The sequence below is a fragment of the Aphis gossypii genome, chromosome 2 (genome assembly GCF_020184175.1).
Source record: "Aphis gossypii isolate Hap1 chromosome 2, ASM2018417v2, whole genome shotgun sequence".
Classification (NCBI taxonomy): Eukaryota; Metazoa; Arthropoda; class Insecta; order Hemiptera; family Aphididae; genus Aphis; species Aphis gossypii.
The window spans coordinates 66,738,067-67,026,424 of record NC_065531.1 but is presented as its reverse complement, the minus strand read 5'-3'; the positions used below and the strand labels follow the sequence as shown (position 1 = coordinate 67,026,424).

Sequence of the window (288,358 nt, the reverse complement as noted above, 5' to 3'; positions counted from 1 at the left end):
ATGCACTTCAGGCTTGTATTGAAGTAGGTACCGCGTAAACAACGAAAACGGTAAATCGTGTTCGTCCACTATATTGTGTGATATATATTATTATATTTGCCTTCGACGTTCCACATAATAATAAAATAATAAACTGGTGTAAAATTATAATGTATACATAATATTATACATCACACTTGCACAACGTGTGTATTATAAAATAATTTTAAAGAATATCCATAACATTGCCTTACGACATAGTGCATGGCCATCAGCAAAACCGTATCATTTCACGCGTTGTATAAAAACTTTTACATTTTGATCAAAATTCTGATTTTTAATTGAAATAGTTGTCGAATAAACTTGTAAGTACTAAAAAAATATTCAGATTTATTATACATTAACAAATGTCTGTGGACTGTGATAATAAATCATTAACAATAGTATTAGGCGCTTACTCTACAATTTATGCGTATAGTTAACTACTATGCTAAATAGCTAGTTCTACTAGTTCTGCTAGTATTTATAATTAATATTTAATATTATTATTAGTTTATACAAGTTTATAGTAGTGTTAACTAAAATTCAATCCAAATATAAACATTTTAAGTTTTATTTTTAAAATTACCCACCAATTTTCTCTTGTCTGCTAATGATAATGTTTTTATCATTAAAATTAAGTTTTTAGTACTACATACAAATTAAACGTATTATTATAAGTTATTTAAATTAAAGTATTTAAGAATTAAGCAGTTCACATTAACAGTTCTAAGAATATATCACGAAAACTTATGAAATGTGAAATAAAAATATAAAATAATAATTAATAGATGTGTAAAATATTGACAGATTTAAAAAGTTAGTTTAAAAACGTTTAATTAATTTGGAAAATAAAATGAAAAATATACTTAAAGAATTAAATGGTTACAATGCTATATCTTTTTCTACTGTACGGTATTTTATAATTTTATTTTAGCGCAGTTATTTTTTTTTATCAACTATCGTGAAACTGACAATGAGCACGGGCAACGACATGGAAAAAATAATATAAATTCATTGTCAAATAAAAATCGCAATGCAATTTTTTTATGTTCGATCAATGAACTTATTATTTTTTACAATTATAATATTATACGTCGTACCTATAGGGTTGAAACACGAGAGTTGGAAATATATTTTTAAAATATTTTACATTTTTTTAGTAAATTATATATTTTTCAATTATACAATCTATTATTCATAAAAGTCATACTATATTCTTATTAGTATAAATAATAACTGGTTATAAATGTAAGAATTATCAGCCCATTGAATAATGAATAACTCGGTTAAATACTATTTATATTTTACATAATTTTGAATTATTGTCAAAAAGAATTGAATAATTTAATTAAAAATATAGGTACACAGTATTTCATAAAAATTAAAAACATCCGATTCAAAACTTGATGTTAGAGTATTATTAATTTAATCAGATTTTCATTTTAGTTTTCTTCATATATGACTGTAGAGTCTATACACATTATTTCAGAGAAATCACTTTGATTGCCTACACTTAACTCCTTGTTTAATATCACTTTCCAGTGACCTTAATGTGAAATGAAGTAGGTATATGTATTAAAAAGTGTGGGTATGTACAATTAATATGAACTCATTGTGATGGGAGAGAGAAATCAACAAAATTTAGTTTTGTTGTCATTTAGAAAAATAAACACGAGGCACGATGTTCAAAATTTCTGAGAAAATCTTTGGTACCTAAACCATAAGCATTTAACTTAAAAATATATTTGTAATTTTTGCAAGCTATTTTGTATTGATAACAAACAACATTGCATGTAATAATATTGATTTAATATTTCCGATTAAAAAACTTGAATAGAATTAGATTTTTTGTATACATGAATTATAGCATTATAAACTTATAGAGACAATTTAATATTATACATTAAACTAATTTTATTTTATTTTTTAAAAAAATATCTTAGTCTTAAATAAGCAGAATAGTTATTGTTATATATTTGTTTAATCCTATCATAATATATTATTATAGTTTGTCAATATTTTCGATGTATAAACATATTTTGTACTTAAGCAGGTATAGTAAGTATTGATTAGTGACTAGTGTACCTATGTATTATGTTTTTAAATTATAGTATTATAGTTCGTAAACATATTTATTTTTTATTTCATAAATATTTAATTATATGGGTGAAAAAACCACATATTGACTGCAATCGTTAAATTGCTAAAAATATTTGCTTAAAATAATTGAAACATTTTTGCACTGTCCAATAAAAACCAAAAAAATAACGTAATTAAAAAGAAACTGATAGTTGTTTATACAAATAAATATTATGTTTTAATTTTCAAATAAAACATTTATAAACATATTTATATCTTAACACCATCTTAATCATCATTCGATTTTTTTAATAATTAATATCTCAACGCAAACACACCTTATGACATTGATGAATGATGGCGTACTAATGAAAATACTGTATTTTACATAAAAATAATACCATTCAACATTGTGTAAACCAACTATGCGCCTTATTTTAACGTTATTATTACATACACAAACATGTAAGTAAAGTTGCAATACTGTCAGTTGAAGGCGCAAACCACATTTTTTTTATAAATAATAATAACATGAACTTAGGTTTTATACATTTTAATCTATAGCGTGTTAATTGTAATTATTTGGTTGATATATGATAACAATAAATTGATTATAAAGGCGTCTCGAATTTCTTAAGGGAGGGACAATTAAATAATTTTAATCGTAAATTTTTACTTATCCATACTATTTTAATATTATGATTTTTTAGATAAATGCATTTTCATACTAATAAACTAACAAAAAACAATTAAAATAACTCGAAATTCACTTAGCTCATTTATTACTCAATTATGCGTATTTCCCATTATTGTATAGAATTGTAACTTACAATACTAACTAAGAACTAACGAACTTACTCGAACTTTAAAAGTTAATGAAATTAAGACGTATTATTATTTATTAAATATTAATACCTATTACAAACTACAAATATAATTTCCTTATTAATTGTAAATTAATATTAAAATAAAAAAAATTCTTTAATGACTAATTGACTGTTCCATTTTATGTAGTAGCAGTCTAAATTCGATTATATTTTTTTCAATCAGTTCGGAACATCAATATTTATTTTATGAAGAAATATTATACATTTATGCCATAAACTATTTAGGTGACTATCATCAATAATATTTCTCTTCCACATTTTTACTTTACGCAGAATACTAAAAGTTTTTCCTTTAAATTAAATTACTGGAAGAGCTAAAGTAATAATTTAGTTTCATCTTTCATCTAGTATAATATATTTTATTTATTCAGTTAGACTGATGTTTTGAAAAACTGCGAGAGGGGAACTGCCTCGATTTGACTCTTTCATCCTTTATTTGGATGACACGGTCGATAAATTATTATCTCTGATAATTACTTGATAGGTATAGTTAGAATACTAAGGCCGAACACGTGCGATTCCCTACACTCGGAAATTATCTTTATTATTGCAATTTGCAAATAATAGTAAGTACTCATGGTTTAACCACTTTAACCTATGTAGAAATACATTTTTGAATCACATTTTTTCTATCTGACTATCTCTATAAAAATAATCATTTGTATTGAAACTAGATTAGCTGGGTGCAATGAATAGCATAATAGTATTTAGTAACTACGAAAACAATAAATAACAATGACCTTAACGAGAAGTAACCGCCCAAGAAGTATTAAAATCACATTTAACAAAATCTCCTCGGGTAATAGTAATTTTAGGACTCAATTATATAACATAAAAGCTGTATTTTAACGTTGATAATGGTGTTTCAATTGATTACATATGTCACGTCACATTGAAATCTATACCGAGCTAAAAAATGTATTAATTTAAAATTCTACGATTTGTGTAGAATTATTAAGTATACCTTTTTAAACAGATAACATTGTATTTATAACTCGTTAAAGCTTATTGACATGTGTTTTCTTATTAAACAATATTAAAATAGCTTCATTGATAAAATTCAAAATTGTCTATTCTTTAATCAAACTTATTATTACACCAATTTACATAATTTTTATAATATACTTTAGCATATATGTTATTTCTTTCCTTCTCTTCGTACATTTACTCTATTGTTATACAGTATGATTAACATGATCTATTGTTATCATTGTTTATTAATATTAGGTAATTATTTTCCGTGCTTCATGCGCAAGTCCCATAATTAATACACCTACATTTTACATTAATTAAATTTTACATACCTACGACTACAATTTTTTCAAAGCATTTTAGTTTACAATTTGTATCGATACAGTTTTCCATATAAGGTACCATCATGGTGTAGTTTCGTATGACGGTGAGTGTTAGTAATATATATAATATTTTAAAATAGCTTTTGTAAACTTGTGTGATTAAAAGTTCTTTAAACCAGCTAGTTTCAATGACCCTATAGATGGTACGCATATATATTTATTTGAAAAATATATTATATATTATATACCGCATGAAACGATGTATTCGATAATGAATCAAAATTCTTTATACTGTTTGCTATCATCGGTTGAACGCACGCGATGCGATCCAAATCGTCAATGATTTATTTAGGTTCGGTTGTTTCAGTGTTAAGTAGCTATTAACGGTAGGTGTATTAATTTGAAATATGATGGCACAACACACACAAATGATATGAAAAAAATATCGTTAAAAACGGACATAAAATAAATATTTAAAAATAATGAAAAATAATTTTTTAATACGATTTTATACCTTTTACATAAACATTCTACAATTAAAATCGCTTTTATATTTCACATTTCAAAAAAAAACATATAATTTTAAACATTATTGTTTTCCTTTATAGATTATATCATATAATATACAATTTATAAATTATTAAACATTTAAAAACAATTTAGACGATAAAATGTTGGTATTATTTTGTTTATATTAAATAAAATATGAGTATATCGGCGTTTGTAGATTGTAAGTACATCGTGTATATAATAGTATAATATTATAAATGTGGAAAAACTAAATTAAAAACAGATTGAGTTTTAATACATTTTTTAAATAATCAAGTAAAAATAAAATATTATATTATATAATCGTGCAAAAACACAATATATCTATATAGGTACCTCTACTTATACATTTGATGAGTAAAAATATAAACCTAAACTTCCTGGTTGCCATACGTTTATTCACAACTCTAAAATTAAATATGATTAGTAATTAATATTTAATGTTATAATATGTTGCCTAATCATAATTCATAATGTTTTAATGTCTGCGCATAGGAATTCTTCAAGAACGGCAAACATACGCATCTGAATGATACATGATAAATACCGGTTCTATATGTAATATCAGTAACGTATATCTCGATAATATTACGGCGTAAATCTTGAAGTACGAAATAATTAAAATATCACAGAAGATGGCAAAATAATATTATAATAATTAATGTCATAATTATGGTATGGGTGGAGGGGTGTTGGAAAATGCCCCCGTCCTTTTATATGCCAACAGTAGAAATCTTTAAATAAATTACGTATAAATAATTTTTTTAAAGAACACTTAAGTAGGTATACTTAACATTATTAAACGATATATAGGTTTCAATTTTGGTGAATAACTTATTTTGCCCTTCCAAGTTTTTTTTACTTAGTTACATCATTGTAATTATAATTTAATTATTGTATTAGTACATAGTAACTGCTTTAGCTTATATAGGGATAACGTCATAACGTTAAACACTGCTGAACAGTGTATGGTATTCGTGTCTGTCGGTGTTACTATAATTTGCTATTTACCAGAAAATATGACATACTTGTCATATTCTTATATATATGTTATATTTTTATTTAATAATTCTATAAATGGAAGTTACCTGAATAAATAATATAATACTATAAAACCCTTTTAATACCTGCATTATGATAACTGTTAAATATTCACTAAGCCGACGATAACTTGCTTTTTTTGGGATTTATTCTTATAGTCTACCTGAACATCAATCAACGATGATAAATATTATAATCAGTGGCGAGTGATATTTTTTATTTCGGTCACAAAGCAAAGTGATCATTTTAGTTTATCAATGATCGAACCGTATTCACCAAAATTATTGTAACTACAACTAATTTTAATAAGTGCATATACCAACACAATTATTGATATAATACGGACATATCACCGATCGTCTTCCGCTCAATTTTTTTTTTTAAAGTTGTCGATAATTAGTGTTCATTCGGATCTTATAATCTTATATTCTCATGTTCAACACGTCACTGATGATTATATTATTATTGTACGGTGTGTCGTAAGCGTTGCGACACAGACCAAGAAGGACCTACGAAGTGATGGTATCCCCTGCGATTATAGGTGCATATACCAGCTATACCTGTATAGTGTATATATATATAGTATACGTACATTTATATGCGTCGTTTAAATACCGTTCCGACTGACGGTAAGAAAAAAAATTGTGTGTTTTTTCGAAACGCTCGTATAATAAATGTATGTTTTTATTGATCGCTTGTAATTTATGACGACCGCGGAAATAGGTCGTGTTTATAATGTTTCATTAACTCTACAAACACAGTTTTACTATCTTAAACGATACTCGTGTATAATACGTAAATTTATACGCGTTATCTACGTTGGAAATCTATAACGTGAGACTGTTATTTTTAATTGAACGTTTATGCGCCGCACCATAGAGTCGATATTTTATTATTGTGTATCGGCGGCGATGTTTAATATTATTATATGTATTTCGAGCGTGTCATCGGGACGACGCGTAGGTAGGCAACAGTATAGGTAGGCACTCTTATAATACAATTGTACACGACTTACGAATAAGACTTATAAATAAAATCAAACGGTTTATAAGTTTATAACAGTCGAATTAAAAGCGCGCGCGTATCTCGGTTACACATCTCTGCCGCGGCCGTCGTATTATAATATTATCATACGACTGGTTTCCACTCGGACAAGAGCGTATAATGTACACACTACAACACACATGTACTGACCTAACTATATACGACCGATGTTACATTTTTTTTAAATTTTTTTTTTTTTTTTATTTACAATAAGACATTCCCCGCTTCCGTTATCTGTGTATCTAGGGATGATAAATATGTGTATACGTTTCGTCTTACGCTATACCAGCGATAAATAAAATTAATTGATTGTAGGAACAGTGACCAAGTGATTGGTATAGATATATTAATAAAGTTTAAATATAGGTGATTAAGTCATGAGGACGTCCTCGTTTTAAGCAGCGTTGGGGTGGTGTTCCTATATATAGTGCATTGAACTTGTTGACTATTTGTAAACGGATTTGGAGAAACTTTCAGCCAAAACGTTAACGGATCTCGAAGTTTTGGAATAATCTTAATGCGTACTTATGTTAAGTTTCTCGCACGGACCGTGGTGTATTTGTTTTCACGTGTTTTTAAGGTTTCGTTTTGAAATATTTGTAATATTTTTTTTAATGGACTTGCGCACATTTGTTCCAATAAATACTTTACGACATACGTAATATATAATATATCTAATATAATGATATTTCATTTATACACGCACAGTATACCTCTGTAGTCTGTATTTCATGTGTAGTGTATTAAACAGTGTCTATACTTAAAGTATAATAATAAATAATAATATAATATAAATACAATGTAGCTATTTCAACTCGAACAGTCGTCCGACGGTTTCGTTTATTACGCTACATGCAGCGCCACCGGACCCAGCAGCATGTCATTTGTCTGTTTTATTTATTTACTGTTTTCATTTCCCCGACCAGTTTCTACACCAGTAATAATAATAAGTATGATCTACCTAATGGGACGCGTTAATCGCCTCGGCGTGACGTAACGTGTATATTGAAACGGACAATAATATAATGACAATTTACCTATGGGTACGCGTGTTGTACACCAATAGGTACATAAAAATAATAATAATGGTATATATTATATCATTGAGTTTAGTCCGAGTCGCCATGTCCTTAAACGGTCGGCTACACGTCGTTTTCGCCGATAAATGTTGCCTTTTTACTCTATCGCATTGTCGTCGCACAAGTACAATATAATGCGCGAACACACACTCATTTATACTCTTATTATAATAGCTATCGGCGCATAAATAGAGTCCGGGATGGAGACGTTATGTACCGTTAAACGTAAAACCGATTGTTCGCGGACCGGAGGAGAGTTAGTGGGTATATATATATAGAGTACGCCTACTACACTACACGAATATTGACAGTTACTTCCGATTCGGTTGTTTCGTATGCAATATATTATAAGAGCGATTGTTTTAATACAGCCATCACTCATCAAGTATTAAAAAAAATTTTTTTCACACATAATTTCAAATCTTTACAAAATAAATTTTTTGAAAAAATCAATTTAATTTTTTACGATTTTTTTATTGTAGCAGCTTTTGTATATATTTTTACTTTTTTAACTAAAATTTAAAGATGAATTTTATACTCATAAGTAAAATATTGGTTTCTATAAATATAGAATTTTAAGCGAGTATCTAATAATTATTGTTGTAACTAATTATATAAACTTTAAATTATGGACGAACAGCCGAAGTGACGATTAATTTACTCATTTAAAATTTTTTTTATAATAAAATAGTAAAATAACTATTCGTTAAAAATTATATATTTGTTAATAAAAATTCTTAGAAAAAAATTGAAAAATAGTGTAAAAGAAATATTTTTAAAAAAGTCAATACTTTTTGAGATAATGATAGTGTTTACCCACTATTAAAATAATCACCCTGTTTAATAATACCTGCATGATCAGTAGCGAATCAAAAGTAGGTAAAATATATATAAAAATTATTTTTTTTTTTGTCTTTAATTGTTTTGTTTTATAAAATATTATCAGCATTCTGTTGTATTTTGTATAATTCTTAATTTTTGATAAACACTATATGCACAGTACAATATTCATAGGAAATAGCATCTGATGTGTGATTGTAAAGGAGAATAATATTATAGTAGGTTATAAGCTTAAGACTATAAAAAAGAGTTATAATTACTTTGATAACAATGGATTCATTCATGTTGGCATACATATTTTTAGATATGCTATGAAAAAATATTTATAGGTAACAGTAGAAAAAAATATGATTTTTTGAATGTTTTTTGCCCCCTACTCTTTCAAGAGTCCTGACTACACTACTGCCGTATACGTAATATTATTTATAGGTTCCATTATAGGCATGCCTTATAATATAGATATCATATATACTCGCAATCATGTTCGGACCTAGGTGATTAAATGATAATCATTATTCGGTCAACCAATATCGCGCGCTCGTTGTAATAATAATAATATATAGGTAATATGGAGCACTCACGTACGACAACAAATGGAAAAGTGCACATCGTTTCTTATTCGTCGCACAATAACAATGATCCACGACACACACACACAGGAGCACGTGTACATGCACATATTTTGTTTTGGAATTTAATAATAATATGCGAAAAAAAATAGCGTGTAATGCATATAATATATATTATTATATGCGTTCCTATTGAACCTATACATATTATTAAGATATATAATAATATATATATCAAACCCACAGGCGCCGTCACCGCCACCAAACCTAACTCTAAGTATTCAAACGGAAATATCATTCCTGTAAGTACCTCTATGTACCGCAAACCGCAATTCGTAGCTATAGTGTCGATATTGTAAGTATTATTATTATGCAAGTAGATATGTATATAGTGACAAATTAATGCATTTTTTTTTTTTGACCTAACCTGTCTTATGTCTATATAATATTATTATAATATTTATATTATAAACATATTTTTAGTGGTCGTCGACGAGTCTAATTTTGTTTGTACCGACGGGTTACCATATTATAAGCGTTGATATGTGATTTTTACGGGGTTTCTTAAATAGATATGCACCTATGGTTGCTTTAAGAAAAGATGATATAAAGTAAATGATTTTTGTTTTTCAACATTTTCTGCTGATATAACTGTTATATTATTTTTTATTTTTAACAGATGTTTATTACTAAGAACTCTACGATATCGTCATATCAAACACCACATATATTACAGTATATAAGTAAATTACATACAATTGGTGTACACATAAGACCTAAAGAGATGAAAATTTAGCTGATTATATGTGTATATATATATTTACACGATACATGATTTAATAATAGAGTCATTACGAGATTATAAAGTAGGATTAAACAGGCGTGGCAACGGGCGGATTTGTTTGAAGTGGTACAATGAGTTCGTTTATTTTTCTGAATTAAATAATTAAAATGATTAAATTAAATATGAATTAAGGCAATGACGGAATTAGCGCTACCTACCAAAAACGTTAATTTATTTTTTACTTATATTTTAAATATACAGCCTTTGCATGCAGTAAGTAAGTACTTAAATTTAAAACACAATTACAAAAAAAAAAAATAAAAAATAATTTAAAAGCATTTTAAAAATACGGCTTAAAATATTATTTTATAGTACATTCTTGCGTGAATTTTTTTTCGTTTATACATACACACTTACAGTACAATATATTAATAAATAATAATACTGCAATTCTTTTAACAATAGATATACTACTTAACGTAACTTATTAAAAACAACATAATTTAGTATCGTGGTAGAAAAAAAAAGGTTTTATACTCGTGAACAGAAAGCTCTAACAACTTTTCTTTTCTTAAATAAGCATATTTATGAAAATAAATAAATCATAAAATTTAATTTCTAGAAAAATGCTTTTATTCCAACAATAAAATTCTAGTTATAATCCGTGAGAGTACACTTTAATCATATCCACATATAATTATATATATACATATACAATTTAGCGTAACTTATGGAAGGAGTTGCATCAATGATGATGATATACATATATATTTAAAGTCACTCACTGTGTATAATTTTCTCACTTTTATTAATGGTGTAGTAATAATAATGCTTAGGATTAACGTAATTACATGTGTTTTTCGAACACGCTCGATTGTTCGTCTGCTTTCTTACATTAAAATACTCATGATGCGTACTGACGCATGCTGCTCGTAAATTATAACATATAGGTACATATAATGATAAATAATAGAAAATATGCACTTTTATCGATAAAGTTATTATCCGCGGTCAGGTTCGATTTCTATATACTTACGCCTATATAATATTACATCAAAAATGATGTATAAAATATTAGATTATGGTTGTAAATTCGATTTCAGGATGTGTGTCAGAGTCTTAAGAATCGTCGTTAAAAGGTTCTACGCATCGGCGGCGCAATGCTATATAAACCTAACGTTTTGCGGTGAATACGATGCACAGTGAAATGGGACCTGAACATTTACACACTTTATGTATACTACATAATGCACTACGTATGTCCGTATTTTATATTATACATGTGTTATATATAGTTTAATCGAATAAACTAGGAGAAAAAAATCTATCGCCACACTCGAAAACGCGTTCGGTATTCAGGCTCGTCTTATATAGATTACTCGTAGATGTATATAGGTACACGTTTTGTTGAACACGGTATTACACGTGTACTGTACAATATGGACGTAGGTAGGTACATATCTATAATTATACATATATATATATTATATATATATATCATTATTGAATAGCGGCGTATATAGGGCGTATTGCACTGCAGTTCGATACGTCCGACGAAAGTAAAATACACACGACGTAGGTACTATGTACTATATTAAGACGTTTACCCGTGTACTATATTATATTATTATAATGAGAGTATGATGTCGAGACCGTATGAATGCGCTCCTTGAAAAAAAAAGAAGCGCCACCGGAATGAATACGACGAAAAGTGCGTTACGGTATTACACTCTCGGTTTTGCGGCGCACAATGATCGCTTAGGTATCTATACTATATTATACACGATAATGTTAAAAACCGACCGTTTATAATTTTAATTGGATACGCGTTTTAAAATAATAATTCTCTTCTCGTTAACCAAAATATAATAATGATAAGCAGTTTGAACGACTTTAAACTGTGTACATTTTATAATATATATCATTACAATATAAAACGGTCCGTATTATGTCGGACGCATAGAATAACAATCCGTTACGAATATATTTGTATATTCATATAATATATTATTAGGTACGAGTTTTAATTGTTGACACGCGAGTAGGTACCACGGGCACTCATATGTTAAAATAATAAAAAACAATATCTTTATTTATTTTTACGGTTAATAAAATATTCCAAATGGTCACCCCAAGGGTATAACTGTGAACGTTTTCGATTATTTGAATACATAGTTATTTGATTTCCAATATATATATTATTATAATTAACTATGTTTAATGATGATTTATATATCGTTAATCGTTTCGATCATAAATCGTTGGTACGTATCACAAGTCGAACTTGACCAGTGACCACGAATACTTACCATCGAATATAATAAACCTACCAAAGATGAATAAATTGATGTGTACATTTTGATTTCATAGTTGTGAAAAATAATAGTATAATATATGATCGATTACATAAAAGTATACAAATATACATAATATATTTAATTTAATTCGAAAAGTGTTTAAAAAAAATATTATTTATTTTTTAAAATATAATATTATGTTAATTGACTAGTTATAATATATTAGTAAATATTACATCATCATAATAGGTAAATTAGTATATGTTTAAGTAAATGACTAAATGCAAAATATATAAGTTAAATGAATCGTATATTTGTTGTGATTAAATATGTACGAAATTACGTCATTGTGTCAATTATTTACGAGGCAGTTGCAAAAAAATAATCTATGGTTCTATGGACAAATTAAATCAAAAAATATTTGTTTGGTAAATTATATAAAAAAATACAATTTTTTCAATTTAATTTTGATTATTTTTCTTCCGGTTTCTTGTTTTCTCGAATATTTTTCCTAGATTCATTATTTATTCATTTTTCCTAAAACCTACTATAAATATAATTAATTCTCTGTCAATTAATATTGTATGTTTTCATCATGCACTCCATTAGGTTAAATTAAATATTATGTTGTAGGAGCTAAACGAAATATTGTATTTTATTTTTCAAGATTCTATATTTCCATAGTAACAAAACATTTATGGTAGCAATTTAATTTATTTCATTATGGCGCAAGACTTATCAACTATAAAAATTATTCACAAAATATAAATAAGTGATAAATGAATAATATCTGAGGTTTTTTTTAGTCTCTCAATAATAACTATTGAAATAAAAACGATTGTTCTTATTGTTTCTTATTTTAAATTGATTTTTTTTAAGATTGGTTTTACAATATATTTATGAATATTATAAAGTAACTGGATCTGTTTTTATGACATATTCACCGTAACCATTGTTGTCTCCAACAATTTGATTTTTAAAAGTATATCATTTTTATACATTTTTTTTTTTATATGCACCAATCGCCACAACTTGATTTATGAGACATGGGACAGTTGTTTTTCATAAGAAAACTGTTATAATAGGAACTTTTATGTGCTTTGTACTTCATATATATATATTTTTATGTGTATGTGCGTATCAAACAACTGTTAATATATATGTGTGTTTTTTTAAACACATTATACAATTTATATGTATAATATACTAATTTTGCACATTTATTATATTATACTACTGCTATTTCAGTGTGACTACTTTATAACGGAATATTAATTAATTTATGCAGTGTGTACAACTATGTCCGATCGATGACTATAGAGGATTTCACTTTCTCGAAAAAATCCGAGACATCAACGTATTAATTGAACAAATGAACGGTGGTCCACCGCGGTGAGTAACAAAATAATGATTCATAAATTATAAATAAAACCAAGTATATTAGCGAACGTATTGAGAATTTTATTAAAGCCGTAATGCGATGAATCATAATACATATATCGATTTACGAAATTCCATATAATTATTAAACACACATGAGAGTTTGAGGATAAAACGACTGTTGGGCGAAAATGATCATTAACATTTTATGAAAATATCACTGAGATACAACTGGCGAAGGAGAGAAAAAACCATCTTCCCGGATGCTGCTGATACGATATACGTTCATCTGCACATACCTATATGCATACTATTATAGATATATATCGGTGCGGCGTATAATCGTATTACAGTCGGGAGTAACCTTGTTTCCGACGTGGTAGGATTTTATGACATGAATTCTTATGACTTGTCGTGTATAATGTAATAATACCAGTAAATATTAAATTATATTGTAGTTTAATATATATATCGTTAACGTCTAGGTATATAGATGGCTGCTGATTATCATTCGTACAAAAAGCGAAGGGTCCCTGCCGCCTGTGAAACAGTCCGCTGCAATTGAACAGAAAGTGCGCGCGTTTTTAATTATCACGTGGAAAAATGTTCTACAGACTTGGCCGGACCTAAAAACGTATTATCCTTTGTTTACGTATTTTATTATTATTATTATTTCCATTTTTCTCCTCCGTCTCTCGGTACGCGTTTTATAGTGCATAATAATATACGCATAAATACATTACAATAATAATAACAAAAAATAATGCGTGTGCTTTCACTGCAGTATTATACTATTCAATTAAGTCAGCCGCCGCCGCCGCACTGCCGTACTTGTGGGAAACGCGACGGAAATGCTACCGTTGCGGCCTCCGAATATCTACATAGCGAGCAAGACGTTTAAGTATACATTCTTGGATTATTTACGTTTTTTCGGGAGCGCAAGAGGCAATATAATAATACGTTATATCTGCGTATAAATCATAATATTTAATGTTGTACACTGCACATCGTTTGAGACGGAAAATATCGCGTATGACATACGAAATTATACGACCACACTCGGGGCGGGAAATATTAATAATTATACACGCAATGTATAATATACGCGAGCATGATGAATGTGCTTAAAAACCATGAAATATGCACGTACCTACATTTCTTAAGAGGTATGATTAATAACCATTAATAACATAAGAAATTACAATTACCTAATTTAAGTGTATTTCATACTATTCCTAAATAGTTAAATTAAAAAAAGGAAAGTTATTTGGATGAAACTAACTTTTATTTTTATTAGTCAACTCAATTGATTTTGTAATTTATTTCTTCTTTCTTCGTTTTTTTTACGCGATATGCGGGTGCTTTTGAATTATACAATAACGGATTTTCGTTATCGTTTTTTTTTTATATATATAATAAACGATATTAAAAAAAAAAACATAAACTCAAATATGTCTCAAAAATAAAAAACATTTAGATATGCAAAAATATGCAGCATGAAAATATAGATTTTGTTTTGTGGTAACATGATACACATATGTATATCTAGATGCCTTTCTTTAATATCGCGCAAAACAAATATTGAAATATGCAAATGTTAGAAGTCCTTTGCCCTACTAATAACTATGTGTAGGCGATTAATATGAACTCGCCATCGTTGTCATTGTTAAAATATGGACCGATCGAGTAAAAAATTTATAAGGTATCTCTGTGCGGCTGTCGTCCGTCTCTTGTGATCTTTCCCCTAGAAAGCAGCGAAATCCAACGGGTCGGAAAAACGCGTGTGCATCATATGTATGCATGCATGTATAACATTACTATGACATTATATGTACCTATACTATACAATATTATGTGCACTTTCGATTGACAAAAATTATGTGTACCATTATAATATATTTTGCACGCAGCACGGGGAATAAGTGTAAAAGAGAAAAAATAAGCAAACCGACAACTACTATATATAGCGTACACATATTATTATATATATTTTATGTATGAACAGCTGAATGGGTTTATTAAAAACCCCGTGGTGACTCTGGAAACGTGACTGGGAGTGTTTCGTATCGGTTGACCGACCATCAGGTTTATAATATCTCCTATTTATAAGTGTATTATCGGCTTCGCGTAATGTTTTTGAAAGTGTATTTAAAATAAAGTACCTAATAATATACCGATCGAACGACGGCGACGGCGACGGAGACGTCGACAACGACGTCCAGATAGAGCGAACATAATATTTTATAGGAAAAAAAATACGTATAAATCGTATACGCTCGACGGCGGCGAGAAGGATAATATAATATTATAATAATATCGTTGTTATTGTTATTAAATTATTATTAATATAATCCGTGTAAGATCCTGTTCGGAATGCGACCGCTGTTGTTGTATATACCTACCCTCTCGCATACGCCGCGCACTATAATGTGTTATGAGCTATGGGTTCTGCAGGCTGCGGAGAGCGATAAACATCGCATCTCATCGGAGTGCTGTCGCCCCATCGCCGCCGTTATTTACGCGGATTTTTTTTTCTTTTTGTTTTATTGTTCCGTCTTTACTAGGTCATTGCGGTTGTACAGTGCAGTTGCGTGTGTAAGACGCGACGGACACGAATGCGGCAGAGCGGTGCGATCTGAAGATAGTAATAAATAAATAAATGAAAAAGAAAAAAAATAGATAATCGTTTAATTGTGTTTAATTGACTGAAAAGCTCTGCCGGATACTGGTTTTGCCGTGAAATCTCATAATTTTATTTTATACATTTTTATATGTATACTTACACACATGCGACCTCGACCTTTATAATTAAACGTTATATTTTATTGTGTGTCTTTGCGGCATTGCCACCGCCGCCACTATATCACGCGGGATAGGATGCGGAACATAATTTAGTTCGACTATTATAGAAAGCGATGTGTAGAAACAATACGTACATACAATACGAACAGCCGTTTTGGAAATCGTTCAAAGGAGCAAACAGTGCGACGTCGTGTGAAAGGGACGTTTTGCGGATTTCTCTGCTTCTCGTGTTAACACGGTCGACAATAGTTTTTATTGATTAATTTATGGATTGAAATATTTATAAATCTACAAAAATGGACTCAAATTGTGCAGGTCGGAACGTTGCATGATCGTAATATATACACATAAAAAATGTCTTCGTTGTAATTGGCGCGTCTTAGCTCAAAAAAAAAATAATAATTTATGCACGCGTATGATTAATAACGTTAAACGATGTCCAATATATCGTTGTCATTAATGTGATATATCACCGTAAAGGCCACTAATTAAGACCAAATGTAAGCAACACCCGTGTTGCTGTGCAGTAAACTACTACGCGTGGGAGGTCGGCCCTGGTCGATTGTTTCAAAGCGACGGAACGCAACGCGATTAATTGTAACTATACATTGAAATGTAGTGTTGTATAACCCGACTTCAACAGCTAAAAAATAAACGAATATAAATTACAGTGTTTATATAAGTGCACTTAGGTTTTGGCGTACTTTAGTTCGCGGGAAAATCGGCTCCTATGTATCTTTCGGTTTATGAATAAATTCGATCGAGATTAGGATATAGCACTCGGTATATTTTCAAATGTGACTTTAACTATTCTATTTAAACTTTCTTGATATCTTAAAGACCAGTATGAAAAAATTGTCTTCAAAATCAGTTTAGTAGTTTTTGAGTGTACAAACATATAATCATTTAGATAATACGACTAATACTACTCGTCGAGAGTAGGTATACAACTTTTTTTTTGCAACTATTCAAAAAAATTTTTCGATTTTCATGAGACAAAATGTAATTTTTTGTTTGAGTCACACTATATGAGTTTAAAAACAAGGCTATAAAAACACTTTCGTGTCAAGGAATATGTTTGAAAAATGTCAATTGGCTCAATAGTTTCTAAGTATCTATAAGCGTTGTCTAAACGTACATTCATTTTTATGTATATTTATGTACATAGAAATGGAGTATATATATTATATTGGCATGTAAATTATCGATATTTGTTCGAATATATTTATTAAGATAATAATAAATCACATTGACAGGAGTAGGTGATTCATATTATAAATTATAATTATGACAACAGCGTCAGATGAGTTTAAATGCATACATAAGTCGGTTATATAACAATTACAAGGACGGACAAAAATTGAAATACTATTTGAGTGAATATAACGTATTAACGTCTCGTTTTGTGTGCATATAGGTATATTGTACAATATAATAATTGTTTTTAGTTTTGAATTTAAAAAGCTTGCACTGACAAACACTCAAAAATTAAATACACTTTTAATGATAATTTATAGAAATAATACCAAGTGTTCATTTTGATTATCCATCGTCATATTTGTATTTTATGCCTTAGCGATACCATGGCTGAATGTTTACAATCATCATCCAATGACTTCAATTTACAATATTGTTTTTAACATCTTTGCAATCAATATATTATAAATTATGAACAATTAAATTTGTTACATAAATTGTTGATAAAATACTTTCATAGTTTCATATCGTAATAATTAATTATGCACATTATAATAACAAATATCAAATACATAATGAAAATTAAAAATTAGAAAATATAATACGTTTTTCTTTCAAACTTTCATCAAACCACCCAAATGTAATACATGTACGCCACCTTTAACTTTTAGCTTAAAACAAAATATATTCCTCAAGGCTCAAATACAACCAATGTTTCCACTTGTGGGTTAATACATGACTTGCATATATTAAATTCGCAGTAGTTAAATTAAACGTTTTACATAAAAATCCCGTAAAGATCAAACATAGATAAAATAAATAGTTAATTTCACTTTTATATAGATAGTTGGAAACGCGTGTGCCTTTCAAAATATATTTTGAACTGATATAGGTATTAATATTTTTTTTATTCGATACGGATAAACATATTTCTGCGAATAGTTCGAACAAACGTGTTACATATCTACGTGACATTACTTTGTGAAATCGAACCAATGGTGTTTTTTTTATAATATTATATGTATTATCATTGTATCGTATTATATTTTGAAAGTTTCGAAAAAAAAATATTGTTGGCGTCTACTCTCGGAAATTGTAGAAGATACGTTTATTATCAAATCGTTGTCAGAATTGGATACACACGCGTGTAAACCATATAACAACTTTAACCTCCTACACCATACGGTAGAAAAAAAAACATGTACTAGAAAATCTACAGTTTGAAGTGTCAATTATGTCGAAAATTTTGCACTCAAATAGAATCAGTTATTCATTTAAAATTTAACACTGTCAATGATGTCTCGTCTGTGACGTTTTATTTATGTCTCTTGTACAATGGGTTTTGACGCATCTTATTATATAGGTAACAGCAGTTGCGTTATCAACATGTTCGCAGAGTATATAATTTGTCATACGTTAACCTGTATGTCTTTGTAGTGTATGTGTTAATGTTTTATTAATGAATAAACATATTATTCGAAACTCGAGTCATATTTATTTAGGTAAATTCAATCTTATAAGTATTTATGTAATAATATGCAAGTAAACACAAATATTTTCTACATTCGTAATTCCTAAGATAATATTATTATGATTTTTTTAATGTTCCTTTGTAAAAACGACCGTTTATTAATATAATTTGATTTTTCGTTGTTTGTATAATATACATTATACAATATACATGTGTATATAATAATGCGACAGTAACGGTTAATTGTACACGACGACTACGGCGGTGCACTGCCGACTGTATAATGACAGTTTATCCAAATCCAAAAACTAACAAATTATATACTTCATCCGAAGAGCAAACCGACTTTTGTGGAAAAAAAAAATGTGGTATGTTTTTTTTTTTTTTACATCTTATTATAATGTTAGCACCGTTATACGCAGAGATTCCGAGGTTAAGGAAATTATATGAAAAATATGACGATTTAACGGGAATACAGTATAATATAATATTATAGTATTTTTTCCGAACCCGTTCGCGTTTTAACGTTCACTAGGTACCTATCAAAAATGATTATATTATGTATTATTACTGATTTAAACGGGCTCGTCGTCGATGAATCGATATAGATCGTTTCGATAATGATCGATTAACGAGCGGCGGCGGATCGACCGTGCGGGGGAATAATAAACAACACGATATCCGGGAAGTCTGCGGGGTGAGTCGGTCGGTTAATTATACGATACAACAAAAAATAATATTATGGTGTTTACTGTTTATCATATACACGTTCTGTACAAATAACTATATATAGAATATTATAATATTGTTATATTGCTCGTGTGTACCATTGAGATAGAGACGGCGTATACGACTCGCATCCGACGGAGATAAAACGTCGTTATATGTACAATAATATAACCGTTGACAAATATATCGCGCCTTCCACTCGATCCGCGCGTCAAGGGCGTCCTAACCACACATCAGTCAAATCGTTTACGCCGCCGACACGTCGGGTTGTCACACGCGTATACCTACATATAGGTATATACCATCATATGGGTATATGCATATACATATATTGCAGTGTGTGCACGCGAAGAAGGCGTGGCGTAGATATTTTCTATACACGCATATATTATGATATATATATGTAATAATATGTATGTGTACGCGCGTCATATTATTCAATTTTTATTATTATTATTATTATTATTATTATTATATTATATTATATACCGGGTGATCCGTTTGACGTAAGACGGTAACATACTATTATACTCATATTATTTTTTAAATATATTCTAGTATTTTTTATCCTATTATTATTATTATTATTATTATTTACAAGTAAACGAGTGTTTAAAGTTTAGACGATCAGTACAACAGTGGATAGTATATAGTATACCACAAAATGTTGGTCCGTAGTTAGGTACGCTCGTCTAAACTCGAAATACTCATACAAACAATAATGAACTATATTTGGCCGAAATTTGATTTTGTTTGATCGAAACACTTTGAATAGTAATCTGCTTGAAATAAAAAATGTACAAGCGTATAATTTAAAAACAGAAGTAATAAAATATATTTTTTTCAAAAACGATAGTGTTTTCTGAAATAATGAACGTCTCGCGTTAAACGGATCACCCCGTATATCCTCACACGCGGCTTTTTCATATTAATATGAAGTTATATATTCGGACGTATGTGCACGACTCGTCATTGATGGTCAACAACCCCGGTACACGACGAGCAGGACGGAGTGTCACCCAATGTCGCCGCCGCCCGTTATAGTTATATTATAAAATATATATATATATACGCGTGTTTGACGAAGTACAATACTCGACGTCGCGTGGAAATTATATTATATCTTATACATAATATATTACATGTAGTATTTGTGTAATGTGTATTAAGGATTCCTGCGGCGGATTTTGCACACACGCACATCGATATGATACGCATAAATTATCGTCTCGTTATTACTATTATTATTATTATCATCATCGCTATCGTTTTATGCGCGCGTACTGTTAAATTATAATACACGCACAAGTATTATTACAGTACATACGGTGTAGATATAATATTATACTACGTCTACCGAGTTAAAATTTATAATATAATATATGACAGTCGATACTGCTACAGTGGCCAGTCGGCGACGTTAACGAATGTGTATAATATTTATTAGAACGCAACTGCAGTGTATATACGGGAAATTGGGATCGTTTCGATACAACCTCCGATGATGTCTGATATATTTCAATATAAAACTGAATTAAATTCAATGAGATCATTAATTTAAATTTTTTTATTATAATTGTATGCAAGGAAAACACGGTTGTAATCTATATATATATATATTGAACCGGGTAAATTAATGGGGAATATGTTTGAAAGTAATTTATATTGTTATTGTTAAAATATTTATTTTGTTAGGTAGTGATTTAAAACGAACGCATTTATGTGACTCACTATGACAGTATATTATTATAAATACTAATTGATTATGGGACACTGTTTCGAATCACCGACTTCGTCTTAGTCTAAGTATTCTTAGTCGATGGTGTGAAGTGACGTAAAAAATAATTTAAACTTATTTTGTAGAATAAACGTATTGTCTGTGTACACCACCCACAGAATTCAGGCATTAAAATAATATGTTGGTTCAATAAATTCTACGAACGCATATTTTATATCACGACCGGAAAACGTAGACGACCGCATTGTAATACGGTATTCAAACCAATAATTTTTAAAGCAATATTTGTCTAACTATACAGTATAAGTTCTATTTATTCATAATCCGGAAAAATGGGAGACCGCATTGTACGGTATATTTGAACCGACGCTCGCGTGTGCATATACATACGCTCTTCGGATACACGTCGTCCGATAAATCGTTATCGTCGTCGTCGTATGCATATTATAATATATTGGCACTACCCTTTAAACTTCCACGCGCGTGTACATATATAGCCATTAACGAGCCGTGTTACGGGAAAATCGTTGAACTCTTTCGTCCGGATGCCGTGGTAGACTTTAAAACGTACAATTATTATATTTTAAATGTTCAGCGTGTACCACCTATAGGTACCTATATACTCTACAGTAGATTGTAATCGTTGCAAAATCGCGCGGCGAATATATTTCGCATGCATCTCCCTTTTGTGCGCGTCTGGTCGTCGATTTGGGTCAGAGGCTATTCGTTTTCCCACAACATATATATACGCATAGGAAACAAAACGTGAAAACCGGCGAAAAGGTTTACAGAACACGATTACGATACAGATAGTTTTGTACGTAGGTATATACCGTGTACGTGTATGCCTCGAGTGTGCAGGTATGCGCGTTGGGTGGTTCCAAATATAGGTATTATATTATTGCAATCTACTCGGTGACACGGAGAACGCCGAAAATACATACTTTCCGACAGGCGGAAATATGCCGTCATCGCCATCATACCGCGCAAGCCGAAAAAAAAACAATTTACCTCCAGATGCACGCGTATATTAGCCATGCATTATATATAATATACGTAAATACATAATATATACTTACATGGCGAGCGTATATATGTAGAAAGCGATCGCGTCTGCCAGTTAAGGGCAGGCGACCGGTTAAGTGAAAAGTGAAATTATTACGAGGGAAACAATATCAAATCTTATACATAGGTACGCGTACTCATACGCATATGCGCATACGCATACATACCGGATAACATATACGTATGGAAAATTTGTTTGAGTTATAATGCAATTAGAGAGTGTAAATGGATATATTCATGGGTGTTCGGATACATGATACACAATTGTATACATACGGTTAATATAATAATGACAATATGCGTGTACGGGATAAGCAGCAGAATGCACTATTATACTTTCACTCGAAAATCGAGTGATTTGAAAAAAAATAAAACTAGATCTGACCGCATTATTATTATATTTTGTTGTGTCCGTTTGTGCCTACAGATGTAATTTTTTATATTTTTATTTCATTAGGCACAAGTAATAAATGTTATATATATGTATGTATAATATTGTATATGTGCGTACAGATAATATGCCTACTCGAATAGCTGGAAACGATTGAAATCTCGGGAATAGGATAAAGCGCCTGTGAACCTGCTAAACCTTAATTATTAAATAAATCGAGTAAGATTTTTTGTTAGATTATAGTTTTGTCGAATCCTAACCTGTCCTCCGTGTTTAGATAGTGGAACGAGTCAAGAACAAGGTTACTATATAGCATATTGTGCGCGTAGGAATATAAAGAAGGTAGGTACCTCTAACAATAATATGTGTATAGAAGTTGTTATCCACGGCGGCGGCGCTGTGATTGTACAGTGGCGTCTATGAGGACTTTACCGATAATCGATTTGTTATTCGACGTCGTCGTTATAATAGACGGCAATAGTTGTCGCGTTACAATAAACTTTACTCGTATATTCACGTAAGCGAGTCGTTGACGATTAAGATTATCTAATTACGGACGATCGCAGCACCGTGTCAATGTGTCGGAGACTATTCTGATTTCAAACTTATTATCAAGTATAGCCGAATTAATTCACTACTTTTAGATAGCCTGCATTGTTCGATATTAATTAAATTTTTGCTACACTCGTGTTCAGTTACACATTGGGAAAAAAGAAAATTGTTATGGCGTTTAAACGGTTATGCGAGTGTAGGGTTTCAAAGCGAAAATAAGTGCAATACTTTCACATTTGGGTAATTGATGCGAAAAGTCAAAATTACTATTATATTGTTATAAGTGCTTCGGCGTTACGTTCACGTTATATTTGCATGCGACATCTGGGTGTCGTTTTACGGTTCTCTTTTATTTTTACATTCGTGTGCGGTAGATATGTAATGTATATTATACATTGTAATTTTTAAAATGAAACTATAAATCAAATTAAATACTTTTAATAATATTTTGGATACATTATGATATGGGTACACCGTGTACACTAAGCATGAAATGAAATTATTTGATCAGAACGACTTATGGTGCTCTATTATACATTTTATAGGTACTGTTACGCGAGTACATCAGACTGTATGTAGGCGAAAACGCTCACGCGCGTTTAGTACTCGAACCCGATGAATAGTTTACATTTGGATCAGTACATGATCACGAATATCTCTGAAACAGAAGACACCTTAATGCGATTTATCTGAGTGGAATGATATACTGGACTATTAAACATATAGAATCAATACACAGAATGGACGTTTGGACACGCTATAAAAATGTATTACAATAAAAAGAAAAAAAACATACATCGTCATAACAAATTGAGAATCATGTATAAATAATACGAAACATGCATATATTATTACATATCATGTAGAAGTGGAAAAAAACACTAATGGTACGATTCATTTCAAAATTGACAGATACAAAAAAACGGAATATAGAATTAAAAATTTTCCCGTATACGGACAATCCGAAATAAGGCAACGTGTTTTTTTCCTAAAATAATTTTATTTTACAATTTATTATTTTTGTGTTAGGTGAAATTTAGATATTATAGAAAACATTCATATATCTGTACAACATGTATTAATTTTAATATTTTAAATTTGATTTTTATTCCACTATAAATTATATTAAATAATTGACTACAATATTACTATCAAACTTAAACAGTTTTTTAATATTTATTAGGGGCTCAAAAGTATAATTAACAATTTTATTTATGGACTTAAAGTTATGTACATAATTTATCTATTACAGTTTTGTGCTATATAAATACTTGTTTTTGTTGAACTTAGTAACTTCTTAATATAATAATACATTATAATGTATAATGCTGAATAAAGGAAATGACAAAAATCATGAAATTACGTAATGTTATTTCAAAACAATAGATCGTTTGAGAAAAGTATTTAGTAAAGCACAAAAATCGTTGTAAACAATTTTTCGTAAACTCAATCAGTGGTCATTAAATGTATTATTTGTGTACGATATATCTATAATCTACCTACGTGATACTAGCATAATATTATATTATCTACGAGAGTATAAAAAGAAGGACGATTGAGGAAGACTAATGACTGTTAAGATTTCAACGATTTCGTATATATATTCTGGTCATAAACTTGCAGATAATGTATGTTTTTTCCATACACGACTCAAATATATAATAGACATCGACGCCTGTGGATGAAATGCGTATAATAATACTACGTTTGTGCCTACATGACATTACCATTCGTCGAAAACAAACACTATACCACCATATCGGTCGAAGTCACCACGAGTAAATAAATTTTTTAAAACAATGAACCATAAAACGTACATATTTATTATTGGCGTGGGGTTTAATTTAATGCTCACGAATAATTTTGAATCCTGTAATTGTTAGAATGTCGGCAAAATTAAGTGCACAGGTATATACGCATGCATAATAATTTTATCTACAATTCAGTAAAATTTTCTGTTTATCAAGTACCACGGCCACTAAACGCGTCATAATATTATAATATCCGCGCGTTAAGTAAACACATAACGTCTTATAATTATAGCCCTGACCGAAATATTTCAATTTTACTATATTATATTATTATGTCAGAAATTTGAACGCACGGTCATTTTGACTGTACCTATCTGTATAACTATTACTATCATCGCTACGTATATTGATTGCTCACGTACATTCGATGTAACACGCATAGGTACGTCAATAATATAAATTAGTTGTGGGAGATCGGTACACTGGTTTATACGAATCATATTTACCTATGATGTGTACACATAGATCCCACGTAAACGGGATGGTTATTATGAGTATTGAACTCTGCGGGAACCGGTGAATAATTCGTACATTGAGATATGAAGACGTATATGGCTAGAAGATCTCTTAACGCGCGAGTCGTATAAACGAAAACAGACTTTAAAACTAACATCCGACCAGAGACGAAGTATATAGATGAAAATCCTAAGCGTTCCAAAGTAAACGTAATATTTGCCTTAGATGATACCTACACCGTCATATTTCGATACTATATTATAATCATATATCGAATTTGTAAATAATATATAATAGTATTGGGCGCCCCGTGGTTGCACTTACCTGTTGCGGATGAGGATGCCGGTAAGGGTTCCGGGGTCGTACCACTGTTACAGGGGGTTCGCTGAGACGTCAGTCGTCGGCGGTCGGCGTTCGGTCGTGGGTCGTGCGCGATATCATTCGGATGTAAAGATTTTTTTTTTTTTTATAATAGTGCTGTACGGATGATGAAAACAACGATACTATGTCGTACGAAGAGCGACGTATAACAGAAATAATTACTCGTATGATTATATTATATTAAAATATAGTATAGGTTACAGAGGCGACGCGGATATTATTCGGCGGCGTATTCGACGACCGTCGGTCGTTCGCGGACGAGTGATACCCGGCCGGGCGCGCCATCCTGGTTTTTACCCGTGTCCGCGAGACGACCGCGCCTCCCACCCCGACAGCGACAGGTAAACGGCGGCGGCAGGACGCGCGCGTATATTATAATATTATCATGCGTTCCGTCAGACTTGTGAACGCGCTTTTTTTCCTCTTCTTCTGCAACTATAATACTACACTATGAGACACATCAAACCATTGTAGTACCACCGCGATTTTCCCTTCCTTCCGGCCAATGTTTTTTCCATACGGACCGCACGCTACGAATAAATATAATATTATCACGATACATTATCTCCGTTTCCCCGACACTTTCCCCTTCGTCGCCGGCACGCGCGGCTTGTGTATACCTACTACACGTATATAGGTACTTGGTATAATATATTCTATCGTTCCAATTATACCAGGATACCGTCTACAACTCGAAATTTTTCGTGTAATTTTTTTTCCACCTATAGTTCGGCGCCGCCACCGTCGTCGTGACTCTTGGGCGTGACGACCCGACGTCGAGGCGTCGAGTCCCTTCGAGAAATTATTCGTTTCGACCTTGAGCGATTCGTTCAAGCTGATTCTGTAACACACACTTACCGTATGTATCGTTTAAATGCCTAGGTATATAGGAATCGCGAAAGTCGTCATCCGAATTTTAATTACCAGATAATTTAATTTAGCGAAATGTGTTATTAAAACCATAATAATATAATATATAAGAGGAATAGGAAGGTGTTTCATCGAAACGTGCGTCTAATCATCTTCTCTCCGTACTTGGAATATTATTTGACTCCTATATCTGTACACGCATCGATTACTCGTTTTCGGTTAGGTTTTTTCCTTTATTGTATACGTTTATACGTTACTTTCGCGAATGTGTTTTGCGCTGTTTGTATTTTATACTGCGAGTTCTTGCCACAGAAGCGATACATTTATTAAAGTATATTTATAGGTTTTTTTTTAATAAAATCATTATTGTTGCAAATAAAAAAATGCTGCGGTAAAATATAAACAATTTTTAAGTCTGGACAGTGTACCATACGTATGTAAAAAAAAAAAAGGGAAAACTATAATTTTTTGAAATATTGTAATGTATTGTGTGTTTAAATGCAGTTTAGGATATCTGTAATACAAAAATACCTACATTACACGCCATTTTTAAAACATTAATATGTTCACATCCGTGAGTGTTTAAAAATATGTCTTTCACGACAAGAAGTATCTCATTGTGTGTAAATCCTATCAAACATTTCATTTCTATAACATTAATGCATTAACGATGCATCAGCATTCAACGTCTACGTCTTGTTCATAATTTTAGCTTTCTTAATTATCACTCATAACTTGAGAATAATTTGAATAAAATTAAATTCATTCATACAAATCTTAACTATATATTGTTAAAATCATGTTAATATTTTCATGCTATACAGTAAGTTATACAAAAATACATAAATACTTATTAAATATTGTGCGAAAATTAAAAGCATAGAAAGTTATTTATCCAAAATAAACGAGATGTTTTAATAATTGTCGGTCGGTAATTCATTTTATTACGAGATATAGGTATATTATTTTCTTTGCAGTAATGACAAAGAATGAAATAATACAAATTTAAATTTAAATATCAATATTATACTTAAAAAAAATAACAATAACACAATTATTTTGTATTTATTTGAATTCGATTTCCTCTGGCTGGAATTTTAAATATATAGTCAATATATTCACACTTATCAAAAATTGAGATTGGGCAAATTAGTTGAATATACCTATTAAGTTATAGTAAATATAATTTATTATTATGATTTAATAATGTACCTAATACGTAATACAATAATTGGAGTATGATTTTCTACACTATATTAAACAACTTTGACTCTCAGCATGGGTCATTAAAATTCGACAAGTCTTAATGAGTCTTATAGTGTACAACTATGTTTACATAAAACTGGTATTTTTGTTACTATGTATGTTATTTTTATAGTGTAAATTAATTTAGAAAAGAGAAAAGTAATTTGCTGTCATAGTTTACTTAATTTAAATTATTTAAAAACTGAAAATTTTCTCTCAAACGTCTTATAATTTTTTTATGAAATTCCCACAATCCTTTTTCAAGTAATAAATTTAGAAATTATATTACCTAGTTATACATTTTTTATAGTTTCAACAATTTATTTCAGTGTTTAACGTCATATAAACAATCTTTAAAAGTATATATACTTTTAATTACATTACAATTATTATGTCAAGCTTTTTATAATTATAGTTTTAATAATACATATATAACAAGTTTGTGAAAATAGTGATTGAAATTGAAAATACCATTGACATTTTAAGATAGTGTATAGTAAAAACTAACAACTGTATAAGTGATATTTTATATAGACCAAGGATAATAATGTGAATAATTCTTTTTGTTAACTCAATTTTTATGATCTGGTTCGACATCTGATAACACCAAAACCAAAGACAAAAAGTCACTACGTAAAGTGATTTTTTAGTTAACCTAGATATTCTTCACATTAAGAGAAAACAATTAGGCAAGAATAAAGTGACATTGTGTCAAATTGAATGCAAAGTGAATAAAACGCAACCGTGAGACGTCCTTAATGACTTTACGAGATGTTATTATTTACGACAACAGTATTAAAGATTGTAAGTACAAAATTAAATTCTTAGAATAATATTTTTTTTTTAACCGAAATATTCTTGTTATGAGGTGTTCAGCGACGGGATTTGTTGTAAGGTTTTTTGAACACAATTTAAAATGTATATAAAAATAGTAATGATAATAATTAACAGTTATTCTTAGAACCTAATTTTAATCAAAGGCAAAATATTAATGTAAAAAATATACTGATTTAATGAAAACTTAAAAAAAGATTTTTTCTTGAATTCAGCAGCTTGTACATTTTTATCTGTTATTTTTTCTCAGAAAATATCTTTCATTATCATAATTAGTTTGACAATTATTATTTTAATGTTTAGTATAGTCTATCACATCAACAGTTTTTGATTTCACAAAGTTACTTATTTTTTAAATTTTAAGTGCCGCTACACTAGGTGTTTCAGTGTTTGGAAAGTTTATAGTTAAAATATATTATTTAGTTAACATATTATAGACTAAAATGAAAATATTAAATTTAGAGGGGCTTTTACATTTATCAAAGATTTGTGAGGACTACTCGGAATCTCTCTCAATTATTACGTATGTTACCGGAAATGTTGATATATAAGAAATGATGACAATTAGGTACTAATAAGGAAAATAAATGATATAATTGCGTAGTACCTGTTATCATTTTCTACCGATAGCAGTCAATTATACACATTGCATTGCAATAAGTATAAGACGTCTTACTTAAATCGATTTGTATTAAGTGCATTAAACGAATAAGTACCAAACGTACTATACGAGAAGTATACATTGGGTTGGGTTATTTTATAGTAATATAATAATGGACTGTGTTGTCGATAAGGATTTTTTTTTATTTATGTAAATTTTAATTAAAAGTAGAAAAGCGAGGCGTGATAACATTGCACCTAATAAACTAAGGACATGATGACAATTCCTAATGAATGATATCATTCCTTTACCATATTTGGAACTGTCATCATTTCCTAAACTATCATTATTTCAGATAATATATTGATATGTATATTATACTAGCCATATATTATAATATGTATTGTTTTAAAATAATGTATAGGTAAATTTCATAAAGAACTTTGTCGTAACTTTTCTTATTATTATAAATAAAATACATTCATCGATCATTATTAAAACACATAAAATGATAAGAATTAGTTGTAAGATATTTAAATTTTATTGTCATTAATGTGCTTATAAAATTATAAATGAACGATGTCACTCGACACTCGTTGTTTCAATTTGTAAAAAGACAAAAAGTATTTTGATTTTCTTTTATTTATTTTTCATATATTTATAAAATATGTGAAACTAAAGATTATAATTGTAGCAAATTGTAAAGGCATTAAGTTAGATTTAAAAATTAATTTAAGTGAATACCTGTACCTAGTTACTAGCCACCTATTTTTTTTAGATAGGGCTGGTGTTTTAATTCTCTAAACAATTACATAAACTTAAAAAAAAAAAATGGAAAAATATCTACAAATTTAATGAAAAAATGTTGTAAGAGATGAATTTCTTTTAAAATACAGTTTAATATATTAGCACTAAAATATAACTACCTTTACATATTTTTATCGTCTTTTTTAAAACTATTTGTCGATGTATGTAAGTGATGGTCAGCCTATTTTATTACCTTCCTACTATTCATTCAACACGATATCTGACCACAATGTATCTCATATTTACCAACATGTTGGGTTTTTTAACAATACATTTGTTGTAAAAATTTAAGTTCAGTAAAAAAGTATATGTGACTGAAGAATTGTCTCTATCATCATGAAGTTTATCATTTAAATCATTTAAAAATGATGCACCACATCAGTTGTTGAACAACCTATAATCTCAACAAATATATACGCTGTTTACACAAAACTGGTATTAATTAAAAATAAATACAACATCACAAATTATAATTTCTCTGTTTATAAGTTATAACTGAACACCGGAACATGAAAAAATTGTTTTTGCTGTAAGTTTTGATCTTTAGAAACCTTTTAATAATATTGTTGTAATCTATTTATAATAAATCTCACGTTGCATTAACATACATTCAGTATTCACTATACCTATAATATTATGCAGTATATTATATAGGTAGTATTTAGTATTTAATATGCATATTATATTAAATGCATTTACTTTCAATGTTTAAAAACTAATTTTCATAAGTTATATACATCTAATACTTAGATATATACTTTAATTAACTTTAAGCCATTTATTGTTTAACAAATGTATCAATAAATATCAAAACATTTAAATGGTTTCAAAAACTGTTTATTTTAAATTAAAAAAAAATCATGTCAATTTTTAATACATTTTATATTGTATAAAATTCTAGGAAAGTCATATTCAATTATTTAAACCGGAACTGTATGTACTCCCGCTATTACTCGTTTCACTTGTTCGCTCACTTTAGCGAACAGTTTGTACATCTTAAACTTATGATAAATAATTTCGTAATCAAAACATTATTTTAAATGAAGTCGGTTAACGTTATTACAGTTTTATATAGTTCATAGGGTTTTTTAAACGTTCGTTTAAAATTATAAAAACTATTTTCTTTTTAAATATTATTCGAGTAGTTAGATATTTAGATAAAACTAATATGTAGTCTGTAAAAACAAGAAACTTGTTTTAAAGTTTCTGATGCTTGAAATTAAAATTTCAATTTTAACGAGTTAAAAATAGAAAGAAAGAAAGTTAATGCTCGTTTCAAGTAGGTATTCTATATAAATTGTATAGAATAAAAATGTTCAATTATTATATTATAATGTAAGTAATAATTGATAAATAATAAGTTTTTTTGTAAATAAATATTCATATATATATATTTACAGGAATTTCCTCAAAAAACCACAAAAACATATTTTAAAGTAAAAAAAAAAAATAAAATAAAAAATGTAATACCAGTCAATTATAGCCTTACTAAACTTTAAAACTATTCAGATTATTAATACCAAACTTTATTACAATTTATAAATTATATTAGTTCATAAAGACCATCTCACTATAAATATCTCTATTAATACATTTTGGTCTGATACGAATTTTTTAAAGTTATTTTTGTAATAAGTTATAAGAGACATATTTAAGATAGTTTTAAATGCATTTTCAGTATAGTTATATAAACTATAAATGAAACGTTTGTTTTCGTTTTGCACACACAATTCTAAACGACCATCGCTTTATGTAAATATTCCAAAAGTTTATTTATTAATTTTCATTAATTGCTCACATAGCCATTTAGGCTTTGAAACTCAGAATAAAGCGATAGCATACATATAGCTATAAATTAATAAACTGCACTTTATAGTGTGTAGGATGATTAGTTGTGGGTGTGCGTCATGAGGATAAACTTGATGAGACAGATTGCATTAGAGTACTTACTCAATGAAATCCGTAGGAGTTTTATAATCTCGACAGATAGATAACTTAGAATTTGAATCGAGTGATAATCTATTGCGCTCTACAATAATATTAATATATTTTTCATATTGTAACATTCGTGGTTCTCTATTTATTTTGTTTTTTCCTGATTCTAATCATTTACGAATTTTAATAAGTAATTATTTTCATAAATAAGTTATTACTTATTTGTATATTTATAACGCATATCGTTATTTTAATTCGTGTTTATCATTGTGGTAACTTCAGATCAACTCGCTCTAATAACGTTTAAAAAGCGAAACGTATGCCTGTCATATATGATCACGTGAAACGATATATTATTGCACGTGAAATTTAAAATGTGTGCGTTTTTTCAATTGTTCGTATCTCAAACGGTAATATAAGTCTAGATTAATTTAATTTATAACTAATTTATATACATATAAACATTATAAACAGCTAATTGCAAATACGACCTACCATAAACGCATGCCTACTTGCGTATTTCTATTATTAGTGTTTATGTTTTTATTGTGTATTGTCCGATGTACACAGATTATTTTCTAAGCCCTATAGGTATATTATATATGTATACGTAAATAGGTCTTGGTAATTAAAATGGAAAAATGTAACGCTTTCTTGGAAAATTATTTATACAAAAATATAACTGTTATCCGCTTTGTGTGTACAATACTATTATATTATTTTACTCGTATTATATTTTATATCTTAACAAATCAGTGTTAGATATGTAATTTATAATTATTATGAATAATCTGTATACCTACCATTATTTTATAATAATACGACACCACAGTGTTTTGAATACTTCGGATGAATGATGCGCACCGGTTTGTAAATATTTAGATATCTATATTTCGTGTATAGAATGTTAGATGATACCTATGACTGACTGCTAAAAAACGTAAAATCATTGCGAAAATCGTGTTTAATACTGTGAACTGTTTTGCATCAATGTAAAATTTAAGGGGAATGCCCCCGGATTAACCATAATGAGATTGGTCAACCATGTTAAACATCTGGAAGTGAATAATATTAATTATTGTGTTGAACAAAACTAAGACAATAAGAAATGCCTGTATACAACACACACACACATTGCCACAATGGCTTGTCAGTGTTGTATCCTGTGCAATGTTTATCATATTATTATGTTTTGTTTAGTCTGACCCGTTTCGACCGTAAATGGATAAATTTTCCCGTGAAAACACATGATCAAAATATTCAAAAGCAATAGCTGAATATTAAATATTAAAGTAAATATAATATTATTTCTCTTTATATAGGTGTTTATACGTTAAATTTATCATTAATCTCGGAGTATTTGTCATTAATAGGGCTAGGATTTTAAGCATAATATGCTTCTTTTTTTCATGTATGATTGAAATCTAATTTTTATACACAAATAAAATTTGTTTCACATCATTCTGATTTCAAATAAATCAATTTATCTTTGATTTTTTTTATGTAAATGATTTTTTTTTCAATTATTTCAGCTGTGCATTTTTTATATGTTTATTTTGCTATTGTAATAATAATAAAAAAAAAAATTAATAATAAATATAAAAACCCAGAATACGAATATTGGATTATTATTGTTTTCGTTATCGGTTTGTTTATTAAATGTATTATACGTAAAGATTATCGATCTACATATAGCTTGCAGTACCTATACAGTCAGTATGCCTATCACATCGATATCGACTATTTCAAAATTTAAGATTTAGTGTTGTCATATTTTGAAATCTCTTGTATGAAGTATGCACCGATCACTTCAGTGGATGTAGAGAATTAGTTTTCTTCGTATAAAAATTTTCTGTTGGACGATAGAGCCAGTTTCACTACTGGAAATCTAGGGAAATATATGGTAGTTAATTCTTTTTTTAATTTAAAATTTAAATTAATATTTCATTTTTATAACTAGCTGTTCGTGTTGTTTTTTTGCTTTTTTAAAAAATAAATATGCTTCTTTTTTGCTTTCTTAAAACAATTATGTGCTTTTTTATTTGCTTATTATGCTTTAAAGTCTGAGCCCTAGTCATCAATTATTGTGTATATTTTTAAAATATTACTCCTCGTCTGGTCATTAATATATACCTAAAATCATACACTAAACTAATTTTGATATTTTTCAAATTGAAACGCAATTAGAATTGCTTTAAAATATTTAATTTTGAAAATGTTAAAAAGTATGGATGATTATAATATTCATTGAACACTACATTCTACATAGAAATAGAAGCATTGCTAGTAGTTAAAATGAGCGTTCTCTCAAATTCTAAAAGATTACTATTCAAACGCATCTATATTATAGATTGCCAATTTCTTATCTAATATAGTAATATACTACGAATATAAATTGTATAAATTGTACTTTACATAATCAGTAATCACATGTTTATATTTATTATGATGCATTGATATTGCAGTGAGCAATATCTATGATAATATGTTTTTACGTTTTCATTGTTTTTTTATTGAGAATACTTTCTTTCTATAATATTATTATATGTTATAGCTATCGCTTTATCATACGCTTCGTTAAAGTTACTGCCAAAGTTGAGGGTGAAAAAAAGAACGATCATGAAAGAAAAATAAATCATACAACATTGCCAATTAACATCGTGCGAAAGATACGGAAGACCTGACAAGCGAAAGGAAAGGTAACTTGCGTTTCTTTACGGGTACCATTTTTTTATTATTATTATTATTTTAATTTAACGAAGTTAAGAGAAGGGAATATGAATGTGTTTTATTTGTTGGATTTTAATCTAACATAGGAATGGTCGAATAGAAAACAGGTTTCGATAACATAAAATATGTTAAGTTTGATAATAATTAAAAGTGTATCGAAATTACACATATATTTCAATCATGAATAATATACTCGTAGATACGTCAGATAAGTGTTTAACCAACAAAAAATTACTTCTTGGATCAAGATGATTTAAAAAAAATTGTATTTAACCACACTTAAGAAAAACTAAAAATATACTACATCTTTTATATTAATTATTATTATGAAAATGTGGGATTTAAATACATTTTTCGTTTTAATATTATTACGTATACTAGTTTTACTTTGTCTAGTATAAAATACTTGGATGTAAATACATGTTTTTATTTTCAACTATAATCGTATTTAAAAATAAAATCTTAAAAAATAGTATTCTTTATCCAGAGAAAAATTATTGTATTGTTGATTATTTTTAAATATTAAAAAAAAAAGTTATAATAAAACGAAAAAACATTTTGTTTGAATGACAGAAATAGAAATAAAACCTACATGACAAACGGGCTAAAACCTTACGCGTATATGTATAGGAATCTTAAATATCTAGTAAATAATAGGTAACAAACCTGTAAGAAGGCTGCAGTACATCACTAAGTAGTATTATAGTAGGTACACAGGATACGTATTACACGTTAGTTTAGAAAAATATAATACGTGGTTAGGAAAATGTTCATATGTTACTTAACCTTAATCCGTCAATGGTCACGTAGGGTAAATAATCTCCCTATAATATGTTTATAAACAACGGTTTTTACATGGTGATCGGTTTAACAGGTTCAAGATTGTCATTAGCTTATAAAAATATTGTTATAATGCAATGACCATCATTTTAAAACTATTTTAGTTTGTGCTGTAAACGCACAAAAATAAAAGTACCACACAAGAAAAATATTTACCCTGCGACCTGCGTACATTATTTAAAATATGTATATATACATTTATATTTTAAGTATATATTATGCAATAATATAAAAATCATAAAATTTAATAATAATATTGATATATAATATTTTTAAATTGAAATCAGAAAAAACTAATATTGAAAAACGAAGTAAAAATTAAAAATTTTTATTTCGATTTCAAGTTCTGAACAAAACAGAAATTAAAAAATAATTTCATTATTCATTAAAAATAATAATATGTGCACAAATACTTATTTACATAAATAAAAGGTATTTGTTTCTTGTATTTCGAAGAAATATCATTATAGTTATTTTATATCAGATTGTGACATGTAAAGAGTATATATTTTGTATAATTTTATTTTTCGACTCACGACACAACAGCATAATATTAATTAATACACTACCTATATGGCTATATATTATACAGTCATCACGTATGGAGAGGTATTATTCTAATAACGATTCCATTTTAAAAGCACAATACCGACAATAATAATAATAATGATAATAATTAATACTTATTAACAAGTGTTCTTGTTTAAAAAGTTTATAATAAATGTGTGTATTTTTTCACTGTTTGATATTAATCGTGACCAGTGTAGCAGTGTATAATATTATTTCATCACGGTTGTATTACTATTTCATTTAATAATGAATTTATTCAAATTCTGATTTTTGACATTTTTAATTATACGTAGGTATAAAGACTATAATATATTTTAAATTTTTAAATTTAAAATATTATTTAAAAAAATACATATAGCAATAAAACTTCTGTTTTCTAAGTGAGAACCTTTCTGTTTTTTTTTTTTTTTTATAATAATTATTTAGTGGATATTTGTTTTTGATATTTTTGATTTAAACTTTGAACGAATAGTTTATCAGGTATTACAATTTTTATTCTAAGAATAATGTTCCTTAAAAAATGATTTTTATAAATAAAATTTATAATAACATATTACATAGGTATTATATAATTTTTAATAGCATATTTTAAAATGTTAATAGATAATCATAAATAAATAAATAAATTATTACTGTACATTTCTCAAATCACCATAGTCTCCATATCTTACACACCCATTAAATAATAATAATAAATTGTCCTTAGTACGCGGAGTTAATAATAACATTAAAACTACTCATTCGAGTTTCAATTTCGATACATTAATGTTTTCAGTAAATAATTCTCATTAGATAAATTAACAGTAAAAACGGGGTTTCCTACAGAGTTTTATATCAGAACACTTATAATAAAAAAATCTCAAAAATTTTAAAATTTGCTCTTTAAAAATAAAAAAAATTAAAAAAAAAATTTTTAAAACTGCATTATTAAACGAAAAAAAATAGGGTGAGCATACTTGGGACGCATCACTCTGTACACCTTCATAGATATACTATATGTATACAGTACGGTGTCGTCTCGGTTTACTTAAAGACACCGCGATGTTGTAGGTATATAATATTATGTATTTATGCTTTCGACGTATATGCACTACACAAAAGTAGCAATATAATATATATATATATATATATGCGATTATATTATTAAGTACACCAGTATCGGCGTCAGTGTTGCGTGCGATGGTGGTTCTTGGTATGTACTCGATACGATTTTCTACGGCCTACAGTGAGCGGATTTACATTGAAATGATTAATGCGCGTGTATATTATTATTTACCTATTTATTTTTTTCCGTCGAGATATATATCTGCAGGCGGCTGCCTAATATAAATGTGGCGTACCTGTGCCTACCTATGACAGGTCAAACCGAAATAATCCGTTTCGTGATTAATACAATAAACCGATTGTGTTTATAATAATAACATTGTTTTGTCTGTATAATGTCATTTTACAGTAATGCGAATGATTAATATTTTCTAATCAAATAATTGCCGCAGAGTGGTATACGATACTGGAGTAGATATTTTTTACGATTATACGATACGCGAATACTATATAGTACACTCGTATGATATTGTGACCATTATAATACACGTCTTGTATTATTACCTACTACATATAATGTACTATCCAAATACGTTCGGCCTTTGCATTACTATTGTGTACATCGAATGAAATATATATTTTATTATATCCACTATAATAATACTATAATAGTTTTAATTATTATTGAGAAAAGAAAGTGAGAAATTAATAGTCGACTATACTGTCAATCACTGGAATTCGTTGAAAACTTTCTTGACGATCTATATTTGCGCTCTTCACACTTATACTATACATACATATATATATATATAGAAGTATGTCTACAGAATTATGTTATAATTATGAATTATTCTTGGATTTCATCTATTATATAACCAAATGCACGCAATAAGTTTTTACGGTTTTTTTTTCATACATTTCTTCGTCTTCACTATTATTATAAAATACTATTAATACACGTCTATATAAATCTTCATCTCACATTTTTCTGATAAAATCTAATTGGTTTCTTAGACTTCCGTCTTGACTTTTTATTTTATATTTATTATGTGACTTATTCATTGAAAACATCATACACGTGTGTCGTATACGTAAATCTCGCATTTCTGAACATTATATACAATTTATTTTTAAATAAAAATTTAACATAATTTTCTCAATTATTCATAAGTAAATATATTAAAATACCTACATATTATTTAAAAAATAATAATTTAGTAACTACTATCACTATAATATTTTAATATTAATAAACTTTCAATGGTTAATGTTATTTCATATGTAACTACGTCTTATTTTCCTCTATATTTTAATATGATTGCTTAAGTCAATACATATATGTATAACGAAAAATAGATAAATAATATTTAAACATATTATAAGATAAACTTAGTTTAAATAACCTTACATCTTTATTATAACTGTTAAATTTAAGCTTTTTTATTACTTGGATATGTATAGAGATATAAAAAATGTATATGTATGTAAAGTGTAAGGTAAGTCCTATTATTATTATATTTATTGAAGTCAACTATTATGTATATACGATTTATATTTTAACGAAATATTTACTATACTGGATTATTTTATTATAAAATTGTGTTACATAATGATAAATTATTTTATATTTAAATAAATATATTATACTTTTGTTAATAAAATTAAAAAATAGGCGAGACGGATTTACCTTTTTTATCTACATATTTATTTATTAAAGTATTTTAAGTTTTATTTTTATTTTCTATAGTAAAGTTAAAAAAATCGTTAGTTAATGTGACCGATATGACAATATTATTTTGGTTCTTCTAAATCTAGAATTTAAAGTTTTTATCATTTAAAGTTCATTTTAATGTCTTAGCAGCATTTAATAGCATTTAATTGTATAACAAATACATTGGTTTTATTTTAAACATAATTAAAATTAAATTCTATAACGAACAAAGTTAATAATATGAGTTGGATTATATATTTTATAAATAACTAATTACTATTTTAAATATTGCAGTATTTATTTTTATTATTAATCATATAACATTAATACAGATATAAAATAATAGCCTAATACAATAAGCAAGTAAAATAAGAATACAAATATTGTATCTTTCTGGTTATATTTATTAAAATGTATATATTTAATATAGTATATAAATTATAAGTGTATAATGATTAAAATTAAAACTTTAAATTCAAAAATAGATAAATCAAAACTCTTAACATAGATTCTGAAAGATCTCAAATTATAATAAATGTTTATATTAATATTTAATGTTTGACATAATTTCAAACCTTTTTATAAAACACTTTTTTAGCCAAAAACTTTACTGCGACATGGTAATTATATATTAATATTATATTTAAATTTTGTTTCATGTTTATGGGCAGGAAGGGAACTACATATTTATGTCTATAAAGTTCAAATAAAGTAGATAAATAAAAAATAAATTTAAAATCATTTACCCTAAACTTCTTATAAAATATAAAATCGATGTTGGTTCAATAAATATTTAATAATACACTTTAAAGGAACTATTAATATAAATTAATAATTTTTATATTGCTTATTAAATATATATATTTCACTTCTTTGAATAGGTACAAAGACTAAAGAGTAATTTAGAATAAGATTGTTAATTTAATTAATATGAGTATATGACTATCATATTTAAGTCATTAATTCGACAAAGGTAACTCTTTCACATTTTCAAGTTCAATATATAATTGTTGCCCACATTCATTACTCAAAATTGAATTACATTTTAGAGAATGGACTTTTAATTTGCTTTTATTTAGATATTAGACTCTTGTGTATCAAAACGAATATATTTTGATTTCAATAAATTCAGCTTTAGTTTGTTCTTATTAAACCAAATGTAAATATTCCTTAAAGTTTTATTTGATTCATAAATACAAAGTATCCACAGTTCACCCTTATAATACAATAACGGTGTAGTATGAATAAATAAAAGTTTATATTTCATTTTATTGTACTAAAATTATCTTTTATTATTTCCAATCTATTGTTCATATAGTATATATCTCGATTTCTGATCAACAATTTTAGTGATTTAACTGTTTAATATAATCCTACTATCCAGTAGTAGGATCTGTTTTGCTTTGAAAAATCGTTTTAATAGCATACAGTTGTAAAGTATGACCCTTTAGATAATTTTATTTCATCTAATGTTATCTATAACTATTTACCATTCGATATTTATGGCTTGAATTCCGATTATATAATTGAGGGTATTACATAGCACAACTATTTAGATGATAAGTTTTTCTGCAAGTCAATATTTTATTATACGTCTTGAGTAAGCTTATTAGTATTAATTGTACCTTTTCTGTAAATTAGTAACTATTTCTTTTAAAAAATTAAAATTGCTTGTATTGTAATGTATGGCCTACATATATTTCCATATTATGTACTTGTGTGTAAAAAATTTAGTTAATCATTTTTTTTTACATATTAAATAATTAATAATAATAAATTCAAAATTCAAATATTATTTATTTATATTTTTTAAACAACTTAATTCTTGGTTTTTACAGAAATCAAATATCCAAATAATGTTTAACTCTGCCTGTTTTTTTTTTTTAACTAGAATTGATTTTATTTTTATGTTGACATGATGATTTAAATAAATAATTTTATTTATATATTATACAATAAGATATGTAAACAATGTTTAACAATGCTTGTTTTTTAATAATTGTATTTATACATTTTTTTCTTAAGGTATCTCAAGTTTAAGGCAGGGATATATTTACCGTATTATTATATCAGATGTCCCCAAACTTTTTATTGCACAACCCATTTTGGGAATTTTTTAAAACTTGGCGATCCACAATATCAATGAATGACCTTTTTTTAGAGAATCAGTTACTTACAACAAAAAATACATATTTATTTTTAATATAAAAATAAAGCGGTGACCCACCAAAAATATAATCTCGACCCAATTTTGGGTCGCAACCCACAGTTTGGGAACCTCTGTATTATATAGTAAGAGATATTTCTTTAGTAATACCTAAATAATTATTTTTTACATTTTATTTGATAATTTATTTAGTTTTAAAAATATATACTTAATATTTATATTATAATTTAAAATTAATTATCATACAACAATTACATATACATTATATATGTGTAATATTCAATTAATATAGGTACTACTCGATCAGCAATTAGTGAAGATGAATAAATTATAGGTAATACCTATTAATTTATTTGTATTTGCTACCATAATGATGTTGTGAAGTGAAAGTGTTTATATATTTTACCTTGGTCTTTTGATTTATTTTTAAAAGGTCACGAATATAATAGGTTTTTTTTACGGTCAATACCAATTAGACAATAAATATTATTATTGCAAGTTTACTAAAGAATATTAACAATAGTTAAAATATTGTGTTTAATATTAGTTTTATATTTAAAATGTTAATAGAGGTAGAGACAAAGGTACTTTAATACTATACTAAAATATTAACGCATATTAAACAGGAGAATACTAAATAACAAAGTCATAGTAAATAGCATAAACAAATGTTTGCTTCATGTAAGTGTTTTAATTATTAAAAACATTACGTTATAAAAAATGTCCTGTTTATTTGTCAGCTTATCACTCAAAATAAAATAAAATATCTATATCGATTATGATTTCAGTTTTCGTACACAATCAAATATCGCGTGAGTAGCTTTTTTTTTTTACTATTTTGATTTATTTGTTTATTAGTGATAATATTGAAAAAGAAGCTTCATTAACCGTTACCGTATTGTATATTTTTTTCTGATACCATCGATAACGGATCTCGTAGGTGTGACTGTGTGTATTAAGTTAACATAATATGCATATTAATATATTATGTTAATCAAGTATGGTCGTTTGTTATTTTAAAAATGTATAAACTATGTTTATTCGTACTTTTTACATATCATGTTTATTTGATGTAAATGAAAAAATATTTTCTTACTAACGCCTTATAACTTTCAATTTATAACTACTTTATAGGTGTTTATGATGGTTACACACAATCTACTTTGCATGCGTTTGACTTGTATTCTATTATACGATGCATTAACTATTTTATTACTGTAATAGGTACAAATTTATGAATATTTATTAATTTCATATTATTATGATATTTGATACTTTTAAATCACAATAAATACAGTTTATTAAAAACGGATTATATTTTCAAATTTTATTTATGACCAAAAATATTGTTTTTCGTAAATAAAAAAAAAAAAGTAAAAATGTAAAAAAAAAAATATTATAGTCTATAAAATATGCCGATAATATTATTATTGTTGGTCAAAGCAGATATAATATAATTTCAAGAACAATAAAAAAAATATTATAATGCAGCTGTAGATTTTTACTGTTGTTAAAATATTGTTTACTATTTTTCAAAGAATAAAAAAGTGGAAAAAAAGTGTCTGGTAGGTTAAAATATTATAAATATCATAATATCATAAATCTTTAACCTAATAATTATTTATTACTATTACAGTACAATATTATAATACTAAGTCAAAAATATCAAATATCTATTTATAAATAGTTCACACACAACACAAATATTTTGAAAATAATTTCATGTCTAGAAAATGCTATAATAGTATTTAGTATCAGTATAGCTATTGAGCAAAGTAAGTGTTTCGATTAAAACTAAAAATAGGTATACATTTTGTTATGTTATTATATTATATTATTATTAAATGCTTGGAATTAATACTAAAATAAATTATTAAGTGCACATTTTTTACAAAATATTAGTAACACATATAACTTTATTTATTAATTAATAAATATTAATTTTTCACTAAAACGTAATATAGAACTTAAAAAGCTTTTAGTTTGCATCTAAACAAAGTCGTTTTGTTTTGAAAAATTTATTTAAAAAAAAAAAATAGTTCTTAGTTGTGTTTATAAATTGTTAATTAGCTATAAATAAATTGTTATATCATATAATATTATAGGGCAATTAATGTCTACTATATTCCCAACAGGAAGTTAAATTTTAAAACTATATTTTAATAGTTACTAAAATCCCCTGTTAAACATGCACATTTTATTCAATGACCCTAAATTGCCTACTTGTTGCGCCGTCTTAACTTAATTTTATGTTTTAATAAAAAATATTAACATACAAGGATAAAACAGAAAATCTAGATTTTACAAAATACCGAAAAATCCTGTAAAATGTTTTCTTTTTGAACTATATCTTAGCAAGTAGCATGAATAGAATCATTAAAAACTGATATCGTGGAATGATATTGTCGATATTGATCACATTCTGCTTTGATTAATTTCATTTTCAAAATCTGTTGTTTTTCATAAAAGTTTTTTTTTTAAATGTTATTTATAAATTACGCAATCGGATCTGCATTGGGTGCAGTCGTCCGTTCTTTAACATCATAACGAAAATTACCAGAAGTAGTTGATATTTATCCAACGCCGTTGTGTCTGTGGCATTTCTAGCATATCTTCAACGGTTGAAAATAATACAACAATAGAATAAAATAACTTTTTCGTGGTCGCAGCTTGATTCCAATTCTATATGAGTCCATACAATACAACCTAACCTTTCCACAAAGATAATGGCTTTATCGTCGTAAACAATTCGACAATGACGTTTAACAATTAACTGACATTTTTCTTAATATGTTTTCTTAATTCATTATTATTTTTTTTTTCTTGACACATATTTTGGGTCCAAATTTTTGTTAGGTGCGTTATTTTTCATAACCCTCATTATTGCATTATTTTAGTAATTTAATTTTAAAAAAAAAACTTTACTCCTCCCTTTTTTGATTTTTCAAAGTGATATATAGCGTGTTTTATATTATAGTAGGTATATAAAAGACTATTAGACGATGAAAAACTAATTTTCATCGTTTTTTTTTTTACAAAAAATATATAGATAAATAAATTCGAAGTAGGTTTTAGTTTGAAAATGTTTGAATTTAATTTAAAAATATATGTATAACTATTTTATAACTGTAAAATTGTTATAATTAGTTTCTACTATTAAATTGCGGTTAAAACTTAAAAGTTTATTAGAATACTCGTATCTGAGGTTACCAATTTTCAAGAATAATAATTTATGTAAATATTTAAATTATTAACTTCTATGTAAACTAATTTATTCATATATTTAAATAGTTTAAAGTTTAGGTAGTTAGGAAAGATATGTATAGTGGAATATATATGTATATATATAATAATAATGTACAAGGACAAACCTTTAACCTAATGAGTTATTGATTTAAAGTAAATGTATTTTCAATAGTTAATATTATCTAACTGTATTTCTTATATTTTTACATAATATCATACCATAAATTTATTAAATATTCATATAATTTAATAATAAAATTATAGGCTTAATATATTTTACAAGGAGTTATGAAAAGATTTAAACATTTAAAACGTCACGAACTTTGATTCAAAAGCTTATGAAAATCGTCATATACGTCTGTATGTTATAATTTAAAAACTCATTTCGAGACATTAATTTAAATTAAAAAACATAATATTAATAAATAGTTTATTTAATAAATGTAATTAATTAATTATTAGAGGGTTCCATTGCTACATGACTTCATTCATCTTGTGCTTCATCTTTATGTATTATTTCATATTGCTATGTACAATGTACATGAACAATTATATATAATTTTATTATATAAAAATATAAATTGTAAATTTTTCGAATAAAAAAAAAATATGTAGTTGAGACATAATTTTTCCATATTTTTGCTAATTATCTGCCGTATCCGCAGAATGCAAATACATTGCGCCTAAAGAAATACACAATATTTTTTGTTTCGTTTTACCTATAAATAATCACCGGAGCAAGTAATTCGCAACACTATGCACATCTATGTGTATCTAGTTATCTTTTCGAATTTAATACAAACATAATAATTATATTATTATATTTACACTTTGTATTTGTATTCTGTATTAGTCATATAAAATTTAAAAAAAAAGTACGGTAGTTATCGAGTGCATCTCACACCTTGAGTAGGTTACTATAATGGATATGTTAAATTTGAAATGCAATAATAGGTATTATTGTATACGAGAAACGATTCTGAACGGAGATGATTTGTCAGCCTAGAATATATTTTCCACTGGGTGGTGAAGAAGGTTGTTTATGTTTTAATGACCTGAAAATTAAAAAAAATTAAATCATGTACATAAAATTGTGTTTATGTATTTTTATGATTTTTAAATCGCTATAAGACTAACTCATGAAAAACTTTGTATTAAATTTTCGAATATTTTGACTTAGTCAAAATTTTTTTTATTGAAATAAAAAAAAAAAAGGAATGATTCAAATTATACTGTAAATAGCCTTAAAATAAGTCAAATATTTTGAAAATTAAATTATGTAAAGAGAATTCCAATCTAAATAACTGGTGAAAGTTTCAAGTATCTACCATTTATACTTTTTTAATAATAATAAATATTTAAAATTGTTTGAGGATAAATCGTTATCGTTACGCGATTTAAAAATAATTTTAAATTTAGGTGTTAACATTTTTCCTATAACTTATGGAAAACTATTCATTGAGTTCTTTAACCTTAGATATAAATACTAAAATTTTTACGAATTTTCAACTACAAAATTTTTTTTTACAAATTTTCACGATTTTGACATATTTCGTAAACATTTTAACATTGAACAATTATAAAAAAATTGTTACTAACGATTTTTGATTTTTTTTTTTTTTTTACTGCAATAATAAAAAATTATAAGAAACCTTGTATTAAATTTTCAAGTTTTTTTAGCATCCAACATTTTTTTTGTCTACACATTTCAAAAAAAAAAATACTTTGAAAATCGAATGTTTCAGTCGTCTAAAAATAGCTCGAAAAAAGCTAGAATATTTTACACACTACATGAACTCAAAAAAAAAAAAACACATACACACACGTCACACATACATCATTGCTTAATCAATATATTCTATATACTCACTTTAGAATCTAATATTTTACACACGTGTATAAGCACGAGATACCGAATTCGATGAATGTTTATTAAAATGCAATAATAAACCCAAAAATCAATCATCGCGATCTTGAATTAAAATTAACAATACAACAATAAGCATAATATAAAAAGAAAGTATTGAGTTAAAGTTTTTTTTTTAGAAGTAGTTACTTGTATCGAGTATGTACAATTATATGTTATAAATATTGTAAAACCCATATACGTAACAGGTTCGGTAGACACTGTACGTGACACAAAGAAATTGGTATGCATATATACTGTATTTAACAAAGTGTGACTAGTGAAATGAGTAAGAATGAAAAAAAAAATTTAAAGAACTGTCCGACTAGAGTGGTGCGTACATCCAATACGCGCAGTGAATGCATAGCGTAGTGGAAAGGTGGTGGTGGTGGTGTTAGATTTCTATGGTTAGTGGTCCGTGACACCCTCCGCGGGAGCGATGGTTATACGTAAATCAAAGCGATTTTTCGTATTAAGTTATTAAGCAATAATCGTACCGAAGTCCGGCAAATGCGTATTGCGGCGAGTCGCATAGAACTCCAACAGTCGTCACGTCAACATGGCGCGTCTCGAGACTGTGCAATTTTTGGCTGTCGTAAGTTTGAGTATAAGGTTTATATTTCGAAGAATTCTTTTTATTGCATACATACAAAAGTAGACAACACATTTGGGCAGCTGCATATATTATTATGACTGTGTTTTTTTATGTTGACAGATCGTGATCATCGTACAACATTTGACACATTTGGTCGACTGTGAAGACAAAAGGTAAGCCATTAAAAGAGCTAATAGTTCCAAATTTAATTATAATAAATTCTTCCAATAATCGGATGACGTGTAATTTATAGGAAGATAATATTATGAAGTTCATAGTTTTGATCTCTAATGGTCGATTACATTATTTATCTAAGATGTAGATAAACAATTACATAATTATATATAATAATTTCATTACTTAACTTATTTGGAAAACATACGTAAAAATCATAATTAAAAACGATTACATTAATAAATAATCCATAATTAAATATTATAGATAAATACCTATTGAATGCATATTAAACATAATATTAAGTTCAAATAAGAAACGCAACAATTGCTTTAATATATTTGTACTTATAATATATGTAAAAACTTTTTTATTGCAAATTATCTACGTTTAAACAGAATGTACGAAACTTCAATAACAATTGGTTAAAACTTTTAAATAATTTATTAATTGTTAATTAAACTTTGTTGATAGATGGATACCGGTAGACCGGGATACAATTTTATACAAAATTAATAATTATTTAATATTTTAGAAAATATATAACTCAATTACATATTTAAACACCAATATTATCCATATAATATTCTTTTTCATTAAAGTTACATATTAGAATATATAGATACTCATTTTTAATTTTGTTTCGTGATTTATAAATTCATATTCAGAATTTAAATATTTTTTATTATAAGTACTAATATTAATGATAATAATAAATATTATATTGTTTATACAATTTCGTTTGGTACTTAGGTATTTTTCAACTAGATGATTACAATGTTAATTATCATATTACATGACGTACATAATTTAATTAGTATGATCAATGATGCTTTTATGAATTACATTTAATTATTTAATTCATAATCGTATCATTATTAAGTGATCTAAGTAATATTGATCAAAATAAAGAAGATTAATAAATTATTAAAATAATATTATACACTCAGATATGTAAATGGATAAGATATGTATATATTTTATTTTGTATCTACTGTTATGGTTCCAACAAATGTCATTAGTCGTTACTAAAAATAACAAAATAATTTAAATTTAGTTTTACAAACTATTGAAAGAAATTGTTAAAGAAATAAACGAATATAAATAATCTACTCAAGTATTGTCAAAAAGTAATTTAAATTTATTTGCGTCGATGTGATTTTGATTGTAGGCCTCTTCGCTAACCCACAATCAAATAGGCATTGCATAAGTTGTGTAATAAAAAAATATGCTAAATTATGTAAACCATTCTTCAAATCATTAATATTATTTTCAAAATTATTTAAAAACATATGATGATAAATGTTCATTAACTCATACATTTTCTTTTGTAATGTCAAAGAAGCTATTAAGTTATGTTAACTTCTAGTGCGTTATAATATGAATAGGTATGCAAAATATATTTTGTATATTTTAACGTTTTGAGCATACAATTACATAATATGTTTTTTAAACGTTTTGAACATAGTTTTATAATACGATTGATATTATTTTTTTGTTTGTTTTTTGAATAATCTGGAAATCGTGAGATCAATCTCCGTGTATTTTTTTTTTGAAAATGACGATTCCAATAATATATTAAAGACAAAATAACTTTTAAATTATTATTGTAAATAAATAAAACTAACCATAAATGTATAACGTATGTATCTACTTGATTTTATTTATTACCTTTAAACGATTAACCACAGAATATTTTTAATTTACAAATAGAATAATCACAATAAATATGTACATAATCTTAACTAAATTTAATTATTATAAAATAATTTTTGTTTTTGTTTATCGCTATATTTTGGGTGCAGAAAAATGCTTCTGAGGACTGAGACTCTAGTCTCAGTACTTTTCAAAATAACTGAGAAACAAAATAACATAAATTAAGAAAATGGTGAATATTTTACGTAATACCAAAAGTTAATAACGAATAATTGTAGAAACTTGAAATATTTACCAAGTACTTAAATTATAATTTTATATACATAAAATAATATTTTATTCGTAGGGACTCTACTTTTTCGTTGAGAAGCTTCTATTTATTCTGTGATACATTTTTTTTTTCATCAAATTTACTCATTGCTCTATTTATGCAAACAGATGGTATAATAAAAAATATTTAAAATTAAAAAAAAAAAAACGAGGGAACTTAAATCTTTTACAGCATTTTTAAAATATTGTACATAACATGAATCTATTCACATTGTTTTACGATAAGGTGATATTAACTTATTGATTAATAACAATAATATATTAATTTAGTACCTATAAGTATGTATTATTAAATAAATAAATTATAAAAATATTATAATAATGAAATAAATTATTTTTTTTACTAATAATATAATAAATGCAATGTTTTCGAAAATAAAATAAAGCAAAATACTTTAATACTGGTGGTAAAATAAATTACTTGAATGTCTTTAACACAATACATATAATTAAATATGTGGTATTTTTTAGTGATAAAAGCTGATAAACTGTTTCTTCTCAGAATCGTTTTTCGTATATAATCATTGAATTAAAATTTGACCACATTCATCACAGTGAACCTCTTGATATCTAATGTACAGTAGAGCAGTAACCACTAGCCTTACTTTTTTTTATTCCATTTATTAATATTTTTTATTTAATTTATATACTTTTATTGCATTTTAAAACATATTTATTTATTATATTATTTATTCACAAATCATTATGAATTTGTATTCAAATTGTTATTTGGAGCGTTTAAATGAAAGTACCGATAAAGAAAAATAATCAATGTATGATTAAGTTTAAAAAAATATACTTATAAATATAAATGTTATTAATTTACTTTACAGTATACATTTATCTATGTATTTTGTATACTGCAGCGAAGGCTGAATACTAAATTGTAAAAATAATAAGAGATGATTTCTTTTAAACAAATATTAATCAAATAATATTGACCACTCATTTGTAAATTTAATTCTATATGCGAGAAATAAAGTCATTTTTTGATGTTTGCATAGTATGCTATATTCTAAGTTCTTGAAAATTTAATAAATATTTTATAATATTTTAAAAAAACCGATTACACTAAATTAAAACTTAAAAATATTTTTATATATTTTATTGTTTATATATCGCATCAATAGTTTCAAAGTGTAATTTGTTATGCTATTTTATGTAACGGTCTGTTTATACAAATCTTAACGCTAGTTAAATCATAACACTATTTTAGAAATTAAAGACAGATAATTAAATGAATCAGGATACCAATCGAATAATGGACATTATTATGTAATGCAAAAATAACATGATATAGATATCGATGTTGTAATCAGTAACTTATAATACATGAAAAGGAGTCACCCTTGTAAGATTAACAAACCTATTACTTTATAAGTTTATTTATACTACACGTTATGTTTAAATAAAATATTTTTATTTTAAATTCTGCAATTAAAAAAAAAAAAAAAAATGAAATATTCCATTACAATGTAGTCATATAGATGAAGTTATTACATTATTACTTTACTCATTTCCAATTAAAAGTTTCAACCTTATGAATAATAAAGTAGAATTACTAAAAATATTTTTTGAAAGCCTTCTATATTAAAAAAAGTATTGAAAATCATAATATTAATTAACATGAAAAATACATCATTAATCTTCTGTTAATATATGGATATTTAGTTCAGATTTTTAAAAATGACAGATATTGAAACACAACTTACAAAACTTACAACTTTCACCTACAATTAAGTTATGTACTTTTTACTCCTATTTATTATTTTTGTTAAAATTTAATTTTAATTATTATTTATCTATTCAACATAAAAAATTTAAGGATTGATAATATTAATAATTTTATTTGTGGCTATTATACTTATTATAATAGTATAGTATACTATATAAGTGTTTAATGTACAAATTTTCAGCATTATAAAAGAACGTTTAGTTGAATAACTTTGGTTAGTGTGTTTATTATTATTATTATTTTTTTTATCCATTAATATCTATTATATGTTCAGGAATCCGACACAAGTTCTGAAATAAAAACGAATTATTTACTCTTGTGTGACGAGTTCTGGTATAGTAGACAATCAATCGAGAATCGCTTGATTGCATTTTAATGACACGTGACCACGTTACGTTAGAAGTTTAATAAACATTTTGTTATATAATACTTTGTCGGTCAGGTGTGCCAAATATATACAGATAAGTTCTCTATTGATATAATATGTAATTCATGTAACATAAATGGCGAGACACTATAGTTGTTGTGAATTTAAATATAAATTACAAAAATTATATTATTAGTGTATATCTACCTAGAAATTATATTGAGGTTAAAAATAATGGTTTTAACTTTTTACGTAAAACTTTAATTTAATATTTAATACTAAAATATTGGGAGTATACTGAGCATAGGACACTCTTGATTGTCAATCGTAGTTAGTATATTATGTTTATGTATGTAGCGTACACATGAATAAAAAATAGGTATAATAAGGTGAAAATAAATTTAATAATAATTTGTTAATACATTTTTATTACATACTATGACTTCATGATTCATAAAAAGGTGGTCAAGTGGGTATCGATTTGCTGTACAGTAAGATTTGAGTAGGCTACTTCGATAAAGGTATTAAAATTAAATTAAGTGGTATACCATTGTATATTAAAAACAATTTTGAACGAAGATGATTTATCAGAATATATTACTAAGTATATTTTATATTTTTTAATAAATTTAAACTAGCGAATAATTTTTTATTAACATGAATAAATTGTTCAAAAAAGTTAAAATAGTTTATAAATTAAATTATGTATAGAAAATGATTACATGAATATTTAATGAAAATTTCATGTAGGTATCTATGATTATTCTTTATTGAGTTATATAGTAGGTATAGAAAAGTTTTTATAACTTATTACACTTCAGGTAATATATTAAATAAGAATTAAGAACTAATGTAATCTTATGTTTGGTAACTATTTCCAAACTGATCCTTAAATGAAGAATTGCAGATATGTACCTTCTATTTAGTTGTTGTTAAACAGTTTTAAATTCTGTAGTGAACAATAAAATGTATCGTTGAACAAAAATTACTAAAAATCTAAATTTGGAGATCGTCTATTCACTGGAGCATATCATACTAAGTATGGACAGTGTTAACCTATTGGACACTTCGCGCGAAGTACTCTAGGTTAGTGTTGAGATTTAAGACACGGGCAGGACAATCATCAAATAGTGCCTTAATACTATAACAGTTAAAGGTGATTTTCACGCCCGACTTGTTGTTCTCAGGATCGTAATTGTCATGCCCCGGCGGATCAAGACAATACATCACCACCATCACCACGTGGTGCTGATGGATCCAAAAACGAAAACTATGACGCACACAAAACCCTACTCGGATAAATTATCGTCGTCGTCTGTCTCGTCCTCGTCGGCCGAGGTAGACTATCAGCAGCAACGAGATCGGCATCGTCAATATCAACGCCAACGGCAACTGCAACAGCAGCAGCAGCAGCAATCTGAGACAGCCGAAAGTCATCCACAGTCGTACTTAGATCAGCGGACGACCATTAGAACCAGTGATTCACACACGGCGTATCCAGTCTCACAATTGCAGCCGTTACAGACGTACTACTCTTGGCCGGGCAGGCAGAAGAGGTCCAAAGTCATAGCTAGACTGGTGCACACCCGTGATTGAACCCACTATCGTTTTTTTTTTCTTAATTTTTTATTTATTTTCCACTTTTGTCGTCCATTTTTTTCTCTGCTATAATATTCCTGTACCTCTATAGGTAAGACAAGGCTGGCGTTTTCATCAATTTATACGAATATTATAATGTTTTGATTATATTTATATAATTATTTTATATAGATTATATTTATATTTTTATATTTTTATATTTTAACAATTTCGTACTCAATACTCGATAACGATAAGTAATGATATTCATTTTTAAATAGTTTCTTCGGAAACCCTGTAATGTTTTTATACAACATTATTTTTTTTAAAACACGGCAACCAATAATCCACTGATTATTTTACTTGACGTGCATTTAGTACGAAGATCGATTTCTAACTGTCAAATATCTGCAATAGACTGAGTATGCTCAATAGAAACATTTTTAATTATTCTCAACATCTCAACTACCACCATTTTGTTTTTTTAATAATAAATTCATAGAAAACATAAAATTTGACAAAAAATAAGGTTTGTATCATACTGTTTTTATGCGAATAAGTGATAGGTACCATTGCATATATTAATACTTGGCACCTATAGATATACAAATATATTATTATGCTGTAGTAGTAATAATATAAGTATGTACTATAATATTATATAGCTAATATAGATAACAATATTGTTTTTTTCATTTAATTTTAATTCTCCGTGTACATCATTTATTAAATCTATTAATTTTTATTAGCGGATAAATATTTAAGCAATGTACATTTAATAATTACCATGTAGTATTTTATTGTGCTAACTAATCATACACGGTACACTTAATAGTTAAAATATAAATAGATAATAAGAAATTATTTTAAAAATATGTTAATAATAGGTAATTAATTATACGATGTTTATGATTGTTGTTTTTTTTATTTTAAAGTTTAGCTACGTCATTTCAGATGAAAAGTTTAGTGTAGCTTGCTATAAATCTACAAGAGAAGAAAAATCACAGATAAAATTAAAAATTATATTTATTAAATATAAAACATTTATTTAAAAGTAAATTAAAATAATATTTATGGTTAGGATAGTTTTTTCGTCAATAGGTATTTATATATTATTCTAGAATACAAATTTTATGATTTTATAATATTTATTTAATAGTAATTAAAGTTAAATTTAAAATAAAAATAATTAATTCAATGAAATGAGATATTATGTATCTATATAAATTATATTGTATAAAACATTAAAACTGTACCAATTCGTATTTGAGTTTGAATTTTGAAATAATTAATTGCAAATATAATAAAAAGTCGAATTAATTTTATATATTTATAACAATATAGTTTAACACTAAAATAAAGAATGTATATTATAAATAAAAAAAATACTTTATTGTTTAATCAATAGTTTATTACATAAATAATTTATTAGCAGTATTTTATTAGTTTAGAAAACTGCCCTTCGCATCTAATTCTAAGTATTTTTTTCTTGTAAGAACTTTTAATGTTTATATAAATAATTTATTTAATTTAATAATAAATTAAGTAATTTTCAAAACTTAATTTTCTATTTTTTTATGATTGTTATAAATTGAAAAATCTAGACGACGGTCAGTCGGTTATGGTTGCTTGCACAGTTGTCATTAGAAGTTTTTATTCGACATTCTTCAATGTCTCGATAGCAGAATTGTTTCTTTTAAGGTAAATTTAAATTAACCATAATCATATTCATACTATATAATATAAAATAGTAATTTATTATATAAACGAATACCTATTCATGGTTGGTCATGACTTACAAATGAATTGAATACACTAAAACGTTTTTACTTACCTTTCGTCAGTCAAAAGTTCTAATATTATTGTTTTACAACAATCATTTTAACTCTTAATTATTATTGAAATAACGCATTTCAAAATAAACTAATACCTATAAATAAAATAATAAAACAATTAAATTTATTTGGCGCATTAAAATTTAGGAAATAATTTCAAAAATTAAATTGAAACTTCCTCAGAACTAATTTTTAACTAAAAAAAAAAAAAAAAAAAAAAAAAAAAAATACAAATTAACGATTTAAACCACAGGTATTGTCGTACGTGAATAAAAAAAATAATTTCCAAACCCTTCAACGTAGACCGTATTCGCGATATCTAAATTTTCGTCTATAGACGTACGTCGTCTTAGGCTTAACAGGAACTGTATTACTCATAAAAATCACGCAGTTACCATCGTCGTTCATTAGTGTTGAGAATAATTAATAAAAATATAATCTAAACAAGATAAAGGCAATTTTATATATAACTAAATTTATCTGAATAGATATAGAATCATATATTTACATGATACATATATTATGTAATATAATAGATAAATAATTAAATGCGTGTATTTAACGTTTACTAAAGTATATTATGTTTAGGAACTACTTTCATATTTAAAAAAAACTAAATTAAATGTTTATAGGGTACATTGTTGTAGTATTCAACATAATATGTAAATTCATAACTCAAGTTTTATTAATTAATCAAACACAGAATTTCAACTACTTAAAAAAAAATCGTAATCGCATATTGTGATGTAATAACACTGTCTATAATATCTTTTTATATAATTTGCCTTAATATTCACTCTTATTCGATTGAGTGTTTAAGATATATTTAAGTAAATAGGATATATTTTCTATCGATAAAACCCATTAGATAATGATTACATCATATAAGTCGCATAATAATTATTATTTACAATATAACACATAAGATAAAATATGAACAGTTCATTTCAGTGTTATAATATTAGTTTTCCATTTTACTTTCATTAAAATATAGGTATAATAAAAACACAATTATAAATATTAATCTTAAGATCTTCCACTTCTTATAATTTGGAAATATTTATAAAAACATATATATATAAGTATATTATAGTCAACTAGTACTTAAAAGCCGACATATCCAATATCGCAATAACGATTTGTATTCACCTTTGTATATTTACATAAAAAATATGTTTACAATTAAGAAAACAAATCGTGAATGAAAAACATAATAGTACCTAATAATAAATATTAATACCTAATCATTGTTGTTCGGTAAAATTGTGTTCATAAATATTTGTAGTTTTAAGATTTATTTTTATTTAAATAGATTTGTGAAAACTCTCATTGATCATAATTCTTCTATACTAATTCAGGTAAAATATATTATAGGTATTATAATCTACAATAAAAAAGTGATTTTTTGAACAAAAACGTATTCAATTTTTGCGAAAGGAGTCGTACACATAATGGTATAAATCTAACCCATGCCGAGTTTAATATTATCGACGATATATTATTCGTTGTGCATCCATACGTCGTACATAACACACCGAAATTTGATGAGAATAATACTTGTCCAGTATAATAGTTATAATATATAGTTGTATAATAAGTTATGAAATATAAGCCGCCTCAAAATTGTGTATACGTATTATACGTTCGTTTAAATCATAGACCTTATACTTTTACCTTGAGGTCTTTAGGTCTATTGTTTAAGTATCAATAATAAGGATAATAAATAATAATTAACATAATATATAGTGGCGCAGTCGTCCGCTGCCATGGCTCATTCGCCGTCGACCACCGTAGTGGACGTGTCGCTGTTCAAGACCATCGGACTGCACCAGCTGCTGTGCCCGGTCAACCGCGGCGGTTACAGCGTCCGGTCCAGGCGAGCGCTGATGACCGCGCTCGGACTGTCGTTCGCCCTGCACGCGTTCCAGGTGCCCTGGCTGTACTGCGCGCTCAACGACCTGCAGCGGTTCGCGTACATGGCCGCCGTCATCATATACGGAATGATGTGCGCGTTCAAGGGCTACGTGCTGGTGACCAACTCGGACCGGCTGTGGTGGGTGCTGGACGCGGCCGGTTACGGGTACACCGGTTGCGGCGGCCGCGACCCGTCCGCGCTCCGCCGGTGCCGGGTCACGCTGTCCGCGCTGCTCCGGTCGTTCGTCGCCCTCAGCTACGCCACGCTGATCGTGTGGATCGTGCTGCCGTTTTTCGTCGACGAGTACACGCCCATCACCAACCTGGACGGCACCGTCACCCGGTACCGCACCACCATCCACAACATGCAGTTCCCCGTCCCGTTGTCCGTGTACAACTCCCGTCCCGTCTGGACGCTCATCTACGTCACCGAGGTGTCCGTGTGCATCGTCAACGTGTTCATATGGTCGATTTTCGACTGTTACCTGGTCACCATGTGTTTCGTGCTCAACGCCCAGTTCCGCACCATGTCCACCGGTTACGTGACGCTTGGCCGTCGTCGCGTCAAACCGTTGCCACAGGACACGCCCGTCAAGGGTGACGTATTATAATATTATTATCTAGTTTGGTGGCGTATCCAAAGCTCGGCCATAAGGGTAGCACGTGGCGTTATGAGAAGGTCGTGTTAGGCTATTTTTTAAATGCAGCCCTCTTTTAAAACACGAAAACAAATTATTTCGATTAAAAAAAAAAAGAAAAATTTTGCATTTCCATAAACTATACTGTAAGTTGCTTATAATAATTTGGCAATGAATCATAAAGAATACCTAATCACTGTCAATAATTTTGACTATACCAATACTGTATAGTGCGTTTTATACATTTATGAAAAATCCAAAGTAATTTATTGGGAATATTATGTTTTGTGACTTTGTTTTTCAATCACTGAGAAAAATTGTTTTCATTGCGCGATAAAAATATTTTAAAATATGGCTCCCTAATAATAATTGTATTGCCGATTTTCACCCATATGACATGATTTTTCTCTACACAACATATTAATTAATTTCTTGAATTGTTTTATAACTATTTTTGTTCATTTTTTATTCAATTCAATTAAAAAAATCATAATATTCTAACTAAGAAAGAGATAACTACATTATATCATGTAAAATATAAGTAACCTATAGGGATATTTGGAACCTAATAGAAATCTGTACTCAATCTCAACGTCTATAACCTTTACATCATAATTTGTATATTATTAATCGTATGCGTCTTCAAATTTTAAAATCAAAAATTTTGTGCAGGTGTTCGAATCAAATTTAATGACGTGAAATCGAATCATTACGATGATTTAATTGGCCACATCGAGGACAATCGAAAATTAATCAAGTAAGCATTCGATTAAAAGTACATATTTTTATCATGGGCGTGTCATCTGATTATTATGACTTATTGATACTTAAGTCAAATAACCAGTATTTTTCTTATTAATGAAATTGGAAAAAACTAAAAGAAAAAAAAATGGAAAAATGTACGCGATGCCTGTTATATTAATTTATTTTAGTTTTTTTTATAACTGGATAAAAATGTTATTAAAAAAAAAAATTTTTTTTTAATACAAGATTATTTTTATTAGTTATTCTTAAAATATTTTTTATTATAAAGTTCCTCATAAGTAGTTATACTTACAGTAATTTAAAAATGTAAAAAATATATGAGCTCAATTTATTTTTATAAGCATTCAAAAGTTTAGATGTTGATCACCTAGTACTTGCACCTGTATATTAATATATACATACACAAATATGTATTGATAATATTTGATAAACAATTTTAATGTTTACAATGTTTATGACAGTAATTAGTTGAACCTGTCGTATTCATAGTAGACATATAAATTGCCAATATTAATAATATTTTTAAAAATAAAGACACGCCATCTCCGCTCAAAATCTTTTTATGTATACATTAATATATAATGGTTTATTTTTCATTGGATGCAAATTAAACACAACCTTATAGTTTATACATTTATAATATATAATAACTTTATTTAATAAGAAGGTACCTACTACCTACTTACTATCTATTTACCAGAGGTACTTCCCTGAATTATTTACTTATATTAATCTGCATTTTTATATTTTTAGAGCGTTTGACGTATTTTTCGATGTTGTTCGACCCGTTGTCCTAGTCCAGATCGGTAACGGTTCATATTCAGTAATATCATTGATATTTCTCACCTCTCTAGTAAGTGTTTTTTTATACAAAATAATGGAAACCTCTAGTCCTATACTTGAATATTAATTACTAAATACATTGTGCATATAATACGAGTATATATAGGTATTATATTCTATTTAATAAGTCTCTACTTAAATATAGGCTTAACAGTTATTTTGCCTCAATTGACTAATAATGAAAACAGTTAAAACTATGCTGCTTCTGTTTTGTTACAGGACGGGATAAATAAGTAAAGATCAAATTATTATTTAAAATTAATTTTACTTGTAACTTATTCAATTTTTATGATTAATATATTTCATAAATTATTATGTACTACCTGATACCTATATTTTATATGAAAAAGTTTTATGTGCACAATATCGTATTATTTATTAAGTTATTTTGCGTTACTTACTTAAGATTTGTTTTTTTTTTAATTAAATTGAACTATATTTAATTTTTATTATTCAGATGTATCTCATGGGTGTACCTGTTTTATCAGCTCCGTTTTTAAAGTTTATCTGCGGAGTAATATCGCTTACTCTTGAGCTTTTTATTTTTTGTTACGGATTCAACCACATTGAAACTGCGGTAATCATTTAATTTAATCCTACCAATTATTATGATGATGTTTGTATAAAACTACTAAATTTTATGATTTACATAGAAATCTAATATAAATTTCGGATTATACAGTAGCAATTGGACTGAAATGGATTTGAAATTTAAAAAAACTTTGCTATTGGCCATGAAGATGAATTCCTCCCATAAACGAGTGATGAAAGTTTCACCTAAATCCTCCGTAGGCCTAGAAATGTTTGCTAGGGTTAGTATTTTAATATTATTAATTATTAAATGCTATTTATTTGATTTAAAATAAAATAGTATGCAAAATCGCACATATTATTATTTATTATACATATTTCATATGCTATAATTCCATATTTTTGTGCTATTAATGCTACATAAATACACTACACAACATTTTATAGGAAATTAAAAATAAGATTTTAATATTTTACATATATTATATTGTTTTTATACTTTTCAGGTGATGAATATGTCATACTCAATAGTATCTGTATTACTAAATTCAAGATCTTAAAAACATAGAGCAGAACACAAATTATTAAATAATGAGTTGAATACTATGTTTTTTTTTTTTATGTTTTAATATTTTTTAATCATTTTCGCTTGAACACAATGTATACAATTAATAATAATCAAAATATTTATTTAAACTTTTTAATTTTATCTATTGTCTTCATATTATTCAAAATTGTATTAGTATTAACATTAGAATTTGTGATTTATCATACATTTATTTCAGCTGAACAAAAATGCAATATGTTGCACGTGAGTTACAGAGTAAAATTAAACAGTACGTAAAAATCCTCTTAATAATTAATAAAAAAGTAATAAAAAATTCAAATTACTAACAAAAAAAAAACGAAAACATTCTCGTGAAATCAATTTTTGACAACATTTATTTTGCTATTCAGTTAAATAAACTAACTAATAAACTAACTAAAGAAACTTGATTTTATTAACAAATATTTATTTAAGCATTTTTAAACGTTATTTCTACACATATTTTTACTTATTTTGAACTATTTAGTATTTAAAAATATTTTGAAATTTTACACTTAAAATTATTATACGGTCGAAATAAACAATCATTAATTATAATTACTTAAATAACAGTTAATAATTGTAATGTGTCGAATAAAAAATAAAAATAATATAGTCGTATTTTATAAAATAAAAATCGCGTGTTGAAAATACTATTAAGTATTAATATTGTCCCAGGAATCAAAAATAAAATGCGTATATCTAGGTATATAATATTAATAACTGTATCGTGTACTACTAATTTATTTGATTCCACAGTAAAATGGTTTAGAATTAAATAAATAAATTCTTACATATATAATCATGATATATAAGGTGGTTCATGAATCATACTCACCCATATTTTAGATTATGAGTGAAACAATAAATGTATTTATTTTACAATGATGATGATGATTGATTCTATTCTAAGATTTTACTTTTAAATACAAAAGAAAATGATTTTTCGTGAATATGTTTTGTCTGTGTAAAGTGCGCTAATATCCTATTAATTACTACAGTTTTATAATCATCATAGATCTTCATATCTTTCAATCACATTATTATGAACATATAAACGTTAGTACACTTAGTTAAATAGGTAACTCAAAACTACTCTTTTATTTTAACTCGTCTACATTTTCAGAACAATTGTCAAGTAAATAATTTACAGTAGAAAAATCGGGTTCTAATTTGAAAAACAGAAGTTTGCATGTCCAGAAAATAGTCAATAATTATTAGAAAATATTCTCAATAATTTGAGATATAGTGTTAAGGTAAATACGAGTATATGTACTTAAAAATTCCAAAACTTGGACTTTTAATAACGATGACATTATTGAAGAAAAACAAGATAATGAAACTGAGAATGGTTGGTAAGTCACCCTGTATATTAGTTTTAAGACTATTTTATACGTACATAGTATTATACTCTATACTTTATGTTTTTTATATTTATTTTTAAAACATGAATTACCTGAGTGTGTTATATTATGTACACCCTACAGTACAATACAATAATTCCATAGGTGACACAAGGTAACAAAAGGACAAAAAAAAGGTTATGTTTGCAGTCAATAGTAATTTGTTATTTTCCGTATTGTGCCCACAACACACATTCTCCAAGAAAACATTTTCATTCTCCTAGAATTCTTTCAACAGATATAAATACGTAGCTGAAACTTTAAGCCCGAGCAAAAAAGCAAGTATACGTACAAAATACGTATAAGTGTAAAATGTAAGTTTTGTTTTTCGCTTTGATTATCTTAATAAACAATTTACAATTCCATTTGAAAACATACAGAATAAAATTAGATATAAAGACATTAATTAACGAGTTGCCCTAATCGATTTTCTGTTTTTGTTATGTAATCAAAAAATATTATTCATAGAGACTTGTAACTCATCATCATTATGTTTATTATTATTTTCTTTACACAATTCAATTTTAAATTTTTTTGAACTAATTCTATTTAATTATACAACGAATCTATACTTAGGTTCCATCGATATTGATTCATACATTTTAATTTGTCATCAATGTTATATTACGAGTATACAATGATATTGTGAAAAATAAAAATAAAATTAGTTAATTTTCAACCTATCGTTTTACTTTTAGAAATGTAAATTACTTACTTATTAAATGTTGTGGTTTAAAATTTATACTATAAGAAATCATCAATGCAATAACCGTCAATAGAGGCTAATCTACATTCAGAATCGTTTTTTTTGTATTCGTATATAACAAAAAATTATCATTGAATTTAAATTTATTTTAACACATTCAGTACAATACCTACTCAATAGTTAGGAAAGCTCGAAATCGACTGTACAGCATACAAAGTTATCAAGGTAATAATCATATTTTACACAAACCAATATATTATATGAAGATGTTTAGGAGCTTAATTCGCAATACCACGAAGAATGAATGGTTCTGACATTTTTTCAGATTTATTTATGTTATATAAGGCTATTTCTTCTCGATCACTGTTGATCGTAGAGTTAAGAGTTTTCAAATAAAATATTAAATTGGAATGCCCATAATATGATATCGTCAATATGGGGGGGGGGGGAAGTATCTCGACAATTTTCTTGGCTTAAGAAAACTATAGAAACAAAAATTTGTAATGATCACGACACGGTTGGATTAAGTCAAAACGCTGACGCTTTCGTTATCCCAAATACGTTATCGACTTGGTGCTATGGGTATACCTAAGTTATAACAGTGCATTTTTAATCAGAGAGATTCTTATTTTTATTTTCACCCATCGCCGTTCGGGATGGATTGTCGTTGCGTATTTATTACAACCGACGAAATCCGTCTGCCGACAGGAACGACCGTTTGAAAAAAGCATCGTCGACGGCTTCGGACCACTACGAGACGGTCGATGCGAGTCGGGAGGCAGACGATGGACGATGGGCCCGCGAAGACGGCGGCACGGCCGTGGACGTGGGACTGTTCAAGGCCATCGGCATGTACCAGTTGCTGTACCCGGCCGAGTGCGGCCTGAACGACGGCGGCCACGGGTACCGGACCGCCGTGCTGGCGGCCATGGGCCTGGTGCTCGGGCTGCAGTCGATGCAGGTGTGCCGGCTGTACCTGGCCCGTCACGACATCCAGATGTTCGCCAACATGGGCATGTTGGTCGTGTACGGGTTCATGTGCCTGCTCAAGGGCCACACGACGGCGACCAACGCTAGTCGGATATGCGTGACGCTGGACGCGGCCCGGTACGCGTTCACCGGTTGCGGTGGCCGCGACCCGTCCGTGATGCGCCGGTGCCGGGCCACGCTGTCCACCATCCTCCGCACGTTCGTCGCCCTCAGCTTCGGCACGCTGGTCGTGTGGGTCATCATACCGTGGTTCGTGGCGTCCGAGTACGACGACATGCCCACCGTCTGGGCGGTGGTGTACGTCGTCGAGTCCATCATATTCACCGTCAACGTGTTCCTGTGGACGTCGTTCGACTGTTACCTGGTCACCATGTGCTTCGTGTTCGACGCCCTGTTCCGCACCATGAGCGCCGGTTACGAGAAGCTCGGCCACGCGAGTCGACCGCACTCGCACGGCCGCCAACCGCTCCGCAGCCATCGAGGTCAGGATACCGGTGAGTAGTATTTTTTCACTTCGTCGTCTGTAAGGTAGGTTATCGAAGACTATTACATAATTGCTGTATAAGCGACGTTTTTTTTATACTTTTCGAGAGAGCTAAAAAATATTTCGTCTTTTTTTTTTTATTTCGTAAACGGTATGACTTTTGTAGTTTTATATATAGCTATTCGATTTTTTTTTTCGCATTGTATATTAAAGTAATCTTTAAGAGAAATGCAATTATATATCTTTAATTTTTTAGTAAATATTTAGAACTAATCGCTGGAGTCACTACATATCAGTTTGGTTATCTGTATTTTTGTCGTTTACGTTAATTACAAATAAAAATCTCCGCTAACAAAATATTATGTATTAAACGCAAATCGCATACAATTTAATCGAGATTTTTTCTTAAATTTAATAACGCTTTTATATTTTATAAACAAAATGTAAATGTTTTAGATTCTGAGCGGAGCGAAAGTTTATTTCTTTTTTTATTCTGTAAACACTTTTTCTTCCCCTAAACTTGCTCAAAAGTATAAGTGTAGCATATTTTCTGAAAGTTAATGTTCTTGAGCTGGTACTTTAAAGAGGTCATTTTTCGATTTTCGAAATGATACTCGAAATAAAAACGGTTAAAAGAGAAAAAATGTTCAACTTCACGATTATGCAGGTATAATATAAAATAATTATATATTATATTAAATACGTAATAATCACGAAAGAAACGAATACAATTAAATAAAAAAGATCCCCTCGTTCGCTCAGAATCGTTTTTTATCGAATACCTACAGTAAAATTACAGTATCCTGTACAAGAACCGAAAGGATGATGGACAAATATCCACCACCGAAATGCGCTGACCTACTTTTTTAAATTTCTTGGTATTTAAGTACAAATAATTGTTTACATAGTAATTATGCTATAAGTGACGAATTGGTATACAATTGACTGTAACACAAAGCAATAATTATTACTGTTCACTCCTATAATAATTATGACACTTTATCCAATTTTAGCACTTATAATGTATTTTTTTGTATCTGAAGCTTACAAAACAAAGTTTGGTCATTGAAAGCGTGTTATAAAATAATGGTTATTACTTATACTACGTATTGGTAAATAAAAATTATATATATGGTATCGTTAGAGCATGATCTATAAAATTTACTAGTTATAATTTATTTAATATTTACATAATATTTATAAAACATTTACCTTCGAATTTGGTAAACGACAAACCGCTTTTTTGCCATTCCATTTTCCAAGTGATAGATATTTATCTTATATATAAATTATGCTAATTATATATACACTTTATCTATATTGCAGACGTTAAAAGAAACTTATTGAAATTCTCAAACGATTATGATGATTTGGTTAGCCACATTAAGGACAATCAAAAAATAATCGAGTGAGTATACAACTTAATAATTAATTTCAGTATTATGTAAATTTAAGAACAAGAACTATAATATACTTAGATTTTTTATATTATATATATTATAAGCCCCAGTGTATAATGTTTTATATTGTTACTAGCTGTGTCACCAGCGTGCTCCACCCCGTAGATATAGTTGTTTGCAAAGTGTGGGACTGTTTTTTTGTGTTATAGTTATTTCGATTATAAAATGCTATAAAGTGTATATACTTACGTGAAATAATAATAATTTAAGGTGTTTATAAATTCTCATAAATATACTTATAGATAATAAAAAAAAAATTGTTTTCACATTAATACCATTATTCTTACACCAGGGAAATATATTATATAATAATATTTTAACGTCGTTAAATGAATAACAATAATAATATGATTATTAAACAACAACAGTGGTCATGGCATTCTGTGGGTCTTCGCATCATACAGCCAATCAGCGCGTTATTGACTTACTATACTACTTTTTTATTGGCTATTATTATTATTGAATGCGTTTAACCTATCTTAACTACTCGAGTCTCAAGATTAAGCACGTCAGTCGTAATTAGAACGCAGTGATCTATACTTCAAACCCCACAGGACCGTTCAAAGCACCGAGCTGTTGTCATATTTCACTACGTCGACAATAATAATTGATTCATCGTCGATTCTATATACACATACTGAGGTAGGTCGTGGGCGATTGCTTAACTATACGCTTTAAACAATTATTTTAATATATTATAATATTATTTTATAATACTTGACGTCAAAATTCAAATTTTACAGGAGAGACACAAAACATATAATGTGTAGCTCATTATGTTCCCTTTTCGAAATAAATTAAATAAAGATACACGTACTGTTATTATAGGAACACGTTTTTTTTCGTTTTCAAAACAAATAGTGTGTTTAGATACAAAAATATTAATATAAATATATTTATTTTATATATAATATATTAGATATGTTCCCTAACAAAAGTGGTACTAAAATCTTCAGCAAACTATCAGGTGTAACACTGAACATTTGGTGACGGTACGTTGAACGGTGTGGATTTGTATGCGTGACAACAAATCGGAACTTTCTTTTATAGTATAGGTTTATTAGTTTATTACACATAACCAGGTAAAATGAACGCTAGGTTTATTAAGGATTGGTTTAAAGTGTTTTGATAATTCAAGAAAACTTTCAAACTCATAATATTATTCAAATTTCATAATTTAAAAGATTTCCTTTGCACCGTACTTTTACGTAAAATTATGTATTTATTATAATTCGTTTCTCTTTTCTTATTATACTTATAGAAAGTACGAACTGTTTTTCCGAATCGTTCGACCTGTAGTTCTACTTCAAATCGCTAATGGCTCGTACTCGATAATCACGTTGATATTTCTTACCTCAATAGTAAGTGTTTATTATTATTTATAAACAACGACAGCAATGATATAAATTCTGTGTCTAAAACTTATTGCGATTTATTTTTCATCTATAGGCATATCTCAATGGTGATTCGATTGTGTCTCCAGCAATTTTTAAATTAGTCTGCGCACTGATTTCGCTCACCATTGAACTGTACATTTATTGTTATGGGTTTAATCACATAGAAGATGGGGTAAAACAAAAATCTCAATTTCATTAATTAAACTTATAGCGAGATTTTTTTGACATTCGTTTATCGGACATAATATATTGTTTAGAGATCAACAGTGAATTTCGGATTGTACAGTAGCAATTGGACAGACAAGGATTTACAATTTAAAAAGACTTTGTTGTTGGCTATGACCATAAATTCTGCTCATAAACTTAAGATGAAGGTGTCACCAAATTCCATAGTAAATCTAGAAATGTTCACTCGGGTATAAATAAATATTTAAGTTGATTATTTTTTGTATTTTTTATAATATGCACATGTATACGACAAAATTAGAATGTATTTTGTTTGTTCGATTTATAATAATAACGCACGTGCATGCATGAATACTTCTTCGATAATTAAAACTAAAAATGCCAATATGCCGTGATTTATTGGCTTAAATTTATCTAAATTGAACCATTCAATATAATAAGTATAAACTTATACTACACCGTTTAAACGTAATGAGGATATATATTCAAGTATTCGATATTTTCTAGTTACTATTTATAATAATATTATTTTTTTACGTCTTTAATATTTAGATACATTGGTGTAAATTAACAAAAAATTGATCAATCCATAACATTTGTTTTCTAGTTATTAATCACTTATTTTGGACTTTAAGCTAACTTTTTTTATATACTTAAAAATATAGGATGAATGCATATATTTGTGTCAAATAGCTATGATCAATTTGTATTGGTGAAAAGAAAGTGTTTCTATTATAAACTACCTATAATTTCTTATTGTGATTACTATCTTATATTATTGCTTTGAGCCATTTATTTTATTTTAATTAGAAATAATTATGAATTTTTAATTAATAATTATGCAATTAACATGCACATTATTAATATGCTTTCAGCTTCATATCTCTATACTGTACTATTAAACTAGGTATACATAATATTATAATAAATTGTAGTTATTATAACTTATTGTATCAAAAAATTACAGGTGATGAACATGTCGTATACAATAGTGTCTACATTACTGAGTTAAAGTAATAAAAAGCATATGATGAATGGATCTATAAGTTTGTAAAATAGCAGACTGTTGTTTTAATCAATAAGAGCAGTTGGAAAACGTTTTAAAAATTTAACTAATCTATTTGTGTTTTATTTTTATTTAATAATATACGGATCATAATGTATAGATAATATTAGATACTTTTAGATTATGTATTGTGAATATAATACTATGATACAATTAATCATTTAAATATACCTATGAATCTTCATGATTCATAGGTATATTTAATTTTTAAACGTTTAAACACTTCCATAGTATAAATTCTTGACGATGATTAGATTTTAGATTCTGAGTGAAGTGATGATTTTATTTTGTATGTGTCTGAAAACGCTCATTATTATTTAAAAAAATCTTATAATTATTATTGTGATACTATGATTTCTAATAGAAAATTGTATACTTAAAATATCAATAATAAAACTTACCTAAAAAATAATTTGAAAAATCAAGAATATGTTTTATGCAAATCAATTTTTTAATGTTATCAATTTTGTTTTGAGATAATTTAAAAATTAATAACTGTAGGTTTTTAAATTTTCGACAACATTTTTAAATAAACTTTTTTTAGTCATAGCGTATCATTGTTAAAATATTTTTACTGTATTCAAGTCTAAAAGCCTAACAATTTATTACAAAGTTTCTCGTAAATTTAGTTGTTTTTTATAGCTATTAAAAATATTAAAATACATAATTCATACTTGTTTTTAAAAATTAAATAATTAACCGAAACTAAAGATTTAACCTCGTACGGTTGTTATTTGATTGTAATTTAAAAAAATATTAATTGCGTAAACTTGAAATATTGCACAATTAATAAGCTTTAAACAAATTTAAGTTTCAAATTATAATTTTTTTTACAGAATGACATGTTTAAAAAAAAATATCGATCTCTAATTTAATATTTAATTTTATTAAAATCAAAACTTTTAATAAACAAATAACAATAAAAAATGAGCATAATTTATATTGAATATTTTTGATGTTTGTAGATTAATGTAAGAAAAATACATGAGAAACATTGTTTTGCAATTGTAGGTACATTATAAGTAGGATATTAGTTATAAGTTAATTATTTAATTGTAATTAAAAAAAAAAACTATTTATAAACACTTTCGTCATTAATTATATTATTATGTTCATTACACAACACAATTTTCAAAATATTTAGACATATTTTAACCTATTAATTATTCTACTAGTGTACAAAAGTTATAGAGATTATTTTATAATATAATATCCACTATTTTTGTCAAAAAATAGTTTAAACAATCTTATTAGTTATTACTAACTGTATAATAAATAAATTATAAAATACCCTTAGAAATAAGAAAAACAAGTCCGTTTTTTATATGCAATAATTTATCGTAAGTTTTAAATTCAATACATTTATTACTGTGTGACCTACTCTAGGAGTCCAAGGTTTTACTGTCTAAAGTACCTACAGTAAAACCTACTATACAAAACAATGGTTTACCTGTTTTTTTAAATCTAGATTAGATAAAATTTGAAAGCATTTTGATTTTATCACTCGGGATTATTTTAATTACCTGGTAATACTGAATAGATTTACAACAAGAGAATGATAAAAACTAGAATTGATATCGCCGAGCGTTGAAATCTCCACACAAAAATTAAGTAATGTAACTATACTACTATAATACTAAATTATTTTAATTGGATGTGATATGATTGCGAAGTTGATAGTTAAACCAAATATTATTAAATTATTAACCAAGTGATGTTTTAGTAAAATAAAATTAAATATTGAAAATACTCTATACACAGTACATAATATAATATAAAATTTGTGAGTATTTCTTTTTTTTAATCAAATTCTGTAAGGTACTCGTGTATTGATTTGTCTTATACATTAATCAATATGAATAATTTGAATAATGTATTTATTTGTCTCCAAATCAACTAATTATAAAAACTTAACTCTATATTTATTATACAATTTAAAAATCATTTTATTTTTCAACAAGTAATGATATAAGTGTACTTATTAAGTAAATAAAAGGTGTATGTTATTTAATATTACTAATGATATATTGAATTTACAATAAATTATAAAATAATAATTTATTATAAAAATTAAGCAATAGCATAATAAGATTAAACGTTATTTAAATATATAAGTAACTATATATAAAAGATAATAAATCAAAAAATAATATATAGATATACTCGTATAAATGATTTATTAAAACATAATTTTTATGTAATGTATTGAGATAATAACATATCTATGTATATTATTTTTCAATTTATAAGTATTTTTATAGTATATAAATTATTAACCTAACTGTCCTTATAGATAGTAATTATCTATCTACCTGGCTGTGTACATACTACATAAATGAAAAAAAAATTTTTATCAATTTAAAAAAAAAAATTAAAAATTAATTCATATTAATTAAGATTTCAAAACCTATACCTATATTTATTACATAAATAGATAAAAATTAATAAACATTTGTTATCTTAATTTATAGATTTCCCAATTCTAACTGAAGCGCTATAAGCGCAGCTCAGACACGAATTCCATCGATCGATAACAGAGCTCTATGCCCACTCTATTATTGATGTTTTTAAGGTTCATGTTATGTTTACTCAAACATTCAGTCTTCAATACACAGTCCCAGAGTCAGTCCACTTAGATGCTTATTCCAATCATGCATGCGGTAAAAGTATTTTTTTTTTTTTAATTTCCATTTAATATTTTTTTTTTCTTCATTTAGATTAATAGTATTTCAATATTTTTTTTTATAAAACATCATAAGGCGATATTTATTATTCTATGTTCATTATACAACAGAACTTAACTGAGTTTATTAATATTTTAAATTTTAATAAGTAAGACATTTACACTAATATATGGATAATAATATTATAATACTAAAAATATATGAATAATATGATCAATTTACTCAACTCAATATTTTTTACAATAATTAATAATTTTATACGATTATATTTTGTACAAAATATTGCGTTGTGATTGTTGTTATTTATTTTTATTCTTTTTAATAAAACTAGTTACAAGTAAAACAATTTAATAAACTGAAGTACTATATATTATTATATCAATTACTATAATATTCGTATGTAAATTTAATCTACCTATATTCAGGTCGAATTTATTTATTTAAATTAAAGTAGGTAAATATTGTTTTTTAAGAAATAATAGCACAGTATCTTCTAGGATTCAAAAACGTTGTAGAAGGCAAGAGCTAATTTTAGTACAAACTCACACCATATCATTCTGTGCATGCGAAGTTTACGTTTTTTACTAAAAGCAAGGTAGTCGTCCGCTTCTTTTCAGAATAATTCGATTTTTATCTACAATTATTATACGTCATATGAATAAATTATGATTTATTGAGATGCATATTTATTTTATTACAATATTATATAATATATTTATTATTTTATATAAACTGTATTATTAATATGAAAATGTCTGAAAAAATAGCTAACAAAATAAAATGTATTCTATATTATAGCGCACTTCCTTTTCTAAAATAAGACATTTTATTAGATAGCGCAAAAATTTTCGCAGTTTAAAAAAGAAGACAAAAAATTCGTAAAAAGTACATTTTTTTACTTATTTTAAATTATCATAAAATAAAATATAGTTATATTAACTTATGAATAATTAAAATATATATTACTTAAATATTATACAATATTTAAGTAGGTATCAATATTTGAATAATTATAAGTAAAAATAATGTTGTATCAGCTTAATTTAAAGTTTTGATCAAAAATCTTTACACAAATATGTTAAAGATATTCATGGTAAAATATTTCATGACAAATGTGGCATAATACAATTAAAAGTAAATAGATGTTTGTCAATAAAATACAATTTTGGAAATTAAAGATATTTATCAGTTTCAGAATAATTTTTTGGAGTGTTTGTGAGTTGTATCAAGATGATGATGAAACAAAAGATTTCAGTATTAATTTTGAAAACATTAATCTACAAATAATAGTATGGACATTTGTAATTTTGTATACAATCGATCTACACCTTAAAATAAGTATAGGTATATATATAAAGCAAACAAAATAGAATAGTGTCAACAATTGTATATTATGTTTGCTTATACGTTTTGTAATATATTTAATGTCTGAAAAGGCTATACGATTAATGAAAAACATATTTATCTTACAGATGTAACAAATTACGCACAGCCACCTTCTAGATATTGGCATTTAAGATGGTAAAATAATAAATTAACACAAGAGTACAAGACCCGTAAATACATTTTAAGTAATCATCAATACACTGTTTTAATTAATATTTCAGAAAATTCTATACGATGTCCTTTATTGTATACCCTAATTATTATGTTGATATCATAAATTTACATGCACGTATGTATCTACATTATAAGATTAAAGGAAACTTTTTTAAAAATGTGCTAATAAGAATTTCTTATATAATTTTACTTTATTTAAAATAGTGGCATAAAGGTGGAAATTCTACGTTGAAACCAAAAAAAAATTAATGCTGGTGACACGAAACTGCATTATCAAAAACTCAAAAACTATAGATTTGGTTTGGGTATCGTAATAAGTTATTCATTTTTCAAGTGACATAATCATATTTTATTTTATTTTACTGGCTTAGTAGTTAGTACTTTGATAAAAGTAAACATATATATGATATTTAATATAATAATATTATTAAAAATTTAAGTTCTTATTTTATAATATTGTCAAAATATCATTTTAAATAATGTTAGTTTAAATTATACGGAGGAACAATTTAAATCATAAATTATATTTTAAACCTGTAAGTTACAATACAATTTAGAGTAACTTCTAAATATATTTGTTTCTTAAATGAAATATACTTTTATCTAAAATATACATATATGATATATATATATATATTATATATAGCGTAAAAATAAACTGAAGTGTTTTTCCTTAATTTAAAAAAATGGATTTTTAAGATTAACTGATAATATTTTATTTTATTGTAAAAGCATTAAATAATAGCTTAAATAAGTAAATAGTAGTTTAACAGGTAGTCATAACTATATATATTAATTGTGAATAACTATTATTTCTAGTCTATTTTTTAATTTATTTTTATTAAGACTGTACCTATATATATATTATATAATGCATATTGCATATATTCATACCTAAAATTATCTTATAATTATAATCAATAAAAATTTAATTATAGTAAAACTGAAAGTGACTCTAGATGTATTTATTTATGAATACACATAAGTATATCATGAATACATGTAACACGCAAAATTGCTCAATATTATTATCATGAAAAAAAAAAAAACCCAGTAAATTGCAGATTGCTGTTCAATAGGTGTTCAGTGCACCTCTTTATTAAAAAGTAAGTCACAGTAATCATAATATAATATGTCTTAGCTTTAAATGCAATAATAAATAATTACAAACGAAAAATTATTATGAGCGAAGATGATATTATATCGCTTTTTATACTAAGTATGAAAAAGTCATAAATATTTTAACCTCAAAAATTAATATTATATCTATTAAGTAATAAGTATTAAGTATATTATTTATTGTTTAATTTCACATTGATGATTAACATATAAATATAATACTTCAATGTATATTCTAACACCCTTTAATTTCGAAGTATACGTAAAATATTATGGTAATAGTTATCTAAAAGATAAAATACTATTATTTTAAAACCATTAAATTACATATAAACCTCATTTAGTATGAGTACTATAATAATTAGAAATTAAATATCTAGGTAAATAGGTAATATAAAACAGTCATGATAAAATGGATACGACTAATACAAAATATATTTTATTAAAACTACTTATATTATATTGTTCAACTTATTATTATTTTTTTTTTAACATTTATATAGACAAAACTAATTGAAAATTTAAATTTAGCATCAATAGAAAAGGTTTGCAAAATAATAATTTAAATAACAATACTATTATTATTATTTACCATATTCTTATATTTTATTTATGATTTTTAGTTTAAATAGAGTATTTACTTACTAAAAATCAAACAATTAATCATGTAGGCACCTATTTATATAGTTTTATTTATGACGTTGGTATTGACTCAAAAGCTAATAACAATAATATGTGGTATTAATTTACATAAAGGTTTTTTTTATAATAATTAATAATATAGTAGATTATATTTTTTTCCAGAGTTAATTCAAATTATTTTATTACTAATAATACTAAAACAACTTACTATTAACTTAATTTTAGTTTTATAGTTTTTAATATAAGCAATTAAGAGGTACCACTTACCGTAATAATAATAATAATAATAACAATATCACCCTTTTCTGATTAGACTAGAAACTGAACATGCGATAATAGTAAACATTGAATAAAATATACAGACGATGAAAATATGACAACAATAAATTAATGTTCAACTGTTGAGTACTATTGCTATTTATTTAATCTTATTTGACGTCCGAACGCTATCATAAAAAAACAATTATAATCTTACCCTATGGCAAATCCACCTAACAATAATTTAAGTTTATTTCTTATAAGAGTTTTTATTTGTAAATTATTAAGCCTACGTGTAACGGCTAACGAGCATTCGTTTAATTATTAAAATTGTTAATGCTCAGCTTTATTTGAAATTTGAATACAAGACAATAAAAGTTTCACATCACGCCACTATGCTGGCTGCATGGAATCATAAATATTAAGTATTGTTATGTATACTGTATATATTTATAACATAAGTCTGAATTGTATTTCCAAAAGAAATATAAAAGCATATTTCATACTTATATAAATATCATAAAAAGATAAATAATAAAGCCCACACAAAATTCCTTTAAAAATCTAGGTTAGGTTAGGTAGGACCAATTGTCTATTTTTTGCCATACACACTAAATTACATGTAAGAAAAAACGGGTGTAGCCCATTTGCGCCCAAGAGCAGCCCATTTGCGCCCCGAGGGTTATGGACATTTGCGCCCAAAATAAAAAACTTAACACCCCGATTTATAGCCCAAATGCGCCCATTTTGCATGCAATGTTGCCTTTGTTGCTTAAAAATATAAAATCCTACGTAAAATCAAAATTAATAAAAAATAATAATTTTAAATACTACACAGCTAGTATGCATATTATATAGGTATATTAATATTATTTATATTGCACTTAATAATAAATTTCAAATAGAAATATTTTTACGTAAAATCAAAATAATTAATAAATACAAAAAATAATTAAATTACAATAATATTAAAATAAATAATACTAATTAGTTGTCAGTTATCGTTTAAGATTGTTTAAAAATATTAAATTTTACGTCAAAAATAATCAAAATTAATAATATACATTGGTCAATAATAAGAATGTTAATAATACAAAAAATAATTAAATTACAATAATATTAAAATAAATAATACTTATTAGTTGTCAGTTATCGTTTGAGATTGTTTAAAAATATTAAATTTTACGTCAAAAATAATCAAAATTAATAATATACATTGGTCAATAATAAGAATGTTAATAATACAAAAAATAATTAAATTAAAATAATAATACAATTATAAATCGATTCCCCTAAATTTATAAGAAATTTTTTTTAAGTATTCTATTTTATTTAAGTGTTCTCCTCTGTACTCATTCCACGCTTTATAAGTAAATTCTATTTTTTCTTTTTCCTCTTTACGTCGTGGTTTTATTTTACCCTTCTTGATTTCATTTATTTTTAGATATGATTCTACTTGTATTAATTTTAAATTTTCAATTACACTAGTTAATGGAGGATGAGGTGAATAAAATTGGGAGTTAAAGTGCTTGTGAAATGATTCAGCGCAATTTGTAGTGCGAGGTGCGTCTGTTGGAGGTTCAGCCCAAATTGATGGCGGAAATGGACATCCTTCAATGATATAGTTATTAAACACATAATCAGAAAATTCAGATAAATTTGTCAGGCTGAAATCTGGAGTTAAGTTTTGTAAATCAAAATAAGCATCTTCCACTTCATTTGACGGTAAAAATGGTAACCCAAAAAATAAAGTTAACCATTTAGCGATATCACATGACTGATTCTTGTACAATTTTTTAAGGTCTGACAAAGAATTTATTTTTCGGTACCAAGATTGACCTAAATGAAATCTACAGCCTTTTATTTTGCTGTATGGAAATACATTTAGAAATGCTTTGTGTGCTGCGATTTCAAAATCTAAATGGATTGATTTTGGTGTAAAATTTTTTTGTAATTTATTTGTACATAAATGACAAATAAAGTTCCACATAGCTCGATAACATTCAAATGATTTTGATGGCAAAAATGCAATAACAAGTGGTATATAAAATCCATTTACATATATATGAATACCATACATTTGATAAAAATGTGACGGTCTATAAGTAAAAGTACCATCACCAAAAATATCAGAATTATTGAAATCGCATAAAAAATTTAAATTCGTTTTGCATGTAATCAAAATAATATTATTTACGTTATCAACATATGTAAATTCTTCGTTTTTATTTGTTAAAATTACTAAATTAGAAACCTGTTCAATTGCTTCGTCTAGTGATTTAGGAACTGGAGGTAATATTTTTCGACGTTCTCGGTATATAGACTTTCTGATATTGTTAATATCAGAATGCTTAGCGGTGCTACACGTGGAAAGCTCTGTACGTATTATTTTATTAGGTCGTAAAGTTAAATCTTCACACGCTTTTCTTTTACACCTACCTTGAACGTCCAGTAAGTTTAAACTTTCTTCAGTTTCCGGATCATGGGTATGACTGTCTTTAATTTCGGTTAACTTCGTTTTCGAACTATTGGTTTTGACATACGCACTACAAGTTGTTTTTACACAACGCCAACTTATATCTCCAGAAACAAGGGTTCTACTCACGCGATATTTAAAATAACGAAAAATTAAACAAAGTTTTTGTTTACTTGAAACAGTTATATAAAATTCCATTTTATTATAGTAGTACTCACTATTGATGTACTGATGCAACTGACACATAAAATACAACTGATAAATGCATTTTTATATAATATAATCTTTATCGATTGGGATTTTACAATTTCAATTAGCAAAACTAACGACAAAATATTATTATCTTTATCGATTTAGATCGAGCTTGGAAAACGATCAAATATTATTTTAGATTTTATAGTTACACGCCAATATACTCAATAAATGGCAACGTTGCACGATTTTTACCTGATCTGAATCGGGCGCATGTGGGCTATGATTTGGGGCGCAAATGGGCTACGATAAATGGGTTCGGGCGCAAATAGGTTGCGCCGGAAAAAACATTTCTGTATAAGATAAAAACTAAAAATTATTTATCGATAATTTTTCAGTTTTATTTTTGTGTTTTCCTCATTTTAAACATAGGAACAATAATTAAGTAATAAAGATTTAATATTTAATATTTACTATTTTAATTTTTTTTCATACCTACTTAATATATACATATTTTTACATTTTACATAACATAGTAATTACAATATTTTACAAGTACTACATTAATCAATACAAGAAGATTTTCTTTAAACTTGTCGAAATCATAACGCAATTACTGATCAGACATTAAGACTTAAGTTAAAGAGCTCATTTTATCTAATTTATTAGTTACGAACGTCATCACTTTTTTTATATAGCACAGAATCGACAAAGTATGCTTTTTGTCATAGTTCGGATTGTACATAACGAAATATTATACTAAAACAATATAATCCAAAACATAATTGCATAATCGTACCTAATACATAATCTTCAAACATGTCGAAGAAAAAAAACTGTCATCGTGCATTTTATTAAATAGCTATAATAGAATATTGCTTTATTGATACATAGCGTGTGATGTTTGTACTTATATGCATTCATTTTTGTTGCAACCTAACCATTGTTGAATAATTAGAATATAAAAAAAATATGATAAAATTGCTGTGACCGTTATTATTAAAAAATATATATTTTAATTTTATAATATGATAAGCGTTTACTATTCATCCGATCGCCATTTAATATTTATAGTTACCGACCAATATTATTAATCGCATAGGTCAGTGTAAATTAAACAATTAATCGTATTAAATTGTACCAATAACCCGACTTATTCAATTAAATTGTGCCAGAATTAATAAAAAAAAGTATTGTTAAAACTATTCAATAACCAGTAATCACATATACCTACACGAATTATTACAAACACATTTGTTATTAGTATATTATAATATAATACTATTCAGGTTGATCTATAAATCATGCTCGCCCCTAATTTTTGTTTAATAATGCAGTTATTGAATTTTTTATTTTTACTTTGAGATTTTTGTATTTTTAAATTCTTAAATTTTTTTGTACTACATTCTAAGATATTTTCAATAGAAATACAAACTTTATTATGTTATTAAAGTGATACTTTCCCTATCTTAAATTATTTAGTGAATAATTTTTCTGAAAATTTTCACGTATCAAATTCCAAACTTAAACAATAGATTTTGAGTTATTTAACTTTTTGTACTAAGTATAATAGATAATAGATCCATGATAACGAGTTTAAAAGTTATGGCGTAAATGGTTACGTAACAATTGTATTAATTAATATTTTAATCTCTCGACATATTTTATGGTTCTGAAAAATATTCCAAGAATAATAATCACTAAAATCCAATGTTAGGCACCAACATCTCTTTATATTTTTGTTAAGCCATTTTTAAGAATTTTTAATATAAAATATTTCAAGAACTTGAAAGTATGATTTTTAAGTATACATAAACATTTAAAAAATTAAAACTTTGAATAAATGTATTATTAAATAAAAAAGAAAGTGAGCTATTTGATGAATCATTCTGTATAATGTGCAAATACCAATATTTAAGCTGGATATTAATTAATTTTTCTTTTAATTCAATAAAGCATTAAAAATACTATACATATGTTATGTATATAAGAACGCATGCATTCGTGGTGTTGAATAAGTACTTGAGGTGATGCATTTGATTATCTATACTTCAATAAATTATAGGTACGTAAGTGGAAACAATTAATTTATACAAATATTTTTCTATGTCACTTATAAATAGTTCATACCCAAATTAGCTATTCATTGTACCAATAATTTGACGAATAGATAGACTAAAGTAATAATGTAGACTCATATTCATAACACTCTTAAAACAATTATAGTAACACTAAGTATTAAATATTAGGTAATTTTCTAGTAAATATCATGAACAATTATTTTACGATTCATTATACCTAGGTATTGCACTATTGGACTATTGCAGTATAATATTGTACGTTCCAGAATAATATTTTAATATAAAACATTAATAGGTATTATAGTCTAATATAATAATTCTATCTTATAATTGCATTATCATTCATAGTTGATAGCGAACGTAGTTACAGTTAATATTATTAAAATTACTTTACAAAATTGTTCTGTATTTATATTATATACGTAATAATCACTATAACTATGGAACTCTATCACTTTTCTTTTCGCCAATCACCAAATCACCTAATCATGGGGAATTCCCCATGAATAGATTTATCGTTTGATAATGTAATATGAAAAGAAACGTTTTTTCACTTATTATCTATATTATTGATGTATATATAATTAGAAAAATTGTTAAAACATGAAAAAATAGAAAAAATAGAAATTAATTAATTAAATAAAAAATTTCTAAGATAAAACAGTAGAAAAATACTAAATAGGTATTAAAACAATTTATGGATAAATAATTTTAACGTAAAAAATAAAACTCATGACTGTACAATTTTAATAATATAGCTGAAAAAATATAAAACGCACTTTTAATGAAACATACCTATTGTGTGCTATATCCACTACAGTTTTATAAATAATATTTTTTTATGATTTTTAATTAGTACTTCAATAATATTATGTTGGTTAAGTTTACGTAGATTATTAAAATAATAATGACTAATTACTAATTACTTTAAAACTTATAACATTATTATATTAGCTATTGTTAATATTTCCATAATAATAATAATAATAATAATTATAATAAATTTTATTATTAAGTACCATTAATTTATATCAATAAATTTTTTATTGCTTATACATAATATTATTATCATTATTTATACTACTCATATTATATTACTACTATTGTGTGAGTTCGAAACTCTAATATAAATTATACAAATAAATAAACAACAGGTATAACACTAAATACTAGTACTTAGATTAACTTTAGAGTAGGTACGATATTATTTCTGATATAATATTATATTAATAATTTTTATGACATTTATATATTATACATCAAATACGTACCTATACGAGAGATCAGTGTTAAAAAACTACTATCAGCTATCTAAAATTCTAAACAATAATGCACAAAATCGAATTATTAGGTATATCGCGTGCGGTTGTCTGACGTAAATCACGTTGTAAAAGTTAAGTATAGAGTATCATCATAAATAGATACCAATAACCTACAACTACCTGGTTATAATACCTACATAATATAATTATTATACCGAACGCATATTGCGTGTTTATGAATATTATATTTTTTTTGTGCAGGTAGCTAAGAACTGTATGCATTTTACATAAATACACAACGGGTAATTATTGTGCACTCGTCCGTGGGTATTCCTAAGTTAAATGTATAATATAATATTAATATGAAGTGCATACTATCGAAGTTGCTTATACGTTATAACCGTCGGCTATAGGTATAAATATACTTATATAATATATGGGTACCTATTTAAGATAGATATTATCATGGTTAAATATATTATTTAGCCATGGGTATTATAACCGTGTATAATATCATTTATTCGTATGTCATCTGTACAATAATATTATAATACCTATACTTACTGCAATGTGTGCAAAAGTTACGATCGTTTTGCCTGCGCGCTAAATCCGAATCTATATACATGCGCAATTTAGTTTTTAAATTTGAGGGGGGCTATTAAAAATACACAATTTCCATGTATATCTACTGTCTATGCCCCAGGGAAACTACTTACCATTTTGGGAGCTTAACCCCCTCCAAGACCCCCAAATTTCGTTTATGCCCGAACCGCCAACGTCGCTGCAACTGCAATGCGCCTGTTCAAAATCGAATATAAGTACAAAAATACAGGTGAATATGATTTCCAACACGAGATATAGCAAATAAAAATTACCCCTAGGTACACATACGTAAATTCCTACACTAAAAAATGCATCTTCAATAAATAATATGTTAATTCTTACACAAATAAAAATTATGAATACAAAAATTTCCTTTCCACTTTTTTCAGACTTAGGACCGACAAGTTAGTTGGTGTGGTTAAAATTTATTTGTTTTTATATTTTGTAAAAATAGTTTAATCCAATTTTTAGTCGAATCCAATATATATATATTATATATATATTATGATTTATAAAATACTTAATACTAAATACTAATTATAATAATAATTCAAATTAAATTTGACGAATTTAGCATTTGTGTTGAATCCGGAGTGGAAACTTTTACAAACATTTGCAGTAAGACTTTTCTATCAAAACTAGTGTAGCGGCCTAATAAATTATTAAATTAGGTCATTTAATTATTATTCATCAGCCAGCCGTTTATTACGTATTTACGTATCGTCGATGTGCTACGACCACGATAAGCGTCTATCTTATGTCCTCCTTCCAAATTCATATCAGTAATCGTTTATTATTATTATTAGTTAATCAATATTTTACGTGCCTACGGGTTTTTGTTGTTGTTCGGCCGTTATTGTGAGGAGACGTGACCTAGCTCAATCTAAAAGCAGAAAATTTTGTCATCGTGTTTTTTTATGTAATATTATTTCGCACACACGCATAAGTGCATCAATTGTATTAGTTATAACTCACAGTTACCACACATGTTTTTTATCTTTATTATATATTATTTACACCAATTATAACATTTACACATTTTTACATTTATTGTATTATTTGCACACACCTTGTACCTCACACATTATTTTAGTCAATTATACAACGTATCGACATACTATTATTATCATTGTTTGATTGTCATTATTATTGTTATTGCTATTATATCATAAAATTAGTGGTTTTCGACCTACAACTGTAGTATACATACTTCATAATTTAATATAAGTTTTCATTATTATCTTTTGTCATCATGTATAAATTGTTCTCCACTTTCTTGTTATTATACCATACTTAATTCCAGTCAAGCGTAGGCGATCCCTCCCTCGTCTGGGGTAATTAACGAATAGGGAAATTTCAATTTCCGGTATTCCAATAAAAATACAGTCCACCTTACAACTTTAGGTGCCGAGGTAAGTGGCATATTACTTTCCAAACTCGCACGTACAACTAGCGTTAGCCTGTCGGCCCTGTCGGTGTATTTTTGTTTGTGTAGTAACTTACGTACTAGTATATATTTTTTTCATGTAAGAATTTAATATATAATATTATAATAATACGTAACTGCTTACCTGCCATGTTTCGTGTGAGAACATACCAAGCCCCAAAAATACCAACCCATAATATATATTATGTAGGAATGAATAAACGAACGCGTGCAATTTTCATAATATACCCGACGACGGTTTCCATTCAAAATAGGATAGAATTCCATGAATTAGACCTGCATTTTTATCCTGATCGGGAGCGAAAAGGTTTGAGTTTACGATAAATAATTAATCGTCGCGTTTAAACTCGTCGGTAGGATTTACTTACAACGCATTGTAAATACTTAGACCAATACTTAAAAAAAAGTATATAAAGTGTTGCTTACACGTTGTACACTATTTTCTTTAAGTCTTTCCGACGAATATTATTGTTTTTAGTACCTATAAACTATAATTTCAGTATAATATTATATGTACAATATACATATTACATATACTATAATATATAGATCAACCGTGGCGAACATCTTAATACTCGTATAGTATTGCAATAATATGTAAGTTCAATTTTTCAATCTTGCTTTACAAAAATAATTATTTCTTTTTGATGAAATGCATGATATTATATAAAAATCTGAGAACTCTTTTTGCCATACGGTAGGATTTTTTGCAAATCAATTTTTAACATGATAAACATAATATATATTGGTTAAATGTTGGTCTTCGACGAATCTACCGTGCTTAATACAAAATAAATGTTTAAATTATTATTGAGAAATATTTATACAATTATTTGAAAGATTCCTATATTATATCGATATAATAATGTATGAAGACGGCAAATCCTCATGCGTTATCATTTATCATGCATAATAATTTTGTCTTTGTTACACACAGAAAACATTCCAAAATTGTATTTAACAGTTCCAATATATTGTGTTATTAGATTTAAAATAATAACTAACCTATTATTAAACAACTTAAAGGTATGATGAACATTATGTGTTGGTGTTTGTAACAATATTCGATTTTTAAGTCGATGTAAAAATATTATAATTTTAACGTTTGAACGTAAAATTTGAACTTATTTGCCTAACTCAATGACACACCACAGATAAAGTTCTTACCGGTAGGTAAGTTTATTGGCTGTAGGTTAAATATTAATTCTACTCTAATATTTAAACCGACAACACGCACGATTTATCGTACTAAATAACGGAAGTTTTCGTAGATTAGATAACACGGCAGGCGGATAATAATATACCTAAACACTCGCGACCGACGACTGCAGCGCATAACGATGGCAAATCCCAGGAGGACATCTGACGGCGACAGGACGGTGGCGCGAAATCCTGCGGAGAAGGACGACGCCGACGGCGGTACGGTCTTGGACGTGGAGCTGTTCAAGTCGATCGGAATGTACCAGCTGTTGCGGCCGGTCGAGTGCGGCCTGGACGTCGGCCGGTGCCGGTCGGCCGCTCTGGCGGTGGTGTTCATGACACTCGGGCTGCAGTCGATGCAGGTGGCCCGGCTGTACCTGGCCCGTCACGACTTTCAGATGTTCGCCAACATGGGCGTGTTGGTCGTCAACGGGCTCATGTGCCTGCTCAAGGGCTACATGGTGGTGGCCAACGCGGACCGGATGTGCTCCACGCTGGACGCGACCCGGTACGCGTTCACCGGTTGCGGTGGCCGCGACCCGTCCGAGCTGCGCCGGTGCCGGGCCACGCTGTCCACCATCCTCCGCACGTTCGTCGCCCTCAGCTTCGGCACGCTGGTCGTGTGGGTCATCATGCCGTGGTTCATGGCGTCCGAGTACGACGACATGCCCACCGTCTGGGCGGTGGTGTACGTCGTCGAGTCCACCATACTCACCGTCAACGTGTTCTGTTGGACGTCGTTCGACTGTTACCTGGTCACCATGTGCTTCGTGTTCGACGCCCTGTTCCGCACCATGTCCACCGGTTACGAGACGCTCGGCCGCAGTCGGTCGGGTGATGCGAAGTTATCGGCGCGTCAACAGTTCGACACCGTGGCCGCGGGTGGTGAGTATAAATGCTAAACGCAAAATTATTATTTTACCGAAATTCTTGCCCATCTAGCGGTTATTAAAAAAAAAATTTAATAACCACAAATAATGTGTTTTTTAATTTTTTTTTACTAATGGTGTGAAATTTATTATGCCGATGTGAATTATTTTTATGTTATATAATAGGTACATAATATGGTTAATCATGTGTGTGTATTATTATATGCATTCAATCAACATTTTTTTCATCACACAACTAAATCCGCTGTACGTCAGGGGTAGTGAATATTTTTTGGTCCGTGTCATGATATTTTAAAAAAAAGATGCATTCAAATTATTTTATTGCCGGCAATTGTGTATTTTGTGAACCTTAGACGTCTGTACCATAACACAAGTAACATTTAATTTAGTTTCATACTACAACGTATTATTCCTTTGTTTTGATTTAAATTTAAAATAATTCATTGTGTAAAATTAACTTACAAATTGTATAGGTGAATATTCAGTTTATTTGGAATGAGCTACTTATTTGCAAAGTAGGTAAAAAATATTATTTCACCGAGCAATGAATTCTAAACTTTTATAATTAATGCATTTATTTTTTTATAAGTATTAAATAAGTATTCCAACTTCTTTATTTTAATTTGTTTAACTAAACGTGAGAATAAACATTAAAGTATAATATTTAAGTACCGCCGTGAAAACTTGGCTAGTAGGTTTATTACTTTTGACGCACATGCCGTATAAATTCACCACTTCAGCTATATATTGTAGGTATAGCGTACTTATACCTTTACGAAAATGCGTTTTGAGTATTCAAGGATTTGAGCACAATGTTATAACTGCGTACTTTACATATTTCAGTTATTTATTATTATTAGGACGTTCTAAAAATCAGCCGATTAATTTAATTTTTTTAATTAAGTATTACTTACGTATTAAAATATCTGCATTGACCGAGAATTGAATAGACAATACCAAAAAATTGCATATTATGTTTCATCAGCTTGATTACCCTTCAGTTTTACACTTTTTAAAATAATATAAATACTATAAATATAAATATTATAATTTATAATATTATAACTTATAACTTATAAGCATAGGTATTATTATATTTTAAAATGTGTTTAAAAAAGTTGTAATAATTAATAATTAATTTTTAATATTGTCTTGTAGGTACTAAAGTAAACCCAAAAGAATTATCATGTTACACATAACACATAAGTAGTTCTACTTATTTAGTATAATATTGAGTATTAAAAGATAAATTATTATACAAGCTATATAATTTATCATAATATATAAAGTAGGTATTATTGGTTAGGTTATACACTACAAAATCAAAATAGAAAAAAGAGTCTTCGTCAAAATCGTTTTTTGTATACTAAAATAGTAAAATATATTATAATAATATAATATGTATAGGTATTAACGAGTTCAAATTTTACACACCCATAATAGTGACCCTCTAGAGTCTAGACACCCGATGTACAACAGCTGTACCCACTTTCCTATATTTTTTTAAATAATAATTGTATCATAAGAAAAGTAATCATTTTTAGAATTTTAAAATTCGTACTAATATATATTATTATCCTGAAAATGATTGATTCAAAAGTGCATAATATCCATACTAAAGTCGTTCTTAACCGTTGTTCTGCAGAACATGGGTGTTCTATGGATGTAGAATAGCTATTCTGCCAAAATTAAAAAACTTTCAATGACTAATGTGTTATAAACTGTTTTGTGCTATAAATGTATTGTTTAAAATACTAAGAAATTAAAAAAATGCTTGATATAAATACCGTTTTATACTTTTATTTTAGAGTTGTATTCCACAAAAATCTTATAAAATGTTAAGTGCTCCATCGTTTAAAAAAGGTTAAGAACCACTGCTATATAAAATGTTTTTTTTTTATAAATCCATTCACATTTCTGAATAAATAATATAGTAAATACTTGAATAATTATCAATGGTTAATACAATTATGCATACATATAAATATCTACGTACTATGATATCAATAAGTATATTATTAGGTCATAATTTGAAAACAATTTAGAAACGTCGGAAGAAATAATTAGCATATTATCTTAATATTAACCACAAAACTACCTCTCGTTATAAGTACATATATTCCTGATGGTTCAGGTATATATTTACTGAATAACAGTAAATGGTCAAGTATCTATATATTGATATTACACACTTTTTTACTGTTGCAGCCGCGATAAGCAAGACGTCGATAACCGATGACAACTTGGACGATTTGAAAAGTCACATTATTGACAATAAAAATATAATTGAGTAAGTACTAATTATATTTAATAGGTATATAGGTACAATATTATAGTATATACGAATTCACTGCAGAAATGTATTAATTCAATTAGGTACTCCGTAAAGTAGGTACCTAGGTAATTACTTATTTATATACCTTGTGGAAATAAGAGTACCCATTGTACATACTGTTGTTACACGCCTATTGCCCTTATTCTACCTAAAACGAATTATGACGAGTAAAAATCACAGCCATGATTAATATAATAGGTAAACTATAAAACTTACTTACAACCCGTAGGTAAATTGTTTTTATCGAATTATGGTTATACCCTTTGTGTAGTAAATTATTATGGTTAATACACGGTTTCTGAGGGTTAAAATATCGCATGCCATAAATGCTGCACTCAGCTTGTTTTATAGGTATAGTATGTCATCTACCGAAAACCGTGGTGAATTTGTAAAAAGTTTAAGGGTATGAGAATGCAATAACACCACGATGCACTCGAAAAATAAATCGGAGTTTCACTGACCTACAAAATTTCAAATAAAACGGCATAATAATGAAACGCTCATACAATAATATAAGTACTTAGGTACTATAGGTATATAGTAATATTGTAGGTACTTAATTAATAAAAATGAAATACATTTTTGAATTTTATGTGTGGTAAGCATCGTCAAGGCTCTATAATTTCTATATTTTTTTGTACCGACTTGAGTAGGTACCTACCGATATTTTTATTATAATAATAATAATATTAACAAACAGTATCAAATGTCACGATAACTACTTAAAGTTGGTTAGTTACCTGTGTATAATACCATCAATTATATTTTCAAACTTTACTTGTATAGACAGTACGATGCGTTTTTCGATGTCGTTAGACCAATGGTTCTGATCCAAATAGCTGATGGATCATACTCAATAATCACGCTGATATTTCTCACATCGTTGGTGAGTGACACGAATATCTGCTTTTGGTTAGGTTATAGGCACGAATGCACGATTTACAATGAAACACAATAGGTTCCTAACAAAGACAATATAATAATTATATTATAATAATTTTTTAAACTTATTTCGATTTTACTTTTCATCCAGGTGTATCTCAAAGGTTATTCGATCGTGTCAGCGCCAATTTTGAAATTTGTCTGCGGACTGGCTTCGCTCACCATTGAACTGTACATTTATTGTTACGGGTTCAACCACATAGAAGATGGGGTAAATTTCATGTCATCGATCAAAAATTTTGTGAGATTTATCTATCGAGTTTATTTATTTTATGAACTGTTTAGAAATCCACGGTGAATTTTGGACTTTACAGCAGCAATTGGACAGAGATGGATTTGAAATTTAAAAAAACTTTGCTGTTGGCTATGACTATGAACTCTGCTCACAAACGAGTGATGAAAGTATCACCAAATTCCATCGTAAATCTGGAAATGTTCTCTAGGGTAATAAAATTGAACGTATTTCACACTCGTGGACAGAATTTTAACTTTTAAGGATTAATAATAATAATACTATACATATTTACTATAGAATTAGGGCCATGATTTAAGCAACACTAAGACTAAATACTTCAACTGAATATTCTTTAATTTTAATTTGGTTGTTTTTACAAGCTGCGCATAATAAAATAACGATATTAAAACTTTTAATTTGTTTTGCTCATGACATACAGTAAAATGTAAAAAAAAAACAAAAATTTAAATTGCATACCTACCTACCCGTTTTTACGAAAATTACAATATTTTTACAAACAACTTTGATTTATAAAGTTTTTTTCTATTTTAATGTTTATAAAATTAAAAATATATTAACTGACCAAAATATTTAGTGTATGAAGTACTTTAAAATTTGATCACATAGTAGGTATATCCCCAACTTTTAGTAGATTTAGTCGAACATTCTATGCTTGCATCATATTTTGTAATAATAATTATGAATAATAGTCGCAATTTAATTAACATTGTAATTTACTATTGTTTTTATAATTTACAGGTGATGAACATGTCATATTCGATAGTGTCCGTATTACTAAATTATTAAGAGCCTGTCAAACATGTACCTATAGCTGGCGAATTTATTTTGCAATAAATCGGTGGAAAATTATTTATTTCACTGTACCTTTACTAATACTTAAACTTTGTGATAATGTAGTACCTACCATAAACATAAATATTGGAGTGTATGTTTCATTGATTTTGATAATTTTTGCACTACAATATCATTATTAGTAGGTATCTACCTACCTATTTACTTAGTAAAGTTATATATTTAAAAAAAAAAAAATGTTCTTAATGTCACTTATATGATTTAATTATGTACTACATAGTTCATATTACTAAACAGTATACATTTTAATATGAAGATCATAATTTTTACATATTATTATCTCAATATACTACATTTTGCACTATAAATAAATTATTCATTAGGTAAAGATATCATTAGTTATGTATATATATGATATATATATATATAGATATTTAAGTTAATTTTGAAATAAAATTATATACTTTCTTTAAATTTCAAATATAATCCCTGAAAAATGCATAGTGTATTTCACGCATTTATGTGTTAAGCCATCAAATTATTATATCATAAGTTATTTTAATCATAGTCCCTCCCCCCCCCCAAAAAAAATGGTTAAAAGTAATTGCTATATGCTATAGTTAGAAATCGTAGGTATATTTTATTTTCTTACACAATAATCATTATTAAAAATACTTCATAAAATATCAATGTTTTTATTTTTTTTTGATTACATAAAAAACATAAATATTAAAACTTTGTTCTTAGACAGTCTTATACAAAATATAAATTAAATCAAACATTTTACAAATATCTAAGACAAATATATTTTAGAAAACAATACAGTCTTAGATTATTTTTATTAGATAATTAATTATTAAATATAAAAAAACAAATTAACTTTAAATACATAACTACTGAAATATAGTACACATAACATGTGTAAGTTTTTTTTTAATATTTTAAAATTATGCCACAAAAATCTGAACTAATTATAAAAACTAAGCTCAATTTACTGCATACTTATATCCTTTTTAAGCAATAAATGAGATTAATGTATGTAAGCATTTAATGCTAAAATTGTTAACACATAGTACTTCACATGGTTCATTAAAAATAAAATAAGTAGTAAATAATAATATTGTATACAATATATAATTTTGTACTTTTTAAAACATAACACATACAAGATAATCAGAAATGTATGTATTTTATATCAAAATAATAAAAAAAAAGTATTAATTGTATAAGATAATAAATTGAATAATTTGAATATACAATTATTGTTTGGCTGAAGGACCTTCTTGAGTATTATAACTTGGCGAATATGGTGGTGGGTTACAATACTCCTGGATGCTTTGTTGGCTTGGTATAGGCATAGCCACATGAGACTGAGAAGGAGTTTGCTGTTGTGGCTGATACTGGTACGTTTGCTGAGGATAAGGAGTTTGTGTAATAGGTTGATGTACTTGTTGAATAACGTAAGGTCCAGCTTGCACGGGATAAACTGGGTTCTGCAAAGTCTGACTGGTTATGGTCACATACGGTGTGGCATGCAATGTAGGTGGAGGTATGAAATTTATTTCATCATCGTAAAAACATTTCACCACATAAATCTGGTACACTACAACAACTAATAACAAATAACAATGTTAAATAATAGGACATTAATAATCATTAATTAATGAATCTTAATATTATGTAAGTAGACATTTGATACATACTGCTTACAGGGACTCCAATAGGAATTATATCTGGTGATGCATTTTTGATTGCAGTAAAACCAATAAAGAGAGCAAAGAATACAAAAAATATTAAGTTTATCACCAACCACTGATTAATACTTTGAGCATTACGCTGAAAAAAAATATACAATTAAACATGAGTAATTTTTTTATTAAAAATATGGTTTATACTCTATTTAATAAAAAAATTGTACTCGGCAGTCAACTTTAGTGTAGGGGCATAACTACATAACAGGCATAGAGAAGGTTAACTCTGTATGGGTGACAAACAGGTGTTAATCAAATGTGTTATCTGACAAAAGTATAATTACTGCTGAGTATGATTCTTAATTTTAATAGAGTATGACTTAATAATAAAATAAAATTGTTATAAAACCGAGTAGTTATTAATTAACAATTTAATTATGAAAGTATCCATTATAAATATTAATCAAAAATATTCTTAATAATGATTTTATGATAATATATTTTAAAACATGAACAAAGTGATATATCAGTTTAAAAGATTTATGCTTATTTTTAATAAGAACTTTACTGAAACTTTTAGGGAATTAAAAAAGCTGTTCAATGACAATTACTTTAAATTTTAATAAATAATTGAAGTCGCAAGTTAGAAACCGTTCTGAGATCATTTATAAGTAGAAATAGATGTAAGGCAGAGGACAATATTTTTAAATATCCTTAGAAAGTTATATTTGTAGTTACGAGTTTTGATTTTCCATATAAATATGTAAAACATAAGACATAATATGTAATCTATAATCTTATGTTCTTAAATAGAATAGTTAGTAGAATGAGATTAATAGCTAATTTTGTAAATGCCATATTGAACTTAACATTTTTTTAGCATAATCATATTCATATATTATGTGGCTACCTACACTTTATTATGCTTTATCTGTTAGGTTAGGTTACTAACCTAACGTGAGATTCAATATTCCTTTTACACAATATAGAAAAAAAATTAACATACAATTTTTTGATTGTAAATAGTTACATTAGAAATAATTCAAGTTGAACTTACTATAAAAGTTGCTTTCTTTAGATTCAAGTTCACATAAAAAAATAAAAAAATAATAAATAATTGGCTAAATAGGTTGAAATCTTTTTCCAATAGTTGAGAACGGTGATCATAGGAAATTGAGTCATCTATAATAAAAAGAACATAATATAATACATTATTATTTAAAGACAGTAATAAATTTAAGTATCATGTAACTAATTATATATACTTATATTATTTAGTTTTCTAAGCATTATATAAATTTAAACCATTATTTTGGACCATGATTTATTATTAACAATGGTATTTAGATTCTGAGTGTATTGTAATATAGTAAATTATTGACAATGATGTATACATTTATTGTTGAATGTATGAAGATCTTTTTTTTAATAGAAAAATAAAATCCTCCAATCATCAACGTTGAGGGGCTAAATTGGGATCTAGTTTATATTTTGGTGGCTAAAAGTAAAAATGTCTTAAGGTACATTTTCTCTGCAGCATCGCATCCAAACGTAGTATCAGATGCTGTTACTAGATACATGCATATTATATATGACCGTTTTTCTACTTTCATATAACGCAATGCTTTGGTAAATATTGCAGTGCGTCAGGATGTACAGCTAGTCTAGACTATGGCTGTGTTTAGATGCTGCTGGAAAAACATACCTTTAGTATTAAAAAATAAGTAAATTTTATTACTTCTATTAAAATTATTGTTAAGCAACCATTGTTAATAAAAGATTGATAATCTACACTCAGCATTTTTTTTCATTAAATACAAAGATTTATCACTGAATTCAGTTTTAATACAACCATTACAGTAATCTAACTTAATGAAGAAGTATACTTGACACCTAATGTACAGCTGTATAGCAGAGTGGTTATATCTACTTGATGGCTTTTTTTTTGTTTAAATAAAATTCATGATTTATTTAATACAATAATATTAATTTATATAAAGTAGGTGCCTAATTATTATATAAATATTTAACATAATTATAAACTATTGCTATTTACTAGCAAATGAATAATGATTATACCACTTAAAAGTATTCAAATTTAGAATAACAGTGTATTTGTTTATATAGTATTTTTTCTCTTTTTAAACATTAATAAAGTCATAAGTTTACAATTAGGTAATATTTTGTTATAAAATACCTAAAGGTTGCTAAGTTGTACCTAAAAATTAATTGAAGTTTTAAATTAATAATTATTGAAATGTTTATAAGATAATGTCACTTTTAAAGAAATACAATGTATAGCCTATTTGTGGAATATTTGAGTTGAACTAACAGCAGTTGAAAGGTGGGAAGGAGTATGATAAAAAACTAGAACTAAGTAAATTAATATTTTAAAAGTACTTAGGTAATAAATACTTGTATTAATAGTAAATTATGCAATATTTTAATAATAAATTAGTAGAACCTATTTTAAAAATGTAATATTTTGCTATCTGCATAACATTATTTATAATAATAGTAATATATAATAAGTAATAAATAAATGGTATTATGGTAATAATATTGTTAATTATTATGTATTAAAAAAGTTTAATCGAAGACCATTATTTAGTTAACAACATGAAAATTATAAAGCTTGTAAAAACATCACAATTACATTAAAAATCCTTCACATGTGTGAATGTTATACATTATGATACACATAAAACGATAAAAAAGGAAACGAAAATGTATTACATAGAGGTCGATTTATTTTAAATGTACAATTTCCGGTTAAGGAAAACATAATATCTTATTATTATTATAATATCTAACATTTTAATGGTAAATATGTTGTGACATGTACATAATATAGTATGTTTATTACGTACGCATTTTTAAATAATTGTGATATATCCATAATCATATCTTGCTTTAAAATGATTAAAACATCGAAAAAAATCTACGTAAAAACACAGATAATGTTCTTACCTTTAAGTTTGATTAATTCTGATAAATTAAAGGTAATTCACTCTAGTATTAAAACTAACAACACAAAATTGAAACTGTTGTACTTAATTTGCAATGTTTTGTGTTTAAGACGAAAACAAAATATTATGGAGATTAACACATTTACGATTTACCATTACAACATTAGATATTTTGATTGAAAATAAACTAATAATGCACACTTACCATACTGAGAATTCGATTTTACTTTGAATGAATGCGAATATGGTGTGATGCTTAGCGTAGAAATAGCTCGTATCGTGAGTATTATACAAATTAACTAAACAAACAAAACACACACATTAGTCATAGACAAGCTTCATACAAAGGCACATACTTTTATATCTATCTAATGCGATATAAATATATACATTATAAGTGGTTAGAATAAATGGTATTATAAAATGAGTTGTTTTACCGTAGATTTATACTTGTTTAAATATTAGCTAAACGTGACACATGATATCATTTTTATGATATTGTAGTGTACAATAAAAAAACACTCGGAGAAACTGTTAATTCGCCTTAATGCAATTAAAATAATATTCAATCGATTTCTTTTTAAATAAAATTAAAGCAATTACTTAGTGCCTATATACACCAACTACAAAGCTTGTAAGATAACAAAGTATAATGATGGACAAAAATGTATTATTAAAATATTATTACACAATTAAAATGTATAAACATAATACTACTTAAAAAAAATTTTGGATAACGATTTCGCAAAAACGTTTTATTTCTTATGTGTTATGTATAACAAGAAAAGAGATTAAAATTGTATTAATTTAAAATTAAATAAATACGTTTCTTGTTAAAATCTTAAAGTACCAGATACATATTTTGTACAATATAAAATATTTATCTAATAGTTAATGAATTCATTTTTTTTGCCTTTCGTTATTTTTACCTTGAAGAATATATTATGTAATTTAAATTTTAAACTATCTTCTTCAATAAAATATTTCACTACTAATCTAAACCAAGGGTTTTTGAACGGTCCCGAACGATAGAATTACATTTTATAAAACGTGGTTAAATGAAGACAAATGATGGAACAACAAATTGGTACTGGTGTATGGTTATATATAAATAGTAATTTTGAGAACATATTTAAATATTTAATACTTTTGCGGTTAACTTTCTGACGTTATTTAAAAATGGCTTAATTTACTAACTACACAAATCCATAAAATCGTAGATAGCTAGGTAATTATACAAATTATTTTATATCTAGTATCAATTAAGTAGTTGGGTAGGTACATATACTACACTCGACATATTGTGAGAGTACAATATTAACGAAATCGAATTTTATATCAAAAGTGTACATACAGTATTCGATAAAAAAAAATAACATACATGTAAAGTGGCATACACAGTACACGCGACTTGTGATATACCTAATTATACGTTGTTCACGTGCGTGATATTTAATATCGAGTGGTGCAATGTAATATTAAACCGGACCTATCTATTGATTAGGTCTCACCAAGCAAAGAATACTAATGATTAATGAATAAACATTTTTTTCTATTGTGTATGTGTAATAAGACGAGTCCATTTGAAAACCGAATTGCTTATTAGGAAGTTTTATTAAAAAAATAATTTGGTTTGACAATACGGAGAAAGACAGAGTAATGCAAAAAAAAAACAGTATTTGAATGGTTATATTATTATAGAATATACTGTCAAGTGTGTAATAATGTACTGGAAATAAATGTACACTTAATTAATAAATTATTCACAATGTATTTTGTGTATTTGAATATACCTACGTTGGATGCACACAATTATTTAACGACAAATCTGTTGATAAATCGTTAAGCTGAGTAAGAAAAATTATCAGATAAAATAAAGCTTAAATTTTAAAAGAAAAAAGTTTGAACAATAGTTATTAATGTAGAAACTACAAACTCGCTATTAAAATAAGTTGTACGTATAGGTACTGAATAACCAGTAAAAAAATTGACCAACGCGGGTGGTGTCTACATTTAATTTGTAGCCAAAAACAAAACGAAATATCTTCTTCTAATCGTCGTGCACAACCTAAATAATATAACGTCGTGTCGCAAACACTTATTTTATTTCGAATTTATGATTGGACTAGTTTGAATAATTAGGCGTCAAATACGACGTAAATATTGGCGTAGTTTGGTTTTAATTTAAGACGAAAAAAATCATTGGTTGTAACTATAATCTGTAAGATTTTAAATTTAAATAAACCAAAAATCATCCATCTTCACAACCAGTTGCTTTTATACTCAATTATTTATTCATACATTCTTTTACCAAGATTAATGGGACCAAAATTTTAATAATTTTACAAAATATATGCACTTAAATTAATTTAAAATGACGAATCGAAATTCGTGCTAGAAAAATGTACTGAACTATTCCAGGCTTTAGATTTTGAAAAAAAAAATGTTTTTTGTACGAGAGTGGTAATACGCTAATGATTAATAAGATAAATTAAGAAGTATATACGCGAATAATTTTGTAAATAATAATTTTTGTAACTCACCATGTCAAAAATTGATATCACCCACGCTCCCTTGCGCACGTTCGAACACCCGAAACAGCATCTTGAGTCCGCCATTGGTCTGAAACAACAACGGCGTAACGATGATTGACGTGTAGGTACAATATTGTTATTATCGTTGTTCGGGTTTTTGTTCCCAATACGGTTATTCAATAATAATTAAATGTATTTATTTTAATTATTATAAAATTTTAGATAACACGGTAACACAACAACGACGGTGTTGACGAGGCGGAAGACCGTACTCAAATGAAACCGTCGCACGCGGTGCTTCACTGCACGCGGTGTTTAGCGGTATGACGGCGGCCGTCGTCGTCCACACGTACAACACGTCTTGTTACGGACGTGTTTGGTCTACCGTCATATCAGTGGTGATGTTCAGGCGCCAAGTCGTTTTAAAAATGCGGTCGTCTTCGGAGTTTAAATCCAAAGAAACTTTTTTAAGGCCGTCAATTATTATTTATTATTTATTATCGTATAAAAGCAATGACGCAACGTATAAAATATGTCTTATTAATTATTATATTATGTATTATACATTTTAATAAAGCATTATATTTTATCGTATTATTATTATTGTGCTAGCAAATTTCGTCCCGCTATCGATTTGCACAAAGCTGCTGCTAGTGTTATCACAGAATAATTAATGTAATTATTTACATTTAATTTATTCTTCGATATTAGATTTGTGGTTAAAACTGAAAATAATATTTATCGATTTATCGCATAGGTAATAAATAATAATAGTAATAATAGCTAATACCTAATTAATAAAGCCGTTGAAGTTATTTCGATGAAATTTTCGAAACTTCGCCTTACACAAATCTTAATAATAACATTAAATATATCGTTTGCTGTATTATAATAAAACCCGTTTGTGCATATTTGTTTTATTATTAAAAAATAAATGAATAAATTGATAATATTATTTTACAATATCAACTTACTAATATTAATGTGACATTAATGTTGTTATGTGTTTTATTACTAAACACATTACTCAACATATTACTTAATATAATAATATGCTATACAAACAGTATAATATTATCTTCCCGATGACCCAATTACCTCATTATGTACAATACAATACGCGTTATATTACCTATTTACATATGTACTAATTTCCAGAGTAAATCAATAAAATATACCTGCATATTAAACCCGTTGAATTAAAATCAACAGATTACTCGTTAAGTATAAAGATATTTTTGCACACCAATAAAATTACCTATGCTAAAATTGTTTAGGGAAATTGTCTTAAGAAACAACGTTCGCGATGCCACTGGACACTGGTTATATTATAATAATGGAATAGTTTAACGTTTATAGTGTATTAGTGTCCGTGTAGCTGATTTTTCGCACCACACGCATAAACAAATCAAAATGTTAATATTACATACACATATATGAGCCAGTTTGGGAACCATTATGTCGACACAAAGCAATCGTCTTGTAGTGTACGTACAGTAAATGCTTAAACGCAAACACACGGCCGTATTTTTATTAAGGTATGCCAGACGACCGTCCTTACAATCAGTATACACTGTAATATTGTTCCAGTCGGCGCCACCAAGACAGCGTTGTATTATGTTATAAAAAAAAATCACATTAATAATCTCAAATTTTACCCCAGAAAGAGAAAAGCACGTCCGTACGCAGTTGATTAGAGACTATATAGAAGGTTTTTTTAATCTAATTTTTTGAAAAACGCAGTCGATCGTCGATCGATTTTTAAAACCAAACACACCTGTTACACGAACGCGTTTTCAAAAATGTCAAACCTCAAACCAGTGGTTTGCAGGTGGTGTATCGTGTAGGCGTTAACATTTATGTAAGACGTAAGTGCGAAACAATGATTTTCATTATTTTTTTCCCGGTCAAAACCACATAATAGTTAAATCATTTAAAAAAAATACATACAACAATGTTGGTTTTATTATAAACTATATTCTATCGATAATACATTTTAGTATTTTACATGCATATTATAATCGTTGTTTTTTTTGCGGGGGTAGACGTCGCTTGTTGATAATGCATTTAATATTAAAAAGAATTATATTGAGTTAGTAAAACAATTATATTCATAATTTATTATGATTTATACAACGTTTTATTATTAACACATGCGTGTTATAAATAATTTACTCTGTGATACCAGGAATAAAAGAGATATGACTCCTATTTTGTCGAATACACATAGATTTGTTTTTGTTATACTCGTATAATTATGGTAAACATAAACTTAGAATAATTATATTTTAATAAGCGCATCTTACCATTTCATAGTTATAAAAAGGAAACATAAAATAATATAATGGTGGAGTAATTCCGCAACATTGAAGAAACTATTGGTAGAAATGAAGTGAAATTCTGACCTGAGATGAGCTGAAAGATGTAGGCACGGTCTTAAAAGATCTTCTAAGACCGTGATGTTAGTATAATCGATATCAACAATATGAAAATAAACACCCCTATCACACGTAAAAAAAACACTATTTATACAAAACTATAAACTATGAATAATGTGGAAGTTTGAATAATAAATTTAATTATACCTATTTCATAGCGGGTTATATAATCAAGGAAAAAAACACTCGAGATGTCGGCTAGAAATTTACAATAAGAGGTGACAAAAATAACATGCGAGGCGAGTACTTAAAAAATATCTGGGAATATCAAACTGAAACAACATATTCTTCGTTATGCTTACACAAAATGTTTTTTTTTTGATGGCAGTCAAAGCATTGGAAAATGGCCTGTTTCTATAATTTAAAATATGCTTTTGACTGCGTCGAAAAAATATTGTCCAAATCAATTATATACATGAACATATTATATTGATATGTTTTGACAATAATAATATATCAAATTCAAATACCAGTTAATAGGTAGGTTACTCTACTTACTCTCATGTCGTTCTGTGAAACAAATTGATGAATCTAAATACCGAGATCGACAAGTACATCGTGGATTACTTTATTGTCAATAAATTCAGTTTCAAAGGGGGGCAGATAAGTGACAAAAAATATTGAATGCAGATCGCGAATGAAGACAATTTCAGATAGGGGACAAAACTCGGTCCTTGACAGCAATTGAAATAGCTCACTTCTCTCCATTGTCATGCAAAAATACAATGCTATTAAAATACAAAATATTTCATGTTTTCGGTAAAACGTGATTATCGTTTTTAATATTGTTTATTTTATTTCAATAACACTCTTAGAGTATGGGATATAATATTATGTCATATGCTAGTCTCACAACTGTCATAACTGCGTCAGACACGTAATAAAAAAAAATCGATTGAAAGACACAGTCTGAAATCTGAATGCGATAACAATATAACATTAATTAATTCTGTCATAAAGATTTAAGTGTATCCGTGTTTGATTCGTTCGTTATCAGCAAACGAATAATTCACATGTCACTATTATACCATATTATATTATTATCACAACCATAGCCATTGAGTCATAAAAGTATATAACACGAGACAAGAATAATACAAGCGATAAACTATAGTTAGGTATACATTATTATTAAAAGTAGATTAACATTAGCGAGTATAGAGCGTCCCAGGAGTGCCAGGGCACCACACATTTTTCTAAGTGGTTCGAGTTTTCCACTTTCGTTACTATTCGTACTTGGTATAATATAATCACTCGAGAACATCATGACTTAAGACTTGAACATTAAATTGTTTCTTAAGTATCTATATTCTCAATACTACTGCAATTATTAAGCACATTAATTTGTTAATATAAAAGTATTATTAAAACATTATTTATAGTATAGGTATTTTTTGTATTTTTTGTACTTAGTAGATAATTTTTCTTAAATTTTTAATTTCAAAGTAAATTTTTACATTTTTAAAAATAATTGTATTATTATTTAAAAAAAAACATGCGTTTAACAAATACAGTTACTATATAGTATATTTAGTAGGTATAGTACACAAAACTCACTCAAATGACATGTATGGTAACTCAAATCTTAATAGATTTTATCTGATTTCATTTTATTAACTACTTAAAATACACGTCTATACATGTGTAATTATTTTAAAACTAAATTTTTTTTGAAGGATTTTCGGGCAATTTTAGGACATTAAAATCCTATTTCTATTAATAATAATAATATTAATGGTTATAATAAAATCACCAACACAGCAATATTATAATCATGTTACCGATAAAAAATAAAATATTAATATAATAATTATTTTTATTAAAAAGAGTATTGACAATGTGATTTATATTTTATAGTAATAAGAAGTGAGATACTATTGTTCCAAAATAATTATTTTGCAATCAATATTAATTTTTTTTTTTTGTATTTACAAAATATTAACATAACATTGAGAATGAGTATTAAGTATACATTTGTAATTGATAACTGATAAGTATAAAGGTTTAGTTAATTATGTTTCTAGATTAAATGGGAAATCGGTAATTTTATTGTTAATAATATACATATATTTTTAGATGAAAATGAAAATGATAGAAAATATGTTTAACTATTTGTTAATTTTATTTAAATAAATAAGAAATTTAATTTAACTATTTTTATTTTTCCTTTATCCTTTAAAACCAAGAAAGAAGGTTTTATTTAGCAAAACTAAACAGTTATTTTCAAAAACTTACATTTTAATTTTGTGCTTCAATCGTACACTTCTAATCAGTGAAGTATTTAAATATCTATATGAGTTGTCTAGAGGCAAATTTTTGAAAATACAATGGGGTAGACCAGTGTTTCTCAACCTAGGGGTCGCGATCACCTTAACTAGGGATCACATAGGCTAAAATCATAAAACAATAATTTACAAAAATAAACATTTTTATTTAAAATTTTTTATTGGATAAAAAAAATACTTATACCTGTAACAAATTTAAATTATGTACTACACATGGCGACACATGGTATTTATAAATGGTATGTTTTCTTTGGCTAATTGGTTTATATGATATTTTTATTGTTTAAATTTGTACTTAGTATACATAGGAGGGTCGCGACTCGGGAAGTAATTTACCATATTCTATACCTATTTTGGGGGTTACAACACTAAAAAGATTGAGAAACACTGGGGTGGACACTTTTTTTTTATAAAAAATTCAAATTAATTAACATTTTTATTTTTTCTTAAACTCATTGAAATATTAATAGGTACAAGAATTTAAATTGTTAATAGTTTTATTTTGTGAAAAATAATGTAATTATTTTTTTGATGTCTCTAAACAGTGAATTCTAAAAATACTTATGATCTTAATGATCTATTCAACTAGATTTTTGGTTCTTCCATTTAAATGAGAGATATTATACTTCTGAAGTATGACATAAGACAGTAATGTACCATCTATTTTATTTTCCTACACAATACATTGTTTTAGAAAGTTTATTTTTTCGCTATTTTATTAATATCATCAACTTTCATAAATTCAATACCTCATCTGATATTTTCATTTTTTCAATTTATTGTTAACTCAAATTAAGCAGAAAAAAATCAGTTACATATTATGTACAAATAAATTAAATATTTTTTCATACTACTTACTCAGTACTTAGTTTAAATATTAAGATATTTATGTTCAAAGTATTCTTACAAAAATGCTAGTTTGATTTTTTTTATTTTAAGTAAAAATGTTAAACCTATGTAGAATGTAGATACTGTATAGATACATATTAAAGTCTAAATATTAAAATTAAGTAGTGAGCAATCAAATAATATGATATTTATAGTTAACTCACTATTTATACTTTATGTATTAAAAGGTTATGATGCCTATAATATGCTATTGATCATTTTAATATTGTATGCATTGTCTGATATACACTATAGTATATCACACTACAAACATACATCACATACTACATTGATAGTTATGTCAGAAAATAAAATAATCCAATAGTTAAATTATCATGATTCAGGGTTAAGGCACTTAAACATAAATGATTAATTAGAATGCTAGTTTGGAGCATAAGGTTTACTTAATAAATAAGATTAGCATGATTAATAAGCTTTGGTCAAAATATATTATTATAATTAATTAATAATTTTGAATCAAATAATGTTATATTTTATTTATATTGTTAAATTCCTTTTTTTTTAATACACATATCCTACATAGGTATAGGAGTTTAAAAATTATATGTAGGTATTTTATTACTTATAAAGTACAAACTTACATGAATTTATTCATAAACATTAAACAATTGATAAAAAAAGAGTGACTCTTCTACATTTAAAATTAATATATAACTTACAAATGTAATACGTATATATTATTAATACCAAGATTAATACTAATTTAGTACTATACATTTATAATATTATGCTTGATATTGAGCAGTTTGAAACTAAAAAGATAAAACACTATCTTCCGAGATATGTTTATCTATATTATGTGTTTATGTATATAATATATTTAGCTGGTTGTTTAAGTAAATATCCAATAATATTAATTAAAAACAAAATTTACTAAATTTGTAAAGGTACATTGAACTTAATTTATTTATCATTAAAGTACATATTTTAAGGTAGCCACTGGTTTAGCCAGTTTAGGGATTGAGAGTTTTTATTTTTTAAATAAATTATAATACGTAATGTATGTATATTAGGTATACAGGCAGGGCCGAATTTAGAACAAGTAAAAATATGCCGCCCCTATCCCAAGAAAAAAAAATGATGTTATTATTTCCAATAAATTTGCCGCCCTAGGCCCGGGCCTAGGCGTAAATACGGCCCTGTATACAGGTATATATTTAAGAAATCTGTCATTCGATAAATACATTTTAAAGGCTTCAGATTATAAAATGTTAAGGGGAAACATAAAAGAAAATTCTTATCTTATATAATATATTTCACCATTTAAGTACCCAGTTCGTAGAATAGTGTTCAATTCAAATTTTCTTAAAACTGAATGCAATATATTCGAGATAAACAATATCAGTAGCAATTACACCAGAGTTAATTGCTAGACATAATATAATTTTAGATGGTTATCAATTAATATTTAGTACCTACTTCCATTTTATAACTGATTTTATTCACTAAACATAAGTTCAGCACCCACTTCCCCACTTATAAGTAATATCAATAAAATTACAAAATGTTTTACCTATCCCAAGAAAAATTTTACTCAGAATTTTTTTCTAAGTTTTATTAAATAAATAATATCAGTATAAAATATTCCTTACTTACCAAGCAATTTGATATCACGGTTATGACACTTTATTTGAAAATGTGTATTCTGTATACTATATCCAATACTTGTATGTAGAAGGAGTATTCAAAGAGTTACTGAATTGTCGATTGAATAATTTTTAAACCACATTTACTGAAAAATTTAAAATTCAAAGTTATCGTGTTAATCGGTTGAAAAACACCATGATTATGATTAGGTATGTGTTAATTGTTTTTACAAATTACCTGAGACGAAATTAAAACCAAAACTGGCCACACTCTTATTATATTATTACAAATAGAACAATGAGAAAAGATTATGAATAACTAAGACATCCAATTTTCGAAAACTACAATATTTGATACAAAGTAAGAGGATGCCTCCGGTCGATTATAATTAACCTTACAACGTTTAACAATACCTATACAATTAACTGCTAAGTACAAGTAAATAGCAAGCAGTAACTACTAGCAAGCCTGTTCTGTTGTGACTACTAAACTATAGTTACTACTTACTAGATTAGTATAATATAATATTCGTAGGTCTCAAAACTCAATGATGGTATCACATTATGATAGCGCATGACCGTGTTGCATTTCGAGATTAGACTTTAGACGATAACAGTATTATTAATAAATAATAAGGCATAACCCATAAATAAAAATTACCTTATTGCGTTTTGCCTACAATATTAAAATATTTCTATAGTTATATTAATTTTAAAATAATCGAATCACTACAAAACTCGAACTAGTAAACTACTAAACTAGTTATTATTTATTAAACATCTACGTCTTACATGATAGAAGGTTCATACAAATAACACTTAATCTAAACATTTATTGATATTTCTCTGTGTAAAAAATACTAACTGTTTAAAATTATTTCCTATATTTTAGAGAAGTTATTCCAAATGTATCCAAAAATAACTTCAAGTAAAGACAATTTTGATAGTCTAATAAATATCAGCCATTGCTATAAATAAAATGAGAAAACATAATCATGAAGTGTAACTACTTTACAAGTAACTAGTGAAAATGATTAAATTTTTTTATGGTCTTAAATTCTAATGTCAATATTATAGTTTTTAGAAATAATTTTTATTGGTAAGTAGGTACAATTGTCCAAACACATATACATAGGTGATAAATATCTATTGAATAAAATACCATAGTTAAAATTAAAAAACATCAAAATGTAGGTATTAATGCAAACAAAATATAAATATTCTGAACAACTTTCTGTTACACAAAATACAATAAAGACATAAAGAGATATTTAATAGTGCTCACTGCTCAGCCTATGAGAGAAATATTTGTTCATAAAAATGATGTTTAATCTAAATGTGATTATACATAAACATATTTTGGAAAAATTGTTCTAAATGTAATAAGAACTTCAAAGAAAGATTTTGAATAGTCAATTATTACTACTAATGTAATCAAGTTTTTAAATTTCACTTACAATTATAGTATATTTAGGTCATGCAGAGTAATTATAAACAAGATTGTAAGAAATTGATAATTATTATAGTAGTCATCACTTAAAATTACTTACTTGTAATATTATTTAATGTAGTTATAGTTCAAAAAGAGCAAGACACTACTGCCAAGTGAAAAAAATATTGTCATCTATTTTAAATTAACTTTGAAGTCAGTATAGAACAAAACAAAAGAATTTTTATCTGAATATAAAAATTCCATGTTGTTAAACTTAGTGAGTAACAACTGGTCATTGCCAATTTAACAGCTATTGCTAAAGTTGTACCTGGAAATTAGCCATTAGATAAACAGGGACAAAAAAATACTTGAAGCAGTATAATTTGTTTTAATTTTATAACGTAAATTTTTGTTCATTGTATCGATTACAAATAATAATTTGCAAACTAAATAATAACACATTGTGTTAAATTCTTTTAGCACAAAAAATACTACCTATATAAAAAAAGGTTGAAAGTTAGATGTATACAACAAAACAGATGTAGGTATACCTTATTTTTTGTTCCATAGTTTTTTTTTTATTAGTGGCTTCTTTGTATATGACTTTTTTGTCCTAGTTTCACAGTGATTACAGTGATTATTGTTGTACTACTATCTTAATTCGTGAATCGAAATACCAAATCATTCATCAATTATATTGGTACTCATACTTAAAAATTGCAAAATAAGAAGATAATAGGTATCTTTGAAACACATCAAATAGATTTAAGATCTCTAAAATGTAATGCAAATTATTAAAGGTACAGTTAATTTTTACAACAATATAAGTTTGAAGTTTGCATTTTATATTTTATACAAATTAGGTTTATTAAAAAATGACAAATATAATAATTAGTGAACCTTCCTTTAAAATACCTAGTTGAGTTTTATACTTAAGTATAAGATCTATGATTAAATCTGAATGAACAACTTAGATATTTTATTTTTATTCAGTTAACACTGACAAACACATTGGGCATATTAATTGTGTTGTATTATGTATTAAACTAAAATATCCCAATAAAAAAAAAAACAAAAACAAAAACATATTACTAAGCATGAATTCCTTAAACTAATAAATTTTGATGTAAACATAGTCTTTGCCCTTTGGTTAATGCCAAATGATGCTTAATGATTTATCTTTATACTTTCTACCATTAAGTATTTAATGTAAAATAATAAATTCAGGAATTTAATATTTTTCATTAGAAGATATGAAACTAAAATATTAGAATAATTTAATAATTAATATTTGTTGAACATAAAAATTAATTTAACTTATCAAATCAAAGGTTCTTAGTACTATTATTATATTTTTGTGGTGCTATATATAATATATAGTTTGATAATAAATTAGGCATATTATAACAACTGTAATTTATTATATCATAAATTTGTTACAGATTCCATATAAAATTAAAAATAATTCAATTTGAGTTTATTATTTTTAATAGTTTGTCTGCAGTTTTTTTAAGACGGCACTTAACCTTTTGACAACATCTTCTAGTAGACTGGAAGCACCAATACGGAATAAACTTGCTTTCAACCAATCAGTTCCCAATTGGTTCTTCACTAATACGAGCCAACTGAGTGCTTGTTCATTAAATTTGATTCCTCCAGCTGGTTTAATACCAACCTATACACACAATTTACTTAGTTTTAAACTTTAAAAAATTGCCTATAATTTGTTACAGAAAATCTGATAATAAAACATATATTATATACCTGGTAGCCTGTAATATCGTGATATTTTTTAATTGCTTGACACATGATTACACCATGAGACAATGTGGCATTCTCAGCTTCTTTTCCTGTCCAAAATAACACCATCATTATTTTAACATCAGACATAAAGTATTGACAAAAATAACCAATAACCATAAATAGTGTTTAAGTAAATACCAAAAATCAATAAGAACCATTTTGTCATTATGAAACATACTGTATATAGTACATGATAAAATAAAAAAATATTTGTTTAAGCTTTATTTACTAATTAATAATATTATCAGTTGTTTCTAGTGCCAGACCAAAAGTAAATAAGAAAAAAATATATAAAGAGAATGTGTATTCATGTTCACTGTTTATTTTTTCACTCTAACACATGCACTACATATACAAAACCAACTTTGTATTCTCAGCTTTAAAATTATAATGAATTGATCTATGTCCTATGATTAAACTTAAAGTAAATAATATTATCTTAAATCATTTAATAGAACTTTATAATATTTTTGTTTTAAAGTAAATTATAACTGTAAAATATTGCAATTTTAAATTGTTCATAATTTATTAATTAATAATTACTAATAAACTTATTTGAGATGTGCAAAATAATATCCAAATTGTATACCTTTAAATTTTAATTTTGATAATAGGTGAATTTACCATAATATTAAAGCTAACAACATATGCAAACTTTCAATTTGTAAGGTTATGTACGAATCAGGGACAAGGCCACATGCCTCTCCTGGCAGGCACCCTTGATCAGGGATGAAAAACCGATAATGTGGACTTTCTCTTAAAAGGAAGTCACACCCGCAAGTTAGGTTTTCTCCGTCTTACAAATGTACAATATGGTAAATTTTTATTTAGTATAATCAATTTTAAGCGTTTAGTTTAAACGTAGAATGAAATAACTTACTATCTGACTTAAAGATAAAAACATTATCTTTATTTTCTTGTTGGTTTTTTACAGTATTTTAATTTTCAAGTAAGTTATGAGTATGTAATATATTAATATTTAAAAATGTCCATAAGTCATTTAATAATTAGAGTACTGTAAAAAACCAATGAGAGAACATAGATAATGTTCTTACTTTTAAGATGAATAATAACAGGATAATATATTATTTCATTCTAACATCCATGCTGAATGTTTTGAAGACACATGTAGGTATGGCGTGCACTTCATAGCTAATAATTTTAGTCATAAACATGCATACAGGGGTAGAATAGACAACTTATGCTGCCACTAAACTGAACTTTTTTCAGGTTACCGTAGCTATTCTTATGCTGCCTTTGAAACTGGGGTTTACGCACATCTATGATTTTAATTCAATATTATGTATGGCTAATTTATGTAATTTTACATTTATAATTCATACCAGTAGATGTTTTAATAAAGTCTGATCCAGCCATCATAGCTGTCATAGCTACTTTATACACGGTATGATAACAGTCCAATTCAGTAACAGACAGAATTGTTTTCAATGTAACATCACCATTAACACACACACTTTTGATGGAACGCAAATCATGATATAACCTTTTAAAATCACCAATGTTTGCTAGACCACGATCGATTACAATATCAATTTCTGCTGCTCCTTGTGAAATTGCATATTCCACTTCAGTTATTCGACAACTCAATGGCACTTGGCCCATAGGAAATCCTCCTGCAACTAAATTTGCTTGTAATTAACAATCACAAAGTAAAATTATTAAATTTCTTGTATGCTCACCAGAAGCAATATCTATGTGATCGTTTTGACTATTTATTCTTTGTATAGCATCAGCTACACGCACAGAGGATACACAAACCGTTTGAGGGGTCAATGTACTTGTAGTGAAGTAGTTGTAAATTTCACAAGAATGATTGGATGCCATACTTTCAATGTCTGGTTTTAACGTTTCTTTGGTAAAATTTAATGCCTAAAAATGTGTTAAGCCATATTTTTAGTATAACCTTAAAATAGTCAAATCAAATGTTTAAGAATCGTTTTTTGAATTATAGAAAAATCAATTCAGTGATCTGGTACACATTATATTATATATAAATACATATATAATATACATATATATGTATAGATTTATGTATATTGAATTGGAGAATCACTTATAATTAGAAGGTACTTAAAGTTTGATAGTACTTTATAGGTGTAAAATAAAAAATTTTATTTTTAAAATTATTTCTCCGTATTATTTAAATCAAGGTTATTTAAAATTATGTTTAGACAATACATTGTGTAAATTTTATTTTAACTAGTTTTTATAATCGATGAAAAAGGATATTATAAGTTATAACTTAATACCTTATCTACAAGAGCTTCAATAGTTTTCCGATTGTCTGTAGAATTGAGTGAAGTAAGATCCATAACATGAATTAAGAGACCCAAATAAGAAGCTTCTACTTCGGGTAAAAATCCAACTTTGGTACATCTATCACACTCGTCAACAATTGGCACAATATCCTTATCTTGAAAATCGATTATGTTCAGCAAGGATTCATCTGAAAATAAATTAGATACATTAATGATATCAATACTTATTCATCATAAACTAATATGTAGTTAAAAACGTTGGTTGTTCCAAAAATAAGATCTTTAGCATTGTAAACACCAAATGGGTAATGTAGGTAATTTAGTAAGCTAAATGTGATACAATCAAAATAAGTTTGACCTCTATTTGTTATAATATTTTGTACAATTCATAAAAACTGAGTATATAATAATATACTAGTAAGATTACAGATGTATAATTTATATTAAATCTTAACAGACGCTGTTTTTATAGCTTCATTCACTGTTAACCAACGAAAAAAAAAGAGTAAAATCTAGATTTAACAGTGGGATATAGATATTATTTTATTAGATATCAACATTTTATTTTTAAAATCAATATTTCTTGTAAAATAATAGATTTATGCTCACCGAAAAGTATTCCTGGATTCGACATCTTTGTATAGATTTGATAGTATTAATTAAATTGAGGACTAGTTCCCACAGTGATTTGATAATAATCTGTAAGAATAGTACAAAGTACAACTAATGATTTGTATAATACATATAGTAACGAGGTGTATATAGTATTACAATTTTAATAACATACTGTTGGTGGATTTAGATACCCATAATAATTGTGTTATTATTATTATATTATTTATATATATTTTAATATATAATTTATTACTTTTACCTTCAAAAGATAAAACTTGAAATAGCTGTTTGAATACACAAGTTTCTATGAAGTATTGAAGTATAGAAGGAAAACTGAACAGTCTGAAGTCTGAACATGAAATATGAATGTTGAATCTATTCTGTGGTTGAATGTCGAATATGAATAATAATGTTTTGATATACGGTGATAATAAAATAAATTATCAACGTGATAATAAATTTATAGATAACGAAATATAACAATGATAATATTATGGCAATGAGGTATTTTTTTTTTTTTTTGCTTGTAGCCTGTAGAGTGTAGAGTGTAGGACGTAGGTACACAGTACAATATTATGACAATGTAGGTACCATTTGCACGATATATTTATTTTTTTCTAATGCTACTTTTGAAAGTTTATTTTTCAAAATATTATGAACAAAAAATGAAGGATAAATAGAATTTTTATACAAAACCCAGTTTTCGATAAGTTGGTTTTTCTTATTTTGTTTCTTATTTAAAAATGAATAATCGTATATTATACCTACCGAATATTTACATACATAATAATTTTTTATACACGATGAATAATTTTTAAAATGTTTTAATCTTTTGGAACTATTTTTAAACATGTTTTTACTTAATTTTTTTTTCAATAATGATCGATAAAATAATTTTGTTCAGTCAAAACGTCTAAACAATAATAGGTATACAAGTATTGAGTAAAATTTTTTATAGATATCTGAAATTCAATTTTGGACAAAATTAAATATTTAAATGAAGAACAGAAATTTTAATAATATTATTAGTTTTAATTCAAAATTATTATTCCTGTGAATTTAAAACTTTTACATAGGTGGTAGGTTATAGGTAGGTATATACGATAAATGATACCTAATATAATATTTTAAATATATAATGACATGTTTAGAACATTTAGATTAATTTTAAGATACCTATTGCTTATAAGTTATATAAATTACTCACCTACTGTAGTATAGCAATATAAAATATAATATATAGTACCCACTATTACCCAATACCTACTAGTCACTATAGATATGCTTATTAATATAGTTTAACAAACCATCATATTAGGCTCATTGCTCTCAAAATCGTTTTTATCAGTCATACAATGATTTATATAAATAAATAATTCGTTTGAACTTATAAGACCGAGCTTTATCAAATACGTATAACCCTCCAAAAATGTATTCTACACAAATCCAGGTTCACGGCTACGTGGCTTTTCGTGTCGTGTCTAAAAGTTGAGCTCGGCTCAACTTAATATGTTACTAGATCATGATTAGTGAATGATACCACGGGGCTTTGAGAAGATAAACAGGACGAAATTCTAATGTCGACAAATACAAATATACAATGATGCTCGCTGGCTAGCAATAATTATAGAGTATACTTAATAATTAGTTATTACTTATTACTAATCATAGTTAGAATAGTAATAAACTAATAACTAATAAATGTCAATGTAACTGCCGTTTGGGAGATTTTCGAATTTATCGGTCTCGATGTCGGACGATACTCGAATTAACTTAAAGTTCAGTCAGTTTGTGAACTTTATAATAATATACAAACAAAGTAGGTAATGATGTCAGAAATTGAAAATAATGAACTAGGTAATAACTATTTCGCGAGATCATCAAAAATATTATTAACGACAAACATAACTTTCCGGTTAAGGGCATTAAGGTAAGGAACAGTTTTGAAAAACTCTTTGGATGGCTTATGATCCGACATCCGTGTATAACACTCGGACAATCCACACTAAACAACGATGATGTTTTCAATGGTGTAGAAGTACGTTAAACGTATATGAACGTCAAGGTTTTTAGATTATAATCTAAAAAAGTAAAAACCTTGTATGAACGTAACACATTTCCAAGATAACTCGTTTGACATAGATATTGAAAAACCTCACCGTCAGTGTAGTGTGGATTTTCGGAGTATTGCGCCCGGTTCAAGCCAGCTAACGAGCCCTCCAAAGGTACTTATTACTTAAACATCATTAGCTGGTAAGTCATTTTCATTATTCACTATATAATTTGATGCTTTGTGTCAACGTGCTCAAAACCTTACCTTTTTATAGTCTTATCTGAAGACTTCGGACGGTACAATGGTGACGCAAGGACCAAGGATATATGAGAAAGTTTAAGAACGGTGATCGACGGTATATTGCACGCTGACATTCTCTGGCCACCTATGGCGGTATGGGTTCTCGGGCATCTCACGTTGTAATGTCGATGCGGCGATGCGCTCAACCTTTCTTAAAACCCAATTTATTTTATTAATACCTTTTGTTTAAGTCTTTTTTTAAATGTATCATTTTTAATAATATATTTTTTTTTACTTATATAATTCTTATAAAATAACTATACAATATTTGGTGAAGCCATGTTTTATATTTTAATAAAATATTTAATTTATTATAAAAAATAACTGGTTTTTTTTTTATTGTAGAGTATACAAATAAATTGTTACAGAAGTAACGTACTTAGGTATAATAAAATCATTAAAATATATATTTCCAATATAAGATTCGTTTAAATAGAGTATAATGATTACAGATTAATGAGTATATTTAAACGCTATAGGTACATTGTACAGGAATATAATATATTATAATATTATTTTCAAGATACAATTTTTTTTTAATTATTATTAAAATAAAACTACAATCTATAAAATGTTTGTACAATTAGTATGTTTGGCAAGTTACATAGAAAATAATTAGCATGAATTTTAAGATTAGAGAGGTTACCCAGTGGTAATATCCTAGAAGTGACAATAATAACAGCGACATTTTTATTTTTTATTTTTTTTTTTTGAAAGGTGTTACCTAATATAGTGACACCCAGCACTATTATTCTACTCATTTTCTTTTCAGTGTACGGGGTGGATTATTTGGAAGTGTGTTAGTTGGTTTAGTGATTAGTGGGTTTGTGTAAAATTGTATTTTACATAGCTAAATACGATATTTTTCAAAATACCTATACGTATACCTACTTGTACAGTTGTAAGTAGGTACCTACTGATACTATATTTTATAAAACTGATTCCAGTTATATAAAAAGTTATGTTTTATATTTTTAATCTAAACAAATCTTGTAACAAGTATACTGTAGTATTTGTGATTAATGTTTTGCCTGTATGCTAGTTTTAAAAACTTAAATTATAAGCATACCCGCTCAATATAAGTAAGTACGCACCTGTACCAAATGGAAAATGTAATCAATTTATAAAGCGTATAATATATGAATAGTGTTTATGTTCCGTGTCAAGAATATAATTGTGTATTTATAACCATAATATAATTTTTGATAAACATTGCGAAAATGAGTAAGTAATATACTTGAAAATATTTTATTACGCGTATTTGCATTTAAAGTACGCTATTCATCCGCCATCTAGTGCAGCCGCTGGAAAGTGGGAATTGCGACTGTATACGCGTTAATCGTTCGAGGAGAACTCGTTTTGCTACAATATATATATATAAATAGAACAATGTCGAATTTTCAACGTTTAATAAATAGTTTAAATAATTTAATCAATGGCATTAATATTAATTCTACGTGGAAACTTTTTTAATATCCTTTTCTTTTGTCTTGCTGGTTGTTTCCGTCTTGCGAGCCGGCAGAGTTTATTTTGTTCGCGGACAAGTTTTCATCCCAATCGTCGCAATTCTGCAAGGACAAAAAAATGAAGTAAGCATATATATAATATATACCACTCGCTGGTGGGACTTTATTTAAAGTTTAAAGTATATAAATCGTAATCGTTTAAAATATTTACCCTTTGAGCTTTATTCTCCATGCACACTGCGAAGTTTTTTGAAAATTCGCATTTGTTATTATGAGAGTCTGTTTAAATGAAATCAGTGGCGACGATAAATTATAAAAAAAAAAAAATAAAATATAAATAATTATATTCTGCAATACGATTTGAAAGTAATACCAGACTCACCAAGCTCGAGGGCGTCGAAGCATTCGTCGATGGAGTCCTGTATGAATTCCTTCAGTTCGACATCTTTTATTTGATTGGTCATAATATTCGCTATTGAATGTTTGTCCGGACGAGAGTTTGAGTTCAGCTATCCGACAAATATAAATAATTTCTAAAATACTATATTGTATAATAAATAATATAGATAGTACTTATAGCAGATTGTAATCGTTCGAGTGTTAAAAACAATAAACTTTCTTTTATAACACGCTTTGATGGCCAGAAATAAAATGAATAGTTTGTCATAAAATAAATCATAATAGATATTTTAGTATTAATTTTGATCAATTAAAATAAAATTATAACAAATTTGATGTTTTTGATAAACGAATTGATTTGCAAGTAAAAATAACTTACCATTTCCAACTGATTGAAAACGCAATGTATTGTACACTGTAAATAAAAATATTATAATTTTAAATTTTTAAATATGTGGAAAAAATTATTAGGCCTTAATCAATAACAATCGCTAAAAACCCAGTTTGTAATTGTAATCAGGATTAAATTATATTTCACTTTATCTGGAGAAAATAATAAATTGTTCTACTTCTATACGCTATACGACTATACTATATTTACATATATAAATATATCATATGACAGAATAAAGGTTGTAATGTATCGGCTCGCTATTAATATGTCAAATGCTTGAATAAGAAACGTATAAATATTGTGCTGAGTAGGGTGAGCATTAAAAAAAAGACATTTTTGACAAACAGAAAGAAACCGAAGTGATGCATAACATTGGGCGTATATTATATTATATAATAGGTATATATAGATATATAGATATATATTTAATAGTCTACAGATATACCCACACATTCCAAATGCACTCCTCTATTTGGATCGATAGGGTAAAAACGATCTCACATCACCCACACAAGATTCATATTTTTTTTTCATTCAGTTCGTATTATAGGTATTATATTCAACGAACGCACTCATAAAACTTAAGTTGGAAAATCTTTGAAATACTATCTTATATAAATTATATTATTAGTTATTATGTATAATATGTGTATAGGTATATATGATATAAAATATTCTGATGCAATTAATATTTCTGTGCCTAGAAATAATTTATTATTACGGTTATGATGTTTCGTTAGAATACAGTTGGTCGAATGTACGGCGTTCTAGAATAATAATATTTATTATTTAAGGACGTTTGATTTAAAACATATTTTATTGACAACTTCGAATACTTTGTGTCAACTAGTCATCCTTCATACTACATTTGGACACAACGATTCAGAGGTATTGATGATAATGATAATTGTATTATGCTAAATACTCTTACGGCGTCCATTTTATCGAGAAACGTCCCTTTGCCCGACTGATTTCCTCCGATTTTCGTCAAGTTTCTGAAACGATTGTTTCCCAACAGTCTGCTATTACTGCCTGTCATCGCCGTCGTCTGACGTTTATTCTTATCATTGCTGTCATCCCTGCGGTACCGTCTCGTTGATTGTGATTGTCTGTAGTTGGAATTGGATTGTCCTGCGTCGTAATCGACACTTGGATAGCTTCCTTGCCGGTGGTTTTTTGGCCGGTTACCCGTGTTCCCCTGTATAATTCCCACGCAAGAGGAAACACAACAAAAATATTAATTATATTACTCGATGTGTATATTTTTCGATTTCGAGTCGCAATTTTATGATACAATGCAGAAATAAAACAGTAATATTGTTTAAAGAACATTATAAGTGTATTGTGAATTTACGTTTCACGACAACTGACGTTATTACGAATTTATAATTGTTCAGAGGTAAATCAAATATTCCATCCACCAAAAACTCGACTAACGAACATACAATACTAAACACTGTTGTTATTGTTAAAAGTTTGAAACTAACGATCGTGATGTTTCATATTAATCGTTGTAAATAACTAGATAAGCTTTTGAATATTTTTATCCATTTCATTTAACGACAATTTAAGACCATTTTGGAGGCTTATATTTTTTATAATTTAATATTATATCGAGTCATTTATTACTTTTTGATAAGGTATGCGGTCGTTTGGAGTAGTGTTTCGTGCATGCTAAGCGGTATAGCAAATTATAAATAATATATGAGGTTACAGTACGATTGAGAAAGTTAAACCTTTTTTGTGGTATGATTGTCGATTGAGTACGCTCAAAATGAAACAATTAAATGACCGCCAGCCTAAAAACTAGAACTATTAAACATAAATTCTGTGCAACCAGTGACGTATTTAGGGGGTCCAGGGGGAGGGGATTTGGGCCCCGGGTGGTAAATTTTGGAGAGCATTTTGATATAATACGGTACCTAGGTCATTTGGGTGATAAAAAAAATAATGACACTCAGATAACCTGGGGCGCAAAATTCATAAATACGTCTCTTTGTGCAACGTTGCCATAATTATAAGTGGCATGTATGATGTATGTATTTTATGTTTTGATATTCAAATTTAAAATTTTACTTTAAAACTCATACATAAATTATTATACAAACTTTTACCAGGTATGTCATTGTAATTTATATAAATTATCATTATATTGTTGGATTCAGTAATATTTCATCTTAAACAACAATAGGTAATCATTAAACTCAAAGTTTGGATTATTATAATATGTTACATTTTTTTGATAACTATTTACTTGGATTTTTAGTCAGTAGTCTACTATATATTTGGTAACATTGCATAGAATAATAAAAACTAAGTGTTCTCAATCGTATTTCTACTATATTATTTTATAAAAATATAAATTTACTAAAATATAATTACTTATTTACTCAATTTTTTTGAAAAGGTTCATTATGGCTTATTAATTCATGGGCACCTATAACTTTGGGCATCTATAAAATGTTTTCTCATAACATTTGAATAACTATAGTATAAATACAGTTTTGCATTTTCGGTAAATATAATAATTCGATTTTTTACGTTTTATGTCGAGTAGAAAATTATAATCACACAAAAATATACTAACGAAATTAAAGTTTTTGTTTAATGTTATTAGGTATGTATAATGTATATCTGAAGTTTGAACCTTACACGAAATTATATTTTATAGATGAGTAGATTAGTTGTGTATGACATTATTTATAGGCCAAAATTAATGATAGGTGCTTTAAGTTTGTTTGACAAATATATCGCGATACACCCGCATTTGTTTTCACCATCTTAAAAGTGTAAACATAGCAAACTTATACTTTTATAAGTTCACGTTTAGTTTCATTATAATGAAATTTAACTATAGTTAAAATTTAGTTTTAATATTAGTTTGAATTGATCTATAATCACTTAAAATGTCTTAAAAAAAATTAAACAACATTGTCTCTGCTCGTGCGTCAGTTTTTTCAGTTTTTTCTCGATATTTTGTTTTTGAGTAAGTCATGGGCATTTTAAAGGTATTTTTAAGTAGCAATATATAACTATTTTTTACTTAAAAATATGGAGTATATTATAATATAGCCAAAAGTGAACTGCTCATTGTAAATTTTTTATACTACCGTAGGTACTTTTAAGACAGATACTACAGTTGTAGGTGTTGCTTCCTCCTAATTTGAATAAAAAAAAATATGGTAAAATATATGGCTCATTCAATTTATAGGTCAAAGTAAAACGGTCAAAAAAGTTAAAACTTATGATTGATTATTATTGGATTTTACGATAGGCATTTAAAATGGTCACGAGTTATTTTATTTCGATTGTAATTATTTACATATAAAATACCTCATGTAGGTACTTGTAGTCGAAGAGCATTCTTGGGATAAACAAAGCATTATAACTTTAATTCAAAATGTATAGGTAGAACTTAAAAAGTTTAGGGTTACATATGATTTTTATTTTTTTTTTTGCCAAATGGTGCAAAATCAAGAGTTTTAAAAATTTTATTTCGAAATATAAAACCACAAACCACAGATATGTCGTCGCCATATATTATGCGATGTGTACCTACACATGTTACTACTTTAATATTATAAGTCGTAAAGTCGCCTGTTGGTAAAAAAATTAAAAAAAAAAAAACCAGTACTCGATTCGTAATAAATTATATACCGCGGACCACAACACCATTCTCGGCAAGAAATAGCAAATGAACGTCGTTCCGTCACATTAATTTTTTGGACGTGTGAAAAACGCGCACACCTGCTATTCCAAAAAGCTACTGGTATAGTAACTGTTTATATATTGTATAGTTAAAACGCCTTTCGGTTCTATAGACATAACATCGCGAAAAAAAGAAAATATGAAGAAAAAAATAAATACATTACTACGCTCACCGAATATTGTTGCGGTCGGACTTCGCCGCAAGACGACTGGTCGCGGTCGTAACCGCCGTTGCCGCCCCCGCGGTTACTGCCAAAGTCCTGTCGGTTTACGCTGAACTCGCGATTATTGTTGTTCCGCCGTCCGTCTCCGTTCCGCCGTCCGTCACCGTTCCACCGGCCATCGTTGTCGCTGCTTGACGCGTAAGTAGAATAATCGCCATCAACCGTCGACGTCCGGTCGCCCGAAGTCGTGTTGCTGCACTGTTCGGCTATGTCGACAAACTCCCCATGACGCCTAGAATGGTCCGCCGTCCTGCACTTAAGGTTCTGCGAGATATTTTAAAAATATTATTATGGTCGACGTTGAATGCGGGGACTCAATACCCGTTAATATTAGTACATGTATATCTATATGGTACACCAAGCATGCTCGATATTCATTTTTTATCTTTAATATTACAGTTCTTCAAAATATCGGTATCATCATTTTTTTTGTACTACTTAAAGAGTTGGTATCCAATAATGGAGATGTAAACTTCTATTTTTAAAATAATAATACCTACCTATTTGATTGTAAATTATTTAGTGAATATTTTTTTTTGAAAATTTTGATTTAACTAATTCAAAATTTAAACAAATAGTTTTCAGTTATTAAAATGTCTATAATAAAGGACATTAATCCTTAAAAATTGTTTTACAAAAACATAAAATAGATTTATTATTGGATGTAGTATATATTATACTTAATCATAACTATTTAATTTTTAATTTAATTACTTAACATAATACTTAACATTTTAATAAACAGGGTATTTAAATCTATAAAAACAAATTTACTCTACAAGTTCTTACTTCTATTCCAACAAAATATTTTATTTACACCAACTAAATTAGAAATTAAGAAACTTTCAGAAATTAATTTTCAATCTAACTTAATAAGTTTTTAGTTACTTAACTTGAAATATATGATTAACTTCACATCTTATTACAAATAATATGTACATATTATAATATGCCATATTCAATTAATGAAATCATTCTTTTTGTAAAGTAAATATCCACTTCATGAAAATTATCCACATTGTGAATAATTAATTTTTATACAATAAAGATGATAATTTTTGTTTGTTCATTTTGTCATACACATAGTAGCAATTTGTGCATTTTACAAAAAAAAATTTTTTTTTATGTAGTTTGGATGTTTATTTGTCCATAAAATAGTTGAATAAATTGTGTACATCTAAACTTATCACTATTAATTATAATAGCATAATAACTATATACTATTATTCATAATTTATTCAATATACATAATTATATTATTAAATTACTAAACCTAATTGGTATTTAATTTATAAGTGTATCAAAAACGGATAGGTGACCAGTGGTTGCTACAAAAATAATATGTTTTGTATTAAATTATATACATTTTGTATAGGTAGTAATCATTATAGTTGATAATTGATATTATATTGCGGTGATTGTTTTAAATAAGTGGATAATAATTTAATAAAAATTGAAGATGCAGTCATATCAAAAAAATGTTTATTTTTATAAATGGTAATTGTTATTTTAGGCAGATTAGGATTTTTAACTCGCACATAAAAATTAAATAAATACTTGTCAAACAAGCTAATGTGCATGATTTAAAAATACTGTCATGTACTAACGTCTAGCATGTTATGTACAGCAGCTGCAAAACTCGGGTAATTGCAGTAATAAATAAAATTATATTGGATATTATTATTGTTATAATTCATTTATGATTGTACTAAAGCAATTAATTAAATTACGTATAAGAAATATATACATATAATGTTTAAAAATAGTGTAATTTTTAAAGTAACATTTTAAGTGCCTCGAAATGGAAATTTATCTTTAGATAAGAATATAAATTAATTAGTTGTAATTATATTAAAATCTTTACTATAAAAGTAAGTTCCGATTTTTTGTCACGCATACAAATCCACACCGTTTTACGTATTGTCACCAAATTTTTTAGTGTCATACCTAACAGTTTGCTGGAGGTTTTAATACCACTTTTATTAGGAAAAATTTCCAATATTTTGAAATTTTTAGATTTTTATAGAAATATATTATTTTTATCTGAACACACCATTTGGTGTGAAAACAAAATATATCTACGTGTTCCTATAGTTTCTAGTAACTGTATGTGTATCTTTATTCATTTATTACAAAAAAGTAACAAGATAAGTTTTAAAAATTGAAATTTGATGTATATACATCGGAATATATTAAAAAAAATGTTTAAAGCGTACCTATAGAAAAGCAATCACCCACGACCTACCTCAGTATGTGTATATAGAATCGACGATGAATCAATTATTATTGTCGACGTATGTGAAATATGACAACGGCTCGGTGCTTTGAACGGTCCTGTGGGGTTTGAAGTATAGATCACTGCGTTCTAATTGCGACTGACGTGCTTAATCTTGAGACTCGAGTAGTTAAGATAGGTTAAACGCATTCAATAATAATAATAGCCAATAAAAAAGTAGTATAGTAAGTCAATAGCGAGCTGATTGGCTGTATGATGCGAAGACCCACAGAACGCCATGCCCACTGTTGTTGTTTAATAATCATATTATTATTGTTATTCATTTAACGACGTTAAAATATTATTATATAATATATTTCCCGGGTGTAAGAATAATGGTATTAATGTGAAAACATTTTTTTTTTTATTATCTATAAGTATATTTATGAGAATTTAAAAACACCATAAATTTTTATTATTTTGCGTATCTATGAGGTATGCACAATTTACAGGATTTTATGATCGAAATAAATATAAGACAAAGAAACAGTCCTACAATTCGCAAACAATTATCCACGGGGGTAGAGCACGCGGGTGACTGCTAGTAATAAATAAAATAAATAATTATTTTTATAGAATATAGATAAATAATATGCTGTTTTCTTGATATTTTAAAATTGATTAATAATTTACAAAATTTGGGAATGTATGTACGTTTATTGTATATTATGAGAAAACATTTTCATGATATCGACTAATATTTACAAATTGTACGTCCACATTGTTTAAAAAAATGTTTTTTTTTTTCATAATAATGTGCACACAATATTTAACCGTTACGCTTAATAATTAACAAAATAATCCTCTACATAGTGAACAAATTGTGTTAGGTATTAATTATATGTATATTTTTTATGAAGTGTAGGTACATCTAAATCACAAAAAAAAAAAACGATTTTATTAAGTAAATGAGACAATTATATACCAATACACCTGTTGAATACTAAAAATACCTTTCATATTTTATTTTTTAGACCTTAGACCTACTCGTCGTATAAGTGTAGAAGTATATTAATTTTCTGACATATTTATACAAGTAATCGGTATTTATATAACTTGGAAAAGATTTGAAAAATAAGAAAATTGATAATTCTTGAAAATGAATAGGAACCTATAAATTTACTTTCAAATATTATAATATTTTTTGTAATTTATAATTATTGAGTTATTGAAAATACGTATAAGTTACACGCATTTAATTGCAAGTCTCATAATACATACGTGATTCCATCCCATGCAATGCTATATAAACGATTTAATGTAAATCTATAACATTTTATGAACATATAAATACAATTTTTCATATTTATATTTTTATTGGGGAAAAAAGTTTATTTTTTTTATTTGCTAGAATTTGCAGACTAACCATATATAATAACCACGTTGGCAAGAGACGCGTAGTATGCAATTTTCGACGTTCGGGTTAAAGTATGAAAAATTATACGGAAACAATATTGTTGTCGTAGTATAGGTATAGGATATAGGTACTGCCTCGGAACGTGGAGCAATTTACATAACATGCGCGTTATTCGTCGTGAAAAATGTCAATCGGTAAAAAAAATAAAAGGTTCAAAGGACGAGGTGAAAAAAGAATATCCCTCGTCAACACTCAACATATTATTATGTATACACATAATATTATATTATGTCAGTATGACTATGTGTCGTGAGAACATATAGATACGAATATAACACCTATAATCTGTATATATACTCGTACACGGGGAAATAATGAAAAACGTAAACTCCCGATTGTTCCTAGTCATAAATTGGAGATCGTGTAACGATATTATAATAATTATATTTTTAAACATTATAAAATGCATTTTATCAATACGTTTAATATGCTATACTATGATACAATGATAAAAATCCAGCTAAACGAGGTTCAAAATTAGAGTTTTATTAGACTTATTAGAGTTTTAAATTAAGTTTAAATGTTGTCATCAAAGCTAAAAACTATTTTATTGCCATAACATTATGAGATATCGAGAAAAATGGATTCGTTATTCGTGACAGATATGTAGCTAAATAGCCTATATAAGGTTCCGTGTTATCGTTACAATTTATACATTATTTGAAATTAAAATATTATTTTTTATTATAAGAAAAAATTATAACATACGCTTCTTATATTCTAGTGAAATATCAGAAAATTTGATCACACTATCCTAAGAGTGCTATTAATTTAATATAATTTGTAACATCACGTTATATTATATACGTGTTAGTTGATTGTCATAATCTTACTTCATTGTTTTATTTTGTACAACAATTAATTTTAACTACATTGATTTTATTGACTTATATTATAAATAATCTTAAATATTAATATACAATTTTACAATACTGTCTCACAAGGTTGTAAAATTTTGAATATATATGTATATTATTATAATATATAATATATTATAAAGATAAATTACAATACCTATAATGAAAACATAACAAACACGTTTTTAAACTTGTAAAGCGTGTAGATAAGTTATACTTATGAATAAAAATTCATTTTTTTCTCAATTATTATAAAGTTTCATGGAAAATTACATAAAAATCTGTATAAAAATTATCAGGTAGATAGTATAAGGAGTAAGTAAAACATATCACGGACAATATCTCGATCTTCGTTTTTCCTTTCAGTATGTACGCGATACAGGAATTATTATTATTTTATTTTAATGTACTCGATTTATACTGCAGTATACACAATTATATGCTTATAATATTAGAATATAATAAATTAGGGCTCAAAAGGTGATAAATTTTGCAATTTTGAACTTTTTAGACAATGCTTTCTTAATTGTAAATATGTTTCAATAGCAAGCGAATCTAAATAACTAATTTCTAATTTCTATTTTCTATTTTTTTTATGTTTTTGGACTTTTTTACATTATTGTTATTTCACGACATTTTTCACATTTTTACATATTTCTTACTAATTTAAAAGAAAATTCGAGGAAATTGAATACTCACTATTAAATCCAGATGAGATACATGGCTAAAATCTGGTAGTTATTTTTGTGAATATTGTATAAATTATAAAAAATATATATATATTTTTTTTTATTGATTTTAAACCATTATTTGTAATTTTTTAAGGCCATTTTTTGTTATTTTTATTTCATATATGCATTTTTTTATGTCATTTTTTAATTGTTTTATGGTCATCAATTTCTGAGCCCTGCTATTAATAATAATAAATTTTACTCACGTGGACTTGCCCGACGGTCAGCAGAACGGCGACCGACAGCGTCACGACCGTCGTAGTACTATGGCAGCGTCCTGCGTTGTTTAGCAATAATAACATGGTGATGACGACGATGTGTCGTGAATATAATATTATCGTACAGCGAGTCTTTCGTTTTTATACACGTTGTCGGAAATTGCCATCGTGGACCGTAGCACGGACAATAATATAATAATTGTTATTGTGTTGTGCCAGTGATTTATTAAAAAAAAAATCCCCAATTCCGGTCATACGCGTGTATCTATATATATAGGTATATATATACAATATACATATAGATAATATGTACACGAATACCGTCGCCGATTGTACGTTCGTAATATTTCTTCCGGTCGGAAGTAAGTATTATAGTCGTCGTGCCATTGGCGGTGGGTGATCGACACGCACATGGTGCATATATAGTTTATAGGTGCCTATAATTTTATAATATGCAGATGTAAGTACAATGAATTTTCATATGATATCGTATCGCGTGTAAAGAGGGTGTCTCATATGGCGTTCGTCTTGCAGTTTGCCATTTTTTTACAATTAATAACAAATAACGTACACATTGCAAGGACAAATAAGTCACGCACATGTCATGTACATTGATATGATTTTTGTCAACATGTCTGTAATCGGGAGGATATTCAGCTAGCTCTCTAAATTACACATGGGTGTATGTAAAAGCCGTTATGAATAAAGCGATTTTTAATTTAGCTCATTGAGTAATATTTTTTGCACGGAGTTCTCACCAAATTAAATTTTGTCTAATTAGAAGTGTTGTTAAATTGAATAATAATACAAAAAAAAATGTTAACTTAATTAGAAATAAGTTCTTACCTGGTATTCATCGAAACGTTGATAGATACTCTTCCAACCAAAAATATTCTCGCAGGGGTGAATTTGTTTTAGAGTTCGGGATAATCCGTAATAAGACTAAAAACAGAATTCGAAGCTCATCTTGAAAATCCCACAACTTCCGGTTTCAGGATCAGTTTCGACGTCGGAACGATCCAAATACACGATGATGGATGGTTAAATATTAAACGTAACGAGTCACTGTTATTATTACAGTTGCAAAGGCAGCTGATGAAACCGCAAGAAATTTGCTGTTGTTGAGTACCGTTTAACATTAAAATCAAGATAGTAAGGGAAATCAGCGTTTCGATTAATCGCCTTTTTATGCCACATTTTACAATTTAATTCGTTTGTTTTTAACTAATTATGTATACCTATAAGTTAGCTATAAATAAATGATTATCTATATTGTAGTACATAATATACAAACATTTATTTTATTATTTATGAACATTTTTGTTGTTATCATCTAAATGAATTCAATATTCAATACAATAAATTTTTTTTAGTGCGTTGAATAGAAAAATTGTAAAAAAAAAAAAAAAATGAAGAAGTAAAACGTATATTAGAAGTTTGTTTCTAAAACAATTTTGAACTTAAATTTCGTTACTAAAAATTATAAGTGGGTACGCTAAAATTATTTAAAAAAAAAGAATAGGCACTGTTTACCTCATAAATCACGTATTACACATAATAACATAAATCATTCTGATACATATGGATAAAAGATAAATATGTGTTAGAAAAATTGGTTTATTGCATACCGCAATATATTATGTGTAGCGTGTTAATATTTATTATTTTAACACAACACATCTCTACCAACGGTCAAATATGACTTAAAAGTTTAAGGTAGAATTTTTAACATTAAATATTATTATGATAGCTGTACCTATTGTTTATTATATTTTAAAAATTTTTTTTTTATGCATTTATAATAAAGACAATTTATTTATTTGTTTATTTGTTTTTCTCTTGATTCAGAATAAATGTTATTCTTTCAAAAACCAACAGGTGTTGTCTGTTTGTGTGTGTGTATCTCTCTCTCTATGTTACGTTTAGGTACAATAATATATTATCCACAACAAATCCGTTATGTAAACGGTCGACGACCGGGGACTTAAAATTCTAAGAATGTACAGTTTTTGTCTGCAACCACGACGAAAACGACAGAGTAAAAAACTAAATAGCCGGAAATTTAGACGCGCTCGGCGAGTCGCGCTCGCGAAAACGCATAGCGCGATCGAGAACGGTGGCGTCTGTCGTCTCACGAATACATCTTTAATCGAGCATCGATGCAAAACGTTCTGACGTAACTCACCGTGACTACAAAAACCCCGGTGTACTATACCTACCAGCTAGATATTTGTATGTAGATTTACGTAAAAATTAACGCCTATTGCCGTAGATAGATGACGCGTTCGCACGAGCTGCTTAAATCGATTTCCGCGTTTTCAGTCGGTGAACTGGAATACACGTAACGATGATATATGCGTGTTAGGTCAGGTCACGTATCGCGATGACTGCAGTAGTCGCTAGTGCACAAGTGCATACTAAAATAATATAATATTTCGCCTAATAAATTCTAAATAAATATTTTTCTAAAATTACGTAGATAAAAATGTGCATACCGTGTGCACGTTACACGCGCATGCATTATTTCTTATTATATAATATAATTGTCACGCGTTTCAAAACGAATCGTTTATTGACAGGCACACATATTACAACGGCGATATCGGTCTGTAATATTTTATTAATTCGTATATGCACTATATGATACTTACAATAAAGTTAATTTATAAACAATTTATTAACAAATATAATATTATGTTATGATAATCACATCTCATCACGGTCAACTGCTTTCACACCTCGAGGGTTTCAGCCTTTTGCGCGCGATATCCGAGTTCTGGATGTGAACTGTAGTTGTACACTTGCATCTTTCCGTCGTTATCAAGGTATCCATAATGGCCGTGGACGTTTCCTCCGTTGTCCCTTTCCTCGTATCTGAACTGTCTGTTGGACCTGTTATAATTAATATTATTACTTCTACTGTACAATAACGTAATAATTATTCTTGAAGACATAATATTATTATAAATCTATTTTATCACTACATATCATTAAAAATTTGTCACTGCAGCTTCATGTATAAAGAAAAAATTGATACATGCGAGATAATAATAATCGATGGTATCAAGCCGATTGCGACACGATTGCGATGAACAAATATGCTTGCTGTTATAGTGTGTGTGTTTTAGGGGAGCGGGGTTCGTCGTCAAACTAGCAAACTCGTTATAGATATTATTATAGACTGAGTAGATTATATATTAACATACAATGTGTCGATATGTCAATATGTCATAATCGGTGAGGGTTAATCTAAATATGCGTCACTTATTTTCAAAATACTTTCAACAGTGTTTTAACAATACGTTTATAAAGTTTTTGGAAGCAATAGTTTTAACGAAAGATTTACAACATGATAACTAGTATCGGAAGTCATCTATCTCACATATATATATATGTATGTGTAATATTGATTTACAACATTTTATACGAGTCGTATGAGTGATTGACGATGAGACGATGGACATTAAAATTTAATCATAACTCCATTCTCTTCATAAAACGATCAAAAGAAATGCGAATAACGGTTGTTTTGTCTCGTGAAAATTTAAGTTTAAACCCAAATTCTACACGGGAGACACGTGGCAGACAGGACATACAAGACAATTTTAGATTATAAAAAATATAATATTTTGTATACGTCATTTGCTGACATATTATAATGTCAATGTGAGAGTGTTTTAAAATAGCTACTGTGACATGAATGTTGATTAAATGCAATTCTTAAATAATAAAAAATATACAATGTAAAATACCCTTTGCCGGTGTCAAATCCAAATTTGTACGACTCAGGACCGCCGATGCCGTGAAGCTGGAACTCTACTCGTTCGCCGCCACCGTCTTCGAATGTTAAATCACCACCAAACTGTTCGCTGAGTTGAGACTGCACCATCGTATAACAAGTCATAATAGAATATGAAATTAAATTTAAAAAATAAATAAATATTTCATGACAATTATCGTGGGTATGTGATTATAGTATTAGTTATAATGTGATATATGATTATAATAAAACGTATTTGGAATATTGCGTAGGTATGTAACAATTAAGTTAGTCCGTTCAAAAGATAGATTATTGTATTAATAATAAGCTTTAGATAAAATAATTCTAATTATATATTACATTATATAATATATTTAGAACATTTTCTATTTCCATAGACATGCTTTGTTTTTTAATTTTTTATCAAACAATAAGGTATACTTATTACATATTTTTATTTTTAAACCTATAAGAAAAAAATATGTATATATCTATTATTTTTATCAATCACCTTCTCCCAACATGATTACACCTCTGCTGTACTCGGTAAATGGTCACTAAAATACCTAATATATATTATGAAATTTAACGAGTAAAAATAAATATAGAACGAAAGTTTTCACATACACTGTGTTATTATTATATATGTGTATTCTGTATTCTATACTTATTATATAATTTAAAAATATTAAAAAAGTCAACAATTTATACAGCTATTTTTATTATACACCTAATTATATTATTTTATTCTATTATTAGAAAAAAAAATGATTTTTACCTTTTAGAAAAAACTATGTAAGTAATGATAGATAGGGTGGTGAAATATATTTGGTAATAGTGGTAATACCTTATATGAGTTATACTATACACGCTAATGAAGTTTTTAGTTTACGTTATATATTATATACCATTTGAAAAGTAAAAAAGCTTTAATTTTTAATTTTGAGAATGTTTCCTAGCAGAAAATTGTATTTGGTTTGTTAGTAGATCAAAAGTAAACAATTACACTTAAAATCTTTTATAAAGCAGACTTCTCTGTTTTTTTTTTTAAATATTATTATATTCTGAGAATTGTTAACTAGAGTTTATATACTCGTAAAAGTATTTAAAGTTTCTATGAACTCCGAGTAGTAAGCCAACATAGTAGTATGGTACCTATCTCTCTTATTTGTTCCATTTGTATAATTATAAAAACTTTAAATAGGTACTTATAACTAATTAAATAATAAATTGAAAATTTATTTTAATATGTTTAAATTCTCAGAGAAATATTACGGAATATAAAATTTAACTATATATTTTTGATTAAAAAATGTATGGACTTAAATATTATTATAATATGTAAGTATACAATCATAGTTAGAAGTATAATATTTTCCAAAAACGTTTTTTTTTATAATAACTTCGTATTACTTAAAATAATTATTTTCCAAAACGTTAATACTCAATAGCACAATATTGCGATTTAGTTGGATTTGAAATTTTACTTAAATTTCGGTTTACAGAATCATATTATATTCAAAATACGCCGTTACATCGTATTTGTAGTGAATGAAATATATTATTTTATTATATTGTATTATAGTAGAAATGTTCATTGTTAGTTTAGATGATGCATTTAATTTCTGATGCAGCAGAATGAACTTCAGACGTTTTAGCTGGGTATCGCATAAGAGTATCAACGCCTATTTAGTGTTATATCATATATGCATTATACATTTATACATTATATATTATACTATACAATCAGAATCCTATAGTGTAACAAGGGTAAAAATCCGATATATCGGTTAAAAATGTATAACCTTTAGGGTTCTGCGAAACGCAGTACAAGTTTCGTTTAAAAATGTAACGGACTTCCGTGGATACTGTTATGCATATTGTATACGATGCACTGCACGGATCGTTCGTAAAAGAAATATTTACATAGGTAGCATATTATAACATAATATGTATCGCGTATGAATAATTGTTAAAAATATACAAATTCTTATTAAATATTAAACAACTAGGCACCAATGAAATATACGAATATACATATAGTACCGTCCTTTACATATTTATAATGATGTATGTGTGTGTGCATCTGTTTATAGCTGAAGTAAAATGAATTAAAATATTTTTTTATAGAGTTTTTGACTACATTTTTTATTACTTAATAGCTTATACAGATGTATAATATTATAATGTAGACAAAAATCATATTTTAATGAACTGATATCATATTATACTTTTTTTTTTTTTTAGGATTTTTGCAGTTCGCGGGATTAAAAAATAATTCGTTTTAGGATGAACAACTTAAAATTTCATTTCGAAAATGACTTCTCCTAAAACCGTCGACAATGAGCAGCCTGATTTAGCTGTAGACCATTTGAGAAGATTTGCATTGGGCGGTTAGATATAATCCTGCGACCCCTGAAAGAATCTGAATACCAACATTTAACAAACAAATTATACGAGTATATAATGTATAAAATATATTGTTTTAAATTCCATAATAATATTGTAATAAACAAAAAAATCAACCTGGTTAATTCTTAAATTGATTCCAAAAACGATACTTGCGTAAATTGGAACAACTAGAAAATTATTTAAAATTATAATTTATACGTATCATTATTATCCAGCATATGTGAATTATTATGTTTTATTATATACACTGCAGTTATTTAAGTTCCGTATCAATTTCTACGAATAAATCAGTTTACATGGCTGTACTCCTACTTTTGGTTATGCGTTGTGTGGAGTGGTAAATAATTTTTTGAGTTTAAAATTTTGTTCATTTGTACTTATTAATATTAAATACCTAATAATAATTGGCTACTGTAAAATAATAGTATAATATATTAATAATTCATCTTATTTTTCTTATTTCCCTTGGCCATTCGCATTCGACTTCATTACTATTTTCAAACTCTGCTTGAAATAGAATGTTTATAGAAACTTGTGTCTTTGATGCGTACGTTTTAGAAATAAGTCACGCAAATCGTGCGTTAGATATTTAGTCATGATTTTTTTTCTAAAATTCTTAATGCGGTGGTGACTTAGGAAACGTACGTGTTATCTGGAAGATCGTGCCGAATCAATATTTTTATACGAGTATACTGCAGTTATTCATGTATTCATAATATTTCTAGGTATCATCACTTTTTAGAAATGTTAACTACACCATTAATGCGATGATGAATTACTTTATTACTGCGTCTCTCGCCTGCACAAACGGTAAATAGCGTAAAGAAAAGAAAGAATGAATAAAATAAATATAGTCTATATACCACGATCACCCCGTCGTCGTCGATCAGTCCGTAAACTCCCTCACCAACCGATCCTTCCCATTATTGACAATTAATATTTGAAGGAAAAAACTGTATCGTCTGCCAAAAGTGTTATTTTACGGCGATAATACACGTACTGCTGCGATTTACGCGTTAACATTTTGCGCATAATGTCCATGTACCGTAATAACGCTTAATGCAGGTTCATGCGTGTACGTAATAAAATATAATATATAATAGTTAAGCCAGGATTTTGGCATAGAATTCGTAGGAGTAAATTTCCAATAAATGTGTTCATAGGTGATAGCTGATAGGTACATATTATTATAGCTATAGTGAATATTTAATAATATTATATTATTTTAACACATATTTTTGACATCATATATCTATACATTGTCTACTATCAGTACTATCATATAAAAATCTGTTACAATGATTATTTTATAATTATAAATATTAAAAACACATGAACAATAATGTTTTAAAAAAAAATAATAATAACAACTCGACCGAACCTTTTTTTGTATGTCGTTATAATAAACAATATGATCCATTGTTTTAAAATATATATGACAAAAAATCCTATCAATGTTTTTTATGTTTTTGTTTTTTTAGTGTCTGGGAGATTTTCAGATTTTTCCCGACCATGAAATACTTGATAAATAATAATATAGGTCAATATATTTCGTGTCTCCATGAAATTATTACAGTTTCTAATGTCAGCAATATTGATATAGAAAATGCATTGACAGAAGAAATATACACGATCATTGTAAGACCAATATCGTCTTCGCTTCATTGGCGTAATTCAAAACTTAAAAGATTTTCTATTTTCTTTATTTATAAATATACAATTATATTTTGTGGTTCTTTAGCAAAATATACAAACGTTTATAATCCGTTTGAAACATAATCCTATACATAATACAAAGACGATAATAAATACAAAAATATGTTTCGTTTATGTACAATGTTTCTGAATGGAGAATAGAAAAGTAATAGGTTTCACAAAATGTTTTTTTCCAGTTTACACTTTTTGATAGATACAAAGTTAACGCCTCGAAATAAATTGACATTTTAACACTGCAGATTGTGTAACGGTTTTAGAAGTGCCATTTTTCGAATTTTTCAATGGGTTTCAAAAGAGAATTGCGCGTGTAAACGGGGAGAAAAAAACTGTTGAAGAATGCAATCAAAAATCTGGAAAATACATTCTCAATCGTTTCCCGTTGGCTATCTTACGATTTGTTATTGATTTAAAGACACCATCTCCTCTTCTCTCACGAAAAAAAAAACCTAATCAAACCCTATTGTGAATCACATTTTTATATTATCGATTCAGTTATAATAATATATATATATATATATATATATATTATGTCCAAATTACACACACATCACATACCTATACCTAACTTACATAGTTATATATATTATATATACTATAATGTTGCTCGTATATAATTTATATATCTAGAAACCGTGAGCTAAAAACGTGTAACGTTGACCAGAATAGTGTGGTTAAGAGAGACTACACCACAATCAAATGTATATTATAATAATATTAAAATAAAAAAACTGTATTATAATGTAATATTATTACAATAATAATAAAAAAATCTCACCGGTTCATCTAACGTGTGTTGCAGTTCGTCTTCGGTTTCCTGAACGATCGTGCCTTCAGGCAGCTGAAACAATAAAGGTAAAATAAACGCATATAACAATAATATGTAGTTTATATACACACTGTATGCTTGGATAGCAGTTATTGATATAATATTGTCATACCGCGAGCGATATCACTTGACCATGGTCAAGGGATCGTGGTTTTTTATTAATTTTATATTATAACTTATAAGTATATATATGTACGTACCGTATATTTTTCAAAAACGTAAAAAAGAAGAACCGCGTTTAAGAGGAACAAAATTGGTTTTATATAACCATCCTGACACTAGTAATAACGTTTTTCCAAAGTCGAAGGATAACAGTAAATAATAAATATAATTATCGTGTGCAACAACAGCTGATTTTATAATAAGTGTGAATTTTTAGAATTAATATAAAATTGAATTCTTACGGTAATACGGTAAACGGTGGAGAGAGAAGTACCGCTATTATGCATGCGTTTAAAAATATGTATTATTTCAGAAACCAATTGCAAGTTTCGATCATGATAGCGACATAGTTGTTTCGAGAAATTTAATAACTATTATTTTTTAATTTACGAATGAAGATGGAAAAACGAAAGAAGCTTGCCAAAAAATATTTACCTAACTATATATACAGATATGAATACAGAATTTAACTACGCATGTGATTAAACGTAGTGATGCGTACCTGTTCGCTAGTGTGCACGTTTTGCGATTCCTGTTCCTCGGAGTTGGCCTGTTCGTCGTCGGCCCGTTCGTCGTCCTGCTGCGAAGATGGCTTGTACCGTCGCGACGACGGCAGTCGTCCGTCGCTTTCCTCTTCGTCGATCTCTTCTTCGACCGGAGCCGGCGGCACGGGGGTGGTGGACGCTTTGGGTCTCTTCTTCTTCTTCTTTTTCTTGGACTTTTTCGGCTTGACCGCCGGTCGGGTGGCCGTCTCCTCTTCCTCGCCGTCTTCGTTATTGTCGCTGCCAACGCTGACGTCACTGCTAACGCCGCCACTGTCTTCGGGCCGCCGACGTCGGGCCGACGATTCCTGGGCGTGGCGCCGATCGTCATGTTCGCGCTGCTTGATCAGTCTGTTGAACCGAGACACCAGATCGTACTCGGCCGGCGCCAACAGGTGTCGATGCGCGGTCGGCGGCGCCGGCAGGTTGTACAGGAACGGCACTTGGGTGAACCGGGTGGCCGGTTGCGCGGCGCCGTAAGGGGCGTACCGGTGCTGCACGTGTCCGGGATGCAGTTGCAGCAGCCTCTGATGGTTGCGATGCAGTTGCGGGTACGGCGCCGGCTGCGAGTAGACCTGGTGCACGGCGGGCTGCGTCTGTTTGACCGGATGGTGACGGAGGTGGTGATGGTGGAGGTTGGGCGGTTGCTGGAGAGCCGCGTACTGCTGGTGTCCGGAAGTCGAGACCAACGGCGGCGGCGGCGGCGGCGTCTTTCCGGTGGCGTGCTGGAGCGCGAACTGGAGTGCCGGCAGGTTGTTCAGCAGCGTCCGGTCGTCGGCCTCGGCCGCCAGGTACGGGAGCTGGAACGCCACGGCCGCCGCTGCCGGTTCCGCGTACTTGACGAGTCTGGCCACGGGCTGGGGGGCCCTGTGCGGTTTGGGAGGCGGCGCGTACCGGGCCGTAGACTGGCGGTCGTCGTAGACCGGTTGCAGGTGCAACGGGTTCATCAGTATCGGTCCGCCGTCGGCGTGCACCACGGCGGCCGTCTGTTCCCACGGGCCGCGGTCACCGTCGCGTTGATGGTACGCCGCGGCCGGTACGGTGGCCGGTTGCAGCGGGTGGCGCTGGTTGTGGTGCTGCTGCTGCTGCTGCATTTGTTGCAGTTGGCGACCGAAAGCGTCGACGACGGCGGTGTCGTGCACGACGGGCGGTGCGTAATACTGCACGCCGTAATAGCGGTTGTTCCTCGTAGACATGCTTTTGCTGCTGTCCGCGTACCGGTGGCCGGTGGACGCTAAGGTGGCCAGCGCCGCCGTCGTCGTGTTCGCGGAGGTCGTCTCGTCGTCGTCCGACGCGGCCGTCTGCACCGTCATTTCGGTGTCGTTGCGCGGCGGTCTGGAGTACACGATTTTCGGTTGGGCGCCGCGTGCGCACATCAATAACACCTGCGCATACTACAAACGAAAGTCTGTCGTGAGATGACGATATCGATAAGATGTAACGAGCATTAATGGGCTGAATGAGAACTTGGGTCTTGACTAACGTGACCGCATACGTCCCGCTTTCGAGCTAAGTGTCCCGCTGTCCCCAAAGAACCTAAACATGTCCCGCTTTAAAAAAAAACTCGTGGTAGGTATGTGGTAGGTTATTGATCACAAATCATAATCAAAAAAATCATGTCAAGTGTCATTCATATACATAAAAACCAAACAGGGTATTTTAAAGCAGATTATGTGGATCCAAAAAATATAGAAATATATTATACGTATATTATACAAATATGTTATTTTACTCAAAATTATATTTTTTTTTTTATTAAAATGTAACAGGTGTCCCGCTTTGAAAAAAAAAAATTATGGTCACGTTAGTCTTGACTCGAAATTCGTTGTCAATGGAAATATTTTGGTTTCAGGTTTTACATTAACTTACAACGACGAGCTAAAATAATATATATTGTCTTCGTATAGGTAGGTTATCTACGGGTTGATTCGCCAAGCGTTTTTATCCCCATTTCCATTTAATTGTTAATTTGTGCGAATTGTAATTTTTAAATTTACTATCAACATTATTGAGGTATTTTGTACCATTTAATGAGTGCTCTGTATCGATTTAACCTAAACCACATGTTCGGCCAAGTGACCGATGAGCTACGTAACCACGATTTGTTTGTCGTAAAAGGTACTTAAAAAAAAATCCTTCACCGCCTCTAATGAAATTACTATTGCATACTTCGGAATAGTAGGTATGCAAAACGTAGTTGAACGGTACGTGGCTGATCTAGATGATATTATAATATATGTTACACATACACACACATTGCAACACTATAAAACGACGTCATGTTATTAATAATTCCTAATATTGCGATATCACAGTCTGCACGAATAATACTGTATATGACGTAGCCATGTATACCGCGGTATCGGTATAATTTAATAATACCATCAGAAGTAGAACCACTGTCGCAGGAAACCGACTGAACTGCGATTGAATGGATTTCGCTGGAAATTTGTGTGTAACGATAAATTAGAACATTATACCTACTAATATATCACATGGCTTATAAACATTGTGTATTTGCAGCGCCAGACCAATAATAATATATTATGATCTACGGAGGTAATAATGTATAAACGCATATTATATTATATTTATATTGATATAATATAATTTTAATTATCGTATTCGTTTGTCTTACCGTCGTATATTGATATATTATAACCGAATATAATTAAAATATCAATAACTATTTTGTTTGATAAAATCGACCGAAGTACCAACGCGCCGTCGACTCAGTAAAATGTAAAATAATTAAATCAGTAGGTAGACATGTTATGTTTAAGTAAAATCAAAATCATAAGTAATAATATAAGTGATGAAATGGACCAAAGAATATAATATGATAAGACGTTATATTTTATTACAGTGAAGGCAAATATAAAATAAATACATTTATGGGTTTTATATTTTGATAAATAAATATATATATATATATTCGTATACCTATAAAAGCACTAAAAATGTGTATCATCATTGGATTATAATAATCAACTGGACTACGTTATACAACTCCGATACATTCCAAATAATATTATGGTCTCCTCGAGCAGAGAATACGGAGTCGACCAATTTATAATAACATTCTACTCGTGATGACGGGCGTTCAGCAGTTATACAGTCATCATCGTATATTTAATAGGTATATATAGGATTATTAATCATTGTATAATCCAAAATATATTACGGTTCGATGAAGAAAAAAAAGTTTTATGAAAATAGCAAAACATCTGAAAAGCGTCGACTATAGTCCGATTAATGATGTTCGTATAATTTATCAAAAACTTAGTAATAATATATTATGTACATTGTATAAAAATCGTCCAAATCCAAAATATTGATTATTTACAACGGTATGTCATGATATGTTTTAATACAAAATTAATTATTATAATGTTATGAGCACCTTCTGCTGGTGTGTGTTTAAGTGCGTTTTGATGAGTTGGACGCGCATTTAAAAACACTCTTGCAATGCAATTTTTATTTGCGTATTTCCAACGGTAATACTATTATGTAGATATATTAAACAACGCATTTTGGTAGGTAGATTAATTTTTAATATAGTTTGCTCATTATATGCGGGGTTCAATGAAATTGCGCGATTTAAAACAATTTGCATGTCATACGAATAATTTCCAAATAAATACTCAGTACTTATATAAAATATTCGACTTTGACCTGTCTAGCTTCATCAACCGGATGGTAAGTTCCGGTCACGGATCTGCAGGGTTTGAACTCTATGCATTCATATAGTGTATTTATTTATTTGAAGCCACCTATACGTTAACCATTACAGGTTAATGGTTATTATACAAATATATTTTCCTAATCTACAGTGCGGTAGGCCCTTAAGCATATTAAAATTAATTAAATATTCTCATTGTCCGGTATTTTTGACCTTGTATATAAGAAGAATGTATTATGTATTAAACTATTGAGTTACTCAATAATTTCTGAGAGGAAAGAAAAATTGTTAATATTATTTATTTATTAACCGTACAAAATTATTATAATTTTTTAAAATTTTTTAATTAGGTATCACGAAAAAGTAAAATAACTAAATATTTCAATGGGGAATTGTGATTGTTGTATTTTGTCAATATTAGTTGTTGAATTTGATAATTGGTAAATGTAAAAACTTGTATTTAGTATCAATTAATATTTTTTTACTTGGCTTTTAAATTAATATAATACCGCAAAAATGTTTAATTGTAAAGAATAAAAACTGTTAAACTACAGTCTATTAAAATGAAAATTGAATGGACTGCTTTTGTATGAATGACAAAAGTGACAGGCACGGGCGCCCATAAGTAACATTTTAGGGGGGGGGATCAAAAAAAAAAAAAATTCTCTAATGTAAGATAATAAAGATAATAATAATATTATGGTAATATTTATTAAGCTACAAGTTCATAATATTTTTTGTCCAGGGGGAGGGGGGCAAGTGCTCTATCTTGCCCTCCCCAATAGGCGCCCATGGTGACAAGACATATAATTTACAACTGTATAACCATACTTTAAAAACATCAGTAACTAAATATTCAGTTCATTTTTTTTTTTGTTGAATATTGTCAAAACCCTTGTTTGGCCTTACCCTTTTATACACTCGCGAGTATACAAGTACACGGTAATTTGCGTATAATAATGGAATGTCACAAAAATATTATTACAAATTACAATAATATGTAATAAAATTACTATGGATTTTTATTACAGTCCTTCTAAGCCCCAGTCATACACAATTATTTAAAAAAATAGTAAAAAATTATTATAGTATTATGTTATAAATTACCACGGATGACTGTAAAAAATCTATATAAAAGATGTTTGCATATGTAAATACAAATTGTATTGAAATTTATACAGCGCAGCGATTATTCTAATATTTGCCATACCTAGCCAATAGGAACAATATTATAATAGTTTCGTGATATACTATTTTACATCAAACTTTCGAAAATTGCATTGTTATTTGTTTCACGGACAAGAAATCAATTAATAATGTAAACTGTTTAATGGGGGAGGTCGAGATGATTCATGTGTTATTCTTTTTATTCAGATATTCTTATTAACAAATTACTCAGTACTCGGAGAAATTTCGAGGACAAGCAAAAAACAACAACAAAACGATCGTCATCAGTTTTGGTGGCGCTAAGCAAATGTAGATTAATATACAGCATAAGTAATAGAGCAGAAATCGGAAGGGAAACGAAAAAAAATTGTCAGTGAAAGTCATCATCATCATCATCATCATTACGACTACCGTCGTCCTCCAATATTTCTACTATATAATAATATACTGTCACACTTGAATGAATATACACAAATGACGAGACCCGTACAAACATCACGAGAATAATACTTACTTTGATATTATATATTGTATGTTATTAAATTGTTTATTAGTATTGTAATAACATGGATAATTCTGTTATTACTTACAATTTATTTTAGCTCAATTCTACAGGGATTCTTAAAAAATAAATACTTTTGAAATAAAGAGTGGTTGTTTTATAAAAAAAATACTTTGTGTATATTATATTGTAAGTATTTGTACTTACTCATGCATATTATTATCAAAAAATTGAAAAAAAAAAACCAAGTATTACCAAAAATATGCCGAGTATCGAGTTGTTATTATAATTATTTTTTTTGGTAATTTTTTTAGAAATCAAAGATGAGAAAATTATGAAACTAAACAAAATAAGTTTTTAGTTCTTGGAACAATTGCTTTTTTTTACTATATTTTTTTTTTTAACCTTTGATTATAGCATTTATAAACACGCGGTTGGTTCTATAAAAATGAGGGTTCTCAATACTCTTCTGTTATATGCTCTATAGGCTTCAATTATTAAAATGGAAATTTATTTTCATACAAATCTAGTATATCATTATACATAGCTAAACAAAAAAAATTATGATTAAGTAAATTTAAACATTTTAAAAAAGCAATAATAATAATAATAATAACATAGAATAATAGTATTTAATAACAGAACTTAAACTATTTATAATTTGCATAATAATATTTTACTACTATTTTATACGAAAACACGTGCATGTCAACGACCAATCGCGCATAAAACCGAATTTAATAGTAACTTCACGCCGGAACTCGTCCTATTTTTTATTTTTATGTAATACGCGCGCGCGTGCACATGTGGTTATAATAATATTATAGTCTAGTGTTTTTGTTTGTGTAACGACGTTTTAGCCATGGTCCGAGCGATTTTATTAGTACTGTGATTCGAATGCTATACAATAGACTTCATAATATTATAATATTAGATAATATTTAAAACTACCTATAGGTATAATACATAAATTATGGTATACAGAGTAATAATTTCTTTTATTGTAAACCATGCCAAACCTAATAGAATATACGATTAATTTTTAAATATAATAGTCACCACTTATTGGACTCCAACAGGTATACTAATAAATAAGAAAAAAATTTATCTTTTAGACTCATTATACTGATTAAGGTTAGGTTAAAAAGGATTAAAAGGATTAATATTTTTGTTAAGTGTAAAGTTCCACAACTTTTAGTCCATTTTCCCGATTTTATAGAATATATTTTGACGATTAATACTATTTCATATCCTAATCACATAGAAGAGTCATAATGATTATTTTTATCATTATCATACTTTTAGTTTTTTTAATCATTATGAATGACAACATTTATTTGAGTACATAATTAAAAACATAATAATGAATATTAAATAAACTAATGTAAGTATATGTTAAAGATAAGTTAAATAATTATATATATATATATTCATTTGCATTACATAATGATAGGTTATGATAGGTAAGTATATTTAAACTTAAGTACCTAGCTTAAAAGACTAGATTAAAATCATAATATTGCACACCTAATTTAAATATCTTAAATTCAGTGGTTTTGTAATTGATGTAAAACATGTAGAAATCTAATAAAAATAAGACTAATAAAATGACTTGAATTACATAAAAAATGACTTAATTTCATTTGTTTTAAAAATATTATAAGATATTTCCTTTTTACTTAACAATATTTACCGAACTATTATAGTTTGGTAATTAATTTATTGTTATTTTATACATTTTTAATGCATAGCTTAATAAAACTATAATTTACTATTTTATTTTGCTTATTCCAAATCCTAATGATACTTAATTTGTTTTTGAAATTAAAAAGAAAAATAACCTAATACCTATATCTTGTACTTGTCTCATAAGATAAAGGAGATCAAGGAGTCACCACGTATATTGAGGGCTGCGTCGTCGTTTTACGAAATACGAATGCATATTATAATATATTATAATATATCGTAGGTTGTAGGTTGGTTTAGCAGGTGTATCGAAATGGTTCAGTGCACACGTGTATGATATAAGGATGCCAAGTTGTCACGATAATAATATATTTTAGTATATTTTCCAGTAGACATTGAAAAAAAATACCTTAAAATAATGACCAAACACACTCTCGCACGCGTAACTAATTTTTTTTATTGTTTTTTACAGCATAATACCGTACATAATATTATAAGAACATCGAATTATTGTGATATATGTATATGTATTATTTATATATAAAATATGCACATGCGTTTTATAATACGTGTATAATATTATGTTACACGCAGATTCGGTTCGATTGGCGATTGCCTGTTGAGTAATCGATTTTTGTTCACGATAAATCAAATAAATTGTCTAGCATACGTGAAACAGAATAATAACTCAGATATACTAATACACATTTTGTTAGTATTTTTACGAAAAAAATTTATCTGCTAAATAATTAGCGTATAAAATATATGAAAAACTTCCCATAGGCACCCTCAGAAATTTTTTTAGGGAGGCAATGTTAGGATTTGAAGAGAAATATTATAATTTTACTATTTTAAAATTACAACCTTTTTTATTATATTCAAATATACATATATATATTTTATTATGTCACAACTATTTTGGAAAAGTCAAAAGGGGGGAATGCCCCAGCTAGGCCCCTTCCGGGTGTCTATGTAACTTCCATTATAAAATATGGTAAACAATTTAAAAGTGTTGAAAATATTTTGGTCATTATAAGAAATAACGCTCTCAAAAATTTAAAAATAAAAGTAATAAATAAATAAATAAAAAACGATTTTGAATACTCACGCATAAATTCAAACATAAAAAGGGGGTGGTAAGTTTGCTAATAACTTATCCCGTATTACCATAATATAACAATATTACAATAATATACGATGTACGAGCATTTTTTTTTTACAAAACGTGAAGAGCGATGTTATTGATGGTGGGTTTATATTATTATAATTGGATGAGTGTTTAAAAATATATATTATATGTTATACATATGAACGAAGGGTATAGGTATACTGGCACCGTCATTTATTGTGGAGCTTAACGTTTTCGAGAACGAGGCGAGCAAGGAAAAAGACCATTCAGTGAGCTAAACGTATTTTTCCCCATTAATATTAAATTGTTTTAAATTGCGTTTAAATAAACGATAACCTAGAACAGCCTCCAAGTTACAAAAAAATAATAGACAATTACTTCGAGTGCTTAAGATACGATGTTTTGATAGGAACATAGAAAGAACAAAAAAAATCTCGTATAACAATACTATAATATTCTTGGGTTTTGATTTTGTATTATACCAATGATATTGTTATGCATATTAGCATAATACTTATAAAGACGTATTATAATGTTGTAGGTATAATATAGCTGGAACACACGCGGACTTAATAAAATACAAAATTATATGTAATCGTTGAACGGCTCATCGAGAGTGATGGTTGGGTATGTGTATAATCTGAAATTATTATTAAAATCGAATTAATCACCCGACGGAAAGAGTTGTTTATTCTGTCGTTGTTGTTATTACATTAAATCGGGAATTTCAGTAGTATATTAGTCGATTGTTATAGCAACTCACTTAGAATCTATCTACCTTATACCAGCTACTTAGGATAATGTTTTATTACATCCGCAGAATGCTTATACGATAATTAAAAACAAGATCATTGATCTATTATTAAACACGTAATTTTTTTGAGAGTTTATAATAAAAATGTAATTGTTTTTTTTTTTGGAAAACGTAACCTCTGCACCATTTTTTTATCAAAAAAATGATCTAATTCCCTGGGCTATAATAAGTACGACTTTTTAGACCCTTTTTTCTTACACATACATATTAAATATTGGCGTAAAAAAATAAACTATAATATCTCATTAATTAATCCTCAATGCTACGAATAAAAATATTTCAATTTTGAAACTTGTGAATCGCGATACTTCTACATTTAAGCCATCACATTTTTTTTTTTTAATTTCATTATATAGGGAATTTTCAAAAATTTGTTTCTAGGACCTCAAATCCTTATACGACCTTGTCTTATACACCCAAAAACGATATATACACGTTTTATAATTATTATATAGGTAATACCGGAATATAAATTAATGTGTTTGTAATGCCCATCAAACGACGAAACTATACGGCGGTAGACGTGACTATATTATATTGTATTATTAAAACACGACCTAATTTATCCAAAGCGGTAATAATTTCACGGCGTTTTAACGCGCACGCGTAATACCTTACGACGACAGATCACACGTATATATATATATAAATGAACACGCCTTGTGTATTACACGGTAGATAATACAGTATACAGTCAAACATTAACCGTTTAATACGAAAATAATGTGTCAAGGAAATGTATTTCCTATAAAAAAAATGTATAAATTTAAATTATTTATACATATAATATTATTATGGGTAATTTTTGACGATAAAATCGGTTACAAAAAAATCCTCTAATCGTTAAGACTTGAAAATGGATGATTTTCGTACGAAAAAAGTTATTGCTAGGTATGCCACTACGCGTAAATGTTAGAACATTATTTCGTGTAAACAAATATAATAATAACAAACTAGTACCTATACATAATACAAGCAAATATCGCATGTACTATATTTACGCGTCATTGACAGGGTTGTGTTGTACAACTATGCAATAATAACACGAGTTCATAAAGCAACAGCGCGTAATTATTATTATAAACTATAACTATTAAAATATAGTTTTCAAATTATTCTAATAGGGTTCTCGCCACAAAGGGGAATATGTGAGTTAAATTCCGTTCGGTGGATTACCCATCTTCCCTCCCGTCACATTGGATTGCAATATAATATGTACAGAATTTCGAATAATTGTACGCTAAATGGGTAAATAGTTGATCGTATAATCAATATATATTATTGAATTCGTCCCTTTTCGTTCGATATAATAATATATCCGTAGACTGTCGATTTGCATAAATAGCACTCTATATTAATGCTGATAACGCGTTATGTTTATAGTGCATATAATAATGAATAATAATATTTATTGCTGCAAATTAAAATATAATATACATTTAAATTATAATATCATAATTATAAAAAGATTTACACCTCCCCTATGTATAAGATTAATGTTTATATTATAACGAAAAGTATCCAATCAAATTACCATTACTGATTTGCATTTATTGTGATCGAATTATGACAATACCTATAGGATTGTTGTGTTTTTTTTTTTTTGTTCAATCGTTAACAGAAATTTTTTATTGTTGTTAAGTTTATCCAATTCCTGAAAAATGTAAGTTTCCTACTGCATGTAAGAGATAATATACCTATACCTAAAGGTTTGTATTATTTAAGTTCTGACCATTAATTATTAATACTTATTATATATCTATAATATAATACTATATATTATGTGAGTTCTTTGAAATTTCCGGAAACTGTACTGAATTATACAATGTAAATGAAAAGAGAAAAAGTACTGATTATAGAGTTGTTGTGAGGGAGAGGGGACAAAAGTAGAAATCGAAAAAATATAACAAAAACCAATTTTTCACGGGAGTTTACTGTATCCCGTGGCAGTCATGTTCAAGTTCACATATACCTATATGTATAGTGCATAGGATACACTGTATTCTCCACATTATATTCCATTATAATGTATAACAATAAGAGTCAGCAGCCTTCTATGATGGGGACATTAACAACAAAAGGTTCATCAGACTCGGATGCACTGTCAAGGTCGTACTTAACGAGTATTGATTCGTTTAGTGAAAATATTTTCTATAATTTTCATATAAATGTATAAATATACAAATGAATAATAAATATATAATATGCAATATACAATATCGAGTAATGTTCACTTCATTTTTTCTAAACTCTGCAGTTACTGACTTTCAGAATTTTTAAATTTATTTATAAAAAATATTTAAATATTAAAATTCAAAGTCAAACAACCAGTTTTCTAGTTGGTTAACTTTGTGTAAATAAAATAAAAGGAAGACTTTTGATCTATGATTAATTTTGGTAATTAATCTGCAAGTATTTTTAATTTACAAAAATGTTCCAAGACGAATACTAGATCAGATTTGTTTTATATTTTTGTAAAACCATATTTAAGGATCATTATTCTAAATATAAATATTTTAATAGCTAAAGAATTCTTAGTTCAAATTTTAAGTTAGGTACATTACCATTTAAAAAAAATATATTCACTTATTAATTTCTAATAAAAAATTATGGTTCTTATTTGAAAAAACGAAGTTAGTATCGACTATCGTTACAAAGCACTCCTTAAGTAGTAAAAAAATCTCAAGAATTTAAGAATATAGTGTTTAAGTAGATATGTTTATAAATTCAATAAATTAGAATTTGAATAAAAATGTATTACTAAATGAAAAATGGGGGTGAGTATGCTTAGTTGAATCACACTTTAATCTGTATAATGTTCTAGATTAACTTAAACCCAATTCATAATAATATAGTGAACAGATCTTTTTGACTTGAAAATTTATGGCTGGTTAGAGATGTATTACAATTTGCAAAAACGTCTATTTTGACGTATACATAAGTACATACATGTCATACAGATATAACTTATTGGTATTTGGTAAGCTGTCGCTTTTAGTCACATGTAATTATATATGTATGACTAATTTATTCACAGGTTGTGAACCACAGCACATGCTCCATCGGGACAGACCTAAATTTAGGTGAGATCTTCTATCAGCTGGATAATCACGTGTACAAATAAACCTCCCTTAACTCTTTCGTTATCGATTTAGGCGATACCTTTTATAAAACGTCATCATATAATCTCGCGGACATAAGGTCGTTAAAACTACAGAGTATCTATAGGTACCTATATTATTATATAATTACTTATTACATTTTAACGATTTTCCGTATCGTTTTGTGATATCCTCTCGTTTTGAGATGTAGGTTGTGGACTACCGGACATTTTAATAACGATCACCAAAAACCAAACTTAATAATAACTGACGGAAGGCAAGAGTAATTTTTACTAATAACTTTTTGCGGGTCAATGTAATCAGACATACTACCGTGGTATTAGTTATGTTTATGTTTAATATACAATATTATAAATACAACTATGTATTTATGCACCGAATAGGTACGTCATAATGTTTGGTTCCCGAATGAACAGTGGTCAACAAATACTATTAATAATAATATTGTAATATTGAGTGTTCAGTATACACTACTTAATGATTAACGTAGGTAATATTGGTACTAAGCAGGAAAGTCGATGAATCTGTGGTAAATATTAAACACTTGAGTAAAATATAATATATTATACTATAAATTAGAATTGCCTTTATTCTAAAATATTTGGCATTTTCAGGTCAAACTGTCTTCAATTTAGTTTATATACTTATAAAATGAAAATATTTTCAATTTTAAAATACCTATCTACTATTATATATCTACTTAAATAGTTAAATTACGTAAATGTCCTACAGAGTTCCTAATTATATTATATAGTATATACTAATACTAATATCATTATGATGTACATGAATGTAGTGTGGAGCCTATAAATTGAGCCCGCTTTATTCTTAGCATACACAATATACATAATACATGCGCTGATTTATTGACTTAATAATAAGACGCTGCAACACAGTTTTGTTACCTATTGAAATGAAGAGCTTTTTTAAATTCTTAAATATTTTTTTCAAACATAACTATAAGAAATAAAACATTTTATTTTGTAATGAGATTGTTACTTTAACAAATGTTATTGTAAAAAAATGTTTTATGTATTTTTACTTTAACGAAATCAACGATGATTTAAATGTTCTAAAAATAATGTTCTTATGATTACAATGATAAGTTCTAATAATATAATATTGAGTACCATGTGATTTATATTTTAACAATTATTATACAAGTAAGTATACTTATAATATATTATTAAAGCCTGAGAACTAACTAAAATTTTATTTTATATTTAATGTGACTTATTTTAGTTAAAATAGTATTTAAATATTAATTGTTATAAAAATATATAATGTATAATACTATGTTTAATTATATTCTATTGAACAATTAAAATGTAGATTTAATATACAATATAATATATGTTATAAATCATTCATTCATTTTATTGTTATTATCATCATCGTTTTTCAAAACTCTCAGTAGGTACATAGCATACATAACATACAAGTCAATTACAATCTGATTCTTTTAACATCATTAAGTACACATAATACTCATTATACCGAAAAATATAACGTTTTGAAATTTTTTATTTTTTTTTTTTTTTTGTATAATTTTGTAGTCATTATAAAATAATTTTATGTTTAATATTTTACATAATGATATTATTCTGAGAAAATGTTCCATATTCTGCTCTGGGATATAAAATTGAAAATATACCTAATAGTAAAGTTATATTTGTTTCAAAAATATTGTTTTATAATGACTTCAAATTATATGAAAAAATATTTTCGAAAAGTAATTAGTTTTTGTGTTAATGACAGTGTTTGTTGTTAAAAGAATCACACTGTGTGATGCTGAAGGTTCAATAATATCGTTTTAGTCATACCATTTACACGAGTTTACAATATCACACTATATATACTTACTATAATAATTAGCACCATGTTCGTGCGACCGGCGGTTACATGTTGAACGCGATAAATCCGTTTGTGCAACGGTAAATACGGTGGCGAGCTACCTGACCGGGCGGGTTGACTGTGCGGAGCTGACTGGCAGCGGGCGATTTCCCAATACAACATCTGTCTGTTTGCTCACGACAATCGATTTATCGATATCCGATTTATAAATAATATATACATATATACACGCGATAATCGCGGCGGGGCACCGACGGGTTCCGCATCAATTACCCGTGTCAATATGTTCACAATATTATTATTCACCGAGCACGCTCACCCCAATTATTAATAAAAATGTATTCAAATTCTGATTTTCGAAATTTTTGAATAAAAGTTATAACTTTAAGACGATGTTTTTAAATTCTTTAATTTGTATTTGTACTATTTAAGGAGTTGCTAAATAAATCACTCCTTTTAAAACGAACCCTCATTTTTTTACTGTAAATTGATAAGTTTTTTTAAAAGTTTTTATGAAAGCACCTACCTAATAAGAATTTGAACGAGGTAATTTTTCAGTTACGAAAATATTTATATTATGAATAAAAGTCTTTAAAAATATTGAATAGATCTAATATTGGTTATAGTATTTATTAGTATTCTTAGATAATTAAAAGAAATTATAAATATAAATATCTAATACAATATATTTAATGTGATTTTCAAACTATTATATTCTCTATAATAATCTATATCTTCCAAATTCACTTGTTCAAATTTTGATTTTATAAGTTCGTGTTTCCACAAAACACTTCTTAAGTGATATAATTAAATCTGAAAAATTTAAAAATATAGTCTTTAAGTATATTTTAAAATTTCAAAAGTCAAATGTTGGATAAATATACTACTAAATAAGAAAAAAAAGATTGAATATGCTTAGTAATTTACCGGTATTCGGCGGTATATTGATTATAATTTATTATGTATAAATTGTATAGGTATATTCATCATTATTATTTGGCCTAGATTGAATAGATTCTAGATAACTGTAACGACGTAACGTATAAAATATATTTATTTGAATAAAATATTCGATTCTAGTAGTACGTGTTTGGGGGTTTTTATTCCATTTTTACAAAGAGGTGAAAAAGTTTAAGCAATCATTACTACCTTACGCGCTCAACGAATACCGTAGTACCGTGTACAGTGTACACATTATGTATTAAGTGTTCTTTATAAACTAAATATATTTGTATGAGAGCAAAAAAAAAAAAATACATTTAACACATGATGTATAAGTAGATATATATGGTAATCGTTGATTGCGTAAAATACTAAAGTCACTTTAAGTTTTTTTCAACTTCATGTAAAAGTAAAACCAGAATCAGTAAGTAGTGTGTATTTATATACTATAACTGGTATTTATTTTAGGAACATTAATTTTTCATTGTGTAAAATAGTATTAAATTAATCATTTTAATATGCTTAATTAAGATTAAATTTGAAATGTTTAAATCGCATATAATAATTTATTATACTAGATACTACTAAAAATAATATTGGTAGTTACATTGTTATAAAATGTATGAAAAGCTGAGCTCTTAACGCTTACTTACCTCTTCTCGAGCTGCTTATAATTTTATAATTTGAGGATATTGACAAACAATGTGACTCGTACAAACAAGATATTCATGGTCTTAAAAGTTTTCTTATTCCACTATCCCTGTACATAGGACTACGCCGCAGAGAGTAAATTATATTCATAATAAATATTATATTATGTTGAGAGTTAAAAACCAGCCGTCACAGATTATCAGCTGTCAACATAATATTAAATATAAGAATCATTTAACTGTAAATTAAATAGTGAAAATAGTTCATTCTTAACTAGATGATATCCGTAAAATGTTAGACAGTGTCCCTAAGACTTGAATTAGTGTCATGTATTCTTAAAAGATATACCTAGAGATTCGTGAGTACCTTTCTGGTGTATATATTATATTATATTATACGGGCTGATTTATTGATCAAATCAAGTGCTACATACTATATAGACATCGTAAGGAAGTATTTCATATATTATATTTTTAGATACTTACATTTTTATGCTATTTAAAAGTTCTAAATGAAAATACAAACTTCTAATATTTGCAAATGAGAACTTTCCTATGTTTCATTTTTGTACCTACCTATATTGTTAAGCAGATGATTTTTTTTTTTTTAAAAATTGTATCGTGCCTACATTGAAATTCAAACTAGTAGTTTATGTGATTAATTTTTATATGTAATATTTAGTAAAAGCTAATTAAATTTTTAAATCTTTTAAAACCATTAAATGTTAGTACATTAATATTAACTAGTATAATTATTGCTGAACAATCGCAACTTTTTTTTTTCCATTCCTGTTAAAATTGGCCGCGAGTTTGAAGGCGACCGACCGACTCTCTAATAATTATAATAATAAGGATTTCGTTTATAATAGTATTAGGTTTTACTGTTTTAGAACATTTATAATCGTTTTTCAAACGACCCGAGGGACGAAGAAACTATACGTTGCCATTTCTTCTACAAATTTAATGAGATTCGATTACACGAGCCAGGCGTCGTTTTGACGTTTTTATCACACAATCATCAAATCCAGGCTCTCTTTTCGACCGCTTTTATACGTTAGCACTGTAATAATAGTAATAATAATAATCATATTGTGGAAATGAAAACAATATTGTTTTAAACACAAGTACTTATACGTACACATGAAATAATAATTATACATAACATAACATTAATTAATACCACTAAGCACAATGTTACATACTCAATTATGATAGATTGCTATACAGTGTATACTGTATACTCTTTGTTCTTACAATTTTACTTAGTTATTATTCATTTTTTGGATACTCAAAAGATGAGAAAATCGTTATACTTGATAACGTTAAATACACATAACTCTATGACAATGTGAGTTTGAACTTTTATAAAATTACCTTAATATGCATTAACTGTACATTCATAATTTCATCTTTATAATATCGTTATCTTACACCACGACAAACGTTAAAAGGTACAATAATTAAGCGAAACTTGTTTCAAAATGTTTGATCATTTAAAATGAATTAGTACAAATGGTTTTTTGAAATTTTGTATGTACATATATAATATATATATACTTACCTAGTTTTCTAGTAAATATACATACAATTCATAATTTTAATATAGCTAATGTTAAACTATTAGGTATTTTATTAAAATGTTAAGTAAAATAAAAAATTGACGAACATTTAATGTTGATGAGAAATAAGAAAATATTATCTGAGTTAGAACTTTCCTATAAAAGTTTGATAAATTAAACTCGCCATATTTAACAAATATCGCTGTCGAATCCACACAAACAACATAAAGTTTGTTGGAGCTTCTATCGTGTTATTTGTTTGAACCAAAGTTTTTAACACATTCAACGTTTGCCGCTGTCTACCATGGAAAAGTATGATGAAAACATATCATAAAAATGAAATTGTTTGAAAAACGTGTCGTCGAAAAGCATAAATCGCGTAGGCGCCTATGGGTAGCAAAATATTATTGTTTACATCGATCTCATATGATACTATTGTAACCGATAAAAACAAACCAGGTTATGATAACTAAAATAATATTACATGAAAATAAATTTAAAAAAAATTGATTTCAATGGAATTTTTTTTTTTAAACATTTCGATAAAAAATATAAAATTTAATAAAACATTAAGAGTATTATAATTTATAATAGGTAATAATCATAAGCTGATATCTCATTTGTATGCATACTGAATGTAGAACCGCAATGCTTTAAGAGAAACACTAAATTCTGTGTACATGGTCATATTATATTTGTGTTTTACCGACGACATTAGTCCAACGAGCTGTGCTGCGATATTTATCGTTATAATTATACGTATTTAAACTAACGCCATAAATTATTACAAAGACTGCAGTGCAGTGTACAGAGTGTACCTAACCTAACCTGCAACCATTTTTTCCCTTAGTAATGAATTTTTTTAACTTAAGTTTTTATTTTATTTGGATTCTATTTCAAAATTTCAAATTATTTAGGTTTTTTATGCCATTAAAGGTTTATCCTGTATTGAGTGTATTGATACAGACTTCAAAATTTAGTATTATACATAATAAAGTAGATAGTATTTGAAATAAAATTTTAAATCTAAATTTTTTATGAGTTGGCATATAGTGTCTGATTTATTAAAATTGATATAGGTAAAAAGGGTAATAGTCTTTACTCTTTAATAACAGGTTTAAAGATATAAGGGCTATGAATTATGATGATTTGAAAACTTTTGTAATTATTATTAATATAAATACTACTGTACGAGTAGGTATTAGCATTTTGTAATTTTAGATTAGGTATTATTATCTTTAATATGTTTATAAAGTACCTAGCTAATAAACTGCTGTTCTGAATTGTTATTAAAATATAACAATAATTTCAAAAAAATCATCTGCCTAAAAAAAGGGTGATTCTCACATGGAAAAAAAGTTTTTATTGCCACAGAACACTCATATAAAAATATAAAATATTAAAAAATATCTACGTATTTTAAACACGATTTTTAACTTTTTACGTAAACTGAAAAATTATAAATATCATAATTTAAATATATTTTGAAAACGGAGTAACCATGGTTGGTAGAACATCCAGTTTATATTATAATAATAATATAATAGCTAGGTACTAACAATAGAGGCGATCGTCTTTATAATATAATATTCACGAGATTTTAATAAACACGCGTGTAATAATGTTATGGGGATTAAAAATTTTTCTCCAACTAATAATAGTAATAATACTTAAATTATTATGTACATAATATTATACCCATATACGTATTACATAATATGTAATAATATGATTTATAACCTAATCAGTAAAGGGTTTAAATTTTTAACAATTATTATGTTAATAAAATAATACTCGTCGGTGTATGGCTTTGTAGTTATATAGTTTATATAGGTAAACAATATAATAGAAATAACAATTATTGAAATTAAAACATTTCCTGACCTTAAAATATTACTAATGTTATATTATACTATATAGTTTCAAAGCGGTACACGATTCAATTAAATAATAAATTACAATTGAAGACCGTCCCGACTTCCGAACCTCGTAGTATGGTAAAATCGATGGTCCCGCGGCTGACTTTATATAATATATATTATTATGATTATTATTAATATTTTTCAGCGAAATTTAAGATTACATTATTGTTATTCATTGTAGAGATTGAACGTTTTATGAATTTGTTCTAGACGTAATACAAGCGCTAGACACGAAAAACTGTTATCAAAACTAACGCATGTCGCTAATATTGCTCATATATTATACAGGATTTTTTTTTATCGGTTATCGTTACTTCAAGCAATTACAACGGATATTTAACGTAATATGTGAACAGAATTTTGATCGGGAATAATAAATGTCTATCAGCTATAACAGATATTTTTTTTGTATAGTGAAAAAATCTGATAAAAATTAATTTATTTTTCACGGAAACCTTACGTACGTAAATTCGAACATATTATTACCTATATATTACTTCATAGTTCATTCTACGTAAAAAAAAAATATGAATAATGATAATATTATTTTTAAGAGTTTCTGTAAAAACAATGGTTAATTTGACGTTTATAGATCGATCAGAAGAGTAAATTTCTAAGAACGTCTAAAATGGAATAACATGGGAAAAATGTCCTCGGGGGTACATCAATCAATATAAAGAGTGTGCGTAGGAAAAAAAAGTCACACTTTGTAGTAAGAATTACAGGGGTAAGCGGATAACTCGAGAGTCACTCTAACTTTTGATTAAGTGAATTCCGTCATCGTCCCAAAGTATATCTTTCAGAATGATGTATCATGTGACCCACATCATCCGCACTACTCTCAGGATTTACCAAAGCTGAAAACAAGCATATAATATAATTGAAAATCTCAAAGCTGTGAATTGTCGTTGATATGAAGAAAAAATAGTGGGCAGACGGTGTGTCACTTAAAAACGATGCTTGAAAAAATAATGCTTTCAAATATTAAATTAAAATATGAAAAACGATGTTCACATTGCTGTCGTGCTGCTTGCAGAATTCATTGCAGGCATTGAACCAAAGGTATATATAGGTATAACTATCAAAAATATATAGCTGGGATAAAAATACTAGACAGAATGAGATATTAAAAATATTACCTACCCAAGAAATGAATCAACATTAAATATTGAGTCTTTTAGAGACTTAAAAAGACAAAGACTCATTTTTGGATCATTGTGATGAACAAACAGATGCGTTAAATAATAAATATAATAGTGTACTGGATCAATCTTATGAAAATGACAAACAGAATACGTCATATCATGTATGTATATAAACAATAAAATAAGGATGCTATTCATATTCATTTACAACTATATTTAATATTAAGTATAGTGTTAGTTTTTATAAAAATATTGCGATTTTTTTTTTTATTAAAATGTATTCAATAGCTTTAAAGTAAAATAATGTATTTTTAATGTGTCTACTCCCAAGAAAAAAATCATATCAATGGATTTAATAAATATAATAAATTAATCTATTTCTAGCTCTCTCTAAGTTTTATAATGTATACTATAAAAGCAAGTCCCAGATTTTTTGTCACGCATAAAAATCAACACCGTTCAATGTATCGTCACCAAATTTTTTCCGTTACACCTAACAGTTTGCTGGAGGTTTTAGTTCAACTTTTCTTAGGGAACATGTCCAATATTATGATATTTTCATATTTTTACAAAAATATGTTATTTGTATCTAAACACATTATTTGGTGTGAAAATAAAACATATCTTTATTTCATTTATTACGAAAAGGGAACAAGATAAGTTTTAAAAATTGAAATTCGATGTATATATATATCATAATATATTAAAAAAATTATTTAAAGCGTACTGATAGATAAGCAATCGTCCACGACCTACCTCAGTATGTGTATACAGAATCGACGATGAATCAATTATTATTGTCGACGTATATGAAATGTGACAACGGTTCGGTACTTTGAACTGTCTTGCGTGGTTTGAAGTATAGACCACTGTGTTCCAACTACGACTGACGTACTTAATTTTGAGATTCGAGTAGTTAAGATAGGTTAAACGCATCCAATATTATAATAATAACCAATAGAAAAGACAAAAGTAGTATATTAAGTCAATAGCGCGCTGATTGGCTGTATGATGCGAAGACCCACAGAATGTCATGCCCAATGTTGTTGTTTAATAATCATTGTTATTCTTATCCATTTAACGACATTATAATATTATTATATAATATATTTTTCAGGTGTAAGAATTATGATATTAATGAGAGAAAAAAATTGTTTTCATTATCTATAAGTATATTTATGAGAATTTATACAAGCATTCTTAAATTATTATTATTTTGCGTAGGTATAAGGTATGTATCTACACTCTATAGCATTTTATGATCGAAATAACTATAAGATAAAGAAACAGCTCCACGATTTGCAAACAACTATCTACGGGGGTATAACACGCAGGTGTCAGCTAGTATTATATAAAAGCATTTATCTACACCTGTATTTTCATTTGTGTTTTCACTATAATCATCTAAAATAATTTTATTTTATAAGATCTTTTTTTTAATTTATAGGATAAATAAAAATAAACTATTTAAAATAAAAAATATTAAAAATAATATATAAAAGACCTAGTATATTTGTGTTTTATAAATACTACTGTTAAGTTATGAATACAAAATAAAATGCATTAATGCAATCGACTATCTTTTTATTATTTGATAATAATATCGAATAAGATTTATCGTAGTTTGTTGTATAATTTTAGGTTCTGACATTATTTATACAATAATGTGTGTGTTTAAAAAAAAATGTATTTTCGTTTATCACTATTTTTCAAAACAGCAAAAATTATGCAGTTAAAAATGAATGTATATTGAAACCTCTATTAATGAATACCTCTCGACAGTGAACACTTTCCAACAGTGAAAACTTTTAAATTCTCCAGAAAAATGTATGTAAATAATAGAGGTTATAAAATAGTAGACACTGGGCACTCCTAGTAGTGGACTCGAACAATAAAAATATAGTCTTGTATTGGTTCCATTTTCCTCCAAAAAACGAGATACTTTTTTCTTCCACTGTCCATTTCTTTCTACATTATATTCGACTAAAATTATGTCTATTTTCCCCCAATATTTGTGGAAGTGTGTTGTAATGTTGAGTTCTGTATTTTATTGAGATAGAGTAAGACTAGGATCACATTTTACGCTCATCAGTTGATCATAGCATTCTGGTCGCGTTCTTATCGGATACCAAAAAACGCTCGTCCGAGTGTCACGATAGCACTCATCACTGTTGAAATCACAACAGTTGAATGTTGATAATTTAATATTGGAACTTTGATTAAGTCTAATAAAGATACGTACATATAACATACGGCCATATACGTATATACCCACTTATATATTATTTACCTACTATTTTATTATTTTATTTATTAGAGGAAAATGGTCAATAATTATTTTTTATTTGGAGGAAAACGATATCTCGTGTTTGGAGGAAAATGGTTATGGATAATACATCTGTATATGTTTTTAACAAATATCTTGTTTTTAGATCAAATACACGAGATTTTTAATTTTTACTATTTAATACATTAAGTTATATAAAGTCATATTGTTGTTAAATAGATAGGCCGTACGGTAATCAATAATCAAATATCGAAATTGATGTGTCTGATTATATTTTTTTTCTGGAATTAAATGTTTGTATTATTTGAAAAATTAAAATAAATTATCTAGATTCTAAAGATTTTTCTGGAGAATCGCTTATTAAAAATGTTCGATAAATGATTAGATGAAATTTCTAAAGAACTTGTTGATTTTGTTGTATTATTTTATTTGATGATTTTTTTTCAACACAGCTACATAGTAAGTGATTTCCGCAATAAAACATTAATCGCAAAATAAACATACTTACAAAGCCATGGAACATTTTTTTTTTCAATTGTGAAGTGTAAAATACTATTTATTTATTATACAGGCAGAATTTATGTTGCGATATGAATTTATTAAAAAAAAAATATATATATAATAAATATAAAAATTCTCAAGAGCAGTGTTTCTCAACTTTTGTATCATGGCAATACACTTTTAAAATATTTCATAATTTTTAACACAATAAGAAATAAAAATAACGGGTAATATTTAACATAAATTTGTAGTATAAAATTAAATTATTTTAAGACAAAATTTAGACAAATCGATATTTCGTATCCTCAAAATATTATTTTCTATTAGTTTATGATAAGTGATTATACTCAAAAACCACAAAAACATAAAAATATTAATAATTTTGCGTTAACGCATTTTATGTATATTGCACGTGGGCAGGAGAGAGTAAACAAATAGTGCGTTGACATCTACTTAACAATTCATGATCTTTAGATTTTTATTACTGTACCTATTGAGTTTACCAGGTAAAATAATTTATTATTTGATTTAAGTATACATATTTTTTTCAAAAATGAATCTAACAACTTTTAAGATTTTTTAAGTACGATGTTTTCAAACCCTTAATGTTTTCTGAAATAATGAGTGTTTCATGTTAAATAGATCACCCTGTATACCTATAAAAGAGACATATTATTATTATATATAGGTACTTCTGTTCTTCACAATCTTTGCCCACTCATCGCCCTCGTTCCCCGTGGACAGATATCATAGTTTGAACATAAACATCCCTAAGGCCCTAACAAGAGATGGCGATGCTGTAGGTGACTGCAAGCGGCGGTGGACTCTTAAAGCATTTCAGTGCTTCTTCTTCCATTTATCAAAATCCGGTCCATCTGTCGCCAGCGTTTTTTTCCAACAGTCTACTACACTTTTATTTTATTTTTTATGCGAACATTTTTTTATTATTATTATTATTATTTTCCTTCAAAACTCGCGTATAAAAAACATAGAATATATATATATATACAATCGATGTGGCCTCCTGCAGCAGACCTGCAGTGACGACAATCGATTTACACTCAATCCCGCTATACATAATAATATAATAATAACAACGCCGGCTAAAGGCATTAGAACAAAATCAATCGAATGCAAGCCGTGAGATAACGACTGTATTATTATTATTATTATTATTATTTATTCGATTACGAGAATGCGTGAAATTTGTAGCTTTCCGAAGAATTTAATGCCTTTCGATGTGTGTATGCTCTGAGACTTGGAAAAACCGGAAAATAAATACAAATTGTGTTTACCTTCAATATTTTATCTAGACATTATAAACGATACGTCATGTTTGTTTTGACATTGAATTATTGTACATTTTCAGTATTTTAATACTTACTCACGAAAATTGCATGGTACTTTTATCGAGACAATCTTTGTTATAAATATTGTTTAAAAATACAGTGTATTTGATACATGCATAAGATCAAATGTACAATTGTAATACTGCTTGATAACAATAATAATGTAACGCGTAGGTACGTACTTACATATCTCACTTTTTTAAAATGTATGATTGAATCAGTTCTCTGAATATGGATGTGTATGATTTATAAATGAGGTATAAGATGACTTTTAAAAATCTTAAAGATGAAAAATGTATAATAATTTTGGTTTAAAATTTAAAAACAAAAATTTGATCTAATACGGATTTTCTTTGTTATACAGGATATAATATAATATTATATATATTATACGAAATAAAACTAGGTATGTTTAAATAATAATTCAAAGTTGTATACCTTATAACAAATACAACAAAATTTAATCAACTTTTTATAAAAGGCTATATGTATGTACTTTGTATGGATAATATACGATTCAACTATGATAAAATATATCATTGATACATACCTATAAAATTTTTTAAATTAAAGAAATGCAACGTGTAAGTATATACAGTATAGGCATAAGTAGTCTCGATAAACTGTCTACGTAATAATCTAGGTTTTTTTCAAATAGTAATGATTACATTTTAAGCAGTACTTTTTTTTAACTAGAAACAAACAATAATAATAATAAAAAAAATACTTTATAAATTAAATAAATACAAAAAGCAACCTGATAAATGAATTAGATATTTTATCTATAAGTAAATTTCAGGAAAATGTATTATATATTTATAGGTCCCCAGAAAAAAAATAAAAACAATAAATGTAGGTATGATTTAATACAATGAATAATTATTAAAGTATATATATTTTATAATAATATATAAGACAACAATATTATGCATGATTTTTATTCGTTGTTTATAAATTAAAATAATCCGACTATACTTCGGTTCCATATACTCATGTCAGATTACCGAGACAATAAATATGAAATATATTACAATTTATGACTAGAAAATTTGATATTTTTATATTGTTTGTATGGAAGAGAAATAAAAAAGTAATTTTATGATTAAAATGTTTAGAATTTGTTTCTTTGAAAGAGGAAATAATATAAAAATAATAATGTTTTATGTTCTGTCATAAAAAGTTAGAACCACTAAGTCAAGTTGGTACACAACATTTGTTTCAAAGTAATTCAAAATTAGGTACTTTCCTACTTTAATATAAGGAAAATAATTCGAACTTTATATACTATTTGCAAATACGACGTTTGTATGGTGTTCAGAGTTCATGTACTTAATAAAGTTGTCGAATGTGAAATTACAATGCGATAGTACAATGATACAACATTTATATAAATCACGAATTAAATTATTCGTTAAAATCGAAATTACCACACTCAGGTTTAATCAGTTTTGAGAACATAACATCTTTTCTTTTGATCAATTTTTAAATTTGATTGCCAATTTTAGTTTTGAAAGACGATATAAAAAACTATATTTTCAACATGAACTTTATTTAATCTAACTTATAAATTAAATTTATATAATAAATGAAACTTTTTGATTAACATATGAGTATATGACTATAATATAATAATAGTTGAATAATATTATAAGCATTCAAAGTTTTTGGATATCATCGGTTTGAACTTTGATAAATTGCAATTAGTATACATTAAATAAGCCGATATACTAAATGCATAGGAGGAAATTGTGGTTATAGAAAAAAATGTTTGTGAAATTAATTACCTATAACAGTATAACTACTTCATAATAATTAAAATCGCTATCATATAATTCACGGTTAATATTTTTTAGTTTTGTTTGTATTGATAAAATGTATTTTACATTATTAGGTACTGTATTGGACGTAATATTACTATGAATCTGTTTATAATTATCATCAATTACATAAATCGGAGATGTTTTTCTTCACCTATAGCAATGCATACATATAACTTATAAGTTATAAGTAATACGAACAGGGAAATGCATCGGTAATAACCTATATTACACAAAATCGTATAATATCGTTGCGACGTAAATCGAGGAAATTATAAATGTTCGACTAACCCGAAGAAAAAAAATAAACGAACGACATTTTTCCGACCGACATGTTACACAATATAATAGAATTAGCACGAACAACATAGGAATTATTTTGATTAACTCTTGTACACATACCTTAACCATTGTGATCGAGCAGAAGCAGCAGCAGCAAATCGTTTGGTTCCTTGCGAAGCGTTGATTGTGATTTCCGCAAACGTCGTTTACACACAGACATAATATATTATAAACCTATACGTTCATTACCTTCGTTATGCAAATCGATTGTCACGACGGGTTTTTTTTCTATCGCTGAGTCTGCATAACAGCGTGAATCGTGTAACACTCATGTTGTACTATAAACTATTATAATCAGATGCTAGCAGAGCTCGTCGATATGTTGGTATTTTCCTTGTTTATCGTTTTTCGGGGATTTTCAAAAGCAGAACCTTTCAAAAGTTTGTCGAAAACCGCGTAGCAAGTATAACGCCGTATTATACAGGGTGATTTATAAAAAGGAAAATCCACCCATATTTTTAACTTTTATATTCAAATTTTGATTTCTGAAATAAATTAATATACTCAAAGATCATATTTTAAAATTCTTGAAATATTCGAAATTTTTTACACTACTAGGTATGTGTAGTGTTTTGTGGCTTTATAAATTTCTATTTCAAATGAGATCTGAGATATTTCTTTTTTTATGTAAATTATTTAATAGTTTATTGTTATTTTTTTTAAATTTTTGATTTAAGTACCTAATTTAAAATTCAAACTAGTAGTTTTTCAGTTATTTAATTTTTTCCATAGATTCATATAGTTCTATGTTTAGAAGGTATGTGTAATTTTAAAAATTTATAAATTTATAAACATTAATAATTTATTAAAAAAAAAAAACTGTCCAAGTATTATAAATTCAAGGTCTAATATTATATTTATTTATTTTTAACTATTTTTACTTTTTAGGACTATTATTATTAGTATAAAGTTTATACTATAAACATTAATGTACCTATAACAAAATGTTCACAAAAACTATTCACAAAACGATTTAGAGTAAAAAAAAGTGGTTTTTATTTATAGACAGAAACGCAAATAGAAGTTTGTATCACCATAAAACACTCCTTAAGTATTAAAAATAAATTCAAGAATTTCAAAATATTAAAAATTAGATGTTTGAGTGTATACAAAAATTCCAAAAAATAAAATTCTAATGATTTCATTATTAAGAAAGAAAATAGGCCTGCTACTTATTAGTTATTCTGTTACTGCAAATAATAAATGGCATATACGTTTATACATTTTAATACATAATTGAAATAAAATAATATTTTAAATCTGGAATGTCTAGTATAATTTAAATTAGCGGTTCTTAAACTGTGGTATGCGTACCACTAGTGGTACACGAAAGACTACATGGTGGTACGCGTAAGGCCAAATGGTGGTAGAACAGAAAATTAAAAATAAATATTCGATTCTGATCTCATTGAAAATTTGTTATTTAATTTATATTTTATTTTAAAAAACTAATGAATAAAAATAGTTATGTTGTAATATTTTACTGCCATATTATTTAAAATAAATGTATTTAACTAAAAAGTAAAGTATTTAACTGTACAATTTGGATCGTTCTATTTTTAGTCATTAGTGGTACGTGACTGATTAATAATACACCTAAATGGTACACAAAAAAAAAAAATTGAGAACCACTGATTTAAACAATATAAAATCATGACTTATGCTCTTGAATATTATAATTAATAATGCATTTTAATATAGGCATGAATAACTACGCAGTATCTATCACCCTGTAAACATAAGTTGTACGAATAGGGTTCTATTTATATAGGTATAAGATCTTTAATTCTCAACATCGGCTGTGTCAAAAGCTTCGGAAAAGCTCCGGAAAACTTTCAACCAACGTCGAGACTAGTGTATATATATATTCATTGTGTAAAGGATTCAAGTAAGTGTTTTCATGGCGGGTTTTGACGTTCGACAACTTTCATAGGTATAGGAAGTAATTACATAAGTAGGTACTTACACTAACATATCGATCTTTGTCGAAAATCAAAAACAAAATAAGCGTATAGATTAGATTCAAGTGTATATAGATATAGATGTTTTACTTTGTTGTTTTACAAAACGTAAATCATGGATACAATATAGACATACAATAATAATAATGGTAATGGTATCTTTTATATAATATAGTAAAAAATAATGATGAGAACGTGCTAGCACAAAAACGTATATAATATTAGAAAACGGGCTGAACGCCCGGTGTGTGAGCGGTATTTTCGGGGACGACGGCGACGGTTGTCGAAAAGTAGGCCAAAATGGTTGAAAGTGATACGCGGGGGGTAACGGTGTGATGGAAGATCCGGGGCGGTGGTGAGGCGTATGATATAAATTCGAAAAATTGACGAATGGAACGAAACGCGAAAAATGATATATAACTATAACTAGCTACTTGTGAATTGGTCATAGTCGGTATTATAAATACGCGGAAACAATGAGACGTAAAGACGGTATAATTACGATAATGTATGTGTCTGCGTCGTTTTGCAAACGGATTTTTGGTTCGCTACCGGTCGGTCGGTATGTTCGATATTCGACGCCGAACCGTGGGCGGTCGGATGAGAGGGCGAACGAGATCCCCTCGTAGTCAGGCCCACTATATGACTGACCCACTTGCCCACCCACGCCGAACTGCCACCGCCACCGACACCACAGCCGCTTCCTAAGTCCTAGACGCTCACGCGCGGAAGAATGATTTCGGAAGATTTTTTTTTTATGGATTTTATTTTTACGATTTATTCGGGTAACGACGGCTCGGCGGCCGCGAAACAGGAACGACGAACACGCGGGAAAGACGACGACGACGACGATGATGACGACGCGAAATAAAATTATTCGGGTGACGAGCACGGAGGCGTTTCCCTGTGATGGTAGTAATGGTTGTATCGGAGGTAATCGTTCGGCAGGTACTCGTGACTGTTGTACAACCGGCCCATATTGATGCCCGACATGTCGTGCAGATTGGGATGCGATGAATGGTAGTCGTAGTGTGGGTTTCGATGGTGGACCGCCGGGAAACGGTTCATAGACCGAGTCTGTAAAACACATTAGAACAAAAAAATAAAATACACAAATAATAATTTGAACCAAATAGTCCTATTACGATGTCATGATAATATTCTCTGAAATAAATTAACAGGACTATACACTTGTTTTTTTTCAGTCTTACTTACGCATAACATAATATTGAATAATAGGTATATTATGGCGTATATAGGTGCTATATTATATATACGCAATATACACTGTATTATTATATTATATATGCCCAGTTTTGCGTGGTTAGCTTTAATATTAGTGAATCAGAAGATTGATTTAGTAAGTCATGAATTATTACTCAGCTATAAACAAACTTTAATAGTGTTATATAGGCATTTTTAATTCTTTACGCATATACTTTTAAATTGTTTGCAATAAAATATCATACCAAATATAATGAGACAACTAGAAGAAAAGGTAAAGATAAGTTTGTTTATAATTTAAACTGGCCACACAAAATTGGTACTGCTAAACTTACATATTGGTATGTTATACATACATAAGTAAGAAGAGGGTAATATATGCGGGTATGGAGTCCGCTTATAGTATAGTAAAATTTTTCTTTATGGACATCTCTAAATATCTGAAATCTCCAATTAGTATATTTTTGTTTTGGAACAAACGACAAAGTTTTCACTAACTTAAAAGATTGTGAATTGCGAGAGATTGTTATTTTTTACACAAAAATGTTTGAACCCGTCTTGAAACCTAACATAAGTTGGTACACTCAGAATTTTATATAACAAATGTTATATGGTACATTATATTTTATCATTATAGATAATATTATCTGATTGTTTAGCTATTTAGTATTTTTGATAAGGCTAGAATGTTAAAAATCCAACACAAATTTTTAAGGAGGAACATAAACAAAAATACATTTTATACGATTTTCTATATTAAAGAAAAATCAAAAGCAACAAGTAGGTGTATATATATATTATATATATATATATATATATATATATATATTTATGTATATTCATAAAATGCGATGAGTATAATAAGTAGTAAAGCAATTTTAAATAATAATACCTACATTTCGCAAAAATAAAGATTTATATAAAAGATAAAAAAATGAGTGGCAAAGGTTATTGGTTAGGTGTATAAAGGTAGTTTTCTTTTAGAGCTAACAAATATATTACAAACAAATTTTTTTTTTATTTATTTGATATTTTTGTTTTTTTCTCATTATATATATATGTATATATTGCTTTGTAGTATATTTTCACAAAAATGAACAATTTTAAAGAAATACAATGTTTACTTCCATCAAAAATTGGTTAACTATGCATTTTTTTTTGCCTTGAATTATCATATTTCAATACAGAATTCTTTTCAGCACCTGTTTTATTTGATTTCAATGATATTTTTTCAGTCATTTTACTCAAGCTCGTTTAAAATTTAAGGTTTTTTTTTTTTTTTTTTTAAGTAACCAAAATATTATGATTATGAAAATTATCTTTTGCACAGTAAATTGAATGGTAGGATATTACTTTTATACAAAATATAAATGCTAATTTATGAAAAACAGTGGACATAATAAAATTAGGTCATACGTGGGTGGATTAGCAGGTCAGTTCTGGTTAATTAAAAAATTAATTTTTGTTTTGTTTAAAATATATGTATTTTTGTACAAAAAACATCACGAATTTTATAAACATTGCGGGGCAACAGTCGTTTGATTATAGTCAGTTGTTAATTAATATAGGGGGTATACATAGATATTATATTGTGTTTGTTCGAGTTGAAATTCCAGGAATTTATTCGTAACCACAACGTGAAGATGACGACGACACTGGATAAATTACATAGGATTGGCGTTATATATATATATATATTTATATCAATTTATCACATTTATGCATATCATGGATAGTACGTATATTATTTAATAATACACATAAACGTACATTTGGGGGCGTATTTATGGTTGGTGATATGCATACTCATCGACATCCCCCTCATTTTTAGTATCAATATTACTTAAAACAACATATTATTAATACAATACAGAATTTTATTTTATTATTTATTAAATTTATGATAAGTGCGATATTAGTGATATTACAGTTTTTATTCAATCGAATAATTTAAAAAATAATGATTAAAATATCAGATGGTGTAATATTATTATATAGTTAATTTTGTACACAATAATGAGATAAAATCATCGTGATCAATCGGTATCGTAAGGCTATGTGTTGCATATCATAAAGAAGAAGAAAAAGAACAATTTATCGACAAATTTTCCTTAAAAGAAGACAATTATGTTTTATATTATTGTAAAATTATAGGTACATTTTTAAAAATGTATTTTTTTATGTTTGTAAATTCATTTTTATCATTATTATTCAGTAACACGAATAATCAAAAATTTAATTTCTCATCCTCTCAAGAAAATGTTAAGTATACTTTTGAGAATATATATGCGTTAGTATACTTACATAATATATCGTTTATGAAAGATGTTTTAAATTTAGTGATTAGGTATGTTTGAAATATTCGAAAATATGCGTATTATAATTTAAAAAATTTAAATTTCACATAAAGCTGGTACTTTTTGATTGGAGGTAATTAGAAAATTTAATTATTGTGTTAACATAAATGATTATTATGAAAGCAAGAAGTCTTTCTTTAATCTTAAGTAAGATGTTATTTTGTATAGATATTATTTGAGTTAACTAAAAATACATTTTTTTTAAGGAGACAATAAAAAAAATTATATATGAACAAATAATGTGTGGGCCCCGTATTATTTTTTTATAGTCAAGTAAAATTAAAATTATACTTAGAAGGTTTCAGACTCTGAAATTGTATTAACATAATATATTATGCAGAATTTAGTACGAAAATATAATATACATTATATAGTGTTAAACATAGTTTCTGCTATTGGCTTTTTTGGTGGTTACATGGTTTCACAGTTCGCGGTATACCATACACGACTGTGTATATTGTATACATATAATGAGGGGGGAGAGGAGAAAAACTGAGGAGGTGGGCAAGACAAAAAAGTGAAAATTTCGCCGAAAATAATAATATAATATTATAACAACATGTATATATAACCAAGTAGATACATAATAATATTATACGTGACGGCCGGATCTCTAGCCGCGCTTCACTGGATTCATTTCCGAGTCTATCCACCGCACAGTGATCGTACATGATGGTGTATACTTTAGAGCAAAACTATGTTATTTACATTATAATAATTATATTTGCATGAGATATGTGATTATATTTAATATTATTTATATGTAATATGTATATTATATAAGTTTATCAGGAATGAATCGTCTGGTCTTTCGAGATAAGTGAGTATCGACCAGCTGAGACCATCGAACGTCTTTATAAACGGACCAACGTGATTCCGATAATTTCAGCGTTCGGCCGCACACCGCAGCGCGTTTTTACTGTACAGGTAATATTATAATATATAAGTGTATGTTGTTGGCTATTAGTTCATAGATCATTATATCTCTCTCTTTGCGACCACCGACCACCATTGCCGATAAATGCATAATTATATTATGATTTTATTATAAAAATCGAACCAACTGAAATAGTAATATGCAAAGCATATATCTATAGAAGATTATCGTTGTTTGGCGAAACTCTTTGATCGGTCTTTGAGAATAGTGCCATTTTAATACGCTATAATTGGTAGTTTTAAAAATGTATAAATTCCGACGGATCGTCACTACAGTAGACGTTGAACGATTGAAACTCTTCTCACTGTCTTACGATCTATTATAAATCATAAAATATAGAAGCGGCCTTAAAAATATTTCTAATAGTATTCACCGAGAAATTTTTTTTTTGAATTCCATAATCCTCCCCTCCGTCTTGAAAAACCAATTACACGCTACCTATAAATAAGGTCAATGTGCAGTCAAAGTACAACAAGTGTAAACTGAATAATTTATCGTCTTAAATGTTTTCCTCGATCTCTTCGACATTTTGAATCCCGTTTTTTATTCCTCAAACGACCTTCCTTCCCATGCAAAACATTTGTAATAAGTAACAAAAATAATGTATTTGGATGATTATAAAATCGGTCCCGATATCACTAAGATAAAAACTATTCATAAACTATTGAAATGAAGGGCCTATTGTTCTTTACTTTTCTATGGCCTTGTTGATTAAGACCTGCAGTCCTATAGTTGTGATATTTTTCGAAAGCTATATTTTATCCATTTAGAATTATTTAGAAAATAGAGGGAACAACGAGTAGAAGAATCGCATTATCTCCGGAAAGTTATTCATGAAAAACATAGTTTTAAAATAGTTCTAACACAGAGATCAATATTGATTTTTCTCGTGCGTTAAATTACAATTCGACAACAAATCGCTCGTCTACTATATTATAAAGCAGTTGTCGATTTTATTATATTTTACCGGCAAAAGTTATCGGATGGAGTTTGCAATCGATCTTTCGTCGTTACCACGCCTACCGTAGTATTTGTGGGACGAATTTAAATAATAATATTATTATCATATTATACGACTCACTCGCATCGAAGTGTGCCGAATAGTGTACGCCGGCAGACTGGATGGCGGCGGTGGCGGTGGAGCGGCCAACACGGGCTCGGGCGACATGCCCGGCAACGACGCGTCCAACGTGTACGGTTCCGGCGACCATCCGGCCGTCAGCCACCTGCCCACCATGGACATGCTGGTGCAGCAAGCGTCGGCGGCCGCCTGCCGGAGTCCTCGGTGCAGCACCAGGAACAGCATGGCGTTGACGAACGAATGGCCATTGGCCACGTGCAGTGTCACCTGCAGCAACAACAGTACGGCGACGGTATCGTATTAACTATTGTCGATGATACTGTTATTTTAATTAATATTATGATATTACGATTGCCCAATATAGCTGTATAATTATCTAAATTAATAAAAAACAACGTGTGCGTGTCATATACTCGTGGTTGTGGGTTCTGAGACTTGGTACACACAATTCTGTACCCACGATAATGAGCATATATAATATCGAAGCGACATTTTTCAAAGTTTGCCTTTTAAACAGGAGCTAGCGGCGCAGAGACTGGTCGGATAACGAACAACTAATATTTTCTAATTGGATAGGGTCGCCATTGGTTAGGTACATAACAGAAATTGGTTATTGTAATTATTGTAAGACGTAATTTTAAAATTTTATACTTCTATATTTGGTCAAATAAGCACAAATTACTGTGTAAAAATACGTCTTTAAAATTTAACTGAGCGAACCTATTGGCATTATAGTGCATTACTTAATTTTTCACGGGCAACACCGTATAAAATCAGCTAGTTGTATTTTTTTATTTTAATATAATAGTAATAATTGTTATTTTAAAATCTGTTTTTCTTTGTTATTTTATCTATCATGTTGTTTTTTTTTTTATAATAAAATTTACTGTCATACAACAGATTAAATAAAATGATAATATTAAAAATAATTTAATCTGTGATTAAACGATTAAAAAAGCATATTATACAACGGTACAACTATTTTAATTTTTGCGAACTATTTAATAATAATTAATATTTTAATATTTTTATTAATATTTTATTTAACTATTTAACTATTTATTTTTACTAATTATATTCTGCATATTATTATTCTCGAGGATTTCACGTTATATTATCTTAAATATTATACTATTATTTGTGCATATTTTTTAATGAATGTCATAGTTTTTTTTTTAGACAATCAACAGATGCTAACTGTATTTATAATGTTGGCCAGTAGTCAACGAGGATTTTTTTTTTAAGTTTTGATTCCAATAATTGTATTTACATTTGTGTTGTGATAAAAAATGTCTTGAGTTGGTTGTTATCACTTATAAATATTTAGATGTAATAACACTTTTCGATGAATAAAAATAAATTGCGATAAAAAAATTACATATTATTATGTGATATAATGGTGATTTTTATTGTTTATGATAAAATCAATATTAATGCGATTAATTATAAATACCATCAATGCAAATTAGTTTGTCTTGTTACTATTAGGTATAATGACGACCTTTGTTAAAAAAATGTATTTTTATATTTTTTAATTTTGCCAAAACTTAAAAATTTAGCATAATATTCAGCAATTTTTATCGCATTAAATCTACAGCCTTGAATAGTTTCTATTATTGTTGTTGTAATTATAATTACATAAGAATAGAAACAGAGAGATATTTTCAATTCTATAGCCTTATATAGACTTTTACTAAAATGATTCTAAGTAGTTGGTTTTATTTGTTATCACATAGATATGGAGAATTTAGTGTTATTAAGGATATTCGAGTAGGTAACAGAACGCCGACTGCATGGATTACACATGTTTGTAAGCGATTGGACATATAATTATTACGAGAAGGCGATATTTTAGGGAGTAAAGTAAATATTATACGTTCATAAAAATATAAAATTCAAAATGGCCAGTGAAATAAATATTTTAGCGATTTTCCGATTTTCATAATATTTGTTGAACACCTATAGAATTATTATTATTAATCTATTATCATTAAATATTTATCAAACCATGATATGTGTGGTGATATTTATTAAAGTTAATTCGAAATGATTGATTTTCCACTTCTTGGAAACAATGAGTTATCCATAGTTTTATAAACATATTATAAGTAAGTATACTGCAGTACAGTGTACATGATGTGAATCACTCTCTTGAGATTTTATAACCTCTGATATTCTTGGGGGAAATTTAGTTTAGTTTCAGTACATCAATAGCGCATTTCGAATTTATAACATGGTTCTATACATAGGTAATAATAATAATAAATTGAACGTAAATAATGGCGTATCGATATATCGTGCATTACACTTGAAAACTTGTCTTGGACAGAATTTGATTTTATACGCGTGTTGTGTTTTAAATATATAATACACTAATATATACTATATACATTTTTATCTTACCGCTAACCGGGGAATCATAATCTATTAAATTATGTAGTACAAATGGCTCAGTCATTAAAGCCGAATTTCATTCATAATTAATAATAACAACAAAAAAAATCCAATACACTCAAACGTTTCATTTTGGAAATAATGAATTATTTTTCACAATATATAACTATAATACGTATACGTAGTGTGACAATATTAATATATTACAGTATTTAAAACCAAAATACTAGTATTATTATTAAAAATAAAATGTTATTTATGAAAATTATATGAATTCATTTATTTTAATAAAGTATTTTTTTTTTTTTTTTTTTTTAATTAATCGTTATTTGGAAGTTTGGGTTCATCATTTATCTTTGTCAAAAATGTTTTTAGGTTATTAATCTATAATATCGTATTACAATTGTATACAGATTTATAATCTTAGAAAGAACTTTAAGTATTTTCAATTTTCGTATATATAGATAGTATATATATATATAGATATATATATATATATATATATATGTATATATAGATATAGTTTTAGTTTCATATTATTTCAGTAAATTTCATAGGTTATTTAATGTATGAGACTACCAATGTATGTATATTATGTATCATGTATTATAAATATATATTAAACTAGCTGACCCAATGTACTTCATTGTCCGTTAAAACTGCCAATTATATAATATGATTCAAACTTTTTTTAATTTGGTATTTATTATTCGGTGTTCAAAACTTAAACATTTTCATTGACCATTTTGAAATCTCAAAAAACTTGTGCAACCACCACTTTTAAATGCCAATTTTGTAAAATATTTCCTTATTGTACTCTACATTTGTGGCACAAACGTACCGTGTAAATTGCAAGTCTTGATTTATCAATGTTCAGGCTCTATGTTTATCAGTTGGTGAGTTAGTCGGGTTATAATAATATAGCCATTTCGCTTGACGTTGACCATGGGGTTAGGTCCACTTGTGGCGGATTGCGGACGCCGCGAGATGTGTACGTAAGTTTATAATTTCTTACCCTAAGTTTCAAAGTTATATCAATTTTGTTTTACTATGGTGGATTAGATACGATAAAGAGGCGTTTCGTGTTTTTTTTATATAGTTGGTATAACAATCTGACTTATGTGTTGACACGTTTACCACTTTATTATTACAATTATTTTTTAATAAAAACCAATAGAATCGTTTATAAACAAAAATATCCATTATAAAATTCATCAAAATTCCTGTTTAAGGCTTTAGCGCCTATACAAAGTGGGGTTTTCCAAAATTTTCTTTCTTAAAAATCTTCTCCTGTAGGCAATTATAGACAAATGTGAAAAAAAATTGAGCCAAATCGGCCTACCCGTTTTTAATCGATGAATTACTTTACATTTCTTCACCATTTTTATATAAAATATTATAAGACTGTAGGCCTCAATTATTTAAATCTTCTAACTTTGTGATTGTATGAGTGTATATAGTAGCCACCGACATCGAATCTGTCGACGATGGTGCGTAACAGGCAAATGCTATTTACGAATATTCGGTATACATATTTTTGGTGCACGCGTGATGTCCGAGATTATTTTTATCGATCAACTTCTCGGAAGAATTCATATCTACACGCGGATATCAAAATCAAACTCATAATTTGACGGACAAAAAGGTTAAGTTGCAGGTAGCTAGAACCCACGGGCGTACAATACGTATATAGGTATACAATGTACACGGTTTTTTAATTAATAGATAACTCAATTGTTTATCAACTTTGACAAATGCTATTGTGGTAGGAACCTTCTCCGTAATATAATCTTCCATTTTATATTTTAAAATGATTGAGATAATCCGTTGAGTAGTTTCCGAGAACATTGGCGTCAAGCCGTCAAGGGTTTCAATTTTTGATTTTATTTATTAAGATTTGTATAAATTATTATATATAACTAAACAATATTATTTTACGGCATGTGACGTGCGGTCTGGAAATGAATCTTTCAAACGAACGATTCAAGAATGATATACATGATGATAATTATAATATAGTAATTAGTAATAACAATACGGCAGTAAGTCTAGCACTGATCTTGTTTAAACTCTAGAGAAGGGTAGTCCGGATTTAAGGATGGTTTTTTTGTAGGTTGAGAGAAAGCGTTGCCCATGTACGAAATATTATTGATTATGTATATATAAAATAATAATAAATTCATAAAAAATGAATTTTAATTTTTAAGAAAGAATATCATATTTATTATTGTTTAATAATGATAAAGCAAATTTAAAGCAAGAAAAAAGTCGTCAAAATGCACGTCGGCCGTAAAAAGGGTCGCAATCCATAAAATATTTAAAAAGGGTCTGTTAGAGTGGTATGCCATAATATACATATAAATAAAAACCTATTAGAACTATTATCAATAACTATAACCGTTTCCTTTTCATTTATTCATGCTTAGAATGAATGATACAGACAGTAACAACACTTATTATTGTATTATTATAGGTAAAACGACGTGGTCAATAAAATCACAACAGTTTTATAAGTAAACTATGTGTTATCATTTATTAATAGATAATAATGTTAAGATTTAAAAAAAATTCCCAACAATCATTGTTCTAATACTATTCTCATGAAATATGTAATACTGTTTGATTTCTATATAATATATTATTTCGATATTATAGCAATTGATTTAACGCACTTAAATAATATATTAATTTCATTATTTTACTTAAGTGACAGTACCCATGTGCAAGTAGCTGATGACTGAAATTCATTTTTAATTCATTTTTAATGATTAAGTGCGATTCGTATAAAATATTTAATATAATATGTCTGATTGTCGTGCAGCATAGCTTATACAAGTATCAGAATCACTGGTTCAATGTCTATATTTTAGTTATCTCATAAAATTTACGAGCACAGCAACAGTATTAAAAAATATATTTATATCAGCTTACCTCGTAGTCGGAACGATTGCCGTATAGCGGATGTTGTACCAATGTGACGAAAAATAGCGGTCCCCAGAAGATCACATACGCCGCAGTGATGACTACGAACATTTTAACCTTTTGGACTCCTTCCCTCTCGATGCGCAACAGGTAGTTGCGCATCCTTTGATGCTCTTCCACCGCACCCAAACTTCTCTGCGAGCAAACCGAAAAATAGATTGTCAATATTTTTGAGATATTATTATAAGATATATTAGGATAGGTTTCAGATGTTTAAAAATCAAATAGTATTATAGTAGTATTGACCAAATATTAAAAAAAAAATATATATAATATATATGTATATATATTATACACTAATACAATTTTAAACTTGTGTAAAAATCTATATTTCACCATTAAAGTAGTAACTAATACGAAAACGTTGTTTTGCCATTGTTTTATCCTTTCACACTATTATATTTATATAAGAATCTACGATAAATACAATGAAAAAAAAAAAATATTTTATAAATTGATTTATTAGAACAAATCAATCGGCTTAAATAGTCTAATTCGCTTTAAAATTGAAATAAACTATACATTGTTTTTATTGTGAAAAAACTAAAAACGTATAAAAAAAATAATCAATTTGATTTCGTTTATAAACTATTCTACTATTTTCAGAAATCTGACGTTTTGTAATTATTGATTGAATATTTGATAATTATAATAGTTTATATATAATTTAAGTTTTACCTTTAGATAAAGTTTAAGGTAAATGTTTCTATCCATTCTTTGACTTTCGTAATACAGATACTCTCGATAAATGTAATTGGCAGCACAAAACTCCAAACTACAAATTTCAAATGACCATTTGGTGACAGATTAACAAAGTTAAAGCCACACATCTTAAAAGGTTTTTAGAGTGTGTATTTTATTTATTTGTACTGAACTTACGTAAAGAATTTAAAACAAAGTTTTAGTGAAACGTTGACTTACTTATACTCTCGTAAGACTAGGTATTTATTGATGTATTACATTTAGTTCAATAACTATAATTAATAGCAAAAAATATTTGTTAATAAATAATGGCACTATTACACATCTTCATCGATTAATTTGTGTTAAAAAAATTCTTTATAAAAGCATAAAACTATATCGTTATTCGCGGGCTTAAACTAATTTTTGGTTGATAATGATTAAATGTACCTCAGTAATTTTGGCAATTTGACACCCTTTCAGTTTTTTCTTCAAAAACTGTAGAAAACTTTTAGTTGTATAATTATTACTAACAATAAATTTACTAAGTACAGTACACATAGTTTTAAGAAATATATAAATTTAACAACTATATATTATACTTTACAATCAAGTATCGTTTATTTTATCTCATATTGTTTTATTTATACTTTCCGAATATAAATTTAAGGCTTAAAAAATATTTTTTGTTAATTAAATGTACGATGTATTACAGTATGAATAAATTTTTAAAATCTCTTACTAAAATTATTGCTTTGAATTTATTGAATCTATGCCAGAATAAATTTAATAATTAGCATCATTATACAATGTATAAAACACTTTTTAATAAAAGTATTGAGATTAAAAATCAATATAATCTTATTTAAGAAATTTAATGTAATATTTTTAGGCTATTATTCATCAATATTTTATTTTATATAGAACTTAAAAAAAAAGTTAATTGGTTAAATTTAAAAAAATTTAAAGTTTAAAAATAAGTAGCAATGAGAATAATACATCAAGTGTACCTGTATAATATTATATTCTATATTTATTTATTTTTTAATATAGTTGAATGTCCGTTCAAAAACTTTTTTAATAAGTTGATTATTAATTTGTTAGATTTTTGTCTCCTGAATATACATCTGCATGAAAATACATGGCCTGGAAACTTGTAATTGGAAAAGTAAACTCGTTATTAGATTTTTTCGTTTCAGTTCGTTATAAGAGAAAAAATGTAAAAAAAAAGTGTTGCTTAAGTAAATTTATTAATAAAAACTTTAAATAAAAGTCTTTAAATTATCCACTCAAATTATTTTGCAGTAAAATATATTTTGAGAATAATGTAGTTAAATGTCAGAAGATTACAGAACGGACCAATTAATTTTTAATTACCAATTATCATAGTTGTTGTGATATATTTAAACATGAACATGATATATTTTAATGGTCTATAAAAATTGACAATGCAATCAGAAACTTGTGAATAAGTGAAACTTTTAATAATATACGTCAATAATTTGTCTAATATAACAATGTGTCTGTATCATGTTAAACAGTGAAATAACAGTAACTTCCATAATGAACTAAAATAATAATAAAAATAATAATTTAAAACTTATCTGAGAATAAATAGCATAATATAATATCCAAGTACTTATAGTTGACGAGTAAATTAATTTTTCGTTCTTCTCAACATCGGGTATATTATTAGAACGGTTATAAAAATGATGAATACATATTATAATTAAAGCACTAATTTTAATAAAAATTATAGCAGGTACTTAAAAAAAAAATCATTGAATTTCGCGATTGAGTAATATCATTTACTACAGTCCATAAATTACGAGTATTACATAAAAATTAAAAGTACGTGTATTTTACACCACTATTAAACTAAGTTTTATTATTAAGCATTCTATACATAGATAATAGTATATAAATTATTTTACTACAACTAAATAGTAGGTGTTATTTAGTATCGCTATTAAATATCTATAATATAATATGTATTTTATTTTTATCGAGTCACCCAAAGGCTTTTGATTAAAACAAATAAAGATCCTTAACAATACAAAAATTCTAAAAATTATTTGAGTGTATACTGTTTTAGATTTACTTGTGATATTTAAATTATATTTTATCAGGATTTAGTTATAGATTACTGTTAATAATTACAATGTCTGGTACACAGTTAAATATTTTGAGATGTAAAAATAGGTTATAATTTCATCGATTCACCCAAAAATAAAATTGCGGAAACAATAGTGACGAAACAAATACTCTGATTGATCTGTCTATATTTTCTCACGACAGGATAAAAGATGAAACAATATAATCGTAACAATTCGATAATAATATAATAGGCTCATTTATAAATTATCATTTATCACACACTGACACCAATTTTCAACGTTATTGTTTTACTTAATTTTTATTCAGCGTATCTGTCTTAACCGAATTATATAATAAATTATATTGACAATATTATGTTTTGACAAATTAATTTTCTATAACAATATTCCCATACTAATACTACATATTATATACTATGTAGGTATATAATAGCTTTTGTGACGTGCAATTTTCTTTTTGTTCTATAATTATTATTTTGCATAAGATCAATACAACAATACATCTATAATAATAATGATTTATGGTATACATTCTATATATTATATACAATGTTATTATGGTAAATCTCACTAACAGTGTACGGTATGCTAGTGACGCTGAGCTGAGTGTTATACTAGTAATGGTTTTTATTGTAGGAAAGTAAAACACTCTTATTCATAAAAAATTCAAAATACTGAATTCGTAAGTCGTAACAACAATATTACTACTATACTGGTATGATGGACCAACGATCGAAGTGTAGCTAAATTGCCTAACCAGGACGCCGTGTTAACGTTATTGTATTACTACAATACTAATACGGTATACAGATGATATATACAATATACATATATATAACTATATGAATCATTTCCAAATAAGATGTTTCAATTGCAGCCAATAATTATATCAAAGGTATATTGTTAAAAGACCTTACAAGTATCTACATGTACTATTTCATATTCTTTTTTTATCAAAATATTGTGATATAATTCTTAAATTTGTATTATCATCTGCTCCCTCTCCATTGATAATATTATGTTACTATATTATAAATATATACATATAAAAAATACTACTTAATTAGTTAGTTTATTACTCGTACTTGTTGCCCACGATCTTTATACTTTTTTGATTATAGTTAGTAATAATTTTAGATGAAATCATTTAGTAAATTATTAACATTAAAATATTAATATTTACTCGTATTATAAATAGTAAACGGTGTTTGAAAATCTGTAGAAAATATCAACTCATACACTTTGTCAAAACTACCAAGTGGAATATTAGTAACTATGGTAAATATATTAATAACATACCATATATAATATTATATTATATTATATTATATGGTTTGTATGTATTAATAACATGGATGTTTGTGTGTATATGCTGATTGAATATGTTTTTAGAATTGGTTTTCCACATTTTCTTACGAAATAACTACACATATACCTATTATATGCATATACTATATATAGATTATAAACATTCACTATACGTGAGTAGAATACGTGGTCGTTTATATGCTACAGCACTATTGGAAATCACAAAATTTCTAAGAATATTATATAATATATTTTTAATTCAAAACTACGCGTGATGGAACAAAGTACTACAAAGTTTATAACCACATACACTATGGTGCTGATAGTACTTATACAGAATGATTCATCAATTCTGCTCTCCCATTTTATATCCTTTAATAATAATGTATTATTATTCAAATTATGAAAGTGTACTTAAAGAGTATATATTAAAATATTTAAATTGTTCTGAATCATAATATGGCAATACAAATTTGTTTTTTCTTTGTCAAATAATAACCACACTTTTTAATATACTTTATAAGCAGATATATATATATATATATTTTTTTTTTGAAAATGTTGATGTATCTTAATCAAAGTTTGAATGAGTAGTTTTTAAGTAATTAAACTTTATCACGAACTTAAGATAAGACAATAAGTTTAAAGATATAGAGGCTATGATAAATTGTTTGAAATTAAAATCATCAATATTAATCAACTACAAAAACATTTTGGTGTATAATAATAAAGTATCAAAATAAATAAGTAGGTATTACTTATATCTTATATTATTTAAAAAATCATTATTCCGAACTATTAATGTGAGTACATAAAGCGTATAAACTCATAAATTAACCATTTAAATTTCGATTCAGATAGGTTTACAAATATTATCATAAAAAAATACCAATTGAAAAAAACGAGTTATTATCCTTATATGATACTTGTAGATATTTTTTAATCACGTTTATAATTAATGTTAAAATAAAGCCAAATTTTATTCAATTTTTCAGGTCGAAATTACGATAATTATTAAATAACTCTATACGCCAAGTTCTGGCTGAGTTTGGTCCTATTTTTGGTCTTCGTAATTATTACCGATCAAACTAAATCACATCCGTACTGCAAGTATAATCTCCAAATTATCTATTATGGAATCGAGTTGAATTTTGCACATATCATCTGCTCAATTTAAGATATCTGATATAATATTATTACATAGGTAGGTGCGTCTTGAAATTAGAAAGTTAAACGTAAAATAAAACTTCTCTCATTGACGTTAAAGATTACCTACATATTATGTATTAGTGAATCACTCTCACTATAATTGAATACATTACTGTCAGTTACAATAATATTTCCTAGTTTTTTTACTCAAAATAATTTTTTTAATACTATTTTGAATAAAATGACATTTATATGCACGAATTTGTAAATATTAATTACAATCTTTAATGCTGATTAAATTCAGTAAGTACGATTATGCACGTAAATATGAGATGGATATTATAATTATTTTATTTGACAATTAGCAATTTAATATTAATATCTTATGTATTTTTCAAACAATATATATTTTAAATACACTCTAGAGAAATTTTCGTATATCAAATCAATTTAATTTATATCGTAAATGAAATTAAGTGAGTTAAGTTTTGATGTAATTAAATTGTTTATTTATTCACTATGTGTTATTTTGTTATATGATATAATATTATGTAGGTATACGTGAACAGAATTAAATTTGATCAAAATAAAATATTAATTAAGTTAAATTACTTTGATCGTATATTATTCATTCATCGAAATATAAACGGATTTATTTTAATTAACATGTATTAAAACTAATAACAAACAAACTAAAATTTATTGAAAGAAATAATAACTATATTATAATGTACAAATCATGAAATAATTTGAAAACCAAATATTAACTCCTACTTAAAAAATGTAGTTATGATTTAGGAATTATGCATAATATGTATCTTTGTTAGCTAGTTTCGTCATCCTGTATTAAATGATTTTATTGATAATTAAAAATATCAGTAGAAAAACTCTGAAAACAGAAAATTAATGGAAATGATGATAATTGAGAGGAGTATAGAAAAAGTCTACTATACAATAATTATTGTTTCATAGAAAAATAAGTATTTAATTATAAATGTGTAGTGTATTTTAATAATATGTGGTGTATTATTGCGAAATGTAATATAAAACTTTCATTTTCATATACTAATAAATAATAACACTGCGTCGTTTAAACATTAAACGCATGGTATGTACAGCTATTAAAATCGTACTAGAAATTATTATTTACCAGAATAATTGATTCAGTATTATACAATATAATATTATAGAAGCTATCAAGTTTTCATAGGTTAAGTAATTAAACTTTAATTCGTAACATGCGATATTTACGCTCGTTGGATATGCATAAGCCCTTGTGAAACTGAACGGTAGTTATCCCGACGTATGTGTCTTATACAGTCGTCATACCTTCAGGCTCAAGTGTACGAATGAAATACGCATAATATATTATGCATTATATAGATGTACGTTTATAAAGAACTCCTATCACAAAATATCTTTACCCATATAGGTATATTGTCGAAAATGAACCAATACGCGTTTGTGTTAAATAAATCATTTGAACAACGATCCCTTAGCTTTTGTATATTCTATATAGACGATATGAGGGTTGTTATTTGGTTCATTATAATATAATATCGTGTTCTTCTATGAATCTGAAACGTATTATAGTAGGTACTATTATAGTGGTATATAAAAAATGTATATATATACATTTATTTGAAGTCGTGGGGAATTCCACGATAAGTATAATTTACAATAAATAGTGTAATAAGACAATAGCCATATAAGTAATAACATACATATCGTCTGAACTGTTAGGACTTAACAACAGACAAGTGACGGAGTTTATATTTTATATCACTATAAAATTCTGTAGATCGGGCACGATGGTTAACACATATATATTTTATTATTATAATAAAATATAGGTACGAACGATGTACAGAATTACTATTATTTTATCAGTCACGTGAATATTATTACGTTTTGTGAAAAATACTCACGTGTTAAGAATTATACAGACAAAAGAGAATAATTTACATAATTATTGGCATTCATTTAAATATTTTCTTATCATTAAAAGAAAAAAAAATAGTGTGCATAACACTATTACGAATGTGCATTGTGCAATGCATGTTCAATAAAAATGCACTTCACATGATCTATTTTAATATAGGTATCTAAGTATATGTGTATATAAGCCGTGGTATACAGTATTTCAAATGGATTTAGTTAAATTTAAAAATGTATTCAGGTATATTTAAAAATCATGGTTATTATACATGCAATATAAAGCGAATAAAAAAAACCTTATCGTAATAATTTATTTTTAACATATAAAGTAGGTACAGGATTTTCAAAGTAGGAAAAAAATGGCTACTAGTATTTATTTATAATACAAAAAGTTTAAAAAAATAGTTTCGTCGTCAAATAATTATGATGACAACCAAACTGTAAATAAATTAAAGTAATAATATAGTATTATAAGAAAAAAATAATAAACTTAAACATTATTTTTTTCCATAAATTCTTTAATAATATAGAGAGATAATAATAATAGGGGACGATGAAAACACGGGGTTGATGAACGAAGCGAGCAAGGATCAGACTTACATAGTATTATATTATAGGATATAAATATGTAATACCTTGAGTTTAAAAATTGCATTGTGTATATATAGTCGATCAAATTGTTAGATTATATAGGTCGAGTATACGTGGGACCGATACACCTTTATGCTAAGTTACTATTCTCTGGGGAAAAAATGTAGGTCCGTATAATAGAAAATGATATATTAGAACTAACTAAAAAAATATTTGAAACTTATTTAATTTATTTTATTAAGAATTTACGATCATTTTATAGTTATATTACTGTGTTTGTTTAACTTTTGTTTAAATTTTTTTTTAAATTGCGTAAATGTGATATTATATTTTTATATTATCTCCTCTAAACTTAATTAAAAGTGATATTCTTTTAAAACGTAGATAAATTATTATGGTGAAGTAAACTTACAATAATAATAATAGTAAACGTGAAATAATATTAAAACTCAAAAGCAACTCGAAAAAAATAATAATTCACAATTATAAAATAATGTGACATTCAAAATTTATATTAAGAATATATTAAGAGATATTATTAATTTAAATGATAATATGGATAACAACATATATACCTATTTAATTAATAATAGCCAATATTGAATATAATATCTACAATTTAGGTTAGGTAAAAACGTTTTAAAAATCGTTTAGCTTTTGAAAATGTAAATATTAGTTATAAATTTATAATATTGTGTAGGTACAATCATTTCGGGTTTTGTATTTTTAATAATATTATATACCTATATAATGTAAGCGTGTCATATTCATGCATGCAATACTATTAATTTTTAGTTCAACTTATAATATTATTATGAAAACAAAATATAACACTCTACATTCATACAGCAGAACTATATTTTAGAATCGAATATCTATACATTAATTGGTTCTATTTAAATGCATACTTAACGATGGCAAGGTGAAATTAGTATTTAAGATTATATTATAAGGTATGTATAGAAGCTTCAAGCACATCGTTTATCTTATACACGCGGATTATGTTCATAATCTTATATTAATATTATAATAACTATACAATATATATATATATATATATATTTATAGACACACACCAATATAATTTTAATGATTATTATTATTTTTTTTTTTTTAATTTAAATATTATGTAAATTAAACTTTGTTCAACAATGGAACAATAGAACGATTTAATTATGGTTAATTAAGTTATGATTTAAAGTAATTACACACACACTCACTCATACTAGTCATACTACACTATAATACACCATATTGTAATAATAATAAACGTCATACACTAAATTAAAACTTTGTCTCATAAACATATTTTATAGTAAAAATATATATATATTTAGCGAATCGCAAAATATTTGCATAAAGATTTATTATAAAAGTACACGTTTTGAATTTTGATCATGAAAAAGTCGTGCGGTGCAATAACAGATGCTTCTATATTATAATATTAAAATATAATATAAATTTCAGGCCACAGAAAATGTATACGAATAATGTATGACGCGTAACTGCCGGTAAAATTGTATAGTGTACACTAAATTATATTAATCGATATAATATACATGGATTGTTAAATAACAGGTAGGTATTCAAATGACGAGTTAGTTGCTATGTATTTGAATATTAAGATTTTTTGTATTAAAATGCTGGAAAATTAAATTTCTGTTTTAAGCGGAGAGATCACGACCCACTGTGGTTGTTTAATTTAGCGTGTGCATATATAAGTATAATAAAGCAAAGTAAATATTTTTATTTTTTTTGATTCGCGAAAATGTTTAAGTCATGTTTTATGTTATTACAGCTTGTGTGCATTTTTTTTATAAACGTAAAATGTACCTTTACCAGTTACACGGCCACTCGAGTTTACCCAAGTGAAATGTACCAAAATATAGTTTAAGTGGTCGACATTAAAGCACAAAGTTCTACCTTGTCTGACCCTTAACTTAGATTATGTAATAGCTATTATATATTCACTTACTATATATCTATACGACTGTTGTACTAAACCTAACCTTTACGCGTATAAACTGGAAATTTGGCTATAACACGGACCACGGATAGCGGAAGAATACAAACTATTTTTCATAGTAATGTGTGATTGGATCTATTCGTACGTTCGCCTATAATATTTTTATAAGTTATTACAGGCGAACTTACGAATATACTATTTTCGATCACTTCATAGATAAAACCATTGATTATACATAGTATGTATAATCAATGATATAACTAAGTCTTACGAAAACGTTTCATCAACTGATAATGTAGTGGTTATAATATTATTGAACTGTGAATAGTGAATAAACACATACATATAGGTATGCGATTGTACCTAATAGTATAATGTACGGTTAATGGGTACCTAATAATAATTAATATTATGATTTTTTCAAATTATTTTACAAATCATATTAAATTATTATCATATTATATTATTGCTCTTAAAGCAAAATTACTGTAATTGATTTTTCATAAATAATAAAATCGAAACCAATGTAAATTGTAAGTAGGTGTTAGGCATTTTGTAATGAATTACCTGCATACCTAATATTTTATTTAGGGTAACTTTACATTATACATATAATATGTCATTTATATAGTATAATATGTATAATGTATATCCCATTCAAATTTAAGAAACTTAATACCTACATAAGTACTACATTAGGTACTGTGTTACCTACACAAAACATAATAGACATTAGGTGCCTAACCTATATTATAGATAATAGGTGATGGATTTGAAGGGATCATATTATTATAATTTATTAACAATGCCATTGGTTATATTACAACACGGTTATTTAGGCTAATACTTAACTCATTAGTTAGCTACTAAATCATAATCATAATATTATAAATCTTAAGAATGTAAATTGTATTGGGTATGGTTTTGTGTAGGTAGTCGTGCGGGACTCATAGCAAAATTATTGATCCATCCCACTGAGTGTTGGATTTGGGTGGTTGTAATTGTGTTAGAACCTAAGATGTTTATAGAAATATATCATATGGACAATAATACAGGTATTTTATAATATTAATTATTACAACGATAATAATATAAAAATTCATCATGTGTTTTTTGTGATTAAAATGTTATATAAACTTATTTTATCTGTCCCTTGCATTAATCCGGTATGGTCTAGTGGCTAGGATACCTGGCTTTCACCCAGGAGGCTCGGGTTCGATTCCCGGTACCGGAATATATTTTTTATTATTTTTTCACACAATTTATTATAAAGTTTATAACGCTATTTTTATAATTATTTATCATTACTTATAAAAATTTAAATAGTAGATATTGTCTAGAACTGAAGGAACGTGAGATTATATTAATTATTCGGAAGTCTTATTTTTCAAAGTTTTTTGATTACACTAAATGTAAAAATCTATAATATTATGCTGACATTAATATTTAAATATGAATAAAAAGTCAAATATGTTAGAAAAATCTACACAGTCTAATATAGAATATCATAGAGTTTTAATTATTACACAAAAAATAAAACATCATCACCTAACTTTCTTGTTCCAAATTAAAATAACTTGAAAAAAAATAATCATAAACAAATAAGTAATGTCCATAACTTTACCATGAATAAGATCATTGTTAACAAAACTATTAATGAAATATTTATACGGATAATTGTGTTTGCAGAAACATATCCTGTAACATGCCTTGCATATGCCTCCCGGGTACGCATATATTTTAGTAAGCCTGTGCATTTTTAATATATAATGAAGACTTTTGCAAAACGTACAACAATAATTCAATAATGGTTAAAGATCTCGATTTAGTGAACTGATGTATTTGATTGTTTAAATCAATATAGGTAATTAAAAATGCAAAACAATGTATAAAATATAAAGGAAAGAAATGATGATAAAAGAAAAATGTATGCCATAAAATTAAGAATTGTTCATCCTGCAACGTCTGAAATACGATATTATACAAAATATATAAGAACACGTTATGCAAATATATTATATTAATATTATTTATTCTTTTATCGGAGGCTCCGGTATTGTACAGGTCGTTATCCACAAAAACATAACTATACGTGTATCCGGTTGTAGGATTCAAATAAATATTGGGTAAAATATATTCTAATAAAAAGTAAACATAATGTAAATATTATTTGATAAAGGATTACCCCAGACCGTAAAAAAATCAAATGCTATAACTTTTTGGTGTATGTTATTAAATTATACGTAACATATATTTCATGCGGTAGTCTATTATAGGGGCTTCTTTAAGGAAGAGGTATAAAAAAAATTAGCAGTCATTCCTACGTCTTTTGGTATTTTAAAAACTGTTAATTTTTTATTGTTAATTACTTCATTGGAGCTTTTGCATAGTACTCGTAATATACGAGTATATTCTTCAGTATAATTATTATTTTAATACAGCTTATTTATTATACTATTATTCAATGCAATAATTGTTTACACTATACTACTTTAGTACTCTACGATATATACCTATTAGTAACAATAAGTTAAAATGATTACATTTTAATACATTTTAATAATATTGTATTGCCTTAATATGTGATTACGGTCGTGTATCTATAAAGATAGATGTATATAGTTTTATAACAGCAATTAAAAATTATTTGTAAAGGCTTAGTATACAACCCTGTAACATGTGGTCTTTATTTAACACCAACGGTGAAATTTAACCCGATTTATGTTTTACGATATGTACATGTATTACAAATCATGATAAATGAATTAGTTAAGTATTCGTGGAACTATAAACTTTTTGATTTTTAAAAATGAAAACTAATACATAAGTATTAAGTAAAAATAATGTTTTATTACATAGGTATATTGAAACTGGTACAATAATGATAATTTATAAAATAATTTGCTATCATTTGGTCATTCCTGCAATGCCTTGACTGTAATCCAACCTATTCTTAAGTCAATCGTTAGGTATTTAGCGAAAATCGGACATTGAGAAGACACTACATGTTCATAAAATGTACGGTTTGTTAAATATAGTTTTGCTCGGGACAGAATTACTCTATAGAAAAAAATTTAATTTACATCATAAAAAGTTGAAAACTTTGACAGTGCTGTATTGTTTTTATTTTATTTTTCGATGTATAGACAATACGAAAAAAGTTATATAATTGTTTTAAAATATGTTATACTTAGGTACATCATGTTTTTCAAACTTAAAAATAACTTTTTTGTGTACGTGGAACGTATATAGAAAAAATAAAAAAGGTAAAAGTTCTCTTGACGGTATACAATACTCACCCATACGAAAACGTTGTTCTATAATATTATAATTTCGTGATAAAAATACAACAAATCAACGGTAGGTATATAGGCGTGAGACAACTTGTGAATAACTATTTGAATTAGTATTTATATTATTATACTGTAATAATTAATAATAATGCAGAGTGCATCATAAGAAATGGATGGATTTTAAAAAGCCAGAAAAACTCAAAAAACTCAAAAAAAAAAAAAATGTATCGAACGTAAGTCTTTAATTCGAACGCATCGTTTACTTTAGATCACTATACGTCTTATATTATTATAATATTATGACGATAACTACTGTAACCGTATTGGTCTCGATCTAACACAACGGCGGTCACGAGCCCATCGATTTGCAGTCTCTACTTTTGAGGCCAATCGACGAGAAACACCGCCGATAGATCCGTTTGTTATGGTGCCCCCTATACTTAATATATACAAAATATAGTATAGCCACTTACCCTCGGGGCATGCCGCGGGTCCGAGTTGTAATTGTTGCCGGTTACGTTTACCAACGTGGTGACAAGTCCGGCCACCCTGACGGCCTCCACGTTGGCCTTGGTCAGGTCCCTGTGCAGCTTGCGCAAGTGGAACAGCGTGAGCAGCACGCACAGCAGGTTGATGATTATCCACAGGGCGTTGAGTATGTAGTGCCGGAACGGTCCGTGTACGAGCGGACATCCCGGCTTGTCCCTCGTCACCTCGGCGCCGGCGGCCAGTGCTCCGCTCATGAACGTCGGGCCCAGGTTGATGGTGATGGCCGCGAACCATATCATGAACGTGCCGAACACGACGCACTGCGGCGAGTCCAGCAACAGTGGCACCGAAGACACCTGCGACGAAAAAATATTCGGTGTCTTGACTTATACGTCATACGTAAATAATTATGCGTGTACTAGCGAATACTTGACGACCGTGTGACACATTATTATTGACTGTTAACGCATATCTATTGTGCTTATTACACGTTAGTTTCTATCTTCTAAACTTCTGTTAATAACAATAGTGGTATTTTTTTTTTTTTTTGTTTCCGATATTTTAACTACATTTTTGTATGCGGGTTATTAAACTTATTACCTATTAAGTATAAATACCTCACTATATGTGGTAATTATTTAAAAATATTTTTTATTAAAATTGAAATTTGAACGATAAGTAAAATCAACGAGAGAGATCGGATGTTGTATCGAATTTAAGTTTTGTAAAGGTAAATAATTAATCTAATATTAAAATCAACAAAAAAACTGTAAACTGTAAAGTAATGGTAAGTAAATTGTTGTAGTGTATCATTATTAATTATTAGTATGTATAACTTTCTCAAATATCTAATTGCAATATTAGTAGGAATGGATAACGAAAGCCTCATAAAAAAATACTGTTAAAATCGTATTTAATACAAGTACAAATACTTGGCATGTATTTCAAATACTTATTAATTTTAAAAGAGGATAAAAAAAAAATAGAATTTAGAAGTTTGTACCTACTAATATTTTTATTATACTGAATAATAAAAATGTGTATAATTAACGTTTGTTAATTAAGTAAAAAATAAATAAATAATTTGATTTTAATTAAGAATAACACAATATAATGATTACCTATCAAAAACCAATCTCAAATGTGACAGATATTTTTTTTAAATATTTTAAAAACTACTTATTTAAAAATACTAGTATTTTATAATACATGTACATCCAAAACAGTATTTTAAATTACTATAATAGTATTTAAATACATTTACTCAAATACTTTACAAGACTGGTTTATGAGCTATTATTATACTACTTTATTGCAGTTATAACTTATATCCGTAATAGATACACGAAATGTTTACGTTGTCAATCACAATAAAACCCTACCCGTGACATAGGTAATCGAATTAAGTAAACCCGATTTAAACAATAATGTTATATACGCTCAGTGTTTGTCATTTCGAAATTGTAAACGAAAAATCGTGTTTTAAAACAACACGGGACCTATTTCAAATATAATAAAACTGTACTAAACAAAATGATTGATTTTTTAACGAGAAGTTAAAACAAATAAAAAATACAAACAATATACAATAAATGAGTCTTACAATGTTATTATGTACCAGATTCATATGATTAATGACTGGATATAGACCATAAAATGTTTGTATAGGTACCTACGACAGCTACAACAACAATTGGTAATGATTATTGATATATTGTGTGAAAATAATGTGGAATATATACTTCTTTACCTCATCTATAGTTTCGCAGATCGTTAGGAATAAATATTGTATGCGTATAATATAATATATACTCAAAATAGAATTCAGAATATTTTCGTACAATATGTATTTATTAAATTAAAACGCGTTCAATTAAAATCTGTATGAATATAGGTTAGTGTAGGTTAGATAGATAAACATATACTCGTATTTATAGCATAAGCCATAAGGTACTTATATTACTTACGTGTAAAACAGCATTATGTTTTAATTGAAACAATGGTATATACATAGTTTAGGTTGTCTACTTTTATCGTATAAGATTGCTAATTACTTGATGACCCGAAGGGTTGTTAAGTTACAACAATGTTTGGAATAATAATTATTATTCACCAGGGAATAGATATTGCTCGACGTAACTTTCCGGCCAAACACAAATTCGCTCGTTACACAGGCGCACTTGGTTAAAACTATTGTATTTGAATAGCTTACCGTATTTGTTTGATGTTACTACTTATTATGTTATTAATAAAATATATTGTTTATAATGATATTAGCTGAGCTCGTACCTATAAAAATCAATGGAGTGATTCATTTCATTGGCTGTGCTAATTTTCAAAGTTAGTGTTTGTGAATTATTTTTAATGCATTTATAAGTTTTAACAATAGATTTTTACAAAATATATAAATATTTTACAATAGTTAATTTATTCTAATTTAAATTCTGCCTATAGAATTAAAATATACAATGATGATGGTCTTTCATTAAAATTACTAAGAAACCTTATTTTTTTTATTATTATTAATTTAATTGTTTCAACATTTGTATATGTTTTTACAATGGCCTTTAAATGTATTAATTAATTTAAAATAAAAAAAAAAAATCGTCTATAAAATAATATGATAAATATTATGAATATTTATAAAATATGTTTATGTACAAAGTTAATATACTAAATTAATATATATGATGGAGGAGACATATTTATTTTATAGAGGCGTACTTTAAATCGACTCTTTTTTTGTTTTTCTTTTAATTGTATTACTCTTTCAGTTAAGTTGAACGTCAAGTGACATTTTTTGAATTGGTCTTTTATTCAAATGATCAAGAATATTATAAGAATATTCAATGTTGAAGTAAAATGTCTTCTTACGCATGAACCCAAGGACTTTTAGAGTAATTCTTAGGAATTAATTTCATATTGTCATCTGTGGATTTATAATTTTTTAAGACACTGTTGACATTGTACATACTCTATACATATGTAATTTATTTAAGAATGATATTTTAGCATTAACACAGCATTTAATTGAAAGTTTTTGACTGTAGTTCATTAGGAAGTACATAATTTTCATTCACTTGGCTTCTTTATATATAGAAAATATAGATTTTTTTTTGTAAATAATATGCAAGTTGTATTAAAAAAACTTATTTTTTTTTTAAAATTATAAAAATTAACTTAGAAAATCAGTGTAGCCAGTAAAACGCATTACCCCACATCACAGCTAATGCACTTTAGTTAATGAAAATTAAATCACCATAAAATCTAAAAATGTTTCACGTTGGTAATTTCCTTTTCATCGAACGCACATCCTATAGCATTTTTGATTCTAAGCGAAATGAGGTTATGTGGGTTATGATAGTGTATTGGATATTTTACAATCACTTTTTTGTTATTATTATTATTATTGAGTTTTTCGTGAGCACATTGTTGGATGAAAAAAGTATTTTAAAAAATCAAGTAGCACCTCTGTGAATAGAAAATCGAGAATATATAGCTGGAATTTCAAAGAGATCATTTAAAGCAAATAGTTTTCCATATTAAGTAATCGTGTAAGGAAAAACTATAGATTATCTATAATCATTAAAGGATTGTGAATTCCAAACTATCTAGAATTGGATTAGTGTTCTACTAACATAATACATATAATGGTAATTCATTGAAATTATATACTAACACACCATTCTATCCTAAACCGAATTGACCGATGCGAGACAAGTTCCCAGCATCCGACGTTTATATCCGGTCCGCTTTTAAGCTATTTATTTTTCCATTAAAGTGAAATCTGTTTTTAGTTGGCAAACCATATTTTCAGTTTTGTATTTTTGCTATTAAAATATTTTTATCTGTTTTTTTTTTTTAATAAAAAATAAAATATGAGCCAATAAGTATTTAAATAAGAAAAAAATCTGTTAAAAATCTGTCGAAAATTATATTATTAGCAATAGTTATTTCAAATATTATTGTATAACATAATATTTTACCATTACTGATTCGTAAATATAAATCATGTAGTAAACTATAATATTATGAGCACCATAAATAGAGTAGAGTAAACCCCACGGTGATCATAATAACGAACAATAATGAATATATATTATACATAATGTTGAAGGTTTTAAGTCTTAAATCATTTCACGCCTAGACAACGTAATAATTTTACAGACACAAATTTATAAAATTATCCAATCGGCATTTTTTCGATACATAATAGTTCGAATATTATATTCTAGGTTCTATACAGTCATGAGTGTATGAGTGCATTTGTTTTTTAATATTTACAATATTTTTAATTATTTGATTGGTATGCCGTATGTATGTATGTAAACACATGAATTGAATTAAACTCACCTGATAGCCATCTTCTTCGTCGTCCTCCGGGAATACTGGCGAATCGTTAAGGACGATGGTCAGCATGTTTATCGTGGATACGGTTACCAGCAACAGGAACGCGGTCTCCACCAAGCTACATTTTTTCACCGGCACACAATAGAGGAGGCTGTGCGCTAACGGTATCAATATGGCTGCCCTCGCACAATCCACCATTGCCTGGTGGAATAATAGCCCTTGCGACCACCTGTACAACGATAGAATAATCTTTGTAATATAATTCAGAGCGTCAACTGTGGTACAATTTACATAGATAATATTACACAGGGTTTTACAAATTTCTTGTTATATACATACATGTATACATAATACCAGGAATGCTAAATATTAAACGATGTTATTAGTCATACACAAGTGTTATGATTACGTTTTCTGTTTCATAAACAAACTCACTTAGAATGAAAATACATTTCTAAAAATTTGTTTTAAGGCATAAATTAAGTAATGAAAATTAAAGTAAATATTATTTCCAACGGCACCTCTGAGCTATTTTTAAAAACAATGTTTGAAAAGTTTTGTTTTTTTTTTAAATTTTTGAAATAAATGGTTTATATTAAAAATGCATTTTAAGCGTTTTTAATATTAATAATTAAAATAACGAAAAAAAAAATATTATATCTTTAATTTTAGTTATTTATGTTTATACCCTAAAACAATTCTGTTTCAGTTTACTTTCAATTTAAGTGAGCAAAAGTGTAGTTTTGGTCTGAAATTTTAAACCTTCTAATGTTACTACTAACGGGACTATCAAGTATACCAACGTAGGTTTGGACGGGACAGTCCCTCACTTTAAAATACATCCATCGTTAAACAATTTACCTCAAAAAAGAAGAAATTGGTGCCAATATATTGTACCGTAAGTGATCAATAAGTTTGAAAACTTAATAATAAATTACTGTATGCATTTTTTAATACCTACATGGATTCTAGAGCAATAGTAGATAACCCAACTGTACATTTATAATGTAAAATATTTAATAACCTCATTAATTATATCATATTATTGTTTATAAATTCCAATTAATCTAATGGCCATTTCCAAACTAATTAAATACTAATACATAGTATAGAATATTTGTTGTGGCTCTTAGCGAAAAAAGCGATAAGCCAAAACAATTAAACAGTCGAATGAAAAACACAATACATAGAATTCATTTAAAAAATAGATGAAAAACTACGAGAACAACTCGATAAGCGATAATCAATAAACATAAAAAAAATTAAATTCTTACACAAAACAAAAATAAAATATATAAACGTAACAGGCACGTACAGAAAAAAAACATTTCCTGGGGATTTACCTTCAAATAATTTATATTTACAACAAAAATGTAATAAATATATTTTTTTTATTATTAAAATCTGATTATTGAGAAAAGTAAATATGAAAATATTTCTGATATTAATATCAAAAATATAAAAAAAAAATCATAAATAGTTGTATGCCAAAAAGCCAAAAAATTTTGATATTCATTTCTTCATAACTTAAAATTATTAGGTTTACGCGGAATATTTACATTACTTACATATATAATATATATATATATATATATATTATATATATACTTTTTATAAATATTTGAATTCTACAGATTAAAAAATATTGTAAATTTTTATAAAATAACAATAAACATAATTTTTAAATAAAGAGTTTTTTTTTTCGTTAAGTCTAAATATTTTATAGTCATCATTTTTTCATTAATTCTATAAAGTAATTTATTAAGTATAAAAATCTATTACAATTTAAAATAAACAAAAGGATGTGGTTATGTTTATGTAAGTGTGGTCATAGAATTGAATGGGTACTGCAATATGCGTTTGTAATTCTCGCCTAATTTTTTTTTATTTTGCGCATACGCATACCAGTTATAATATAATATAATATGACCTTATTTCGCGTGTAGCCGAGCTGGCTGTAATAATAAGTTTACAACCATCCGGGTTCGGCCAAAAATTGTCAAATATTTCACATTATCGCCTAACCCAATGTTAGTATTACTATTCTCTTAGTGCAACAGAACCAATAATGTTACTTTACGTTTAATAACTTTTGTGCAATTATATTTAATTGAAAGACCAAACATTTGGTGATACGAAAAAAACGAACATACGTTTTGTGTGGTCATATTGATCTTGTCTAATATTCATTTAAACTGTAAAACGACAGGAAAAAAAGTTTATAAAACTCTTATATATTTTATTTGGACATTGTGAGTTAGAATGGTGATAGAGAGTATATTATACAAATATATATAATTACTAATATTACTATAAAGTACTTTAATTTGAGCGGTACTTATAATACTACTAGATACCTACGTAAAATTAATAAGTAATGCACAATGAAAATAATATTTTAATATATTTTACTCTCTATGTATACTTTTACTAAAGTATTTAATTCCCAAGTTGTTACACAACTTGAGAAAAGCACTGTTATATAGAAATATAGTTATTGTTATGATAAATATTATGGTAGTTATAATTTTAATAGAATATTGAATGCATTGACTAAGTGAAAATGTGTATGTTATTCTATAAAAGCACTTCATTTTAATGATGATTAATTCATTTAAATTTATTTTTCAAAATTGTAATACAAACATAAACTATGTTTTTGTTATAGTAAGTACTTGTAGTATAGTACTTATATAAGTGCACTTACGAGAAATTCCCATTAAACCTGTTAAAACTGAACTAATTGTAATAAAAACGAAAAATCGAAGTAATAATTCTTAAATCAGCTTGAAAAGCAGCTTTAGAACAGGTGGAGATGTTAAAACTTTTCTAAAGAACATCTTCGTTTTTAGAAGAGATGTTTTAAAAACCGTCAGAAAAGTAGAATAAGAAAATAGAGAGTAATAAATGTTTTTTCTCTCCATAAAAGTGGCTACCAAAACCTATCCGTTTTCAGTGACGTCGTGGTAATTTCTTTTTTTCTTTTTCTTTTTATCGCCGTACACTAAATGGTTATCTCATTGACGTTTTATGGCCAATGTCTTCCCGAATGTATACGAGATAGCCTTTTGTAGTCTTTTGATGGAATTGAAAAAAGCCACCATCGTAAATACATTTTTTGATATTTCTAACATCCGGTAAGAGCACAAAAGTGCATTAAGCGTAGATGAAAAATACCACAAACATCATCAGATGGTTGTGAACTCCATACTCATGTAAAAATATTATAAAATACATTAAATTGGTATCCTACATTATTTTTTTCTTTGTTATTTTTATGTAGATAGTTAATGTTTATAGTGTTTCACCATCCGTTTAAATAATCCTCCATAGTATTTAGTAAACCATTTATGGCCGGATTAAGTTTCTCTCTCAAAGATCAAAACAAGTACGGACCTCTTCAAACCTTTAAGCTCGTATTACTAAAAACAAACTCGTTTATTTGTCACGCCTAATATTCTTATGGAAAATAATTTACAACTAACGTAATTATATGCGGTATATTTTTACCTGAAAAGTAAAAGTAACTTGATAAATATAAATTATGACAATAAACAAAATTTGAATAAAATAATAGAAAAGTAGATACTAGATATTTTTTAGGTAGTTAAAACTTTAATTTGTACGTATGCTGCGTGAATAAAGTTTAAATTTTAGCAAAACCGGCAAAAGTTGAGGAAATAATGAGATGCAAGAATTGTGTATAGTATTGAAGTTATTTTTATTCAAAATGTGAAAAATAATTAAAATGCGCTTTCATGTTTTCATAGACTTACTGAAACTTTCAAATAAAATGCCATACTTAAAAAAACAAGAATTGTTAATTATGAATTTAGTGTTACAACCTAACAAAAACAATAGATATTAATGGTAGGTGACTAGGGTATATTAATTAATATTATACTGTCAACAAAATGGAACTTTTAAAATGTTTAGTATTACTATAGGTACTGAAAATATAATAAATATTAATATTAAAACTATAATTTATTGTTATTGTATAAACCAAATATTAACACTTTAGGTACCTAATGAATAATTAAAAGTTACGTATTTGATTAGGGCGATTAGGCACTACGGGTATAATTAATAATTTTGTAGTTAATTCACCAATTATTTTTTCTGTGAATAATTTATATACCTATTAAATTACAAAAATATAGTTTAATTAGATAATATTAATGTGTGTCCAATATTTTGATATATATAATAAAGTCACTATATCAATTTTATAGTCACTTAAAAATATAATACATTACTCAGTCGACCTGTGTGCAAAGAGGAGATGTTGTAATTTATGAGATGTCGGTACTAAGTGTCAAATGTGACGGCGCATTATTATATGTCTATGTTCGGTTTAATGGATGTATCGTTAAAAAAAAATTAAATAATGATACCTAGAGAACATTGTGGCTTAGTGGTGTATGAGAAATCACTAAATAATATTATATTGTATTTATTTTAATGATTGAAGTTACAATAGTGACATATAAATTTAACTAAATTAACTTTGTAAAATATAAAAGGGAAAAATAAATTTTTAGATCTATAAATAGATGGTGGTATCTCACGATTCATAAACTATACCTACTAAAATATATTATTAATATTATACATATAGGCAATATCATAATCATAACATGTGTAACCATTAACCATGTTTTGTTTATTGTTCTATTTTTTTCCAAGTCTAAACTACACACGCACATTGATTTTGCACGTGTTACTACAGTAGATATAATTTACCTGTTCATTTAAGTTTACTGTTTAAGTTAATTAATCCGTTATTGATTTAAAATAATTGTTATGTGTTAGACGTTCTTGCAGCTGGTTAAATTATTAAAATATATAATAATTGTATTTGATGTTGTATTCATGTCATGATTCCAATTCCAATATTACAAGCATTTTTGATAAGTTAACTTGATATCTAAATATAATACATTGTAAACAATTTTCAGCACGTTTGGCATATATAACTATAATATTTTATACTGAATTGTATTAATCATGATTATGATTAATATAAAATTAATTTTATACATTACCTATACTATATTAAGTTATTACATTTTGATCTAAATCGTCAAGTAAACCTTATGGCTATGATCTCTCCTTATAATTTAGCAAAAGATAAATATTATCAAATCAAACAAATTGTAAATTTATTTTATATTTATAAAATATGTATAAAATATACAATAAAATATGTTGTTGTAAAAAGTTAATGTTATTCTGCATTCTTTGCACCGTATACTCACCGCTAAACACGTGATTGTTATAAAGACATATAAATACATCATATTATTACCATTCTGCAGTCAACTATCTTACTTTGTCAAAAATTCTTCTTTTGGTGTAATTTGAAAAATATGTTATTAATAATATTATTATAAAAATAAATATTTGACAGCAATATTCAATTGATTCTATATTTTGTTAACTTTATATTTATGTGAATATATATACTGGTATTATTTTGAAATCGTTATTTTGTTTCGTTTCAATAGGCGAGAGTGTGCAACTTTTCAAGTTTCTACAGACGATTCAGAACTTATTACTTAAAACTTTTCTTACCAAAATATCTACAAAAAAAGAATGCGAAATAATATAATAGATTCTTCAAAATACTTACTATGCCATTTTCTATCATTTAAATTGGATTGGGTATTTAATAAAACGTATACTATGCTTTTATTATTTAATTATTATTATTGAATGTGTATAATATCAATACGTTGACGTAGGACTAATTTGATAATTATTGAAATTAAGTACAATGCGTTTTATTTTAAAATAGTAAATATACATTTATAGTCGTCGTTGAAATGAAAAATAAAATAAAAACCATTTAGACATTTTCATTGTATAGCCTTTTTATTTTTATTGCACAATATAACATTAATAATAATAATACATATTATATTTATGCATACTAAAATGAAAAGGAGATACAATTAAACAATGTTATAAGTCAACGACGCTTCCTCAACTGCAAACGTTGCAGCGTGGTAAATTTATTAAACTAGATATTCTTAAAAATGTATTCCATACAGAATTGAAACAAATTAATCTACTTCCTGACTTGTTCTGCAATTTAAACATTTGGTAAGTCTGCATTATGTTTACAATTGTAAATGTCAAAAAATTAATTTAAGATACTTTGCTAAAGTGTATACCTGGTAGTTGTTTCTGAGAAGTGAACAATTTTTTTGTGTTGAACAATACTTATAAGCCAACCTTTTAATAATAGTTTTTGGACCCAAACATTTCCTGCAATATTTTTTCTTTATTTTTTCTTTATATATATTTTTTTTATTGTAGCTGATATTACGAACTTTCATTATATGTTGACCTCGAACAAATGAGATGACATTTATTTTAAACAACTTGTATTTGAAAATAAAATTCCACCCGAAATAGTTCAAAAGCTATGTTCTTTGTACGAATGAATAACCGATTAGACGTTAAAAATATTAAAGTCGTGTACAATTTAAGTTACGGAGAACAGGGATTTTAAAATCGGTCCCTTTCTCTTTTTTTAGGAGTAAAAATAATTTTTATTATTTATCAATACATTTTTATTAAACCGAAGTACGAACAACTTCAGTACATCATATTAAATAAAAGAATATTTGTAAGAATGTTCTAGACATATTTCTGTGCAGGAGTAAAAAGGCTTTCATCAGAACAACGACATATTTTAGGCGATTAAATTGCAGTACTCGAAACATTAACCAGACGAAACATTTAGAGGATTGAAAATGGGTCATTTTTTCAACAAAAATACTACTTCTACTAGAACGATTTTGATAATAATTCAAGTGCGCCTTCAAACCTACATATACCTATATATATATATATAAATATATTTATAAAATATAGTTCAGTATATAATAAATTCTATATATTATATTATGGTATATATAGTATATGTATATATTACATTATATATATGGTGGATTGAAACCGTATCCAATACAAACTCAACTTTATAATCTTAAGATGAAAAAAAAATATTATCGATGATTGATGAATTACCAAATACTCACATACGTATATAATATGCATTATATATAATTTATCGTTGTTGTTGTTATTATTGTACGTGGCGGCTACAGTATGAAAATGCTTACGGTCGATGTGCGCACAATGAAAAATATACTTTTATGCATTAAATCAGTGGTTCCTAAACTGTGCAGTGTGCACTGCGGTGCCCTTAGGGCACCGCAAGTATTTTCCGTGCGCACCATGGCTCATAAAAATAATTTATAATTTTACCTTTATTAATTTCAAATTCAATCTTATACAAAAAGTTATTTCGTGTATTTCGAATTAGACACCGTAATAACCATGTAAATTCTGTAAGTATAAATAAAGTAAATTAAATATTTTACTTATTTTTTAAGCTATTGCATAGCTTTTATCGCAGGCGTGGTGACTGAAAATATATTTTTCGTAACGAAAAAGCGTGACCGTTACCCGTTAATTGTTACCATGGTTACCGAAAATAAAATAATAATAATAATAATCGTTATCATTTATTTATTATTTTAGTTTAATATTATTCACTGTTATCTACCAACAAAACAAATGCATTTTGTCAAATCTTGAGATATGCGGTGTTGCAGTTTCAGCGACGATATACAGTATAATAATAAAAATAATATAATAATATAATAATATTATATTATATTATTATTATTATTTTTTTTATTAAATTTTATTAACTTCTTATTTCGTGTTAATATGTAATACTGCAATAGCTTTATCGCGGCAGTCCCCGAGTGCCACTTGACTTTTTACTTTTTTTATTTTTTTTTTATTATAAAAATGTATTAATTTTAAGTCAGCTGTATACTTTATATTTAGTAAAATAATAAAAGCTGATTACCAATGAAAATAAGGTGTTGATTTTTTGTGATATTCACTGCAGGATACCGTGGCTGAATATAGTCCAAAAAAAGGTCACCATTCAAACACAATTTTGGCAATCACTATATTAAATAAATACATTTATCATTTTTACAGTGTATCACGTTTAACGTATTTACTGAAATATAATATATATAAATATTAAATATACTAACTGGTCTGTGCTCGTATCTCTACTAATAATGATCATTTTAAATAGGTATTTAAATACTTCTCTCAAAAACGGCAGAATGCCTAGAAGAAAATCACAACTATCTAGACATAAATCGCAGAAAAGAGCGGCTAAAGTACACCAAACAGGAGTGACTTCTGAGAATGCATAACGCCTATCAGGTAAAAGCGAGTACACAATTTCGCAAGCGCGTGCTAGAGAATCTAGCGCTGCACGTTCTCAGCAGTAGCTTACAAGCTAAAGAAAAATTACCTCGGCAAGACGTGTTAGAGAGTTAAGGATCGAACGTTCGCAGCGGCTTGACAGCTATAATACGAGTATTAGAACCTCACGAGCTTCCACTAGGGTTTCTAGGACTGAACGATTATATCGATTATCTAACCATAGTTAACACATACAAAAATCAAAAGGCTTCTAAAAACATCTAAACCTAAAACCACGCCTATCAAGAAATCTTTCTAGAAGATCAACTGGACAACTAACAAAGGAGATCTTAAAAATTATTTAGATAAAGAAAATAAAAAATAGTATTATATGATAAATATGTACACAAATAAAAATCTCTACACACAAACAGGATGGATACACGATCCTGTGACAAAGCAGCATCTTTTGATAATCACATATAATTATAACCGACCTTTGTAATCAGTTTAGCATACTATGCGATTCTGCAGTCCGCGGTAATGGAGAGAGGGTAAGATCATTAATTTGTCATGGTGAAATGATGGGGTCCTATAGACAGTCTTACTCGCAAACTCGTATTTATTTACTTTTATAATAACAATTTTATAAATTTGCCCAACATTTAATGTAATTAAAAGGTACCTATAATGACTACATTTATAACACATATCACTGTACATTTCTACTCGTAGTTTTTGTAGGTGACCTCCTAGAAATGAGATGGCTCTGGGGGTGTATAATAGATAAGGTCAGGATTAGTTCTCGAAATCGTGTACATCGCAATAATTAATATTATGATCGCGTATAGTACAATGCCGGCGGAAACAATGTAAACGCTCGCTCGCGGTCCGTTCTTTCAAAGAGGGTTGCGCGCAAATTATATACACGTCGAAAGTACGACTATACTACAATGCAATATATATACAGAAATACGTATATATTTACATTATTACGGTACATAGGACGTTATTGCATTAATATATGTATATATTATAAATTATAATAATGTATAGGTGATGGGCGGTGGCGGCGTCGGTGGATGACGGAGCTGCAGCAACGGTACCATGTTGGACTAGTGATAAATGACGATTGCGCGCGCGGAGCTATATGATAAATCGAATTTTAAGTACCGGGTTGGTTCCATTGTGTCCGGAGTAATATTCTGATACGCTTTTGTCGGTGACACCGCTGCCAGTCGTACACAATATTATAACAACGTCGACGACTGCAGCTCCGACGACACAATACATACTATATACATACGCACTTACTATTACGAATATAACGGCTCGGAAAGTGTCGAAAAGGTCGCACGTCCGAGAGGTATCCGGCTGTATATGTGTATAACGTGTCATTATATAATATCATGTAGATATATAATATAATAATTAATAAGCCATTAGAATAAACACATCACACGTATATACTATACATGTATTATTACTATTATTATTTCAACAACCTATAGGTACATTTAATGTAATATATTATTATATTATGATTGATATTTCCCCTGTTTTTTTAAAGTACATTAGTCTACCCATGCCGGGCTTTGGTTGAGCATGATAACCAACACTATAATATATACTTAGTATATTAAGTAGTAAATACCATCAATAATATTATTATATGAGTGCGTGAGCCCGACGGCTTCAATCGATTGCACAATCTTTTAGTTTTTTTTTGTTTTTTTAATAGCTAATAATTAATGTCTTTATTGTATAGTAACGGTATACCGATACGTTTATGTAGCCGAAATCGTAAAAAATAAAGAATTTTTCACTTTTTCAACATTAGTGATTTTGTTAGCTTTTTACTTTTAACAATGACCCGTTATGCCATGTGTTGATTTCATATTATTCTTAAAAGGAATATTTTTCTGGACATCTCTCCGTTTCATAAGTATGAATTAATATGAATATAACATATTTATATAGACCTTTTGAACCGATGGATTTTTATTTAAATGAGCCGATTCAGAGACGTTTCTAAGAACATATTATTATTTGTAGGAGATGGCAAAAATAAAAATTTTAATTCAGTATTTGTGTATAATTTTAAATTGCTTATTATTTAAAGTACTACTATATAAACATTTTTATGAACGCAAATTAAACAAAAGTAGTATAATTTTATTAAAACGTTACCATTTAACTTGTTATTAGTATAATTAGTATGCATATAACTCATACAAAATATTATTAATATACATCTACCTATACAAAAACAGTTCAATTAACTATAAAAACTAATAATTTTTTAAAAGGTATGAAAGTGGATTTACCCCTTTCACTCTTCTTCTTTTAAAGACACTTTTGAGTAGATGAGCGTGATGCAATTTTAAACGAGCAGTGATTCACTGCGGAGGTATATACCTATCTATAATATCTCCTACCTCACCTTCACTCGTTTTATAAAAAAACTTTTTTATTTTTTAAATGTTACTCGGTACATAAACATATTGTGCCTGGTTAAATTGACAATATCCGACACACACGGATATCGAGACAGACGTAATGCAAAACGAATCGAAGTGAATATACATAGTTTGACCTAAGTAAATAATATTATAGAATGTATAAACATTTTGTTAATTTCATTTTAAAAATGTCAATCATTGTTACTGGAAAAAATATAAATATTTTTTGGCCATATCCCATCTCTAAATTTCAATATTATATATTTATATATTGATTAATGATTAATCACTATAATAGACATTATTTTTCATTCACAGATATCAATTTTTTTCGAAATCTTTAGTTTTTAATTATTTTAGTTCTTTAGAATATTTTTAAAAGTACGAAAAAAGCAAAATTTTCAATTTTGACCTTAAGACCTAAAGCACCAATTAAGATCAATTTTTTTCCATACTTAATTTCAGAGAATTAACGATTGAAGTATTTTTTCTACTTGAATGCACGTACATAAAAACAAAAAAAAAAAAAAGATTTAAAAGATTAATTCTTCTGCTCAGAATCTAAAAATCAAATAATAAGGTATGATCAATATAAAAATAAATGTTGGTAAGGTCTTCATAGAAAAAACTATACTATAAAATACTATAATTGTGATTAGTTACTTTTATTATAAGTTTCTGTAAGTTTCTGTAAATTTTTTTTTTTTTTTTTTGTTTAAAATCATTTGAAATGTTAAAAATAAATACATATAATTTAGATTTTTTTAATAACTATTGCTAGATAATAGATATATATAAATGTATTCTTTTATCGCTTTGTGAATTTGTGTCTCCACAACTCCTTATTGAAGCCCCAACTGCGAAAAGTGTTTATACTTCCACAATTTACTCTAAACAGCAGTGACCACAGGAAATACCATATTTTTATTTTTCAATTTATTACATAAATGAGTATGACGACAGACACATTTTAGTATTATAATATACAATATACTTACCATATACAGTGTACTTACATGTTACATGGTGATGCCTTTCAGTGAATTAGTACCTACTACATAAAATGATGGACCAGTTATTTAAACTTTAGATATGCACCTACTTTTAACTACCTATAACTAGATCAAACATAAACAGGTTTTTTTTTTATTTAGGACACATAAAATATTTTAAAATATTACACAAGTCAAAATGAACAAGAAAAATTAGATTTGGAAAAAAAAATTAAAAATACATTCATGTATTATAAGAACATTCATAATTTGTTATAAAACAATTAAATATTTACTTTAAATTAATGTAATTGATATTGATATTTTTTTTTTCACTGTTTTGAATATATTAGGTTTTAGTTATTACTTACTACTTACTATTCTTAATAATTCGTTAAGATGTGTATTAGTAAGCTGATTTCAGTACTCATTCTTAGCATATTTTATAATATTATGCTTCACATAGATATGTTAATGCGAATATGATTAGCAACAAGTGGGCAAATTTTTGTATATTTTCCAAGCATTAAATTCCAAAATTCCAAAACTCTATTTTTATTCTTTTTTCTCTCTTTTCTTTAAATATAACTTCCATAATTATATTATTTTTAACTCAATAAATTCATAAAATAATTTCGAATAATAAAATATTACCAATGTAGCTAATAATATAATGTTTGTTGTTTGTAAGTGCCAAGGATTTTTTTATTGGTAAAAAATAATTCTTTTTACCTCTCAAATCTTGAAATCTTTTTTTTTTTTAATTCATTATATAAGGCAGTTAAATAATTTAAAATTATTTTTCGTTTATTTATGGAAGATACTTCTGCCATAATGTAACAATAAATATTAAAATTTTAAATTAAAAATATGCACATTTCGCGTAAGGTACGATTTAAATAAAATAAATAAAAGCACCATACAGCTTACACCAACGCTATTAGTTATTACAGTTATTACACATTTACAACATGACTACATAATATTATAGTACGCGTACACATGAGCCAAGACCAGTTAAGCAATAAAATATATAAATAATATTATAAAATATAAATAATGGAAATACCAAAAACATAATCATCTTTATCACAATTATATATGATACACATCTTGAAAATATAATTGTTTTGTAATATTTTATAATATAAGTTTTGAAATTTGCATTTTTTCATCAATCCAATGAGTTCTTTTTAGGCCACGTAAAAACAACTAGCGTTCGGTCCGTTGGTCCGTAAGTTGAATATGACTGAATTAGAAGTACCTGAACAAAATTTAATTTGTATACAAGGGGATTCTTATAAAAAATAATATTTTACTTTCAAATATGATATTACAGATGTTTGTTTGTATGTAAAAATGTATGAAATTAAATCGATAAATAATAGTGAAAACATATTTTTTTTAATGAAATCAAACTATTAGAAAAACTATATTTTTAAAAATGTTAATACTTTTTTAGATAATAAGCGTTAACTGTTATAAAAATCACCAGCCATACTTTTAATCACAATAAATTATAATATATTAACATCTTGTACACAAGCATATCCCGTGATATTGTAAATATATGAAGTTTATTCAAGAACAAGCAAACGCGCCAACCAATACAGAATGCTAAAATTCCGTTTCGTATAAAATATACACGTCCTCGTTTATCCAACCACGTCTATCGAGCACAGCACAATACGAATATACTCTATGTAAAGTCTTATCATAGTAATATTTTATTAATTAATTATAATTTATAAGTATAAAATAATAATACATTATAATATTAAATAAACTAAGTATTATTTTATTCAAAATAAAAACACCATACCTAGCAACGAATGAGATGGTTCGGCAAGTATTCAAATTTTATTTCTGTGACCTATGGAAACTTTATGTATAAACAAAAAATTATTCAATTTTAATAAGCTAAATCGAAATTCGCACGTAAGATATCTTTTAATCAACTTATAAGGTTTGTAAAAATAAGTTATTGGGTTCAAGTCAGATTTTATTCGTTTTATCTGTATAATAAACTGTAATACTTTTTACTTATAACAGGATTATTTTCAGAATTAAAAAGTGGAAGATCATTTAATCAATCACCGTAATTTTATTGTTTTTAAGATTTTGTGTTGTATATTTCAACTGAAGCAAAACGATTGACGATAATAAAAAAAATAGATCCATTTTAAACTAGACGTAGTCGAATAATACAACTATAGTATATATATTATATACACACACTTATCGTGATTGATATTTTCAGCTTTACTCCAAACCCATTTGTCTGTAATATACGATGAGCCATGAGTTAATAGTTTAATAATTATAATACCTAAATCCTTAGTATTCAAATATATAATGTATTAATTTTGATGACGATATACGGCTTCGTGATTGGAATACTTGCAGGTAATGTATATATATTATGTATATTGTCGTATTGAGATTGAACTTGTATATGTTACTAAGATAAAGTGGGACTAAATATGCTTAATATATTTGTATACTGTTCTATCTGAAAGAATTATCAACCTTTTAATAATAATAAAAATATATATATATATTATATTATACTCTGTACAATTATATTTATTTTCATTTATAATGTTATGTACATTATAATATAATACTATGTGTAGACATTACAAATGTCAATATGTAAAACATATGAGAATTTATATTATATTTTTAAATTTCTAGTGAAGAATCACTCCAAAATTGTAACATATAGCTTTTGAATGACTCTGTACAATTATACGATTGGACCTAATATTCAATAATAATGGCTTACACCGACGAACCGCCCTATTTCAATTGGTAAATATACGTGCTCGCACGTCTTGATTAAATCCTTTGGCTGTAGTGCCAAAGGCTATTCCACTCCTCCACAACAGTGGATCAATTATTATTAAAACATCAGTTTGGGGAAGGGAATACTTAGTACTCACAGCAACGACTGATCCGTTTAAAACACCGAAAATCTACCTTTCTCTTCTTCTTAAGTCCATATTCCAAAAACAGAATTTAAGTGACCCTAAATCTACACTTAATTAAGTATAATATAACATAATATTTATAGAGTGAATTATCAAGCATGCTCATCACTCTCTCTCTTTTATTTTTGTTTTTAAATAAACTTAAAGGTCATATTTTAAAACTTTAAGATTTTTAAATTAATTCTGTTTTTAAAATAAAAATTCTATTTTATACAGAAAATTATAAGGTGGATAATTTTTTTTAAAAATGTTTAAGTATCAAAATCAATATTTGATCGAGTAATTTTCAAGTTCTTTAATTATATGTACCATAAGCACGATTTTTGTTATATATATATTTTTGTATATAAATATCTTAAACCGTGATACTATGAATAATGTGAGTCTATTATAAATAATTTGGAAGGCTATGGTAAATAAAGACAATTTTAATAATTTATTAATTTATCAATATTTATAAATTACCTATAAAAAATGGTTAGATTAGGAATAATAAACATTATAGATATACGATATTAGTATCTACCTATATTACATCTATTTTATATTTTTGTAAAACTATTTTAAGGAATTTCGTCCAAACTATATTATATTATATGTACCAATATAACTACGTTTTTGATTTTAAACTGAAAATGATTACTTTATATAACTGATTTTTTTTTTTAGTATTCATTTAAACATTTAGTCGGAATGTACAATGCGTTTTTTGGATTAAAAAGGGTATTGAATTATTTAATTACTTACAAACGTCATTTTTATTGCTATAATACATATTTTATTCATATAAATAATACATTATTATATTAAGCATTCGTCAATCGTTATCGCTATTGCGTATTTTTAAATAATATAATATTTTATTATTTTTTACAAATAATGGACACTGAAATTTTCGTAAACTACTTTGGAAGGTCTGTAGGATTATATAGCAATTATTATAATGTATACATCATATCAGGAAATATGAATTCGAGCAGTTGTTTCGTGTGGAAAATAATTTGACAATCTGGAAATAACAATATTATAAAATATTCAACCGTTTCAATTGCACGACAGATGAAAACGATATTAAATCATTGCCATTGCATAACGTTCAGAAGGATCAGAATTTTGACATTAAATTAATCACTAGTATTTATTAACATACTTCTCTTCATATATATCCCAAGAGCTCAGTTCTTAATGAACTTCAATAACCTTTTGAAAGAGAGACGTTAATAATAAAAGTAATTTCACTGTGATACATCATAATAGTCTTAAGGATTATAAGTTTCCAGCTATAAATAAAAATGATGAAATATAAATTATTATAGTATTGTTACACATGGTACAGTTATTAAAGCAGCCTCGCGGCGACTAGACACTAAAAACACACGACTTTGCAGTTTGCACTGACCGAAAATTCAGAATACTATACATCGAATTTGTCGAAAACTGGTTACGAGTAAATATTCCCGTTTTTCCATCATATTTTTTTTTTGTTTTTCTCGATTTTTTTGAAAACTTCTAGAAAGTTCTTACTTTTGACCTCTATAATGTACTAAAGATATTCACTTTACCATAGGAAATCACCTCTGAAGGTTTAAACTGAAGCATTATTTCGACAAGTTATGGTGTATTCAAACACAAAAACAAAAACACGCACACATCATTGTAGAATCAATACATTCGTAATTCTAAAAGGGTAAACGTATTTAGTGAAATATAGTGTAATTTGTACAATTAACAATTATACAAATCTAATCATGTGTATTAGCCGTTAATTCGTAATTTTTTTTTTTTTGTAAATACCTATTATATTTTAATTTAAAATCGTCATTAAAAATCATTTTTTCTTTATATATGTGAGTATTTACTATTTTTAAATAACAGACATTCTAATGAGAATATTTTACATTACAAGGCATTCATAAGAATTTATTGAAATATATAGCATACTTCAGGAAAATAACTAGCTTGGGGTGATGGTTAATGTTGCTCGAATAATTTAATAAAGTATAATTTAAAAGGCCATTTTTCGATAATATATTCAATATTTAGAATTGAAAATGATTTTTAAAAAAATATTTGTATTGTTATACAACGCGAATAATTTATGTGTAAATTATAACAAAGTTCCTATATATTTAAAACATTTTCTGTATAATAATATATTATATAACCTATATTTTTATAAACAGGAACACTATTTACATACATAAATTAAAGATTAAAAAAAAAAAAAGAAACACGTGATAGTTCATTTTTTTTTTTATTTCTTGATAGTTTATAACATAGCAATACTTTATCATAAAATATGCTCTCTAAACAATTTTAAATAGCAATACATAATAGCAATGCATAATAATATACCAACACAATAATTATTGTTAACCCATTACCTACCATTTAGTGTATAAGAACTAAAGAGTGAATTTTTTTACGACTTTGGTATATTATTTGAAAGATTACAGTCGTATATTATTATTAGTAACGACAATGCGGCAAATGCCATATACTCAGCACACACACACAAACAGACTCATATAATATATACTGTTCAGATTTGGACACGAGAGAGCTGTTAAATAATGGATTTTCTATTGCATGTCCTACGTCTTTACGTCCCGTGTTCAAGACACAATAATACTGCAGTGGTATAGTGTTTTTAGTATTTAGGTTAGGTGATATAGGTACTATAACATACGCTCGTATGTGTGTGTGTGTGTGTTATAAGTATAGCATTGTCAGCAATATAAGAAATTTCCATTTTTTCTACGCAGTCTAGTTACGGTGAGACGCTTAGATAAAATACGCACATACGAAATATGTTTTCACATACATACCACTTGGTCTTTAAAATAAAATATAATGAACTATACAAACGCATGTAAATTTACAACACAAGCTCATCTTAGGTAAGTCCCAAAATAAATTACTCGTTGTTTTTTCAATATCATATTGCGACTATTGATACAATAGTGCCATAATAAAACCAAATAAATGAGAATAGATTAATACATTTTTGCTAAAAACTATAACAATAAATAGCTGGTAAGACTTAGTGACATAGATAAATAACCTTCCATCAAATCACCAATATTTTACGGCTACCCTTATATATATATATGTAATATGTATACATATAATAAAAACAATTATGGGATATTTTTTTGTTTACATCTTATTTTTTATATATATTATTTTTACTTTGGTGATTTTTAATAATTTACATTTATTTTTGCCAGTGAAAAATAAACAGAATCACTGATCACTAAATTATTTATAATAATATTATTAACTAAAATTCGAAAAACAAATATTGCAGTATTATTAATCCTTATATATATATATATTACGCTTTGTTTAGTACGGGACAACTGCTTTTATTTTTCTTAAATTATTTTAATTCAAATCCTTATAATTTATATAAATTATAACCAATTTTGAAAGTATTTATTAATGTGTAACTATGTAAGTATTTATCTTTATTATTTCCGTGTTCAAAAATTGATCATTAAATTCGTATTAAACTCATCTATTCGATGACGAGTATACACATGAAACTGATATTTATACATCGAACGGAGATCATTATTTTTTTTAAAATTTGGTTTGATTTTATATTGATTGGTGTTAGCATATATTTATTGTTTAAATATTTATTTGGAATTTCTTATGTACTCGTATTGATGGATACATAATTAAAACCAATTAGAAAAAAATATGTATTTATGCTGAATATATTTACTTTGAGGAATTGCGGACTTGCGGTCGAATGTATTTTGATGAAACGAAAAACAATTTATTCTAAAGCATAATATTCTAAAATGTAAATCATATTGTTCGGCGTATGATTTATGGTTTCAATTGTTGATCAATCGTTATTACGTAATTTAAAACACTATTTTTGTATCATCGAAGTATTGAAATATATAAAGTTGATGTTCAGTGTAAAGTAAAGCGCTTGATATGATATATATATATATAAAACCCATTATTCTTATAATAATTTAGGAAAATATAATAACAATGTACTTACTCTATAAGATGTATCCTCTAATGTATTATTTCTTTGTATAAGAAATACGGTTAATATATAAAATGTTTTGCATATGAATTTCATATTTTTGTTTATTAAATTTACAGGCTGCATATTATATTAAACAATATTTATGATTATAACCTACATTTATTTTGCTATTAATTTGAAAATAATTAAAATTTTAAATAGAAATTTGATTGAACACTAACAACAATCATATTTATTATTTCCACAGTGAAATTGTATTTTATTATTTTAATTTCACAGATAGTTTTTAAATAAATATAAAAAAAAAACAAATAAAGGAAAATGATGAATGCAAGTTGCACGCTCACTTTTGTCATTCAGAACGAATACTGTAAATTTTTTTCATTTAAGATATTTAAACATATTTTTATATATTTTTTTTTCCGAAAAATTTTCATTTGAGATTCGTATAATACTAAAGGACGAAATAAATCAGAAAAACTCGTAAATTTTGCACGTTGAAACTGAACCATAAAACGTTATTATTATACCTCGTGATCTGCACACGAGAAGACACCACGATGTTTTATTGTTCCGCAATAACCGTAAAAATGAATACAATATTCCATCAAAGTTATTTTTTCCCAGTACATTTCAAGTAGACAAAGTTCATGAAATTAAAGAATAAACTACATTGGTAACTACATTGGTTTATTTAGTGCATGTATTATAGGTTTGATTTAAATTAAGGTTAATTTTCCCAGACTCCATCAGCTCTACTTTTAAATTTTGGAACGTAAAATGAAAAACATATAACGTACAACAGGCATGTCAAACAAAGTGCCAACTGGGCCAAAAATATTAAATAGAATATTAGGTATGCCGTTTGCGGGCTGCTCAAAACAAAAACTTACTGAAAATAAAAATGTTATAATATTTTTTTTAAATTCTATTCATTAATTACATCTTTCAACTTTTATGGTCTTATTAATCCTTCATACAAGTCGTATTTTAATTTATGTTGTTCATAGCGTCGGTAAATATTGTATAACTTTGGGACACTAATAACACTTTTAGATCTCTTTATAATACAAAAAAGTTTTTAAAAACTGTTTCATAAAAATGCCATGGAAAAATAATATTATAGTGAAGCCATATAACATTGTGTTAAGATTTTTTATTTTGCTATTTGTGAATATAAATTATATAAGTACGTTACCTATAATATATTATTACACTTCAATATCCAATATATATTTATACTTAATGTGTAGATACCTATTTAATAACAGATATTAAATTTAAAGAAGTAAATGGTGTGACTCTTGGATTATGGTGCAACGCCTCTAAGGTGATCAATGTGGCCGAGGGTATCTTAACACCCTTCAGACAGTTGGTGAACGAAACGAGCGAGATGAAGAGCACCCTACAACTATTATAATAAATTGTTTACAATTAAATTAATGAAATAATATTATGAACAAAATATACTCGCCCAAACATAATATTACAATTTAACACGAAAAAATGGTGGCTAAGATTAAATTAGAAGTTAATAATTGAGAAGAATGAGAATCGATGATTGAAAATAATCTCAAAATAAAATACTTATTCAACCAATAGTTGTTTGCTGGAAAACACGAAACACTTATTATATATGTAATAATTACATATGCCAAAATATGATATCTCTCTTTAACATTATCATAGTTATAAAACAAAATAAAAATAAAAATTAGGAAATTAGGGTTTTTTTTTTGTATTTACATGTATGCTGTAAACCTACAACACGTCGTCATGTGCCACACAGGATTATACATCTTTGTAAAAAGTAGTACATAACTATCAGTTCTGCCGTTACGCAGCAACTCAGTTTTTTAAGAACAAATAAAGTTAATATGATTTCTTAGCGATTTCATTTATTCCTACATATATTTATTCCTACTATACTTACAGAACATTTTTTAAGTAGCAGAAAAAATTTCAAGGATTAATAAATCCTTGATCTTTAAGTATATATTTAGAAATTCCGAAATCAGATTTTTAATAACTGCGTTATTGAAAGAAAAAAAGAAGGTGAATAGGTGAGCGAATTTGATGAATCATCCTGTATAATAATAATTAAATATAATATAGGTATTCACGACCACGGTATCGTTTTAATTTCATTATACTTACGTTATTAATTATTATGATATAATGTGTTATAAATATTAACCGAACGTGGTGTCAAGACCATCGCACTGCGTAGATGTGTAGTGTATACCTATGTGCGTATATTCATATAATATACCACAATGGTAATATATTACATTTATATATATATATATATATAGTAAAGGTACACGTATTGTACATACCTAATATTATATCGGTCGTGCATACTTATACGACGCGAATTCGGGCGGGGCAGACGTAATAATATTACTGAGCACCATAACCGCAAAGGTATGATATTAATAATATATTATTATAAGTTTCTCCACATGTGTTGCGACTGATGGTCGAGTGCATTTGACGGCGCGACTGAGCTTTTTGTCGCCGGCGATTACGGTGTATTATAGTCTTAAACGAGAAGACGTTTGTGCACTACTACACTTAACTATATAAGTAATACATTTTCTATATATTATATAAGTACCGTTTTCATATATTTATTATGCACGTGTCTCGGTCTTATAATATATACGTACACATTTAGTTGGTTAAAACTGATCGATTTTTTAATACGACGTCTCATTTAATAAATATGCTATTGTCGGACATTATTGTGAAACATTATCATACAATTTATTACTGAAATTATTTTTATGATAATTTAAAGTTTTTTTGAAACATTTAAATTTCGTAAGAGAGTTACGTATCACCGAAAAAGGTAAGTGTTAATATCGATTAGCTACTATTCTACTGCAGGATTTAAAATACACTGTTTGCGAGTCCGATATTAATATAATATGCACACTCGTAGGAATCCTTTGGAATATGCAATAGCTCTACTAGATGTATACATATTATAATATTCTAATATACCTACCTACCACGTGCACACGTGCACACAACTATAATATGTATACAGTATCAGCGACGTGGGTGGTTGATTATGAACGAATGGGGATCTTTGCGGGGTCGCTTTTATGGAATATGTAATAATCAAGAAACAACAATATATATATATATATATATATTAATGAATAATAAATGATATGCATAATAATATTATAATTTAAATTAATGTACCTAAGGAACAGATGATTATAATACCTGTATGATATGCTGTAAGGTCTATCGAAAATGTAGTTTCAATATACCTTTTCAACTATCAGGTATTACTTAACCATAGTATGGTTAATTATACCACGATGTACGAAACCATCAGTTTTAATCTAATAAACATATATTTTTAACCAACCTCACGTAAAGCAATAAAGCATAAACACTTTCGTAGAAGCGTATTTACGTAGGTTATAATACCGTAGTAATACCTACGTTAACAGCTATGAATAATATATGTAATATGGTAAATGGTACATGTAATACCTATACGTTGAAATATTATGTAGTTTGTGACTATTCTAGGTAAGTAACGCTGATTAAACTTCAAACCGATATCCATTATGAAAACATCGGTAATCAAAAATTAAAGGTATTTAATATTTTTGTTTCTTCTTATCGGGCGCAGGCGTGTGTCTGCGCTTTCCTCGCCGCAGCCACCACACAATTAAATACAAATCATTTAAAGTACCAAGTTTGTCTATTGATTTAATTACTCTCCCATTCGCCTGAAATATTCCATCGTTTACATTTAAGAAACAAAAATTCATAATCTATCTTAATCCTATCTTATTATAATATGGTGGGGATTCACGCTGTATTTGGGTGTCTTCGTATAACAACCATCTTGAACCATTGTTACAGGGGTGTTAAAAGTTGACATACATTCTCCAAAAATCTCATTATTACGTTGTTCAGTATATAATATATATATACCATAATTCATAACATAAGTAAATAATTTATGTATACAATATATTACATAATATTATGGTATATAGTATATAGTCAGACCATGCGCGTTTTCGTGATTTAACTCCATACCGAATAATAATACGGTTGATGTCGACAGCCACTACCGCGATGCTCTGCCAGAATATCTGAGAGCTTGCCAAAAATCCTTTTTGAAATTTATCGTGACGCGTGTAAACCGTGCATTAAATTTATATAATATGCAGCATATATTATTATTATGTTTGCATTTAACTTGTGTACATAATAATCAGACTCATCCTTAGGGAAGTATGAGCAACAATAAGTGAATTAAATTTAATATACGTGAGATTGTACCTATTTACTTTATATTTCAAGCGAATCAATATGGTGTAAATATTTTATTTTAGTGGAAAAACGTACTTTAATCCTGTTATTTTATCTATGTCTACAGTTTGAATAATTGATTATTACCTTCTCAAATGTTTGTTGAATATTATGAGAGCCATAAGCACCGTATTTGCTACTATGCCCAAACCGACAAGTGTGAGTGTTATGGTTGCCTCGGATTCTCCTTCTGGGTGGCATTGAAACGCTCTACTGCCATTGGTCAAGGTCCCGTTAGATCCAGGATTTCGAAGGTTAGGTGCACCAATCATCACCACCGTTCCTCCTCCTGTAAAAAATTCAGTTGTATAGTATATGTCACATCCGAAATACTATCGATGATTTTGTTGAGCGAAAATTATATGATGTAGTGTTTAATTTAAATTTTGCAACTTGTACATTAAGAAATACATGTTGTAGAGTTATGTATAATGCCTATGTAAAACTTATGATTAGCGTTGAAATTAAAAATAATAATAAGTATTTTAATGAATTTTTAACGTTAAATTGTTATTTAAAATACACAACTAATATTAAAATCCTAGTTGGGTAGTATACAAAATAATATTATGAGTGAATATAACATTTTTTATATAGGTTAGTTTTCATATTTAAAATTATTAATACTGTAATTTTTATTATTGCTAAGAATAATTGGCTAAATTCCTTAAATATATTTCGTTATAAAAAATGTTTTGTATAGTCTGGTTATCAACCTTCTATGAAACATTAATAATCTGGTAGGTAGACTGTAATATTAAGATATAAAAATTATTTTTAAATATTTTGGTATACATATTATGTATTAGCTAAATCAGTAATATTTTCCCTTAAATTTCAGTTATTTTAGTTTAAAAACTTATAAAACGTTTATTATAATTTATAATATATAGAAAATAATTAAAAATAATTTGAAAGTAAAATAAATTAACTGAAAAAATTAACATTAAGTTTTGTTCTGTATAAAAAAGTTGCATATAAAAATATATGAAATGTGACAGATGAACCGATCTGGTGACAGACAGTGTTTCTAAAACACGAAATTTCACCGAAGAGAGAACAGGGGATTAAAATAGATTATAGATTAATAAATATTAAATATTATCGGTTTGCTGACGTTATCAATAGATTGTAGCATGCGTTGCTTGTTCCAAAATGATGAAGCAGTATTCACTAGTATACTTATTATTACAATCGTAGACAATTTATAAACATAATATTATAATCAAAAATATCTGTATCAATTTTTACTGCTCCAGTATTAACTTCGGCGATTTATACAAGGAATATATTATTCTACACGATGCATATTATTATTAATTAAAAATACATGCAACTCGAGTACAGCATTATTGTCAAATACTACACATAATAGCGGGTAGGCAGAATATTATAAGCCTTACTCGTAATTTATGTTATCTCATTATAATAATAATAAATATATATAGGTACGCAGTATTTAGCTGTACCGTTCTGACCGGAGCTTTGACTAATGTACTCGAACGAGTTTCAGCAATTCTCATCATCGTTGTAATAATTATAGTCGAGTTAATGCTCATATATAGGTATTTTAGGTATACCCACGTGTCCTCTGATTATACGGATTCTCTTTAACCGTGTACAGGTGTATACGATAATTTTATGTAGGTTGATACAGGGGATAAATAATTAACTTTGCGCTGTACACGCCGAGTCATATTATGTATAATACTGGGTACCTGCAGGTACTCCGAGCCGTCAGCATTATCTGCAATATATAGTGTATAGCATACCCGTTCTGTTTCAGGGTACCTATACGATAATTCTTCTCTTTCGCGTCGTTCAGATCTCAGTCATCCAAAAAGCCATGACTGCTGCCGCTTTGTCATTTTAATGATAATTAGATAAACATAATTTTAATGATTTTAAATGATAATGAAAAATATTATATACACCGTAATTCACCAAGTTTATGCTCACCTCTCAGTTTTTATTTAACAGTACATTTATTGAAATCCTGATTTACTAAAATATACTTAAAGGCCATACTTTTAAATCATTGAGATTTTTTGTACTACTTACAAAGTATCCTGAAATAAACTATACTGTTTTTGCCACCTTTATTTTTACTGTATATTATTTATTGGATATATTTTTTTAAGAACTCAGGTATACTTAATTCAAAACTTTAAAGAATAGTTCAATTATTAAAATATTTACACTAAGAATAAAATTCATTAAAAATTATCTTATAAAAATATAAAATGATAGAATATCGTATCTAGTATTTATTTATTATACTTAAACCATTTTATAAATTATAAATATTGATAAATTAATGTTAATTATTAAAATTGTCAAACAATCATAAACCAACTATCCTATTTAAATTATAAAATTAAATAATTCAAAACTACTCGTTAAAATTTATAATTTTATATGACAACATTTTTAGAAAAATGATCCGCTATATAATTTATAGAAAAAAAAGAAGGTTGTTATTTTAAAAACAAAAGTTTGTATCTTCACAGAACACACCTTAAATATCAGATACTAAAAACAATAGAAGTATGAAAATATTACGGGCTTTAAGTGAGTGTATTGGAAATCTTCAAAATTCAGATTTTGAATAACTGCATTATCGAAAAAGAAAAAGTGAATGAGCATGCTCGGTGAATCACCTTGTATATTGCATTTTTCGCCATTTTCATTTTACCTTTCGATCTGATTCTCAGTATATTGTTATTAAATCTTTCCGAGTCACCGAAATCCCTAGAGCACAGCTGGTAAGTATTGGACGAGGGGAGGCACGTATAACTTTGATACGCATACACAATGTAATACGTAGTATACATATTGCGGCTTCCCGCGGTTTGCATTTAGCATATAATATTATATGAAAATATTGTAATATCCGTCGCACCATCATTGTCGTCGTCTTCGCTATGTTTTGCGCAAAGACTGCGCGAAAATCGTTATAATTGTTATGCACACGTGTATAATATAATGCATACATGAACATTTTGAAATTATAAGTTACAGCTTGTAGCATTTTAATATTAGCGTTTGACTATTCTAAATTATATTTATAAAAATCTAACGATAAACATTATTTTATGTATCAGCACTGTTGTTTATTGTTTCTTACCTAATAATATGAGTAGGTAGATACATATGCATACTAGTTAAATCTGAATTCACGGCATTGCCGCAACATTTGAAAATTTGACTCCAAAGTGCACATCATTGAGAATTGTATTTGATTATATGCACTATATTTCACAATTATAAGTGTGATTAAGAACTTTACACACACACACACACACACACAAACAACATATTGTTTTTAGAATATGTAGCAACGACTTCTCTAGTTTTTTGTGAAATATACGTAAAGGCCTATACGATATGTATAATAATTAATAGTTATTATTCTTTATATTAAATAATTTAAATCATAATATGGTAGCAAAGTTTTAAATCGACACAATAATATGATAATGGATTAATTATTCGAGTGAAACGTAATCACAAAATTTACTGCAGTACATATATATATATAATGTAAATATATATATATATATATATGTGTGTGTGTGTGTATGTGTGTATGTGCATTACTGTTTGATGAAAGTCTCTGTTTTGAAAGTAATGTTCCGGATGAACTATGTTTGTGGCAAGTTTTCTCTTAGTTTTAAATGTTGTTTCTATAGTTTTAGCAGTGGTAATACAGTATTATTGATGCATAATATAAAATATACATTGGAAAACGGTTTTATTTCTACGAGTACGAGTATAGCGGTTTACGCAATATTGGTATATTTTAAAATGTCTAGTTTTAATGAAAATGAACGAATACTACTTGTTTATAATATATTTATATTTATTTTTCTCTAATATGTTCAATTATGCGAATTTGGATCATGCGTTTAAATACTTTTTATAATATTTAATTAATGTCCTATACTTGTGTTATATCGAGGAAAAAAATTAAAAAAAAAGTCAAGTGGCACTCGGGGACTGCCGCGATAAAGCTATTGCAGTATTACATATTAACACGAAATAAGAAGTTAATAAAATTTAATAAAAAAAAAATAATAATAATAATATAATATAATATTATTATATTATTATATTATTTTTATTATTATACTGTATATCGTCGCTGAAACTGCAACACCGCATATCTCAAGATTTGACAAAATGCATTTGTTTTGTTGGTAGATAACAGTGATAATATTAAACTAAAATAATAAATAAATGATAACGATTATTATTATTATTATTTTATTTTCGGTAACCATGGTAACAATTAACGGGTAACGGTCACGCTTTTTCGTTACGAAAAATATATTTTCAGTCACCACGCCTGCGATAAAAGCTATGCAATAGCTTAAAAAAAAATTTTAATCAAGAATAGCCAATATTATTCAAATAAAGTTTTTAAAATTGATTTTTTGAAAATGTTAATATATATATATATATATATATATATATATTTTCGAAACTGTGAATACTTATTACTCAATCAATTTATACGAATTATAAAATTAAAATGGATAAATATCTGTGATTAATAAAGTTTTTAGATTTAATATGTTTAGGTCTCAATTCTAAATACATTATAAACACGTGCCATTATATTGTTACTATAGTTACTATAACTACTATATATATATATAGCTATATAAGATTTATACAAACTTTTAAAAACCCCCCAGAGGTTGAATTTTGAAAAATCCTTTCTTATTGCTTAAAGAACTTCTGTACAAAATTTCAAGTCTCTAGACCCAGTGATTTGGTCTGATCGTTGATGAGTTAATAGGGTTGGTCTCCTATATATGTATATAGATAATGTCTATTGTTTGTTTACTCTATAGTTACTGTAATTTGCATATTATATTTAAAAATATTAAACAAAGCCTAACAAACGTTAAAAGATTGGCATATCGTAGATATAAAATTGAAATTATATCATACAGTTTTCCAAGCAACATTGCGATAAAGTCTAAATTTAAATTTGATTTAATTATAAAATACACATTTTATTAATTTTAATTAGCTTTATCATTTAGTTATTTAAGTAGTTTTTAGGTTCAATATGAATGCTAATATTTTAAGATGCTTAAATCGTATTTAATAAAATGATTTAATATTGCAGGACTATATTATGGATACAAAAATACTGTTACTTTATTCTTTGATAAATGTTTATTGTATATACATAGAACATAGTGAATTTACACATTGACATGATACATACATATTAATAAAGATCTGTGACATACTATTCTAACATATACATTCCTCTATTATATTTAGTATATTATTTGTTAGATTAAAATTCAACAACGCAATCCATAATTGTGTTCTAATAATTTGATTTTAAAAATAAATTTTTCAATAGACAAAAACGTCAATAAAAATAACAGAAAATAAACACGTAAAATAATACTATTCACCATATTATTGTCATGTGACAAGACATAAAATATACAATAATATACTAGTGATGCTAAAAAAAGAAATAAATCAAAAATCTAAGGAAATGGCATTGTGTCACATCAGTCGTATGTCAGTAAAAAATAACGAACTACCATTGAACATGGATTTATCAGTAATCCTATCTTAAGAACATATTTTTCAACTTCCTGCTGTACAAAACGTGGTTACTGGTATTTATCCCAAGTTAAAATTCCCTAATAGCTTTTTTGCTGAATGAAATATTGCCCGAAATTATCTTTTCTAAACAATCCCTTTACCCGAATCCTATATATTATTTCTCGAATAATACTCTTTTACGAAACTATATGTCTATATGTAGTAGTAATGAACTACCTCATAAAATAATAATATAGCGATATATTCATTAAAAAATAATCAACGATTAAAAAATTGATGGTATAGAAAAAAAAATTAAATTCCAAAAGTAGATATAAATAGGTACTAAAACATATGTTTTATATTCTTTATGTGACTACAGAAAATATAAAAGAAAAAAACTGATCTTGTTTTATTATTATCAGAAACTAGGAACCAATAACCATCAATTCTGTTAAGATCACATAAGACTGACAATGTGAGCGAAGAATGTCATACATAACATTTTTTAGCTCATTATAATAAAACATCGATTAGATTTCTACTCTACCTAGATCTTAAAAATTTCCAAAAGTATCAAAGTAAATTATAAATAATATTTACAAAACTTATCCTAAAATGAAAATTCAAAATTTAACCAGAAAGAAAATAACGAATTTCCGATGTCTATCACAGCGCGTGTTACGCAATATTATTGCAATATAATATAATTACTTGTACTTCTTACGATAACTAGCTCATATAATGTTTTGCGTACTTACCTTTTTATTGATGAATATTTTTTTTTTAACTATAATATTTAGGAAAAATACTAATAGGAAAATAATAGGGCTGTTTAAGAATATCAATATGGGGAATAAGTCAATAAAAATTCTACTCGCTTCAGTAACTTTATCACAGAATAGAGATTTTTAAAGTAACAACATATCGTATCAAAAAACCAATGATTCTGAAAAGCTAGAGAGAAATTCGGAAATTACCTCTTCCAGACTTGACGTCCAATCTTTAAAAATGATAAATACTATGAGTACGTCATCTTTTATCTGAAAAAGTGTTGACAGAAATATATTTGAATGGCAAAAAAATATACTCCTGTAAGACAATACACATTTCTCACTATTCAATCAACGTTTTAAACAAATAACCAGACGTTTGCGTTTCTCCGCTATACATGCGATAACGTGATGTAAAATTACTATCTATACCTACCGCGAAATCAGAGAAAGAAAAACCCCTATTACCGCGCCGCAGTAAAGGTCGCGTAAAAGCTTTTAGAAATACGTGGATGAACAATTTGATCTGTTCGCTTTCAGTCAACCATTTATGGTGTAGCTGTTCAATTTAATACTTGGTCGATAAGTGCTTATATGAGTATATATAGCAAGCCTTTATAAGATAAATAAATACAACAAAATTACGTTGCTGTATTGTAAAAAATATTATGTTTTCGATGTGTTTCTAAAAATCTCTTGTAATGCACTACAATATGGTTTTATAATATACTTATTATATATTTATATACACTATATATTTTATAATAGCAGAAAAAACAATAAAAATTAAATACATAATATGTCAAAGAATAGGACTGAAATCGAAGTATAATTCACAACATTTCAAATCTCGATTCTTTATTTGACCAAAAAAAAAAAATAGCTTACTTTGCTATTTCTTAGCGTTTTACTTATGTAAAAAAAAATGTATATCCTTTCCCTGGACAATCCGAAACTTTAGCCTCTTATACTTATTATACATTTGTTCTGCTTTTAACGGTTGGTTGATCATCCTATTCGGCTTTTAGTAAATACTTCAATCACAAGTCTCTGCAAATATATAAATATTTTATACAAATCAAAATTGATGTGATTGACTGGTAAAAATAATTTTTTGAACGATTTGTGTACATCTTCAACGCAAATAATCGATTCCAAAAAGTTGGGGTTTTTGATTTTATCGACAGATTACGATCAACTTAAATGTATGTATATATATTTATATTATATGACATGAGAACATTTCCATTCTCCGTGTTAAGTTCTTAAGGCCACGGATTTGGCCAAGATTTAACTTGGAATTTTGTATTGCAAGATTAGTCCCAATAAAGTATAGCTAAAATACTATAGTAGTATTTTTATTTCCATATACATAAAGACATAAAGTCATAAGTAAAGTTTTTGCTTGAAGAATAAAAACCATTTTCGTATATATTATACTGTACATATTCCACGAGAAAAACTTTTGGAGCAGAAATATGCGTAAAATAGGAAACCATTTGTCAATATATCTTAGAAACTTTTCAAGTATTTTCCATTTTTTGTCTAAATGTTATCATCTAGTCTATGATGGATAGCATTGTATATTTATTTTATTTAATAGCGATGATAAATTTTACAGAATAGGTATTATAAGTACAGTTCTGTATATGTTCTGTATATGTAGCTATAAATACTATTTTAGTATTATATTAGTACAGTAAGAATTTACATAGGTTTGAAATATTTTTTCACTTTTACCAGGAATCAATATTATTTTTAAACCTAATTGTTTTTATATAGAGCTACGTGAGTAGAAAATCAATATTAATGTCCATAAATCAAAATACATCAAAATCGATATTAAAAAATCGTCATTTTTATGTTTTTTTTTTTTTTTAACGAAGATTCTAATAGAATATTTTTAAAGTTGCATATTATATTAAATAGCGGTTAAATAACTAAATATTTAAATTGAAAATAATATACAAATAATAACTGTTATTTTAAGGCAGATTTTAAATGATATAATAAATCAAACAAATGTTTTGATTATTTTGGTGTTTTTGGAAAAATAAACAAAGAATATTTCATAATTTAAACTCTCGTGATACCTATGTTTACCTTTGCGTTCAATTTATTATAATCCCACACTGAAAAAAAAATCGATAAAAATGTAATTTGACGTATTATTATTCCTTCATTCTAATTATAATAATATTATATGCGTTTTACCATTAACGCCATTCAACTAACACCATAATGACTATTTATTACTAATATTATTCACACCTTTCGTTAGATTCATATTTTACTTAGACTAGATATAATACGAGTGCCTAGCTAAAAATAAAAATCCACGTGACACTTGTGGATTGCGTCCCCAAAAGATGGAAAGGACACCGGAGAACGTCATAAAGTATATCTTATTCATATTATTTTTCTAGTGTCATCTGTATTGTAACATTATACATTATACACATAAACACAATGTGAGCTACATAATATTATTATATAATGTCAGTATGTCACCACTTTAATCTTATAAACAACGTACACAATATAATATAAGATGCATTTCATAGATATTATTATGATGTCAATATGAAAAATAATATTTGTAAGAAATTATTAGCTTCAATTTTAGTATTTTTTTTAGATTTTTAATACCATCAAGTTTTAATTTAAAAAAATTAATTAATGAAAAAAAATTAATTAGTGAATTATTGATTAACATCTGGTAATATATTATACAAAACACCATACATTGGTATTATTATTTATGAGACTGTGAGTTTTTTTAAATTGCTATTTAAAAAAAAATACATGAATAATGTACTAATTTGTGTAATTTGGTCAGGTACCTACCTGACTTATATACGTGAAGTTGGCCAATATAAATTACAACAAAAAGTTGACGTATCAGCTTTTAACGTCCTACTTTTGAACTTCAACAGTTATTAAACGCTTTTGTGAGATGCTTTTTAATCTTAGTTTCACGGGCAAAACTTATTTACGATTTTCTGGATATTTTAGACATGCTTATACATGATTTACAAACAACATCAGTTCAGCAGCAGTTAACTTTATTGTTTTAGTTGTAGTACATAGATACAAGACATTTTTACGAGGAAAGTTTTAATTATCTTTTACTCGTATAGAGTATAGACAGTATAATAAATGTACATTTTAGGAGAAATAGTAGACTATTTTAGTGGAAATTATTTTTTTTATTAAGTTTATTAAAATATAATTATATACTAATTATACAAAAAATTACAATAATTAATTGGCTTAAACGAGTTGTATATCCTACTGATATTTAATTTTATGAGGTTAAAAGTGATATCAACAGACTTCTATTTTAGTTTATTTACTAAATATAATTAAATTAAATAAGTATAGAACTTATATATGTTTGAATATAGTTGTAAAGAAGCTGTTTGATGATATTTTCATGCATAGATTATAAATATATGATCATCTTATCATCAGTACAGTCTTAATGAGGTGACGTTAGTTGATCAAAGGTATTTTTAAAAGTAAAGAAGATTAAACACCTAACTCTTAATAGGGCTTCCAAGTTTATTGAGTAAATTGGAGAAATGTAATAACGAACTTAGTTGAGTTGTTGGCAAAGAAATGGTTATCTTAATAAAATTTGTAGAACAGTAAATACAAGGTGGAAGAATGTCACGAAGTTTTAGAAGAAGAACTAAGAACTAGATACAATCAAAGGTTTTTGATACTCCAAACATAACATTAGAACAGTTAAGTTTTATTTCCAGACATACATAATATTAGATCTTTAAGGTAGTCTATTTGATGTATACTTGAATATTTTAACTTTTTAACGTCAGTTTAATGAATTTATAATTAGTTTTATTATCAATTAAAATCAATAATAATGTTTAACTTCAGAAAAAAAAAATAATAATTATAATATCGCAATGCGTAGTACGTGTTTTTGTAAATCAATATCGTTCGTAATTTGTGTATAGACCCGTTTATAATTGCATTTTTAATTTAATCAACTAAAAATAATAATAACAACTTTAATACTATAGTTTAATATAAGTACTGTTAAAATTTAGCATCATGATATATTTAAATTACAGATAAAAATTCAAATATTCGGGTTGAAAGTACAATATATTTATAAAATTATCTTCCTACATTCCTCTATAAATATACAACGATCAATTCGTGTATACACCAACAAGTTATTTATTAAACAAACAATCCATCAAACGGTAACTACATATTATATTATCGAAATTGGTATGCCATTAGGTATACAACATTTCGATATTAAATATGAAGAAAAAAAGTATTTTATTAGCTATCTTAAATTTATTAATAGGCATCTTATTTGTCGCTGGATGAGAACATTACTAGTTATTGGTTTATTGAATTATTGCATATTGTATAAACTGTAATATAATAATAAATGAATGTTTAAATTTCCTATTTACATACACCTAAATATTATGTAAATAATAAATACATTTGTCAAATTATAGGTAAAACTAAAAATCAGATAGAACAAGAAAATGTTGATAATATCAAGTAAATATTTTCATGAGCTATACAGACGTAGTATTTAACAGATAACTGTTTTGTTGTCAGATGTAATTTTAAGAATTATTTTTCATAATTATTATTTTACCGAGATATTAAACGAACATTTCATTTACTGGGTTTCTTAATGGAATTTTTGTGTTTGAATTTTATACTTTTTGGTTATTTTCGACCGGAATAATATTTAAAAAGTCGGAGTAACTGCCGGTTCACAGAATACCACAGGCGCTTTCTACTCTCTTTTCAAAACATAAATATATACATAATTCGGTATACAATTCAAAACCGTAAAAAATAAGTTATTACTATTAAATTGAAAAAGTTACGTTTGACAACAAACAAAAATTTACCGGGAACTGAAAATAAATTTTTTTTTCATGTCCCTGGGCTTAAAACGTTCACAAAGTAAAACTCAAAGAATACTGAAAAACCATTATTAAATATAGATATATATGTATACACCTAATTCAACAAACAATTAAAATGTTCTGGAAACATGTGATACAATATCTACCATATTTTCAGGAGTATGATTTTATATAAAATCAGAGAAGTTCAAAGAGCAAATTCATTGTAAAATCTCGTCAACAATATATTCACGAGCAAGTTTCATTTTATAGAGGTTGTGGTTTTTATTATATTTCATTTTTATCATATTTGTATTAATAATTTGTAATGGTTTGTACTTCAAGCAAGTTTTTATGAGAGATTTACAGAATTAATTATATACTTATAGTAGTAGGTATTATATTTTTTAATAATTTTATTTACAGTACGATTAATCCGTCTACAATATTTTACATTACGAGTATTAACTTCTTTTAAATATTTTAGGTTACATGCCACATGGTATTTTAATTTGTAAAAAATTATCTAAATCAAAGAGAAGTAATCGATAAATTAATTTATTTCACACAATGAACCTAATAATTAACAATTGTAATTTATGCACTATTTCGAATTTAAATAATATATTCGTGATATTTTATTTAGTATTAATTATTAAAATAAAAAAAAATTATAATGATAGTAATATATTTTTTTTGTTATATAGTAATCAATTTTACCATACATACAGACATTTCTTTTTTATCAAATAAAAATGTATAGCCCATAATTAATATCCCACTATTAATTGCATTATTATTTGTGCACAACATATTTTAGTGATTTTTAAAAAAATTTTATTTATCTTCTATATCAACTAAAATTATAAAAATAAAATTCTTCCATGATAATTAAAAAAATGGTATAAGTTTCACAATCATTAGCATTACGTATGTCAAATAATCTTGATAAATATATACGAGTTCATCTTATATATTATGATATCAAACACAATGCAATGTTTAATTGTACCAATGACAAGTAGTATGAGTATCATTACATAATGATTTTACTATACCATCGTCCACAGTTATTAACTGAAAAATTAATTAAAACATAATAATATAGGAAAATTACTCACCTCATCAAACCCAAACCTTTTAAAACCCCGGCGATACCGATTGGACCACATTTTATCTGCATGTTTTGTATACAATATTTATTTTATTATCCAGTATTCAGATACAAATAAAATAAATATTTTTAATAATAACTGGGAAATTATAATAATAGTACGAGTACAACACAAAAATTTACAAATATATAATATTTATTAATTGTAGAATAATATTTGTATATATTTTTGCTGAAATGTTTTCTTTGAACATTGCCAACGGATTTTGTCATTTCAACTTTCGTGAATAAAATAATATTATTTATAACTCTTAAAAATCAATAATTTTGAGCAATTGGATACCGTTTTATTATACAGTACGTGTTGAATTGGCACTTTAAAACGTCTGTGTTAAATTTTAATTCGATAATATATCATTGTACACAAAAAACATTTGTTAGCTTAAATGGTCTATAAGCCTATATCCCTAATAATATTTTATGATATTGTCATTAAAGTAATTTATTTAAAGACAAGTATATTGCAATGATAAAAAAATAATTATTTTACTCATATATTGTCGCATTACATAAAATATTAAACGTGAATCTTTAAGTATGCAATTTATGATCGCTATTCACGATGTTTCATAATCTTATAAAAAATTATAATTTTGGATATTCTTTGCTATTAAATGGGTATCTTTAAATTTGCAAACAACTTATGGTCGTTGTTGAAGATCACAATTCTATATTAATTAATATTAGATAATTTGTTAGTTTTTTACAAGACATAGGGTCGGAAAGAGTGAGCGCTGCTATAGGTGTAGAAAATTATAAACTATATATTATTTTATTAAAATATACTAGTAATAGTAGCCCAATTACTGATTCCACTTGTTATAAATGTAAAATCTTAGGTAATGGATCAATTATCTTATATATAACAAATAGGCTCATTATAGTCCAATTTCTGGCAAAAAAACAAACTTTTTTTTCAATCAACAAAAACAAAATGAACAATATATTATTGAGCAGTTTCCAATCACATTAAAAATCCGATTATCACTTTCAAAAAACAATGAATAAGTTAAACCAAAAAACCCTATTATCGATATGAAATGTATTCAATACCTAATCATACATCCGTCACTCTGACAACATGCTCCGTACTTAAACTATCTCCACTTTCTTCATCCTATTCCTCATAAAAACAAAGTCATTTTCTGATAATGGCACATTCGATAGTTTGAGCAAACGGAACATATTACATTCTTCATAAATCATAGTACATTAATAAATTGGATAAAAATGTCAACTTTGTCTGTATGACAGCAAAAGAGAGTACAACTAAAAGACAACTAGAAATGTTATTTTTAACTCAATTATTGACGGCATCCCACAAAAAATTTTATAATACAATTGGACAGGTTGGACACCCTAAAAATACGAGTATACCATTAATGAATTTCAAACAATAGGTTTTATAAATTTTTTTAGATAAAAAAACTTTGTGAAGTTCTAATTATTTCTTTCTTAGCATTAATATTTTTAAATAATTCACCCAATTATATTTTAATCTGTACAATACGATAAATATTTCCATTTAGCATATTTAAAAAATTTAAAACACCAAGATGGTATTATCAATGCTAGTTATCATCTATATATATTATATATTATGTATATATTTATCAAAGTTTATAATGTAACTTCAAATTCAAATACAAAACTTTCAAAAATTAAAATGTTAACTATGTAAGCCGATGGTCTGAATACAGAATAAAGTTTAAAGTTAAAATAGGACTAAAAATAATCATTAAGCTTTTTGCTCACCGTAGGTACACTAATTGTACCGTACAGCAAAAAAAAAAATGCAGTTATCACAACGTATTACAGAGGACTTAATATATTAATATTTGATGTGTTAAGAAAAAAAAAGCTAAACAAAGCACATTTATAATACCTACCATGAGTCTATCGTACATCATCGTATAAATTATAACGTACGAAAACTTTCATTATCAAAATATGTTACTTTGTTTTAATTACTGAGTATTGTAGTGATTTCAGATAGTATTTAACTGGCATAAAAAGTAAATTTAAATCCATGATACTAAATATTCTTAATCAAAATGTGTTTATTGATTTTTAATTGTGTTTCTTTACAATAATATAATAGTATTACGAGAAATTATTAAAATAACTATTTCTGTTTTCAATTAAATACCATAATAATAACATATACTAATTTTTTAAGCGTTTGATAGTAAACATTTAGACCATACAATAAAATCGTTTTTTATCCTCATATTTTATACTGCAAGTACCTATTTCAAAAGTTTATATTGATACCACAGTAAAAAATATGACAGCTACGATACACTGATAATAATTATTAGTCAACTTTAGGCTCGTAATCAACCACTGACATATTAAAATTTTTATTAATAATTATTTTAAATTAAATTCATACTAATATATTTAATAACAATAATTTAATCTTATTGCTAAAAACTAAAAACTACAGAATATTAAATGTTTCCCTATTCTTTGAAAGTTATGTTATATTGAAAAATCATAGTGAAAATAAAGTGAAAAAATGTGCACTCATATACATACACGTATGAAAATATATTATTATAAATATCATTGTTGTACAATAAAAACCTAAAATAAAATAAACGGGAAATAAAAGTTTGATGTCATTTTGTTGATATTTGCCGAAATAGAACTCTATGATTAAGTAAATTTTTTTTGCATGCAATACATAGAGAATGATCCACACTCTAAGTTAAATATAATATATATATATATATATATATATATATATATGTATATTGTATACTTTATTTTAAAAGCAAAAAAGAATAGCTTTGAAGTTCTTCCGTTCCAAGTATTATACTTATATATAAATAATTCACTTAGCTAATAAATTTGATGTACACATGTTTCGAATATATTAAAACTATCTATTTTTTGTATGCATTTTGATAACAAGATGATCATTGATTATGCAAATTTTCTTTAATATTATTCTTCACAAATTTTAATATTTAATGATACTTACTACTTAGCTTAAACCATGGTAGATTTCTTTTGGGAAATGCAAGAAATCAGTTAACTGGAAAAATGTTCAATCGTTAGTTTTAAATGTTTTATTTTTTTTTTTTTTGATTCTATAAGCCTCCGTGGCTCCGTGAATACGAGATTATTAAATTTTTATTTCATGAACTTTAATTTTTCAAAGTTAAATAAATGATTTTAGAATAATATTTATATTATTATAAATAATTGCTGTTTTATTCTATTAAGTTACATACTATATTAGTTATAACTAGTATATGATTATACCCCAGTTAATATACTTTATTAATAACTCAATATATTTATTAGGTAACCCACGATTTAATTAATTTACATTATTATATGCAGAGATAAAAAAAGGTAGGTAAGTGGGTAACCATTTACTGTATATTAGGTGTTCATTATTAGGTAACTATAATAAATGTGTTAAATTTGAATTCAAAGATATATTATTGTATAGAAAAGACGATTCTGTGCAAAAAAAGCCCATCGACTCGATCGTCCTAACTTAACCTAGTAATAACTGAACTGGTATAGCTATTAAGGTAATTTTGTAACAATTTTAGTATCACAAGATAATACAAATAGAATCATAGAACCTAGAAATAGATAATATTTTAAAATAAATCAAACATTTTAGTGAGTATAGTAAAATTCACAAATCATAATAATATAAAATACATTAAAGTTTAAGTTCCTGCTAATAATGTTTTTAAATTATATACAATAATAGTTAGAATCGTTATATTATATTATCATTTAAATAAGTAACTTCGTTCAAATTTGAAATTCGATTATGTATGAAAAATATTTAACCAATATAATATATATATTTAAACATATAATAGATTTAACAGATTTAAGAATAACTTATGTCGAATCTTGTATTAAATTTTCAACAATTTTAACTCTGTAAATAATTTTTTTATCGACGATTTTAAGAAAGATTAAAAATTTGATTGTGCCTGTAAATGCATAAAATGAGTTAAACGTTATTGAAAATCTTAGTATATAATAAAAATAATACTTAATGTATTGTAAAATGTTGAGTATCTCTCATTATTATTTTTTTTTTTTAATGCAAAACACCAAAAATTGTTTGAGGAAAAATAATTATTTTATGAGTTGAATTACATGGATTTTAAATGCTTATAAAAAATTAACTTTACCTTTCTAATAGAATTTTTGTCTTTTAAAAAAAAAGAAAAACTAAAAAACTAGGAAATTTCTAATGCTTGTAAATAGTTTAAAAATTGTCAAAATATTTTTAAAATATTATAATTTATACTCAAATTTGGTGAAGATTTATAATATATATGGTTATTCGTTTCCAATTTACGTCAAAAATTAGATTTGCGTAAAAATTCCTGTTTTCCCCTAATTTTTTGTTTGTTTTCTAAGATTAAAAAAATAATTAAAGGCAATTTTTATGTATGGTCCTCTCTGAAGTACAAAAAATATCTAATTCTATATCCAAAACCATTCTCGAAGAACTTACTCGACAAATTATTCACAAAAATAAAAAAACTACATCTCTCAAAAATCAATACATTCATCACTCCTCTTAAGATCTAATAATTCATAATATAATTTATAGCAAGTATATTATTATTATTGATATGTGTTGTTTTTTGATTTTTGCTTAATATTCGCTATCACCTGATTTTTTTTAACGTGGTTTATCCGTAGGAAATTATTATTTTGAAATGAACATTGAACAGGTTAAAAAGATGTATATTGTCATACTACTCATACTACTACAATCACAAACTACTGCATAATTTTATTGAATATTATTGTTAGGGAACATGTCCAATATATTATAATATATAAAACTAATATATTTGTGTCTAAACACACTATTTGGTGTGTAACGAAACATATCTTCGTGTTCTTTTATTAACAGTATGAGTATCTCTATTTCATTTATTTCGAAAAGCAAACATAATAAGTTACACAAAATAAGTTTTGTGTCTCTCCTGTAAAATTTAAATTTTGACGTATGTATAGTATATATATTATAATATATTAAAATAACTGTTTCAAGTATATAGTTAAGCAGTCGCTTACGACCTACCTCAGAATTTGTACACAAAATCGACGACGGATCAATTAATATTTTTGACAAATATAAGATGTGACAACGGCTCGGTGCTTTGAACGGTCCTGCGGGGTTTGAAGTATAGATCACTGCGTTCTAACTACAACTGACATGCTTAATCTTGAGACTCGAGTAGTTAAGTTATGTTAAACCAATAATAATAATAATAATAACCAATAGAAAAGTAGTATAGTAAGTCAGTAGCGCGCTGATTGGCTGTATGATGCGAAGACCCACAGAATGCCATGCCCAATGTTGTTGTTTAAAAATCATTATTATTGTTATTCATTTAACGACATTATAATAGTATTATATAATATATTTCCCGGTGTAAAAATAATGATATTAATGTGAGAAAAAAATTATTTTTATTGTCTATAAGTATATTTATGAGAATTTATAAACACTTTAAATTATTATTATTATGCGTAGGTTAAGGTATGTACACTAAAGCATTTTATGATCGAAATAACTATAAGACAAAGTAACAGCCCCTCAATTTGCAAACAACTATCCACGGGGGTGGATCACGCGGGTGAAAATCAGTATATTATAATATTTTAAAAATAGTTTATAATAATATAAACTATAAATTATTTTTTTTTACGCAACTAGTAAATATTAAGACTAATATTAATATTGTTTATTTTAAAATTCTAATACAGCTGGATAAAAAGCTAAATTATTATATTAATATATGAGATTTAAAATATATATTGTTAAAAATAATTAATCGTTTATTATTTTACTATAACTATACAGAAGCCGCATGTTTTGCATAACTGTATTAATATTTGATTAGAAATTTTAAGTAAAAATTAAATCGTTTGACAATTAGAATATACAATGCACCTCAGTTAATATATTAAATTGCTTATTGTTATATTAAGGTTCATTTTACGATTAATGTCCATTGATAAATTATTTCCCCCTCTCATCGATATATGATTCCGGAAACGGTAAAATACATCAAACCAAAGAACTTTATCAGCTTTATCTGTGTACTGAATTATTTAATTAAGGGGAACAAATATCAGAGTTTTGGTTGTACATGCCAAACATTCAACATAATTTAATTTACTTTACACAAATGTTTCGATATGATTTGAAAGTTGGTGTAATTCGTGATATACCAACGAAATATGTTTTACATACCGGAAAGAAATAAATTCGTTAGCTATACGATGTATCTTATATTGTTGGTATTATGTAATTAGAATTTCTAAGTTATAAAAAAAGCAATAAATTCCACATATTTAATGTATGAAAAAAATAATATACTTATAATTTTATTTAATAAGAACCATAATAAATGATAAACAACGAAGTTTATCTTAAACTATGATACCTACTTACTTAAAAATATTAATATTATTGAAATATTCTGTTGCCATTAAATAATACTGTGAAAATATAATTTATAGTAAAAAATAAACATACATAACTGCACGAGGATATGGTGCATAAGCTGTCCATAAATATTGTTCTACGTTTAATAAAACGTTTCAAGACATCATATTATTATAATACCGCATAATATACTATTTATATAATTCTTACGATGAAAAAAGCAAAAACTCTTGTAACCAGAATAAATATTGATACACATTTCATAATTCAATTTCGTTCTTAAATATTACAAAAACAAATATTTGTGGAGTTTTAATACAGATGATTGTGATGGACGTAGGTAATAGTAATTTATAAAATATGGCAGCCATTTTTATTTTCCTTAATTAGAGTTTTTTTCCATTATCTAAGATTATAAAACGTATACCTAGTTGAAATAATATTCATATAATAATATCTAATCATAATATTATAAAAACCAAACAACTTTTACTCAGCAATGAACACGTCTTATTATTATATATAAATTAAATATTAATATGGTATTGATATTGATAAAAATATAATAATATGAAGTAAGAGTAGGATAATTTATGATTCATAGGCAATCAATAAAAAAAAAAAACTTAGAATTGGTTTAAGTTTGAATCACAGAGTACTTTTTTTCAGGAATATAATTTGTATAACAACATTTTTTTACAGGGTCCAATGGTCCATTATAAAAATATTTCTAAAAATAAATTAAAGGTAAAAAGGACAGATATTCTAATGATTCTCATAAATATATACGAATATAAATGATATTTAAAGTCTAAATTTACTCACCTTAACGTAAGCCTGTGGTATTTTAATATAAACTTGAAGGCTACAATGAATAAATCACTGGCAAGAAACGATTCCAAGAGCTAAGATTAACAAAACTTTTAGAGCAGTTACACTGTTCTAATTAAATAAAAAAAAACAATGAAACCTTTATACTTAGAAATATAAATTATACATCTAAGTATCCAACAATTTCAAATATATTATAAATGATTGTGCTTTTTTCTAATTTTTAATATTTAAATTCAATTAATTTTACGTTAATAATTGAAAAACTAAAGGAACGCAAGTAGATTTACTGTCTACTTTTCTTCACTGTAAAGTAGATGTCAAGTGTATTTTGTCATTGGGTAAATCACAATAACTAATGTGATAAACTTAAATTTAATATTAAATGATTGTATGATATGAAAAATTATTATGAGCAAAGACGGTCAATCAGACTAAATAAAATGTACATATATTTTCTTTGTTTTTACTATCCAATTCTGTCAAAATTTGAACTTCAAACGCTTATAACAGAAATAGTGCGTTATTTTTAAATATGTTTATGTTTTTACAAGTACAACTTGTGTGGAATATTTTATTATATTTTTAAGTTTTTTGACCAACCATTTATTTTTTTTTTATCGAAATTTATAGATTGTTTGAGTATATAAATTGTTATTAAGCCTTCAAATATCCAATATGGTCAATATTTGTACTTCAAACACTTATAAACAATTAATGTCACTTTACAATTGATTTACCTTAGACGTTAAAATAATTTATATATATATATGTATATATATATATATGTATATATATATATATATATATATATATAATATATATTGCATTTAACTGAAAAATAAATACAACTACAAAAAGTTTTGTAGATTAAAATATATTTGCAAAATAAAAAAATTGTGAATAGATATTTTTATGTATTTTTTGATTATTTTTTTGTTTGGGAGGAGGGAGAAAATATAAAGAACTTATGAACTTAAAATAAACCTTTTATTACGTCTATAATTTTCTTTGATAAAACAAAATAAATTTTGATCATATATAATAAATCTGAAAAAAAGCAAAACATTTCAAATACCTATCTTTATATATAGCATAATAAAGTGAAACATTTTCTTTACTTTACTTTCTTTATTAAAACACATTTTATAATCTCAAATTCTGATTCAATATAACACAACAATAATTTGGAAACACATGACATTTCGTTAAGATTTATTAAAACAATAGATTCACACCAAACTAGTTCCAAGACATTTTCTGGTATATAATATTGTGCACAGTACCATATTTAATCAGGAATACTATAGAATTATTGTCTTCCCTAAATTACACGACAGCAAATTGCAAATGTTAAATTTATTGAATCGACTCGATTTATCTCAACAACAGTTAGATTACCTACACCATACAGTCACTTTGACGCTGTTTCCGACATTCGCTTGGAGAAACTTATAGATTCAATTAAAATTCATTATTATTCGTAGATATATTGTTCTAATGTAATTCGATGATTTAATAACCACAACAGTATTATAATTATTATAAAACATTAGTGACATAATATTAATATTATATCGTATACAATATTAAGTAACAGAACCGTATGAAATTTAAAACTTCAATGTATTATACCCACGATACACAGTTTTATTTTTACATATTTAGCAGAATGATATTAAAATAATATTGTTATAATGATATTAGCCAAACCACATGGATATTACTTATTAACTAATGTTAACATTAGCAGATTGTTAACATTAACCGTAATGTATAAACCATTTAACGTGTTGGTAAACTTGAATTAAAATAAGTAAAAATTTCGGTCTTACATAATTAAAAATCATCCCGTATTCGCAGCTTCCGTAATTGATGTAGGTTTCGCTGAAAATAATTACCTTGACGTTTCCTGGTAGTGCAAGACATGCTTGAATAACGTCGAGTTATTTGTATTCTTTGAATAATGAGAGCATTCAAAATGTTCTTACCATTATACGCGTATAAACAAGAAAATACTTTAAAATACTCGATTTTATGAGAGAACTTAAATGTAAAATAAAATAGATTTATCGGTGTCGAAAAATAGATAGTGCTTTGTTTTTAGAAAATGTAATTGTTTGCAACTGATAACTACACTCTTCTATACACTATTAAGTGACTACATATATATAGAACTTTTGTACACAAAGTTATGTTGTGTAATTAGTTATTATTTTTTCATTACCTAAATGAAACCAACATTTTCACCCTTGTAAAATAACAAGATGTACTTGTATGTAACACGTACTTTAGTAGTTTGACATTCATCTTGAGTAGGATAATAGATAAGATGATAGAAACTTACCAGTTTTTATTTTTATTCGTGTTTAATAATTAAAGCTTATTATTTCTTTTGAAAATAACACAATATACGCTTCGATTATAATTATTATATTTATTTTTATTGTTTATTAATAGGTATTTTTTGGTAACAATTGTTAGAACAGAGACTGTGTACACTTCATAAAATGATTTTGACAGCTTTTCAACCTGTCTCCTTTGACGATATACAGAATACGATCCTAATTAAGTGTTCATTTAATATCAAATGCATAAGTTCAATAGACACATACAGATATACCCTTTGTCTAACTTTAGCTACCTATTTGTTATAGTTTATGGACACATAATATGGAATAAGATAAGTAAATAAAAATAAAATAAAAAATATAATGTATACTGTATAAATTATATAATAAACAAGACTACAAATAATTATTCATATTCAATTTAATAACTTGTCTTATAATAGTAATCTAAATACAATGCATTTATGTATTTAATATATATTATAAAACATAATGATACTCTTAGATGTTCTCTAATATACTATTATGTTTTAATTGTATACACCTAATTAAAAAAAAATATGTTCCGTTAGTGCTTTAGTTAATAGTAGCTAAATAAAGCTTCTGGTTAACTAAATTTAAACTTAACCTCATATAATTATTTATCAAAAAACATATACGATTAAGATCAACGAATATACGCAAAACTATGTTTTACATTTTATAATATTTAAAATTGAATACCATTTTTTTAAAATTGCAATCAACTTGAAAATATTTTAAAAATAATATATTCCTGATTCGTTTGAGCAACAATATTTTTATTATTTAAAATTTAATCCTTATACCTACTAGCTGGCAGCTACATATTCATATTTGAAGTAAATATTGTACCTTCTACTGTATTGTACTTTTAAATTGTTAAATCTATAATGAAAAATTCAAAATCGTGTAATTGTTGTTAGTACATTACTAATCTGTTAGATAAATGTAAATGTCTATTATACGAATATTATGGTAACGTAAATATGATATTTCAAGAATTATGTTGAGGATTTTATGGGTCTTCATACCTACGATATTTTTACCATTTCTATATCTCTACCATCCGTCAAAACAGTTAGGTTTTTGTTTGATAACATTTAAATTATTCAACACAGAACACAGCGATTCAAAAAGGACGAATAAATAAATAATTTTAATTCGTCAAAGAGACATGTAGTATAAAAGTACACTAGCTGCAAATAATATGCTATATCATTGTTCGCAGACGGGTTTTCCACTCATATTGTTTTGAATATTATAATCTCGTTGGCTTAATATCTTACTGTTCTATTATTATAATCGTACTACGTATAGTGTATAAACATATATACTTTTTTTTCAGTTCTAAAAAAATACAAGTTATTTTTGTATAAAACTTATAATATCAAAAAATTATATCTCATAGGTCCCAGGTATTTACAAACATTTATCTGTAAGTTTTATACGGTATTGTTTCATTTAAATTCAGTTATACAATAATTAGATGCATATAAAATTTAATCATATTATATAAATTTGAAGCATTTTTATTTTTTATTTTTTTTTTTAGATCAGAGGTTATTATAAGCAATATATGAGTTTAACACTGAAAATTCGATTTTATTGCGTTTGTTTATTGATATTCGTATGTCGTATTATCGTTAAATGTTTATCGCGATCGTCTAATAAATAATATATGAAGAATATGTCGAAATAACGCATAAGCATCAACAATCCAGGACTCAACTAGTGTCTAGTGTAGTACTGTATAGTTGTCTGCCTAAAATATTTAGAAGTCAGCTAGTATAGTACCTAAAATAATTCAGGACTATACTGACATAAAAAATTTCGTACTCAACTCGTATACAACCTAAAAAAAATATACCTTTAACCAGCTGTGTGCAACGATAGACGTGCATTTAAAGATTTCGTTAAAGTTAGATATTAGTAATAGATGTAAGTCTCTAATAGTTTTGCTTGCAATTTCAGTTTATATCGATAAACTCTTTGATTGGTCAAACTTGTTCGAAAAGTTGTAGGTACTAGCTTATATACACAATAATGATTTTATTAAAAACAACATAATTGTACTATATATTCTTATACTAATTGAGTAACTACGAAGTTAAAATTAAACAACATTATGTCTAGTGAATTAGTACATTTTCGGCTTTTAATCGTATTAAAGTTTTACAAATAATTAAGTAACTTTACTTGTGTTACGTTTCGGATACTAATTAAGACAAATCCTTAATTCGGTTCTCTAATCATTGAAATTAATGTTTGTTAGAATTACAATTGGTCTAGCAAGAAATAACGCATATAAGTTAACAACATATTGATGTAGTTTAAGGTTAAATGATTACGTTATAATTAATCAAAGCAATAACTTGTATACACCTATTAAAAATATTTTTAAGACTAATTTGCCACATTTAAATGTTCATTGTTTATTTTTAAATAATCGCTTTTGTATACTTTTTGATTTTTATATAAATATTAAACTAATTTATGATTTTGCTAATATTTAGAATAATATTGACAAGGATGACCCACATAGTATTTGACTATTTTAATACTATAAACAGCTAATAAAGTGTAAATTAACTATGCCTAAATTTAGTTAAATTTTTATTTTTTAATTAAGAATTTCTATTTACGGTGAACACAAATGATGTGAGGCAATATAAAATAATTTAAAATATAATAAAATATAATGCATTTAATTAGCTAATCTTTTATCTTATAAGAACCGGGGACTTAATTGAACGAACTATCCAATGATGAAACTTGGTGACGTGAAGGTTATTATGAGAGTTGAGAAGGCTGCAGTGGTGGGAAAGGATTTAAAATGGATTTAAACTAATCGAAGAGCTTAAGAATTGAAATATTGTTATTCATAAAATTATATATAATTAATTAATAATTTATACCTATTGACTATTAACTATATAATTTACCTCCAATAAAGAAATAATGAAGTGCTCGTATAATCAATATATATAATATATAATTCATTTAAACACCATTAATTAAGTATAAAAAACTAATGTTTTAAATAATATTATTATTTATTAAGTATAATTGGAATTTAATAAATATTTATTTTATGTTAAACAATGTTGATTTAATCATATAAATTATAATTTTTTTATTTTATTATTCAATTATTATTATAAACTATTAGCAGATATATTTATGTAATTTAGGTTAAAATGCACTAAATACGAAATATCATTATATTATGTACATAATTACAGCTTATACCTTTAATATTATATTATTACATACTAAAAATACAAGTGCACCTGCGTCATATATTATCGATTTTTTTTTCGTAAACCTGTACGTATAAATATTTTTTTGAAATTACAACTTCTAGAGTATTTTTATTATGATACAAAACTACCAAAATAACAATATATATTTTGATATAGCTATATAAATATAGTTCCTTTTTAAAAGAGCTCCTCGATCGTCATTTCAATAAAAATAGTGAATACAGATATAGTTTACTGAAGAAATATGTTTTCATTTATTTCTATAAAATTTACTCTATGAAACAATATAAACTATTTTATTGAAATATTAATTATATAAATAAAAACAAAAGTTTTCCATCGTACCAATTAGTAAAAAGAATAATATAATATGTCCAAAAATGATTACCATTCATTATTTCTTCGTTTTTCGATATAACCATTAGATACTATTGTTTGTGAGTTTTATGAAGTTTCGTTTCAATAACATACATATCTATCAAATACAGATCATACATTTCTAATTGATCTCAACACAAAGTCAAATATAAAACTCATCATTTGAATGATAAGTATTTTAGAAACACCTGTTGATTGTTTTAAAATCACTTTTAGTTATACTAATATGCAATCTATTTCTATATAACACATATTGATTAGGTATTGAACTTCATGTAATTATCTCCTGTAAAAATTAGTGTTTAAATATTTAATTCGTAAAAATGGCTAAATAGATATTACTGAATATTGATAATTTCTAATAAGTAATAACCTAAATAAATTTAATCGAACCTCTTAAGCTTGTATTTTAAAAAAGAAATCGGATATAATCATAAATTTTATATAAATCCAACTTTTTTGGAATATTTGAAAAAGATTATAAAATATGAAAATATTGAAAAAGTTAAATAGAAATTTTGATTTCTGAATTAATTTATATCCTTTGAACGCAAAAGTGCACCGTGGCTGAAAATTTTCCGGATGAATGAATGATTAATCTGGCTAGGTAAGGTTCGAGTTGGTGTTATATAGTCAATTCATTATTGTAAATACGCAAATACTATGAAAAATGGTCAAAGCAATAATTTGCATAGTGTAACATAATATTATTATAGCTGTTAGGTAAAGTCGTTGTACTAAACCTCATCTACCTATAAAATAAATACATCTTGTGAATAGGTTAGTATGGGTTGTTTTTTTACCTCAAGATATAAATTTTGTATTTTTGAAAGAAAATCTAATAATTTATAAATTACTAAGCTGACCTCGTGCAATTCGTCGCCCGTTAATAATGCCAATTCTATAATACGATTTGAACTTTGATTAATTTGTTATTTAATATTCGGATTAACAGTGTTTAAAACCTAGACATTTTCATTGACCATTTTGAATCTCAAAAACTTGTGCAAGCACCACTTTAAAATGTGAATTTTGTAAAACGCTTTCTTATTGCACACTAAATTTGTGGTACAAATGTATCTTGTAAATTGCAAGCCTCGATCTATCATTGTTCAGGCTCTACATTTATTAGTATGTTATTCAGGTTATAATATTATGATCATTTTACTTGGCGTTGCCGGTGTGACTCTTAAGGTTATGTAAGCAGTATATTATCCGTTAGGTTCACCACAAGTGGATTGCGGACCACATGAGATGTGTACGTAAGTTTATGATTTCTAACCTTTAAGTTTCAAAGTTTTATCAATTTTTTTTTTTTTTACGGTGGATAAGATACAATAATGTGCCATCTCGTGGTTTTTATATAGTTAGTAAAACAATAAACTGACTTATTTTATTTTAATTTTTTTTTTACCGATTTCAACCTTTTAAAGTCAACATTTTGAAAATCGGGTAACGTGGTGACACCGAGGAAGGTATTTGGAACAATTCTGTGAAAAAAAAAATTGGAAAAAGTTAAATATCATCGTCACAAAATCGATACATAAAAAAGATCTGTTCTTTTATATATAATATAAGGAATAAGGATAATACATTTATAATTAAATGAAAGTGTTATAAAACTTCGTTTTGTAAGTAAAAATAGGAATCTATATGCGAATTAAATATCCTAGTAAGTATTACATCAATATTCAATATCCATCTCATAATATGACAGTAGTATTCGAGTATGTAGTCACTATCATTTCTGCGAAGTGCAAAGATGACATTTCTACCCTGCAGTCATAATGATTGTCTCTATCTCACTATATAGTCACTACACAAGATTTACATTAAACGTTATCGACGTTTAGTGATAGATTTAAAATCGTATCTCCAATAAAGTTTCTTTATTCTTCTTTCTTCGCCTCTTACTATAATATAATCGTATAATATTATTTTTATTACTTATATATATTTTCTCCGTGTTTGTACACATATATTTATATAATTTAAGTAATTATAAAAAATAATATTGTACCTATCACTTATTAGTTGAAAACGTAATTGAAAAATAGAGTATAATATTATCATCTACTATAATTCATCAACATTCGAACGAGTAAAAAAGTAAGATTCATCTTTTCAAAAAATAAATTTTATCGAGTAAGTATACCATTATGTAGTACCTACATATTTAAGAATTACCTTTCGATGGTTAAAATTAAATAGGTATAATGAGTAAAAAATGTATAATAATAATATTATACCCATTGCGCAGTGCGGTGGTCTTTATATCTTACGATTGTGGCTTGATACAGGTGTCTGGGCTATGCGACCGTAGCGTTCCGAGTGGCGACCGTTATTATAGTAGGTACGCGTTTTATAAAGGTATGCGACTCACAACTGGGATTTGAGACGGGAAAGAGAGAGAGAGAGTGAGGCGGAACATACTGTATACGTATATAGCTGCGGTTGTCGAGAATCAGAGGTCGCGAATATTAATAGTGAAAATTCGAGGTTTACGTGAATAATTGATGTGCGCACGAGGAACGCGTGTACCTACTCTTGTAATCTATATGTGTATATGAATTGACGAAAGGGCCGATGTTCTGTAGCCTCCAGGGTGTGTATGTGTAGGGGGGGGCGAATGAGGAGAGAGAATGTTTTATCAGCGCTCGCGAAACAACGGTGTATTATATGGTTGGTGTGTGGACAACGTGGTGACGGTGGCGTAGTTGAGACGAGGGATAAAATATTAAATTCGGATTACTCTCTGCCGGGGGAATCGAAATGGACATGAAATATGCAAAAACGAATTTCCGACCGTCTATCCTCGACCTACAGCACAACCGCAAACATCGCTGGACGCTGCACAGAAGACTGGCCTGCAGCGGCTATAATGTTTTAGTGTTATTGGTGGTGGCGGTGGTTCGATATCATAATTATATAAATGTACCATTTATTTTTTTTTTTATTTTTTTGGCATGGAGTAATGATAAACCCATTTAAAATTAACTTAATACAGTGTAAGCTTTAGTATATTTTTATCGAACCGAGTTTTTCTTTTATTGAAATTTTGTGTCAAACCAACCATCAGATAAAGTCGTAAACGAACCATGTGTAAACAAAAAATTCATAGTTTGACAACTTATTTTGTATTGAAGCTATGATGCAGTATGATTGAAAACAGTTACCTAATTATATTTGTCATATACATACTATATTTCCGTAAAACGTATAAGTATAATTAATGTGCATGTTTGTCTGAGTTTATTATTATTACAACGATTTAATAAACTCAAAAAAAAACCTCTAAGAAACTAAATATTGTGATAAAAAATCAGCATAAAAGAAAGATATTAATAATTTTCAAAGCTACAACATTTTTTGATGATCGCTAATAAAAAAAAAATCTACTGAAAGTACCATGATTAATAAAGACTACTTAAGTTTTTTTATCATCATAATACATGTATATATATTGACTAGAGTAAACTTTCCCCAAGTAGGTCAATCAAATATACGGTGATCTTTAGGTTTAATATTGTTTTACATTAGCTTTCATAAGTTATGAACATTTATTTTTATTGTCTACACAATCTATGTTTTGTATTGTACAACATTGATTATTTTTGAATTAATTGAACAATTTCATAGGTACCAACTCAATATAATAATCTTTATTTTATTTCATTATAATTTAAATTTCAAATGATAAAATCAAACACTTTGTTTTATACTCCCAGTCATAATATCATTGTTATTATGGTTGTACCATATACCTTAAAAAATATATATTGACAACAAATAAAAATATTATCGTTAAAATATTGCATTAACCTTAATCCATTTATAATTATTAATAGCGAAGAGGGGGAGAGATAATGTTAAGTTAATTTTTATAACAAAGGATAGTAACAATATTTTAAACAAATTTGGTATTAGGCAACCTATAACCAGGCATGAGGTACGCATAGTCAATATATTTATATAAATAATATGTACATAGATTTTGTACACTTATACCAGAAACTAATACAGTATGATATATAAATACATTTTATTCATGCGTACAATAATAATATGCAATAAAATAACAATAATAAGTAAAAACATGAAAAATAAATAAGCCACTAAATAATTTATTATTATATACTTATTCTTACAAAATGACTAAATTTCAATTTATAATGTTATCGATCAACATAATATTGCTGATCAACATTCAAGATTTTAAAGCTTCAGTCGCATTGCATATCTCTACTTCATAATGATATTAATATGTTGGCACTATATTTATCAAATACATATAAAGGTATCAACGCGAGATTTAATAATTAAATTAATACCTAGTTTATAAAATGTAAACTGTAGTTTTAAATTATGATAAATACAAAAGTGTGAATTGAATAATTTACAGATTTAAACAGTTTTTCAGAAGAACGAATAAAAAAGATTTAGAATAAGTTAAACTTAATTAAGTTTAAAATTAAATTTTTTTCATTGTTCTACTATTCAAGTATATGGCCCATTGTGTAGATATGTGTTTTACGCTTATGAAACTTGTATGTTTATTATTTGTTCTAAAAGAAATACTTAACCTTCCATAATAGTTGTTAAAATGATAAGTTTTTTAAATCATAAATTTATACGAATTGAATTCTTAAAAATTAATTTAAAATATATGTACAGAATTACGTAAAATTTTAAATTAAAATTCTAAAGAATACATTTTGCATTTTTATAGAACCATCCACGCCAACAATTATTTGAATATTATTATTTACCTAAAAATTATATGTTATTATGAAATATAATATTTACTATTGTAGACAATTGTACAATTTTAAGTAAAAGACAAAAATTGAATTGAACTATATTAAATTCTTGAGTTGGTATCAAATTTGAAATGCAACATCCAAATGACATTTTGATTTTTGGTGTAATACTGGTTTAACTTTAGTTGGCATAATGTGAATCAATATTTTTATTTATTAACAGTTAAGCTATTTTTCATGATGCCTATGTCTATTTATTATAGACTCTTCTTAAATTGATTAATTTAGTAAAATCATTGTGCATCAAATAATTTGTCCAATTTAAAAAATGTACATATATTGTATTTCAACAAAATTAAAGTATTATTTTCCAGATTTTAACACTTATAACAATTTTAAAACGATTTAACCATGTGTAATAACATTATATTAAACTATTAAAATACAAGTAACATGTTACGAAAAATAACTTGGCAATACATTTTTATAAATATTATTAATTATGATAATTTATGTTACATTTGTATTTTTATTTGTACCTATTAGAGTAATAGATATCAATAAGGATGTTCTTAACCAATGTTTTTATATGTATAAATACACATAGATTATATTATTATAATATTGATTATTTTAACAAATGTTTCATTAAAAGCAGCAATCAAATAATATTATAAAAAATCAATATTTACTAAAGACTTACTCTTAGATTGTTCTTGAAGTATCCAATATGAATGGCATCTTTAGATCCTAGAAAAGAAAAAAAATAATTTTTTTTCTGTCTATTTCTTATATTTTCAACTAAACAACAATAACAATTTTATTGTTATTTCGTACAATGAAAAATATACATAAAATATGAAATGGCATTTCCCTTCTCCCCTTGAAATAATACTCCATCATACCCTTTTTGCTTTTTTCATCTTTTAATTTATTGTTTCATAATTTTGAATATCTTTAACCAGTTATTTTTTTAGTTTTAAGCATCCAACATTTTTGTATGAAATATTATTACCTTTACTATGAATAATTTTTATAATTAAAATTACGTTTTACTATGTCGGTTAAATGGGTATTCATTTTACCTTTTTTATTATAATAAATATTTCCATATTCAACCAAATTAATTTTTTATGTTCATAAACTACATATGTTACGGAAAAATATGTTGAATATATTTTAAATTTATAGGTTATTAGTTAAATATTTTTATGTATAAAATAATTGATTTTTTTTATTGGTTATAAGTTGTAACTAATTTCGGCTAAAATATTTATTACCTATTTAAAATATTTTTCTTAAACTAAGTTTTTATAATATACTATTACAAATTTGTTTTTTTTTAAAAAAAAAAATAAATAAATAATAGGTTAATAATATTGCTTAATTTCTTAATCTGGTCTTATGGTCTTCAAATGAGGTGTTAGATACTTCGCTTTTTCCAAATCCTTAAAAGTATCTAATATCTATTTGTAGAATTATGTTAAAATATGTCATTAGTGTAACTTTACAGATCTCACTTATGAGTGGGATATTCTTGGGCATTAGAAAAAAGTGAGTTATCTAGCTGATATATCTAGTTCATAATCTACTAATAGTGTTTTCTTCATTTGGTGTGAATTGAATTTGGCACCAATTGTTTTCCCACTTTTCCATAATAGTTTTATGAATATTTTTTTTATGAGATACGTAGATTATTAACTATAGTTAGAAAAACATTGTTTCATTGTTATAAATATACTAAAATAAAATTAATTTTCAAAAATATGAATCACACATTTATACTCACAGCCTAACAATATTATATTAACTTAACTTTCTCCACAACACTTAATAAAAGTTAAATTCCTTTGATGTGTGATATCGTTTTTTAAATCATTTTTATTTTTAACAATTCTAGTATTGGAAATAGTATCAAATAACAAACAGAAGTGATTTAAATTCTATAGATTAAGTTAATTTAAACATAAATAAAGAATCGAATATCTCGACGAAGCCAATGATTTATAAAGGATAGCAGAAAATCTATACAGCATCCGGTAAATATGACAAATTGGTGTGCAGGAAAATTGTCAGTTTTCAACACGGTATTGTTATGAAATTGAAAAATCAATCTTACATGGGAAAAAGGGAAAAAATAAAAGAGAAAAAGAGATAGAAGAGAGCACGCAAGAAAGAGTGCCAGAGAGATAGAGAGAAAAAGAGACAGTGGGAGAGTAAAAAAAAAAATATATATAAAAGTTTCTGCTGGGTAAGACCAAATCCAAAGGTCAGTTAACAATATACGGAAAAACCTAGTAAATATACTAAATTTTCAATAATTTATGTGCTTTTGTTTTCAAGACGAAAAACTGTAATGATGTAACTTAGTTGTATTTCGCGTACATACTCTAACTTGTTATGTTTATGGGTATCACAAATCACACAATCAATATATTGAACACACATCTTGTCACGCGTTGAATGATTTTTTAATGCACTTGAAAGACCACCAATACCATATGTGAACATGGTAAACTAAACATTTTTACTGCTACGTAACATGTATATGTATTGTCTAAACATTTTTTTAGAAATTCACAAAGATTGAGACAAAAAAAAAAATACCTACTATTATCTTCATGTACCTGCTGCAACGTGATTTTGCAAACTTATAACAATTATCTAGTTTAGTATGCAGGTACGCTGATTTTTCTAAAATTAATGACTTTTTTCAAATATTATTTTTTCATAATTATTAATAGTATTGAAAAACAAATTTTTTTTTAACCACAACTTTTCTTTTTTAAAAAATTTTTAAATAGGTACCTAGATATTCTTAAATAATTAACTTATCAATTGAAATTCGGTTTTTATGCATAAAACATTTCACTTTTAAATATGCAATATAAAATTAGATATTGCCATTCAGTAAAGAGGAAAAAAACTTAAATTATTATAAAATTGTTATTTTTTTTTTTTTTTAGAAATATTCATTGTTTTCAAAGTAATGATAATATTATCATTATTATTTATACTATTCATTTATTAAATTAAATTAATATAATATATTTTATTTCTATAATTTTATTTTTATTATTATATTAATTAAAATTATTTTAAAATTAATACTCATTGCACTTTTTTTAAGCATTTACGTAGTATTTGTTTAAATAGGTAAATTGTGTAATAAGGAGGATTATTTTGAACTTTTCATTTTCTGTAAGTAATTAAATTGCCAGGGCTTTAAAGTTAACAAAAAAATACTCTGATGGTTATTTTCTTAAATATTATATAACCTATATAAGTAAATGTCTGTGGGTTTGTCGCCCAATTACGTTAATACTGCACTCTTAAATTAATGTAAAATTATAATGTTTAAAATGTTTAAAACAAAATAAACACACAACAGTTAACTCAAATTAACAATTCTGATCTCCATCCTTGAACAGTTATCAATTCATTGAAATGGAGTATTACTTTCTATTACGCACATACCGATGATATATTGATTTAATCACATATTATACAATACACATGGACATTTATTAAACATCTGGAACGATAGTATCTTAATTGATGATGGTCCAGAAAATTATTATTATCTACCAGAATTGGTACGACGCTTTGAGACTTGCAATTATTATGGATAGGTGAAATATTGTAGAAGTGACTCATTAAATATATGAAAATTTCCTACACTACAGGCTTGTACGATGAAGCAAGTTGGTATAAAAGTTAGGTGGTAGTCTTTAAAAAAAGGTTATTATTAATACACTGATTATCGAAGATTTATAACGGTATTGTGCTTCGGAAATTGGATCACAAGGTTTTAGAAGTCGATACGCGTTTATACCTGGAAAATCCTGTCATTTTCCGAAGCTTTGTCTTCGGCGAGCGACGTCACTGCTGAATACTAATCACGTGCAGTACCAAAGGTATTTGTGGTGGGCTACTGAATTGATTTCAATGCAAACTTTTGTAGTTACATTGGAAGTCTGCTTTATTTTCATGGGTGGGAGCATTTGCGCGTAATACCGGATGTCTCATTCTTTGGTTATCAACATTTTGTAGGTATTAGGTTCTTAATTTCTTTAGTATTGTAAGCTGAAGTGTTTTGGTTGAAGGAGTTTGAATAAGTGACTGTCGAAGTGAAATGTGCTCGTATATTATCAATTACGAGTTATCGACAAACGGTGGTCATTGGTTTGAATGACCATTGACCATCAGTAGCTTTAATGGCGGTCAGAGCTTACGATAAGAATCTTCTCGTTTGCAGGACGTTTATGTTTGTGGCATATTGCTTTATCATTTCAAATGAATTTTCTTTCCCGATAGTATTTGAAATTATTTGCGAGTTTTCTCGTATTATTTTCGATTTTTCAAGCAGGCAGTAGGTGCAAAACAGTTGTTAAGAGTAGTCAACCTTTTACTGAGTTGGGATTATCTTATATTTTAGTGGTTTCGAAAATGATCGTTTCCGTCGTGCAGGCTTATATCTATTGCAATAATACATAATATTGTGAACACTAGACAGAGTGGTTAAGAGTTCACTTTCTATCTAATAGAACACCAACTTACAATTTAAAATTTACTTCAAAAAAATAATAATTTTTGAAAGTATTAAAATTGATTTTTAAATAAATACATTGATTTAAATTTTTTCATCATATTTGAAATTACCATAAAAACGATAAAGCAAAAACAACCAATTCACATTGGTTTTTGAGAATTTAAAAACAGTTTATTTTTTCTAGAATTATAATTTTAAATATATAAATTTTATTGAATTAACTTTTCACTGAAGTACGTATTTATATATAACATCTTGAAGTATAATATTATTTTGAAATAATGATAAACTGTTGATAATGAGTATTGTCATTATTATTTGTATTTATTGAATATAGTTAGTTATTAGTATATAGTTGAAGCAATATTATTTATTATAAATCAATAACGAATAAAAACATTTAGATACAATATTAAATATAAATATATAAACTTACACTTATTGAATATGTTAAAAATATTTATGATTGAATGTGTGTAATTTAGTTATGTGTCGATTTTATAAAAATGTATATACCTAATTTTTTTGTAATATTATTACTTTTTTTAAATTTTAATGCTATAGAAGGGTGTATTCATTTTTAAAATAACATATTGAAAATAATTTCACAGAAGATACAATTTTAGTATAACTACTTACAATAAATTATACTAGTTTCTAAAACAGTTGATCCCGTTTTCTGGCTATACTTTTAGTTGTAATGTTATATTATTATATTTGTTGATAATATGTATCTGTACTCTAAGATCCATTTGTAATAGTATATTCTTACTATTTAAAGCGAGTCCATTGAGTCCAATGACGCTTTTTGTCACTCGCAGCTTAAATGCTTAAAATAGACCATCCTCCGCATGACTACTATCCAGTTATGCGAGCGCTTGGTTTTACCTTCTTTGCTGACAGGCGTATTAAAGCTAATCTAGTATTCTTACGCAAGTTAATTGATGATTAAATATATGATCTTTCTTTGCTCTCTCAGGTGAACTTTAGAATTCCTGCTCATTCCATATGGTCTTGAGTTCACTTTGTAGTTTCTACACATAATACCAACTACATAGTAGAAACCAGCTTATTTATCGAATGATCTATCTGAGTAATGCGGGTCTAACATATTTTAGTTACTTTTAATATTGATAGTTATTAAACTATGTTACACTATATGTTATGTGTCATATGTTAAGTTTAATTTATTAGTCATTATTATTATTATTTTAATTTTTCTAGATCATAAATGTTAGTTTGTTAATTATTCAATAGTATAAACCAAATAATCTAACTTTTTATATAGCTTTTAGTAGTACTATTATAGTTCTACAGTTATAAACAGTATACATTTTTAATCTAGACTATCTAAAATAAATTATAAGTCGTAACAAAACAAAAACACCAAATCAATATACACTGTATAATATAAATGGTTTGACAATACAATTATACTATAAGATCTATAGTATAAAATACACAAACAAATATAGGAAATACAATAAAGGGTTTATTTGTAATTGGAATTATGTTAGTTATAGAATCTTATGATCCAAAACCTAACTAAATTAAAATAATTGATAGTAACTGTTTCTAAAAGTAACACAATCTTATTGCTTGGAAATAATATTTTGTCATTTAATTTGAATGTCTATAAATATTTTATTGATAAAGTATAAAAAAAATGAATATACCTAAGATTAAAAATTTTAAAAATACAAATTGTATATTCCATTTGTGAATAAAATATAAAATCATGAATAACTAATGATTATTGGTTAAATTTAAGTATATTTGTATATACACGGAACTTACTAAGCTGCATAGATGATTTTTTTTATTAGTAACTATCAGAATATTTATCATTAATCACAAATAAATAATTGGTTCTTAAATATTTTTAATAAAAGTTCTTTGAACATACAATAAAACAATAAAAAGTTGGCACTCAAACTCCAATAATTACTCTAAATGTCAATAGTAATTAAATTTATAGTTTTTAAAAGTCTTCAAGTTATATTAATTATTTAAAAAAAAAAAAAAAACATTAGGACTTGAATTGTTTTTTGTTAATTTTTTTGATTTCCATAATAAATGGCAAAGACATTTTTTTGAGATAGTTTTAAAAACAAATTTCCAGTTAATAAAATAGAATACATATTATAATTTCACAGTAAGACGTCTAAATATAATAAAATATTGCAGATAGAAAATCATTTTGTGTTCAAATAATTTATTTATTGAAATTCATGTACCTAATTGTAATTATTATAATCTAATATACATTTTCCATTATCAATTCATCATATGAGTAGTATAGTGAATTATATTTTAATTTTTTTTGTCCAGCATGATAATTAATATTTACTTTTAATAACCTTTATGACATTTTCAACTATAACAACATTTGTTATTCAATTTATTGAAGAAAATACTCAACTCCAAAACTTACCCCGAGGTCCCTTTCATTTCCGGACGGACTGACAAATATGTCAAATCAAAATGTGGAAGCCCAATGCATTTGACATTGGATTTTCCCTCTTTAGCTGTCAACCATATAAAATAAATCATTTCGAATATTATCATCATTGAACTGAATGATACAACGATTAATACATAGCATAGAGCAATAAAATGTGATATACGATTGTATTTGAAAAAATGTTTAAAAACATTAATTTAAAAATTAATAAACTAATAGGAGTGATATATTTTTTTTTAAGACAAATTAATACATAATTTTCTAGGTATTAATAAAATTTATTTTGAATTTTATTTCTTTTATTTTTATCATTTTTATATTTTAGATTCTGAGCGGAGGGATGAATATACGATAATTTTTCAATGAAATTCTTCAATTTTCAGAAATAAGGGTGATTTTTGATATAAAATTGAATCTTATTTGTACTTTGGAGATGATCAAACTTAAAACTAAAAGTAAAATAAATTACTTTGATAGCTATATAAAACAACATATCACTTGCTGGCATAGAGTGATAGACATTTCTGCTCAGTTTATTATTTTTTTTATAGGTGTCGATAAAAATTATTCACAGAGTTAAAAGTTTTGAAAATTTATTGGACATAGTTTTTAATTTACTCGTATGTATTTTAAATTACAATTTTGACAAAATTTATAAAAATACAGACTATTTTGAAGTTAAAAACTTTTCTTTTTTTATCCAAGTTTTAAAAATGTAATACAAGACTATTCTTAAGTCATAAATACGAGAAAAAGTTCATTCTAAAACCATAAAAATCTAAAAAAATATATAAAGGCAATTATTTTTTACAGCATATTTTAAGCTAAATTTTGGACAAAATTACTTATGTAAACGATAAATAACAATCTAAATTATTTTGTTATACCTAATTTAAAAATATTCAATGGAACTTAAAACTCTTATGTATATTATATTATTATGACACAATGCAATTTTGTATTTATTTTAAAATATTATCCACTCAACACCTAAAGTACAGCAGAACGTTATCTACTTACCTAATTTGTCCTTATAGTTTGGTTTAGACGCGAATTATACAACAAAAAAACCTAACCTAAGCAACATGAGGTATAAATTATTTTTATTTTTGTTTTCTAAAATAAAAACACACTACACTACAAAAACAAAAAAATTGTCATTTTTATGTAAATGGTATAAGTACAATTTTAAAATGGGGGATGAGAGACGCACTTGTATCAAAAATCAATTTAAATTTAAGCGTTCCGCTGTATACTTGTAGCTTTATTTCTGAGTTCAATAACTTAACTGGTAAATACCATAAGTATAAAATAAAGTATCCAAGACATTTTTTAGTTTAATGACTTTTCTTTTATTGCTATAAGAAAAATAGATATTTATATAACTGTAATAGCTTTATACTTACTTAATATTTTTAATCACAAAAACGTATTACGTTGAAATTAATAATTAATAATACAGCTTGTGGTTTTATATTATTATATATAAAATAATTTAAATTTTATTGTTTATATATTAATAAGATGTGTATTACAAAACAATAATTATTATGTATCATTAACATTTTATAAATACTTATTTATTATTTACTATAATCAAACCTAAATCTAAGTCATTACAATATTAATATTTGTACTCGTTTAGTGTACCTACATAACATTTTTCAAATAATGATATATTTGTTCTAACTATTGTATTTTATAAATGAAAATTTATTTTGAAATTTATATTTATAATTATATTCTTTAATCTTCAATATTGAAAATAGTTTTCTGGTATCTAATTGAACCTAATTTTAACTTTAAGAATTAAAACTTAAAAATAAAAATGTAGGAATCAATGATTTTCAAAATAACAGAGTAATCTAAAAAGTAACAGACAATTATTGTTTGTGTTTTACTTATAGTTCAAAAATGAATAATTTTAACAATTTTAAATATTTATTGTATACTATATACTATATAGTAATATTTACATATTTATTTAGACACGATATTGTTTTAGAATATTTCGTCGATTTTGAAATTTTTTTTATACATTTGAAATGTCTGAATTTTTAGTTTTGAGTGTTTTAACGTCAAATACAAACAAGTATTGTTATTAGAGCGCATAAAGTAGCAATACGCTATCGCCAATCCAAGATCAAGCAAAAGCTGTATATTTTTATATGGACCAATTCACCCTATTTTTCCACCCTTGTTTCTTTAATTCCTCATTTCTATAGCTTTTGAATTTTGTAACATTGATTAAACTTAAATAGCTTAAAATAATTTAAAAATATTTGTTCATATTATTAAGCTATTTCAATAAGGAGACAATATGATTTTCAAAGTTGTCATTTTTATTACTTATTCATTGACTCATAATTATAATTTTAAGTTACCTACTTCTTGTATAGGTAAAAACACTTACAATTTGACACAGAGATCAGTTAATGGGTAGAAAAAATCAAATTCAAAAATTTAACTTTCTTAAAATTAATACCGAGTTCCTAACCTTGGAAGTCAATTGAAAACGAATGGTAATACACATACTTTTACTTTTTATGATAGGTACCTAAATGTTTTACTCCTCAAACATGAAGTTGATGAAATATCATAAATTACTCAAACAGCGAGATTCATCAATAGATCAAAATCGGTTGACTGTTCCGGTCTCATATTAATCACAGCAAGGACCATGCAAATAATTATACAAAAATACTACCTATTATATCAGGTCGAATCGTATTTTTTTACATTTTTGAATAAATTAAATTATGTTACTACCTAATGCTTTTACATGAAGTATTGAGAATTTTTTTTTTTATAAACTATTTTGTTAAGACTGTTATTATTATTTTCTTAATAAAAATAATAATTAAATATTAATAATTATTATAAATAAATTATGAGATATCCTTAGAAATTGAGATTGATACATCAACATCATTTCTTTCGTTTTATTTTTATTACTGAATTATGATTTATTTATCATTTAATTGAATTTAAATTGAATGAAACCATTACATTTGTAAACTCTAAACCTTTAAATCGGAGAACGACTTTTTTTGGATTTTTTAATCTTTATACTTTGTGATATTTTAAGTATTAAGAATATTTAATTTCACTAAAATATTCTATAAAGTTCAATAAGAGAATAACAACAAAAATAATGTGACCAAAAACCTTTATGGACCATAGGTTTTTGTGCATTTTGTACATTCAAGCAAAATGTGAATATAGTAACTCTCATACTAATACATTTTCTACTGCTATAGAAAGTTTTGATACCTTCTCCCTTAGTGATGATGACGGTTATAATGGATTATAAACTTTATGTTTAATAGCACTGTCAAAATTTGTTAATTAAAAGTCATTTAAATTTACTACCTGAGCCATAAAACTATACCTATAATATTAGTTCCAAAAGCTAAACTACAAGTATCCTATATTAAATTGTATCTTGAGTTTAAATCATAAGTCACGAGTTTTGACTAATTATTTTATATTTGTATTTTGTTTATAATAATTTCTATCAAATATCTTTAATATTGTAATATGCTAAAATGACTTAAATCAATATCTTAAAAATAGATATTTTTTGTATTTTATGATATTTTTATACTTGTCAAAGTTCTAAATTCAAACACTCAGATAAAAAAAAATGTGGATCAACATTCAATTTATTTTAAATTTTATGTTCAATAATAATTATTATAACGGAACTACTATTATAATTTCAAGCTGTTAAATAAATCAAAATATTCTTTATCTCAATTATTGAAAAAAAAATTCTCATGTAATAAATAATTGTTGTATATAAGAGTATATATACCTATACTTTGAAAATTATTATACTATGTGCTAATGCTAAGCAAACATTTTGTGAACATTTCAACTACCTATAACTGATATAACTATAAACCTATAACTGCCTAACTGTCAAAAACTAGTTCTACTCGAAAATTCCAGTTAAATCTCTATTTTATTTTCTTAAATATTAAAATAAGTAATGGGAACTGTTTACTTTTAATTCCCATAAATTCAAACTAGATTAACTTTCTTGAGGGACATCAGACAAGATATTTAAGTTGAAAATGTATGAAATTTTCTTGCACCAAAAGGTAACGAAAAACGCAAAAAAAATAAAATATATATATATCAATGTAAAATCAATACATTATTTATTTCTCCACTTAAGATTATAATAGTTAAAAGTATCTAAAAATAAGTCATATCTTATTACGTTATAATAATTTAATGATGTGTGATAACATTGAAATGAAACTTGAAACAAATAGCCTTAACAGAAGATGATATTATTGTATTACAATTTCAGAGAAAATGTGTTCATATAAACACAATTATTCGAAATTATTGTTTTTTATTTTAAACGAATGTTCTACATAATATTTTTATTATTACTGATCAAAGTTTTCATTAATACTATAATCTATAGGAATTTATATAAATACTCATGAAGGGCTATATTGTTTTAAAATTGTATGACTTTAACGTAATACAAATCAGAAAACAATGTTTAATTCTTAATAATAATATAGAAACTATTTACAAAAAAATTGTATTTTCAAATCATTTGTGTCAATTATTTCCATGATAATAAATTATGAGTGAATAGGTAGTTTTAATGTGTTAGACATTTTCAGCCAATACACGTTTTTATGTTCGAATCCGGTAAATCAAAGTTATAATCTAAGCTCCTATGAGGTTTATTATGTGTATACCTTGTATATAGTACAGGGAACTTGCTAAACCCTACAGACACATCTCCCTAAAGGCTTAGTAAAGGATTGTATATGTTTAAAATCATTACCACACATACACAACGTTCATATATGTTTATATTCGACTAAAATTTAGTTGTAAACACTACTAAGTGTTTAACCCGTTGGTCGTCGTTTCATTAAATAATGTAATTCTCTCCTATCACCCAATAGATGAAAACGTAATTCTTGCAATCAATTATTAAACATATTTATTTTCTATAGAGTAATATGATTTGCTTTTAAATAAAATACACGAAAATATTGAAATCATTTAGTTATTTTTTTTGTTTATGGATAATAATATAATTTTATTGTATTAAATCTTTGAATAAATGCTAAATTATCTAATATTAATATGAACTAATATAGGGCGTATTACGAAAAAAGTACATTCAATTATAATAAAAAAAATTCAACGATTAAATTAATATCCATTTTATTCCTTATTAAAGAGTTAAAATTTAAATATTTATTTGTTAAACGTTTTTTTTTTTAAATTGATACTGAAATTGTAAATAAAAATTAAATAATAATTCACTCAAAAAAAAAATAATAATAATAATTTATTACTGATATTTGTCTTTTTATGATGAAATTAAACAATCATTTGTGACTTTTAATTTTGTATTCAAAAAAAAATTTGATTTCACAACACAATATGAAAATGCTTTTCACCTTGTATTCAAATGAAATTGTTCAAAACATGAAATATTTTAAAGATCAATGATTGTAAAATAATATACCTATTATATTGTATTATTAATAATGAAAAATTACTAATTCCTATAATATAAGTAAACTAGTTTACTATTATACTGGTACTCTATCCTTAACTGACTAATTAAAACATTAGGTATAACTGTTTTAGTACAAGTACAAGTATCGTACATAATATATAATATTATAACCTTTAGATCTTCAGGAAATGTGTTCGCAAAACACGGTTTGCAGGTGGCTTCTTTCAATTATTATTATTATTATCATTATTACTACTATTATTATACACGTAGATATTGTTTGCTATAATTAATTACAGTAATATAGAACGCCACCCGCGTGTAACAGCAAAGCATCGTTTGCAGTGCACGTAATCCAAAGAGCGATAGATAAATGGAGACTTGAAACTAAAAGCGTTATTTATATAAGAGACGACAGAGAGTGGTGGAAATGAAGAATAAAATTAATCGGATCCCAGAGGACATTTCAAGATTAGTTGTACACACTTATGCGTAAAATTTACACATTGACGCACACTCACAAATAAACACTCACCAACTACACATCTTACATCTATCACATGCATATTTCAGTCAGTAAAAATATAAATCGAATAAATGTTATGTTTGAAAACTAGAAAAACAAAAATTAATTAAATATGTTTTGATTATTGAAAAATATCGAGTAGGGTGCCTAAACAAAATAGTACGTGCTCGATAAACAGTGTTTTTCCACTCTCTCTGAATGCTATCATAACTTTCAAAAATGCATGCGAATTCATCTGCATTACACCAAAGTTTAAAGCATAGCAATTGGAAAATGTGATCATAAAAGTTTGTTCGTGCGATAAAACTTTCTTATGGAGACTCGACGTAGTAATAATTTAATTTCAAATCCTTTCATCAAACTTTTTTTTTATTTATTCAAATGTTCACTATTGAAAAAAATGTCTACCTGTATAACACTTACTATATTTCGCTGTTAATGACCCCCTGGGTTTTGAAATATTTTAATAGTATTAACCCGAAAAAAATAGAAATTTAATACGATTAAAACTCTAATTTACAACATATGTATAGCTACCCAATTTTAAGACTAGAAATTTTGTCATGCTAACATGTCTATATTTGCACGTTACAGAAGTTGCTTCAATAATTTATTGTAAGCATGTGTAACAAATATAATAAATTGTTTGATTTTTAAATTAAACCAAACCAATTCTTAATTTTACCAAAACTATTTAAAAAAATTTATGCAGTACAAATAATGCTATAAAAATAAAATATGATAGCTTAAAAAATACACGTTTCCTGTTCTCAGCTTTGACGGACAACAAGCAAACTAAATCTTCCTTAAGGTCAGGCTTGATTTTAAAAGAAAATGTTGTCTTATTTAACAACAAAAATTAATAGTTAATTCATACACAATAATACAATGTTGATAAATGAATAAACTTAGTTCTAAAAATTTGTTGAAGTTTGTTATCTAAGCCTCAATAGTGAGTGAAAGATTTCAATGTTTTTGTAAGAACTGGCTCCTTAAAAATAAGTTTAGGGCCGAACACCGAACCAATAGCCTAAGGAAATTGGTTTGAGTACGACCCAGCATGTTCTTTACAATTTTATTTTAATAATTTAAATTGTTTCTGTTACCTATCCATCATGTTAACAGATTTAATCTTATTATTAGAAGTTTATAGAAATTAAATTAATTAAATTAAAAAAAATTCTTTTTCTTTTTCTGGCCATACTATTCTCTAAAAGTTTTATTCGTTACTTCAATGTCCTGCCACTTTGTTGTAGAGAAAGTGGTGCTTTTGTCACTCAGCACAAGTTGCTGCAACAGCCACCTCCTGACCCATTAGTTTTGAGGTCTAATCCTCTAGTTTAAGTTTAGACGTAGGGTTAACAACCCTACCTAGTAAAAATCTATTATTATGATATCACAAATATCAAAGCCTTGGTCAAGAGATCATGGAATTAAGATTGAAAATGGAAAAGAAATGCAGAATTAAGGATAACAACTTGGCATGTAACAAACCTTTTTAGAACTGACGTATGTAAACATTTAACCAATATATTTAACACATATTAGATAGTTATGTATCAATATTAAGGTTAAATGTGGATCGACTTGATGTAGGCGAATACGTTATTTAAAAAAAAAAAATATTAATGAAACATATTATAACATTTTAATATTGATAATAATTTACTGATTGCATTTTATTTCTATAAGGTATATACTATTTAATTCATTCGAAATTACTTGGAAAATAAATTATTTAATACATTTTATTCTAAATATCTCAATATCTACCACAAACGTTATTGTATCTCAATTCTATATAGTGAGATCAAAAGTTTACGCTTTCATGATTTTTATTTCAAACTTCATGTGAATAAATGACTATTTTTTTTTATAGAAAATGGGCGTTAAAAAACTACAAAAGACATAGATGGTGCCAAGTTTACATTGTATTGTTCATGTATCAAAGAAGCTTTGATACGTGATCGGTTATTTTATACTTTTTTTAGCTCACTTTCTACACATATGAACTTTACGTTATTTTCAGAATATATATTGAAAGTATATTTTACTTGTTCATTATATATAATATTATGTTATTGAAAAGCAATTATGGTTTACGAAATAATAAAAAAATGTAAATAATTAAATAAATCAAAAAACTACTTATAGTATATAAACCAACTATAATATTACGTAAATACCATAAACCTCAGTTATAAATTTATAGGCTAATAGAAAATTTACAAAATGAATATTCTCTGTAAAAATGTCTTTTTTTCATTAAATAAATGTTTGTATATAAAAGTTTATCCTCCCAGTATAGATAACAAAATAAAACCAAATAATCATTTTAGCTTATAATTTAAAGTAAAATCACTGATTTTAATTTCAACGCTGCAGTAAATAATATAGGATAATTTTTAAAAACTGTCATGTATGTTGAACAATTAGTTTTAGTAGTTAAGACTATTTAAACTTTTGGTACGAAGGCGAAGAAATAGAAATGTGTTTAGAGGTAAAATGACTTATTCACATTTTCCATCTTGTCTAAACTTTAAATAGTCATTGCTAATAGTAAACTGTGAATTTAGTTTTAATATGTAAAAAACTTTCCAAACAGCGTTTAAAGTTATAACTTATAATTGAATAAGCTTTGAGGTTAAAATGTTAAAAATATACTTCAGGAACAATATATTGAAGATACAGTTACATATTATTAGGAATGCAAACCAGTACCTTGATGTAGCCACTGACTGATTACGAAAATCGTGATGTGATAGAAAATGTAGATACCATAGTATCATACAACATACACATAAGAATTTTTAAAAGTCAATTATGTACTTTAAAGGTTTTTTCTCGTAAAAATACTACACTATATAATAAGAAAAAATATGACTGCTACAACTAATGTTGTTTTTTTTAAGAAAAACTCCACTGGCATAAGCCGATATAATTTGCATCTTAAGTTATAAAAAAGACACAATTAAGAAAATCGTTACATTATTGTCAAGCAAAAATTGACCTACAATTTTTTTCCTGTTATGAATCTAGTGAGGTCTTTGCTAATGAAATTCGTTCAGGAATTTCCATCTCTCTAGGGAAATACGTTATGAAATAATAATGGTCGAGAAAACAGCTTTTTCCTGTACACATTCCTTTCTCAAAACCGTCAGCTTTCTTATATTAAATTATAATGTAATTACACCGTCTTTCACCTTCTCAACGAAGTTAAATAAACCACAAGAATATAGTAATTATTATTCGTTATTTATTATTATTTTTTTTTTAAATTTAATGATATTAAAACCGGTTAACCATTTTTTTTTTTATACTTAAACGTGATGAATACAAAATAAATATCGATTAAATATTATTATTTATTTATTAATATTTTTAATAACGATATTTTTCAAAGTCAATTTTGTCATTTTTTTGTAAATGTTATGATTCAAAAATGAATAATCTTAAATTCCCCATACATTTATACACATCACTTTTAAAATATTTAAACTCTTCTTTTGCTATTTATAGGCATTTGCAATTTTAGTGTTGAAGTATAAAAAAAAAAAATTTCAAAGTAAATTAAAACTTGTAAATATAATAAAATATTCCATATAGCTTGATATTTTAGTATAAAATAAATATTAATTATGATTTTTTAATAGGTATTTGAACTTATATGTTATTAAAATTTGTCAATTTTGCGAACATTTTCAAATTATTTTGCAATTAAAGATATATCATTTATTTAATTGTTATAAATAAGGCTTGAAAATCTAATACAAAATTCCTCATAAAGTCGTAAGTAGTTCTTACTGAAATATAAAAACCTAAAAATATATATTGTCACATTTTTTTTTTTTTTTTTATACATAGATATTAGTTAAAATTCTGACGAAATTGAGGTACACCAATTAAACAAAGAATAACGGTTTTAGTCATCATTTGTTATAATTTAAACTTATTTTTGGTAACAAATTTTTTATAAATATTATTGTATTTTACTACACGCAATCACGTTTTCAAAATACTTAAATAATATTATACTTTAAACCATTGCATGTTTTTTATACTACGAACTTATTCATATCGTAATTAGTAATTACTATTGACTCGAATGATAATAACTACATTATACGAGTTTGATCTAAATATAAAGTTAAGTATTAGGTGCTATTCAAATATTTAATAATACAATAAATATTATGTTTTCGGTGACAATTGATTCAATTAATAATATGAAAAATTATATTTATAATAGCCATATAAATACATATATAATAAATATATACTTAAAAATGTATAGGCTGACAGATCGTTTCCGGTACTCTTCGCTCGAACCATTTTTCGTAATTTTTCGAACAACCTTATCATAGAATTCAAATTTAACACATCCATTATAATGACCTACTCAATGATGAGGTGTACTCGACACCTACTCTAAAATAGACTGGTTAGCTTTTTATCCGCTTTTTTATTAGTGTTATAAAAATAATTCAAGTTCCATAAAACTTAACATTTTATCTTTAACTAAAAAAATTTAATTTATTTAATATTGTATACATTTATTCAATAGTAAGTCAACAAAAATTAATTAGCTAATTTTCTTACAAAATCTGTTTTAAAATTAGACGATGTTTCACTTTCGATTGCCTACTGATAGCTTGGAAATGTATTTTATATTCATTATTTATATTTATTCATATTTGTGTTACACTGATACAATCTTATACGTATGTATTTTGTTATTTTATATAAATCTATATAATTTATAATTACCTATTGACTATTATCGTTGCATGAAAAATGAAAATGCAAAGATATATCACTATGGATTTTAATAAGATATTGTTTAAATTTTAGTAAATTTTATTTGAGTAAGTTTTTATTGACTATTTACTATAAATCAAAATAAAAGTTATGATATTAGTATAAAATTCAATACAAGAAGATATAATGGATTTTCAATTTTTTCTTGATAAGTATTTTTTTTTTGTAATTTATAGAGGTATAGTATTTTGAGTCAATCTTCAAGACAAATTAAAGGTATAACCACCGAATATGCATTAATACAGTTTATTGTAATATAATATATAATATAAAATAAATATAGTATGTCCCACGAGGGTTTATTAATAATGTTAAGTAATAATGATATGATGGATTGTTTTATGTTGTAAAAACATACATTTTTTTCATAATCTGTTCGGTATAAATTCTGTCCGTATAATAGCACAGAGTAAAACTTTCATTTAAATATACCTAATGATTATTGCATTTTGTTTAAGAAATATCAAGCATAAGCGTAACATAGGTAATACGTATGCCTACGACCTGCAAAAACAAACAAAATAACAAAAAATAATAATAACACTCACCACCGACAGCTTTTCGATTTTAAAATCGTATACATGCAACCCGCTGGCCGCGAAATTCAGTTCGGTGACAATGCGGATGGCTGTAGTTGTTCTGCAGCATTGCTGTTGTCGCGTGATTCGTTCACCAAAACGGCCGATTTAAATATCAAAACGAACATGCATATAAATATTGTACTATAAATGCATTATGTAGAAAAAAAGAAAAAGAGAGAGAGAGAGAGATAAAATACAAAAGGCAATAGTGAAAGGTGTAATATAAAATATAGAAAATACGATAGAGAGAGAAAAAGATATCCAAAAATAATTAAAAATGCATATCATTATAAAATGTATCTAATACATATAATAACTATTATAACATTACAATAATACGTGTGTAGATCGCAGTGAAAAAAAAAAACTAAAAAATATGATATTTTATTGTGCCTTCAACTTATCATGATGGCTACTAGCTCTGTACCTACCTACCTATACCTAATATAATATTATGTTGTCCTATGCTCAAAGGTATTATAATATCATCATATTATTATCATATATTATTTTAATGAATCGCGTTAACTACAACGGTACAATATTATGATATAGGTACGATGTGATATCATTATATTATTTATAGTAGTTACGTGTGATCATTAGGATATTATTATTATTATTATTGCAGAACGGAATTTCGTCGCACAAACCATATAATGTTATATAATATTATTAAACATAATTATTTGCATACGATACTAACCAGACGCGACAACGGCCGTGAATATGTATATATTGTCAACGCGACGTTTAATTTATCGTTTCGACCCTGCGACACGATGTCTGGCGCGGCGCCGGGGTGGTGGCCGGTGGTGGATCGAGCGCGCAACGTGTCTAGTGTCCGCGTACCGACTGCCGTCGCTCCGATCCGCTCGAGTCGCACGCACACACTCGTGTGTCTCTGTGTACGCAAGGTTCATCTGCGGCGACGGTGGCGGCGACGGCGTTGGCACTACCGGATTCTGCGCAACCCTCGACGAACGTAACACACATTATTTTCTACAATATATAGGTATAATATTAAATAAAATGCGATATTTATACCTATATCGATATGATAACCTACCTAAATAGTATATAATAATATCGTATATTAAATATACATTATGACGTGTGTGTATTTTTGTATATTATGCCGTAAAAAAACATGATATTACGTGGACAGATCCATTTAACGCAGTATAAGACACTAACTATGTGTATATTATATTTTAAAACATAATTATTTTTACATAAGTTTAAGTCGGAAAAAAAGATTATTTTTTTTTTGTACAATTTATTAGAATATTTTTCAAAGTACTTCGTCGTATTATTACAGACTTAGGTATTTTGTCATTTTATCTGATCATCACCCCTCTATTGATAATAATATATTCAGAGTATTCTGCAGTATATAATACAGAGTGTTGACTGTTTTTAACCTGAGACATTGCTTTGAGTAATGGTCAGATATTATACACTTCATCAACACATTTTGTTGTAATTAAGAAACATATTAAGTTCAAATAAGTGCCTTCCTATTATTTAGTATAGATAAGCTAGTGAGACTGACTATTCCTAAACAAATTTTAAAAATGCAAACAAAATTAACTGATAATATCAACAAGCAAATAAGTTTAGTGTATATAGATATTTAATGATAATTCGAAAAAAATTAAATAAATAATTTTCATTTAAAATATATTTTTGTTTTTTTTTATAAATATTACAAAAATCTATCTTAATCTAGTTTACAATTGTGAGACAAAGTTAGTAATAGCTACTAGGTAATGACTTACAGTCATATTTACAGTATATTATATTATAACCTACGTATAAAATAATATATCAGCATGATGTAATTAACAGTTATTAATAATCCTCAATAAATATTTACTGATGATGAAATAAATTAATATATGATATAAATTGCAAATTATCATAATATCCCTTTTTTTAGATTTGAAATTTTTTATTTGTATATTTATTCAGCTAAATGAATTTATTAACATTTATGGATTTGTAATAAGAAAATTTTACTGCAAGTTAATTTCATAAAAATATATAGAGGTACACTAAATAAATATTATCGATTTTATATTTATTATTTTTACAACAAATAGTTTATTTTATTAAATTTTTAATTATTTTTAGTTTATTACACACTCTGATGTAAATATGTAAATTTATTTTTAAGATAAATTCTGTAATCAATATTATGCGACACTGCAGTATAGTAAAATACAGAGTAAAAATGTTTGAAGTAACTTATATTGTTTCATGTTTTATTTATTTAAATAATGAAGTCTTGTTTTTTTTTTCAAATTGTTTACTTGATCCATTTACTTGTAATAAATATAAATGAAAGGTCACTATAGAAGTATAATACATTAATAACCAACGAATGTTGCTAACTGTTCAGTAACCTATTGGCTATTACCAATAAATATCATGTTTCGAGCATTTATCAGTACCTATTATATCTATAATGGGTTATACTGATAAATAACCATTAAATAAATGTCCAGCAACTAGCAAAAATAATACACCCCTAAATAGACTATGTGCTTAGGCCATAGTATGTACTACATAATATAATGTATTATACTATATAATAAATTTAGTACTTTTTTTTTTTGTACATTTTTATTCACGTTTAAACTGTGGTATAAATTATAAATAACATATTATACGATAAATTATAATGATTTCATGAAAATGATAAAAACAATTTCTATATAGGTTTGCTATACACAGGTATCATAAAACATTATGAAATGTGAACATATTTCATATGATAATGAATAGTTACTGCTTAAATGATCATATCCAATAACAGTTGAATTATCTTTTTAACTTACAAAATATAATAATGATAACTAGTATGTATGTAGAATGTTAGAATATTAAAATCTATTATTAAAAGCTACTAAAATGATTCAATAAAAAACAAAGTTTTAAGACTTTATTATACAAATAAACATGTTTTTATACAGAAATTATTTCTATATTTTTATATTTAAACACATGCAAAGGTATTTTTTTAAGACCAAATTATATTTACATTAATACAATTACAGATTATTATTCTACAATCAATATTGTATAGTTAATAGTTATACAATTATCTAATTTTGATCTTCTCTCATATATGAGAAATCCTGACTGGTAGCCTACAAAGTAATATTCATCTTAAGTCGAAATACAAAAAATAATAATTTTAAGAAAAAGAGATAATATAATAAAATGAAAAATGATGGTATGTTGTAGGGTAATATTCTGTAAAAATATGGAATAAAGAGGTTTTTGATACGACTGATACGTTACGGATTGAGATGTTAGTATGTATTTTGATAATATTGTTGAAATTATTGTGTACTTTGATCATTAATATTGCTCACCGAGAGTCCATTACGTTTACTATCCAGATGATTTTATGACAAAAATAAGTGGATAGAACAATAGTAAATACATAAAAAGTCAGTATGATACTATGATCGTTGGCATTTTTGAGATACACAGCAAAATAATTTTTTCATATTAACTACAAACTATATTGGTTTTAGTATTTTAGTATGATAATAATTTTACTCTTTCGTCTGTATAGTATCGTTGATAATAATATACATTGTTAAATTTTAAGTGTATGTATATCATCAATTAAAAATATTAATCATCTATCGGTGACAATAAGTATCTTATCATCATAACAATAGTTAACAATGCTCACATTAATGATATAAAAATATTACGATATACTTATCTTATTGATGTACATCTAATATACTGTAATGTTAAAAATTTAGTAAATTGATAATTTAATATAATTTAAGTATAATTAATTAAATTAAAATTTCAAGAAAACACTTTTTTTGTACCTAATGATATCATTTATCTTACTTTTTTGCAGAAATTCTTATAAATATCAATCTATTAATCCAATAATTTTAAAAACAAAATTTATTTATTTTTCAAATAAAACTTAATTTGGTATATAGATACAGAGTAAAAAAGGTGGAAATGTGAGTAGGTACATTAGGTGTCGAATGGGTTACTATTATAGGTGTGTTAAATTTGAATTCAATACAAATCATTTATTATTGTAAATGAAAAACGATTCTGGGAGAAAACTATTTCTTGGATAATGTGGTATTTAATTAGTATAAAAATATACAATATACAATATATATTATATAAAATATAATATCGTTATATTATATCGTTTGAATAATTAATTTTTCAATTCGTAATTTTATCAAAAATTTAATATTCGTAAAACTTTTCATTTTTATCTTAATTTGTTCTTTTTTTTAAATATAAGTACTGTGAATCTTTAATTTTAACCTCTTTAAATTATAAACTTTATCTAATTATATAATTAAAACCACCCATATTTTTGAAAATTGAAGCATTTTATTGAAAACTTATAGTAAAAACATTATATTCATCGTTCAACTCAAAATCTAAAAATATCCTTATAAAGATTATAAAGCAATGGCCAATGAGACAATACTGTAAAGAAATTAGTTAAAAAAATGAATACTTTTATACTTTTAAAACGCAATAAGTAATTATACCTATATTCATGTTCTTATAACTTGTTAAAATAATGATTGAAATTTAAATGTTAATAAAATATACAGTTATCAAATAGATATAGTTAACTAGGTATAGCTTTTAACAATTTTTTTGTTTTTTTTTTCCCCTAAAAATCTGTTATCATTCAATACAATATCATATTATCTTATAGCATTAATTACTGGATACTTTTACTTATATTGTTTATAAATTATATTGGTATGAACATGAAATAACTAACCATATACGTACCTACTATATGTTGATAAATGAAATTTAGCGTACAATAAATTATGCGGAAAGATGTGTTGCAAATTGTGACTAATGTATTTGGTTTTTTTTATTTTTATTTTTGTATCAAGCGTAAAAAGTATTTAATAGTATAGTTATAAACCTAATGATAAATATTTGAAGAAAATACAATAAAAAGTAATATAGGTAATATTATAATACATCCATATAATCTTAAATACATAATTATGTCCTTTTTTCAATCAATATTTATCTCATAAACGTCAATTATTGTCATTGCTGATAAAATACTGTACACGATAACATACAAAATCCCTTTTGAGTTTTCGAACATTTATTCATTACGGGGTGTACCCGTCGTTAGGTCCAACTTATCGATTTTTACACTTGTCGCACAACTACGATTTCTACTACGTCAACACGGCAAGAGAGTTTGCGTAATATATAGATCTAAAAAGTTAGGCAAAATGCCTACAGACAATAGAAGTAGTCCATTGCCGAGATATGACGAGAAAACTTCTGAGTATACACCTACATACGTAATTCAATGTAGAATAACGTATAATATGCGGTACACGAAACTTGCTTATACACATTCGTCCTAGAATACATATAAATGCGACATTAACTGTCTTTGAATCAAACTGACTTAAAAGTGTTCATTAAATAAACTTAATAGAAAGTTTAGAAAGATGCAACACCGAAGGAAATACCCCAAGAAACGTTGCGTCAATTGTGTCTATCAATATAGATGCAATTGTTTACAAATGAAATAAGACTAATTATTTGGTCTGTTAATATTTAGCAAATAAATAAAGTTTAATATTATATAAATTACATGACTTAACATAATACGTTACCTGTGCATCGTGTGCTGTAATAATTAGTTTACTAATAATTTAGTATTCACTACAAAACCATATTTACATACCTATGTTTAATGTAAATAGTACGTATACATTTTTATTTATCTGTATACTTTTAAAATTTTTTTTTAAATTAATTTATATGATTCCAAATGTACCTACTATTAATTAATAGTTCTCTATCAGTTAAGCATCTACTTAGATGCTTGATTAAATAGAAGTATTAAATATTGAATACAAATACGTTTGATGGAAAAAAATATGTCATTTTATTATTTGAATATAAATGAAAAAAGTCGAAAGTAGTCAAATTATTTTGAAAATTATATGTTAAAAAATATATACTATTATAACTATTTAAAATATTTGCATTTATAGTTATATATATTTATAATATATTTATTTTTTTTTGTTATAATTCTAAATATTATTTAAAATTATTACAAAAAAAAAAGCAAAATTGATCTTATAAACTACATAACAAAATAAATTATGGTGTTCGTAAATTAATATTCTCGTTTTTCTGAATTTTTTCCCCGATTATTTTTAAAAAATTCTTAGTGTTTTAATTCGATGTTTAATTATATCCGATTTTCACTAAAAATCACCCTAAATATTGAAACATTTTTTCTAGTCTAAAAACAGTTTCTTCATTCTTTAGCACGCGCACAAAGAAAAACACATATTTTTAATTTTTGTATTTATGCAATATGATCGTATTTTTACGATTAAAATATATTTCTACAAATAAAATATTACCTTTGTAAATAATATCAGTTACAAAAATATATCAAGAATAATCGTACACAGAAACATAATACTGTAATTTTTCTCAAGATATTTAAACGTTTATACTAACTATTAGTTAAATGTCCTTCGATATGATTAAAAAGTTATAAGTTATTATTGGATAAATGCTATTCAAAATTAACATACTTTTTTAGGAAAAGTAAATGCTTAGAGTTTCGCTAAACATTTGAAAGTTTGTATGAGAAAGTTGGTATGTTTAAATTTGAATGGATCCTAATTTAATGTAACTTAGGATAGTTATAATAAATTAAGCTAGACACGTTTGACGGGTTATATTAAAGATGAAGTTTAGTAAGTCCGTGCGTATTAGGCCCCTTTTACAGATACTATGACACTGATTTGGTATTAATAATTTATTATTCCATGTATGAGTCGTTGTTATATATACTTATTTATTTATCTTTCTGACGACAGATTTTATAATTTTAGGGTTAACATTTGGCCATAAGAATAAAGAAAAACAAAATATTAACTTGTCAATTTTTTATAATATAATATAACATAAAAGTATAAAAATACTTCAAATAAAATAGTTTTATGAAAAAAACAATTTCATTTTATCACATAAAAACAGCATGCAATTTATTTTCTGAAATTACGTTGTCGAGCGCGAATGGATTAGATACGTTTTATCTAAATCCTATCTTTAAAATAAATTTTAATTTTCTCAGCTACCTTCAATTTTTATTCAATGTACTCGTATTGTTATGACTATAAGTTTTTATTTGGGTATTTCAATTTAACAATTTAAAACATTTATAACAAGATCTGTAATCTTAAAATACTTTTTGGAAACGTTAAATAAAATCCTCTATAACAAATACCTGCAAATACCAAATAAATTACAAACATACTGTAGAATTCTTTATATAACGAACACCTCCAAATAAAAGACTTTATTTTATCAACCGATAGGATCTGATATTTAGAAATTTTATTATTATTAAATTTCCAGACGTAATATTAAAATAGTATTCTTTATGTTTAGTCATTGATGTAAGATAATATATTATTATAATTAAAAAATTATGTTATTATATTTTCTCAGTAAAATGAATCATTAGTAGAATTTAATGTCGTTGTATAAAAGTAAACAAAAACCGTGGTTTTAAAAGACTTGTAGATTTATTTATTTTTTTTTAGAAATGTTAGACAAAATTGTCTATAAAATTCAAATGAAAAATACTCAAATGTACAGTAATTTTATTTATTGGTTCTTGAATTAATCATATTTTATAATGCACATTGTAACTGCAATGTATAACTTGTAAAATAACCTGTTTAGATACGCAGAGATAGTATTGATAACTTATTTATTTATTTTTTAAATGTCAACACACATTGCTAACTACAGTCTTAAGCTAGATTCAAATTAGTTTGATGGCTCGTAGGTTCTAAAAATATAACTTTTTCTACATACATAATTATTTATGTTTTAAGTTGGTAAATTCCAAGAAATTTTTATGAGTACAAATACATACCCATAGTCTATATAGATACATTTTCACAAAATTCCTGATAAACCAAAAAAATCACTCTATTATATTATATTTATAAGTGTCGATTTTACATCATAATTGAGTAGGTCTCTATCAATATTATAAGCTACTGCTATATAAATTTAAATTAAATTTATATATCATAATATTATAAGATGACAAAGGATTCTAAGTGGAGATGATTTGTGAACCCATATTTCTAAGACTAATATAGTAATATGTATAATATATATATATATAACTATTAGTAATAAGGTTGGTTGAAATAATTTTTGAAAAAACAAATCGCATTTATAAGTTATTATTATAAAGTATTATGTATTTATGTACCTATAGACATTTTTATAATAATAACTTATCCTGCATGGTATTTTCATGTTATATTTATCACTTCTAAAACTTCCTTAAATATATATATATATATACAGACAAAAAATATTAAATTTCTTTACCGAAACAAAATATCTGTGTCAAAGATAAATGAGATAAATATTTTTAAGCTCATCGTATTGCACTTTATAGAACATTAAAATAACAAACTACCCACCATTCTAAATTTCAAACCATACGTTTTTTTTTTCAATTATAAAAAGTAGTGATGGGTCAGAAAAGTACTTAACTTGTATAATATATATTATTATCTTGATTAATATTTATTTCAAACACTATCACTAGATATGTATACTGTATAATGGTGTATAAGTGTAAACAAATAACTTTAAACTACTTTAAATACTTTTAGTCATTTTGACTACATTCATTAAGAAAAAATATTATTCGTAAATATTTTTAGATTGTAAATTTCTATAAAAACGCTTATAAGAAATCCTTCATAAGATTTTCAAAATATTTTTTACTCATAAACAAATACTTTACTATACATAAATAAAAAAATATAGGTATCAAAAAAGTCTAAATCCATAATTAATAGCTCCAAAAACAAGTACAAGCAAACCATTATATACTTCCAAGATCATACTAGGTATTATTATTTGGTGAAAATTGCATGTTTCTATGGTATTTTGTTAATAATAATAAAAAAATAAAATTGATTTTATTGAAAACTAGTTTTTAGTAAAAAATTTATTGTCGACTATTTTGAAAAGCACTAGAAAATTTATATCTTTGATCCTCCGAAGTATCAATTGCCTTTATCAAATTTCCTCAAAGCTGCTCTCAAATACTGAATTATTTAAAAGTAGACTTAAGACACAAAAAGAAAAAATATATCATTATAAGACTAATTGTTCCACTCATAATACAAACTCAAGAATAAAGTTTTAAAAAAAATACAACATTGTATAAATATACTTACGGGTAATTAATATATATTTAGTGTTAAATTTACAAACACGGTAGTATAAAAGTATAAACAATAAAGGTACATGATGGTTAAAATGATATTATAATACACGAATGATGTAAGATAATAATAATATACTAATAATGGTAATACTATACGAAAATGTACAGGCAACCATTTTAATAAGAAAAGACCACTAATGCATTGAGTATTTAATTTTAAATTTGGCTATCTCTATAAATCGCCGTTTATCATAAATAATTAACTATTAAAATAACCAAGAATCACTGATTTATTTTTAACAAGTGCAAGAGATTAAATATGCGATAAATACATGATTATAAAATATCAAAAATATAAATAATAAAAAAAATCAATTACTCACTTCTCATCATTTTCACTGTATAGTAATGTATTAAATGTGTTTAAAAATTAGGAATTAATAGAAATAAATTTTAATAAGTACTTATTCGTCATTTAAATAAATTTTTATTTGACATGAACAAAAACGATTTTACCCTAAAAACTAAATGTAAGATTGGCGAATGAATCGTGGAAAACAAAAACCCGGTCTCTGTGGTTTAAGTCATAGTTAATGGCGTCTATCGTGAAGGTAATGAAAAAAATTCAAATTGTTGATATTATGATGTTTGGTAAACATTGTGTATACTTCGACTTCGAAATATAATATTGGTATACACACTCGAACGATTCTGGAATATAAATGTCAATAAAACAGCTTGTATTATTTCTTATTTAAATTATTATTATTTTCGTTTCAATCAAAATTTATGGAAGAGTAAAGTACGGTTTATAAATTAAAAGTTCATTGAAAGATACTTAAAACACAATAAGTTAATAACTTTATACTACATACCTATACATAATATGTATCTAATTTTACTCTTACTAAGAATTATATATAAATTTTTTTTTTATTAAATTCTTTCATTCCTTTTAATATGACTAGATTTTACATTAAGTAAAACAATTAATAACACTCTATGCGTATTTCCATTTAAAATTGATTTTCTGGTTACTTTTTTTCAATATTCTACTGCATTATTTACATCTTATTTTAATAACAATATTGTTCATAGGCTTACAGTTAAACATATTTTACTTACATACTTACTGGATATTGAGTTGTATTTATTTTAGATTTTAATAAAAAGGATTTGAACGAAGCGCAGTTTCTCTGTCTTGCGATTTAATTATTATTTTATTTATAAAATAATTATTTTGTCTTATAAAAATAATAAATTTCTCGAGTCCAGTTCTTTTAATCTGTGTATTAGTTATCAGTGATGATTATTTCATAAGATACTCACTCATATAATTTTCTTTACATAGTAAATTAAAAAAAAAAAAAAATTATTTTCGTAAATAACAGCCATGTTCATAATGGTATTTCTCTGTTCTACAAGTTTTATTGTGTTATTGTGATTTCACGCTGATTAGGCTTCCCAAAAAACATCTGATGTCTTTAAAATATGAAATAATATAGATTATAAAGGATGCAACTGATGTAAAAATAGTTATAAAATAAAAACTAAAAACTATGTTTATATAAGTACACCTAGTTCCAAGCTGTATCACCGAAATCCTTATTGAATAATTGTAATAATATAATATTTTATATTACTAATATGATTCTTTAATTACGAAATTTAAATAATACATTTTTTTAAGTATAAATAAAGCATATTATTATTAAGAAATATGGATATTATAAGTATATAAAGTTGATTAAGGTTTTTTTATAGTTTTTTGAACTTCTTTAAGACATGTTGTGTATCGAATTTTCCCTAATATTTATTGATTATATTTATTTTAAATTAAAAGCTGATTTAAAAATTTTGTCCCACAAAATAATCATAAACAAATTTATAATTTATAAAATATATATTTTTTTAAATATCAAACTTAGGTAGTGGTTATACTTAATTAATTTAATTCTTTTACTTATTGAAAAGTTTTCATTCTTTTGATCTACACGTATTATATAAAAGTTTCTTTTATTTAGTTTACAAATAGATAAGTTTACAGTTCAAATTATAAGTTAAGACTGAATTTTTATTTTTATAAAAATGATTCCTACGTAAAATTTTATTTTAAAGTTTTTAATAAATTTGACATTGAACATAAAATTTTAGTATTATCTATAACATGAATATCGTTCTTTATTATTATTATGCTAAATTGGAAAAAAAAAATATATTTTTAACTTTCAACCCACCAAAGTACCAACTAGATTCAATTTCCTTTTCAAAGAGGGGCTAAAGTCAAAAATCGAAGCACTTTTACTGCTCCAAATGGTGTCGACACACACAAAAAAAAAAAAAAAACACACACACATCATTGTAAAATCAATATATTCATCACTCCGTTCAGAATCTAAAAAGTACCTAAAAAAAAAAACTAAATAAAATAAAATTATGATTACTATGCAGGTTAATTAAAATACCTATTTATAAAATTATTTTAAAGGATTAAACGTGAGTAAACAAATCAACGTTTGTTTGAATAAAAAGTTTCAAAATATGCTCAAATATAAAAAGTAAATATTAAACAATCACGTCTTTGAAAATAAAATTACGTTACTTGACAAAAATTTAAATGGAAATCATGCAGGTTCCAATACTATTTGAATAAAAATGTGTACAGCAAACTACTTGATGATTTAGCAAACAAAATCAGTCATGAATTGATTAATGTGTATTACTTACTACGTTAAATGAATATTCACTAATTTTACATCCATCACCATAAATAAAAACATGCATACAATTTTATAAAATATAATAGTAAACACAACTCGTTATTTATAGTTATTATTTGTAGATGTGTGTTGAAAATAATATTTTAATTTCAATAGTATAAATAGTCGTAACACTAATTATTATTAGTTTTAATAAATTTATTATTAAATACTAGTACCTATATTTTATAATATTTATATGATATGGTTGTTTTTTATGTTGATTAATGTAAGATATTTTAAAAATGATCTTAAATAATGACGCCTCTTCCTCACACACACACACACACACACACACACACACAATTTCGTTCAAAAAATGTTAGAACCCAAATAATCGAGCCAAATCTTTAGCCAATATCTAATAATTGAACGGTGGTTTGGTATTATGCCAGGAGAAATTCTAGTTGGCGTTTTACGTGAGCGCACGTATATTGAGTTTAATTAGTTTGCAGGATGGGAAGATCTAAAAGGACTTGTATACCAGTAGAGGAATCAAGTGGAAAAAAACCACTCCGATAGCATCTTGTCAGTAACGGCTCTATCCACAGACCTTTGTCAATGTTGATGAATAGCCTATGTGATAGAGATGCCCATAACTCACATCAATTTCGGACCATTAGTTTCCATTACCACAACAGAAATTTGCCAATAATTGACAGATTAAAGCCTTGATGTCTGCGGGTATAGTGAGCAGAATAGTATTCCTTTGTCCCAAATGTGTTACAATGTTTTATAATTTATGTTGTGTTGTTTTCCACATCTTAACAACAACCTCAAAAATGAATGTAATGGAAAATATCACACCAATTTATAAAATAACCACAGAAGAGAATAACTTAACCATTATCTATACTTTAAACTTTCACAGCGCAGTTAAACAAAAGTACGAAAATGAATTTAAAAAAAATCTATTTACAAATTCAGTTTCGTCCCCGTTTTAATTAATTTAAAAACACCGAATCCTATAATATTCTTATATATATTTTAGTACCTATTTAAAACACAGTTTCAAATTGTTCATAATTTAAGAGGTAAAGATATAACAATATATTTTATCCATAATAATTTTGTAATTTTATGAATAATTTTAATCGAAGAAGTTGTAGAATACCTTTATTGATTTTAATGTTAAAATAGAGTTTTTCGGTACTTGAAAATGAATATTTCATTTTTTTTAAGAATAATGATCATATTAGGTACCTAAATCATAAATAATAATATCAGCTATGAACAAATATAATGCAAATGCAGTGCGATACTTTTTAAGTAAATATAATAATTTATATGAATCACTGGTTACCGTAAATTCAACGTTGTACCTGGACAAATAAAATAACGTCGTATCTGAAGTGAATATTTTTGTTAAAATAAATGTGAAATTACTATCAAAAACTATCAAATGTAAAACATTTAATTAAGATTTAAAAAATGAGTCAAATTTTCAAATGTTACGTTAAATTAAAAAAAAAATAGCTTAATTTCTTATAGTTGCATTATGGAGTGAATAGTAAAATAAATTCAATAATAATCCGCGTTAGTATAATGTTTATACGAAATCGAATTCATTCCATCAACATCATTCATTCTAATCAAATTAATTAAACAAACATTAAAATATACGTATGAATTTTATTGTAATTCTTACAATTTATTTTTTATTTATTATATTGGTTTTATCTTTTATATAATAATATAAAAAAAAAAAAATGTATAACGGTCAACCTTTCAAAAAGTATAATATTATACACAGTAGTTATATAAATACCTTGATAAATAAGTATAAATCAGATGGCACTTAAATTACTCTAGAGTATAATAATATATAGTACAATAAAATATAATAAGGAATATTGATAGATCAATCGTAAAGTATTAAGTAAAGTAAAAATTCCAAAATATTTATTTTATAAATAGGTTAGGTAAATTTAAAGAAAAAGTTTAAATTATTGGCCCACAGAAAAAGAATAATAAAGTTGGTCACCACTATATAAAACAATCAATACTAAGTTTTGGTAAAATAATATTAGGTTATACCTTTAAAAATGTTCTTGAATAGAATTCTAATCAGAATTATACTGAAGCAATACTGTGCCGAAAACAATTGCACAAATAAATAATTTAAAATTGTTCTAATATTAACTATTATGCAACTCTATGATAAAAAATGTACTTAAAAATAAAATAAATAATATGAAAAATTACCAGAAGTACAAATGAGAGAAAATTATTATTATTTATACCTAATACTACAATATTTAAAATATTTCGTGTATATAAAGCAATTATAAAGTCTTATTTATAATACACCACACTTTCTCTACATTTATTTTGTAGTTAGCATTACTTATTTTATTTTAATTATAAATTGATTTGAAGTCGTAAAATTATTAGAATTTCTACTCCCACAACATCCACCACAACCATTTCTGATTGGCAGTAGAAATCGACATTTCGTACTACTTTAAATGTTTAGATGTTTCTTGAATAGATAAATAAATAATGTCGGTCCTACCACTCACGGCAAGCATACACATTTTACGCGATTCGATTACTGTACAAATAGGTTGATTTACATCTAAATAAATCATAGCACGAAGCTCTAATATATCGCATAAATTATGGTTCTATACATCTGTTTGCCGGACGGTCCTTTAAAGTAAACCACAGTGTCACTACCGTCTTATTATATATGGAAATTCGGATTATGAGTGTATATAACTCATGTTTTAACGCGAACTGTATATACCTACAATCTACATATTATGTAATATAAACGAACGTTTATTAAACTTTTAGGTTAAAGTTAAACACACGTATAATATGTTATACATAATGTATTTTAAACACACTAAATGTACACATGTTATAGCACATTAACTACGCTGCGTGTACTATTATAAATATGTTGTATTTGAAAAACGTTTTCAAAAAATGTTAAATTTTTTAAGTATAAATATGTTATGTATTCAATTTTAAATAACTCATGATACGTGTTCAATTTCTTACTTACTCAAAACTTTTATTGAATGTTCAAATGCTGTGAATATTTTTTCCATTCTTGATATATACCTAACCTAATCCTAAAATTGACTACATAAAAAAAATCATCATTATTCATTTCATAAACTTAAAACCACTTACTTCATTAAAAACAAACAACGAATCATAAAATATACAATACAACTTATGTACAACAATAGGTACTTATATAACTTCAATATCAACATACATTTTTATTTGAATAGGTACCTATATTCATATATTTATAAAAACAAAACAAAAAAATATGTAAGCATTAAGTATATTTTAAAATTTAAACCGAGAAAGTGTATAATTTAATGATAGTATTGATCACGTGTATTAATAACGGATTGCTGTAAAAGTATAAACTGCATAATATTTTTATTTTTTTTATATAAATTATGGTATAAATATTGTTTATTCTTACGTAAATTACGTCTAGGGAATATTTTTGTAAAACCAATATTATCCTTCCTATTATTCAATCTTAGATTTCCCTAAATTGTATTATAAATTGTTCGATTAAAAATGTTATTTTTTCATTATAAAAGTTATGACTCAATTATTCAGACAAAGGATTATAAAACTCATCGGGACTCAACTCAGACGATTTCAAAATATTGTGGTTTTTTTCGAGAATCGATTCGAATACATCTAACACATGTAAGGTAATACATTTTCGCACAAATATTAATTTTTTTTTAATTATCATTCATACGTGTTTTTCTTGTATGTATATCTCAAATAAGTTTCGGAGACTGGAAATAAACAGGTATCTCAAGACGCAATTTACTTACATTTAAATACACACATTTTACATTATATTTGAATCTGTATACTTTTACTGAGGAGATCACTATTCTTGTGCGTGTTAGAAATTATATAATACATAATACCTCATTGGAAAATTGTATTGTTTTTTTTTATTTTATTTTTATTGTTAATTGATAAGAAACATTCCTTTTTAAGAATCACGACTATACAAATACGAGAATTTAAATTTTATATAACTTGTAAACTTTGACTGATTTAAAATTATTAAACGTGTAGATAACGATTTGCGCTGATTCGGAAATCGTCGTATATCAGATATCGGATATCGGGATTTGGATTAATATTATCTTATACAAGCAGCATAATATACAAATACACACACACACACACCACACACACACACACACACACACACACACACACACACACACACACACACACACACACACACATACACACGCACGCAACACACGTATTATATTGTACCAAATCGGTTTGTGACGTTCCGTCTGGTTAATGAAGATTGAAAGCCAATACTAGAACACTGCTGCGTCGGGTCTATACTTAATAAATTAATCCACAAAATTGCCCATCGAAGAGTTATCGAGGAACCCGCACCTATTACGACGTAATAAATCTCCGCCACGGAAACGGCGCGCGTGCGTTTCTATCACCATATTATACACGTCGTTAATGCCAACCACACGTTACGTATATAAATATATTTATACAATATGCGAGTGTTCAAAATTTCGATTGGCGAATTACAAAAAAAAAAAATAGTATACAAACTATCAATAATAATAAAAAAAAACAATGTTTGTGTGTGTGTGTGTGTGTGTGTCCACAGCCATCCACAGCGATCCATAGCTAAGTCTATTGCACTCGTAATTCTGAAATTTAATACATATTAAAGTTAACCTATATGATGTGCCTCTAGAAGTCAATTTTTTTAATTTTTTATCTTAAGGAGGTTGTGTTTGAACAGGAATTTGTTAGCTCGCGATTTTTATTTGTTTACTGTACATAGCGATGCATTACCACATTGTTTACAGAAAATAAAATACTTATAATAATTGGATATAACTTTAGATTTATATTGTACAATTGGTTAAAATTGTACAAATGACTGTTTTAAATTTATGTTTGTAGCTTACATTTAACGAAATTTAAGACAGGGTAAGTCCACTAACATTATTTAATCTGTCATGACTCATGAGTAACACATTACAGAATTAGCTATAATTAATCAATATAATAATTATTATATACCTCTCTATATATTATACTACATAAAATAATAGGCATCATTTTCATAAAATTTTCTTCTAATTAGATTCAGTTGCAAAATCCCTAGTGTCCATAATCTATTTTTTTTTATTTTTTTTTTACTTTTCAGACTATTTATTTTTCTGTTTTATATTATATTGAACTCAATTGGCTTAGTTATGATTCGATACATAAATTTAAGATTTATATTTTATATTTGGTCAAAACAATCCAAATGATTAGATTAAAAATCCATACAGTTCATATATTTTAACGTAGTTTAAAAGTCCAAGAACGTTCAATTTGTCATAATTGTGTCAGGATAATATATAAACAACGGTGGTATGAAAATAAAATTTCAATTATTGAAATATAATATCAAATATTATAGAATTATGTACAGTAATAATATACTAATATATCATTATTATTATTACTATTATGTACTTGTCAGATCCCACGATTCCATATTATACTTTCGCCAAGACGCTAAGCTAGGAGTGAGTTTTACGTGACATAATATAAATACTACTGTATACATGGTTGATATTATATTTTTGTAATAATATATTTTATAATATCATATTATATAGTAATATATGTTACAAGCATATAACGATGCTTTGAAAAATTCGCTATGAAATGTATTTTAAAATTGTTTATATGATGTATACCATGAACACGAGACACGTCATTAAAATTGTATTTCTTCTTCTTTTTAAAACAATGATGATAATAATAATAATACGACGAACACTAAATTCTACGCCAGCAGCGGTGGCAACGTGCGGTCTCCACTGACTTGTTTGAAGACTTAGTTTTAGTTGCTTTTTTCCGCAGTCAATCGATTGCGACAACGATGTAATTTAAAACGCGGGCGGTACAAAAATAACTGACGGCTTAATAGACTGGAGATGGGTGCCGGTATGGTAGGGACAGATGAGCCAAAACGAGACAATAATAATAAAAAAAAAAAAAAATGAAGGAAGAAGGAAACAACAAACGGTATAAAAGTTTCGTTGAATTTTTAACGAGCCACCTGTACTCGAAACTATTACACGATGACAACGCGTCAGGTTAGGTTAGGTTACGACTTTACGAGTATTATTATTATTATTATCGTTACTATTATTTCATATACAATATAATATACGCTCGGTATTATGGATACGCGTGCGTAGTTGAGTCGGTTCGGTGGAAGGACGGTTACTGTGTAGGGTGTAAAACTTTTCCGCTTCATTGTATAATATAATGACTCGTACGTTTATACGTAGTTTACGTTTGGTGGAAAACGCAATCACGTGACTCGCGAACTTTACTATAATATGGATATTTCGCAAGAATATTGTCATTTCGCGGGCGCACACAAAACACTCGAGACGAGGGCGGAAAAGACGCGTACCTATACCTATATAATGAACGCGCGCGCGAGCTTGTGTGTGTGTGTGTGTGTGTATGTAATACAACAACAATACTGCTTGTAAAAAAGTCTATTGTTGTTTTCACTACATACGGCCCCGAAACCGAGTGGTTTTTTATTTTATTTTTAACTCTACTGTATGGCTGAGTTTTTTTTCTGTTTGGTCCTCGAGATTCATCAATTTCGTCGGTATTTTTTTGGGACATTTTTGTTTTTGGATTTTATTCTGTTTCATTCCAGTCTTCGTAGTCGATTACTACCCGCTGATCAGTTGTGTAAAAAAAAAAAAAATATATACAATAGGTACACATAATATGCATAAAGGGCAAAGGTTTATTATTATTATATTGCAGCAGCGCGCGACGACTGACCGATGAATATACACGAGAAAATGTGACACTTTTGAAAATTAATCGGAATACTCAAGCTGTCACGTGAATGCAAGTTTTTTTTTGCAGAAAATATTCTATCACCAAAAGCTATTTTTCCCTAACAAAAACAAAAATGTCATTTTGAAATTTATTTTTATTATTTGAGTTGACTTTTGAACTTTTTACTATACCTAGTTATACATATCATATTATGCACTAAGTTCCAATGAAAAAATTCGGGTTTGGCACTAGGTTATGTTATTATTAGCTCCATATAATATTATATATTTATGTTACTGATTACTGTTAGGTTCTAAAATTGAACTCGCACTTAAGTGTAAGATATCAAAGTCCGACAGTAAATCAACATATATAACATACGTCCAAAATAATATGATGATTTAATTTATTCATACACACCGCACTATATAGCTGTTTTTAGTTATTATCATTGCCGTCCGCCATACATTGTAAAACGTAACTATTTTCATGTCAGTCATGCAAACGTTTATGGTTATATTAATTTTAAGTTTGATATGCAAAAATAAATAAAAATAATGATATTATTATAGCTGAAAAATACTGAAATGTTTTATAATTTACTCTCAGGCGGTTTGTTTTCTAACGTTTACAATGTTTCTTTTTATCTTTCGACAATAGTACAATTGTTTCAAAGAATTGTATAAAACAATATTATTTATATTTCTCATGTACATGTCAATCACCAATTACGGACTATTATCGTAGTATTTATTCGTCGCAGCAGACAATTGATAAATAATATTATCTAAAGAAAATTCTAACACAAATCGTTCTTAAAGTGTAACAATATAGAACTATGATTCAATGATACAAACAACAAATACAAATCGAAATATTTATAGGTCATCACAAAAATATTCATTATTATTCCAATAAAACGAGGACAACTTTGATAAATAAATTATAAACTTTACAAAAAATTCACATTAACAAATAAACTTGACCAAGGATGAAAATCCATATCTCAGCTCGACCTAGTAGATAAATTAATCCACTATACTCATATACAATACAAAAACGATACCTATCCAATATGAGCTTACACATAACAAACAAAAATTTAAAAAAATACGTATTACCCAAAATGATTAATGAGTTACTGAAAATAGCTCTAAAATTTCCCTAGCTTATGCAAAACAACAACACGCATGATCAGGGTGATCCTATATAGGGTATCTAAAGTTGAGCAATTTCTGAGAACATACCTTGGCGGGAATGATCGATAATATCGAAATATTTACAACAATTACCTACTGTTTTCTAAATATTATTATGTTATCTATTTAATAATGGTACAACTCAATTATTATTCAATTTTAAAATATACAATAATAATCAAAATAATAAATAAATTATGTATAGTTAAGAGTGAAAACAAAGTATTAAAGATGTTTAATTTGGATGTATATAAACTAGTATATTGATATAAATAAAACTACAATTAATATGACTAATTCATAATTATGTATTGTTTATTTTTCTAATAAATTAAACTTGCTTATCTATCTCTTAAACTTATATACTGTGTAGTACAAAAAATGTACCTATATCCAAATTAGTTAATAATCTAATAATATTAATCAATTAGCATTGTATTGTTTAATTGGCAAGAGTGAACCACATTGGACGAAGGTAGTGTCTTTAAAAAAAACAATATAGTTTTCACATTTTTTTATTTTTTGTTATTTTTAAATCAAATTGCCTTCGGCCAGCGTTCACCGCAGTGTATCGTTCCCCCTCGCTTTTTCTCGTATTTTTTCCTTATTTTTTTTGTCAGAACTGCACCCGCAGGCCGCAGTCCGCACGCCAAAGCGGGGTAAACAACTCGATGAAAAATAACGAAACTTGGCACGCACTAGCATGATACACGTTCACATCCTATATATTTTCTTCCTCCGTCGTCATAATGTATATATCCACACCACCGCCACAACTACTGTACCACTCGATCGGACTGCACCGCAGTTTTCGTCTCTCCAGTCGTCCGGCACCCCCTCCACTACCCCTACTCAAGTGTATAATATCCGATCGTGCCCTACCCCAGGGCAATATCATCTATTTTGTTTACCTGGCATGAACAACACACTTACTTGACGACAACGTAATCCAACGGTCTGTTACCAGATTGTTGTCGATATAAAGAACATATATTACATATATACATTCGCATATTATATTATATACGATGAGTACATATGCGCCATATACGCGCGCGCAAATAGTGACAAACAGGGCGCCAGTTCGTTTCTGAAAATGATTAATGTACTCAAACTTTTTGGTCAGATAAATTTGTCCCGGGAGACCGAAATAAATGAGAACTAGAGCACTATCGTCCGTGCACAGCTTTGGATAAAATCACTCGCCAGGGACTTTGCGAGGTGCTGTACATATTATATAATATGTGGGACCTATAGGTACCTATCTACCTATCTACATACCTACTAATCAATAATCGTTTTTTAAAACTTTAACATGTACATTGTTAGGGACTGTTGTGGATGATTCGTGTATTTCTACTACTGCCATCGTTCCGTACAATACATTATATTATAATACTCATATTATGTGTTATCATCGTTTATCTATATTGTATATCATATTATGTATCTACGTGTTATTTCGATAAATTTATAAGTCTATAGTACATCATATTATATTATAATATATAATAGATAATCCATTGCCTTAACCTTAAAACACTCAATAATTTAGATAACTCTGACTTTTTTGAAAAAAATTTTTTTTCATTTTATGATCCGAGGTCATTAGATATAAACAAAATTTTTGAGAAAAATTAAATTTTGTACTATTTTTACCGTTTTTTTTTTTAAAAAGTTTACTTTTTTTGAATGATAACTTATATTTTTAATTGTATAGGTACTCCAAAACAGAAACTCTAGCATGGTGTATATATTATACTTTTGCCGTCATAGATAAATTTCTAAAAAAAAAAAAAACAATTATAATATTTTATAATTACTTAAATTTAATGTATATAATATATAACAAAACATGGCTCTTGACTTGTTCAATTGAGCAATAAACCTAACGAAAATTAGTAAAAAACTAAGTTTAATTTATATACTTAACCCCCCCCCCCCTCTTACATAATCTTGACTACGCCACTGGCTGCGTCACTTCACTTCACTATGCAACGCTCAGTACGTTATCATCATATTGCATATACTATTAGTTTCCAACAATATGTTCACCCCGTAATTGGTTTCATAATTTGTTAATTTTTAATCCAGCATTAGGTCTATCTTATACAGTAAATTCTGTGAAGCTTGAAGTTTGTTAATGTATATATACTTTATAAACAACGTATCATATAAGAATTCAAATTATGAGCACACATATTATAGTGTGTATGACATGCAAACTTAGTATTAACTATCACATAACTCCACATAACACAGTATATAATATTATAATTTACCTACATTAAGAAGAAAAAATTCCTATTGTCTGAGCAGTTTCAGTCTTAGTTTTTTATACATTTATTATTATTCTATTAGTCTATGCCCTAGAGCAGCTGTTCTCAACCTTTTTGTATTCGCGTACCACCTATACAGTTTGAAAATTTTTACATATCATCTGATCATTTTTTTTTTTTGCTTTTTGGTTATTTATAATGTATACATTTATGTTTTTTATAAAGGAAGATTTTCTTTGTATACCACCTATGAGCTTTCCACGTACCACTAGTGGTACGCCTACCACAGGTTGAGAACCGCTGCCCTAGAGATCAGAATGTATAGAAGTTAAAATCAATAATAATTAGCAATTTATTACAACATTATTGTACGTACTATTATGCATATTATATTAACCTAAACTAAGCAAATATAAAAATAATATATAACTTGTTATTTATTAATTACATAATAGTGTAGTAGCTTACTAAATATAATTTTTCATCTGATATAACTATATGACTTTAATGAAAAGTGGTAGAAAACTTATTTGAAAAAAAATAATACGTCGTAATGGCGTCATAACGTATAACAATAAAAAAAAAAAAATTATGCAGATATTCAAAAATATTTTTAAAAAAATACAAAAATTAGCCATTTGCTACTCTGTACAAATATTTAGAAAATAAAAAAATATCTTCCTAAAACAGCTGATTTTAAAATACATAAATATAATAAAAGAAAAACTTTTAATTTTTTTAGAAAACATTAAATAAGCATAAAAATATAATATATGAAAAAAAAATAGGATTATATAGTTCTAGAGCATATAGAAAAATATGCAACATCTACAATATATCGGAACCTAAAATGTATCTACAATACTTCTATAACACAAACAATGAAACAACAATAAAGACAAACTAAATTTATTTATTTTTACAATTTATCTTCTTACGTTATTAAAATTAAATAAATGATTTTAGAAACAGGTAGACTCCCACGGGGAAGGTCGTAAAATAAATATTTTTGTATTAAATTTATAATTTTATATACCTACCTAATATTATTTGATAAATAAATATAAACTATCTATACTTCTGTAGTATTGTTTCATTCTTATTTTCTGTGTAAACTTTACAATTCTTTCACTTCTTATATTACATATTGTTTTCTATTTAAACTATTATTTTATCAGTGGAATTAAGTATTATACATAATTTAACGCAATTCACTGACTTCACACTATTAAAATCTTTTTATTTAGTAACAATATTATACTATTTCATCTTTAATAAGTCTATATTCTTATTTTATCAAATTTATAATTCAATAATGTTATTTATAGTTACCTACCTATTCATAATCATTCATAAATTAACCTAATCTGTATACATTTTGAATAAAAATAATTATGATTATACATTTTGACCATGAATACCTATAAAAAATTAAGTATATTCACTTTTTTTTTTAAATAATTTCTTCAATAACTACACTGATATGATATCATTTCAATGAAAGGATTTCGAAAATAATGAACGCATGCAATATTTTAATGTAATAATTCAATAAATAAATAAATCGATTGAAATATTTAAATATACAATAATAATATAGAATTTATTTCAAATATAACTCTATATAAATAATAATAAACAATTGATAGTATAAATATAAAATATCGAATATTTTAAATATTTCAAAGTACAAATAATAATAAACAGTGAAGCCGAATTCCGACTTTTTTTGCGAAGCAAAATTTAAAATGCTTTCTCATCCATCCACCCAAACTTTTCAGCTAACTAATATGATATTAAAATACATTGTTTTACGTTATCAGGCAACAATTATAAATTATAATATATATATATTTAACACCATTAACTCCTTATTTAACTTTGTTAACCCATTAACCACATAGACTCACGCACTTTTATCACCCACCCATTTCAAAAGTGTGCAATCGCTTCACATGTCATATAAGTTCGGTCTTTTGAGGTCTTAAAAAAAATTAACTATTTATTAAATTAAAATTTATATTTTCGTCAACTTGACAACTTGAATTAATATATGTATAATGTATATAGATACCTACTTTTAATAATCTTTTTAAATATTCTTGAATCTTAAAAGGCTACAATTTTTATTTCTTAAATTGTTTGCGATAACTATATTATATTCTGTAACTAGATTGTTTTTTGTAATGGTTTATACGCGTTCGTCTCTTAACCCAAATTATCGGTTCATTACTATTTATCAAATATGAAAATTCCTACAAATAAGTAATGACATTATACCATACCATAATACTGTTATTAATTTTCGGATGGTCATCTTTAAAACTATCAGAATAGTTCAAAATGTAATAGAAAATTTTAATTGTCATCGTCTCGGAAAACTACTTTTCTTATCTACAATTCCAATTCACTTATCTTTGAAATAAATTAGATTGATAATGAAATTTTTTTATTTCTATAAGATACTCCCTTTCCAATAATACTTCAAAAGAATTTTCAAAATTCATGCAATGCGAAATTGACAACTTCTGAGTATTTTGTAGCCAAATCACAATGCTGTATTATAACAAATGACTCAAATGAAAAACAACCATGCTTTTTCTGTTCTGGGAAAATTAGTTTGATATTTGCATTTATCACTGCTTTATCAAAATCTGTAGTAAAAAAAAATGACTTGGCTTATACATTAAACTTCAGTAATTTTAATGAATGAATATATAAATAACCATTATATTAATTCTAATTAAAATAACGTTTTTCTTTTCCTGCACTTTTAATTCGGTAATTTACCTAACACTTTAGATAGCAATTATAATAATATATTTTATTTTGACAGTTAACACAATTTGATTCCATATAAATATTTACTCATATTTTTATATTTTAATTAAGTTTTTATTCAAAACAAACTTAAATTGTTTATGAATAAAAATCACAGGATATATGTATACCTATTTAATCACTTTGATAAAATATAACGGATACTCGCTGCTCGACATACCACTGAACCACTAAAGTAAATACTATATTATTGTATAAAACTTAAAACTATACCATTTGTTTAATTTGTATCTCAAATAATTCATTTACTGTTTATGACTATCTTTTAAATTATATTTAGTTAAAATATATGTACATATTATAAGTATTTTTTTTTTCAATAGAGTTTTACATAATAATTTTATTAATCATTCTTTTTAGTTTCCATTTCAAATTTCACTCAACCAATGATGAATAATATCTATATAAAAATAAATAATATGTTTATTACCGGATTATAATATATATTATATTCTATTAACCACTTTTAAATGAAATAAAAATGTTCTTCCTACATACATCCATATACCTAAATTCTAAATAATACTATGGTAAATTATTATAGTTTAAAATGCACTATATGTTTCCCAGGCTTTTTAACAACAGTTAAAACGATTTTAGCTGGTCCTTTATGGTATATTTTATTATAATATCCTAGCATTGTCTCATAAAACAGTACTTTGATTAAACATTTAAAAATTCAATAGGAACAAATTCAGAATTTTCATTTATTTTTAGTTTCTAATAATTATTAGTCCATCAAAACAAAAATAGTTAATTAAAAAAATTAAAATCATATAAATATTAGTACTCGCAGATAATCTTTAATTTGTTTATTATGCTGTGAATTTATGTGAGTTGATTTCTGTGAGACCTATTAATCACGGAGACTATTCTAGAACTGAATAATAAATTA

The 288,358-nt window shown here is 26.6% G+C and overlaps 9 protein-coding genes, 3 long non-coding RNA genes and 1 other non-coding gene across 22 annotated transcripts; 8 read left to right on the top strand and 5 right to left on the bottom strand.

The window, feature by feature from the left end:
- Positions 1-47,302: 47,302 nt before the first annotated feature.
- LOC114129698 (uncharacterized) lies at positions 47,303-54,477 on the top strand. Its single transcript, XM_027994497.2, has 3 exons — positions 47,303-47,559; positions 47,680-47,732; positions 53,009-54,477. Exons 1-3 carry the CDS (start codon positions 47,524-47,526, stop codon positions 53,415-53,417), a joined length of 498 nt encoding a protein of 165 aa, XP_027850298.2. The 5' UTR covers positions 47,303-47,523; the 3' UTR covers positions 53,418-54,477.
- A 387-nt stretch (positions 54,478-54,864) lies between these two features.
- LOC126549540 (odorant receptor 22c-like) lies at positions 54,865-60,562 on the top strand. Its single transcript, XM_050198986.1, has 7 exons — positions 54,865-55,100; positions 56,981-57,745; positions 58,459-58,543; positions 59,305-59,404; positions 59,852-59,971; positions 60,048-60,206; positions 60,432-60,562. The coding sequence occupies exons 2-7, from the start codon at positions 57,001-57,003 to the stop codon at positions 60,483-60,485; spliced, it is 1,263 nt and encodes a 420-aa protein (XP_050054943.1). The 5' UTR covers positions 54,865-55,100; positions 56,981-57,000; the 3' UTR covers positions 60,486-60,562.
- Positions 60,563-62,051: 1,489 nt separating this feature from the next.
- LOC126549539 (odorant receptor 46a-like) lies at positions 62,052-68,504 on the top strand. Its single transcript, XM_050198985.1, has 7 exons — positions 62,052-62,228; positions 63,329-64,104; positions 65,421-65,502; positions 66,816-66,915; positions 67,004-67,123; positions 67,209-67,367; positions 68,105-68,504. Coding segments are annotated over exons 1-7 (1,284 nt in total). The 5' UTR covers positions 62,052-62,226; the 3' UTR covers positions 68,150-68,504.
- Positions 68,505-70,574: 2,070 nt separating this feature from the next.
- LOC126549542 (uncharacterized) lies at positions 70,575-72,978 on the top strand. 2 transcript variants are annotated; one of them, XR_007603654.1, is made up of 4 exons: positions 70,575-70,863; positions 72,077-72,231; positions 72,360-72,562; positions 72,652-72,978. It is a non-coding gene; the product is annotated as an uncharacterized LOC126549542 (long non-coding RNA). The 2 variants fall into 2 exon arrangements; XR_007603655.1 differs by lacking the exon at positions 70,575-70,863 and adding an exon at positions 71,884-72,021.
- Positions 72,979-82,925: 9,947 nt separating this feature from the next.
- Positions 82,926-89,006, top strand: LOC114131808 (odorant receptor 22c-like). Of its 2 annotated transcripts, none has more exons than XM_050198988.1 (7): positions 82,926-83,124; positions 83,804-84,612; positions 86,826-86,907; positions 87,739-87,838; positions 87,986-88,105; positions 88,180-88,338; positions 88,889-89,006. In XM_050198988.1, the coding sequence occupies exons 2-7, from the start codon at positions 83,868-83,870 to the stop codon at positions 88,934-88,936; spliced, it is 1,254 nt and encodes a 417-aa protein (XP_050054945.1). In that variant the 5' UTR covers positions 82,926-83,124; positions 83,804-83,867; the 3' UTR covers positions 88,937-89,006. The 2 variants fall into 2 exon arrangements, with proteins under 2 accessions (XP_050054945.1, XP_050054944.1); XM_050198987.1 differs by having other exon boundaries at positions 83,799-84,612.
- A 1,048-nt stretch (positions 89,007-90,054) lies between these two features.
- Positions 90,055-103,874, bottom strand: LOC114131806 (uncharacterized). Of its 2 annotated transcripts, XM_027997110.2 has the most exons (7): positions 103,593-103,874; positions 103,365-103,500; positions 96,146-96,224; positions 93,808-93,901; positions 91,691-91,815; positions 90,646-90,778; positions 90,055-90,554 (listed from the first exon to the last, which is right to left on the bottom strand). In XM_027997110.2, the coding sequence occupies exons 3-7, from the start codon at positions 96,218-96,220 to the stop codon at positions 90,202-90,204; spliced, it is 780 nt and encodes a 259-aa protein (XP_027852911.2). In that variant the 5' UTR covers positions 96,221-96,224; positions 103,365-103,500; positions 103,593-103,874; the 3' UTR covers positions 90,055-90,201. The 2 variants fall into 2 exon arrangements, with proteins under 2 accessions (XP_027852911.2, XP_027852913.2); XM_027997112.2 differs by lacking the exons at positions 103,365-103,500; positions 103,593-103,874 and having other exon boundaries at positions 96,146-96,498.
- A 2,313-nt stretch (positions 103,875-106,187) lies between these two features.
- Positions 106,188-109,905, bottom strand: LOC114131807 (putative deoxyribose-phosphate aldolase). The gene is made up of 7 exons (XM_027997113.2): positions 109,743-109,905; positions 109,478-109,567; positions 108,860-109,056; positions 108,290-108,479; positions 107,933-108,229; positions 106,551-106,636; positions 106,188-106,461 (listed from the first exon to the last, which is right to left on the bottom strand). The coding sequence occupies exons 2-7, from the start codon at positions 109,500-109,502 to the stop codon at positions 106,273-106,275; spliced, it is 984 nt and encodes a 327-aa protein (XP_027852914.2). The 5' UTR covers positions 109,503-109,567; positions 109,743-109,905; the 3' UTR covers positions 106,188-106,272.
- A 3,323-nt stretch (positions 109,906-113,228) lies between these two features.
- Positions 113,229-123,681, bottom strand: LOC114131809 (uncharacterized protein DDB_G0280315). The gene is made up of 7 exons (XM_050201486.1): positions 123,514-123,681; positions 117,977-118,291; positions 115,027-115,293; positions 114,081-114,116; positions 113,685-113,811; positions 113,514-113,581; positions 113,229-113,404 (listed from the first exon to the last, which is right to left on the bottom strand). Exons 1-7 carry the CDS (start codon positions 123,607-123,609, stop codon positions 113,306-113,308), a joined length of 1,008 nt encoding a protein of 335 aa, XP_050057443.1. The 5' UTR covers positions 123,610-123,681; the 3' UTR covers positions 113,229-113,305.
- A 2,444-nt stretch (positions 123,682-126,125) lies between these two features.
- Positions 126,126-159,900, bottom strand: LOC126550254 (uncharacterized). Of its 2 annotated transcripts, none has more exons than XM_050201428.1 (5): positions 159,474-159,900; positions 132,904-134,337; positions 132,189-132,251; positions 127,278-127,405; positions 126,126-126,417 (listed from the first exon to the last, which is right to left on the bottom strand). In XM_050201428.1, the coding sequence occupies exons 1-5, from the start codon at positions 159,480-159,482 to the stop codon at positions 126,258-126,260; spliced, it is 1,794 nt and encodes a 597-aa protein (XP_050057385.1). In that variant the 5' UTR covers positions 159,483-159,900; the 3' UTR covers positions 126,126-126,257. The 2 variants fall into 2 exon arrangements, with proteins under 2 accessions (XP_050057385.1, XP_050057384.1); XM_050201427.1 differs by lacking the exon at positions 159,474-159,900 and adding an exon at positions 146,909-147,076.
- A 1,544-nt stretch (positions 159,901-161,444) lies between these two features.
- LOC114123600 (uncharacterized) lies at positions 161,445-263,138 on the bottom strand. Of its 5 annotated transcripts, XM_027986639.2 has the most exons (9): positions 262,942-263,138; positions 262,203-262,304; positions 244,492-244,538; positions 213,381-213,582; positions 190,235-190,460; positions 185,866-186,237; positions 172,299-172,484; positions 166,974-167,240; positions 161,445-162,451 (listed from the first exon to the last, which is right to left on the bottom strand). In XM_027986639.2, the coding sequence occupies exons 4-9, from the start codon at positions 213,563-213,565 to the stop codon at positions 162,248-162,250; spliced, it is 1,440 nt and encodes a 479-aa protein (XP_027842440.2). In that variant the 5' UTR covers positions 213,566-213,582; positions 244,492-244,538; positions 262,203-262,304; positions 262,942-263,138; the 3' UTR covers positions 161,445-162,247. The 5 variants fall into 5 exon arrangements, with proteins under 5 accessions (XP_027842440.2, XP_027842441.2, XP_050056536.1 ...); XM_027986640.2 differs by lacking the exon at positions 166,974-167,240; XM_050200579.1 differs by lacking the exon at positions 244,492-244,538.
- Trnae-uuc (transfer RNA glutamic acid (anticodon UUC)) lies at positions 183,262-183,333 on the top strand. Its single transcript has one exon. It is a non-coding gene; the product is annotated as a tRNA-Glu (tRNA).
- LOC126549968 (uncharacterized) lies at positions 203,777-205,986 on the top strand. 2 transcript variants are annotated; one of them, XR_007603944.1, is made up of 5 exons: positions 203,777-203,901; positions 204,000-204,128; positions 204,196-204,341; positions 204,633-204,749; positions 205,890-205,986. It is a non-coding gene; the product is annotated as an uncharacterized LOC126549968 (long non-coding RNA). The 2 variants fall into 2 exon arrangements; XR_007603943.1 differs by having other exon boundaries at positions 203,988-204,128.
- Positions 206,060-206,686, top strand: LOC126549969 (uncharacterized). The gene is made up of 3 exons (XR_007603945.1): positions 206,060-206,157; positions 206,245-206,375; positions 206,496-206,686. It is a non-coding gene; the product is annotated as an uncharacterized LOC126549969 (long non-coding RNA).
- Positions 263,139-288,358: the final 25,220 nt, after the last annotated feature.

What these genes read in the sequence shown, in the direction of transcription:
- LOC114129698 (XM_027994497.2), top strand. Translation starts at nt 47,524, where the DNA reads ATGGCGCGTCTCGAGACTGTGCAATTTTTGGCTGTC. An exon ending in CTGTGCAATTTTTGGCTGTC is followed by an intron (nt 47,560 to 47,679) that starts GTAAGTTTGAGT and finishes TTATGTTGACAG; the next exon opens with ATCGTGATCATCGTACAACA. An exon ending in GTCGACTGTGAAGACAAAAG is followed by an intron (nt 47,733 to 53,008) that starts GTAAGCCATTAA and finishes TGTTGTTCTCAG; the next exon opens with GATCGTAATTGTCATGCCCC.
- LOC126549540 (XM_050198986.1), top strand. Translation starts at nt 57,001, where the DNA reads ATGGCTCATTCGCCGTCGACCACCGTAGTGGACGTGTCGCTGTTCAAG. An exon ending in GACAATCGAAAATTAATCAA is followed by an intron (nt 58,544 to 59,304) that starts GTAAGCATTCGA and finishes TTATATTTTTAG; the next exon opens with AGCGTTTGACGTATTTTTCG. An exon ending in GCCTAGAAATGTTTGCTAGG is followed by an intron (nt 60,207 to 60,431) that starts GTTAGTATTTTA and finishes TATACTTTTCAG; the next exon opens with GTGATGAATATGTCATACTC.
- LOC126549539 (XM_050198985.1), top strand. An exon ending in CCATCGAGGTCAGGATACCG is followed by an intron (nt 64,105 to 65,420) that starts GTGAGTAGTATT and finishes TCTATATTGCAG; the next exon opens with ACGTTAAAAGAAACTTATTG. An exon ending in TGATATTTCTTACCTCAATA is followed by an intron (nt 66,916 to 67,003) that starts GTAAGTGTTTAT and finishes TTTCATCTATAG; the next exon opens with GCATATCTCAATGGTGATTC.
- LOC114131808 (XM_050198988.1), top strand. Translation starts at nt 83,868, where the DNA reads ATGGCAAATCCCAGGAGGACATCTGACGGCGACAGGACGGTGGCGCGA. An exon ending in GACAATAAAAATATAATTGA is followed by an intron (nt 86,908 to 87,738) that starts GTAAGTACTAAT and finishes TTACTTGTATAG; the next exon opens with ACAGTACGATGCGTTTTTCG. An exon ending in TCAACCACATAGAAGATGGG is followed by an intron (nt 88,106 to 88,179) that starts GTAAATTTCATG and finishes TGAACTGTTTAG; the next exon opens with AAATCCACGGTGAATTTTGG.
- LOC114131806 (XM_027997110.2), bottom strand. Translation starts at nt 96,220, where the DNA reads ATGGCGGACTCAAGATGCTGTTTCGGGTGTTCGAACGTGCGCAAGGGA. An exon ending in TGATATCAATTTTTGACATG is followed by an intron (nt 93,902 to 96,145) that starts GTGAGTTACAAA and finishes TTGTTTGTTTAG; the next exon opens with TTAATTTGTATAATACTCAC. An exon ending in TAAAGAAAGCAACTTTTATA is followed by an intron (nt 90,779 to 91,690) that starts GTAAGTTCAACT and finishes ATTTTTTTTCAG; the next exon opens with CGTAATGCTCAAAGTATTAA.
- LOC114131807 (XM_027997113.2), bottom strand. Translation starts at nt 109,502, where the DNA reads ATGTCGAATCCAGGAATACTTTTCG. An exon ending in TTGAAGCTCTTGTAGATAAG is followed by an intron (nt 108,480 to 108,859) that starts GTATTAAGTTAT and finishes ACACATTTTTAG; the next exon opens with GCATTAAATTTTACCAAAGA. An exon ending in TCACATAGATATTGCTTCTG is followed by an intron (nt 108,230 to 108,289) that starts GTGAGCATACAA and finishes AAGCAAATTTAG; the next exon opens with TTGCAGGAGGATTTCCTATG.
- LOC114131809 (XM_050201486.1), bottom strand. Translation starts at nt 123,609, where the DNA reads ATGTTATTATTGCTAAACAACGCAGGACGCTGCCATAGTACTACGACG. An exon ending in TCCGACCGCAACAATATTCG is followed by an intron (nt 115,294 to 117,976) that starts GTGAGCGTAGTA and finishes GGAATTATACAG; the next exon opens with GGGAACACGGGTAACCGGCC. An exon ending in TTCTCGATAAAATGGACGCC is followed by an intron (nt 114,117 to 115,026) that starts GTAAGAGTATTT and finishes TTTTATTTACAG; the next exon opens with TGTACAATACATTGCGTTTT.
- LOC126550254 (XM_050201427.1), bottom strand. Translation starts at nt 147,061, where the DNA reads ATGTTGTATTGGGAAATCGCCCGCTGCCAGTCAGCTCCGCACAGTCAA. An exon ending in AACACACGTTAGATGAACCG is followed by an intron (nt 127,406 to 132,188) that starts GTGAGATTTTTT and finishes ACGATGGTGCAG; the next exon opens with TCTCAACTCAGCGAACAGTT. An exon ending in GGATTTGACACCGGCAAAGG is followed by an intron (nt 126,418 to 127,277) that starts GTATTTTACATT and finishes TAATTATAACAG; the next exon opens with GTCCAACAGACAGTTCAGAT.
- LOC114123600 (XM_027986639.2), bottom strand. Translation starts at nt 213,565, where the DNA reads ATGATTGGTGCACCTAACCTTCGAAATCCTGGATCTAACGGGACCTTG. An exon ending in ACCCGCGGCATGCCCCGAGG is followed by an intron (nt 172,485 to 185,865) that starts GTAAGTGGCTAT and finishes GTTTGCTCGCAG; the next exon opens with AGAAGTTTGGGTGCGGTGGA. An exon ending in TTCGGCACACTTCGATGCGA is followed by an intron (nt 162,452 to 166,973) that starts GTGAGTCGTATA and finishes TGTGTTTTACAG; the next exon opens with ACTCGGTCTATGAACCGTTT.